Raw genomic sequence first — 228,591 nt, forward strand, 5'->3', positions numbered from 1 at the left:
TGGCATCATAGGTGGCATGCATCCAGTATCCTGTGGCAAAAGTGAGGCCTCCAAATCAAGAAATTTAAAAAACGCCTTTGCGCTGTTCAAAAAGGAGATGTCAGACCTTTATATATATATATATATATATATATATATATATATATATATATATATATATATATATATATATATATATATATATATATATATATGTTTTTCAATAAAACAATTCAAGAGAGAAAGGGATAATCACATTTTTGTTTGACTTTTGTCAGAGTAATTTCTTGAGATACTTATTTTGGGCCTGTTTGCCTTTATTCTAAAAAGATAGGAGGTGGAAAATTTTGGGATTAAACCTGCACCACCTTTTTATGCCTACATGACATAGAGCCCAAGAGATGAGTTCAACTCGTGCAATTTTAAGCTTCTGCACTTTTTCTACTGGTTCTACCATAGCGCCTATATGTCACTGAAACTCAAGCAAGCAACAGGAGACTTCAAAGTGAAAGAAAATAGATATCACCTTTCCTTCTCTTCCCTTTCAACTCCACTAGGGGGCGAACTTGTGTCGCTGTTTTACTGCTCTGCTTCAGGCCTCTGAAGGACACAGCCAAAGCAGATTAATCACCTCAACACATCTGACTCACCAAAGACGCTGGTGTTTCTTCACAACCTCTCCCTCTGTCTGCTCTCCCGCTCGTCTTTGATAGCCCAGCACGTCGCTTTTTATCACCAGCTGTCTCTCTCTGGGACTGTCTTTCAGTTGAGCACATTGTGGCTGGAGGGGTCCATTAAACGAACACATTTCTGTTTACTGTTTCCCTTTGTTACTTGCCATCATTTACCTATGGGTCCCTTTTTTCTCATACAAAATCCCTACAGGTGACTTCCCCACAAGGGCATCTATTTTCAGGAGGATAAGTGAGAGAAGATAAAGATAAAGAAGAACCACTGCAGGAAAAACGAAACAGTGTGTGTTTTCAGAGGCTGGCAGTGCTGGATTGCATATCTTCACCCTCTTTCTCTCCATCGTCCGATCCCTCATCCCTAAACTGCGTGTTGACCTTTGTAGTACCGCCTCCAGGCTGTATGCTTTAACCTTTCCAGTGAGATGGAGGGGGCCCCTGCACTGGGAATACAAGATAAATCACAACTGCTGTCTGTTAATGCGACGAACGACAACACACACCGGCATGTGAGCTCTGCTGAAACCTTTGTCCCTCTCACAAAACCAAAAAACACACTCATGCTCATGCCTCTTTAAAGCTATTCCCAGCATTGGTGCACTGGGTTATTATTTATACGAGTTCCTTGAATTATTAATCTTTTATTAGAATGAGGGATGAAAACCAGGAGTGTGTTTTTAGGTTTTCTTTCTTCTTGTTTGAGTAAAACAGGGGGGTCATTAGGAGTCATTTCTGGTCAATTTGTATGATTAACCATGCTCCAGAGAAAGACAGAGAGAAAGAGTGAGTGAGAGGGAGAAAAAAACCCATTTACTTTCTGTGCATTGGGAATTCATGTTGAGAGAGATCAAAGGGGACAGACAAAGAGATGAGAGAATCGACATCTTCTCGTCTCCATTTGGCTCCCTGTGAGAGGGGGAAAATTACTTTAAAGCTGCAGCCTTGATGAAAGAAAAAGGGCATTATGCCTGTATTCCACTAGAGGTGGAATCAACAGTATGAATGACTCAAAGAGAGAGAAAAAGAAGAGAAGACAGGGAGAAGAAAGGGAGGGAGCACATTTGTTTGAGAGAAACTGATGGAGGGGCGTATAGAGGGGGGAGTGCTATTTGACAGTAGTGAACAAAACAAGGATTCTACTGTCAGATGAGATCGCTTCTTCACTGTTATTTCCAGTGTGTGCACTGCAAAAACATGGAAACGCTTCCACAAATTAAACCCTCCTGTAGGGGGAGTGCAAAGTGGTTTCAAAAAACACCAGGAACCCACATATATCATCACTTTTTGGTAGTGCTCAAACTACTTGTGTACAAATCTTACAGTTGAGTAACTGTGCTATTAGATAATCTTATATCCTTTAGAGAGGGGTTATTTCTGCTTTTTTATACTTAGTAGTCAAAATATTGGATATCAATCCTAATGGTGGGTAAAGTTTTGAGTTGTGCGGTAAAAAAGAATAATGCAGGCTGCTCTGAACATCTTTGTTTGAAAAGTGAGTTGCTTGTGACATCAGTTATAGGTGAATCTCTTTAAAAGGAGAAATTTGTCAATTTGGCAACAGTGAAAGAGGCTTCAAGAATGCAGGGTTCTGCAATTCTTCTGGAATGCAGCCTGCAAAGTTTGAGCTAGATGTATGCAGCAACAGCCCAAAATGTAACAAGGACTCAAAATGTAAAAAAATAAAATAAAATAAAAAAAGTAGTTACACCAGAAATTTAATAACTGGTTAATAATGTAAACAAAGTACTGAGCCTGAAATGTAATAAAAAATAAAATAAAACCTTTAACGTAATGAGACGCTGAGCTGAAAACTTACAACTTCTTGCCCAAAATGTAACGACTTTTTACATTATCAACCACTAATTACATTTTTGGTTTTAATAACTTTTTAAAATTTGTTTTGGGTCATTGTTATATATCAGGCTCTAACAGGGGTTTGTCCTATTTTAGCATTTTACTCAAGTGTAAAAAAAAGTGTTTCTTTCAAATTGTGATTCTAGCCTCTGCAATCTCATTTTCTTTCCAAATATTTTCCCATTTTGTTCTATCTATATGTAAAACTTTTTAGCACAACTCAGCATCAGTTATTTACTTATTATAATTTTGTTGCTACATTTTCCTTTTGACTGGGGGGTGCCAACATTCATGAGAGAACTTCCCTAATAAACACAAACAAAAAATATATATATTTTTTATGACTCACAATGAGTGAAAAACAGGTAGTTATATATATATATATATACAAGAACCATTTAGCAAAGACACAAGATAAACCCTTTTACCCACAGAGGGGCGCCAGAATCAAATCAAACCAAAAGTTCTTCATAGGGGCTTTAGTATATGCTGATTTCTGAAACTGAACTGAAACTTTTTTTAAAAACTTCTTGCTCCTGTGTTTTAAGGCAACAAGTGATTGTGTGGTTTTATTTTCGTTTTTTATCTACCTACAGCACTTTCACAACTATTTTATTATATTTTTGTATTGTCTTTTTCATAAGTAAAATTGTTTTAGTAAGTCCTCTCACAATTTGCCCTGATCAGACAGAATAAGTTAAATAATTCCTGCAATATGTAATGTAAAGATCAGGCTTACATTACTGTCTCTTTTTGGATCAAAGTGTCTGATGTGTGATTTGATTATGTTATTGCTGAAGAGATAGCAGATATCAGCTAACACTGAGCTCATCTGCAGGATCAGTTTGGGGATTTTATCAGACCAGCAAGATGTCAAAATGTTTTCAGTGTCAGATTCAAACTTTTTTCTTTCCTTAGGAGAGGTTTGAAAAAAGGTCATGAAAACTGAAATAGCCTCCAAACATCCCATTAGATTCTCTCTTCCATATGCAACCAGCTCTGTCATTTTTCTGACAGAGCTGTCAAAGCCCACCGTCCTACTTACACGTAAAGCAAATAGAAATGAAAACATTGTCAGTGAAAAGACTCATGGGGTAACGGAGATGCCAGGAGCAGGGTGAATCACTTAGCAAGCTGTGCTCCTCCATTCTGCAGCTGCCACCCACCACAACACATCTGCCACTGGGAAGAGAAAAAAGAAACAAAAGAGAAAAAAAAAACATCCTAACAGATAGCACCATGACACAAAAGATCATGCCTTCAAATTGAAATGTATTTGCAGTGGAAACAGGCTTTGCCCTCCTGGGTGCATGTGAGAATGTAGAAATACATGCACAGGTGCAGACTCTACAGATAAAATGCCCACTCATATGCAGAACCTACAAATAGTTCCACTAAGAACATGAGATTTCTCTACACGGGAAGGATGCTTCTTCAAATACCCCCCTGTGCTATCTCTGGGCAGACATATGCCACTGCTGGGCGAGGCCCTAATGCGTACCAAATCGTCACTTTTCAACCAACAACGCTGGCCTGGCTAAGCCCGGTTACTGCACCCCTGCTTCTATTGCGTTTCCCCAGGATTTCACATTATACATGCTGAACTCCGCAGAATGGATTGGAAGCTCATTTCTCGACTAGAGACGGCAACAGAAGGAGAGTCATGTACCGTAGGCTGGATATTGCACCAAAAAACTGCTGCTAGCTTTGTTGATTTATGAGCCACATGGTAACAAATCATTAAATTATTTACACAGACTGTGCCAGGACTAAGGATTTGCTTTGGGAGAGAGATTAAAATGATGTTTAATTACAGAATTTGAGGATATTTGTTTTAAAGCATCAAGCAAGTTTGGAGTCAAAGTTTACAATTTTTTTTATTTTTTAAATTTGTCTGATAAGACAATTTGTTAAAAAAAAGAAAAAAAGAAAAAAAAAACGGAAAAAAAAGAAAAGAAAAGCAGAATAAGATTTAAAAAAAAATTGCTATGAGTGTCTCCAACAACCCCTTTGCTTCCCTGATAATGTCCAGAAAATTTCCGAACAGCTAGCCCTGAAAAAGTCCAGAATTGTATTTTACACTTCTTACTCAGCTGTGTAAAATGCTGATCTCAGTTCTGGCTCGTACTGAAAAGCACCCAGGCACCACTCAAGGCAAATCTCTCATAGAATGGTAGGCTAAATACTTTACCGTTGTCCATGAAATATATGTATTCTGCCTGAGGGAGGGCGCCATTGAGACAAATATAGAAATTAAATGAATCCTATGCAAGTGGAATAATAGACAAATTAAACTCTGTTACATGAGCATTTTGCCTATGTCTGCACAAGTTGCCACCATATACATAACTGCAAAATACAGATTTTTTTACAGATAAAATACTTTTTATAATACACATACAAATTCTAAGGTTATTTTTTTTCCAATATACATTAAGACTGTATATTTATCTGGTAAATAAACGCTCACAGAGGTCAATGCTATGCGCTATATGGCTGCACTGTGCTTTAAATGCTAATGCTAGCAAACGTTTATGCTTGTTTTTCTTTTCTTTTTTTTTGTATATCAATCACATATGGAATAGAGTTGTTCCAAGTTTCCTTGCCTCTTAAACAGAAATCTGTCAGTTAATAAGCCCAGTTTCTTTAACATGGCTGAGCACTGGATCTGAGTCTGTGGGTAAACATTAGCAGAGCTAGCAGCACTAGCCATCAGTCCTACAGGATATATACCACTCTGGTGTGATAGTTGTACACCAGTTTATCAGCCTACATGAAACTGAATCTCCATTTCTTAAATCAAAATACTGCCAAAATGTTTGGGCTACCAAAAGTTGTGTATTATAGCATCATGGCAGCAGCCAATGACCAAAACTAGTGCTTGTTGGCTGAGCTACACCTCAAATGTGACTGACATTTTGGTCTGGCACGATAAATAACTGACTACTTCTTCTTATGAGAACAACCAAGTGTGACATCTTTTGTTTGCTACACTGACTCAACATGGAAATTCATACTCACCACTTTAGCTGAGCGTATTAGTATGCTAACATTTTAATGGGGTCAGCCAAATGGTCCCACAGCCCTATGCTCCCACATTTCTAGGACATTTTCAAAATTAGGTCTTGTGTTCTTACATTTACCTTCAGTTAAAGCCCCATTCTCCCACAAGACTTTTTGGAAGCCTTTTATGGTGAATGAATGAATGAATGAATAAATGAGTAACTTTATCGTTATCAGTGGCAACAGAAATAATCACAATCACAGTTGATACAAGAAAAAGTAAAATAGGCTGATGGAAAAGGGTTTTGGCTAAAGCAGAGTTTATAGGTGCTGAAACTTTGATTTTATTTCCTGAAGTCAGGATAACAAAACCAGACTTTGGAAAATCTTGGAAATGTGGGAACATTGGGCTGTAGGAACACAGGCACACTCCCTTACTACTCAAGATTAAAGGTTAAGGGCATGTACATTTTTAGCTTCAAGTTGTTACTTTGGTATAATGCTGCTCATGATAGGGTAGTAATAGCAATAGGAATGCTTCTGCTAAATTCCTTATGTTCACTTTATGGTAGTGAAAGAAAACAAGTCTAGACATTGCCAAGGTCTCTAGGAGACGTGATCATGATTTCTGGTTGGCAATGTTTTGGCTATCTCTGAAATAAGATTTGTGACCATCAGTTTAGCCTCGATGTCAATAAAATTTGTGGAAATCTAACAGAACATTAATTATTTTTTCATAGTCAACCTAAAAAATAAAAACATTAATCCAACTCTGCAATTATACAGCTCTGCTTGTTGATTTGCACTGTGGCACACAATGATCCACCGCTCAGAGGAATATGAATAACACAGTATGATCTGTACAGCAAACTCCCTGACAGTACACACATAACATCTCCTGGCACACTGGATGTTATATCAACCAGCCCCACAGTATGTAATGTCTTTACAAGTACATGCAGCGCTACTAGTTTAAAAGAAGAAATCAAAGTGGACTTACATGAATCTTAATGGAGATCCTGAATTATTAAAACGCTTTGGGAAATGAGCAGAGGAATATATTTCCTCCCTTGCAGAACCTTCCTTGGCAGGTGCTATTAGCCTACAATATCTGTATGACAAACCAAAGTCACATTCAGAAAGCAATTTTCTGTCCACAACGCAGTCGTGGCCATTAATTGCCTAATGAACAAGATGTTATCCAAGGATACCTTTCCAATGACCACTTAGGAAAAAGGAGGAAGAGGTTTTAATATGATGGAAATAAGTGTGACAGACTAAACGGTCCCCGCTGAACGCACTGACGCAGACTCTGACCTTGCCTGTCAATCTGGAGGGCAGACAGGGTGGCCGTTAGTGTTGTGGCGGCAGAACAGTTTTCATCATTACTCCCAGAAAACCTTGTCAGAAGCCGTGAGCTGTCTGACTGCCCGCTTGCTGCCTGTGGGGGGGAAATAACAATAAACAATGAAAAATCACAGAGGCAGAAGGCGTGGAACAGTCTGGGGTGCTTTTTGTCAGGCCCTGCAGCCCTCTGGGTATCATTTTAAATTCTATATACTTACGGTCATCTGGATTTTGTGTTCTCAGTGGGGCAGTTCAGAAAATCTGTGGTCAAAGGCAGCAAGACACAGCCCGGCACATAGCCAGGTGGATACTAAACAGCAACCCAGTTGGAAAAATAGCTGCTCAACATGCTTACAATGTTGATTTGATTAACAATTTAGCAATTACCTAATGCATTCTTTGGATAATACAAATCAAGTCTTTGGGCGTTTAATCAATTAGACGAAGAAGAGGCTGACATTTCAGAAAATTGCAAGGCATAATGCTCATCATTATGCTTGACGACATCACTCTGAAATGAGCTCCCAAAATGCATCCTGTCCTCTGTCCATTTGGCACCAAAAGACCATGAAAAACTTGCGTGAATAATACTCGGTCAAAGTACAATTATGACATTTTTAATGACATTATTTGTAAAACCTTGCATCAATGTTGTTTTTCCCATGAGCTCATATTTGTTTTTCCACAGGACAGCAAAGCCTTTGGAGAGGTTGAAAAGAAATGTTTCCAGATATTCACTCACTTCAGCTGGAACCATGAGATACAGATGCATGGAGATGACAAGCAGCATTGGTAAGTTTCAGGTTTACGTCCTCCTCCCTGCCAGTTATCAGAACGTGATCATCTTAAACAGCAGGGATTTCATCGCAAGCTTTGACGGTCGTGTTGATGTTTGTTTTCTCTGAATCCCAAAGATCATCAGGCTGAATGATGATTGGGTTTGTGTGGGAACATGAAGTGGAGACCTACCAAGTATGCTTGTCATTTCCCAACATAACAGAGATAACAGAGAAAAAGTGTCATGGGGCCAAATGTGACTGAGTTGCTGTATGAAGAGAGGACACATCTGGAGACAATTAGTGGGTGAAATGCGTAAGTCCACTTGAGGAAACACAAGAGGAACACCTGGTGTGCAAACAAAAGTGAGACACTTACATTGAGAGTCTCAAAGCTCATTAATCCCTCCTCAGGTTTACAGCAGCTGAACTCTTTACATACATTCACAAGTTGCCCATCAGTGAGGTTCAAAATGAATCCCTGACCCTGAAAACAAGAGCTTAGAAACAGAGTCCCAATTTCATAGCTGTTTAGCAGCGTTTGTTACAATATGTGGTCCAGATAAAATTTCTCAGGTAAGTTGATATGCAAAAAAAATTCAATATAAAACCCCCAAAAGGCTCAAACTTGACTGATACTATGGGAAATTGGCGAGAAAATGAGCGAATTTAATTTGCTGATATGGATCATGTGATACCACTGAACACCTAATAACAGGGGAATTTTTCTCAAACCAACTCCATCAACACCAAATTTTCAGCACTCATAGTTGAAATAGTTCAACTCCTAGAACACCACTGTGCTCAATGATTTAATTTCCTTATCAGTGACCAATCAGAAACAAAAAGAGGCGGGACTTCTGATATCTCCTCTGTCAGCAGCATACTTGCTTCACCAAGGAGAAAGTCACCACACTCGTTTCATCAAAGTACAGTTTCCATGTCTAGAGCTGCCACTAAAACCCTTACCGAATTTCTATCAATAGCTTTTAAAGTTTTCGTAAAAATGTCACCGAAAATGAGCACATGTGAAGCATACAGTGCATTTGAAAACAGACCAAACAGTCAGAACTACAGGAAGTGGAAGTGCTGCTTGATAAGAAACACTCTGAAATTTAGGTTAAAAAAAAATTCCTGTAATAGAAAAAAAAGCTGCAGAGGACACACCCTTAAAGTTGTCTGAAACCTCTCTGTTTGTTTACCTGCTATCAGATTCCTGACCTAAACAGGCAGCTTATCTCCATGACAACGTTTTTCATTCTAGTCTTTCAAAGACTTTTGGCACAACAGGATTTGGACTTAACATGAGCCTGAGTCTGAGCTGTTACCTGATCTACTTATGCAGATTGGTTATTGGGAAAATGTCTCAATTCTGATAATACAGGTCCATTGACAAATGGTCTGAACAGGAAGAGACCAGATGTACTGGTTTTAATCACAACTCTCCTTAATCCGAAACTTTTCAAACTTTTTTCTACTTTTAGAATAATATTTACTAAGATACAGTTTCTGTCACTGTAAGTTCCAATAATGCTGATTCATGTTCAAGTATTTGATTTTTGTAGTTTTGTTACCAGAGGAACAGTAAGAGAAAATGAAATGTATGCCAACACAAGTCATTAAAACTTGATGTACAGTCAATGGTTTCAATCATCTTCTATAAATGAGTCGTAATTTTTTGTAACTTGTGTGGAACTCAGCCTTGCTGTAATTCTCAGATAAGACTTCAGGGCTTGACACTAGTCAAAGAAAGCCTACGCTGCCTCCTGGAAACTTCATCTTTGTTTATATCCAGCTGAAGCAACACTTTCTTGCTTTACTACGTCTATCACGGTGACTCATCGTGGCTACTTGTTGTCAGAAGGACTTAGCTGAGAGGACTGTTCCAGTTTCAAGAATGAGTCACCACCTTTTCTCTTCAATCAGCACCACTGCAATGTTTACAGTTTTATTGTTATTAGCCATCAAACACACCCCACCACATTGTCCCCAGAGAGTACGCACAGCTGGCCCCACGATACTGACAGACGAAAGACCGAATCTGTGAATGATGAGAGAGATGATCCTTACACAGCAGAGTCTGAAGCCCAATAGCCAACAGGTGACAGAGTTTGAGGGCTGAGTTTGTATCTGCTACATATTTTGTCCACAGGAGGGGGCTACCATGATACAAAGTACTACAAAACTTCTTGTTCTTGTACAAAAACAAACATTTTTGTAGAAATCCTGCATTTTAAACAACTGATAAAGAGTGAAAATTGCAGACTGCGTGTGAGGACAGAGATGAATAAGGACTTTGACAGTTTACATTGCTTGTAGAGGCTTTGAATGAACATAATAGGCATGTAAAAAGTTCTTTACAATGGCAGAACTTTGGCACGAGAAAGGCGTTACAGAAGAAAACAAGTAATTGACAAGGTCAGCATAGATGATTCCAAACTAAATGTCATTTTTATACATTGGTTCATAGCAAACCATTTGGCACTGACTACTGTTCCCTTTTGTTGGTGAGAGATTATCGTTTTTAAACCAATCGAAACTAAAGCCACTGGTGGGAGGGGCTAATGGGGTCACACACACATGGAGGTAAGACAAAAGGGCATTGACATCAACAGAAAAACTACATCTGGTGTTACTGTCACAATAAGAGTTTCCCCGTCTGCACAGGTGTGTCATGAGTGTGTGTTTGTATGTGCATATATGTGTGTGTGTTGTGTATCAAGTCCACTTCTAGTGTGGACCAGACTGATATTTAGTCACCAAACTTGCTGCAATTCTCTTTTTCAATTTACACACTTTATGAGTCTTTCCTTTCCAGCTCCCTTCTAGAAGTGAACGTTACAGTGAGGTGACACTGCTCAGGTATCTATATTTCCACAGGAAACATCTGTCTACATAAGCAAGTGGGTTCAACAGAATCCTGTTTGGTCTGCTAACCTCCGTCTGCAGTTAAGTCAGCATTGATTGGACCCCCGCCACACCTCCTTAGTTTGAATTGAGGGGGTGTTTTTTTTTTTTTTTTCAGGGGTTGGTCCAGCGTTCATGCCATGGTTTCCTTTCCTGGGAGTCTCCTGTCGTTGAATGTGTGCATGTTAATGACTTCCTCCGTCTTGACAATGACAGGCGGCTGAGGCTTCTGTTTGAGGCGACGTTGGCACTTCAGAGAGACGCGCAGCTCGTCCATCATGGCGCTGCAGAACGAACGCTGCAAAAAGAAATACGAGGGTGCAAAGAGTTAAAGACGAAACAAACTCCAAACTCAACTGGCAAATAGAAAAAACTTCTTTAGCCCACCTACTCTAGGTGATTCCCCTGCAAACTGCTCTACAACCCATCTCCATTCAGCTCCTCCTTCATGCTGCGTCTGACTGTGCTGTATTTTTACTGATGCCTGCTGTATTCTGTAGCTAAGGGTCTTTGCTGCTGCTCTCCATGCCTTGGCTTTTTATGTATACACATGAAAAGAGAGGTGTTCTCTCCAAATACAGGCTTTGGCATTTCACATAGGCACATGGAAGGGCAAGGAGCTCCAAAACCAGAGCCACAACACCAAACTAGAAAAGCACTCAGGGAGCACAGACCTCTGCCAAGCATATTGTGATTGTCACTCAACACTTTAGTCCTACTTTCATGTTATACTCCCTTTCAGCAGACTTCCTGCTACAGTTTGGTGTTAGTTGTCAATCATGTTTGCACTCATGCTGAAACTTTCGTCTGTCATTACTTTTTTGGAAACAGGTTCGATTTTTTTGCATCTGCCCAGGGTAGTTTGACTATTCAGGGACACCGTTTGCTACTTCGACATCACATTTTCCGACAAATTTTCTTGAATTTCGGGCAGTGTTTAGATGGTGAAGGTGCCTCTGTGTGCGCCCATGTGTATGTGTGCGCAAACCTCAAATGTACCGACAGCCGACGCTCTGGAACAATTGCTTGATGAATCCTTTTCACTCATACTGCGAAATTTCACAATTAAACGAAATTTAAACACAACAGATTCAATGCGAAGGTGTCTTTGTGTGATGTTTTTTCGTTTCGTTTCCAATTAGAGATTACAAAAAAAACAAAATCAACAAAGTGCAAAGGCCTTTAGAGCATGCCTTGAGTGGCAGTTCAATGCAGTCAGGTCCAGCACTGTCTTCCTTTTTTCAAACCCCAGAGGCTTAGTCAGACTCTTGTAAAAAAAAAAAATTAAACAGTTCTTCTAACCAGACCAGTGTGCTTGCTTTCTTTTTGACCTGGAGTGTTTTGACAACCAACTTCCTGTAGTCTTCCTCAGGAGGGTCATGAGATGTTGCTGTGACACTGTCCTTTAGCTCATTCCACTTTATACCATCCTCTGGGCCCTCGTCCTGATCTTTAAAGCCTCCCTCATCTAACACTTGTATCTGTTGCTCTCTGAGTGGACGACCTTGGCTTTTTTCCACTCCACTCCATCCATGATGTGATTTACAGAGTTATAGTCCTGCTGCTGCTTCAGGTGGGTCAACCAAACCTCTATAAACCAGCTGACTGACATTGTCACAATAACATCACGTGACTCTTCTGAGGAAGACTGCAGGAAGGTTGTTGTTGAAACATGTCAATGTAATAAAGAAAACACTGCTCCAGTTATGTGTATTGTTCAATTATAATGCACAGTGCCAGACCCACTGAGCCTCTCCCTTGTTTCTTTATATGTTTACATATCTTCACACATTGTCATTGTTTAGTCAAGGAGTGGCCTTTCCCATTGTTTTGAAAACTTCATTTTTAAAATTTCCTTTTTCTTTATTCTCCTTATTCTTTTTTGTAATGAAAGTCAGAGACATTGTATTATATATAGGCTATTGCAAGGCGCCACCCTGCTGGCTATGGCTGCCTTTTGCAGCAGCTCTCTCTTCCTTGTCCGTTTCTTGTAATTTTTTCATCTCTTTTTCGTAATCCTTGTATTTGGAGTGGATCATTACTTTGTATGGCGCTTTTATTGGTCATGGACACCAAACTTTTTGTGGCTTCAGTGATATTTTTACTACTTTTTCTCCTGTGTTTGTCTAGAGATCCTACATGTAACCATGGCCACATGGTTTGCATGTGAACTCAGCTGTTAGCAGCCTGTAGCAATGTCCCGTTTTGAACATTTCCTGAAAATCTTATCCAGATCTTTTCGTTACGTTTTGAGTTATTTTGTTCATAGACAAATATACAAACTTCCAAAAACATAATCTCCTTGGCAGAGGTAACTTTTTGAAATTTATACATCTCCTTTAAGTTGTCTCGACTTCACAGTTGTATCGTACTGTCTGATTTTGCCAATGATAGCAAATTAGATACCAAGGGGGCCAAGGACACCCTTAGCTGCCCACTGAACTTCTCAAACCCCAAATCCATTGATTCAGCTTTTTTTTCAGACACAATATTTAAGATTTTGGAAGATTATATTTCTTATTTGTTATCTCCTAAAGAGCCGTGTAGCACTCTTTGTGACGAGATTACTGATCTTAACTTAAAATATGGCCTCTGTTGAACTTCATGTGTCTGATGAAGCTATTGTTAAAAAACAAAAATTATCAAGTTGAAGGTCAAGTCTTTACACAGACTAAGGAGTTCAGGAACAATATTTTTGGAATTTCCGTTTTAAGGTTTGTCATGTCTCAGATTTTCTCTTTTCCAGCTTTACCTTCACTCAGAGGTCTGAATGCTTTTTCAAAGCCTTCTGCTGACATCAAAGAGAATCTTTCAGCCCTCGTAATGATCGCTGTGCAAACAGAGAGTGTAAAGATACTGAATAAAGGACAGAAGATCCAATCCTTGGTAGATTAAGTCCCAAAATGTTAGGATCTTTTCTGAACATCAACCGTTCTTGCACATTGAGGCGTTATATAAGTTCCATAAACAGAGCCTTTGTTGCGCCTGCATTATGTATGTGCTGTGAAATCCTATAAAATGTCAATATGCTGGTGCACCAATGTTGCCAAGACAAATTCTCATACATTCACTTTGTGATTATGCAAAATGTAATTCTCGTTCTTTGAGGGCGTAGGAGGGGGAGATATAAGAGAGGAGGGTGGGCAGCTATTATTTTTCTGCTTATGCGTGACTGTAGGTGTAAGAGATGGATATCTGTAGCAGGCACCAGGTGTTTCTGTTTTTTCCATGTTTGCATTTATTTCTCTGCTGTATGAATGAGATATTTTGTATACTCGGTGAGATGAGTGATTACAGACAAAGAAGGGGGCAGGAGGGCTGAGAGCGAAAGGAATGGTGGAAAACAATAAGGAGGGATATGGATAAGAGTGATGGAGAGAAGACGAGAAATGAAAGGGGGAGAAAAGACGGTGATGTGACGGCGGGGCAGGTTGGCAGGAGAAGAAAATAGTGAAGGAGAGGCTTGTTGTCAGCATGTAAATTACTAGCACCTTGGCAGCCTGGAGACTGTGGCATTTGCAAATTATCTGTATATTGTGACCCAGTCTTTCAGCTTTTGATTAAGGATAGCAAAGATGTGCTCTGAAACATATGCAGCAAGTGAAAAAAACTGCCAAAAAACTCATTACTATTGTAATAAAGCAACAAGCTGCTGCTGGGTTAATTCTGTAGATGTAAATAATTGAAACGGGCTATCAAAAGGACTTTCACAATTATCTGGAAACATCATTGTACAAGTTAAATTGCACTAAAATACACACGCTGCGCTGTGTGATGAATCACAAGCACTCAGTCCTAAAATAGAGCACAGATAGAAGAGTCTGGAATATATTCAGTCCCCTGCTTGAAACATAACCAGAGGGGGGAGAAAAAAGATGCCGCATTACATCCACGCTGAATGTCTCTCTTATTCAAGTTGAAACAATAAATTATTACTTTTTAGTTCATTATAAAAGTACTTACATGCCTGTCTCTACACCAGGGGATGTTACAGTATCATATATCATATTACAATCGTATATAAAAATATTCATAGAAGAAGAAACAGCAGTACCAGTGGGGTAACTCTTTTCTCTGCTGTTTATTGTTTTCTTTGGAAAAATACTCCAAACATAAGTATAAAGAGGTGAGAAGGGACCCTGTAGCAATAACTTAAAAAAAAGTAAAAAAAAGCAGACCATTAACGAACAGTGAAAAAGTGACAACATACAGGTTGAACTCTGACAACAACACGTCAGCTGAAGAGTGGAGAGTTTGAGACTACAGACAACTGTTACTAATGTTCACCGATCATACCTTTGACTTATTCTCTTTTATTTTTCATTTCCTCCCTTTTCAGTCACAGTACATTTCTTAAAAACTGGAGGTTTGGACAGCAGATAGTCTCGTGGTTTAGGTCGCGCTCTATGAGGTTCCCCCTTGCGCAGGTGGGCCCAGGTTTGAATCCAGCCTGTGGCCTCTTTCCTGCATGTCACTACCAACTCTTGCCGTGTTTCCTGCTCTATCCACTGTCCTCTATACTATCTGACTTAAGGCATAAAAGCCCAAGAAATAACTTTAAAAAGACTTGAAAAAAAAAGAAAAAAATACCTGGGGGTTCCCAAAACACCTTATCTTGTTCACAAAATCCCCAAAAACTCTCAAATTGGCAAGGAAACTTTTTAGGGATCTGGGAAGAGTACTTATCATCTATCATCTCATCCGACATGGTTTGCGGTAAAGACTAGCTAGCTAGCTAGCTAACAGCTGTGTCTTCTTATTTTGCACCTGGCTCTTCTGCCTTCTCTGTCCTTCCTTCCAGGTGAAAACTAATGTAAAGCCCCCTTTCTGTCTCCTAATACTAACCTTTAACTTGCACAGTTAGTCACTATTACTCTACACGACTTCCAAGATAAAGTTATTGTCAATACAGGTTGTTACAACAGCCCTAATGTCGCCAAAATATTGTATTGGTAACTGGTAATAACTACTTATTCCCAAAACTGTCTGAGGAGAAATTCTGTCTTAAACCAAAACTACATAACTATGGATTTAGAAAAAGGACGTAGGAACAATAGTTTTACAAACTGGATTGTTGACTGCCTTTGAAGCCTTGTGTTCAAAATGTTTACAGCACCGTGTTGGTTTTCTGAGGCCAAAGCTAAGATTTTTGACAAAGCGTTTTTTTTTGCTGCAGGGAAATGCCACATACTTGCTAATAAAGCTAATATGAAATAACGCTAGCATTCCCTCATTGTTTGTTAGTTGAAAGAAATCATTACGAGCTGTAGTATTTGCCCGAAACCTGCATGAAATAATTTCAAAAACATGATGATGATCAGTGTGTGAAACAGCTAAGGTGACAGCAGCAGACAGCTGGTAGCCTCCACCTGTCACTCAGTCTATCAGGTGAACTATTATAAAATTTACTCTTTACAGCCATTTATTGTTCAAGACTGTCAACATGATTGATGCTGCAGGGATTTAATACAGGTTCCAAATGGGGACCATCTCATTTTTGGAGCTACACTCAAGAGGCCATTTGAGGAATGAAATTTTGTTTCTTTTCACTCCACATTGTCTTATTTTCCTGAGGTTTCAGAGGTTCCCATTTATACTGTACTCTCAAAATAGAATGAAAAACTATAAATATGACATGAGTAAAGTAAGGAAAAAGTAAAAAGACTAAATGTAATTAGGAGTTTCAGTTGTTTTCGTGTATCAGAGACTCCAGTACCTTTTCTAGCTGGGCATTCTGTTTGGACTTGTAAAGGACCTCGCCTACAGCCACAAACACCGACAGCACCAGTCCTGCAGCCAGCACGATGAAGATGCCTCCGATGTTTTGTACCCCCAGCGCACTGGCCTCTTTGCTCTCCTCCTCGGGACAGCCGTTTCCTCTCCACCACTTCTCCTTCATCATGTGCAGCTTCCCCTCCTCCTGTAGCTGCAGAATGGCTATTGTGATCTTGTCTCTGTACGGAGAACCTGCAGGGAGAGGACACAACGGTAGGCGAGTGAGCTGGGATAATAGCCAGAAATGAAAAAAATCTGATTACACTTTGCAAAGCCATTGTTGAGGGGGTATATGTGACCAGATAGGGTGGGTGTATGAAACCAGCTCTGACTTCAATGTGATCATATAAGTTATTGTTGGCTGCTTAGAGGGAGTTTTTTTTGTTAATCCTTCTTCAAATCCCACTAATCCCTATATTCACAGTGATTCCAAAATACTCACTCCTCTCTGCACTGTGTTAATTGTAATACACAGGAGGCTGGCAACAAAGGCTTGGCTTTGAGGAGATGTTGTTGTATCTGATGAATCAGAAGATTTTTGCACGTCAGAAGACATTGCTTCATGTTCCATAAATGGTGGCTATGTAAAAACACAGAGAAACCTATAGAGTAAATCAAATGAATGATTCGGATTTGTGTTGACTTATAACACAGTGGTGCTCTATCCAGTGGTTTAACATGGTGGTATAAGTCAAAAGTGCCTTTTGGCCAAGCTAATTTTAAACTTTCCAGAGACCACCCACATAAAAACAGTTCAGACTGTTTTTTAGCATGCCCATTCTTGGATCACACACACTAACCTAACGAATACATAAGACCACTAAACAACACACCTTAAGTTAAGCCTAGCTCGCACTACAGGCTGGTTCTCGGGCTGATAACAGCCCTAATGTTCAGCCCATCTGTCTTCTAGTGTGAGCGGGTGATGGATCAATCAAAAGCCCCACGATCAGCTCACTGACTTCCTGGAGCCACCCCAATAAGTTTCAAATGTGTTTGATATCTATTGGGATGATTATGCCAATCATTATCCCAGAGGATGAAAATAGCCAGTCAAAGAGAGCCGCCTACAACAGACTGGAAATGATTGGAAGAAAGAAGAAAATGGCGGCCATGAAGAAGCAGAGTGTACGTGTGCTTAACAGCTAAAATACACTGGGTGCATCTGCAGTGCGTCTCCGTTCCATTACCTCAAATAGGATTCAATAAGTTTCATTCAAATCAATGTGTCAACTTACACTGGATCCGTTCCGTTGCAGTACGTCTGAGTGGTTGGCCCGTCGTATTGCAGGTAAAACGCAGCTATCCTATTTTTGACGGACGCTGAGCTGTGACGCATAATGTATACGTAGGAAAGATTGAGCAGGACAGAAAGTTGTGACCAGAAACTACCAAAAAACACCCAGTAGCTTTCAAAATAAAACAGACTGTGTCAAAATTAGTTCATATTTAGCTTGACCACAAGGATAAATGGACATAATGAGCGGAGCCAGACCAGGAGTCAACAGGTTTGAGGTTTTACAGCCCAACATGAATGAAGAGAGACTTATCAATGGAGTGGGAAACATGGGAACTCCTTAGTCTGTGATTTCAGCTGTCTGTGAGTCGTGCAGCTTGTTGGACTGAAAACGCAGCAAGTTGTTGGAGTCGCACTACTGACCCATCTGAGCATGTTGTCCGTGTCCAGATGTGCTTAGTCTTCTGGTTCCTTTTCACACTGCTATAATGTCTACAGCCATAAGCACAGCATTAGTCTCTGTTTTTTTGTGCTTTTGTTTCCATTCTCCTCCTTATGAGATGATGTAGATCATGTGCTGCATCGCTCTCTGTGGTATAATCTTAATGAAATCCTGTAGTGTGTGCTGGTCATTATTATCTTGTAGTGTGTGCCTGTTTAAGATTTAATAGAAGATAATCTGTGAAATTTCTCCTTATGTGTGCGATACAACCCATTTTCAGGATCTTTTAAGAGTTTTAAAATCCTGCAGTGTGAGCCAGGCTTTAGACACGGGATCTTGCAGAAGCCTACATGATCAACCTAACTTTAGGAGATAAACACATATGAAAGGTGATGACATCATCAGTCTTGGTTACCTCTTCCACTTGGTTCTGTTTAAGTTCACTGCCATGCTCATAGGCAGCAACATCTCGTTGTTGACTCTTCTCTTCAGAGACAGCCTGACTCATGGAAATTTAGTATGTTTAATATTTATGGTTCAAGACTGAGGAGGAACCAAGGCAATCATAAAACAGCCGCAATGACACCACACTTACGGGTTATTGGACAAATAATCAGCGACAACGAGTCTTAGATTACAAAAGGAGGCTTACAAATTGGAGGCTTACATTACATTACATGTGTGTTTGGGATTGTTTGTGTAACTGAGCTAGGTTGCAGCATCTGCAATTAAAGACGTCTTTTAGTGTACCATAAATAGTGTTTTTAACAAGGGAAAACAGAAAGGCACTGTGAGGTGTGTGTTTGGATTAAATGTGTAAGAATATAGGTGATTCTTAAATTAAGGGAGTTTTTCCATCCCCAGAGTAGATTTTCAAGGATTTTTAAATTATTGTATTTGCAAGAATTAGGTTAAAGAAGCTATGAAAAAAATAACTGTGTCTCAGTGATAATATATCAATACTTTTTCTGTGAGTTGAAAATTCAAATATGCAAAATTTTCACTGTTTTGGGGTAGTCCCCAATACAGGTATTTTAACATTCCCTCTATGATAAATCAATTAAAGTGCTACACTCATTTAAATCCTAACTTTAAATTCCCTCATAACAACTTAAAAAGGCCTTTTTCAAATTCATAATGTTTATATTTGTACACTTTGCGATTAATTTATGGTTAAATATTGCTGATCCTTACACTTCCGTCGTTACCATCACACTCAACATTTCAGACTAATAAAAGTTTTTACAAAAAATTCTGATATTATTGCATGCTAATTACATGCTCCAGAGGAACATTCAAAGACATGAGGCAGAAACCATATTTTTTGATGCCCACCCTGATGCTAGAGTATGTTTATTAGGTGTCATTACTAAACAAGCAACTATTCGAATATTTTAACTAATTAGTTGGAAATTTCACTTTATCTATATATATTTTGCGTACACTGTATGCTAGCTTACCTGTTAGCTTAGTAAGTGTAAAACTTTACCAGCATTTTCTGCAAAAAGTGAAATTTGTCATTGCTGTCACACGTCATTACCTTCACACAGGTGAAGAATATCATAATTGAGACACAGTTAATTTTTTCATAACTTCTTCAACCTAACCCTTACTTTTTTTTTTTTGAAAAAACATTTTTCTTCTCCGAAATTTACCCTTGGGACAGAAAAACTCCCTTAATTAAAGAATCACCCATATAAGACAGTGTTGCTCAATGATTTCTTTTATACCTTGATAGTATGATGAGAAAAACAGCCAAAATCCATTTAGCTTTGAAGCCATGCATAGTGCGTATAGACAGTGACATTGAATTGAGATGGTATTAATGTGTTTTTGAGCTACGGTTGTCTTAGTATACATTCTAATATCATAATGAGTAAAGGACACAAATCCAGACACGCTGTCATGTATAAACAGGGAAAACAAGGGAGCCCAGTGGGGTGTGTATTACATGAGTAATTGGGATTATATGTGTGCTTATGAGATAGAGCTGCACTATCTGCAGTGTTTTCACACATTTTAATGTCATGATGGGGAAATGGACCTAAATCCAGGCAGTGGGACGGTGCCAGAATTAGCAACAAGGCATTAAGGCGCAGCGGGCGCTGGCATGATCAAAGGAAAAGTAATCGTTTCAGGGTACCCAACTGGGGTCGTGTTCTTCTCCCATCCTCAGCGTGTGTGACACAGCACACGGCCAAACGAGGCACAGCGTGACACTGCGTCCCAACCAGGCCAAGGAAGATTAATACTCACTGTGAGCGTTCATGTTTCATTTATAAACTGCTTTTAAAGCTTGTTAGTGTATTTATGTGATTAGAGAGCGAATACGTACTGAAGCCTGGTTTCCATTTCTGGCATTTTGTCTCATTTGCTTATTCAGAGTGACTTAAAAAGGATGAAACAGGAGTAGAATGCAATTTTTTTCCCGATTCCAGCATAGCAGAAATCATTTTATGAGCATGTGGGAACATTTTCTGCTCAAACTCTGAGGGGGGATAAACAAAATATGGCCCCAGGTAGCATCACTTTGTCTGTTGCTCACACAGTTTTGCCTGTCAGCCCCTTTATTTGATTCCTTCTCTGTCTCATCTATCATTTATCTGCTGCCATCCATCATCCTTTCATCTCTATGCCTCTCTGTATTTAGACTGACAAAGGGGACATTAATATAAAACCTGAAAATTACACAAAGTGCCCCCATATTTTTTGGGAACAGCACTTCAGTGTGTGCCTCTTTGATCATAAACAATCTTGTGCTTTTCTGAATCTATTCATGAGTACTTTTCTTGGAGAGAGACATACTTACATCCTTTTATTTTGCACATGTGGAGTTGCAATGCCGTGCCTTGAATATGCAGATGTGTATGTGCATGTGTTGCGTGCATGTGAGAAGCATATGCTTGCTCCATTTGAAGATGAGGGATCTATCAAGTATGTGAGTCCCCTGATTCCAGCTCCCCTCATATTTCAAATGATTAATGATGGCCTAACAAAGCAGTCCTTGGATAAATGCTAATAGGATGGGTCCTCAGAGAGGAGGATATGGGGAGCGGGGCCCGGGCGGATGGTAAAACGCTGTGCTTGACACACCGCGCATACACAACTACCTGACAGATGTTCAACACCAGAGGACATCCATCACTCCCAGCCTGTCTGGGCCCGAGTATTAATGCGATCTCAGTTTAAGTCGATAGCTTAAGGATGACGTGTTTCCGTTTTGGCAAACGGGGTGTGAGAAAACCATCAAGGCCTAAAAGGTTAAGACTTATTATGCAGCTTGATCTGGTTTATTGCTGTAACAGCTCTACTGGGAATAAGCTGCTAAACAGTGTTTAGAGGGGAAAAAGTTGGAAGTCTCTATCAGCTGAGGAGCAAATACACAGACCCTTCACATATTTAAAAGGACTATTTGTACACTCTAAAAATACTAAAAGTAGCAGTCCTGCTTTTAAGCTTTATGATGCATTTGTATCATCCTGAACCAATTACTGCAACTTTTTATGCTTTGGTATCACTTGGTCTTGATTATCTCCTCTTCAAACTGTCCAAAACATTATAGCTAAAATTCTGTCGCGGTCTAAAAACAGAGACCACATTACTCCAAATCTTGCTTCCTTACACTGGCTGCCTGTCAGCTTATACATTTGAAAATAATGCTCGTTTATATTTTTTTTTTTCAGAATTAGAGAACATTTTATGTTTAAATTTTTAATAATCCATTTAGAAAAATACAAATAAATGATGCTGTTTTTGAGTAAAATTTGCTTGTAAATAATATTTTTTCTTTAAGAATATTTTCAAAAATACCAAATGAGTTGTCATTACCCCAATTTTTTCTCTTGTCTCAACATTTTGATGGCTTAATACAACTTATAAAAGAAAAAAAAACAAAGAAACTTAAATGTCTTTACTTTTCTAAATTAGTGTTTCTTGTAATTGTGGTAACATTTAGGTAAAATGATACTTAAAACAAGAAATATTTTGGAACCTGTTTCCCAAAACATGAACACAACCTTGTTACTATAAACATGACACTACTGAAAAGTTGGGCAAGATAGATTTTTAAAAGTTGCTTAAATAATTCAAACCTAGTCAAATGTTTAACCAAATGGATATCAACAGAAAATGTTACTTTCTTTTCATAATGGAAAAATATTTAAAAAACAATAAATATACTTTTTTTCTGGTTCCTGAGTGTGAGTAACATGGTTGCACCAAGTAAAGCAAACAACAAATAAAACATGTAATAAGAATTGTGATACTGATGCGTAAGCTGAGCCATTCACACCTTTGATAGTTTATTACCTATTATTAATGAATATGTATCAGAACATTTTGAAAAAGATTTATTTACAAAAGTTTTGAGGCCCATTTGTTCTCCAGCTCTTGAATGACCCTCATTAGACAAACTCCTGTCCCCATATCACACTACCAGAAAAAATGATATAATTTTACCAAAACTCTCTGTCTTTCCAAAGATCAAGGACAAAGTATGATGACAACTTTTAAAAATTGTCTTAAAGACCACTATTACTCACTGGCTTAACCAGCCCAGACATTTCTCCTGAGCTCTGAAATGCACCAAAAAATCATGATAAAAAATGTCTACTTTGAAAGTTATGATTGCCCACTTACCCATTTGTTTGAGCCTGTTGTTATAATTGTTTTAATGGCAACGAGCGATGGTGACAATGACGATAGTATTGACAGTGATGGCATTAATAATGGTACCATGATAATGATTGTAACAAGGACGATGATTGTAGTCACGGTAACTGCTTGACTGATAGTTGCTGCTGTTCTTGTCATTATTGGTGACTTGTTGAATTTTAGCTGTCTTCCTCTTTAAGCTTTAGTTTCTATCAGTGGCGGCTGTTCTTGTCAGTCAAGGAGGGGAAGCTCACTTTTTTTCTGGCCTACATCATAAATTTGTTTATTAATTTAAAAGTAAATTCTACCCTCTGTTCCTTTTCAAGAATATGATCTGTGACCCTGTCATACTAACCAGGTGTTTTTTCCAGTGATTTTACCAGTGTTCTCTCAATGCTCGTCGTTTTTAAGAAAGATAGACTCGCTGGGGATCAATAAAGCCTGCGGATCAGTCCAGAACAACTCAGAAGATGCTCTGGTGGAGGGTTATACTTCACGATTGCTGACTGGCTCATTTCACTGTCAATCAAAAAGGGATTCGGCCTCAGACAGATCATCCAATCATCATGCAGAAGCCCAGCGTCCAGGCCAGCCCACTGCCTCATAGACCCCCAGAGACGCTGAGCGTCCAATGGTCGGGACAAAGTCCAGCGTTTATTCAATGACCGTCCAGGTTCCACAGTGGAGCAACCCACTCCACACTTCCCCGCTGAAGCCAGAAGACGCTCAGCATCCGACTGTGTTAAAGCGCTGAGACGCTGTGGGGATGAATGAGGAGGAGGTTGAGCCAGTTACCTGTGATAGGTAGCTGATTCTGAACAAAAGATGAAGGAATTCTAGTGCATATTTTGTCAATGAAATGTACACACAGCAGAACATATCACCACTTTTTGGGGGGAATTTTTAGGGGAAGCTGAGCTTCCCTTGCAGTCTTAGAGCAATCACCACTGGTTTCTTTTATTTGCTTTTCGCTTTCCTCAGTTTGTTTATTGTGAAGCACTTTGGATCAAGGGTGTCACGCTAAATAAAAAATATTACATTTTAATTTGATAAAGGAATCACAAACATGCAATTTAATTATTAGAAGAGTAGTACATTCAGAAAAACCTTCGTAACAGTTTTTTTTTAATCAGATAATTACTGTAGAGTTTCTTTTGATGCATTTTACTTCTCCAGCTGGTGATGGTGAAGTTTTCTAGTCTGACAGGATTGTATGTAAGGAAAAATTTTCCTTCAGGATTAATCTGCTGTTTTGTTTTTTGTTTATGTCACAATTCTTATTCTGTCCTTCCATTTACCCGTTACAAAACTTCTACATTAGTTGGTACAATGAAAGTGAAAAGTAAAGATTTTCCTGATTCCAAGAAGCATCAAATGTTCCACAATTTATGCCAACAAATTGGATCAATAAAAATAACTTCATTGCCTTTCTCCCCCAAAGATCTCATTGTTTAAAGTTATATGAGCTGACAGGAAAAAGAGGAGAAGCGGGACACTGTAATATTTTGATGGCGCAAAAGTATATAAATCTATACTGGACAACACCTCTGTGTGAATTTGCTCATTCACATTCCTCAGTTTTTCCTCAAGGTGTATTGGACACAAAACTAAGGAGAAAACCGCCTTCTGAAAAAATGAAACGTCTCCTCCTCAGAGAGAACATCTGCAGTGAAAACAGGGCTTGCTCTGAATTAATGAAGCAATCAACTGTCTCAAGACCTCTTCTATCACATTAAAGGCTGTAACCAGCTTTACTTCTGAAATACTGAGCAATGAACACCAAAGTTAGAGCCTCAAATGACTTAGTGGGCAGTCATAACTTCCAAAGTGGACATCTTTGATCGTTATTTTTTATGCATTTGAATACCAGACCACTTATCGCAGAATTAAAGTGATTCAAGGATATATTTTGTGGTCGTGAAACACTATTACCGCGTGAATGGGAATAGAGCTGAAATGCATTCTGGGTCTGTGTGTCCATCCCAAGGGCATCAGTGTGAGTACTCCTACGCTTATGGAGCCACAGAGGGACTATATTTCACCGCATCACCTCAGCTTTGTTATAGCTGCGGCAATCAGGCCATCCCTGCAGATCTATAACCGCCCCATTCTCATCAGCAGGAGCCGGGTCCAGATGTGGAATGAATGAATCCTCCGTACTTTGATGGGCCTCGTATTCCTGATGATGGATGTAGCGATTACAGATGGTTGCAGAGCTCTGCGTGGCCTCGTCATAAAGGCTTTAACCTCAGTGACATTTGGACTGAGACAATCACCAAGTTTTGCTTTGTGCAGGAAATGTCAGCTGCGTGTTTATGTAACTTGGTCTGAAGAGTTATGGATCCTAGTTAGCTTAAGTGTTTCAAAAAGTGGAATAGGACATAATTTGCTAACTACGTAAAGGAAAACAAATTCGTGACACTTTGGCTTCCCTGGTGTTTGATTCAAAATGTGAAAAAAAACTTTGGGGGCATACACTGGGTCAAAGAAATAGTTGAAAAAACTTCTTATTGCTTGTTTTACACTCTCTTAAGTGCTTTGTTGTTGCAGTTTAATGGTCAGATACAATCCACACTCTGTCAGGTAACTCATGGAGGATAACACTGAATTGACTTTCAGGTTGCTCTCCGTGATTGCTTTGCACTCACAATCTGATGCTTTTCTAGACTCCAAAGCAGTCTAAAACACACACCATTACAAGTATCTCTGAATTTGGGCCAACCCAGGTGAGTCTTGCTTTTTCTGTAAATAAATCTGTGAGAAAATCGTTACAGTGAGGAGGAAAACACACACACTCATGAAGGCTACAGTTCGAATGGTGCATGTTTCTGAAGCCGCAGGCACATTTTAACCTTCTCCATAAATTCAACCTCAAGCCATTCGCTTTTCATTAAGCTAAACCTTTTACACCTCACGCTGTTGAACCATTATACCCATGACCCCATCAATAAAGGTCAACCTTTCCATTCCCAGAGCTTATCCATCATCCAAACTGTACACCTTTATCTGTCACATAGTATCTGCAGTATCTATCTCCCAGCTAAAAGCTTTTCAAATGTTTTTTACAACACTGCAGGCAGCACTGGAGGAGGGTTTTGAAAAGAGGTGTGAGGTCGTTTACCCATAGGTGTTCCCACTCCGTATGCTTTGGAGTCGATGAGGCCGCCGATCTGTGTGAGGTTGCAGTTTCTCTGGGTGACAAACTCAATGGTGGTGGACTCCATGAGGAAGGCGTAGTCGGAGGTCAGGACACGCTGGATGCCCTCGTCGACATTCTTCACCATCACAGACTGCCTCCTGCTGTTCATGAACTCCCACATCTTGTCATAGGTGGAGATTTTTGTTTTCTACAAGATGACAGAGAAGAGATGTGGAGTGAGGTTGGTTTAAGGAACAGAAATGGTGGTCTTTTTTCTTTGAATACTTAAATTTATGTAGATATATTTCATACCTTTATACACTGTTTTTTATTTTTAGTTGCAAACTCTGCCATTTCTGCAATTTTGCCAAGCAGTGATGTGGAGTTTAGGGTGCAAAGACAAGGAAAACATACGTGCATTTCTCAGAAATGTCAATGAGCTGAAGTCAATTCCAGCTTTTTCGACAGCAGATCACTTCCTAAAATCTCAGAAAGTAAAAGAACTAAAGGAAGACATTAGAGCCCGACTGATTAATCGGTCGGGCCGATTAATCGGGCCGATTAATCGGGCCAATTATGCCTTTCACCGATTAATCGACATCGGCCAAAATGTAGCCGATTATAAAAATATTTGCTCCATGGAGATTCTGTTGCTCCTGCTCCTGTGTGTCTGTGTGTTGGGCTGCACACTGCCCGAGTGCCCGCCCCCTCCGTCCACCATTATCTAATGTAAGACTATAGAACAACGTTTTAACATTGTGTTAGTTGCTTTTTTGAGAGATAAACAGAGATAAATGCTACTGTTAATTCACATGTCCACCATTATCTAATGTAAGACTATAATACGGCGTTTTAACGTCATTTAAGTTGCTCATTGTGTGTTTACAGTTTTTTTTTATACTTACTGTGTTTAAAGTTTGACTTATTTATTTATTGTTGTGTTTACAGCTTGTTCTTATTTATCATTGGTTAACACTACAGTTCTTATGTTGACAGTTTTATAATTTAAGTTCCTTGTTTTAATTTAATAGTGTTCTGTATCTGTCTTGAATCATATGGGTATTATAATAATTCGTGATTATATACAGTATATATCCCGTGTATATCAATGAATTTATTATATATATCAGCCAATATATCGGATATATCGGATATTGGCTGTTTTTTGCCCCCAGTATCAGTATCGGCATCGGCCCCAAAAATCCCATATCGGTCGGGCTCTAGAAGACATAAGTTGAACACTAACGACTTCAATGAGTTCAACAAATGTTTTACTGTCACCTTTTTTTTCAAACTTCATGAACCACACCCAGAATGAGGATCACACAGAAGTCATTATTGGCTCACTAGTGTCAAACTTTAACATCATAACAAACAGGCCATGTTGTATTAAACACAATGATGCAGCTCAGAGTGTTTACTCAGGATTCAACATTTGAACCCTTTGGCCAGCATCTTTCAGTGATATATATCAGAACTACAATGACTGGCAACTTTTGGCAATCCTGTGAAGCTAGTGATTAGTTAACGGTTAGTGATTAACGACTTCAGACTGAGACTTTCTTCTCCACACGCTGCTGTGTTTACAGTCCGACTTGGTGGGTGATCAAGTTCAGATGAAGTCCAAAGCACAACTTGCTTCTCCTGGATATGTCTTCAAACTCAGGCAGAGGCAGGGCTACCAGGCTGTTTGATGTCAGTTATTTTTGGCAAACGAAATCTTATGATAACAGCACCTTAGCTCACTGTTTTTATTAAGAGCTATGAATGGCATTAAAAAATGTTTTGTTTCAGTGTGCAACCCTTCTCCAGTCTGGGTCTCAACCTGGACCCCCAAAGAGGGTATTTTGCTTTTCTCAGTCTCTGTACTGTCCCTCTGGTAGCCTGGTAGTAGCTTCAAACTTTATTGTTAACCCCCCCCCCCCCCACACACACACACACACACACACACACACACACACACACACACACACACACACATTTTTTTCACACTGGTGTTTAAAAAAACAACAAAAAAAAAAACTTATTTCATCCTCTGACTGATAGGCTTTGTTTTAGTGACTGTCTCTTTAAGGCTCCTGGCTCCAAAAATCCCCTTCCCTCTGATTGACTTCTCTGGACAGACTGTTACAGACGGATCAGGGTTTTGAAAACCTACACACATTAAGTTTCTTGGCTTCCTATGGCAGCTCAAATCAAATTCAAAACTCTTCTTTTGGCTAGCAAAACATTGACAAGAACAGCTCCTGACTACCTGGGGTCCCTCATCCCACACTTGCTCACTACGTTTGACTGTAAAAGACATCTGGTGCTCCCAGCCCAGCGCGGCTCTGAATCTCTAGCCAGACTCTTCTCCTCTGTTGTGCCTAAATGATGGAATGAATTACCCAACTATACAATCCACTGAGTCCCTTTCTACTTTCAAGAGATGTCTGAAGACTCATCTGTTCAGGAAACACTGAGGCACCTAATCTGACCCTTCTTCTCTTTGTCCTCAGGGTACAATGAGTCAGAAGGTCTCAGACCTGCAGTACAGACTAGAACTGATTATTTAATGTTGTTGAAGGTTGAACAATATTGTTGCAGCGATTGATTAAGTTAGTTGTGGCTACATCATTCAACATGAGGAAAAAAAATTCTTGCACTTAACGACTGCACCTGCCGCCAAATAACTTATAGCACTTTGTCGCACTCAGGTTTTCCCTGCTGTCTAAATTCTTGCTTGTGTTGTACATCTCTTTGAAAAAAAGCGTCTGGTAAATGAAACTGTAGAATTGTTAAATACGGATATCCAGCATTGTTACCTGGTATCCATGTTTAAAATACGGGAGAACGTGGTACTCCTCTTCAGGCTGATGTTTCCTTTTTCACACCATCCTCCAGTGGATGGCCTATGAATCTTTAAATTGAATCTTAAAGTTATACAGTTACTTTATTCTTGCTTTATTCAGCAGTACAAACCTAGTAAATCTAACAACTGACAAAATAAGAACAAGTAAAAATTAAATCTTTTTTTAGTCTTTCTTCAGGAAAAAGGAACAACTTTAAAAATGTGATTTATTTCACTTTTGTTATTCAGTAATTTGTGATGCATTCTTGGAAGTCAGGAAGCCCAAACACTGACTGGCAACTAGGGATGTCCTGATATTACATTTTCACTTCAGATACGATACAGATACTGCAGCATTGAGTATTGGCCGATACCAATATTAATCAGATACAATATCAGCATAAAACATGCATACTTTTATTACTTATTTTGTAGTATGTCTGTCTTGTTAGAAAAGGCTTGATTAAGTGATATTATTCAAACAAAGAACAGTAGTCAGCAACAGTAGGTATGAGGAAAAACTGACCCATTTATTATTAACCAATGGGTAACAGAAATTTTAACATTCAACATAAGAATATACTAGTAATTGAATAAAATAAAGAATAAATTAGAAGACCCAGAAAATAACCTGATAAATCAAATAAAAACAGCAGGAGCAGAGTCTTGAATGGACTGCTTATATCGGAGATTTTAGATGCATTCCGATATAATCCGATACTTGTTTTTTTGCTGATATCGGACTGATATCCGGTATCAATATCGGACTGGGACACCTCTACTGGCAACAACATCAAAGAGATCATCAATCAAGTTGAAAATTTTGATGAGGAATGTTTTTTTTAATCTTTCAGAAATCTGTTCATAGGGATAAACAAAACTAAGAACAGTAACCACAGGTGTCTCCTACCCAGGACCAGGACTGAAATCTTCAGGACTAAAATGAATGTGAATTAAAGGCTCCAGCTACCTTAAAGAACGTCATGGTGGCTCCATCCTCCACCACCCCATACAGGATCTTGGTTTGCTTGGCCAGGTCATCCGCTGAGTCTATGGGCGACTCCATCCTCTCTACTGTGAGGAAGGCTGCCAGGTTGGCCGTGTATGAGGAGATGATGATGAGGGTGAAGAACCACCAGATGCCTCCCACTATTCGAGTTGACAGGGCCTTGGGCATGAGCTCTGAGCCTGGTGTGAGGGAGGTGTTACACTGATAAATGCATTCATCACAGCGAGTCCTCGATTGTATACAAGTTCATTTGAACAAACAAGAGGAGATTAGTTCATTTAATAAATCTAAATTTTTTTTCAAGAACTCTCTTGAAGTTTTCAGCTTTGGCAGATGTGCCAAGCAGAAATCACTCGAGAGAGTGCTTGAAATGAGGTGATTGTTGGATTTCAAAAAAGCAAAATTATCTTGTCTCAGTGAGCTTAAAATAACACGGGAGAGAAACACTACTTCAAATGAATCCTTTTAACAGATCAGTGATATCAAATTAAACACATTCAGGGTTGAGCATCAGAACAGAGTGGAGAAGTGACGGGCTGTTTGGGCCAGAGAGTCATGTACCCAAGGTAACCTCACATCCTGACTCCACATCCCACTGATCTCTAGGTGCTGAATGGCCAAGAGCAAAAGGAGAGGACACTGGGTATTGTAGTGCTACACTAAAGCCTACTTTTAGACTGGTAATTAATGCAACAGTCAGGCAACTGAGCTGCTCTTTATAAAATATATACATTTCTCCATGCTGTCTTTTCTAATGTAATGCTTTTAAAACTACAGTAATGTGATTTTTACTAAAGTGCTATGAGTGCTGTTTAAAACTAACCCTTTCACATACATATAGAGCTTTACTCTGTGTTGCTGCAAGCTAAGTAGATCAAATTAAAAACCCATTACATGCACATTTACTCTAAGTTCCCCTTCCTGGCAGCAGACCCCAAGAGATCTCTCACTGTTGCTGCCGGCCTGAATTAAACAACACAACCCTGAGAGACAGTGGGATATAGAGAGCTCCAGCTCCACAGAGCAACAGCAGCCACAGGCTGAGGCAACTACCTTGCTGCATGAGAGCCCCAACTCCAAACCAGAAACTATTGAGCAGTGTAAAATTGTTTTCCACTACATCCGAGTCAGGGTTGCATGGATGCGGGTTGTACCACTCGTAAGGGCTAAACCTGTGAAAGGAGAGAGCACAAAGATAGATGTGTCAGCACAGAGCAGAGACATTAAGCAGCACGTATAAGCAGATATTTTGAAACATTAGCAGGGATAAAGAGGATGGAAATGTGTAAGACTCTTGCGCTGTGGCCTCAGGGTTGGAGCTCCTGCAAAGCAAATCATCCCGGCTTTCACAGAGATCAACTTATTGGCATATTCAAATGCCATCAGTTTATTGTGAGGACAGATCAATAGGCTGGAATAACACTGTCACAGGCGATAATGTCCCAGAGCCTGATGATCTTCGGAGCTCATTTGGATTCACTGACTCAGGTGCTGTTATGTGATTCCCTGAGCAGCTGCAATCACCGCTCCACTGCGGGTACCATATCCTTCCTCGACCCCTGACACGAGACTCCTTCTCTTTGTTTCCCCCTCTAGTTACCCAACAGTTGACTCTTTTCAATCACAAGCTCCTTTTTCTCTTTTCAACACTACCTCTTTGCTTTTCCCCATCCTGTACTTCATTCCTCCCCCTAATTGCCTTCCTTCCCTTTCTTTCCCCTGCTCCTCCCTCCCTCCCCTGCTCAGCTGGTTGTCACTGTCTTCAGGTCAGTTGTGGACATTTCTCATTTATTATCCTAAGCAAAAGTGGCACGGCATTAACGCAAGGTGATTGGGTTAGTGGTAAGCATCGGGAGGTGATTGAGTTTGTGCTGAAGTGGGTGATGGAGGGAACGCTGTTTATGCAGAGTTGCAGGGCCCCATCAGGTGAGGTGTTCAGGGAGCTCTCCCCCCCTCAACATGCTGCATGCTAATCAGCCTCTGGGTTATATTTAACTTAAGGGTTCAGACTGCATCTAAATGTGATGCAGTTTAGAGACACATTGGGACGTATACAGACGGTGTTTGCGAGCAGCGTTTTACATCACAAAAGCAAGCGTTATAAAAAGGCAGTTTGAGCGCTGCAGATTGACATACAGATGTGTGATTTAATCCATCTTTGCAGCATAATTAACAATCTTATTTTACAAGTATGCTGCAACATGTTGGTGTTATTGCGCTTCCTTCGCAGCTATTTTCATTCCCCTGAGGATCATCCAGCCTGCGTGGACATGGTTATGATGACACACTATAATTCTTCCTGTCAACCCCATCAGGACGCCTGATTTGCTGGAATGTCAATGAGCTCAGTCTCCTTGAAACCGCAACAGGCAAGTGAAACAGCACAATGGCCTTGTGTAGGAGCTGTATGCCGAATGAATTCTATTGTGAGTGCTCACATGCATGTGTGTGTGCTGCTTTAATGCCTGTTTGTGAGACGCCTCTGGTGCAGGGATGTTTGCGCATGTGCCTCTGTATCTGAGTGGGTGCGTGTTTGTCCACAGTAGCAACTGTGTATTTGCATTAGCTCAATCAGATTCCTCCCTCTGATGGTTTATTTACGTTGTTTAGATTCAGTGCAGCCACAGTCGCCTGAGGTGCATTGTGGGCGTCATTGGATAGGCGCCGTAGGTGAGGTCGTGTAAATCTGTGTAAATCTATACAACACGCTCTTGATTGGATTGTGTTTGTCCCTCTGAGCGTCTACATGTGTCTTCTGCAGATGCGGATCCTCTGTGCGACCTTTGCCTGCAGCCAGCCCCGTGTTCCTGTGGGCCGTGTTTTGCACACCGATCACAGGGAAGGAAAAAAACATGCAATATGCGGACGTAAGGTGACCTCTTCACGCTGAGCACGAGGGACATGTACAACTGCACTGTGAATTCTAAAAAAGATCCGTCCTGTCCTTTGCCTGGCCACAATAACACAACATGCTGCTTCCATTAACTGTCTGTTGGATTCAATTACTCTGCCTGGAATTATAGATCTGCTGCTCTTCTTCTGAGGAGCCTCTGTTGGGGATAGGGTTCTAAAATCACGGACTTTCAGGACTTCCATAGCCTGTAATCACATTTAAACATATTAAAATGCAATTCTAATCATGCTCTCTTCTTGGTTGTGGAATCTGAAAGAAAACTCCTTTTATATTAAAGAAAAGAAGTCATTCAACCGCATACAGAGCGAGGAGAAAATGTATTTCTCTGGAACTTGAAATTGAGATAGCTCACTTAGGAGCTGGAACAAAAGGCTGCGTGTGTGTTTGTGTATGTGTGGGATGATGTTCAAAGACGTGATTCCCCATCCAGAATGAGGCGTTTAGTTTTATTGTGCAAAACCAGGAGTTCATAAGCACACTCCTCTCTTTCCCACACTCTATTTGCAGGGGATTAAAAGGAAATAATATACTCTGCATTTAGAGGATTGTCCAGTCAATCTGTAGCCGTTGTAATCAATACCATAATTATGAGAGTACTGGCTCAGCCAAGTGTAGAAAACACTTCATGTCAAATTTAAACTTTCAATGTTTTGGGTCACAAGCACTATTTTTTTTTTACCATGGTGTGCAGAAAAAGGGCACAATGCATGCACTCAGACAGGAGTGTTGTAATTTAATCAAGGCACTGAGGCCATTTCATCACATAAAGAGGAATATGAAGATAATGCATGCTAATCACTTACCCAGACCAACCGTGAAAACAAAAAAGGGTAAAATCTGCATATTCTGAACTAACTTAGGTGACAGTTGCTGCTTTGCTCAGATGTGATCATTTTGCCGGTAACATTTGATGAGCTGTGCGTTAAACCCGAACACCTCTCAGGATCTCAGAGGAATAAGGAGAAGGGCCCTGGGGTTAACACACATCTTTCTGCATCGGTCATGCATCGAGGGGCTTTTAGAGGGATGGAGGGTATTTGTAAGAATTGTTCTTGTACAATGTCAGCATTGTACTCGTACATTTCTTACAGCTGATTAAGAGATATATAACGGGTTGTTGGTTTTACAGTTGCTGATGCTTGCGCAAATATGCCTGAAATAAGGTGGTGAATCAGCTGTTTTGTTATTTTTCCCCTCTCCATACCAGTTTTTTCTTGTTTTACTTCACTTTCTTGAAAGTACAAGAGGGAATAAAATCATTCTATGCTTCCTTTTGTGTTTAAGTGCATAATTGTGGGCTTTGGGCAATGGATTGGTTTGAAAACCTTTCAAGGCGTGCAGCTCTGAAATCTGAGTTTGTTGTTTTGACTGAATCTCTTAGAAACTGCATCTTAAAGCTCCTGTGTGTAGTTTTCAGCTGGTACTGAAACAGACTAAAATCCACACTAAATGTTTCTTTTTGTTCAGCAGAAGCAAACAAAACCATCAGACGCTACATTGATTATTTCTGTATACTTGTTTGTACGGGCTGGAATTGCTGCCAGGGGGTAGATGTTGGCCAGAGCAAATGCCAAAAAAGCCTTAGTTAATATTTCACAGCAGCAGTTACTTGGTAGTGATATATTTGACTATTTGTAAACATAGACTGTATAAAAAATGGACATCATCTTCAGGGGCAGGCTGGCCATTGGGGAATTCAGGACTTTTCCCGAATGGCCAATCTATTCCAGACCCCAATGGGCTGGTGGTCGGAGCGTTTTTTTATTTTTATTTTTTAAATTTTTTAAATGGGCGGACTGGTCATCTTGACTTTCTGAAGAATACCAGAATGACCGGTGCCGCCAGTCGGCTGACGGCCAGTCGGCTGACGGCCAGTACTGCCGGTGGGGGGTGCTTTTGTTGTGGGCTGGGTCGAGTCAAAGTCCTGGGCTGTTTTTCAGTCCCAGTCCACCACTGATCATCTTGGTTGGCTTGAAGTGAGGTTGCTAACGAAAACTGCTCCCCCTGGTGGCTGGCTGCAGTATAGGTAAAAAAATCAGTGTCCCCAGCCATTCCAGATGTGCTATGATTAAACTTAAAAAAAAATAAATACACAGCGTAGAAATGTTTCCCTCATCCATATGCTGTGGTGATGTGACACTATTATTGGGATGCATTGTGTTCAATTCCTCTCTTTTCTGAAAAGTTGTGTTTTTTATTAGTTATTAAACGCTAAAAAGGGGGTTTACGTCATGTTTAACAAATTGACAGCTACCGCTCTTGTGTAGTTTATGTCTTGATAAGTGAAATACTGCGCACACCCTGGCTGCACAATGGTGGCACCTTTGCTGATGGTACTTTGACTTCACTGTACAATGGTAGAAGGCGGAGCCATGCTGTCGACTCTATATACAGTCAATGTTTGTACATAAACAGAGCAAAATCAGTGAAGAAACAAGAGGTACTGCTTTGTTTAAATGGTTGCGAAATTTAACACACAACAACAGTTCCTCACAGGAGCTTTACGACAACTCCAATGAAAAAAAAAAAATCAAAACTCCAGATTGTTATAGAAAAAGACTTAAGATGTATTAGAAAAGAAGTAAACACTATTTTAAGCTAAAATAAGGCATATAATGCCAACAGATACAATAATCTTTGAACTATTTTATTGGATGCAAAATTTCTTTTTTTTTTAGAGCTTTAGAGCTTTATCTTTGATACTTTGAAGATAATCATTGTAAAGATACTTATACTTAAAGAACTTCTTTTTAAATTTATCTCAGAATAAAGAACTCTTTTTTCTATAATGGCTTTGTCCCTAAGTTGTAGCTTGATAATTTTTTTCTCTTCATGACTTCTCTCTCCCTCTTAAGGCCCAGGGGGAGCAACTGCTGTGTGTTAGTGAGAGCCGGCAAACAGGAAGGGCAGAAGGACGTGAAGGAAGGTAGGAAAAGAGGGGAGGAAATGAGAGGGTTGACATGTTACCTGGCTATGACAAACAGCACACAACTGACACCCAAGCAAGCCAGCAGAATATACATCCAGATATCAGGCGAGAGGGGATTGAGGAAGGAGAAGACCCCAGGGTTGGTGCCGTTGGGCTTGCGGTACAGGATACTTATCCCCAGCGTCATGAAGGGCTTTGAGAAATCAATGACCTTCTCCCTGACGTAGGTGATGGCCAGAGGAGCCACCGCCAGGTCTGCTTTCTGCAATTAGATAATAGATGTGGAGAGGGGCAGGTGTTTGAGTGCAGCAATAAAAGACAAGCAATTAAATTAACATCTGATTTCTGTCGACGGGCGGTCTGCTGGATATATGTGCTGAGAGGAAAGCTGCAACTTAAGAGAGAATACAGCAGGGAGCATTTGTTCATCTAGATTTAAAGGCAGGAGGCTGAGATTTTTTTCTTTTGGAAAATTACACATTAGCTGTACAATCCTTCTTATTTAATGTCACAGGTGAAAACAGTTTAGGATAAAAACGTGTCTTTTTTCAAAGTATGATTAGCTTTTTCTGATCCTGAGCTCTGTCTTAGTTTTGGGGTATTGTTATTTATCATTTACAACTTTTAAAGTTTTTGGATGTTCATGTTTATTCTTTATCCTTTTTCATATCACGTCTACTTTGTGCCATTTAACTCACATGGTCCATGAGCTCTCGCACCATGCCATTCCATTGGCCCGTGCCCTCATCCAGCGCACCATACTTCCCATCCTCCACCAACCGCACCTCGTAGCGGAAACCCAGAATGCCGGAGAGCTCCCTCAGCAGGTCGATACAGTACCCCTCGAAACGGTCGTTACCATACAGAGGCTTGTCAGACTTCTTAAACATCACATACGGCTCCTCCTGTGCAGAGGAAATAAAAGAGTAGAAGTGTGTTTTATTTGTGTTCAAGTGTGTGTGCAGCGTACAGTGGTTTGCGGTTTTATTTGGCTACCAGTATGGTGGATACACGCAGGGATTTGTTAGCCAGAGAGTCGGTGATGTTGGACGTCTTGCTTTTGTGAGTGTCAGTCATGTTCAGACCGCTGGGAGGATCCCACGTTCCAATCTGTTGAGATAGTGTCAGTCTAAATCACAGTGTCTGCTCTTTATTGAAACAATTAAAAGCCTCCAGACCCTTTCTACTGAGACCCACCTTTTCCAGCCCCTCCTCCTTCAGACTGATGACATCAAGGTCGAAATCTGTCCTCAGTCCATTGGTCTTGTTGAAGAGGACGCGCCCTGTCAAACCATCCCAGTGCGCCTGCAGATACAAGCACACAGCAAAATAAACTAAAATCTTCCTGATACACTTATTTCATTAACCTTTAGCTATCATCTTTCTCAACAATATCAATCCCTCTGCTAACCATAAAACTTTTTCCATCCCCAATTACTAATTCCGTCTGGCTCTCCCCTCGCTGTCTATCTCAACAACATAACAAGAAACAATAAAGCAGCGGGGAAAGAAGCAGGTTTGACAGGTAAGAGTTCATTATGCATGTGCTTCATTGTGCTTGAAGTTTCACTTCAAAGCCGATGGAGGAACAGACGGGCATGGAGAGTGATAGCAGACGCAGAAGGGGGGAGAAGCCCCAGCTACTACAATGGGCTCGTTCTGAAAATTACCTGCAATGATACCATCCGCAGAAAGAAAGACCTTTGTAGAACAAAGCAAACAGCTGACCCTGACTCGAGTTAAGAAGCCACACTGAGGCTTTGATTTAAACATAGGTGGGGATGCACATGCAGGAGGGGGGATGAAACATCACAAAAAACATGTAGTTACTCTGGAAAAGATGTGATCAGATTATCACAAGTGGGAGTGTTAGGTTCAGAATATAAAATATATGGATTTTAATTTAGGGTTTAATTTAAAATCAAAATACAACACTGATGAAAACAGATTCACAGCTGGGGCTCAGTTTTAAAAATGAAAAGTACTGTTTGGATTACATTTTTGAGGATGTGTTGGTTGAAGAAAGAAAAGACTTAATGAAATAAAACCAGGAATTCAGTCTTTTTTTTTTTAACCTTTTTTGGTGTTTAAAAAATAAAAGGGTTGTTATATTTTGAAAAAGAAATCAGGATCATCCAAGCAGAGTGTAGACCAAACTGGATATTATGTACTTAAAATAATTTTTAAAAATTATGTTAATTCTTCTAATTTAGACACTTTCAAAGCTGCAAAGTAGAAAAATTAAGGAAGTATTGAATTATATTTCCTTCTGTCACTAGAGAAGCTTTTGTGAAATCATTCATTAGATTTCTAAATCCAGATTAAACCTTTGGAACAACGAGACCCTGGATAATTTCTTTGCAAACACTTACCATGAGGACATGCCTAATCTACACCCTACAGCACATTCAAGGGTTAAAGGTCATGACAGGATGCACATCGATAGCACCAACGGCCTTGTACCTCTTTGATGAGGCTGATGAAACGCCCCCCGAAGCGCCACGGCTTGTGTCGATTGCACTGCAGGGAGCTGACGGTGATCTGCTGCGACTGCTGCACCGCCACCGCCACCACGTGCACGGCGTCGTACATCAGAGCTGCGTCCGTCTGCACACAAGAAAAAAAAAGGGTGATACAGTTAGACATTTTTACAACACCTGCCAATACATCTGTCCACACGACCGACCTTTCATCGCTCCATTTGCTCACCTGCGGAGGAGCGCAAGAAAGTGTGCGGAGTCTCGGGTGACTTGCTTTAGTCGGGGGACATAAATTAGGTGGAACGCCAGGCGGTAAATGCCCTGCACAAATGGCACAGTGTCTCAGCCTGTTAGTAAAAATACCCGAGCACTGTCTGAGGGAATGAGAAAGCTCCGCCAGGGAGAGTGTCTCAGTGGAAGGCAGGGCCTGTCACCTCGAAGACTAATGGCTCCTGATGGGTGTGCCTGCTCTCCAGAAAGAGGGATGCAAAACAGGAGCTGGTCCAGATGGGAGATCTCGGACTGGAAGACTTAGCGTAGCATGCTAACCGCAGCACAAAGATAACTGGGACACATGGTGTAAGCCTGAGTGATAGCCATGAATATAACCCCAGAAAGAAGTCATCAAAGGGAGTAAAAGCTCAGCAGATTTTCCCCACAGTGACACGCTGAGATTTATCTTCACACACCACTTCCTTTCTGTTCCCACAGTTCGGGACTCTCCACATTTACCCTGGTCAACACATTAAAGCTCCTCTCTCATCCTCTTTCCACAGGCTGAAATACACACTGTGGTGATCTTATTTGACAAGTCCTGGATGACCAACCTGCATGCGAGGGAGTATGAAAAATGAGTTTGGGAGCAGAAAGTATCTGCAGATATAAGGTCTTTGTGGATGTGCCGGCTGTCAGGGAGAATGAACTGAGGCTTGGGCGCACAGCAGGAGACCTTTGGAGCTGCTGTTCGGCACATATTGGCTGTGAATGTTGATTCTATAGGTGCAGAGCAGCATCCTCGCCATCCATGTGGAAGAAAAAGAATGCAGAGATAGCAAAATGCATGCGATGTGTGCAATATCTCCAACGTAAATTCATGGTGGCAGGTCATTTATGGGAATAACTCTTACTTCAAACTGCAAGAAATAGGAGAAATCAAGTCAGAAAAGAAGGAGGGAGTTTATGTTGTGGGTGGATTGTCAGTTTTTTTTTTGCTCATCCCCAAGTTCTTTTTGGAGTTGGTGACTGCTGATGTCAAAGGCAGCAGCAGATCAGAGGACGGGAGAGCCATCGCTGCTCTCTTTCATCCACACTGCGTCCCTTAGGAAGAGGACAGGCAGAGCACTATCTGTGCTGCCAGTGCAGGCAGTGTGTATGAGTGTGTGTGTGTGCGTCCAAGTGTTGTGGTGTTCATGGCCAAAGCTGATTAGGGAAAGAGACTAATCTATTTCTTGAATAGCAGGGAGGAGTTCTAAACACTGCCAGTATCCAAACACTATTTTCTCCACTAAAGAGTTCATCGCACCCAATCATCCAATTATTCTGTTTTCAACTTTCCAAAAGGACACGATGAAATGGAGATTCATTTGATGTTTGTTTTAACAGACCTTTTTTAAAACCAGCCCGATCTTATGATCCTGTTTTGTTTTAGCATTCAGCTTCAAAAGTTCATGATACATTTTGGATTCATTTATTCAACAAATTCACTTTGGAGGAGATTTCAGTTTGACTGTGACTCTGAAATTCATGCAATTCAAATTAAATCTGCAGTGCTGCCTTCCACGCAGATTTTTTTTTTTTTCCCAGTTTGGTTTTGAATCTGACCTTTACTCCTTCCACCGACAGACTCGACTTTTTTCCCTTTCCAAAATCAATCAGTATCACATTTCTATCCTGAGCTGCAGCGTGCATGGCATCTCCCAGTAAAGCTTTATAAATACATTCTGTTGAAAACAACGTCTGAGAGCAATTAATGTGGATTAAAAAAAAAAAGACAGATTGGAAGTTTATTTTTGTTTCACTTTCATTTTTTTCATGCTTAATTATGGGCAAGTACAAAAAGCCAGATGGGATATTTTAGCACGAGCTTGATCTGTGAGTGAAAGCTGAAATTTGGGGTTTGACAACTTTATAATGAATGTGTGTAGTGCTGTTTTTTTAACGCACCTTGTAAGCAGCCAGAGCCCTATGAGCAGATTTGTAACTTTTTTCTGATCTAAGCAACAAAAATAAAATACTACACAGTATCAATAAAATATATGGGTTACAGTATTAACAGTGATGTGTAAGCTGTTATGTTTGCACTGCTAAACTACTCCCATCAGCCTCTTTGTCTGAGTGATTTATGTCTATCTGCTTCCCTTCGACTTTACAACCAATCCTGGAAATATCCAGGACTTTTGATGTTTGTAATATATCAAATATTGTCACAGCTCAGATGATTTGCATGGCAAAGATCTTCTTCCTACTTGCCTTTAGAGCTGAACAATTCCTCAAAATCCTTTTGTGATGGAAACAAAAAGAGGCTGGCATCAAGCGGAAGACAGAGAGATCAAGAAAGACAGGGGGAGGGTAGAAAAAAATGAAATGATGGCTCATGGCTCTGGCAGATTGCATTCAATTTAAAAACAATCCAGGAGTGATCTTGATGTTTATATCTGAGCTGGGCACAGGTCCTGTGGGCTGTTTTAAGTGCTTTAAGTGAAACCAATCTGAAACCCCTGGGGACACTCAGACTCAGAGTGGAAAGGGTTTCAAGCAGGATGCCCAAAAGCTTTGTTGCCATGTCTTTCTCTTCTCTTTCTCCCTCAAACACCCACTTCTGAAACCTCACAATCATCTTCTGCTTTGGTAAAGAATATGCATTGAAATGCTGGGTTGTTTCTCTTAACACCACTGGGTTGCTGGTGCTGGGCAACACGTGCTGTGTTATTACAGCTCCGTACCAAGCTGGGATACTTTCTTTTTGCTGGTCTCCAACTGTCAAACTGGATCCCTCTTGTTGTCAGATGAAAAACACACCTTTGGCAGTATTTTGTGGTCAGATGCACTGTGGTTACAAAATAATCGCGAGCATTTTTTCCACAAAAACTCAATTTCCTTATAGGGAGAGTTTGTCTGTTTGTTTGTCTGTGAACAGCGTAACTCAAAAAGTAAAGATGAATCTTAATGAAATTTTCAGGAAAATGTTCAAAATGGGATATGTGATTAAATTTTGGAGGTGATCTGGATCACCGTCTGGATCCTGGATTTTTTTAAAAGATTCTTTATCATTGTGATATAGGTCTGTTGTCACCATATGTGTCTATAACTCCACAATAAATAGTCAGATTGCTTTGCAAAACAATACAAGACAAGGTCAACATAATTTCTGAAGGATGTATTAGTATGATCCAGATCCTGGCAATATTCTGGAGACTAAGATCTGAAATATGAAATATGTAATGGGTCATCATAATTTTCAACACTGTCTGCTAACAAATTATCATACAAACCTGCAACTAGCACCAAATTGTAGCAGACAGTCTGCTGAAAGGGAGTATAACATTAAAGTAAGACTAAGGTGTTGCGTGACAATCACAAAATGCTTGGCGGAGGTCTGTGCTCTCTGAGTGCTTTTCTAGTTAGCTAATGGGCTTTGTTTACTTTTTTAACACGTAGCACTCTCCTGGCTTTGAACTAGCTTCCTTTTCCATCTCACAGCACATTTTTACTTTTCTCATGTTACTTGCTTGCTCGGAAACCATCTTTCCCTTTAAGCATTGATGTCACAATTTCAAGTTGAGTCCTTGCTTTGTCCACCTCCATTGCTGCTAATGAAATGATGGGTTCGAAAAATTAAACGTTATACCTCGCTTGGCCAGGGGTTGGCAATGTGTAGCTCTGAAGCTACATTCGGCTTTTTAATCCTTATGCTGTGGCTGTCTGGGCTTTGGAAAATAGATAACGAGTGTTCAATTTAAGGTTTTTTTTTTGTGCAATTTTAAAAAAAAATTGTAATCCTAAATTTGAAGATTGGTGTGATCTTGTAACATGAAAATTCAATTTGTTTGATTTTTTTGTCATTTAAAATATGTGTTACAATTAAGAGGCAAAATCTGATTTAGAAAAAATGAAGCCTATGCTGAAGTGCTTTAAGTTGCTGTTTATCAAGAATCTGCTTGAGGCTGGTTGCAGAAAGACAGGAAACCACATACACAAAAAAACAAAAAACAAAAAAAGACTTTTGTGGCATTAAAAAGCTTTTTTACAGCCTGGTTAAAAAATGGCTTGGGTCTAATGCACTGATTTTGCTATCGGCACACATTGGACAGGAGGTGATTTTTTTTTTCTAACTCAGTGTTTAGAAGATACCAGGATTGTCTGTTTGTCCAATCAGAGACACAGCTCAGCTCAAGGGACTAACGAGCCCTATAGCTGTTAGAGAGGAAGCTCAAACCCTGCGTCATATCCAACATGGCTGCGTCCGATGATTGGCTTCATTTCAGGGTATCAGGAACAGACGGGTGACGTCGCAGAGACTACATTCATGATATATACAGTCTAGGGTCACAATCCTCAAAAAGCCAGTACATGCCTGCTAGCAGGTCTCGCACATGGGTGTAGACATTTGGAGTCCTGCTGTGTCTGATACACACACTGATGTGAGCAGGTCTACACTGTGACCTGTGTTACGAACAAACATTGCTCACGCCAAACAGATGACAGTTGACAAACCTGTGTGCAGAAAAAGGTGACGTCTTACAGATCTGATGTGAAGAAGGTGTACTCTGAAAACTTACCAGGTAAAGTTTTTTTTTTAAATCATATATTTTGCAAAATATTTTACATTGTTCAGCTGCATAGTGTGCTATCTTAAGAATTCTTTTTTAGATGAAAGGATGCAGACAGTATGGTCTACTGCTAATGTATATTTTGAGTTTGACTTTTAGTTTCATAAATTTGAGAAGGACTCACATTGGGTGTTTGATTTCAGAGAGATCTAGAGCCCAAAATGTTCAAAATGTTTTTGCTACATACAGAAATAAAAATTTTCTCATTTTCTCTGTAGCACTTTATTGGTTTCACAAGCAGCACACTGTTTTTTTTAATACATATAACGTTAAAAAAAAGATATATATGCAGTGTTATCTTCATTTTAGAAGTCAAAAAGGATTTGCAGGTCCCGATGTTTGTTTCTTTTTTTTTTTGGAAACTGGGTCCAAAGTGCTCTGTGAGTGTTAAAGATTGCCAATCCCTGAGCTGAGCGCTGTGACCATAAACACACTGTCATACACAGTGGCTGGCGATTGTATTATTATTATTTATTTATTCATTTTTTATTTTATTTAATTCTGATTGCTTCTTCTGTATTTTTTATTCATTTAACTTGTTTTATGTCTTTTGAATTGTTCCTTGTCTTTGAAAATTCATTTACTTATGTTCTATGTCTAATCTTTTATCTCATATTTTATTTGTTATCCTTTACAGCACTTTTTTTCAACAATGGTTGTTCTTTTAAGTGCTTAAGAAATAAAGTTGGATTGGATTGGATACACAAAACCCCTACAAAAAGTGAGGCCAAAACATTTAAAGCTCCCTTAATGACCAACTGCAGTATAATTCATAGAGCCAGACTTCTGTGAGTCAACAGCTGATCTTCTGCTATACTCACTTAAATAGAGAGAGGGCTTTTAGATGAATCACAGAGTAGAGTTTGTGATTTCAAGAAAACGTACGCAAGGACTGAATCTTTATGAAAAGTGCTTCTGGCTCTTGCACGCTCACATATGCATCTTCCTCCTTCCTTTCAGGCCACTTCAAGTTCATCGCTGCATGTCTCCTTCTGTTACAAACACAATACGTGACTAACATTCAGATGTAAACACACATGTTGGAACCAATTAGGAGGATGTGAGTATGCAGCACACACACATGCAAAAGAACAGGATCACATTCAGACATAGTGACAAAGCTCAGTGTGCAGGCTTCCCAGAGGTATGCCTCATTTGTCGTAGTTGCATGCAGTTTCCTCATTTAGAACAGGTGAACTGCAGGATCCACTGATCTACCTGCTGTGTGTGCGCGTGTGTGTTTACACAAATATATTCTTCTTTACTGCATCAGTATTCACACTAGCTCTCCACCTGTGCATAATTCCATAACTCCTTCGCTAATGTTGCACCCTGAAAAACGGCGTCTCTCTTTCTCGTCTCACCTCTTTGCAATCAGTCATCCTCTCCCCAGAATTCCTCAAAACACACACACACACACACACACACACACACACACAGCACCACCCGTCTGGCAATAGATGTGTACTGTGGCTGTTTGCGAGCAGTGTGGAGCTGCACTGTTTATACATATCATATACATCTGATTAGCCTTAATGAGATTAGCACTGACCTGTTATTCAGCATGCTTCACTGGGCTGCAGCTGCCAGACACAGAGCAACAACACACACACACACTCACACACACCGGCAGCATTGCCATCAGCATCAGAGTCAGAGAGTCAGCGGGAGAGAGAAGCTCATTGTTTTCTTGAAGCTGCAGTCACTCTGCCCTCAGATCGCAGACAGACCCATGGGGTTTGATCATTTGATAGAACAAAGAGGGGATGATTCACTTCATTCCATAGCTTATGTGTGTTTCTTCTTCAGGGTGTGAGAGAATCAGTTGTAAAAAAATACTGCCTTTAAAAAACCTTTTGATTTTTGTCAATTAGATCTTTACTAGACAAGTAGTTTTCTGTTAAAGACACACCAGGATTTTTAATTTCTACTTCAATCACTGCACTCAGGAAACCCTACTGTGTGAAAATGATATATGTTTTATCCAGCATGATGAAAGTCTCATAAAGAGCAAGGAAACCTGAGGAAAATGTCAGTTCATTATAGTTAATGAATTTCATCTGAAAAGGAAAAAAATCTGACATTCAAGTAACCTCAAAATGAGACGCTTCCACAAACTTAACTTCATCCTATTTTCTTTTGCAAGTTACATGTTTCATTATTTCATATGTTTTACTTCTATAATTGTTTAATTCCTGTTACCATTAAGCGTTTGGAAAACTAGACTTTTACTTCTGTTTTTGTCTAGCAAACTGTTGGATATTTTTTTGGAAATGCTGTTGCAGCAATTTTTTCCTTTTGGTTAAATGCATGAACATTACTGGGCTGGAACTCACTCCCGCTCATATCGCTGACAGTAAATACTTAAGAAACTCAGCTTTACATTGGTCAACAGCCTTGTGTACATTTGTAAATTTTACAAGACTTTCAGTTGAATTTCAGTTCACTCTTTGGAAACGGGCATAAAAAAACATATTTACAGCCTGGTTCAAAAACGGCTAGGGTCTAAAACACTGATATTGCTGTTGTCACACATTGTGCAGAAGGTGGATTTTTTTTCTAACTTGGCGGTTTGGAAGACATCAGGATTGTCCAATCAGAGACGCAGCTCAGCTCATGTGACTGACGGGCGCCCTATAGCTGTTTGAAAGGAAGCTCAAAGCCCGCGTCATATCCTATGTGGCTGCGACACAGGATTCGCTTCATTTCAGGGTATCAGGAACACACGGGTGACGCTGTAGAGACTTAGTTCATATCTTAAACAGTTCATGCTCTTTGGCAGATAAGCTAACCTTGCAAAATGACTGCTAGCCTTGCTCTATCCTTTGTTAGCAAACAATTACACTTCTGTTTTGAGAGTAAAAACAAGATATGAAAAATCAATTTGTGGGCTTCAAAGAGTTTTCAAGAAGACTAAGTTCAAAGTTAGCAGCCCTTCATTGTTTTAGTCTTTAAGCTAAGCTTGAAGTTAAGTTTTCTCTCTATATTTTTATTTTTTTCTAGAATCTCCTAGAATCATAGCTTAAGAAAGTGACAACAAACCGTTAGCTCAGTTTAGTCCATTGTTAGTGAAAACAACACACTGTGATGTGAAAATGGGTCTATTTTGGAACATGTGTGAAACATCTGTCTTTGAACAGATTATAGAGTCAAGGTATTACATCTTTATTAGGAAACAGATGCTTGGAGACAAGTTTGGGCCATTTCAAGCTCACTAGTCCTCCATGTTTTTCGGTCTTTAAGCTAACTTCCGCTATCATGTCATAATTCCATCTATATTTATTTATTTATTTATTTATTTTTTAACCAGAATTGGACATAATGAATAATTAAGCTCCCTCCTCTGTCTACCAAACAGCTGAAAAGCTGGACGCTGTGGCAAGCTAGCGCAGCCTAGCTTAAATTAGCTCTGTTTCCACCAAGGGGTTCAGTTTGGTTAGTCTTGGCATGGCATGCATTTTACGGTGTTTCCACTGACTAATCCCAGGACAGATCCCCAAATAACCGAGACAAGCCGTCCCACATCCCAGATTAATCTGATCCAATCACGGTAGGTGGAGTTCCAACACTGCAGACCATTGATTGGTCGAAAGAATCGTCAGTTACCGCGCGACAGGAGGCTGTGTTTCTCCGACAGGAGAAACACAGCCTCCTGTCGGCACACAGTCTTCTCTGAAACAAAGCTTTGTAACAAAGAGCCACATACCAATCACAGAGAGGACGAAATGCTGCATGTCTTCCATCTGTGCTCTTTGTTTACTGTATTGCGTTTTTCTTCTTCGTTGGATTTATTGGCGGGGTACACTGTGTCGCGCTGCTATGGCGTCAAGCTATTTTTTAACAGATGGAGCTTTCGGCATCCAGCTTACGCGCCGCCTACCACAAGAGGGCACAGTTTGCTGTGGAAACGCAAACGGGATCAGGCTTAACCGTACCAAACCGTGCCAAACTGTACTGAAGCAAACCAGACTGCTTGGTGGAAACGCAGCTAATGACTGAAACTTGCTAGCCTGCCTCTTTGTAAGCAAAGACTGAAAAAAGGGATTTCTACACATTGTAAAAACAAGAAAAGAAAAAGGTTTGAGTGAACTTAACTGATTTTCCATTTGTCAAACTGAAGCTAGCTACTTGCCCATGCTATGTCATTAAGCTAGCTCAAAAGTATCAAATGTGGCATCAATCTCAATGATTTTCAAAGTACCACTGCAGCTACATTGCAATGCATGAATGAATTTCCTGCTCTGGGGAGTTACATGAAACAATGAGTGATGAACGATTTGTGCAAAGTTCACTTCTGGTACCAAAATGAAAAGCAGTGGAAAACAGTGAAATGTGACGTGTGATTTATGGGGCATATTATGTCTGTTTCAGGCCTGCCGGCAGAGAAGGGAGAGCAGGCCATGTCAGATCATTCTGGTGGGAAAAAAAGCCCTGGGGTGACTGCAGCTCAGCCTAGTGCAATCTTTCTCACTGTCCCAAACTTTTCCACTCTGTCTCTCTGCATCCCTCTTTCTCCAAATGCCTTATTCTGTCTGAGTCCACTTCTATCTCCTCCTCCTTTTTATCCCTTTGTCTCCCTCTCAGTATCTTCCCTCCGCCTGCTCTTCTCCCTCTCTACAGTATTTCACTGAGCTGTGCGTGAATGTCACTCCGTGTGGGTATACAGGGGGGCTTTGCCAGCGCCGTCACTGCCATTTTTCCGCTTTTTCTTTTGTGCGTTGGAGGTTTAATCCCTTTCTCACATTGCGTTTCCACATGCAGAGGCAACACAGCAGCCTGCTTGTACGCTCCTTTAAATGAGTTTTTTCTGTCACAGTGAAGTGAGACCGGCTTCTTCCAGTGAGGACCCCTGGGTAACAGATCCAATGATAGCACAGGATTTATGTGAAAGCGCTTTCATGGCTTTATTGTAGATTTAAGCACACTTTAAAGGAGGATAAAGGACTACACCGCAGAGTTTTTGAGTTTAAAAGAAAATGTCCTGGGGGAGAAGTGAGAGGGTGAGCTAAACTCTGAATAATACATGTCAACACACTTTTATTTAGTCTGACTGTACTATTACAGTACACTTAATGCAAATGCATCATTGTAACTTAGATAATACTTTATTAATTTCAAAGTGATCTGTTTTAAGTATAAACAATCGTAAACTTCATCAGCATAAGCATTAGGACCTCATTGATTTGCTCTTACCAGCAACAACATGAATTATACATTTGAACTTTGGGGAGACAGGCCAAATTGGAAAATGACTCTGTGACCTTTTCAAACTTTGAAACAAACTCTTTAGTTGCTAAATGGAAGATGCAGCTCAGACATAAGCCAAGTGCTAATGCTAACTCTCCAGTCCAGCTTCCAAACCCTACCACCATCTTGCTTTTATTCGTCAACACAGAACTCTGGTGTGGTGTAATACTAGTGTCTTATTGTGGCATCGTGAAAATGCGCGAGGCAGACATACAAATACACTGCTTAGGCTCAACATAAACATAAAGTGATCTGAACTTCTGACTCCAATGCTACACATTCCCACTTTCTACCCCAGCATATGTCTCTGTTACTTCCATCACTGGCAGGAAGGCTGTACCCTACTATTACTCTTTTGTAAGTAACACATTTCAGATGTTTAAGAGTGTTTAACAGCCTACTTTCTGACACCCAAGATTCTTACCCTTAATTCACACATAAAGCGTGAGCACCACGCTGCGCACTATGCCATACTTAGAAACCACTCTAGTCAATCATTGCATTCACACAGCATGCGCTGCAGTCCGCCAGCGCCGTAATAATTAATGATGGTACACGGCTGTTACACTGTGAGTCTATTTTTGCCAAAGTGTGCTGCAGACACAAAAACGATGAGTGTATCCGGTCATTTCAAAATAAAGAATCATGTTCTGGATCCCAATAAACTTTGTCACTGGCACATAGCCAGAAGTCAGAGACGCGTCCACTATGAATTTGGGCGCGCTCAAAAACCACGACTCTGCACATAGCGGTACTCACGCTGTATGTGTGAATTCGGGGTTACAGAGAAAAATTTGGATGTTTTTGGGTGAACATAAAGAGAACAAATAACTTACCAAGTATTTGCTAGCTACACTTCATGATTATAGTGTTCTGGCCTAATTTTTTATGATGAGAGATAAAAATGAGCAAATTGTCACGTTTCTGGGTTGAGTTGTCTGTTACCTTTCCCCCTCATGTTTCTTGTCTTGTGTTCACACAAGACATTGAGAGACATTATTTTGAAACTCACCCTTGTCTCTTGTTTTAGGTTCATTGACTTTCTGCACTTCTGTGTCCACCTACACTTTCCCTGATTACTCTAGTGTGTCTCACTAGCCTCTTGCTATCTCCATTCTTCATGTGTACTCAAGTCCAGTCATCCCTCCTTTCTGTGGCCGATCATTTATTGAAGTCCATCTTATACCATTTTTTACTGGATTCTTCTGCCTTTCTGTCTCTGACAATGTTGCACACTTTGAGTTAAGGGAGACTCACTTCAGTGTGACTTTAGTATTTTTTTTACTGTTGATTTCAGAGCTGAGGATACACATACAGAAATACACAGAAATTAGGAGCATGCTTCTGTCTAGCATCAGGATACAGCACTGAATGAAAGTATACGGTCTACTCTTTTCTTTATATTTAGCAGCTAACTGAACAGGTGAATCATCACACAAATCCTGACATGGGCATGTAGAATATTATTGTAACCAACACTGCATGTTTTAGCTTCTTTACAGATGTTTCAGACACACACTAATCTTAAACACTGTCACTCGAGTGTGATCTCTGACAGGACTTAGCTTCTGTGCTAACTTAACTCCTAAGTGTGTCTATGAAAAGGGTACGCTCATACATTGTCTATGGAAATGTCCTAATATTCAAGAATTTTGGAAAGGTGTTAAAGAATGTTTGTCAGTGGTTTTCAAAACAAAAGTACCTTTTAATGCCAAACTGTGTACTTGGGATTTTTCCCAAAGAATTCATTCAAATGTATGAACACTTTCAGTGAATAGACTTTGGCCTTCTTCAAGCGAGGAGAGCTATTGCACTATGTTAGAAGAGTATGGATGCCCTTTCCTTGAGGATGTGGACAAGGGAACTTGCAGAATGTATTGGCTTGGAAATACTTAACTTTCCATCTGACTCCTGAGTCTTGCATTTCGGGCCAAACTCCTGGTGCGCTGTACAAATTAAAAAACTATCATGTTTAAATGTTAGTATTAGGGCTGGACAATTAATTGGATTTTAATCGTGATTTCCATTTTGCCATCTGACAATCATAAAAACAATATAATCAAAGAAAAACAATTAATATGCCACACAGTGTAGATGTATGCAAGTTCCTGTGCTTCATAGCTCTCCTGTGTTCCATGTGCAGCCACAGCGAGTGTGTGTGACTTATGTGTATCAATAATACTGTATGTGCCACTTGCTGGTTCTTTAAAGTTGTGTTTAAATCAGTACTGAAGTTTTTGAATAAATGAATAATTGTGTATATTAATTGTGATTTCAATATCACTTAAAATAATCGGGATTCTTATTTTTACCATAATCGCCCAGCCCTTGTTAGTATATTCAGAAATATAAATTGTTATGCTGGAAGAACTGTAGCATAGACCTGTTTGAATTTTGTAGGTATTTGATCAGATGTAAAAAAAAATTAATCACTTTGGGGAAATGAATGTCTGAAAATTTCCTAACAACCTTCTGAATTCCTCTCAAAATCACAAAGTCAACCTCACAGCAGCACTCAGTAGGGATTGTGTGCAAACCATCCAACTGTTGATAAATAATTGAGTTAAGAAACAATGGTGGACAAAGTATTGTCACTACATGTGAAGATTTAATATGATACCTCATGTCCTCAACTTTACTATTAAGTGTGTCAGAAGTAGCATCCCAGCAGACTCTTCAGGCAGCAGCATGTTGTTGGCAGCACTATCCCTTCAACGTCATCCCTAATTAGCACCACGCTGCAACCTACATCTGATTAAGTGCCTTCTTAACACGATGGCCTTTCCTCACATTCAATCAACCCCCAGCCAGGTTTAGCTAAAGAGGCCAGTAGGCGCCCGCTTGACGGGTTTTTGTCCACCCTTGGTTCATTGGCTACGGTCCAAAATGTCCAAAGTACAAAGAGTGTCAATCGAACTACTGAGCTAAAAGCACGGGCTGTGATAAAATTGTTTCACCTCAGAGTGATTAAGTCAAACTGAGGGGTACAATCTTAGGAGTGGAAAATCAGGGGAGAGTTTATTGGAGGGCAAAACAGTCCCGCACATTCTCAGTACCATCTGGTGGACATCGTGGCCAAAGAGAAAGAGAGAAAGAGGATGCAGGCAGTATGGTGAGTACACACTTGATTCATTGCCTGAACAACACAGGCTGTGTTAATTACATCTGGGTTGCTGCTAAACAGTGGGTATTTCACAGGGGTCAGTGCTGAGGAGGATCACGCTATCAATTTTGTGCAGATAAGAGTGGGTGCAACCACCAGCTTTTTTTTTTCGTAATGTTTGTTCTGTTTTATTTTGTTTTGTTTTTGTACGCATTTGCACAAAAGAATGCAATTATTGTCATTACCATTATTTTTTTGCTATAATTTTAATAATTGCTTCAGTGGGATCTCTATTTGTCTTCCGTTTGACATTGCAAAACACAGACTTTCAGTTCCTCTTTGTAATTCCTGAATGCATCTCTTTGTACATTGTGCCCAATTAGCTTTAAAAACAGGCTGAGGGTCATTATACGACAGGAGAATGGCTAATTTCCTCAAGACAACACAAAACTGGGATATTTTCGCATATTTTAACTATCACGGTAGACAAAGAAAAAAAATTACATCTCAACAGTTTCTCCCTCAAATCATTTTTACTTCATGATTACAAGCTACTCCACTCTTAAATATTGCTCTTAATGTTACTCTGTTTTCACTGCTTGTTGGTTTTCATTTTTCTAAAACAACACCTCTGTTGATCACTAAAATTAGAGAATATCTTCAATGAAGCCTTGAGATTGTCTGTACATATATACTGTATGAGTGCAACTGTACAGTGGTAAGTGTGTCTAGTTCTTTACACATGGTTTATGTCAGTGGCTAACTGAAGCAAAAACACATTGTGTTATAAATGAAAGTGTTAGCCTGAAAGTTAGCTGTGATGATCAGTAAAATTTGTAAAATAAACTTTTTAGAATTTTGTAGATTTTAAATTCCTTTAACATAATTGAGTAATTTTTCTGTTTCCTCTGTTATAAATTTGCTGGAGTGCACTGTTCTTATATACTGTGCTTTGGTGCCTCAGTTCATTTTCATGGCTAATGTGTGACTGTCTTCTTGCTCCTCCATAACCACACCCACATCTAAACAGAGGCCTTGTCCTTTTTGTTAATATATGTTTCCATTTAAATGAACACTCTATATTCTAACACTATGTACACTCTATAGCAGGGGCTCCCAAACTGTTCTGACTCGAGACCCAAAACAGAAATCTGGTGTCTCCCAGGACCCAAACTCAACCTTCCTTTGTACTTGAAAATTCATGATCCTCTAATCACTACTGTTATTCTTGGAAAAACTTCAACAGTTGTGATCACGGGATCAACATATTAAGGCAAGGAGGTCAAATTCCACACACAATCACAGCATCTCATCATACTTACACCTGAATTCAAGGTTATAATACTTTTGCATTTTTCTACAGTTTTTATCTTTATTTCATTTTGACTTTTTTTTCCGATTTCAGTTTAGTTTTTTAGTTTTTTTGAGCAGTTTTTTTGTGTTGTTTTTGTCTGTTTTGTTTTTTGTTTTAATGCTATTTTTTCATCTAGTTTCTAGTAGTTTCAGTATCAGTTTGGGTCATTTTTGCAATATTCATAAGGAAATAGTGTTGGTTTCACTCAACTATTGATCTTAAACAACATAATATGTTTGGGATTCATTTTAAAGTAAGTGTAAAGTTAATGAAAAAGCAACAGTTTAAATTTAGGATTTGAAATTTCCCTTTGCATCTCCACTTGAAGTGATCAGCTTGAATTTACCTGTGTTGTAGTGATACTAACAGTCTACCTCCTCACTGTTAAGATACACACAGCTCTAAACCCTCCAAAACAATGTTCAAGGATGCTATGCAAGATCAGGGCTAAGCCACAAGATGAATAAACTTTTTAACCAGAACAAAAGTTCAACTCATGACATATCATGTTAATAGATTTTTTCAAGGTCCCCAATGCTCTGATAACCTCTTCAGGAACAAGTGTCTCACAGCCACTTGCTGTTTCTGTGTTTGTGTGACTGTAGTAAGAGAGTCTCATGCGTCTTTGGATCAAAGCAACTACAAAGATAGGGTTTTTTTTTGAGGTTATGATATAAGGGAGGTATGGTCATGGGACCGTACTTAAAAAAATAGGGAGATAATTTTGAGAAATCACAAGTCAGGAGTACAGCGAGAGAAAGGGTTAAAAAGCTGGAGTTCCCCCCTAAGTGGGAAGTCCTGGCAGCTTAGTTTAAAGTAATGACTCCATGTATGAGACAGTGACAAAGATGAAAACTGAAGACATTCTCTTAAATGCCTCTTTTGCATCAGAAAAGCTCAATACTCCTGTTTATGTCGGGGCCTGGTTTGAAGATGTTGGTCTAGGTCATTAAATTCCAAACTCTCGTTACCAAGCTCTGGCTACATAAAATACATCAAGGTCTATCTTCTCCATTTCTTTCAGTTTTTGTAACGCCAATGTTATATTTACATTTAGACATCCCACACGCTGCTGTTGTAGGGAGAGGGAGACTTGCTGCTTGTTCTTCTGCCTTTCTCTGGTCAGCACAGACAGATAGCCAGAGGGCATGTGTAAGCCGAACTGTCACGGGTGGCGATTCGCGGAGGGAGGGGGTGGTGATTAAGGGACAGAAAGAGTGAGAGACAGAGATGCACCCGAGATAAACACCGCACAGCGAGATAACCGTTCTTAAATTCTGTTTTACTTCAGAGGATTGCTTCCCAAATATGTTACACATTTTACTCCACCAACTGGCGACCCAATCAAATACGGTCCACGACTGAGCTGCACTATAGAATCTATCTATGCCTTGTGTTTGAGTGTTTAGGTGGGCCAAGCCCGGCTCTCGAAGAAGGATGATAACGCTGAGACCTCCCAAGGCCAGCCAATATCCCTGAGCATAAGTGTGACCATGACACATACACATGTCACGCCTCCTGGGGAGGACTGTATGATAGTGATCTGATGATGGTTGTAGTCCCTGATTGCACTGGCTTTTATTATCCTATATAACATCAGCAGACGGCTGCTGATGTTATACTGTTGAGGCATGTGTGCTGATGTATGTGAATGTGGAGGATAAATGTCAGGTAATCTTTTTGGAGAGTTTTAACATTTCAACCTCTCTGTGTTGTATATATTTTTCTTTTTGTCCTCATCTATTTGTTACCATGTAAGGACAAAACAAAAAAAGTTCAAAGTGGAGAATTCAAGAGAGGAAAACATGCTACATTTCTCTTTTTCAGATGAGCCCTCCTCATCTCTCTCCTGCTGCCTGTTTTCCCTCACAAAAGGCTTCTATGGCGCGAGGGGGCATTGGTGCTAATAATGTTGATGCTGTGCCAAGCCCAGCTGGTGGTGGCCGGCACAGGGCATCGAGTGTCTGCTCTCCACAGTCGCTGTCTTTAAAAGGCTCGCTCCTCTGCCAACTGGGATCAGAGGGAGGCAGATCACATGAGTTTAAGAGACGCAACCAACCTGTGAACCTGTGTGGAACTCCGTCTGTTAGATCCTCTCTGCAACGCGTCTCATGCTTTACCAAGATACAGCAGAGAAATAGGTTTGATATGAAAGCAATGGGAAGGAAGCTGATTTCCCAGCACAAGCTCACACGCTCATTATTATTTCATGAGAGCAGGATTTGTTAGGTATATCTGAAGACAATTAACCCTACATGACAAGAAAACATAAAAGGGTTACAGAGATATATCAGAGATCAGGAGTGGCATTTTAGAGTTCTTTCTTGGCATCTTAACAGTTGCAGCCACTAACTTCAGGCGGAAATGTCAAATACAGGACTACTTCAGGAAAAAAATAGAAGCAAACTGTTTAGTTTGACATTCTCCTGAATAGTCATGACAGTTACCCTGAGGGCTGAAATCAAGTGGTATTAAATGGGCCAGACACACATTTGAGAGTTTTACATTACATCCTACAACCTCTAGAAAACAGGAGTCCTTTAATATGGGTCATATTTAAAGGCAGGGTCTACAGGAATTTAGTCACTTTTTAGTAAACACAAACTGGGCTCCTCCTCCTTGGCTCAGGGCCAGCAGCAGCGCACACCCACAGCCTCTAACCATGACTACGTGAACACATTCACTTGCCCAGCAACCACCTGCCGCATCGGAGAGACTTGAGAGCCCTGCACCTACCTTATCATGTTAGCTCAAGCTAATCACTAGGTTATTTGGCACATACCTGTGGAGCAGAAAGCCAACTTGCCCGCTCTTGGTCCCGAGCTGCTCTCCAAGTGCCAGAAAGCAAGAGAAAGTTGAGCCAAGCTTCACCCTTGTTTAGTAAACGCTTTGTCTGTTTGTCGTTTTATTTCATTTCAGTTGTGTTTTCTTGCTCCGTGATACATTCACTATAGTAGCTGCTCTGATTAGCTTCTTCCACGCACTTATCAACACCCAAAGACACTTGAGCACTAGGCGCTCAGTGATTAGCTGATGTAACCACGCTAGCTCTCCGCCCAGAAATGTCTTGCCACAATCAAAACATCCACATGCAGGCTGAGGAAAGGCAGACACTGACACACATGCATAAAGGCCCCTATAAAAGTTGTCCTTTAAATTTTCTAGAAAAAATCCTGCAGACTCTACCTTTGAGCTGTTTTCAGCTCTTCAGAATCTCCAAATAGAAACTATCAAATGATTGTTTCAAAAATCCATTGCTCATTGTTACATCTGCTGTAAATGTAATTTAAAGGAATATTTTCCAATGCTGTAATTCTTTCAGCAACATAGGAGTGGGAAAATAAGCTTGAGTTATACAAATTTATAACTAATAGTATTACAATAGTGTTGCTTTGAGTTTTTTTTTTATTTGTTTAATTTTTAAATATTTCATTGTCAATTTAATATTTAAGTATCTCGGTTTTATTTTATTCTTTTATCTCAACAATTGTTTTTTACCTTTTTATCATTTTGGTGTTAGAATTTTAGCATTTTTAACAGTAGACTTAAAATTTGATGCACAATATTGTCTGTCTGTTTCTGCTGTCTGTTATCATTTGTTGACTGCTCTGTGCACCTCAATTGCCCCTCGTGGATAAACCAATTTTTTTTCAATTCAGTTCAATTCAACAGATCAGATCAGTCACGTTTAAGAAAACAAAATAAATCCTGAAATACTGAATTCAATTTTGAGTAAAATGTATTTGTGCAGGGATTCATATCAGGCTGAATTACAGTGTGTGTGTTTGTGGATGTCCTCTGCTCAATATCATATCGACTGGGGAACAAATTTGGCTCAACATCCACACTGAGGATCCTCATTTGGAGGAAATGTTGTATGAATGCAGCTCACTGGGGATTCATGTGTCGGTATTCTCTTCCCTTTGTTATATCACAGGCAGTCGTGTGTGACCAAACAACAATCCAGCTCGAGAAGCCAAACCCGCACCACGTCGACCCCCTTTGGAAGATCCACCAAACATACATTCAGCACAGTATAAACAGACCTGTATATGAACACGTGGGGTACAAAGACCAGGCTGTAGAAACCACCTTGCAGTTTTCCCTGTTCTGTTTTCATTGTGTGGGTGGCTCCTTCTCGATTCCCAGCAGTGCTTGTTAATGCAGCAAGGTGTCTGTTCTCCCCCTCTCTCCCCCTGTCTCTTCCTCCCCCTGTGCATTTCTCTGTAACCCTGCTGCCTCGCTGTTTCTCCTCTTCTGTACACAGTATCCCTAATTCTAGAGGTGAAAAAAACAACTGAAAGTATACATCCTGCGGCACTTCATGGGGACATTTTCTAAAAATGGTTTGATACTGGTATGGATATTGACCATGTACAGACACAGATAATTATATAGTTTTGAGAGCACCAGAATTGATATAAGCCTTTGGTACAGCCTAACGAAGGGTAGTGGGTATTACTGAGTTTGGCAGTCAATACACCAGATCACTGCAAAAACTGAAAATCCAAGCAAGTTTTTATATCATGCTTTAAGTAAAAACATCTTGATTGACTTAATATGTAAGCCGCATTCACTGACAAGTCAAAAAATGTCTAATTTCAAGACATTAAAAGCCAAAAATGGTGCCTGAGTTGCTTGTTGAGAATAAAAAAATCTGCCAGTGTTGTAAAAATAGTGCTTTGTTACATCTGAAACACTCTAGAGCAGCTTGGTTTTGGCCAATACTCCATTCTTGATAATAGACTCAGTATCAGGGCTAGAAAACATCCCTGATTCTCTTGGGGGCATAATCTTTAATCATGACAAATCATCCATGTGTAGTAAACAACATATTAAATTTAAACCTGTTGATACTCTCGGTTCAAGCCAGTCCTGTGGTTGCTGGTGCTAACAGCAAGTGTGTTTTAATAGAGGTCCCAAAGTTCACTTCAGAATGAAATGTATCGACCAGTGGGGACAACAAACACAGCCTGAGAGGCTACTCTGTCAAGAAAATAAGAGCAGACAAGCAACCAGTGTTTGTGTGCACTGTGCACTCGAACAAACCATGGCTGTGAGGATTCAGTGTGACATTGTTTATGTTTAGAAGTCTGATTAATTAAGAAATCATGAGGAAAGCATATACATTATAGAAAATGTATGCATGCATTCTTATGAGTTCATGTTGCAAATGCAGTGAAATGCTCACCAGTTGTTGTTTCCTGCTATGAACATGTAGTTGGAGAAAAGTAGACTGTCATTAAAGACAAAACATGGATTTGAAGGCAGGAACACAATGCCAAAGCTTTGCTGAAATTTTTTTGTGTGTCTACAATTTTTAGCTGTGGTTCTCCTGTCAACCTCTCCCAAACTTTAATTGGCTGTATGTCATCAAAAGTAGCTTTTGAACTGTAGTTTTATGAGTGCACAGCTTTTCCAGGAGGAAGAAAAAGGCAATTCACAGTTTTCTTTAAAGACTGTGCTCTGAGTTATTGTTTTTAAAGTATTGTAATTAGCACTTATTTGCAGAATTCTGGGAAAACTTGCAGTGTGAGCATGTACTTGTGCAGGTTTCAAGTTGAGAGTCTTGCTCGAGGATACGTCTACAGTTCCACAGTTTCATGTCAGCATCAGGATTTAAGATTGCTCACATTAGATTATTTTCTCTCAGGTTTGGAAGCATCCTTACTGTGTCCCTGTGTTTGTTGTGTTTTTAATCAACTTTTGCTTCTTTTATGTTCGTTAAAGAGTGTCCTATGTGAATTTAGAAAGATAAGGCTTAACGTCAGACTTATCATTAAAGAAACTGCTCTCTAATATTTTTTACGAGCCATTACATGAACATTTCCAGTTATGTTTTTAACAAAGGAGATTATCCAGCACTCTGGTGTGTTAATTATAGCTCACTGATATGTACACATAAATGAAGTGATGCAGATGTAGAAAATATGAAGTCCCAGCAGGGTATTCAACTGGCAAACGATTTTTTCCCACCCTCAATTAAATCCAAGGGTACACTAAGCTCAGTGAACAGGGAGTTCAAAGAATTCCAATTAAAATGGCGCATTAACTGCTGGTTATAAAAATAAACAAATCTTCCGATCACTCCTTCCTTGTATAACAGTCTCTCCCTAGCTTGCTGTCTAACTAACTATCAGGTATGCGACCCAATGAAGTCTTTCTGTCTGGCAGCTTCTGCGTCTGTCTGTTAATCCCATAGACTGTATAATAAATGGACATAGTTTCTGTGACGTCACTTGTCTGTTTCTGAAACAGAGGTTTGAAGCACATCATTCACAGGGGCCATATTGGGAAAGAGTCAGGCTTTGAGCCTTTACGCTAGCAGCTATAGAGTCCCCACCTGTCAATCAGCTGTGCTGTGCCTCTGATTGGGCGAACTCACGTTCTCAATCATCTAAGCTGTAGAGGAAGAAGAAATTCAACCCCCGATACAGTGTGTGCCGTTTAAATGAGAAACATTTTTCGTACCAGGTTGTTAACATGTTTATTTCTGCTGTGAAAACGGCTTTTTTGGCTTGATGAGTATGTGGTTTCTGGTACCTCCAGAATCAGCCTCAAGTGGATGCTCGATAATCTGCAGATTTTAGCACTTCCACATTGGCTCATATTTTTAGACCACAGGTTGCAGCTTGGTTCATCCATTTCGTACCAGGTAACATTCTAAACAGTTAGCTAGCTTTTAACATTCAAAAGGTACCACAAAGAGATACTTAAATCCCAAAACTAACCTTTGTCAAACCTATCTGTCCATCTGTCAAAAAAAGTTAGGTTTTCACTACAGCCCTATGAGAAACAGCTCAGCTGCAACCTTAATTAGCATTCTTTCATACCAAGCGGCAACTTGCCTGAGACAATGCGGAAGTGCTAAAATCTGCTGTTTCTTGAGTGTCTGCTTGAGGCTGGCTCTGGAAGAACCGGAAGTCACAAACACACCAAGCCAAAAATAGCCATTTTCAAAGCAAAAATTAACCTGTTTACAGCCTGGTTCAAAAAACGTCTCCTGTCTGAATCGCTAGCTCTGCTATTGGCACACACTGTTCTTGGGGTGAATTTTTTTCTAACTCTGTGGTTTAGAGGATATTGAGATCACGAGCTCCCCCAATCAGAGGCACAGCTCAGGTCACATGACTGACAGGCGCCCCATAACTGTACGCAAAGCCCTTGCCACTACCAATATGGCCATGATAGCCCACGTGCTTCATTTTCCGTTTCAGAAACAGATGGGAGACTACGTCCATGTTTTATACAGTCAATGTTTCATACATAATTTCACAATATCCTAAATTTTCACAACGAATTTTACTGCACATTTTGACACATTTCTTTTTATCTAGCTGTCCACATTTCAGCATTTTTTTACATGTCCTTGTATAGCTTGCTGTCTTGCCAACTAACTGGTAAACAACTCAATGTGCTAACAAGGTAGCTGTTTGAATGTAAATTAGCAGTTAGCTCTTCAAATAAGCTATTCTACACAAGCTAGGTAGGCATTAACCTTATAAAAACTAAATTACCTCTATCTATCTATCTATCTATCTATCTATCTATCTATCTATCTATCTATCTATCTATCTATCTATCTATCTATCTATCTATCTATCTATCTATCTATCTATCTATCTATCTATCTATCTATCTATCTAGTGCTTAAATGTCTAGCAAACAACCTCCACTGTCTTATCCTCCCTTACCTCTTCTCCCTTCATCCATCTACAAATAAATTATCAAACAGGTTGTGTCTCTAACTGATTTAATTTCCAAGAAGATTGGGAGTAAAAACAGTTTGAGCCCAAGATGACTCTGGGGATACGGCTGAAGAGTCGACACAAACAGACACTAACACATCCCCACACATATAAATTAGGCTAATTAGCATCCCCGCTCTAAGTGTTCACCCCTCCACTTCAGAGATACCTCTGACGAACAGACTTAAGAGGAAAGGGGAAGAGTGTTTTTGTGACTGCAAGGAAGGACTTCTTGTTATGCATCCTTCCTCAAGACGACATTCGGCCTCACCCAAAGCTCCCTGTGCCACTGTGATTACACACAGCCGCGCGTTGAAGCCGGACTGGCAGCTTGAGAAAAACATCACATGCACCTTCTCTCTTCTTCCTCATTACAACCTCTTATTTCTGCCACCATTAACACACCTTCCCCACTCCCTCGTCCTCCCCTGCTCCTCCACCTCAGTCAATCAATCCTTCATGAAATCACAAGGTGACACTGCCAGTGTTGCCCTGGTAACCATCACTACACAAATGTTGCCTGGTCACCGTGCACAAACAAGCCCAGAGCCCAGTGAGAGAAAGAGCGTGGTGTAGGCGACAGAGAGGAGATGAAGTATTGGAGGGAGGGGTCAGGGGGTGGAAGGTTGCACACCGGCTGCTGCACAACCTCCCCACCACCATATCCCCCTACACATAGACACTCATAGACACACACACACTGAGTAATTTAATGATACCCTTCAAGGTAGCTCAGCCCAGAGCAGCGTGGCATAAATGTCAGGCAAATCTGCAAATTAATTTAAACGTGTTTAAGCTGCAGAGAAACCCAATATTATAATAACCCATCCATTCATAATACAGGAGCAGGCTATTGTTTTAAAATAACCAGCTTCCAGATTATGCTTTTATTATAACTATAAAAATGTTTTTATGCTCGTGCTGCTATTTCTCTTTTCACTCATTAAAAAGGATCTGCTTTGGGTGGAAACCTCTGAAGAATAAAACACATCAGAGCCGGGATTCATAAATAGAGCACTCTAATGAAGTGCTTTATCAAGCTCGCCGGAGTCTTTTGGATACATTATTTATTATTTAACGCTGGTTTTGGTCCAGTGAGATATGTCAATATGTAGTACGAGATCTGACAAAGTGATTCATGCTATGTAATTAATCAATCCGGCATTCCGCACTAATTTCCATTAATTTCCGGTGGAGGGAAAACAAATCAAGTGATTTAACCTCTTTGTATAATGCATTCATCTTTTCGTGCACATAACCGCTGTTCTTGTTTTGGTGCATTCAAGAGCCACAAGGGAAAAGATGCAGATTGTTCCAGGAGGATAAAATATGATGTTCTATAATAACAGTAGTGTATTTTGTAGCAAGACATCATCAAAGGTTGCAGTATTTCTTGCGTAGCTTCATTTAGGAGATTAAAGATAATATCGTTTGATTTCTACAACTTATTGTGTTCCCTTTTTTTCTTCACACATAGTCACAAATTAAGGCTGTAATGGATGTATGAATAGGCACCTAATTCAAAGGCTTGTCCTTGAGCCTTTGATGTAAAGACACTACTTTCATTACACTGATTTCTGATACCGCATCTTCGGTCTGGCAAGAAGAAAAGAAAGGCTGTCTGCACAAAGAGAGAAAAAAAGAAGGTGTTTGTCTGCAAGGAAGGTGTTGCGAGGGAGGTGGAGTAAATTGACTGTTTACAACAACAGACCCACAGAGAGAGACCTTGAATGTCCATGACGAGCCGCATTCCCTTTTTTCACTTTCAAATCACCTCATCCCATGCGTTTTTGGAAGCCGTCCTAAAAAAACCAAGGCCATAATTTCCATCCAATTTGTTCCCTCTCTCTGCGTGAACACTGACAGATTGTCATATTTTGGCCACACTCCCAGAGGAGAGTTGAAAGAGGCAGGAGGGCAGATAAACGGCTATTACCATTCACACCGGCTCATTACTGAACATTTAGACCCAGGAGCTCCAACCCGAATGCTTCACTCAGAGGGGCGTTCATGCTGCTCCCGTCCCCTCCCCAGGAGCCCCGCACCATGGAGCATTTGATTGACAACTGGTGCTCATTCATCCATCCTCTAAAACTATTGCATTGATTTTTGTTCCTCAATCTACAGTAATCTCACTTTGTAAAGATCAGTCTGTATAAACTGAAGCCCCTGCGGCATAAAACCCTGAGAGATGCCGTTACATTATGGCTCCCGATTGATTTGGTCATTTGAACAAAAATAAATTATTGCTTTGAGCATGTGCACACACAGCACATCGTGTTTGTTACGTAAGCAGCATAAAAAGGGTCATTGGCCACCCTACCGTCATGAATCCATCCAGCAGGCCTGAGTCCGGTTTGGGCGGGGCTTGTAGTCGCTCCATTGACCACTTCTCGATGATTGACGACACCTGAGAGTTTTCTGTGTTGAGGATGCGGAACCCAGTCATGTTGACTCCACTGAAGCGGTACGGTTCCATGTCAAGGGCAAAAAGATCCTGAAAGCATGAGGATAAACATTTCATTGTGCAGAAATAATTAATTAGTTGTTGCTGTGACAGTCACTGCCTTAGACTATTGCTATATTACTAATTGATTCTGGTCCCTTGTTCTGGACGAGTTAGATGAGCCAATTTGACGGCTGTTCATTCCCTGTTTGTGGTGGTGGGGTTAAGATAAACCTTGGTGATCTCAATTTAGGTTGTTTTTCTCACATTTGTGATGGCCATGGAACCAGGTTATGACATAGCACTAAATGGTCGACCCATTGGTTTACTTTCTACTTTCTGAACCATCTGTTTTGGCAGTTATGTACCATCACTATCTTTATTGTTTCTGTACCAAAATTACCTAAATATAAAATAGGAGAGTGGAACTGGGACTAATGATTTATGTTTTTTTTTTTAATGTTAAATCCTTTTAACAATTTTTTTTAGAGTTGTATCCCTCATTCACTGGAATTGTGATGTAAACTGAGAGTTATTTTTGACCAAACATGCTTTGAGCAAAGAAAACTAATCACAAAACAATAGAGCCCATCTCTTGGTTTCCTTTTCATACACTCAAAGGGATAACAAGGCATTTTTGAGATTTTCATGTTTGTGATTTCTTAATCATACAGCCAGAAGAGCCCTCCATAAAGAGCTCCATTTTCATAAATGTGACCAAATTGCTACAAATGAACATGGCGCTGTACTGAGGAAGGCAAAATACTTGTAAACAAGGCCGTACACTAGTTTGGAAAAATATTTACCAAGCAGATAAATGAAGTGAGTTACTGCTTCCTGCTGGCCATTAGAAACAATGGAGGCTTAAAGATTCTACAATGGCTTTCTTTTTCACATCCTGAGGCTACCTCTGCTCCGTCTGCGATCCGTCCTCAGTAATTAGAGTAGTCGTTTGAGTGGCAGCTTTATCGGAATAAATGAGGGCAGTTCAAGGTGCTTTATGAGTTATTTTATTTCATGCTGAGGCAGGAGCCATGATTAAGGAAAGCCTTTCAAGGTTAAAGGCAGGCTTTTGGTGGACTGCCATCTATCATGTGGAAGTGAAAGGACAACCCAATTGTCCGCTGCATACAGCATGTCTGGCATCTCACCAGGCAGATGTCTCTGGGATGCGACAACACAGTTGACAGAGCAACAGCAGGTGATGGACGCAGAACGAGGTTGCCACGGTCAATGTTTGCCGTCCTATTCCGAAAAACAGCATGGATGGCTTGGTACCAGTACACAGAAGCTTCAGCCAGCTCTGTGGACTGCCAAACACTGGCTGATGTTAAAGTAGGCATGTTTCCATCGTTACAAGCAGCAGCATGTGGCGGGTACAGCCCTATAATCACTGCTCCCTTTCCTTTCCCAGTGACATACCTGCTGTCACCCACTTCTCTTTCATCTAGCCAGGTCCTTATGTGCACAAGATATAGCTGAATGTCCTGTGCACTGGTAAATGTCTTTTCAGGTCACTTTTCTCCAACCTTTTCCTTAGCCTTTCCAATCGTGCTCCAAACAAACACAGCATGCAATTTGTTTGCTCCAGCTATAATGGACCAAATGGGCCACAGTCTCATTTACTCAGGGCTGTTATCAGAGCTCAGTCTTCTGTGGTCCGGGATCAGTGAAGAAAGCAAATAATCTTTGTAGTGCTAGATCAAAGAACTTTGGAGAACTTCAAGCACTGCCAGAGTCAGAATAAAAAATATCCAACTGCTTTTGTTTTCTGCAGTCAGGGTTTCAGACAGCCAGGTGGGGTGAAAAGGTTGGTGTGGAAATCAGAAAATAAAGCTTCAAAACGGAGGAGACTTGATAACAAAAAACATCAAAACGATGGCAGGGTGTCAGATTTTCAGTATATTTATTTATATCTATAGCTTAGGTTGGAGTTCAGGTTAGAAAAGAGAGTATGAAAGTAATTTTATGTGACTTGTTTTGTCGCGTTTAATTTGGTTCTCAGAAAAGAAAAAGCAATAATCAGACAGATAGGTGTATTTTTTTGCTTTGCAACAGTAAAAACAACATGAACAGAAATAGGCCTAACCCATGATCAAATATGAAGTGCTCTGCAAAAAAATAAGAGTAATAAAAGATAGAGTAAATAAATTGATTTTATCTAGATCAAAGGAGATGTGCTCTTGTACTCACCAGGGTAGTGAAAATATAATGGTAGTACTCCGTCATCATACCCATGGCCAGGGCCTACAGGGAGGAAAGAACAGTGAGTACTGACAAAAAAAAATCAAAGATTAATGAGCTTATTACCCTATCCATTTTATTAAGTTCTTTATTTAACTTTTATTTAACCTGTGTAGTCACTCTGTCCATGGCTGGGAAGGCTGCTAAAGAAGTTTCAAATCATAAGAAACCAAGAGGGGGTCCAGAACAAGTGCTCCTGGCCACACTACGCTTCAGAGGAGATTTTTATTTGTAAAAAAAAAAAAGGCTGAATCATCTTACGCAAGCACAAAATGATACATCTTATGCTCTTTTACATGTATATAAATGGTTTTTAACTTGATTTTCACACTTGTTGGTGTCGATGTGATGTTTACAATTTTACAGCTTACTATGTAAGATATAGATGTATATACAAATATATATATATATATATGTGTGTGTGTGTGTGTGTGTGTGTGTGTGTAAGTGTGTTTAGTCAGTGTTTCTGCCTTCTTGATACTCCTGCATTCATTGCAGTAACAGCCTGCTATAGTCAAGCAGTTTACCCTGACAATAGAACCCTGCAATAAAAAGAGCTCAAGAAAGCACTGCAGGCAGAAGCACCAAAATGAAACACTGACATGTAGTATATATTTTGTTATGCCTACCAAGTAGTCACATCAATAAATACTCCTCCTTGTTGCTTCCCGTAGACACAAGAGGATGTTGAGAAATCATGCAGTGCACTTTGCCTTTGAGAAGATCTCAATTCAATAAGAACTCCCACTGTTCCCATGAATTATGTGCCCCTGCTAAATGAATTTAACATGCCTGTGAGCAGAATTAGACTTTCTAATTAAAAAGCCTTTATTGTCCAATGGAGAGTATCCATTATTACGGGTCAGTAGTAGAGATCTAATACTCTATAGAGAAATTAAAGGTGCACCAAGCAGAAAGCAGGTACCTGAATCGTTTGAATAAGAGCTTAAAAAGAGGAAGAGTGAAGCAGAGAATAATTTAATGTTGTTTTAGTACGTTTACATTATGAATGAACTACGAGCCCATGTGCTGAAGACTAAGTCTGCGTTTCTGTGAGGGTAAAATATGTAAATTTTGGGACTGCAGTTAATTCAGTTTTAATTCAGTTCAGGAGGCGCTGAGATAAAACAACTCATCTTGCTCATAAATTAAGTCAACCAGTCTTTCAACTTAACTGCTCCCATTGTTCACACATTGCACTTAAAAAGACATTAGGAAGCGCGAAATAGGTGTGAGCACAAATTGTGTCAATTACATAATTGAAACAATAGAATAAAAATATCAAAATTCAACACATCTGCTCATTCATTTTTTTGTGCAAAATTAGTTTTCAGGATAGACCATTTGCTTTGTTAAGTTTAGCTGTTAAAACTTGTATCAAGTTTATATTTCTATTTCATTAATGTTTTTTTTCCCCAAGAGTTTTAATTCAAATAACTGTCACGCATCCTCTGATTTCTAAGCTAGCTAGGTTTCTGGCTGCTACCAAATTCAGCCAGTTAGCATCAAACAAACAACGCTATTTTGAGTCAGCTGAAAAAGGGATGCTTCTTTAAGACACACAATACACTAAAACCTTTTCAGGACCCACAGCAGTTATATTGTGAGTGTTGGCAACCCCAACCCTATGCTGGTGCAGCAGCTTGAGTGTAAACAATGATTGTGCAAGTGGAAGCCTTTACCTGCAACCTAAACAAATGTTGTCAAGGATACAGGGTATAGGATGTAAAAACTATCACAACTTTTAAAATAGGTTAATTTTTTGTAATCTGGAGACCCACAGAAATCATCTCCTGACCCTAACTGAGGACGGGACGTTCAGATTGAGAACCCCTGCACTCCAACACAACAGTTGAATATACTAAACTGACAATATTTAGTTTAACAAGGCTGTACAAGCTACCTATTTCGCCAGCTGACTCCTGAGGTTTGGTTAAAACCAAGTGGCAACCTCTGGTCTAAGAATATGAGGCAATGTAGAAGTGCTAAAATCTGGAGTTTCTTAAGCTTCTCCTTCAGGCTGGCTCTGGGAAAACCAGAAACCACAGACACATTAAGCTAAAAAAAACCCTTTTAACACCATAAATACACATATTTACAGCCTGGTACAAAAATTTCTCCTGTCTGAGTTGCTAATTTCACTATCACACACTGTACAAAGGGTGAATTTTTCTAACTCAGCGGTTTAGAAGGTATCAAGAACATGAGTTCGCCCAACTGTTTAATAGGCAGGTGCTCTATAACTATTTGTGTGAAGGCTCAAAGCCCACCCCATTTCAAATATGGCCGCTGCCAACTATATGCTTCAGAACTCTGTTTTGGGAGTAGATTGATGACATCACAGAGACTTGTCCATTTATTGTACAGTCCATGGTTAAAAATGAGCATCACAATGAAGACTACACATTGAGTTTTTGAGCTAACTTTTGTATACTTAAGTGAAAATAAACACCTTTTTTTGGCTAATGCTAACTGTTGCCTTTATTAGTGTCTCATTACTTTACACTCTGGGTATCAGCTTTGTTGTGCTAGGTAGTTAATTTTTGCGAGTTTTATGTCTGTGACCAGCAGATATAATAAAGCAGATAGATAACAGATTCAAATCTAATGATTTTGTTGCTCTGTAAACAGTTGCTAACTAGCTGGAAATTTAAAGAAAAAAAAGACAGATCCAAAATTTTGTTTTAAAAGCTTCAAAATTATTTCCTTTTTCAAAATCAACATATTTAAGAAAACTAATACTTTAAAGTCCCCAGTTATGTCTTTCCACACCGAATCACACAAAATTTTAACCGTTGCTCTTTTAGCTGGGTCCATACCTGTTTTAGAATCCAGGCTGCCATCTCATGTCCACAATCAAAGATGACATGGAACTCCTTCGCCTTCTTCATCTCTTTCAGAAGTGGCTTGGCGTCCTTGGTTTCTGTGGGCAGCTGTCGAATCTTCAAACGAATGTTGTATCGTGACGGTGCCTTGATCAGCTCCTGCAGTCGAATGAGACCTGCAGACAAAAGAGGATACATATAGCGTGAAAAAAGGGAGTTTAAAGATGCAGCTACATAGTGTGTTTGATCTGCTGCCATTTCCAAGTATCTCTGACGGTGCGGAGGCCACAAAACCAACTGGATTCAGGTCTTCTCAGCAGAAAAAGGCTCTTATGCATTCATTCCTAATCCTTAGTCTATTGATCCTCCTACTCATGCTTGGCAAGCAAACACATTGCTTCAGACCTATCAAGACAATTTAACACCAGCCCAGCACATTGCTCTGTTTTATACCAAAAAGAACAAAATGGAACCTCGATCTGCAACCGCCTACAGAAACTTGCAAACCCACAGAAGCCCCCTCTGAATGCTGCTCTCTTCTTCCATGATACCATACAGCAGCATGGAATAGGTTCAATTTTATCCTGATGGAAAACTCTGGACAATCCTGCCTTTCTGCTCCCTCTCTCTCTCACACACACACACTTCAGATATGTTCTGATGAGAGCCGTTCTGTTTGCCCAGCTTGTACTTTCCCCCTGGGGAGCCCAATGCGGCCGTCACATATTGAGCCACAATCTTCACCTTTCATTTCTCGACCACACGCTCAGGTAGAAAGCTCTCTGGGAGAAACTGTGATGAGATTACAATGAGTTTCTCCCTCAGTAAAGAACTTCAGAGTGCAGGGATGAAAGAGGCTGGATTGATGGGAGAGATGATTACTTGTCATGGGTATAAAAATGGATGGAGCAGCAAGGACAGTTGGAGAGGGAACTGGAGAGAGATAGGATTTTTTTTTCCTGGTGGAACCACTTTAAGATAGCTCAGCCTATTTTTTATTTTGAAATGAAGTGCAGGGTGAGCAGTTTAATGGTCTTACTGTGAGTGGGGCTGGGTCTCCCTGAGGCCTACAGAAAGATTGGTGTGAAATAGGAACATGCAGGTCTTGTTGTGAAATGCACCATTGTAGAGAGGAATACTGAACCTCCCGGAGCTTTCCTCAGGTAATCCCGATAGATCCCTACTCTGGGGCATGTCTGTGACTCCCTGTTTTTGTTCATACTGACACTTTGGGAGGTGTTAAGTAAGAAAAAAAAAGATCTGTCAAGGGAGCTCAACGTTTGGGAAACACTGTCAGTGTGGGTGTTTGTGGGATCTGGCTAATGCCTTCAGACTTTCCCCGTGGATCCTCTAACGGCTGTGTGTGAATATTTTATCCCCTCCGATAGTTTTTCCTGCCAGCCGTCAGATAGGCTCCAATCAGCAGTGCGGGGCCCTGGAGCATGAAGCTGTGTGATTACAGCCTGGGACCAGGTGGACATGAGAAAGGAGATGGAGGGGGGTAGCAGTGCAGCGATGCAGCTGTCACACTTTTTGGGGCGTCAGGTGTGTTACAGCAGAATCGGTCCGCTGAGGAGGCCTGAGTGGCTCCTTTCTGACAGGGAGAGAGGTGAGAGGTCACCTTTTGGTATCTCACAGGAGCAGTTTGTCAGGGGATGAGAGTGTTAGCGTAACTGAGCTCCCAGGCAGGAAGTGAGGAGAGGTCAAGGAGATGAGTCAGAATAATGTGGCAAGTGGGACAAATAACAGGGACTACAAACTGAGGTTATTGCACGTGTGATGCAGAGCTTTCTAAAACAAATATAACGAATGTGAAAAAAGAGGATGTGAAAATAAAATCCAGGAAATGACTAAAAATGTTGTTCTGTGACACAATCTTTAATGTCAGCTACAAGACAATACTCATTTGTGCAGCTCAAGGGGTGAATTCATTATACAACCTGTCTAAACCCCGCTCGACTCTTTCTCATTTACTTACATTAAGTTGTCAACCACATCATTCCAAATGGTTCATAAATTGCAAAAGAGAATTTGAATATTGTTCTGTCTCTGGAGTGATTATGCTTTACCTCATAAAAAAATCACTTCGCTCCAGCTAAAATACGCCTCGTGTTTTAAAATGTGTATTAAGTGCCACTCCACAAAGTCACAGGACAGCCGAAATGGCTCACAGACACATTTGATAGCCACCCTCAGAGATCAAGTGTCTCTCTGTGTTATTAATGTCGCTTGTCAGGCCCCTACATACTACAATTCTGCATTGCATTAATCTGAAGAGACAGTGGGTCATTCCGGGTAGCATGGTTCTCTCTTTTTCTCTGCTGCTGCTCACTCTCCTGGAAGACTGACATGGGCAGCACCTAGGGCTGGGCGATATGGGTCAAAAGTCATATCCCGATATATTTAGGCTTAATATCGGTATACGATATATATCCCGATATTTTTTTCTGCAAAGTGAGAGCAAATGTTCAGTCAAAGTCAAAGTCAAATATGACATGTCACAAGTAGTTTTATTGAAACTGGCTACTTCAGTGAAAAGTGGCAAAATCAAATGAATAAATAATAAACAGGTTTCTTCACCTGGTTCATGAAAAAACGCTCAGTTGTTCAAATAATAAAATGTAAACATAAATACTGTGTAACAACAGGAGTACCTTTTTTGAAATAAAAGCTCTGTAAGGTGCACATTTAAATAAAAATATATCTTAAATAAAAATAGCCTATAAAATAAAATAGGCCGATCTTTTTCTGAAATAAATCTATTCATGAAAAAAGTAAGAAATTTTTTTTAGTTTGACAACTATAAATTGCTCATTGAAATCAAATTACTGATTTTCTTCTCCTTTCCAACACCTTTACAGATGCAACCAAGGAACATTACAAAAGAACAAAATATGACAGCCCCTAGTAAGAGCAGCATTTATATATCAAGAAATAACAAAATTAAGTGCTCAGTTTAAGCAAAAAATGTAAACATCAGCTTGAGATTTACCTTTTCCTTTTTGTTAACTCATTTTCTTATCTGAACAGTCTCAACCAGTTGCACAAGAAACAGACTATCAACTCAATAAACATTTTCCCCCTGTTTTTCTATTTTGATAAACAGTAGTGCGGTCTTGAGGTAGACATCAGAAGACAGAGAAGCGTGTCCTCCTTCATTTAAAGATTTTGTGCGAGAAACACCAGCCTGTCAACCATATCCGGCTTCAGAGATGCTCTGTGGCAGGTCACGATATTGCCACTGCAGCTGAAAACCCTTTCGGAGGGTGAACTGGTTGCTGGAACCAAGAGATATTTTTTTGCCAGGTGGCTCAGAGCTGGAAAGACAACTTCATGATCCTTCCACCACTTGAGGGGATCAGTGTCACTCTCCACACTTGCTGACTGCAAGTAACTTGACAGTTCATTTTCAATAGCCTCCCTCAGGGTTGATGCTGTGGTGGTAGCTGTGCGCTGCTTGAAGAAGCTTGCCAGTGTCTTCTTAGCTTTTGGTGCAACTGCACCTTCTCCATCTGCAGGCTCAGGCACAGTGAGTAGGTAAGGTGGCTGACAGCTGCTCTGATCAGCCAGTAGCATCTCCACATCCAAGACAGCTCTGTGCTTCAATGCATCAACTTTTTCACTTGGGATGTAGGTGGCCCTGAACCGTGGATCCACAAATGAAGCCATCTCCAACAGGTCAGTAGTGGCTGGGTCAGAATACTTGCTGTTGAGGTACTCAAGAATGCTGGTCTTGATTGATTTGCAAAGCTCGCTGTCACCCTCTTCACATGCCAGGAGACTTTCGTTAAAAAGGTGCAGCACAGGTTTCACATATGATAGAGTGACGTACTCCTCACCTGACAAAGCATCGGTAAATTCCTGGAGAGGTTTCAGTACCTTTTGAACAGCTTCTAGGACCTCCAAGTCCTGCCAGCTAGGGACAAGGTGCCTGGTCTTTTTGTCACCAGACAGGACTTTGGCCAGTGCTGCTTCCTGCTCCAGGACTCTCTCTATCATCTGTTGCCTTGATCCCCAGCGTGTGGCAGATTCAGTTATGAGTTGGTGACTTGGCAGACCCAGCTGAATCTGAACTTCAGCAAGATGTCTCCTTTTCTTCCAGCTGTATGAAAAACAGCTCACAATTCTCTTGCACAGAGAAATGGCCCGGGTGACGCGCTTGTCACTCATGCCATGTCCTATAAGAATAATAAAAAACTATTAATCAAATGGGCTTATGTGAGAAATTTGACTCTGGTTTCACTTTAACACACTCATATAACTAAGTGCTTTCCAAAATCAAGCTTTAGAAATACTCCACATCATAATATATAATTATTTTGTTTCATAGTTTATTTTTTAATCAACACCAGTCCTAATCTTGTTGTTTTTCTTAGTATTTATACTATTTTTTAATGCTACTTCATATTATAACTCCACAAAAACTCCACAATGTTTGGGCCTATGTATTAACATAAGTTTCTAGTCATTTTGCAGTTTGCTCTTTCAATCCAGAGAAAAAAACTTAAGTCTATCATAATAGCTAAATCTGTTACCTTGATGAAATCAACAGGCTAACCAGCATTTTAAAGTCATAATTACCTCACCTTTACCAGCTGTAACATTAAAGTGGTAAACACAACAGTGTAACACTAATTCTTATCCAGTAGTTTTATAAATATGTATTATGAAATCTACCGTTCTGTGTTATGCACTCACCAATGGCCAAGTGTAGTCTGTGCCCGAAGCACTGCATCCTCAGCCACTCGTTCAGCTCGACCGCTTTAACAATATTGCTCCCGTTGTCGGTTGTTATAGCAACCAGATGCTTTTCTCTGAGCTTCCAGCTTGCAATAGCGTCCTGCAGGGCCTCAGCTATATGTTCACCGGTGTGATCCTGGGGAAAATAACTTGTTTGGAGACATGCTGTTTTCAGCTCCCAGTCTTTAATGAAGTGAACTGTGACGCTCATGTACGGCTCACACGTCCTGCTCGACCACATGTCGCTAGTCAATGCAAAATGGGTCACGTTAGCGAGCTGGTCAGCTAGGCTCTGCCTGACTTCAGTGTACATTTGTGGCAGCGCCTCTCGTGCGAAGTAGTTGCGGCTGGGAAGCTCATACCTCGGGTCCATAGTTTTCAGTAGCTTTTTGAATCCGACTTGTTCCACAGTTGCAACAGGGACCATATCTTTAGCGATGTGATAGGACACCGCTTTCGTTATAGCACACCACTTGTCACTTTTCTTTTCATAAGGCACACTGCGGGAAAATGAGGCTTGCAGTGGGCTTTGTTTCAGGGCGGGAGCTTTTTCGGTTTGAGGATGACTTGCGGCTGGGGCCTCTGTAGCGCGCAGCTTCACACACTCTTCGTACTGTAGTTTATGCCACTGTTTTAGGTGGTGAAAAAGATTTGTCGTGCTTCCACCCCTGGCTGCAACTTGTTTATTGCACTCTCTGCATATAATGTGATTTTGTTGCTCGTCTGACACTTTGAAACCGAACCACCTCCAAATTACTGAGCCACTGCTTTTTCTTTTACTGACCAACTCCTCCTTCGCGTATTCTGCAGCCGTTGTTGTTAGCTCCATGTTTGGTGAAGAGTGCCGAAGTGTTTCTGTCCCACCGAAGAGTTTCTGTCCCGCAGCCATTGTTGCTTCCTCCATGCTTACTGAAGCGTGCCGGAGTGTTTCTGCCCCTCCCCCTCCTGTGCATGAAAGAGGAGGGGGCGGGGGCGAGGGTGCGGGTGCAGAGAGCTCTGGGTCTGCAGCGCATCAGAACAGAAATTTGAACTATATCGATATAAATGATATAGTCTAATTTCATATCACATTTAAAAATATATCGATATAATTTTAATATCGATATATCGCCCAGTCCTAGCAGCACCTGCAGGACTGAGGCAGAACAGTAAGCTATTGATTTCTGAATTAACTTGACAGGTTACAAAGCACTTGCTGAACTTGGTGCAGCAGCAGTGCTCCTTTTTTCTAGTTCACCTGATGCCGTTCTCAGGGCGCAAAAAGGCTGCGGGGTTGGAACATTATGACACATTCGTCATGCAAAACAAAAAGCAAGCAGGAAGAGAAAGACAGACACCGACTGTACCTGTACCTGTGCTGTCGTCATAGACAACAGTGACCGTTCTCCATTTGAAGAAGTGCACCAGGTCGAGGATGGCTCTGCTGAGGGACGAGAAATCAGGGAACAGGCTGACATAGTACGAGTCTCTGTTGTCAGACACTTGGTGCTTCCACTTGGTCTGGATGTGGGGCACTCCCAAAGCATTGCAGATGGACTGGACTGCATTGGCCGATGAGCTGTGCGAGGGGCCAAAAATGGCAGCCACCCCAAGGGAGAGCTGGTCACATGCTGGTAGGGTGGCAAGAAAAAGAAGTTGTCGATCAGTGTAATGTGCCTGGTGGAATTTAAAATCATGTGTGTTACTTTAGTGAGTCCCAGTGTCATTAGCTTTATTTTTGTCAGCCAATGTATTCGAAAAAACTAGAATTAACCAGAGGACTAAAGAAGCCAAAACCAAACTAAAAATTAGCTAGTTCCTAAATTTGTTTGTGTGGTTATGGCCCTGACTACAGGGTAGACATAATATATATTTCTGCCAGAGGTTCCACACAACTCTAATCGACTGAAGAGGCTAAAAGTTGCCAAAAAATGCAGCACTTTGCAAGCAGAGAGAGGTCAATATCAGACTGCCATCAAGGAAAATTTGTGGTAGTAAAAATTCAGCTTCATAATGAAAAACCAAAATATGCCGGTTTGTAAATGTTTAATGAGGAAGTAAATAGATTTACATTCATTTTCTTCTGATAACACACAACATGGTGCGAAGGAATAAAGCTTTCTGAATTTCACTTTGACTTTTACAAAACTCTGTGTTGATTGGTTCAGGGTGTTCAGCCCTTTAGTATACATGGACAGAAGAGGTTAAGATGGGGTTGATTGAAATAGCTTATGAGCTGCTTCCAATCTCACTGGTCTATTTTCAATATACAGAGTGAGTAGTTCACTTAGTAATTAGCCGTGAATTGAGACTTCAGACACATATTAATCTTCATCATGAGGCACCACCACTGACAGCTGTATTGCAGTTACAATCTTTGAATCTTTGCTAAATTAAATTCTAAATTTGTCTAAATTATTAGCTTCACAGCAGAGTGTACAAGTCACAAACTTTTCTCTGCAGTTATCGGGTACAGAGGGTTTGTTGAAGACGTCATGCATTATGCCTATGGTGCTCTGAGGTCTTGACATATAATTTAAATATGTATGTTCCTATGGTTTGACTACTGAGGCAACACTGTTTATATCTTATGTATGAATACATGAGATATAATTAAAAAAAACATTTCAAGAGTTAAGTTGTGATCTTATGAGAAAGAAGTTGTGGATGAAATAATAATTATATTGATCTTTGTGTTTATCCATTTATTTTGAAGGGACAGTTAAGAAAAACAGGCAGCTGCCTGCATAAAATCTGATTTTCCCCCACAAAGCACCACAGTTAGACACAGGAGGTCATTCCTGCCTTTGGCTTCATAATTTGTCTCTTCAAACTAGACACTGGATAAATAACCTGGGTTCACTTATTTAACTGGTATTTATTAATTCAAAATAAAACTGGGCAATCTGTCTGCACACTGGTTAATAAACTGCTAAACTGTTAATAAAATAAACACCAGACGAGAAGTTGAGCCACGGTCAACTTTATAGTAATTAGCTGTGATGCAGTTTAGCGGCAAACGGTGGCAACCAATCAGAGTAGAGATGTCCTTCGACTGAGCGAGCCCTAAAGAACAACGTATGTAACTTTGGTTCCTAGTTCCGTCATGGATCCCGAAAAGCTCATAAGTTGTGTTCGGGCTTAGCCTTTTCTTTTTAATGTCCGCCTTTTTGGCTATCGCGACCAACAACAAAACAATGTTGCCTGGGATCAGGATGCGGAGGTGGTAGGTTGTTCTGGTGAGTTCAAAAAATGTGCAGTAATAGCAGAAAATAGCAAAGTGAAGTGCAGTGTAGTCTGTGGCAAAGACGTAGCCTAGCCTAGCATGCAAGCGTTTCTTGCCTCATCTGAATGAGATGTCACCAGGGCTCCAGACTAACTTTTTTCAGCAACGATCTGAGGTTTACGCTACTGGATCCTTCCGTGGATGGCTTCGTACTGGACTGTGAGCCAGGATCTGAACAGATGCCGTTGACCTGGTTTTCACTTGCTCTGCTTGTGACTGATTAGATGGTGATTTGACATTATGTTCATGCTATGCCTTAAACTGAAGTTGAACAACAGCAAGCAGCTGTTGCTGTGAAGAAGTCCGCTGTGCGGCTCCTTTAAAGGACAAGCGCGATTTTACTTTGACGTCTGTCACATGATGAGTGGCCGAAGCGGCTAAAATATTTCGCCTGCTTTGGCCGCTGTTAGCTTTTCCGGGCATGCTTGCTGCTTTTGCCTCTTTTGCCTCTTTTGGTGTGAACGCACAGATAATGTAAATAGTTTTTTATCTGGTTTAATACTTATTGCTTATTTTGTTACTTACTTCTACTTTATTGCTTGTTTTATTGTATATCTATCCCTTTGATTTATGGCCCTGTTACATCTCATTTTCCAACTGCTGTATTAAGTGAGAGAGCAATGGTAAAACCAAATTTCCCCCCTGAGATTAATTAAGTATTTCTGATTCTGATGAAACTGAGGAATGTAAATCATTTTTTAAGCATGTATTCTTGTAGAGTTATAACTTTTTTAGTTGTATGCAACTATGAATACAAACTCAAATGTTTTTTTTTAAACATATGCATATAACCTTGTAAATTTACAATTTGATTTTCTTTGAACTTTAAAACTATTATATGATTCTTGTGAACTATGACCTACTACTTTGACTTTACTCTTGTAAAACTCAAACATCATTTCAGTAAAGCTACAACTTAATTCTTGAGAACTATCACATTACTAATGTCAAACTCATTTTTTGTAATATCATGACCTCATTCTCATGATAAAACTTCATTCCTGAGATGTCATTTTTTCATCCTTCATTTGATCCTCTGTAGAAGTGTGATAAGTTTTGTTTCACATTGTTGTTTTATTGTGCCTAGAAGAAAATCATTCGGGGTTATATAAGGTGATGCCTACCTGTGAAATCCTCTTACTTTATGACTCTGACTTTCTTCTGTGTTTACAGCCTCAGTAAATAAAGGGTTAAAGAAATTATTGGAAAATTTGAGTAGCAGAACGGCAAACGTGAACAAAGTGCACAATATAGAAAATAGGAGTGATTTCAGACAGAATGAGATTGTCTTTATTGACTTTCTGTGTTGTCTCCAATCTTTGGTAGTTAATGTTCAATTTACATAATCTGTGAGCTGTTAAACCAAACAGTCAATAGCAGACTCTCAAATTGGTTTGTAGGAACATGATGTACAGAGTTTTATTTGTGTTCATTGGGGGTTATAGTTTGAATTTTCTTGTGGTGATAGATTATGATCTAAGTAATTCAACCACTTGCTTCATACAGTTAAGACAGAATCTATTTCCTCCTTTGTTTCTTTGTTTTTAAACTAGTGTGTGAGGAATGATCTGGAACAAAACAGCAGCTACTACAAAATGTGCTCTCTGTATGACGAGACTTTACCTTTTCTGGAGGCCTCGAAGCTGTCGAAGATGTTTATTCTCTGGATGTCATAGGTCAGTGTGGTGTTTGGGAGCAAGGTGCGGTTCCTGTTGATTGTGTTCAAGGCAAATTTAAAGGCTAGTTCCTCTGCTCCAGAGGGGCCGCTCTCAATGGATTCGAATATTCCTCCTGAGGGTTGACAAATAAAGAAAAGAGTTCTGATTGAACATGTCTTTCTTCTGTAATTGCATCAGAATCCTTAACACAAGCAACATTTAGGTAAGTGATCAATATGACGCCTTCAGTTACAGTTCAAGCAGCAGAGTTGTTATTTTTCACAGTGTTCAGTATTTGTACTCATGATATCGATGCTGTGTGCTTTCTGCCGTGAAGTTACGCGATGACATAATGCAGATTTACAGTAAGGATTAGCACATTGGATCTCATCTGATTTACATTCTGTGGCAGTCATCTGCGTAATTAAGGGCAATTAGTTTCGTGGGGAGGTGAGTTCAGGGGTGGCTGCCCTTCTTTAACTCCCCCTGCTCTGCTTTGATGGAAGGTTTGCACTTTCATTTTGTCCCATTGATTTGGGTAATTCGGAAAGAAGAGGAGAGCAGAGGAAAACAGGAGGAGGACAGAAGTGAGAGCACAGTGAGTGAAGAAAAGAGAGAACCTGAGAGAGAATGAGTGGTAAAAAAAATACACAAAGGCAGAGGTTGTGAAGAAGTCAAGTGAAAAATTGAGATTAAACATTCAAATTTTTAATATTACACTGATGTTGAATATATTGACTCAAAAGTTCCCACATTATTATTCTTTGTATTCCTCTTTTGCTGAATTAAAATGGCAGAGCATCCTGATGGGAGATTCATGCTGTGCCTGCCCTGGGAAACCTTGTTACCTCGTAGACGTACGAAAATCCTACCTTACAATTTCTCATTAGTTAACGAAGAAAAAGGCCTCAACGCAAAAACAAAAGACACACGCCGATTTTGGCACGCTGCATGAGCCTGAGTGAGATGATATAATAACACAGACAAAGTAAGGTGCTGTCAACTTAAAACAGCTCCCATCAGACTTGTCAGTTATGTTGAGCTGAACAATAACGATTAAAGCTCCAGATGGCCCATCACTCTTGTGCAGAATCCTAAACGAAGCCACAACAAATGGGTCTCATTTAAGGATTGTGTTAACATGTAAATTACCTGAATTCATTTGACAGTCACTAAAGAAATTATGACAAATCTGATTCTGTGTAACGACTATAATCATATTCACACACTCTCAATTGGGTGCGTTTTGGGAAAACTCTGAGCCAGGCGGATAGGACTTAATTCAGGGTTGCTGAGAATAAAGACGGTATTTCCACATATCAGTATCTCCTAGAAATCAAGATGCTGTTGGTAAAATTGTTTCTTAAAAGAAAAATCTGAAACAGATGCAGAGTCAAGCTGCTGCTTTTAACATCCAAAATAAACATAACAAAAAAAAAGACGTGCACCTTTGAGGATGGACGAAAACCCTGAGAAAGTTTTTACAGAAATCAAACTTAAAAGAGAATAGATGAGGGGAAGAAAAAAAGATGAAAGGGGGTTGTGAAGGCTGTGCTGAAAAAATAAAAAAAAAACACTCTGAGTGGAGAGCAGAGTTCAGCAGTCCGTCCACGGCTCCCGTCCTCTCTAAGGACAGAGAACTGGTTTGACGAAATCCTGAAAAAAAAAATGTTTAAAGCCTGTTTATCGATTCAATTACGGAGAGCAGTGGGGGAAAAAAGTGAGGCTGTGAGAGAAAAAGACGGAGAGAGTGACGCACTTTTAAAAGAGTGAAGAAAAAGAGAGATGTACAACTATAGACAGCCAAGCTATAAATAGCAGCTGGCCATTGAAGGGAGTGATAGAGAAGGAGTACAGGAGGGCAAAGAAGGTGTCATTAACCAAGGGAAGTGAGCTTTATCACTGTCACCATGGCACAGCCATATCAGAGAACTATTTCTATTATATTTCTATATGTGTAGTCCAATGGAAAATAGGGATTGAGAGAAGGAAAGAGAGATCAGTGTTCAGACTTGTGTAGGCCCTTCAGTACATCTCAGCACTTCACTGTCACTCAGTGAGCTATAATAATTAGGTTTTTATGTGTCATTCCTCCTGCAATACAGCTACGTGATGTGAGCATGCTGCTATTCACGGCATTTCATTTCACCAAAATGGCACATTAATCTCCAAAAGAAACGGATAGCCGAGATTCACCATTAAAGATGATTGGAACCATGTCAGCCTGACCTAATAGATAATTATCACAGTATTGCCCTGAGGGAGCAGACCAAGCTCCACCGGCCTGTTCTGACTACGAAAATGAGCAGACGGGTATTAAGTTACGCTCATCAGATTTCCTTTGGCGCACTGCTGGTTTAAAAGAAAATCCTACACCTTAGAGAACAAAATAATAAGGGACATTAAACAGAGTCAAAGAAGGGCCACGTGTATCTCTAAAGAAATGTGGAGCATCATAAACAAACAAAAATAAATAAGTAACAGGAGCAGGAGACTAAAATGTTGAAGATATTCCTGTCTGACTTTGAGAGTGTTTTCGGAGGGTAATAAATTATGATTAAATGTGGAAAAGTATAATTAGACAGAATATGATATGACATGACACAGAGTGACAGGAAGCTGTATTTCAGTTTATGGCATGGTATGGTACATTCACTCAACCTTCCATTCACTATATATCACTCTGCTTCTTACAAGCATGTTGACACTAAGTACTGATACAAAGATAATTTTATTGATCGAAATATTATTTTCCATACATAAGAAAGTCATTCAGATTTAGTGGTTGGTAGCACATCTATGGGGGTTTTCTTATAAACAGACTTTGGGGTTGACTGAACATCCCGTTTCATTTTCTAACATAGGCTGGCTTTACTGTCATTCACTTTTCATTCATCTTGGAGTCTAGGCATAATGCAGAACCTGAGGTCCTCTTTGGCATTTTCTTCTCACTCAGACAGACTAATAACACTCCCAAAGCCCACTCTACGCTGCCATTTGCTGTTGCCAACATCTCTTTTACTCAGTTTCTCATGTGTTTTAACATCCTGTTTCCTTCTCTCATCTTCTTTTCTTTGTTGGTGACTGGTCAGTTAATCGAAGTTTGTGCTCTCCAGTGTCCAAATATCTCCAAATATCCTCCCCTTTGTTTCCTAATGCTATCAAAAAAAGACAATTGTGTGTGGTTGTGTTGTCCCCAGCATCAGTCAGGCTTTTTAGAGTCAATAACTGGAACTATAGGGGTTTTGACCAATCAGAGTCAAGTATTAAATACAGTTAGGTGATGAGTGAGAAAGTGGGATAAAAAGGTATGATAGACTATATGATAAAGTACAGAAGGATGAAATGTGTAACAATACTGTAACACACAAATAATATGGTATGATATGACACTATACAATTCGATATGACAGGATACGTTACAATGTTTTACCAAACTAGAGAAGCACTCAGAGAGTGCAGACCTCCACCAACCATTTTGTGATTGTCACGCAACACCTTAGTCCTACTTTAATGTTATACTCCCTTTCAGCAGACTGTCTGCTACAATTTGGTGTTAGTTGCAGGTTTGTACAATAATTTGTTACCTGACAGTGTTGAAAATTATGATGACCCAGTACATATTTCATATTTCAGATCTTAGTATCCAGAATATTGCCAGGATCTGGATCACACTTTTACACCTGTCAGAAATTATGGTGACCTTGTCTTGTATTGTTTCGCAAAGCAATCTCACCATTTATCATGGAGATCACCTTCAAAATTTAATCACGTCTTCCTTATCCCATTTTGAACATTTCCTGGAAATTTCATCAAGATCAGTTGGTAAGTTTTTGAGTTACACTGTTCACAGACAAACAAACAAACAAACAAACAGGCAAACAAACAAACAAGGAGACTGACAAACTCTTTCAAAAACATAACCTCCTTGGTGGAGGTAACCATGTACCATGTAGTACAAACTGATGCATTATAAAACATGTTACAATGCCATTGGATACAATACTATACTTAATATGAGACAAGAGAACAAAAAGTCACACAACACAACAGACCGGATGACACACTACAAAGCAACACAGTGCAATGTACTGTATTTTCAGTATGAATAGAATACTTGGCAACATGAGTCATTCGATGTTACATGAAATTATATATGGTTTGATACAAATATATCCCCACTGGGATGGGTTTTTGTCCCAATGGGGATCTACATTTCAGTAAAAAATGTGGCACACATGAAGCTGTTTCAGCAGTATTTCTTACAACGACAGTAAAACAATGAGTTCAATACTTTAATCTTTAATTTTGCTTACATAATGTCTATTAACACTCATTCAAAGCATCTCTCTGTCCATCCTTCTCTCACTGCTGGGTGTTGTGGTCTGCCTGATTGCAGGTGTGTGAGTTATAGCTTGGATAATCAGTGTGTGCGTGAATTATGGAGCCGCCATCATTGGGATTGGTGTGAATTATAGTGCAAGTGAGAGCTCTGAGTGAGTTATGAGCTGGATAATCACCCCGACGAGGAAACAGGCCCACTGATCTAAGTGTCTTAGAGTGTGTGTGTGTGTGTGTGAGAGTGTGTAGGAGAGAGAAAGAGAGAGAGAGAGAGAGAGAGAGAGAGAGAGAGAGAGAGAGAGAGAGAGTAGAAAGTGGGAATGGAGAGGCAGTGTGGGAGGAAATTCTCTCTTTTGTTAATTTTATTCCACTCCTAATATTTGCTTACAGTTATTTCAATGCATTCTGGATGGAATATTATGAATTAACATTGTAAGAGGCTTAGTAATGATCTTATTTGAAACTATTTCTGAACAAAAATCCTTCACCACTCAAGGACAAACACCATAACAAACAATTACGATCAATAACCTTTAAATGAAAGTGTATGATACAAACAATGATCACTAAGTGATAAAAGCATAATCACATGCTCCTCTAAACAAAGATAAACTGACAGTGATCAAAAACTGGAATTAAATGAATCTATCACAACAAACACCGGAAGGTTATACATTAAAGTATGAATGGCAACCCAATTAGCACTCTCAACAAAAGATACTGGTGTGCACCGGGAGATAGGAGTCATATATGAAACCACGGCAACAAATGCATCTGTGCTACGGCTGAGAGTCCTCTGCAGTTTGACTCAGGAGAGGCTGATTGGAAGAGGAAGGGCGTTGTGATAGTGCATACGGCCTGTCTGTGTGACTAATGACCAGCAGCACAGCTGCAGGATGGCGGTGGGCTGTAGGATGGGTGCCATGGCAACCAGTGAGCAACCCTGTCGCTAGGGCGAGTGGCCCAGGTATGCGCTTGAAGACACTCAGTTATAAGCTTGAGGACCTCCCCCCACCACACCCGAACAACACCCCGGCCTGTATCTGTCTCCCTGTGTCTTTCAGCCTGAGAGGATCAGTGCTCAAGAGGGTAAAAGTGATGGAAATGCTCCGTAAATATCCCCGAAACTCCCAGTGGGGGCGCTCCCTGACATGTTTGGCGTTGAATGGGACATGATGCATGAAGGCCCACAGAGAGTCACCGCCCCTGGTCATTAATCTGAGGCTCCCCTTGTGGTGGACTGACCTTCCTGCGCTGCATGAGGGTCGATTTTGTCTTCTAAAATCTCTCTATTGTGCATGGGAAACATCATCTGTGCAGGCCACCGGCTGGTTCCATGACATCACGCAAACAAACTATCAGCAGTGTAGTATGAGAAAACTAATTTCAAAACAGTAAAGTCCATAAGTCTCATAACAGTCTTTCCAACATGATTCATTTTCTCTAACACCCTACTCCAATCCAATATAAATGCATATTTGCAGAAACACACACTGCTTTAATTCCTTTGTCAACACAGGTGCTACATCATGGTGTATTCGACCAGCTCTTCCCCCTCTGGCGGTGGCTCATAGATATTATCTAGAGAATACTGGTTGTGTAAGAGGGAGATAAGGACAACAGTAAACTTGGTTAATAGTAACATTTTCTCAGTAGACATATGATAGGGATCTCACTCAGGAGCCAAGCTGAAGCCAAACAGGTTTCTGGATTAGCATAGAGAAGAATTCTCTGAGATATAATTCAACATAAATCAATGCTTTCACGATAAGTAAACAGGCTAAAAACAACCAGCGAATACTGCACAGAAAGAAATATATCCATTGATTCAGCAACCAATCCATGACTGCAAGACTTTCTGTAAGTGAACATGAAACCATTAAAGAAAAGCTTATGTGAACATCCATTCAGCTCTTGTTATCCAACTTGTTTTCCTTGTTGTGTGTTTATTTCTCCAGAATAGAATCTCCTCGTGTCACCTTAAAGCCTCTTGACAGTGGACTGTCACCTGCCACAGCCGGACGCTAAGCCTGCGGCTGACTCACACAAACAAACACGAGGGAACACACACTATCACGCACCTCGAAGATTGAGCCTAAATAAGACTGTCAGGTAAGAAACAACCGAGTCTGGGGGAAGTAACTGATGTGTGAATTTAAAACACACCTCTGAGAGGATTCACCAAAGTTCACTAACACAGAGCTAACAACTAGCCATAGCATTACCAAAAGGTCAATGTCATCAATCTCCTGTAATGAACACAAATATAGTCATCAATCGGAAAAGTGTGCAGCTATCTTGATTCCATCCTCTGCACCAAGTGGAGAACCAGTGACCATATAACATGTATTAATTCTGAGCGCTGGAAACAGATGTGCTAATTTGCTCACTCTCTCTATTCATAATAACATGCCAGCTCCCTCCTCTAAATATGTGCTAATTTGCAAGGGCTTATTGTGAATGTGCTAAACTACCGGCTGACATTTTGTGTGCTAATTTGTCAAGCAGGGACCCCTTTTTGGTACTAATTGTGCCAAACTGTGAGTACACTTCTACAGGCCTTGAATCGCTGAAGTCCCAAATGATTTCTGTCTCTCCTCGCAGTTTCCAACCTCTCCACTGCTCTCAAAGTGAAAAGAAAATTCTGTGTAAATAAGATGTATAAACTCGAAGTGAACACACACACACACACACACACACACACACACACGCCACAAAAATATGTGCCCGCTCTCGAAATTAGTCGAGCCCCTTAGAGCTACATAGGAGAGCCAAATGCTACAGTATCATCAAACACACAAAAATAACAGCCTGGTGCTGAGATTTAAAAAAGCTGCTTAAAGGAACAGGAGGTCAAAGATAGTTTCCCGTGAAGGTATGCTATACTCAAAATATTGGTACATAATTTAATACCTGTATGCATAAATCCTGCAGTACGAGCAGAATTATTTTAACTGCCTGCTCAGACAAATGGCTGGTTTTAAACTGTCAACACTGACACATTTCCTTTTTCCAAACAGACTGACATGCAAACTAAACACTCCCTAATTATCCTGTTTCCACCGGTGCTTCAACTGCCACAGATTATTTATTGATCAATAAATTGTTTGTTGTGTAAAATGTCAGTAGAAACGTTGGAAAACGTCAATCACAATTCAACTGATAAAAGTATTTCAGTTCAATTTTAGACAAAATGAAAACATGCTTTGAAAACTGTGAGGCTGATTTTTTTTCCCCCCTTAAAGTGAAAATTGTCAAATGAGTTCTATGTTTACTAAATACAGACAATAATGGTCTGTCAATATATGGTGCAAACCAACACTTCAAATGTATTTTCTTATAAAGACTAGTTATGATGCAGAATCCTAGGACGGGAACTTTACCCCTCGCCATCGAGACAGGTGGGTTTAATGCCATTCCAGGGGAAGGGAGAGTGTGTTTGTTGTGTTACTTTGGTGAAACTGAGAATGAGATTCTTTTAATGTTTTACTGCCCAATTTATGATAACCTAAGAGATTTACTCCGTAGGAAAATGTCTTTGATAAATGTTGACTCTTTTTGTTTTGATGACTATGAAAAACTCAGTTATGTTTCAAAAAAGGAATTTTTGCTGTATTAGATTTTATCTGCAGCGTCTGGGTGAAAAGGCAGAGTGTGACGTTTAATACTGAGCTGAGAAAAGATTAAGCAACTTTGTAACTGTTGTGAATATTTTGTGAACACCGCAACTGTATTTCTGGTGTCTTATAAACCCATGGGGGTTGGGCACTTTTTGTGCATGACACGTAATAAAAATACAATCAGTCAATCAATCAATCTTCATAATACTCAACTGTTTTATAAGCTACATATCATATCAAGATAAATCGCAATGTTTTCCGAAAATAATTTTTGCTGTCAAAAAAAAACTACAGAGCGCAATTTGGTGTTGTCAACGAGATTTAAAGCTCCTGTGACGACCTTTAGGTTTGGATTGAATTTGGCGCTCCCTGTGGACAAAGAGGCCCTTCTGTTTTTTTGCTGATTTTAGTCTGTGAATGTTAGGGTATTTTTAAATAGAACAGCCTCATCCTCTTTTCTTCTAAAGCTCAAACATCAGAGAATTTTTGCTGTACTTAAAGCTTTTAGGTGTGGCAACTTCCCCTGCTTTGGTTTTAAAAATGATCTCTAGAAACCAACAATCTACTCACCGATGTTTTTATTCGCTTTTTGGGCCCATAAATCAATCCCGACATTAATTTCAGCCAACTTCATAACTGGCGAAAACTTCTCACAGGAGCTTTAATTTTACCACCAGCAGATAGAAGACTTAAAGCTTCCGAGGCACATTGATAAACGGGATCACCAACCAGCACCGGCAGGGCACCACAGCTGTATCACAATATATCAGGAGGGTGACAATGCATTGTGTTCTCTTCTTGCATCATTCAGTGCTGCATAACAGCAAGCAGTCGAGCTTCAATAAATATTTTCACACTGTCACTCTCAGTTGTCCCAAAGTTGTCTCTCTGTGGGCACACTTCAGAAATCTTTTCCCCCTGCTGTAAGTGATGGTACCAGAGATGAGAAAACTTTTAGATGTGTCCTTCCCTGCCTGCATCAAATAATCCAGGATACAGCATGAAATAAGATCTATAAAAATAAATAAACATACATCTGAAAGCTATAATTTACTGCTGTATGTTACAGTGTTTGCAGGGAAACGTCCTTTGATTGATGCACATTTTGGGAAAGCGCAGTCGCTTTCACACGCTGTGGGCTTTATGAGCCTCAAAGCTCTAACACTTCCAATCTGAGATTCAGGTATAAACACAGGAATTCCCATAACTGTAGTGACGAGGTGAGAAGTTTAACAAAACAACACAAATCCCAAAACTGCAGTCAGTAGATTTTTCTGCCAACACTAAAAATATGCGATTTGGCTCCATATATATGAGCTATAGGGAGCAAGAAGGGGCAATTATTGAACAGAATGCTTCCTGATGCTTCATGCCTCATCCGTCTCTTCTATTCCTCTTTCGGTGCATCTTTCATTTCTCCTTTATTAAACGACAACACACACACACACACTTGTGCAGCCACATAAAAACACAGCCTTCCTCGCTCCCTGTGACTGGAGTACATCTCACAGTGGCCTCGGCAGGTGACAGATGGCGACCTCACAGCGCAGCTCGCCATAAACTGAGTTTTAATCAAGCTCAAGCACGTGTGAGAGATGCTAATTATCTACCACAGGCTAAAAGAGGCAGGAGTTCATCCTTGAAAACATTGGGACAATGCATGCTCATGTGTGTTTCTAGTTTTAATCACTTTCTCCCATTGTTTTAAGAGTCGAGACATCATCAGTTTATTATGTTGCAGCTGTGAAGAATGAGGCGAGGAGGTGAGTTCAGAACGCTTAGGTTTTAAAACACAAGAGGATTTGCTCAAATGAAGGGAGATGAAATCTTTGGCGTCTTCAGACAAACTCTCTGAAAGTTAAGCAGTGGGATTTCCAACTGTCTCTACAAACCTGCCAAAAGACTTTTTTTTCTTCAGCCATTTCTGAAGATTTCAAGCCTCCACTCACATCTGAAAGGAGTGTGAAAGCAGAATAAACTCAAACTACAACATCTCCAGCATGAACCTGACATGTATCATACGCAGCCGACCTTGGTACAGAACTAAGAAGGAGCTCAATTTATAATGTTGCAATTAGGTCAGAGCAAATTACACAAGACGCTATCGCCCTGCGCTGCTCTCATTCTAATTCTCGCTGCTCTCCCGCTCATCAAAATGGCCCTGTATTACACTCTTCCCATTGTAATTTCCAACAAAATGGCTGTAAAATTAGACTCTCTTTCTTGTAGCAGGGCAGATGTTATCTCCCAGTCAGAGCCAAAGGTCAAGAATTAATTCAGGAGGTGGCTCTTTAACGCTTACGGCTGGGTTTTTAGAAACGCAGGAGAGAGAGCATCAGACATCTTCCTGGATTTAAACAAATTGATTCATATAATTTGGTGGTTTTTCATTTCTAAAATAGGCATTGACAAAGAGGTTGATAAACATGGACATTAATGAGCTAAATAGAAATCAATACTGATTAAGTTATCATGCCTACAATTTAAAATCATCACTAGCTGAGTCATTGCTTGAGATACAATAATTTCTTAAAACCTTCAGAAACATAAATCAAAGATGAAAATCCAAAGATGTGATCTAAAATGCTGGATTAGAAAATCAATAAAGGCACCATACTTTCTTATTTAGGGCCTTGAAAGTCTCCTTTTTTCCTATTCCCTATTAACAGAGGCATAAATAATAAATATTACAATTTTGCACCAGTAACCAGTGTCCAGGATCCAATCTGAACTAAGTTAGAAAACAACTGTGGTGTAAGCCAGGAACATTTTCTGGTTGGGAAAACACACTAAACTGTATGAGCCTATACATTTATTTTTCTTTTCGTCCCTACCCACACCACTGTTCCTGAAGTGTGTCAACAAAAATTACATTTCCTGAATATCTTAATAGCTTAAGGGTAAAGCATAGAACCAAGCAATGTATGTAACAGCAAAATATGGGATCCTCTGGCTAAACAATCTCAAACCAGTGTGCCGGTGTAACTAACATTAGCAGAGCCAGCATATTGCTCCCGACAATATTCTGTCAGTTTTCTTCAAATGTCAAACTAAGACCGACCCATTCAGAGCTGCAAGATATTATCTGACATCTGTGCTTGATTACATCCGGGTGGTAGAGCATTGATGCATTATGGCAGTAGCAAGAGCTTCAGCAACCCTGTGGAAATGGCTATGTTAGGGTAAAAGAAATGTTAACAATTCATTCAAATGACTAGAAACTCTGGTGCTGACTGGCCAAGATGGTAACATTCAATTATTAAGTCCACTAACTGCACATATGCCCCAGTGGTAGCAGAGATTTTAAAGTTGGTTGAGCTACCATAATGTTTGTTTGTGTTTAAATCATAGACTGTATAAAACATGGACGTAGTCTCCCTGACGTCACCCGTCTGTTTCTGAAACAGAAAATGAAGCACATCGGCTATGGCGGCCATATTGGTAGTGGCAAGGGCTTTGCGTACAGCCATAGGGCGCCTGTCAGTCACGTGACCCTGAGCTGTGCCTCTTATTGGGGGAGCTCGAGATCTTAATATCCTCTGAACTGCTGAGTTAGAAAAAAATTCACCCCCCGTACAGTGGGTGCTGATAGTGAAATAAGCGACTTGGACAGGAGACGTTTTTTGAACCAGGCTGTAAATAGATTAAATTCTGCTTTGAAAATGGCTTTTTTTGTCTTGGTGTGTATGTGACTTCCAGTACTTCTGAAGCTAGCCTCAAGCGGACACTCGAGAAACAGCAGATTTAAGCACTTCCGCATTGTCTCATATTCCCAGACTGGAGGTTGCCACTTGGTTTAAATATGCAGGCTTTGATTTTTCATACTTTCTTTTGTTTTTCAAACAAAGGTATACAGAGGATTAAACCAGTTTTATGTTCAAATTTTGATGCTTTTTAGCAGACGCAGAGTGGCAAGAGAGTCTAATAGCTGAGCTGCTACAACTTAAGGCTAAGCTTGTGTCTTGTGTGTCAGGTCATAAAACAATAACAGCAATCACTTCACATAAATATAAGATTAGCAGCACTCTAAAGCTTTTTAAGAAAGAGTTCCATGTTTTGTTTTGTTCTTAATAGCATTAGAGGGACACTTTGCCAAGGCTTAAGTTTCAATGTCAGATTTAGCATCTGTGGGTGAAAACAGTATCTGGATTTTCCAAGTAAACCATATGGTTTTAAAATGACCTCATTAGAGCCATATCTGTAATTAAAGCTGAAAGCCCTAAGATAAATTAGTGTTGTGCCGCAAAACGCCAGTGGAAATGATGTAACTATGCATGTCTCATATTTGTTAAGAACATCATTAAGTATGTCATGACATTAAAAGGCTACAGCCTAACTGGAGATGAGACAGAGTACGTTTGTTCTTTGCTTTGAATTTCGACGGTACAATGGGAAATTAAGATTTGGACTGTGTCTGCCATTCTAGGATTTGTGCCTTTGTGTGCAAGGACAGTGAGACCAGGGAAAGAGGAAAAGTGAGGCATGATGATAGTGAGAGGGAACAAAGTGGAGGGGCAGGACCAGGAGACAAGCTGAGAGCCAAAGGCAGACAAAGACAACACGGTGAGAAGGACAGTGAAGGACAAAAGGAAAAAATCTAGAAAGAAGAAAAAACAGAGAATGGACTAAAAACTCTGTTTTTGTCAGGATTCTAGCTATTGATTTTATGTTGGGAGTCTACATCGCTGTCACAATGTTTCCTTGCAGCCTGTCAGATGTGCTCACAAAACAACAGGTGATGTCCATGATGCCTAAAGCTGGAGTAAGCTGTATGCAGATGGCAGATGGGTTGTGTTGTCAGACGACCAAAAAGGGGAGAGTTTGGAGGAAAAGAGAGGAAGGGAGGGGCCTGGAAAAAAAAAATTGGCTGAGCGGAGGAAACCAAGGGGGAGGAATGGAGAATAAAGGAGGTCACCGGAGGCAGATAAAAGACACTCAATTAAACGACTGAATGGATGGCCCATTAGACCTGAACGGACACCTGCATCCCCCTGCCTCTCCCTCCGCCACAGGGCAGGGAAATGTCAGCTCCTGGTTTGGGTTCATCAGCCTCCCATCAGCCAATGCTGTACACAAGCTAGGAGATAATCAGAGCTACAGGTACAAGTCAATACGCTTCACTTTGCTGCTACTGCTGCAAAGGTGTGTCCTTTTCTTTGTGCTTGTTCTACAAACACACACAGGCAGAAGCACAGGAGCAGAGGGAGAGAGAAATGAAAGCAACTTGCACAGAGAGGAAAATAGCCAAAGGCTTATCGGTACAAAAAAAATGACTGAATAATAAAGTTCCTCAAATATGCATGCTCATTATTTCCTCAATAAATAAGAAAAGATCTGGAGGTGAAATAAGTGGATAAATAAATGAGGTGATCTAATCTTTCCTCTGATCTGCAGTTTTCTGTTTATTTCATTTAAATTTACTCCACTGCACAAATCCAGAGACTTTGAGGTGTTTCACCAACAACAGCAGAGTGTGTGTATGTCTCACAAAACAGAGGCAATTAGCTTTGTTATGTCTCCTCAAAATCTTGAAAACGAAGCAAGGGCTGGGAATCAATCTGAGTCGGCGGTCTTGTTTTGTGGATAGTGTGGATAAGGCCGGGATTGCTGGGTAATATCAAACGAATGTGGAGGGGTGTTGTTTCAAGCGGAGGGGAAAAACAACACAACTCAGACTGAGGCTATTTGAGCCAGGAGTGAAGTTTGTTAGCATTCAAGCTTGATTTGCAAATTAGATTTTGTGTCCTCAAGACGCACTTTGGTTCTCTTCTCCGACACATTTAAATTAAATCTAGCACACAAAATGCTTTTCCTCTTATTCATGGTTCCCCTCCGCCACCTTTCTTTTTCACAAATTTCTTGAAAACAAAGAAGATTGGAAGGCTGATTTACAGACAGCTGCACAAACACTCAAAAACCCTTTGAGCTAAAACACCAAAAAAAAAAACAGAAAAACGAAATTCAACATAGCAGGAGGAGACATTTTGCATAACCCCGGTGGTTCGTGGACAATACAGCGTCACGCTGATTCAAAGAACATGATTTTTAAGTAAGCCTGCCTCAAAACGTCCTCCCACAGAGCCTATTTCCCCCCGTGTCCTTGGTTCACACAGAGAAACGCTCATACATCCGACCGGCTGTGCTGTCAATGGGAGCCCGAACTCTTGCTTTCTCTTCCTTTCAGTCAGCGGCTCGCCCTCCTCCTCCTCCTCCTCTTCCTCCTCCTCTTCTTACTCCTTTATTCAGCTGGCTGGGGATGAAGGTGAATCACATCACAGCCTAACCTGAACACAGGAGGGCTTTCTGCAAATCGATTGACTTCTGGATTCCCGTGTTGTTTGGCCATCAATGCTTTCATTTGCAAAGCATGTGAATCAAAATATCTCCTGCCCGTTCCTTGTGACTGAAATACACATTTAATGACTAGGTAATCACAACAATTTTGAAACCCATATTACAACAAAGATTAAACCAGTTTATGCATATATACTGCCGAGCCCCTATAGCAACAAACACATCCAACAATAGGCAATCAATGACTCCTCTAACGTACTGCTAATACTCTGTAAACATTTACTCAGACTCTTAATTAGCACTATCGCCAGCTTCCTAAATAAACCTTCAACTAGTGAGGTTTCTTTCCCCTCCATTGAGCAATCACTTAACGGTTAATTACTGCAGCTGAGCCGCTATGATGCTAAAGGTTACACCCACGTATGATGAAAAGTGTGGTGCAATATTGCAGCAAGGTTCACGTTCTCAGCTCAGCTTGTTCTGATCATATATCACACTGAGAGTCAGAGAGTGAGTCAGAGGAATCCGTCTGCATCAAAACCATACAGAAGTCAGTGCAGCCTGTGGTGCTTTAAAGTTCTAGTTATTATCCCTTACACTAATTTGTAAGGGATAATGTATAGTGAGTAGGGTTTCAAAGGAACGGAAAATTCCTGGTAAATTTCAGGAAAGTGTAACCATGGGGATTTTAACTCAGGAATGCTGTTGCTGTAAACTTAAATGATTTTTTTCTAAAAATTCCTGGGAAATTTGGGAATGGAAAACTTGGAATTTTTTATTCTGTTATCAATTTGAATGAGGTTTTCAAAAATTATCTTATTTCTGCTACAATGTAATTTAATGCAAATGCAGCTGTGTACCAAGAATCACATGTGCAAACAAATATTTACCTCCATCAAGGAGGTTATGTTTTTGGGAGAGTTTGCCTGTGAACAACATAACTCAAAAACTAATGAACGGACCTAAATTAAATTTTCAGGAAATGTTCAAAATGGGATAAGGACGATGTGATTAAATTTTGGAAGTGATCCAGATCACCGTCTGGATCCAGGATTTTTTAAAGGATTCTTTATCATTGTGAAATAGGGTGGTTTTCACCATATGTGTATAGAACGCCACGATAAATGGTCAAATTGCTTTGCAAAACAACAATACAAGAGAAGGGCACCATAATTTCCGACAGATGTAAATGTATAATCCAGACTCTGGCAATAGTCTGGATACTAAGATCTGAGCTGGGATATCATAATTTTCAACACTGTCAGGTAAAAAGTTATGGTACAAACCTGCAACTAATACCAAATTGTATCAGACAGTCTGCTGAAAGGGAGTATAACATTAAAGTAGGACTAAAGTGTTGTGTGACATTCAGAAAATGCTTGGTGTGAGTGAGTGCTTTTCTAGTTATTGGTATGGTTTAACTTTAAGTAATGGACACATTAGGTGAACTAACAAATGCACATCAAAATGTGTATAAATTGTACTTTAGAGGCTAGGGAAGACAAATATTTAATCATATGTATATGGCAGTTGGACTCAAGAGAAATTCCAGAAAATTCCCTGAAAACTGAACTCATTTCTTTGTCATTTCTGTCATTTCTTTGAGTGATTTTGAAAAAAGTCTCACTTCTTGATATATACCTGATCATAACCCCCAACTTAAAATGAGATTATCAGAACCAAAAAGAATTGTTTCTAAATGCTATTTTTCAGCTTCCTAATTGGGTCAGATAGGACAGGATTGATGTAGTTTGTAGCAGTAGCATTGAGAAGAGGGGTCTGTGTTTTTCTCAGCTGAAAATGATGTATTGGAATCATTTTGTAAAAATGACGGACACTGGAGCTGGATTGGCAAAAGAAAAAGGACAAAAGAGCAGAAGAAAGCTAAACAGGAGAATGACACAGCACAATCTAAAGGCTAAAACACAGGCTAAACTGCTTGTGATAATGTCCATTCCCACCCAAGTGCAGCAGTTATTCTGCAGTGGTCTGTTCAAACTTGAGGGTCTATCAACAAAATTGAGAGCTAGGTTATGTTAGCTCTGTGAGGACCACTAAATATAGCCAGTTACAAAACAAAAAGTACAAACTGACGAAGTTTGCTGGTTGTCACGTTTCAAACAGTAGCCTACCCTACGTAACCACAAATAACACATCACTTCATTGTGTTGTACCTGGTGAAAAGTGGCCTTGAACAAAGAAAAGTAGCGTTAAAAAGATCTCATCTTCAATCATTTTTCAAAACATACAAACATACGCCTTGTCAAGAGTCAAGGCAGTGGGAAGCAAGTGCCCATGGGAAGCGGACTCTTTGTCCCAGAAAAACCCCACTGCTTCAGGCCAAAGGTGTCGCTGTAAACAGATAGTCCTCACAGTTCATTGAAAAATATTGCATTGGACATGTTTAAATGCATGTCTGCTTACAACAAACCAAAACGTTTAATATATAAACATGTATAAGACCAGGAAAATACAGTTAACAAAAATTCTGTAAATTTGCATTAATTCACCTAATCCCCGTTAGTTTCTGGGAATTCCTATGGAAAGTTTCCAACTTTGAAAATTTCTGGAATTTGCAACTCTAAGACTGAGCAAATGGTGAAGTGAATAAGAATCATAACAGAATAGAGAAAAAAATCAAAAAGTACTCCATGCAGTTCAGTGGTTGGCTGGGCTTTGATGGCAACAGATTCTTATCAGCCTTCTTGCTGGATGAATTAGCCTGAAATTGAACATTACAATTTAAGACCAAGTCAAAGCACTAGCCTGCTCATCTGTGGCAATTTGCTTTAAAATGAAAAATTTTGATGTCTTTGTATGTATCTCCACTTAGTTATGTAGAATCTACACCTTGAAGGACTTAAAGGCGCTGTCATTCTGGTGAAAACTAATAATTTTCTACAATGTTTACTGATTTAATGTTTTTGCCACATTGTCAACAGGGAGAAGTGAAATGTGCTGTTTCAAGGATTGATTTGATATAATGTGTGTTATTAGGTTGTCCTGACATCACTTTTGTTATTATGAATGATTCGCCCTTCTTCTTTAAGGGTTGCAACAAGTCAGAATCAATTATTTCATCCATAAGCATTATTCACTCACATGTTTTTCCTCTACGTGTTTTCATTCTGACAGATGGTATCGTGTGATAAATACACACACAGGGCAGAAGGAGGGGGCCAAGTGGGACTTGGCACTGTCTATATGCTCTCCTGCCAGTTTCCTTTTTCATTGTTCCTTTTCACAGTACAAACATATTGATTTTTATTGGTTTCCACCAGTCTACTGGGAGTAAAGACAGCCAAATATGTAATGAGACGATATAGATGAATTCATGAGATCCTAAGAAATCCATTTTTGGAGGAGTTCCCCAAGGAACCTAAATGGATCCTTTTTCTTTTTAAGTATTTTTCCTGTAAAAGCTATTTCATGCATATCTGTAGTCACGAGCAAATTTTCAGCTTGCTAAACTACACTGCTGGCATTTATTCAGAGCTGCAGAGCATGTCTCCAGGCCTCCCACCATATTTTCACAGCATACTCTTCAGTCCTTTTCTGTCTGAAGCCATCAGAAAACAGCAATAAAAGACCACAAGTGAGAGTGGGCTGAGAGTGGACTGCTTACAGGCAAACTAATCTATCTTTACTCTCTATCTGCTGGCCTCACCGCTCACTGTTTTCCTTCTCCCTCTCAAGTCTTGCCTTTTTCCTCCCTCTCTAACAAACACTTTTTTTTGCTTTTCTCACACCTCTTAGTGACTTCAAATTGTCATCCACCTCCCTGGGTGGGATTGTCAGGACAGCTCCACATGTGATAAAAGATGCAAAAAAAAAATAAAGAATTCTGGTGAGTGTTTTCAGCTCTGACCTTCAGTCAGCTAAGAGCCAGACAGGCAGGCAGTAAGACAAGCTGCAGAGCTCGTCTCAAGGGACAGTTTCACAGAACAATTGCACATATAACCCTCTAACCCCTTCTGTTACTCAGGGAAAACCTTGAGTGACAATGACAAAGAGTGATAGGCTGTGAGTTATGAAAGCCCATGTAGGAGTCAAGCTGCCATGAAGGCGGTAGAAGAACACAGGACCCAGATATAACATCTCAGAAATAGAAAAATGTCAGAGGAAGGGGTTTCGGTTAAAAATGGTTAGCCTGAAAACAAGGTCAATCATGTAGAGCCTCTTTGCTATAAATAATCTCTTTGAATGCAATTGGAAAATCTAAAAACTGACTAAATGCTCAGCACAAAAAAAACTAATTTCATACCTCACGGATATTTCCCGTTTGAAAACTGTAAGAAATCTGTTCTCTGAATTAATCACCATTTGGACCCTAGTAACCAAAGCATGACAGCGAGACCTTCAAAGACTCAGGACTGTAAACATGTTTAAAGAAATTCATCCAGATACTTCCTTGCGATGAGCCTGTATGTGGTGCTGCATGCTAATGTAAGACAGATCTCTTTTTGTTCTTGAAACCCACGGTGGATATTTTTATACCATGGAAATCATTTGCCAGCAGAGAGGAGATAGTTTCACATTTCTATAAGCTAAAGCGGGCCAAGTGACACATGAATATTTTAAGCAGCTTTGTGCCTATTTAACTGTGTTTGCAGCGAACGCGCTGGCACTGGGCCAGGGCACGGGGTGTTATCCGTAATTCCTGCAATCCCAAACTGAACTCTGGCGTGTTGATAATTCTGGTTGGCAGGATGCAAAAAGCAAATAAAGTAAATTAACTACAAACTCCCCTTGAATTTGTTCCCTCTACCCTTCTCAACAACCTTGTAATGTCGCCAGCTAAAACACAGCTGAAGGGATAAGAGAGTGTTAAATATTAGAGATGCAATAAAGGACCTTTATCCCGGCACAGTATTGTGGAGGCAGCTAGATAAACATAGTTTCTACCAGAGGGGACTGTGGGTTTTTTGCTAGAGGACCAAACATAAAAATAAAGAAAATAACAAAGACTTGCTTTCCTTTCCAAATGAAAAAAGTGTTGTGTTTTAATCATAAATATTCCCAGACATGTCTGTGAAGGGAAAAAAAATCTAAACATAAGCAGGAAATAAACAAGCAGAAATGAGCTTGTCTGAGTCAACAATGCGTTCAGCAGCAGTTGACAGCCCAGGGACATACAGCGTCTGCCAGTGAAGATGGCGGTGATAATGTTATCACTCAACCTCACAGCCGCAGACCAACTATGGTCATCAGGATTCAAACACTGCCACGCTTTTATTGTTGGTTTTTCTTCTGTCAGACTTTTTTTCTGTAAATTTAACAGGGCCTAAAGCTAAACTCCATTAGCTTTGATGGAAAAGCAGCTGCGATGACTCATGGCTTGTTAGAATGAATATTTGTAATGGTGAAAGCTAGAAAAGATTATGTGTATATATCGTGTTATTATCTCTGACAGATGTAAAATCAGCCTAGCACTTAGCTGACACACAATGCTTTAGACTTGAATGCAACAATGGCTTTAACTCTCCATCTATGACAAATGATAAGGTAGAACTTTGAATGAAGCAATTCTCTTAAATACAACTTTAGTTGTTTTTTTCTAAGAAACACAGGGGGTCATATGTTTTCAAATCTCCCTGAAAACCTGATAAAACAAGAAAGGATTAAAAAAAAGTTAGTTCAGCTTAAAATTCAATAACAAGTTTAATTTTAATCTTTTTTGGGGGGTTGCTTACACAGAGTTCTTTTCAGCTCTCCACCTTTTCTCTAAATTCTTTGAGTAGAGTTGGAGTAAAAACAATAGTGGCCATTGAAACACATTTACTCAGTGTTTCCAACATTATTTCCAGTATCACTCTCACTGCAAAGTCTAACTCAGTGCTCCCAAAGGCAAGTGTGAACCAGTTACGAAAACCTTCTGTCTGGTGTGCTTTATTACACCCGATAAGGGCCGCACTGGGTCTACTTCAGCACCAAACTAAATGAATTACCCGTAAGATTTATAAACGAGGAACACTAAACACAATAATTCCACTCTGTGTGGAAATTAGTTCAGCATATGTGTGTGCAGCTTGCAGCCAGAAAGCGTCTTGCTTTGTTTTTACTTTTCACCTCGACACTTGTCGCTCTACATATTGAGGCCATTGCTGTTCACACAAAGGGCTGACTGTGCTTTGCTGAGTCTATGTGTGTGTAAAGGTCTCAGGATGACAGGAGAACAGTGGTTGTACAACTTGAGCCGCGTGTCTGGGCAGAACGGGGAACCTGGGGTAGGAAAAGGGAACAGACGGACTCGAGGGAGACGACCTCTTCGTTTAGCAAGCCTCCTGCAGGAGCAGCAGGGGATTATCTGCTGAGCAAGCACATCCTGCAGGACAGGGAACACTAAGGGAAAAAAATACTCCATTGTCTCTCAAGGCTTTTTTTTTCTTCTTCAACAATTCTCCTCTTTCACAGCACAGGCACTCACACACGCTGACATACATTTTCTTGTGTTGATAAAATCACCCACACACATCCCTATCGGCGTCTATCTTCTCTTTTCAGAACTTCCCTCCTTTACAAGCAAAAAGAAACACCAGCGCATAGTGTTTTCTATAGAGAATGAATTATGATACACGAAATGAAGCTGTCTTACAGTGGAAAGATGTAAAGTGGATGCTACTTTTGTGACAGAGATAAAACAGGGCAAAAACCAGTGGGGCTAGAGCTGGTGCAACATGTAAAAACCAAGAGACAAAGTGCTTTTTTCAGCAGCGGGCACAGGCCAAGGTTGCTCTCCGTGGTCCTGAACAGTGGCTTTTTCAGGACCACAGACAGCAGCTTCGGGCAAAATCAAGCATGAGGTTTACCTCAATGCAAAGGATCACAGTGACACGATTCCCACACTATCTAGAACAGTTTATCCCTATCATGCCTCTAATACCTGACGCTTTGCAGACCCAGCCTGTCATCCAGCGAAGCTATTAGATGTGGCATCAGGCAACCAGTATCTCCAGAAGAATCTGTCTGACACCATCAAACGTACAAAATTTCCACACAGAAAACCCTACCAAGTGTAGCCAAACTCACACTTTATTTTTTAATAATTCTCCCGCTGATTCCCCCTGGAATTTACTCATCGCTTAACAGCTTGGAAACTTTAGTGTCAAATACTATCATGCAGGGACTTTTTCATCCCCAGCGGATTAGTGAATAGACGCCCCGTGTCTGTCAGACAACGTGTGAGACGGGGAAATCGCACATTGGAGGCTGAGGATGCAGCGGGAAGACAAGCACATCCCATTGCCATAGTGGCGGCTCCCGTGGACGCGGCCTGACTCTCAAACAGGACCCTTGGGGGAATTGAGGGGGGGTGTAAGAATGTGTTGTCAACACTTGATGACATCCGCTATTGAGGATGGGGATGGGGGTTGAGGGGGTGGAGTTGGGGGGGGTCCCCTGTCACTCTTAGATGTCCTCTGTATATTAGCAGAGAGAAGGCAAGACAGCCATCCTGAGATGGATCTAATTAGGCAGAAGACGAATCCACAAGGGGCTGTGATTTAGTGGTTTTAGAGCAGGAACTCAGGTGATAATGGCACAATATTACAGTTAGGAATCAGCAGCAATGCACTGTGTAGTGGCAAGTGTTGAGGAAGTGTTTTAATAATCATCTTTAATTGTATCACTGCTCTGTCAGGTGATAGAAAACAGTTCTCAGAGAGAAGTGGCAATTTTAAAACTAATGAGCTGCACTTAAGTGCTGTCAGTTAGAGAGATGCTTTTGGATAACATTTGTTTTGGCTGTGACTCAGCCTGCCAAACCGGAAATGTCTGTTTTATCTACGGTTATAAAACGGCAGAAACGTGCACTGGGGAATTCCGGTTGGATAGCAGTTCAGAGGGATTAAGGATTAAAAAAAAAGTAGTGCCCGGCGTATTGATTAGGCCACAGTGACAGATCGGAGTGATTGATCCGCACTCCAGGGGTAATGTTTACATGTAAACATTTACTGCGGAGGATTCGCTGGAGTGTCAGCAGTTTAAAAGGCGAGAGATACAAGCGAGAGAGTCTCATCGGCTGCATAAGCGTGAACTGTTGCTCGGGAGTTTTTCTCTTTACGGGTAGCTTCGCTTCATTTTCTTTCAAAGTTACCGGTTTCAAAACACCGCTCACACTCCATAGTGTCATGCAGTCTGTACAAAGATCCTACATAGTTGTGTAACGGCACCTTGTTACGGTATTACAGATCTATATATCAACAAATGCGATTATTTTTGCTGTGCCAAATACCAAACAAATTCAGGAGTCGGACAAAATGTCTCGATACATTTGCTTTTGCATCACGTGAATGCCCTTTTCCGGAGAAATATCATGCAGGCAGCTCGCGGGGCTTGACATCGGTGGATGAAATCGCATCATAAACAAACAGGTTCTTACCAAATCTTAAAACGTGCGGCATCCCGCGAGAGTAACCAAGAAACAGCAGCAGAAGCGGGATCAGCCTGAGGTTGGACCTGAAAACGAGACTGGTTATCATCAGATGATGGGAGGTAATCTTCATGTTGTTTTGAAAAAAATGCACAGTGGTTTTAATCCACCCGGTGCGCGGGTTCGATTCCCCCGTGATTCTTCTACGGACGTTGGGCAAGGCAGGGTGACGGCGGCCCTGGATGCGCAAGATCACGGCATGGTCACTTGCGCTTTCCCTAAATCCATTAGCAGTCCCGGCATGATTCCTTCTTCCCCTTCCCCTTCTCCTCCTTCACTGCGCCAAGATACAACAATCCTCCGGGTCCAGGGACGGCGGGACGTCCATGTCGAAGGGTACGGATCCAAAGAGGAGGGGGGGTGCCCGAGCATGGACTGGAGGTGAGCTACTGGAGAGGACTGGAGAGGGGCGAGAGAGCGCCAAGCAGAGGATACAGCAGCGATATACAGCCCCCTATGAGGCGCTCTGGGTTGCTTGCGCTCCCATTATACTGCACTGCTGCACAGGCTCTGACGTCGAGCCAAGGTTAGTGCTGTGAACGCGCAGAGAGAGAGAGAGAAGAGAGACAGAGGCAGAGAAGGGGGGGATAAATGTACAGATAGTTGGAGATAAAGGGGGGGAGGACGCTAATGAAGATGGAGTGTGAGATAGAAATAGAAAAAGGACGGATAGAATAATGGAAAGGAGGAGTGGGGAAACTTTATTCTATCCCCCCACTTTTTGGAGCTGCACTTTCTTTGATACATCACTCAGCCAAAAGCTCAAAAGCTTGCATGTGATTAAAGATGTTGGTGTGGATGCAAACTGTTAACGGTAACATGAGTGTAAATCTTCACTTGCATTATGGTGAAAGAAAAGTGAGAATTACATAATGAAAAGTCTGATTGTGTTAGAACAAAGTGAGATGCCATGGAGAACAACCACCATCCTTGTTAAATGCTTTGCTCTGAGTGTTTAGCTTGTTTGTTTGTGTTGGATTTGATTTCAGAACCATGGACAGAGACACAGCAAACCTGTTTAACCTCTTAAGACCCGAGTTTTGTCTGGTATGCATTTTTTAATTCACCTTGCTTTTTGGGATAAGTAAGACCTGATAAGTATAGTAATTAAATTTGGTCATTTTACAGGAAGTCGGATTATTTGTGTGATGAATTCTCTATTAGTTGTTTGTAGTATTGTACTTAGGTACATTGTTGTTTTTCACTAAAGTAGGTGTAATGTTGTGATATTACCAAAAGAAATGTGGCTTATAGGCCAAAATTAAAAAAATGAAGTAACATGGGTCTGAGGGGCAGAAATGTAATGTCCACAAATGTGGACGCTAGGTCTAATGAGCATAAAACAATGAGAATCAGTCTTCGGTGATCTTTCAAAGAATTCCTCTAAAACAGACCGTGTCTTTGCTTGGCTGAAGTCGATGAACATCTTTCTGTATTTGGCAAAATACAGAAATAACTGCACACACTGCAAGGCAAAACATCAACTGGCCAATCTCTGCATGACACGGATATAATCTCATGCCTGCAGGACATAGTTGCTCTGTTTTTTTTTCTTCCCTGAGTAGGATGAGTAGGACCACAGCTTTTTTTAGCTTCATCATTCACAACTTCCTCCTCGACGTTTTTATGAAGTTTCAAGCAAGAAATTTTCTCAAATTTTACACCATCACACCAGAAAGGTGGGTGGAGTTGGATGAGAAGAGAATTAGAATTGGCAGAACTGCAAATCCAGTGAAAGCTGCAGAAAGGTGGGAATATTTGACCTATGCAAATAAATCCTTTTTAGACTTAAAAGCCTTCCAGCAACAGATTATTCTTGAGTGTGAGTGTGAGTGGCACACACACACACAAGGTGGTTCACACTTCATGATAAAAGAAGGTTAGAATCCCATCTCTGGAGGTTGTAAGTAGGCCTATCACGTTTCTATCAGATTAGCCAGTTCAAACGAGGCTGAATTGTACGGGAGTGTCGCAACTGAGAAGATGAATATCTACAGCCGTTGCATGGGCCTACACACCATTGATTTTACACTACACGCACCTTATCAGCGTCTACCCCCAATGAGCGGCAGCTCTTCATGGGTTGGTGCATCTGCTGGAGCTGCAGGTACAGTGGAGCTGCTCCTCTGTCCCCAGGAGGGTGGAGGGGCTATTTAATCCCAACAGGGATGTGAAAGGGGCTCTTTGATCAGCACCACCAGAGTCCAAAAGCCTGAATGAACACAGTCATTGTGGGATTCAAGTGTGAATGGCTGGCCTGTGCGTGTGTGTGTGTGTGTGAGAGAGAGTGTGTGTGGTGTAAAACTACACAAAATAAAGCCCTATTATAATTCTTTATAGTTTCAAATGTTTGTTAGATACAGTTTTTTTGGAACCTTTACAACTTTGTATAAATCTACTCAATTTTAAAAGTGTTTTTAATGCAGATAGTATTCCATCAACTGTTTTTTTCTTACCGAATAGTTTACTTGTTTATTGTAGACACTATATGTTGAAGGTCTGGCCCAGATCTCCCCTTCTTTCTGATCTTAGTGGAGCAAACCTGGTAAAAAATGAAGAAAAAAGTTACACTGGAAAACAGAATAGTGAAATTATAAGGGCTGCATGTGTAGATAAACAAAGGATCATGACACCTACATTCTCTATGCTTGGAGCGCTATGCTATTAAACAAAACTGGATCTGTCAAATCCTCCTTTACAACTAAAAGCAAATGCATTTAATAGTTGAGAGGGCGCCTGTATTAGCTAAAGAGAAACACCAAGCAATTACACGGGCTCAAGTGCAACGTGGTGCAAATGCTGACTTTGAACGTGTGTCAGTTTGCGTGGGCATGCAACACAAGTGCTCAGCAGCAGTGTGTGAATATCAAAGAGAATGGCACTCATCATGCTACCATCTGGACCATTAGCATAATTATGGAGAAATTCAGGGCTTCGCATAAGTCAGCAGAGCTCCACACACAGCATGAAAGGAATGCTTATTGAGCCCAGGGAGAAGACTTCTGACAGGCATGTAGGGGTTCCTCTCAAAGTCACAGCGCCCTCTGTGCCCTGTACTGGAGTACTGCACTTGGAAAAGTCCTCAGGTGCCCCTTAACTCTGTGCACAATTTAATTTGCAGAATAGAATTAAGGCTTGACTTGATTCCCAACATGACTCTTAATGGTCTAAATTGTATGTTTGTTCCTGAACACAAAGGGCACTTGAGGACAAAAGAATTTGTTCTCCACTCCTGTTCCTATCTCTGGTTCATACTTGTTTTGCAGTTATCTTGATTGCCAATTAGGAGTCACACTTTAAAAACTTTACCCTTAAGCAAGTCGGGGTAAGTTTAATGTGTTAGTATGAGTAAACCAATTAGAAAAGACGAGGCGATGGGGATGTTGAATTGTCTCATTATGATGTTAAAATGACTCCTGCTCCTTCCGCTCGTTGTGACTAATACGAAAACACCATTTGGGAGAGTCTTTTTTTCCACCCATGATCAAACCGTGTCGTTTTTGAAGCAGACCACAAATTAGATTACTTTATACACACCCACTCGCTTGTAACCCAGGGAGGCTTCTACATGAGCTGGTTGGTGTGTTTATTCAGAGGCCCATTCATGCACTGAGAAATGCAAAGGGGACTTTATGCAAAGGAGAGATAACCACTGCTAAAAGCCTTCTGTCATTCTCTCTCTCTCTCTCTCTATGCCCCCTCCACTCCCTCTCACGGGCAGAATGCTGGAAAGATAGCATTGGCACAGGCAAGGAAACCATGGAAACGAGAAGCTGATGCACTTTGAATGGTAAGACCCTGAAAGAGAAGACATTCATTCAGCTTCACTCACCCTCATCTCTACAGCATTATTCTGAATGCTACAAGTTTATTTTAACACAGTTGGCCACAGGAAGCCAACGATGCTCTCACTTCATCAGCCCATTGTGTTGGGATAACTGTAGCTAAAGAGGTCTTGATGCTTTGGCAAGTTGAAGTAGAGTGCTGCGAGAATGCACACACCTTCTCCTTTACATATGCAAAATGTGCAGACCTGCCTCTTCTTCTTTTCGGCCACAGTGTTACAAATGCCTCACTTGAGCCAGCAATCATGGCAGTCGTGAGCTCAATATTTTCCACTTGTGGCTTAGCTTCAGGGCTGCCTTTGAACATAGAAGCATGCCTAAGTCAGCACTGGCCTATATGTCTTCAGCAGTGCTGTCAATGAGATTCCTGGGACCCTCATAGGGAATACATTCTTCAGAGACGACAATTAGTCAAGTGAGACAGTAATTAGGACCTCTCTGCACACTGTCACTTCATGTTAGTGCTGACGGATGCCTGCAAATCCCCCCCTACAGCATTAGCAGGCAGGCAGATGCACTTATGGAGCTGTACTATGACTTTGTTGTGACAGCTATCTGTAATATTACTTAAACGTTGCATAAGCATTTAAACAATATTATAATTGTAAAATAATTCTACATTTATAATACATGAAACAAAGTCTCCTGCTGGTTTTTATCAATGTTTTATCTGTGGTGTTATAAATCAATAACCTTAATACAACACTAGCATTTTATGGAAGAACAAAGCCAAAACCGTTAAAATTCGTCATAACGCTAACAACACTTCCACAAATACACAAACAGGATTAAAAAGGCTTTACGTCAAGCATGAGGTAACAGCAACTTTCTGCAGTCAAAAAGGGATCTAACATGAACATAAACATGAATATAAACATGAGCAAACTGTTTAGTAGTAGCATTAGCTAACCCGTAGCCCGCTCTCATAATTCATATTTTTACGTCACATTAGCGTACGTTTACGTGACGCCCTGCCAGGAAGCGACGTACTTGTCATATCAATGAACCTGTCATTAAAAGCTTGCCACTAAGCCATTCACTTACCAAGTTCAGTGCACAGACAGTCGTGATAGATCCTGAAATTGTCTCCGGTAATGGATAAGGTAGTTTGTGTTGAAGGAGAAGCATGTCCAATTCAAATGAACAGGAAGACAGTTGTCCAATCAAGTTAGGTAAAGCTGTCACATGACATTAGCCATTTAACATTAGATCAGTGATGGGTAATTTGAATCACAGAAAAGAAAAATACTGACAATTTTCAGACATTTGTAAAAGTTGCAGCAGGAGGAGGGAAGTCTAATCCACCATGTGAAAACTTTGTTCCACTGAGATCAGCAGTTCAAGCCCAAGCTTTGGTATCATGCATGCTGCTCAATTTTTCTGGCTTACTGGGGCACCTAACAGAACTGAACCATTGTTAATATTATTAGTTCCTCTTGTGCTTGTCTTGCTATCATAAGTCAGGATGTTCACCGTGGGATACATTTCTACTGAAAAGTGCCTGTACATCAAGGAGTGTCCACATACTGTGTCTGATTATGCCTGGGCTCATGCTGATGATGGGCAGAGCTATGCCGGAGGTACTTGGGCCCTCTGTAACTTCTTTCAAAGACGTCAGATCAGAAAAAGGAGTCAAAGAAAAATTACCCCCTGTAAGGATGCCTATAGGCTTAGATCCTGTTTGGATTTTTCTTGATGCTTGCATCTTTAAAAATAAAATATGTTTAATGCTTTTACCTAATTTAGGTCTTTATTTTAGTCCAACACAGCATCATAATTTCAGACAAGAATAAATGAGGCTACCCATAAAAGATTATGCTTCATTAATATAAAGGACTCAAACACATTTTACCTTATTAAGGTCTAAAATCCAACAGGCTGTGCATCTTACATTAACAAATGGTTTCATCGGGGTAACATATGTGCCATATGTCCTGTGCTATCAAATAAAACATGAAGGTTATAATAAAGGCAAAAGGGGTGAGTCTGTGAGTCGCTTTTTTGGGAGCAGTGATGAACAAGTTCCTCCCATAAAAGAAGTCTAAATATTTTCTTAAAACTTCTTAGACTTCCCCTAATCCACTCCTATCTGTTAACATGTTCAGTGTCCCATACACTTTAGTTATATAAAGTCAGTATACTTATTTTCTACTTCCCAATGGCAACAATATCAGTCATAAGAGAAAGATTATATGCCTTATGTCATTTTAAATAATAGCCACACAGTACAATCACATGGCACAAAAGGGGACGTCTCAACCAATAAATCATATTACTTTCTTTTGCATGAGTTGTTTATGTCTTGTCTGGGAAATATAGGCTTTCTGGGCTTTGTGGTTTCAGATCTCAAAAGAAAATATACATATTCATTGGGACAGAGACACAAACACACCCATATTTTCATACACAGAGAGAGCTTGGCGGAAAGGATTGTAGACGGCTGGAGTTGTTATTACTGAGCATCCAGCAGAGTCTGGTCTGCAGGATAAGGACATGCTTATAGGACATTTCTCTGTGACAAGGAAAGAGACCTCTGAGTGTGTGCGCATGCAAGTTTTTTTAACAGAGAGAGGAAAAGACAGAACATGGACAGATGTATCAGTCTGCCTACATATTCTGGCCATCAAACCAAAATCTTGGCTACGCTGGCAAAAAGCAATTCTCCCCACTGGACTTGTCAGTACCAAGGGTTTCTTTGCAGAGAAAGAAACTGGAAGATGAGAGGAACTCTCCGGGCTGTATGTTTTGATATAGAACAGAATCCAATAAAGTTCTCTTGCTGAGATGTCTCCATCCTCTGTGTTGCTAAGGAAGAGTAAGGAGGGCTGGGTATAGAAGTGTAAATAAAGAAGAGACGCATGCACACGGTTGATTTGTGTTCTTCTGGGGCTTTCATAATGGGATCTCAGGGTGCTCATTAGTTACTCATTAGGGCTTGATCTAATTCTCACCATTTTACAGACCATTGACAAAAGAATGGCACCAGTGTGATTACGCATTAACAAGTAATAAGACACTAGACCTTCACCGACACATCAGAGGTGATGCATAAAATCATAGAGCGAGTCTTCTGGCATGTGGGAACGCTACAAAAACTTCTTTGCTTACAGCACAACACAGAGGATGGAGCGTCTTGGTTTCAAAAGTGCAGCCCATAGAGTGCCCCAAACACACATTCCTTAAGGCACTAAGAGCTGGCTTCAATAATTGCTCATGAGTCTTAATAACTTCACATCATTTCCAAATGAGCATCCAACAATAGTACTAAATAAATCCAAGAAATTATTTTCTGAAAGAAAAAAGACAGATCCTTCTTTTCACTGCTAAACTTTGCCAGTGTTGCATATGTGTTGTCCTGGGGACCTTCAGTCCACATGCCGTGAATAGAATAGATTAGAATACAACTTTATTGTCATTGTAACAAGTACAAAGAAATTGAAGTCACAGCAGCAATCAAGAAAACAAAAGTAAGAAAATGTATAGAAAGTGCTAGAAGGTCCACAAGACAATAGATGATGACAGCTTGTTCATCATTGTCCAGTTCAGCCAGCCTCCACCTCCACAGGGTCCAGGACTGAGCGTCTTCAGTCATGCTCCATCTCTGTCTCCTAGTTCCTGTCTGTTCACAGCAGGTGATGCTCTTCCAATGTGGCATTGGTGTCTGATGTTAGCTCCGTTAGCCATGTCTGTGAATAGCATGATGCTACTCTGCCCTCTGGTATTCCCTCTGTTGCTGGGTTAGCACATCTAGCTCGTCCATCTTATTGGAGATAGGTCTTAAGAATAGAATAGAATAGAATAGAAAATACTTTATTTATCCCCGAGGGGAAATTCAGGAGTCACCGCAGCATTTAAGAAAACAAAAGTAAGAAAGAGTATAGACAGTGCAAAAATGTCCATAAGAAATTAGAAGACGACATCCCGTCCACCACTCGTCCACCACTCCAGCCCAGCCAGTCTCCACCTCCACAGGGTCCAGGACTGAGCCTCCCCAGCAGTCTGTTCAGTCTCTGTCTCCTGGATCCTGTCTGCTCACAGCAGGCGAAGCTCCTCCGATGTGTCGCGGCGTCCGATGTCTGCTCCGTCAGCCACGTCCGAGAACAGCATGATGCCGCTGGGCTAGCACAGCTAGCTCATCCATCCCCCGGGGCTGGATCCCACGTTCCCAACAGCGATGGATGGAAGGACAGGTCCACGTCGTCACCTCCCAGCTCACATCCGAGAACCAGCACGTCGTCCTCACCGGCTCCTTCTTCTCACCTTGTGGGAAGACATCAGGCCTTACTACAGTTAGCATTGACATGCAACAGGCTGCTAACAGCTGAGTTTACATGTAGAGAATGCAGCCATGGTTACATGTAGGATCTCCAGACAAACACAGGAGAAAAAGTGGTCAAAATATCGCTGAAGCCACAAAAAGTTTGGTGCCCATGACCAACAAATGAGCCATACAAAGTAATGATCCACTCCAAACACAAAGATTACGAAAAAGAGATGAAAAAAATTACAAGAAAAGGACAAAGAAGAGAGAGCTGCTGCAAGAGGCAGCCATAGCCAACAGGACGCCTAGCAACGCGTAGCAATGTGGCCATGAATCAATTTGTGCCCTGGAGAGGGAAACTAAGAGCTAGCAAGAATATAGAAATAACCAATTTTGGCACTGATAATCTTGTTGTTAAATCATGGATTACTAATGGCACATATCTAGAAGTGAGACATTTTCAACATTACCTAGAAAGTCCTCACAAGGCCTCAAGACAAAGGATGTAAAATGCTAGCGAACAGTGATGATGTTGGGGACATACTGCTGTTTTGTCATGATTATTGTTGGGTTATCAAATATATTTGAATATCGTTTTAGGAATTTTGCAGTACTGCAAGCTTACAGTGGAGTTGAATAGTGTGAGCTAGCTGTTGATTGAGGCAGAGTAAGGAAAAGATGCCAGAACTTTTTGGTGAAAAAACTCTGTTACATACAATGAACACCTAAAAACTCGAGACTTCTTCTAAAGTCAGGAGTAGTTACAGGCACACACATCCTTCAGCCTTTTTTTGGCTTCCATCTCAGTAATGGAATCCATTCTGCTCCCTCAAAGATCCAGGGATCAACTGTTGCAACGGAGGATGAGAGGGCCCAGCAGTTGCCTCAGAAATCAGGATCAGAAACTCCAAACAGGGATAACACCCTCTCAGCATTCAATGTTTTCAATCAAGGGATCAGCTACTGTGACTGGAAACAAAATGTCCCAGACAGCCATCACACAGGAGCTGCCGGCAGGCAAAAAGCTGGCACGACTAATATGGCTTGTCAGAGTGAAAATAGCCTGGTATTGTTCTCACCTTCCGGAAAGGTACAGGCGTAACGCTTTTGTCTTGTTCATCTCACAGGAGTCATGCTCTAATAGCTTTTCAGGCTCATATTGCTTTGGTGAGAGGGATTTAAAGTTGCTGTTCCACTTCCCACGGAGTGAAGTGATGGAGGTTGAGCTATTCATTTACACATAATTCAGCATGAATTAAATTCAAACCATCATAAATGTGATAAATTTGTGTCTTTAGACTAAATAGCATTTGACGCATGGATTTGGGAATTATGAAATTGCCTGGTTAGGGATTTATTAAAAATAACTCAAGGTACACGGACTGTGCCTGCTGCAGCTCAAGTGTTTTCATGGGCTGCCAAGACTGCAGTGGTACAAAAATATATTGGACAGATAATCAGAAATGCAAAACAGTGTGACTAATTTGTCAAGCTGATTGTTTGGGGGAGATTTAAGCACATATGCTACTTTAAATATGCCACACTTATTCTTAGGCGCAGAAAACAACAATCACATCTATTATATGAGAGATACATGGTTGCATAAACCCTAAATGTGGATTTCAAAAAACCCACTTCCTTTTTTTCTATATGCAGACACCTTTCTGCCTGAAAATGTAAATTTTAATGAATTCAAGTTTTGAGTCTTTTGAATCACTTCCAGTGGTTTCTCTCCCTTGCACAAATCCTCAGAGTGGTTTTAATAGACAAATACTTGTTACAAAAGGTCCTCAGCATCTGCAGTAAGCCTCTGTGCGAAATCCACCCTGCAGGAAAACTGTTGCCACCTAAGCCCCTGTAAAACCCAGGAAGAGAAAAATCTGGATGTGGACCAACAGATTGAGCGTCAGTGTGGAAACATAAAGAAGGGTTTGATCTCATTTATGCCCTCGCAGCACTGGAGGTGATGAAACGAGGCCGGTCTTGAGCTCTGGCGAGGTCAGTCTTCTTCTTTCCTCCCCTCTCCTTCCTCCTCTCCCATTAATCACGTCTGTACATATGAAAATGAGCTTAGTCCTTTTTTTGGTGCATGCGTGCTGTGCTCTACTTCATCTCAAGGACACCATACAATAGCAGGTGTAAGAAGGATCTAAGTGTGCATATGTCCCTCTAATGGGTACCTTTCACCGCCATGAAAACACGAAGGATGGAGCTTTACCCTCTCTTGTTAAGGCTGTCACTCTTCCTCTGGTAGTCTCATAACAATTAACACTTCCATAAACCCCTTTGTCAAATGCTTAATGGAAAAAAATGGAATTGAACCACTTATCCTCTTCCCCTTGAGTCTGACGTAATTTAACTGACAACTAAACTATGTGAAGAAGAGGAGGATGTATAATATACTGTATGTTCTGAGGATTTAGAGGAAGAGGGGAAGATAGTGTGGAAGATGATGAAGACGAGGGGGGTAGTGTGGAAGATGATAAAGACACAGAGGGGAGGGGAAGGAAAGTAAGAAGAGAATGAGTAAGGAAGAGAGAGGACAGAAAAAGAAAATGAGCTGGGCCCCTTTGTGGCACAGAGCTTCACCACTTAATCATCCCCTGGTCTATAAATAGGCCTTCACAGCTATGGAATATTGGGAGATTAATGGAAGAGAATGGGACATCGTAATGTAGCGAAGCTTCAACACTTCAGGAGTGAACATTTCATTTCATTACCAATGGCAGAATTTCTTCTCTTAAGTTTTATCTTTAAAAAGTGACAATAAGCAGATTGGATCCAGCTCACGCCCTCCTTCTTTATCTTCTATTATTTCACTTTTTGGCATTCCTTAAAAACAGTCATGGTGGAGGTCAGACATACAGTTCATACTCAAAGCAAACAGTCTACAGAGAGAAAGAGTGCAGAAGCGATAAAAACTGTGGTTTCTCAATTACCTGATTAAGGCTAGATGCAAAAGTTTGACAGACACACCTTTTCACTAAAAGCCATCATTACAGCACTAACAAACACGTTTATTTCCTGGGTTAAAAAATATTTTGGGCTAAATAGTTTGATTCACTGGCAACATACTGTTTATATAACAGTGCTAATTCATCCTCAAAAAGTAGGTGAATCACATTCACTTTTTAGACATTTATTTGTCTTTTCAAAATTGTCTATGTCCTCTTTTAATATCTTTAAAAGAAAGGTGAATTCCTAACTCTTTGAAGCTTGGTTTATGCTTGACGCGTCCACCATTTCCGCCATGTCCGCCATGTCCACAATAGGTATGGGAATTGATGAGATTTTGTCAATACTGATGCCCTTATCAATTCTGCTTATCGATATGATTCTTTCTCGATTCCCTTATCAATTCCTGTTGTGAATTTTCTTGGTACAAAAAGTAGCTTTACAGGTTTTCTGAGTCAACAGCATTTAGTTAAGTTTATACTGTAAGTGAATAAAATGTAATTGGTCCCTGAGTCTGGATATTTCTGGGCATAATTATATAGAAACAGGTAAAAATTGCACACAGTGTGACATTGATGTGCTGTGTTGTAATATATTAATAATTCAAGTAGGCCATCTAGTGTCTCAAAGTGGTTATAGCAATGGTTTAAGCTGTTTGGAAGCTTTCCGTAGTTATGAAGTCAGCCATGAGCCTTTTCATTGCCTGTTAGCTTTTGACATTTGAAATTCTCAGTATTTTTTACAAAGAGTTGATGTGATATGTTTCTGTGATGAAAGTTGAAATTCTATACTAAAGCTGAAGTTATACTGATGTATGCTAACTGCTAGCATATCAATGCAGTTTCCCATATACGTTAGCATCAAGCTTGCACTATTTTGTTATTTTGGTAAATAAGGTGATTTATACCATTTCAAATGTACTGAATATGAATCTCCTGAGAGAGTGGTGTACATTTCTTTATGAAGTCAGTTCTTCAGCAAAACTTTAAGCTGAAAATCCTGAATCAGAGTTTTCTTGGGAAACGTTGTCTAACTGCTAAGCTAAGATAGCTGCAGCAGACTAGTCGACGTAAGGCCCGGCAGCTCTGGCACAATGTAAAGAATTGATAAGGGATATGTTAAGCACAAAGGCTGACGATATTGATGGATTGAAACATTTCTTATCGATTCTCAACAGGAACCGGTTTTCGATCCCCGTCCCTAGTCCATAATGTCACGTTAGCAGCCTCACCTCCTTGCTCTGTTCTTTTCAAATGGAAAAATTTGCATTCCACACATCCAAAAAATTGTAAACACTGGACGGAGACACAAGGACAAACTGGTGGATAAACAGGAGCACCTACTGTCCGTAGAACAAAAATACTGGCATTTATTTAATTCATCACACAGAGATCATCATAATAACCGTGTGATGAACAATTCCTGGCCTGAAATTGTGGCCATACTTCGCAAAGAAGAGGAATTGGCAAAAAACAACAACAACAACAATATAACATTTATTTTTCTGTGATGTCATGGAAAATAAGTAACTTAGGTTCTTCTCATATTATGCTAGCAAGAATTTTTTTTGCATGCTAACAAAGATGTTAGCAAGAAAGTAGTGAACAGAGACCATTAGGTATTCAAGTATGGTTGTTTTTAATTAATCATAATTTCATCCTAGCCCAAACATCCTCTGAATTTTCTCTGTCAAATGTTTGAGCTTTTCGTTAGCTTAGCTTAATTCATGTATTACAACATCCTAAACTTCTTTGAACAACCCACCTGGACACAAAATCAGAGGAAACTGGCCACTGTATGAATGAAGTAAAGTGCAGAGAGTTTATGAGAAAGTTGTTCACCCTCATTATTCATTCTATACGATACACTGCAGAGTTTCTTTGCAGCACCTATCACAAGCGCTCATCTCCTGAGGAGAAGTTGACGGTGTTGGTGTAGCAGGAATCACCTTGTATCTGTTTGCATCAGCCCACTGCGTGTGCTGCGTATATATGCCTGTGCGCATTATGTGTGTTCATTCAGGGTTTAAAGGAGTTTGCGTGGGTGTGGGCTGACATCAGGAACATTTGACTTTGAGAAAAACATTGCAGTGTTGTGAGCATGTTAAACACTACTTACTGATTGTGCCCTTGAAGAAAGAGGGCTCAGTTAAGAACTCAAGAGAAAACATTAAGTGTTGTACTTTAACCAGGGCACTCTTCTGCCTGTTTATATCAATGTCCACCATGTAAAGATGACAACTCTGCATTACTCGCTGTAAATTATTACTTCATGTAAGCCTGAAAGCTCATTTTTACAGTCCTAATAATCAAGGGACACTAATATGGTTGCATAGAGAAGTTTAACTGTGTGAAACTCAACGAGAAAATGGATCTAATTTTCATTGGATATATTAGGTAAATATGACTTTTCATTTTATTTATTTTACAGATTCTACTTGATATAAAGTTTGTCTGGTCCTTTATAGCTGTGCAAAGGACACTTTAAAGGGACTGTGAGGAGTTTCGGAGTGATCTTGAAAAAGTCTCCCTTCTAGATATATTCCTGATTGTAATCCTCACTTTAAAATGACATAATCATTGGCAAGTCTCTATGTCAACACCGCGGCTGACAAAGTTTAGAGGTGAGAAGATAGATTTGTGTTTTTCTCTGCTGAAAATGATTTCTGTGATTAATTTTGTAGTGATGGTGGACCCAGGAACCAAACTATTGAACAGAAAAAGGACAGAAGAGCAAAAGGAAGCTAAAGGAGAGAGTGATAGAGCATGGGCTAAAGGCTAACACAGGGGCTAAACTGTTTGTGATAGTGTCCATTCCAACCCACATGCAGCAGTTATTCTGCAGTGATCTGATCAAACTTGAGAATCTGTCAATAAAATGAAGAGTGAGGTTACGTCAGCTCTGCTCGGTAGATGTAGACACATTACGACCATGTCTTAGGGCACCGGGCTGCCAGTAGCTCTACATATGGACGACTACTAAACTACTGCAAACTGACAAAGTTTACTTGTCGTCATGTTAGCCGACAGATATTTGTCATGGTACAAGGCTGCTAGTGGCGCTACATATAGCTGGCTTCAGATGTAAGGTACAAATTTACAATGGTGGTAAGTCAGTCCAATTAAAACAGATCCTCCTCATAGCATCTTTGAGGTTTTGGCATTTCATGTTGTTTTTTCCATTTTGTTAACGCATTTAACGGCACTTGTTAGTGTGGTAAATTTCTCAGCAAATCAATCTCTAAATTGGACTGTAATTGAAATTATACCACGCAATCGATGAATAAGTATGAAGAGGGAGGCAAAAAAGCAATATTTAAAGGTAGCAAAACCTTTTCTTTTTTTTTTTTTGATTGGGAAAACATCTTAAAACAAAGTTTTTTTTGTTATCCCCTCTACCACTTAAAGGGTTGTAACTCAGTCAGTATTTTTTATTGTCATGCAGCTTGTTGAACTGAATAAATATAAAAATTCATTGGCGATAAAGCTTGAAACTAATGGAACTATGCATTGCTCAGAGTTATGTCTCAAAAAATGTGCATAAAATGACATTCACTTTAATTTTCCATTATTTATCTGAACTACTGGTGTTTTAACTTTGTATTTACCGAGATACGCCTGAATGTATGACCTCAGATTGATAGCTTTTGGATAACACTTAAATACCCAGTGACTACACTGGTTTATTGACAGAATGTGATGAAATTTTCCCAGTGTAATTAAACTCCAAGAAAAAAATAAATTAAAATGAAAGAAAATAAGGTCTACCAATGAACTGTTTTTCTTGTCTCTTGCCCCTCATAACACAAAGAGGATGTTTTCCAAGTGAAAGCTGTTAGCAGTAGTACAAAGTGAGGCTCGGCTACTTTCAGACATTATGTGCCTATTATCCCGTTCCCTCATGGGGCTCATTAAAATTTCATCTAATGTAAATGTGCATCTACAAAGTTTTCATTTACTGCTTAAGCAGTGACTCCAGGGCAGCTGCTGTATGTTAATGATCTGGAAACTTTGTGAAAGAGGTGTTAATATGCAGTACTTCTTCTGACTGATCAGTGGGTTTTAAAATAACAACCTAAAGACTTTAAAGTGCTTTTCCTTTATGATAGCTTACACATGAAGGGTCTCCCCTGTGTGGAGAGCTGGGGTGTTGGTGTTGGTGTTGGTGTTGGTGTTGGTGGTAACAGCCCTGATGCACTGTGGGTCATCACAGATTTGTCTCAGGTTTCCTTTCCTCAGGTTGATTAGAAGCTTCTAGCCTTCAGTCCCACTGGGATTGTTAAAGTTGAACCAACTGGTCCAGCACAGAGGGAAGCAGAACGACTGGTGAGAAACTGCAGGGTCAAAGCATCAGCTTCAGGGAATGTTTCCGCAATCAAGCACTAGAAGAGATAGTAAAAAAAACACTTTCCAGTCAGAGCTGAAGACTAAAATGTAAAATGTGTTAAAAAGTCCCTCCAACTTCACAGAAAGGTGGCTGGCAGCTGGTGCACGCATGATAATCATTATATTTTTTATCCTGCCACTATCTTGTGCCACTTCTAAAAAAGAAACACAAGGTAACTGAAAAAGTAATGCTCTGGATGCATCAATTTACAAAATGACTGAAATATAGATATTGGTATATTGTTCACAGATTCTTTGGAACTCAATAAATCAGCTTCTACTTGTAGTTTGTAAAAAAATAATGTTCTTAGAAAATAAAGTTCTGCTACTTCTTTCTTGGGAAACAAATATTCGTATTTACAGAACCTCTCAGCTAAACCTCTGATACTTTATGGAGCCTCTCTCATGTCTCCTCATGTGTATACAGTGGAATGCTTAAATTTGACATAGATGCACAGTCACATGTTGTGAAGCGCTTCCAAAGAAATCAATTCCCTAATAATAATTAAAAAATACATGCTATGACATCAGATGATGATGTCCTGACCTAAAACAAGCTATTTGGATTTTGGGGATTTGCCGATGTCAGCGATTCCTTTTTTGACCAATCAGGAGCAAGTCTGACCGGATTGGTCCACGGGAGCAGATACCCCCACCCCCCTCCCCGCTGCTGTTCAGAATGCCAAAGCTGAATAGCTGCTCTGTTTTTGGCTGTAAACAGCCACATAGTTCCATGCACAAGCTTCCCATCTCGGAAAAAGACAAGACTAAGTGGCTAGAGTTCATTTATGAGGGAAATGTGCCAGCTACACTCAGTAAAACTGTGCATGTGTGTGCTAGTCACTTCACGGCCGACTGCTTTTCCAACTTTGGACAGTACAACAGAGGGCTAGCGAATAGACTGGTCCTGAATCCAGGCACATTACCAACCATCCACCAACAAACCTGGGACCCTGGAAATGTGAGTATTTTAAATGCTGTGTGCTGTGGAGCAGATGGAAGAGCTTTTCCTTCAATGTGCCCCCTGTCTCTGTGTTAGCTTCAGGATGCTAACTTTAGCTGTAGTTAGCCTGTTGTTTTAGCCTGTAATGTTACAGTAAACAAGCTTCGCTGTTTTCTAAACATTGTGCACTCGGAGCTCGTGGCGCCGCCCTCATTGACACGGAAGAGCGGGGCGGTATCAGCGGTGGCTCATTTACATATGAAGGTCAGGCCCACTAATTCAGACCATTCTGAACAGAGGGGCTATGAGAGCCTGGAAACAATGCTGCTGTGCTTGATTTATTGGCTTTTTGGACCAAAACATGTTACGACCATTTCATGAAGACATCAATGATCCATATTAAACTGCAGAAAAAGAGCAGAATATGGGACCTTTAAAAACTTAATATGACAAAGGCATATGTTGGCTGATCACCACTGTTGTGCACCAAAACTTAATAAAACAGGTTGTAGACACAGACGTCTCGTGTTGGTGCTTTTATTTTTAAATGCCAGAACTATTTCTATTCAGCCATAGAGAACTAGATTATTATTTTGTGTGGATTTGATCATTTATTGACCAACCTGAATGGTTTTGGAAACTTACCTAAAGTGGATTTTGGCTGACTTACAAACTCTTCTCAGCACTTTTGTTTGTCATTGGTATTTTATACATTTATGTGTAGGTTATTATTCAAACTGAATTGTTTCTTAATAAAGAGTACTTAGAGCACCTCAGTGATAAGTTTGTTTGCTGTTATACTATTTCTGAGCACTCATTGGCTTCCTCTTTCAGTCAGATCACTTTATTAAAAGTAGCTGTTGTTTAAACTATTTACAATGCACTACCTCTTTTATCAATATGTTAAAAACATCTTCAGACTGTAAGGATGATGATGAACATGTACAGCTGGAGCAGCTACCATCCTCTCCTTTGCAGAGCAGTGTGTGAGAGCCGAATCGCACAGCTGCAGCGAATGCCTTAATCCAGCAGAAATTTGGCTGCCTCTCGCAGTTAAAGGCAGCTGTCATGCTACCGCTGCAATTATAAAAGGGGAATTCAGGTGCAAGCGGCTGATAGGAATTAAGTCATGCACCTGTACCTGTGAGTTGGAACCAGCAGTATATTTTAGAAAGTGCTCTGTGTTGTGGTTATATAAGGTGGATAATTTGTCACATGGCATGAGAACATTCCCCTGCCTGAGTACATCAGAACTCATTCTGCTTAAAAGGTTGAACTATACTCGGTTTGAGTGACTTTCCCGGATTCTACACTGAACAGGTTGTTTCTTGTGCTTTTGGACAGTGTTTTTGGTAGTTTTGGAACTTTACACCTCGCAAAAAGTATTAAAAACATAACTTCTCCCATGATTTAAAAACACAGCAGGAAATAAATCAGAAAAAAACATGCTTTTGGAAAATTGTGGCAAAGACCAGTGGTTCCCAAAGTGGGAGCGAGACCCCATGGGGATCGCAAAACACCTTCCAAAAGTTTTCTTGTCCATTGTTGTAGTAATATAAACAAAAATATGGATTAAATTTCAAATGAAACCATGCAGAAAAAAAATGTTTGATTTGTTTTCCACTTCTGTGTTGCTACAAGATCCTACAGTGACAAAGCCAGGATAACAACAGTATCAGAGGTCGCATATTAATTAAAGCACAGCAACATGAGCACGTAGGTGGTCTTATTTTCTGCTGGCAGGGGGCTGTGGTTCTCGACACCGCTATTTCAGAGGTTGTGGGCTGAAAAGTTTGGGACCCCTGGCCTAAACTTTTATGAATTATCATAAATAACTGAGCTAACAACAAAAGAAAGGGAAGTCAGGAAGTCAGGCATGTACATGGTGCTTTTTGTTAATATTTTTGTGTATGTTTTCCTGCAGTTGCTTTCATAAAGAGTGTCTCAGCACTCTGTTAGTCCCTCTCAAGTGTTTCTAATCCTCTAACATCACTAATCACTACTCTGTCTTACACATTTTGTTGTCACACACAGAAGAAAAAGAGCATGGCCGCCCTTTTTCATTGTCTGTGCCCTGTGGTGGCTGTGTGTACACTAATTAATTGCCCTTTGAGAAGAATAGAAACCTCCCTCTGTTCAATAGCAGCTGGGGATCGTCTCTGTCTATTCATACATCAACATTAAACTTTGTCATCTGAACGAGCCGCTGCAATATTTTACACTAAATTGTGCTTTGGACTGGATGCCAAAGTACAAATGACAGCATGGTGTAGACTCATTTATCATCCCCCCCTCACTCCAACACACACACACACACACACACACACACACACACACACACACACACACACACACACACACACACACACACACACACACACACACACACACACACACACACACACCTCCCCTCTATATCTCTTCCCCCTAAACACTCCCCTACAGTCCCTCGCTCTTCGTCTCCATGGAAATCATGGTGTCTCCCTCCTCCTGCAGTGAAGGAGCTGACTGCAGACTTTTTGTTGACCATCAGGCCCATTTTCACACACGGAGCTTTGAGAAAACACAATTTGTAGGTGGCATCTCTAGCACACACTTTCTTATTCATCTGTCTTTTGACACTGACTGCGTTTATCTCTTGGTGTTGCATGTAACAGTTAATGTTTGTGTGTAACACTCAGCAGTGACAGCTGCAGAAAGAAGTGTGATGGTCACTTCAGTTTGCAGTATGATGTAGTAGGCAGTGGTATGCTTGAGTCTGAATGATAATGTCCACCCTGGTAACTGGGATAATTGTTAAAAAAATTGAGGGATAATGTGATTTTCTTTTAAATCTTAAATATTCAATACATTAGTTGCATTTCAGAAAACAAATTTCAGTGTTAGGTTAAGAGGATTAGGGCAACTGGGGGAAAAGGTACCATTTTTATGATATTACTCTGAGAAAAAAAGTCAGAATTCTAGCCTTTTTAAGTTTTAATTACATTTAAGGCTGCCTATTTGACAACTGGCCAGGACTACAGCTGGAAATTAGCCATAGAGGCTAAAAGTGCCTTTTTACAGCACAGCAAATTACACAACAACTGAACTAACAAAACTAACTTAAATTTTAATAATTCTAAGTCTTTTTCTCAGAATAATAATACAAATTTTTTTTTTACCTTGATTCTTTTTTTTATCTGGTGGCCCATTAACGCCGCATTATGTAATAACACCCCCATTATGTAATAATGTAATAAATGTTCACTTCATCATTTAATAACACTAATATTAACAAGCATTTTGTAATAATCTGCTGCATTTTGTAATAAAACTGTTTAAACACTATTTGAAATATACTTTGCCGCACTATGTAATAAGTTCTTAAATATTGCATCACTTATTACAAAATGCGGGTTACCACCATAGACTGTAAAAAACATGGACGTCCGCTTGCTCGGCTTGAAGTGAGGTCTCCACAAAAACTGCTCCCCCTGGTGGCTGGCTGCAGTAAAGGTTAAAAATCTGGCTTTCCATCCATTCCAGATGGCTGTGGTCAAACTTAAACAAATTAATACTCCTCATAGAAAAGTTTCTCATGTCTGATTGTGGTGGTGATTTGAAGATATCATTTGGCTGTCTTGTATTCAAGTCCTCTTTTTTCTGAAAAGTTTTGTTTCATTGGTTATACCAGGTTAAAAACGATGAAAACGTTTAACGATGATTGACAGCTGCTGTTATTGTGTATTATTTTTCGGGAATTGTAAAATATGTCGGGAGGTAGAGTCAAGAATTGAATAGACTCTCGAAAGAAAAAAAACATATATTAATTTTGTCACCCAGCTCCACTCAGATTCTCCCAGAATCGCCTTTGACAGGGGTATTTTGGCTTCAAAACCATACAATGATAAATGGCGGAGCCACACTATCCACTTTATATACAGTCTATGGTTCCCACATGTAATAAGAACTTATTACATAATGCAGCAGAGTTTATTACATGTTGTGTTTAAGAATTTGGTTACAAAATGTGGCAGATTATTACGAAATGCAGCGGCATTATATAAAAAAGTGGAAATTTATTACATTATTACATACTGGGGCGCTATTACATAATGTGACAAAGGCCCTGACCGTCTTCTGCACAGCTGTTTACATATCTATAAAAATTTGTGTTGAGTGTTTGAACACTCCTGTTTTTTGTTACATTACAATATATCAGAAACACAAGGTAACATAACAGCAATATATTTTTTACTGTAAATGAACACATCTATTTGTGATAAAAGTGTCAAGTGATAAAGACTGCCATGATATGGGCTTACACCAATAGAAGTTGCAGTGCAATTTTCCCCGGGCTAACTGAAAACTGCAGTTCCTCAAGTGTCCACTTGAGGCTGGCTTCAGAAACACCAGAAACCACAAACACTTTAAATCAAAAAAGCCGATCTTTACGGTAACAACACACATGCCAACAGCTTGATTGAGAAAGCAGTTATGTTTGGCTCATTTCTCTAACAGCGTTGTAATGGGAGTGAAAGCTGATAATGTTTACCGTCTGGTTACACACAAAAATCCTTTTTACAATGCATTGTGAGTGCAGCTACATTCTGCTGTAAGGCATTAATGGCCCTCTGTTTCCCTACTGCCTGGAGCACTAAGGGAGCTGTGGTATTTGGCAGTAAATATTTATTTACGCAGGTGTGAAGTGCAAGCTTCTGTGTGCTTTAGCTTTATTTTTTCCTTGGGGATTAGACGTCCATTTTCAGTGACATTGTGAAAATGTGGTAAAAGATAAATCAGACTTCATGTGGGTTGCCATTTAAGTTCTGTACAGTGCTTACGTGATACACTTGATGGGATAAATTGATAGGATATTTTGACTCCCCCCTTTTTATTTCTCTCCAGTTTTCATTGATGATTTATGTATTGTTTATTTACTCAATATATTTTCCATTTTTTGTATGTATTGTGTAATACATAAGATATGATAAGATATAATTACTGGATTACTGAACTACTTATGTATGATTGCTATCACTTGTTCAGGGTGAAATCTTGGCTATAGATAGTCACTTTGCTTTGTCAAATTGTAACTTTTCATGACCAGTGTTTGTCTGTTGAGACATACAATCAGGATATAGAGCAGGATAGGTTTTGAGCAGTATTTAAACCTGTGGTTAAATTTATTCTCTTGTTTTCTTTTTAGTTCTGTTTTAAGAAGTCACAGCAGCAGCCAATTGCAAAAGTGGCTCTGAAATGCTTACGGTTTGGGTTTACGACCCCTAAACAGCCTTTTTCATTAGGGGTAAAGTGTGGAACTGTGGAGAATCACAGATGTGCCTCTCAGACTTCCAGCAGTCACGGTAATCATGAGACTGTGTGAGAGTGACAGGGGATGTTGTCTGTAGTGAAAGTGATAGAAAAAAATAAAATAACTAAAGTTTCTCTGCGTAACTTCTGTACTAAAGAATGTGCACTCTCCCCTTTCATCAGGCTCATTAAAAGCTACAGAGGCAGCTGTCTTTAGTGTAAACATCTCCATAAAACTCATCATGTATCTCACCAGCATCCTGGTGTATCGAACAAATAAATTAGACCCTCAATCTCTACATAACTACCCCATAAATAAAAAAGTCTATAAAAAAATACCAATCTGACCACTTTTAACAGTCCCTTCAGTGTGGATACCTAAATCCTGAGCATGTAGCTATGAATTAAAACTAAAAGCACACAGAAGCATACACATCATACCTGCGTAAATGAATATTTATTACTGAACATCTCACCTCCCTTCAGGCAGCAGGAAGACAAAAGGCTCACGGCTAAATGTGGCTGCACTCACAATGCATTAGGAGTATTATGGGATACCATGCAGTGACTGCTATAAGTCTATGAAACATATCTGTGACCTTCTGCTGCTCTACACTCACCTCTAATGAAACAGGCTGTTTAGGACGTCATAAATGTAACCACAGCGTTTTAGAAGCACTTATGCAATTGGCTTGCAGTGCAGCTTTTGGTCTCCCAGAGAGAAAGTACAAATGGTATGTTTGAAGTGGGGAGAGCAAAATGGACTGTTTTCTTTTATGATAGTTATTAGTGGTGTGCTTTTATTGTTGGTAGCAGTGTTCCTGGAAAATAATGCTAGCATCTATACACAGTTATTAGCACTAAGATCACAAACATGGCGTCTGCTCTCTTTATGTTGAAATTTAACATCCTCATTGTTCTCTTCTTGTAAAATAAGGTAATGTTAAAATCCTATTTATGGCCTACAAAAGCAAAGAGACCACAGAGGTGAAAATGGCTTGTAGCTGCTGCCAAGGTAGGTATAGATATAACAAGAGTTACGGCACGCTGCAGAAACAGCCTCTGTTGGCATTTTTTTAGCAGCAAAAAAACCCATTGACTAATATAACTAATAAGTGTCAGAAAGAAGCAGAGTTAAACTTTTCATTGATAAGTACACATGCATTCATTATTTTTATTTCTTTTTGCCCCTTTCGGGGTCATGAGGGTGAGGAAAAGTGGGGTAAGGATTGTAGATGTGTGTATGGGATGGATGCGTCATACTGGAATACAATATTGGTAGAAGTTTCTAAACCAATCGAGTTACTTCAACATCCCAAGTTACATCCATAGACTGCAAAATAAATAAACTGAGTTTCTATGATGTCACCCATCTGTTTCTGATACAGAATTTTGGAGCCTATCCTCGTCAGCAGCTGGACTGGAATGATGACCAAAGAGGCCGGCTTTTTGCCTCCGATAATATATATATATATATATATATATATATTTATTTATTTATTTATCCTCTGTGCAGTGTGATTAGAGAAATGAGCTATTCAGACTAAAACTATTTTTTGTTCCAGGCCATACAAATGTTTATTGTTCCTGGTAAAAGTAAGCACTTTTGGATTGGTGTGTATATAGTTTCTGGTACTTCTGAAGACAGCCTCAAGTGGACACTCCTTATTTTAGTATGTACACATCAGCTTTATTTCTCATGGCTAAAGGTTGCCACCCAGTCAAGTCCATCCATTATTTACCATCACCTCTTTTCAGCACTGGGAGAGCTGGAGCCTTTCCTGGCTATCATTGGGAACAAGGTAGGGAACAGGTTGCCAGACTATCACAGGGCTGACATGTAGAGACAATAAACACATTCATAAGCACTCACCTAATAATTTAAGGTCAACAATCAACCTGATGAGCATGGTTTTTTTTGGACTGTAGAAGGAAACTGGATTGGAAATAAGACCAGTACATAAGGAAAAAAACTGTGTTGGCCTCAGACTTCATTGCCATTTCAAAGAGCTGATTCAGCCTTAAACGTTGAAGCTTAATGAATGTATCAGTAATTAGATAAAATGACCCACCGATGGTATCCATAAGATAAAAAGTCCGTAGCCTGTCTCCTCTAAATATGATTTTCTTTGTCAGAATGCAACTTTTTGAATTACATCGGACTGATGATTATATGCCTTAGAGGTTAAAAAAAAAAAAAAAAAAAAAAAAAAGGTGAAATGTGGTTTAGTAATAATCACTTCAAAATGACTTCAAATTGCATAAAAGTAAGTAAGGATATTTTTTTTTAAGTTTGGCTTTTAATGCAGTGTCTTGTCTGGCACATCCTAATCTGCACTAAATGTCAGTCTACTGATGTGCTGTTGCTCATTTATTGGTATTGTTCGTTAGTGTGTTCAGTCGTGAAATTGGCAAGAAACAGTGCTATAATTCAAGATGTTATCAGAGATGACAGCAACCTTTTTCAATCTGCTTTTTTTGGGTAAACTTAGCATATTTCTTTTTTAAGAATCTGTGTCTGGGCATGTGCTCAGTATACAGATTATTACTGCAGTTTATAACTTATAAGTATGTTCCCAGTGTGTTATTCTACTGAAGCATATGTGTTTATTACTAAATATAACATGTTTTTACATATAAGGAGTGAGACAGAGAGGACTCATTGATATTTTTCTCAGGCTAGCAAAACTCCTTCTTGACCCCCGCTGACCCACTCTTGAATACATGCTGTAAACACACATGCCTGACTTCTACGTCCACTCTCACACGCAAAGCCCTTTTATTGCTTTTAACTGTGCCTCTGTGTGAAGTGTGTCTGTCAGCAGGGCTCTTACACGTCATCATTTGTCTTGCATCTTGACAACCATTCAATCAAACAGTGGCCTCCAGGATTGAGCCGGAACCCCTGCTCTGCGGGGACGGATGTTACCATGGTAACTGAGTAGGTTTGCGACCCACCAACATGCCAAAGAATGCGGCATTGTCTTGTTTTTCCACCGCCAAGAAAATCATCAACTCTGTGTTCGTTTTGCTGTTCCTCCTGCCGTTTCTTTTTCTTCCAGGTTTTTTTCCCCCCACCTGCGCAAAGGAGTGCATGTGCCACTTGCATCTCACATTCTTACATTTCAGGGGGATTGTGGGTAATCTTGAAGTGCCACAGGTGTGTCGGAGGTTTCTCTCATCTTTTGTCAGCCAGGAAAATCTCCCCACACTTTCCTACAAAACACTTGAATGGCAGTGCACCCACATGGAGCAGAGCTGCTAAAACGGCAAACTCCTTTTAAAAGTGTTGTTGGAAAAAAAATAAAAAAAAAGAACAACTGCTCACTGCTGTCAAGGTATGACTGAACAGAAGCTCAAGATAAATCTCAAGTGTCTGTTATGAAAATGTCTGATAGAGCACGAGAGGTTTAGAAAGGCTATATAATGCTAGCTGTACTATGAGGCTGTATGTATGTTGGCAATTTTAGCTAAAGCTACTGCATGCATGCTAACATGCTCACAATGACTAGGTTTGCATGCATTCAATATTCAAATTAAGGTCGGCATTCCGGTATTCCTGAAACATTCGGAATAACCCGTTTAGATGCCTAAGCGAACAGGGTTGTTCCTGTTTACATAAGGTATCCTGATCAAAACAGCCATGCACCAACAACATCTTGATGTGCGCCATTTCTGTTTTCTCTTCCTGTATCCATAGCAACAGCAGCAGCAACAACAACAACAACAAAAGCAGCAGCACAATGGACTTCCTGTACTCAAAAGACCAAAATTCCTTGCAAATAGAACACGTGCAGAACACTCCTTTGGATGGAGAAATCCCAATAGGTGTATACATGACCAATTAGTAGGGTTAGAAAAGGAGTTACCCATGGGTGTTTTTCGGGTTTTTAAAAACTGGAATATGAGCATAGTACGGTTTTTAAAAAGGGTTACTGGTGTTATTCCCATGTGCAACTGGATTATTAACATTTATTCTGAATATGAAAGGGTTAATGATAGCATGTAAACATAGACACTGTCAATATTAGCATGTCATTTTTGAGCAGCAGGAATCATTACTTATGTTGATTTAACTTCGTTTTTAGCTGGTTAAAAAGCACTAAATTAAAGCAAAGTTTACACAGATGTTTTTTTTCTTATCAGGCCCTAGCTCCCTCAAGATGTTACGTTCTCTTAATATCTCACCTCATTCAGTTTCGTCCTTTGGGCTGCATCTTTTGGAATTTCTTTTGGATACTTTGAACTTTTAGGAGACCTGAGTGAACGCAGTCTGACAATCCTTGAATAGACAAAACAAATGACAGCTTAAACTGATCAAATTCAAATCCACATCCATATCTGGCTAGCTAGCAAGCTATTTTGCTAATAAGGGGGCTAATGAGACAAGGTACCTATTAGCTAACTTTATGTGGTTATGTCAACACAAGTTATAGCCTTTACCAGCTAGCATTGGTTAACTTGGCTGTAGGGCTAAAATAGGATTACGTTAGCATGAACACTGTTTTTAATGACAATAAATGCTGATTTATTCAGTTACACTAAAAGTGTATCATATATACAGCTCAGACTTTACCACTAATTTAACAGGTACAATCAACAGTTTGCGCTAAATATTGTTATGCTGAAAAAACTCCCCTGCCCTGGAATATGATTAAATCTGCACTCTTCAAACAGTTATTTTGCACATTACAATGAATTTTATCTACTGAAACAAGATGAACAGGTCCACATAAATCAGCACAGAACCTGATTGCGTTTTGTCTCGTCACTGTCAGAGCCTGTGACACTTTCTTTTCTCTTTATCAGCCATTAAACTCACTGTATTTCACGCTGTGATCTGGTAACTTTATACTTGATGAGCAATCTACAGTTTGGTGGATTTCTCTGTCCCAGCCCACAGTTTTTGTCTCTAACCTGTCTGTTTTTGATTTTTTCCCCAATGTGCACAACCTGACATCAACTAAACCAAACTTCTTTTGATTGATTTGATTGCAGCCCGTACGCCAATGTCTGTGATAAAACCATCCATTACAACGATGTGCTGTCAAGAAATAATGGACTGCAGCTCATGAGAACAGTGATATAAGAGGAATATAGGGGAATAATAACAACAATAAAAAAATAATAATTTGGGGTTAAATTAGGTGCACTTTTCTTCCCTTTGAAAAAACTTTTTTTTTTTCCTCTAATGTCATAATTACTCTTGTTTATTTTATTATAGTTGTACTTGAGCTTTCTCTCTTTGATGGATTGCATGTCTTCCCAGTGCTGTAGCCTGAGTCTCTGCTGCCCCAGAGCAGAAATCATCCAGCATGTCTTACATGGAGCCTATTTGCTATTTTCACTTGACATCCTCTTTTCTCTGTGAGTAATTAAAGAGAGCGTTTGGGCACCGGCAGTGACAGGAGGTCCACTGAGATAGCCAGTGGTCTAATTAGAACCACATCTCCCTTTTCTCATCTTAAAAGTACTAGTCACCTGTGTTTTTTACACAAGCTGTGGTTTAAGAACAGATGTTTAATACAACCTTTTCGCTCAAGGAGTTTTAAGGGAGCTGAACAGCAAACAAACATCACTCCAGAGATTTTTTTTTTCTTCCACTTCAGAGAAATGTCTGAAATTATGATTAATAACCCTGGAAGACAGGACTTGTAGAAAACAAGCTGCTCCTCTCTCTGAACTCACAGACAGTGAAAAAGAAATGTGGAACAACATATGGCCAGCGTTCAGATGGATGCTGGTTCATCACTTTGTGCTGTTTCATGTGTATGCAGGGCGGGGGTGCATCTGATAAAATATTAACCAGGGAGAATATTTATGCATGTGTTTTCATTTATACCCGACAGGCCTCTGTTGTCAAGGAAGTGCTATGGACTGATTCATTACGCTGGAGGATCCTGTTTACCCAGCTCGGCTCTGTATTATTTCTCATTCACAGCCCCTACGGGTGCCTGTGCTCGTTCACGTTGAACGCCGTTACAGTCAACTGCCAATCTGTGGGCTCTGTGGTGCGGGGCTCGCCTTGCTGACAAATGGCCTGGAGGAGAGGTCCAAGGAGAGTCCTGTCAGAGAGCGTCAGTGCCGTGCTGCTGCAGCAATCTGAGGAGATTTAGGGGGAGATGAGAGAAAGAGACAGAGCAAGAGAAAGAAGAAGACAAGTAAGAGTGAAAAGATTTTCACAAAATGTGTCATTTAAAAGGTTCTTTAAGAAAATAAGTTTCTTTTTTCTTTGCTACCTACAAGCAACTCTGCTCCTCAACTTGTCCCACATCGACCATATGACTCTCTAACTGTATTGTTTTCATGTCAGTGTCTGATTGCCTTGGTTTTGTCTGTTTTTTCCTTTTTTTACATCCCTTTTGTGCTATGTTATCTCAGCAATAAGAGTAAAAACTATTTAACGTCATTTGGAGCAGCTCTCTCTTCATTGTCCATATCTTGTAATTTTTTCGTCTCTTTTTCGTAATCTTTGTATTTGGAGTGGATCATTACTTTGTTTGGCTTATTTATTGGTCATGGACACCAAACTTTTTGTGGCTTCAGTGATGTTTTTACTGCTTTTTCTCCTGTGTTTGTCTGGAGATCCTACACGTAACCATGGCTGCATTGTTTACATGTGGACTCAGCTGTTAGCAGCCTGTAGCATGTCAATGCTAACTGGAGTAAGGCCTGATGTTTACCCACAAGGTGAGGAGAAGGAGGTGAGGACGACGTGCTGGTTCTCGGGTGTGAGCTAAGAAGTGACGACATGGACCTGTCCTTCCATCCATCGTTATTGGGAACGTAAGATCTATCTCCGATAAGATGGATGAGCTAGCTGTGCTAACCCAGCAACAGAGGGAATACCAGAGGGCAGAGTAGCATCATGCTATCCACAGACATGGCTAATGGAGCTAGCATCGTACACCTACGCCACATTGGAAGAGCTTCACCTGCTGTGAGCAGACAGGATCCAGGAGACAGAGATGGAGCATGACTGAAGAAGCTCAGTCCTGGACCCTGTGGAGGTGGAGGCTGGCTGAACTGGAGAATGATGGACAAGCTGTCATCATCTATTTTACTATGGACCTTTTTGCACTTTCTATACACTTTCTTACTTTTGTTTTCTTGATTGCTGCCGTGACTTCAATTCCGTTTCTTGTTACAATGACAATAAATTTCTATTCTATTCTATGATGCTGTTCTGTTGACTCTGTACAAGTTACTGTTTACAAGCTTTAACTTTCTTTGGAGTGGATTAATTGCCCTTTTACTTATGCCAGTTAAACTTAATTTATTATTTTTGTTCAGATCAAGAGCTATTTCTGTAATATCATAGCAAAAATAATGAAGAAGTTACAAGTTAAAATATCACTGTATTTGGCTTTATATAGAAAAACTAATCACCAAATTTCTTGAGTTTTTGCACAAATAGATCATGATTTTGGTAGTATTGAAGGCCTATAGTATTGTTATTATCCTTTAATCGGAAGCATCAACAGTGTTAAGAACATTTTTGGTAAAGTTAAACAGTGAAAAGTAAATCAAGAAGCAGAGATTTTCTTTTTTCCATTGATAGCTGTCAATGTCTTGAACTAACGGTAGATACAGGAACAGGATAAGCAGATTAAGAACAATAAAAGAACAAACTTAAAAAAAAAACTTTTCAGAACTGATATTTTTAACAACAGGGAGCCAAAGGAACTTCATAGCTGCTTTATAATTTAAATAATTAATTTTCATTTTCAAAGTGAAAATAAATGGCTGTGGGGTTTTTTTTCTCCCAATTTATGACACTTAAAGCAAAACGGCTACCGGTATTTCTTAATAATAACAGTGATAAAAACGTAGAATCTTTGTCAACAAAAAAAGAGTATTTTGCTAAAATAAACAGTGTGTTTTACTTTATCTAATTTATTTATTTTGTGGTTTTGCAAATAGTACCTTTATTTTAATTTTTGTATAAGTATCTGTTTTGTTTGAAAAGTTGAAACAGAAAAAGAAAAGAAATCTTTGATAATCTCAAAAAAGCTCTCCTTCCATACTTGCTACCATGGACATCTTATAAAATACATGTGTCGTGATGTTGACTCCTCGTCTCGCTAAAGGAATTTTCAAATATGTTAAGTGAAAAGAAAACCTGCAGTATGTAAAGTAAAGCACTTAATTACAAGCAGAATATATGGGATGCAAAGTGACAGTTTTAAGTCACGGTGTCTCTCTGGTCTTCTTCTAAGCTACAGTAAATTGATCTGCTCGGGGGTTAACCAGTGCGCCATTGAAAAGCCATCCACAGCAGCTTGATTTACAGTTTTATTGGCTTATTATTCAGCTCCAAACTGCTGAGTGTGGTTATGATGCAGAGCAAGAGAGACAGAGAGCAAAAGGTTCAAACAGAGGCTTGATGTTTTGGCACAAGGGGAATCAAGCTTTTAATAACCGGATAATGTGATGTGAGATTAATTCAAGTCTTGGAGTAAAGAAAGGAGTGGAAGGGTAATAGGCCAGGGCATACAGTATATAAACCACTGTCGGAACTTTATTGTGTTTACCTAAACTAATTTATATCCAAATTATTTATTGATCTATTGTAAGAAATAAAAGAAAAACACAGCTTTATATATATAAAAAAAACAATATAGGTTGTTAAACACAGAAACCATGAATCACACATCTTACAGCTACTGACTGGTGTCCCACAAGGCTCTGTGTTAGGCCCAGCTATGTTCAGCTTGTAGTCTAATAATCTTCAACCTGTCCCACAAAATTGTGACATTGCTACATTCAGACAAAAGGCTTCAAAACTCTGTATCAGAAACAAGTTGTGACCCCATGGGCGCTACATCTAAATATCATACAGCGTATGAATAAATTACTAAATAAATTATTATTATCGGCCTCTTATTTATCAGACTAATATCTTTGTGGACATGAATATATTCTTGAATGTTGGATTTTTAATTAAGTTTTTTCAACAACACAGTCCTTTATCAAGTTCAAGTTCAAGTTTCTGTTGCTGATGTGCCTTTGAGCAAGACAGAATCCTTACAAGCACTGGCAGAAACAGAGCTGTAAAGTCATGCAGAAGTTACTCTTGCCCCTGGAAATCATGGAGTCTCAGTAAAAAAGGCATTAAAATAAATTTGGTTACAGTTTTGCCTCACATACAGCTCAGAGGAGAGACAGGACAGAGGGTCATCCTCCAGCAAGGACTCGCGTTTATACCCACGATGTGCTGAGTGCTGTGCTTTAAACCCAGCTCCACCCTGATACTGCACTTTGGTGCACATTATGAATCATTTCGCTGTAAATATCCAGCAGTAGTGCTCTAAATTCCAGATTTTGGTTCAACAGCCTGAAGTGGTTCTTTGTGCAGAATACTACTGAAGCAACTCAGATGGGAAACAACACACACTTGCAGCAGTATCAAAGCAAGTGTTTTATAATAGGAACAAGGGAGCAGAAGTAATACATCCGTAAACCCTCTCCCTCTCTTTCAAACAGATGCAAGTACACAGAAACACTCATATGCACACACATGCATGCATGAGTGTCCCTCCTGGCACACGTTGCAGCTCCATGATAGAAAGATGTCTCTTTCCAGGGATGCTGTATTGCACTGTCAGAGGTGTATGACAGATATTAATGTCACGGAGGAAACATGATGGATGGAATTCCTTTATGATGTTACTTTCTATCTCTGGCTCTGTCTCCCAAAGCCTGGCATGCAGCAGACAGGCCTTTAATGAGCTCGGGAAACATCCATATCCGTTGACAGCCCTTCCTTAGCGGGCTCTTTGCCTAAAAACACTCTGACGGGTGCGGCAGACTCCCAGGGAAACGGTCTTCAACAGAGCAACCAGACGTCTGCTTGTACCCAACAACGGGGAACATGGAGCAAATGTTTTCTTTGAATTATGAATGAGAGTGGGGCTGTGACAGTTAACACATGCTAAGTTGAATTAAAAAGAAAAGAGAGCAGAATGGTTGGGGGTTAGTGAGAGGACGAACACAAGCAGAGTTATGTATCAGAAACAACGCCTGTTAGCGAATGCAGGTAGGCAACTCAAGCTGCAATGATTTCATACTGGACGTGTGTCATCTTCTCTCAATCATCTGATAAACATTTCTTCTGCTGCAATAAACATAAAACTAACACAATGGGAATTTTCTGACTGGGAGGTTTTTAGAGCAGCCTTATAAGTTCTCAAAATGACAATGTAGAGTACAACAGCACTACAACTTTGTTAGCACATAGGTTTAAAGTACCACTCTATCTTTGGTGTTCTTAAAAAAAATTCAACATTACACCAAAATCTTCATTAAGACTGATCAAGCTCTGAAGCCCTACAAAGAAAAAGGCCGTTGCTTCACTAGAACCATGACAAACGAGGTAAGTGTTACACAAAGTATCACAAGGACAGGAAAGTGTTTGTGTTGCTTGCCAGCAGTCTAGTCGTGTTTATTAAGATTCATGAACAGGATGTTGTTTAGCAAACAGGAGGTTTGCAAGTAGGAACAATGACAGTGAGTAAGACCCTAGTGGAAAAGAGGCTGAACTCTTTCACACAGGTAAATTTGATGCGGTGAGTGTAATCAGGTCCTTGGCATTGCTTTTTCAACAGAGATTTAATCATCATTTAATTGAGGATGCACAATACAAATGTTTCTTTTAGTTACCCACTGCAGATGACTAATTATGATAAAATTATTTCTGAATGTAGTATGCAGTTTGTACTGCACACCCCTTACTACAATGAATACAGCATGTTGTATTTGTTCTGCAGCTTTGCTGGTTTTTGGTTTTGGAAGTGGGGGTACAGTTGATCCCAAAACTGTTTTCCATAGCATCAACTTGTGGTTTAAAAAAAAGCTCAAGAGTAGCTCATGTGAACTTAAAGGGGCTGAGAAGTTTGAAAGTGATCATGAAAAAGTCCTCCTTCTAGATATATGCCTGATTGTAATCCACACTTTAAAATGAGATTATCAGCGCCAATTTTGCTGCTAACAGGTTGTTTTGAATTACTACTTCTTAGCTTCCAGGGCGGGTCGACCAGGACTGGATTGATTTATGGCACGTTCAGGTCTCTATGACAACACCACGTCGGCTGACAAAGTTTTGTAGTGAGAGAGAAAACACAGAGATCTGTGTTTTTCTCTGCTAAAAATGATTTCTGTGATTAATTTTATCGTGATGGTGGACACAGGAGCCTTACTATGATACAGAAAAAGGACAGAAGAGGAGAAGAAAGCTAAGGCTAAATAGCCTTTAGCTCGGGCCGTATCACTCTATAACCCAGGGGCTAAGCTGTCTGTGATGTAATGTTCATTCCAACCCACAGTCAGCAGTTATTCTGCAGTGGTCTGTTCAAACTTGAAAGTCTATCAATAAAATGAACGGTGAGGTTACATTAGCTCTGCTTGGTAGATGACTGGCAGGACACATTACGGACTTGTCTTAGAGCACTGAGCTGCCATCTGCGCTAAACAGCGACTAAACTACTTTCAAACTGACAGTGTTTACTTGTTGTCACGTTAGCTTACAGTCAGCGCACCAGCCTACAGATGTCCATATATATAGCTGGCTGCAACAGCATCTGCTTGATGTCACATTTCAAGCTGTAGGGCCATGTAACTGTACAGATACATACCTTACCTCGGCGCGGTGTATCCAGTAAAAAGTAGTCTTGAACAAAGAAAATTTGTTTCGATCTGGTCTCCATGTAATTCCGAAACAAACACACGCCTTGCTTAAAGTTATTTAAAGTAAACACCATGCGGAGACTCCAGGCCACAAGGTGGCGAGGGAGTGCAATCAAAATAGATACTCCTCATAGCATCTTTAATTGAACCACAAATAAAAAGTGGCCTGTGAGGCGGATATCTGCAAAGACAAGAAGTGACAAGAATCACCTTTTTTTCCCTTTCACATCACTTCACTGTTAATCTAACAGGCTGCTATTTACTGTTGTAGTAATGTAGTAAAACTGGATACACAGAAGGTGGCAGTAATCAAAACTGAGTGCCAGCCTACCATCAAAAGAAGGAGAACGCCATTAGAGCTGAGCATTGTGGGGTATGATGAAGGCTGGTTGCTAGATTTTCCCCAAATCAGTATTACAGCCAAGTATTTTTGGCATGTAAAAGACTTTGCCCTATTGACACACTACATAATGAGTTATACTAAGTCAGTGTGTACTGCTGGTAAAATAGGTGATTCTGAAAACAGCCAGTCTACATCAGCTGCCTTCATGCTGCCACCTACAGTGCCAGAATTCATAGGCTCTTCTTGGTATGAAAACACTGTTCTTATCAGCTGTTTTTACTGAGTGAAATTTAATTGTGTGTTTTGGAATATTGAATAAAAAATATTTATTGGCTAATATATATCAGTCATATATATATATATTTCTCTTGCATCCCTAGCTATGACCAATCAGAATCAAGTATTTGACAAAGCCAGGTGATGAATAATCTTACAAGGCAAGTTAAATACTCCTGCATTCACAGTGTTATCACACTTTTGGAGGTCACACTGTGATTACTTTCTCAGTACATCAATGACAGAAACAGAGGTGTGCTGATTTTCAGTACAACTGCACAACCTTGAGTGTGCAGTTGTGATCTTACTTTATCATGCAACAGTCCTGACAAAGTAAATGAACTGAAAAAGAAGCAGACTACATGTATCAGTCCAGCTCAGGATATCTGAATGTGAGTCTCTTTCATTACAGTATAAATTCTTTGTGGTTGTTGTTGTTTTTTTTTTTTTTTTTAACATAATCGGTAGCATCTAATCATTGACCATTTATTTATTTATTATTTATTTAATATGTGTAGTTTTTAGTATTACAAAATTCAAGGTCATTATGTGGTACTGATAAACGTTATATAATTAATCAGCCTGCGGCCTTGTACCGATGACTGAATCCCAGAAGTGATTTTCCATACATCAGCACTTCCTGTCTCATGAAACAGCTTTAAATGTTTATCCTGTTGTTCTGTTTAGCTCATAGTGTACCTCATGATGCACATCCTGAAATTATTTCACATCATTTTCTTTATAATTATTGTCGATTATACTGAGTAAACACTGTGTATACTGCCAGTTGAAAGATAGAGTTGTAAATCAGCTGTAAATGAGTGTTGTCTGAGTTAATTACAACCTCAAAATATGTATAATATTATCACTAATTTATTCCTAGGTTGAGACTGCTACCAATAATGCAAGGCTAAACTAAAAACATTTATTATTACAGTTTTTTTGCTTCTACCTGGCTGATTTAAAACACTACAGCAATGTTCTAATTTAAAAGAGGCTCTGTAGAGTGGAGTAAGCAAAGTGGAAATGTGTCCTAAGTGGTATAAAGTGTTAAAACCACACAATGAGTGCCTAAGTGTCACTGCTTCAGCTCTTTGTCTCTCCTAAAGCTTGATTTCTTGCCTGGAGCCTGATTCTCCTCAGTTTTACAGTTAATCTGAGCTGACACCTAGTGGTGGAAACAGTCACCAGCCCCTGCACACTGTCACTTTCCCTTACCCTAAGGTACTTTATTGATCCCAGTGGGGAAGTTCTCTTCTTGTTTGCGATCCTCAGGGGTGATCACAGGTCAGGATTAATTACAGAGCAGTTCCCCTGGAGGGGGATGTGAGATTGAGCGTCCTGTCGAAGGACAAATCAGCGGGGCTTGATGCAGCAAAGACTTGAACTCTGGATCAGTGGTTGAAGGACAAATCCTACAAGAAAAAAAGCCCCCTGGTGCCCTAGGAATCCAGCTTAGAAGATTTCCTGTAATTGTATGTAAATGAATTGTTCTCACAGTCAACACTGCTCAGAGCTTTTCTGCAATTATGTTAAACCTACAATTTACCAAACATTGACAAAAAAATCTAGTATGTCTGTGAGTGAAATGCTTGCATGGTATTACAAGGAACACAGATGACACATCTAGATACTGTTTTGTTATTTGTCAGAATATCATCCGAGTTAAATGTTCACAGTAATAAATATGGAGTGAAACTGAAGAAGATGACAAGCAGAAGTGTTTCTTTAAGCTAAGTGTACAATAAATGGACATTTTAACCCTACAACTTTTGCAAAAGGCTTGGTGATGCACCGATGCAGAAGAAGATACTTGAGTTGTGTAATTTAGCTGATTTTAAGAAAGCTGACCCAAACACTAGTGTCAGTGGAAGAAAATATTACTTTTACAACTGTTTTAAGGCTTCACTTTGCTGTCGAAGAGTCACTTTGTTGGCCATTTCTTAAAACAGGGGCAGAGCTGATCTCCTATGGGTAGTAGTTATATTTTATAACTGTGAGAAACCTCATAAAACAGAAGAGAAACAGAGCCACGGAAAAATTTTAATTTTGGGTATAATTAGCCAACGCAAAAATAAATAAATAAATAAACAAATAGATAAAAATGTGATTTTTTTTTTTTTACTTATTCCGAGTACAAAGAAGGGTTTTATTTTTTTATTTTTATTTTTTTCAGCAGCTTTGGACTATACCTTGGGTACCCACATAGAAGCTTTATGTGATTTACAGCTAAAAGAAATACTCAGTTTTTCTCACACAATTGTTTTGTAAAACCCTTTTTAAGCCTCCCTGTGAAATGTGTAGTATTCTTTTACTCTTGGCACTCCACAAACAGCCTTCCGTCTGATTGGCCAGCCCTCGGGAGGCCTGTTGGGGACAAAGCTATGGACAAACTCTCCAACAAGTTGTAAACCAATTGGGAAATCCTCATGAATTGACCACATAATTGAAATTGTACTGGAAGAAATTCTCATCGTGTGTTTAGCAGTTTACAGATTGACTGAGGGATTTCTTCAACACATGAATGTGTCGCAGTTTGAAAATCTACACACATTTTGAATGGCCATCAAGCATTGTTATTTTATATCACTGTTACGAATATGGAAAAGCATGATACCCCGTCTTTAAAGTCAAGGTCTGACTCTAATATCAGAACTATCAGAAATTTCTATTTGTTTTTCAGTTTAATAACAGTGAAGATTTTCTCATAGAAGCTTTAAAACTCCACCTTGTCGGATACATTTACCCTATTTTGAGACATGTTGCTAAGTCAAATGATTCAGGCTCCTTATAACATTACCCTTTCAAGTCTTAAGGAATAAATATTTATACATACATACATGATGAGATGAGCTTTTAAAGGATAATATGAACTTTACTGGGGATACATACTATTTTTACTATATTCACCTTGTCCTCAGTGGATGAAAACGTTTTGGTTCCATAGACTTTTTTTTTTTTGTAGCAATAAAAACATAAAAATCTTGCAGCACTTTGATGTGACTAAGATGAGAAGATTAAAATTATAGGTTTAAAAAAAAAAATCTTTTGTTTTCTGCCTCTCTGTCTTACTACTTTGATTGTACAACACCAGAGGGCGCCACAGATCTGCAGGTGTTCTTGCTCTTTTGCTGAGCCTCAAGTTCTCTCTGGTGTTAAACAAAGGAGTGTGTTGGTGTCCTTTCATTTGAAGGAAAACTGTGAACACACACATCATAAAACGATCGGTGTGCAATAATTGTTAAAGACTGCCCAGCTTTTTTCTGACTGTGTTGTTTGGAGGAGAAAAAGCAGGCATCAAAAATTCAGTTCCCAGCCTGGGGACCACTCACACGCTCAGTGGAGGTCAGCAAAGCGTACAACCATTTCCTTCCTGTAGGATGTTAACACCTGCATATCTGTCCATCACAGGCCTCACACCTCAACAAGTGAAATCATCCACTTCCTGTGAGCGCCCTCTCCCTCACCTCGCCGCTTTTATTGTTCATCTCTGATGTGTGACGGCGTGCAGCCCAGAATGTCCCTCTGCTGACGCATGATTGGTAGAGGCCCCCCTGCTGTGCCCATCTCCTTCAGGAAGTCGGCATTTCTCCCGGTTCCTGTCTTCCTTGCTGACCCTGCAGTCAATCATGTGCATATTTACAGGCAGAGGAGCCGCGGGAGAGGCGCTTTAAATTCAGATGGAGGCTGAGGCCTAATGGCTGCATTGGAGGGACGGTGATATCTGTTGATTTGTGTTTGATGGTAGCAGGAAGGCAAAGAGAAAGAGGGGAGATTATAAGCAGGAGGATCAGAGCATGGCTGGACTAGCAAGGTTGTCAGAGGAAACACTGGCTGAGTGGGGTTAGACAGTGTAAAAACAAAACAAACAGGCACGTAGGTCTGCATTCTAGATTTTCCAGAGTGACAAGCTGTGCTCTCTAGGGGTGGCACTGCCCCACTTGCAGTCAGTTTGGCCACCCCAGAACATGAATATGTAAAAATTAGTTATTTGGTTATGTTGCAACAAGCTGAAGTTTCCCTGTATAATGATGTGGCTTTTCATTTTTTATTAGAACTAAATATCATGTCATCTTTGTCTTTATAGCTGGGGTATTACGCTCCAACTCCATAACCCAGCTGTCTAGAAGCCTCTCCATCTGTTGTCATGCAGCAAAGATGTATTTCTCTTCTGAAAATTACAAATCCGCCCTTCTTCTCAATCTTGTGTTGACCTTGGTTAATTCTTGTGTGAATTTTTGAACAAGCTATTTAGAGCAGCCAGCAGGCTCGTCCTTGGATAACTTCAACCCACATTTACCTCAAAATACAAAAAAAATCGCCCATGTGTAGAATTGGCATAAAGATATGACAAAACAGTCTACCCCCGACATCGTCTCTTTAAAAAATTAAGCTCACAGGATTCAAATGTTCCCACACCGTAATGGCATTTTTAAAGTTACCAACTCCATGCCACTCATGATACATCTAACAACCTAGACCAAAAAATGGTTCCTGCAAATAAGTATCTGACTTTTTTTTTTCTACAAAGGTATATTTTCATTGGTTCCCTTTAAGCCATTGTGTTTGATTCTTTAAATATAGATTCAGTGATGGAGTGCATTTCTAGAAAATAGAAACATGAACTACCTCCAAAATTTGTTACCATAATGTAGTCACATCTTATGACTACTCTTCAGGGCATTTTCCCAAAAGAATACACTGTAGCCATTAAAATTAATTTCAAGGCTGTGAAGTAGTGCTCTCCATGATTATTCTCATTCTTTTGAATCTATTTGGGATTTATTTGCTAAGTTTTGAACCAAATATGTTGAAAACATGAATCAGATGAACAATAACAAGTACAGTGCTCTAAAAATACAAGTTCAAGCTCAGCAGTGTATACCACACTTATTTTTTTTTTTTAGCCTTTCTTTGTCGTTGGCCTTCATCTCTCCTCCTCCTCAGGACCAAACCCGGGTCCATTCTCTGATTTTGGAACAGAGAAGAGAGGAAAAAGAGCTGAGGGGCTGAAGGCAGGGGGGTAAATATTTGTTTTGCGGTCCCTCTGTTGAGCTCCGGACCTCTGTGTGCCTCTTAAGAAAACTTTCTCCCACACAGGAGCAACCAAGGCAAACAATCCCACATCACGCCGTCTGGTTCGCCCCCGGACCCGCGTGTGTTTGTTTGTTCAGACAGCAGCCATGACAGACGGATGAACACTGGAAAGAAGACGTGAAGAATGGGAGAGAGATGAAGAGAAGAAACAGTGAGAAAGAGAAGCAGGAGGAGGAGGTTGGAGACTGTCATGAGACAGGGGACTGATGGAGAGATACAACACAGATGGCATGTTTGTCATATTCCCAAATGCTTTGCTCTCTGCAGACCTGGGTAACAGAGTGTTTAAAAATAATTCTCAGCATATGCTGAGTGGGTAAAGGCCAGAAAACACCCCAATCGGACACACATGAAGAAAGTTTAGAGGGTTTTAAGGGTATTCGTATTACTCAGTTTAAAAAATCTTTGTTTTGGGTACACAACCCTGATGATGCTTGAAAAAGGTTCAAGAGAAAAAAGATCAGAATCATAAGAAAACTTTTTAACATTCAAAGTGCCGTTTTAAACCTTCAAAAGTTCTACAAAACTGGTACCAAGATTCTCCCAGTGAGGGCTTTCGCACTGGTTCCTGATTTTTTCACATGGTTCTGGTTCCCAACCTCCTCAGAACCTTGGTTCTCTCTAGCGAAATTTCATGTCTTTCTTGGTATAAATTTCAACAAAGACACATCAATAAAACAAACATGACTGTAAATAAATAAAATCCTCTGAACATAAAGTATAAACAGTAAAAAAATAGCCTTTCTTCTCCATTTTCTTCTACTTCCTCAACCTCTTGCTCATTTTATCAACAGAGAATATGACACGCCCACTGATGATACAACAGTTCATGAACCATCTCTTTGGTTCAAGCAGTGACGAACTTTAAGGTTCTGGACCAACTTTCTTCTGGTCTGAAGACACCGGCTGGTTCAAATTAGGGCGCAGTCACACTGACCACTGAACTGAATCGAGGCATGCCAAAGCAGAAAAGTGAATTGTGCTCAAGCACAGTACGCTTGTGGTCGATTCTATGAACTGTTCTAAAAAAAGATGCTGAAAGTTTTGTGAAGGACGACGAACAAGGAGGACCATAAAGTCTTAATGTTACAAACCAAAGCAACATGTTATGAGACCAAATCTGAAATGTTACAAGAGAAAGACAGGAGCAATAGTACAAGATTAAACTAATGATGAAATGCTCCGACAATAAAGCAGCTTTAATAAAGCTTTAAGACTAAAGTTGAAATGGTAGGTAAAAAAATATGTAATTTGTATGACAAAGAAATCTTTATTTCAGGCTTTATCTAATCTAATATCATTACCTCCACCAAGGAGGTTATGTTTTAAAGAGAGTTTGTCTGTTTGTTTGTCTGTGAACAACATAACTCAAAAATTAATGAATGGATCTCAATAAAGTTGCCAGGAAATCTTCAAAATGGGATAAGGAAGAACTGATTAAGTTTTGGTGGCAATCCGGATCACTGTCTGGAACCAGGATTATTTTAAATTATTCTTTATCATTGTGAGACAGGGACATTTTCACCATATGTGTATATAACTCCACATTGAATGGTTGGATTGCTTTGCAAAACAATACAAGACAAGGTCCCCATAATTTCTGACAGATGTAAAAGTATGATCCAGATCCTGGCAATATTCTGGATACTAAGATCCAGAATATGAAATTTGTACTGGGTCATCATCATTTTCAACACTGTCAGGTAACAAATTATTGTACAAACCTGCAACTAACACCAAATTGAAGCATTGAGTATAACATTAAAGTAGGACTAAAGTGTTGCGTGACAATCACAATATGCTTGGTGGAAGTCTGTGCTCTCCGAGTGCTTTTCTAGATATAATTTAAATCTGGTAACATTAAGACTTTATTCTCAAAATCTTTTTTCTCCCTGTTCTTGGCTGTGGCCTTTGTCTTCCATCATACTATAGAAAGTGTACCTCATCCTAAAAGATTTTTGAGTACATGAAGCAACTTTTATTGAAATCTTCTGAACAGTGACATCATCTGAAAGTTTTAGAGTAATTTTAGGTTTTAAAAAAAGTCTCAATTTGAAGATTTTAATTGAAACATTTCAGTTAAAAACTAGCATCTCTGGCAATTCTCCATCTGTTTATGTTCTGCCTTCTTTTTGTCTCAGGTCTGTTTTGTGTGTGTGTGTGTGTGTGTGTGTGTGTGTGTGTGCGTGCGTGCGTGTGTGTGTGTGTGTGTGTGTGTGTGTGTGTGTGTGTGTGTGTGTGTGTGTGTGTGTGTGTGTGTGTGTGTGTGTGTGTGTGTGTGTGTGTGTGTTTGGGGTGCAGAGAGGTTTGAAGGAGCAGATCAGAGGAGGTTGTAGAGGCTCACTGAGCAGTGGGGTGAGATTAGCTCCCTCACAGAGGAATCAAACTGACCTGGGAGGCATGCCATCAGAAGGACAGATGGATAAGAACTATTGACCTGCTGACCTGCATCAGATTCTTGCTAACGCATGCTAATTCGCATGCTAATGAGGAACAAATTCCCAAATCTGACTTTTTCTCTACTAGATTCAGTCTTTACTTTTTCTCCTTCATCTCAGATTTTTATTCCACATCATATACCCCATACGCACATAAAGACATACAACACAGACACACATTAACACTCACACACATCCACACCAACATGCAAACACGTTCTCCCATGTGGCGTGCCCTCATGGTGGTCGGTTGCACTTCTAAAGGCTTAATCTGTCAGTCCCTCCTCCCTGGTTAAGAGAACAAAGACCCCTCTCCCCCTGCACAAAGGGAGCTCACACACCCCTACACACACGTCCGATTCCAGGCCCAGACAGACCACCCATCCTTGAAGACCATCACCTCACACAGGGGAGGGGGAGACACAAACAGCAGTTGTGTATCAATGGTAAGAATGTTGAACAACTCCAGACATTAAAGTGTCTTTGCAGTCTTTTCCCAAGGAACACCGTTCACACACTCCTCAGGGGCATTTTTGTTTTTGTGGTAGGAAAGACGATCAAGAGACACCACGTTGAGAAGTCTCTGTTAGGCTTTGATCCAAAGGTTTGCTGGGATATGTGGTCTCAATGGTGGAGAGAAGATTAGATTGTAACAGAACAAAACAGGCGTATTAAATAAAAAGAAAAGGCTCAGAAAGACGATTTACCTTTAAAGAGCAGCTACTTACTTCAACACTTTAAAGGTCAGAAGGAGTCGGATTGGAGAATGTCAATCACACTTTAAAACCACAGAGGCCTGCATCAAACAGCCAATCACAGAAAGCTGCTTGAATCACTTTTTCTAGTGGTATTTTCAACACAAATGTTCGTGCACTTTTTGTGCAGGATGATGTCATGGGGAAGTTCCACTGACCACTCCAGGCTTTGCCAGATAGCCAGCTATGATCTGTTTATACTAAGTGTTAAACAACACGGTTGTCGTCTTTAGGCTGGAAAAAGAGGGATGATGGTGGACAAAGTGGTATGAAAACGCTTGACAGATCAGATTCAGATTTGCCGTCATTTGCCTAGTTCTGCCAAAGAAAAAAAGTACAACAAGTAATTTGAACCTGTCAAATCCACAATAAATATCAAAACCTAAAAAAAAAAAAAAGGGAGTTGAGGGAATTTCAATCTAGACATATATAATTATAATTATATATATATATATATATATATATATATATATATATATATATATATATATATATATATATATATATATATATATAGTATTTGCTCTGCTGTTGTTAAGGGAATTTCAATCTAGACATATATATATATATATATATATATATATATATATATATATATATATTTATATATATATATAAATAAAGTATTTGCTCTGCTGTTGTTGAATTTATGTTTTTGTGACATAACATTTGTATGTCACTTGCCACTTTATATGACCTTTCTCCTGTTTTGTCTATAAATAAAAGTAAAAACTTTTATAATTTCACAAATTCTTCTAAAATGTCATCTTTTAAATGTTTCAGGGCCTAAAGCTGCTAATTGTAATAGCAGCCCATACTGTTTGATCCTCCTCTAATTTTTACCAAACCAACACAGTTACACAGCTAGGTCTTTAGCTGCTGATAATGCTACAACATAGCTTTTTTTATTGTTTTCACCCTTTCTTTGGCTTTGAATAATATTATGCACATAAAGAAATTTCAAGCAGATTTAACAGTCATTACCAAGGGGAGCAGAAGTGAGACAACTTCACTAACTGAGCAACAGTACGCCAATGTTTACAAGCCCTCGGAAGTGGAGGTCCTTTGCTTTGCTGTATAAAGAATTTTATTGATAAGAAAAGGCCTTATTTAGAAATTTGGAGAACTTTCTGTGTTAGCTTTATTAATTCAATTTAAAGACTGACATCAGGCTGTTAGCCTAGCTTGCCTAACTTACAAACTAGCCATGTGGAAACATCTGATGTAGTTCACTCTGTAACAAACAATTTCCTCTTTGAACCAAAGAATTGTTAGATTCTAACTCAGATCAGGACTGCAATGTTTAGTATCTCAGTAGAATTACTGATGGCCAACATTAAACAACCATTTAAAATTCTACAATTTCATTGAGCAGACAGCGCCTACCAAGGGAAAAACTTCAGTCCGACAAAGTGCTTCAAGTAATAGGTCACAGATGCTGCTATCTAGCGCCAGACGACGCGCCATTTTTTTTCTTTTAAAATAATGTAGCTACAATTAACCACAACCAATGACAATTTAAAAACAATGATATTGTTGGACATTTGACATTCAATCATTCATTTAAACAAAGCAGTACTGGAAATGGACTAATGATGAGACTTTTTTTTTAACTAATGTGCTTTGGCTTGCATGCTTTTTATTCTGAGAAGATAGGACAGTGGCTAGGACAAAAAGATAGGGGAAAGAGTGGAAGTAACATGGGAAAGAGGTTGCATGTTGGAATCAAACCCAGGCCACCCACCTGAGGACCACTTTACATGGGGTGCCTAGCCACCAGGCCAAACAGGAGCCTTAACTCTGACTTTTGAAGTCATAACCCACCCTTTTTTTCCAGATCAAGTTCCAACCCCCCAAACCTCAATGTTTAAACACATGTTTTCTTTATAAATGAGATAGTATGTCATCTTCTTAATTCAGTGAGCTTAATAAGTGGTAAACGGAATTTACTTCTCAAAACCAAAGGAAGACAAAAAGCCGTTATCTCGTCTTTGTGTTCAGCTACGGCTAACCAGAGGTGAGCTTAAATGCTGGTTTAAGCTTCCCGCTCGAACATTATGCACAGAAATGAGACGTGGGGGGGTCGTGCCAGGAGTGTTCATCACAGTTATCATGGTGAGCTCTCTGTGTGGTCATTGGAAATTTTCAGATGTGTGTGACGCAAAAAATTTCCACTTGAAAAGAAATGCAGAAAGGGGCAGCCCTGATAAATTGACGTCATAAATTTGTCATACATGAAGCTGCGCGGACCTTGAAGACGCATCAAGTATCAACTAAGCTTCACCTTTATATGCTCTGTGTTGACGTGAGAGTGGTAATTATTTAAATTCAAATAACTGAAAATCATTGAAGAAATTGTGAGCAAAGCGTATTTTCCTGAACATAAAAAAAAAATCTTCTTGAACACTAAGATCTTGAATTATTACCAAAATTGCAGGCATTACTCTTAGATACTGATGATGCTTGAGAACAGCTTCAATGAAATAATGCTTTACAGATTTCTGCAGTCCTACATAAAGTTTTTTCCTCATCACCACAGCAGTTTTCCCGCTCTGTCTGTGATCATGCTTGTATGAAACAGCAGGAAAGTTGCTTGAAATGGATTATATTTTCATGTCTGACACTCTAAAATTGATTTTCGCATTAAGGGTCTGCTCACATTTTTGTTGTTTTTTGTTGTTGTTTGAGGAGATGCCCGTGTGTCTTGAGTATTTTACTAATGTCCCCAGCAGAGACTCATGCTGGAGCTTCCCCCTCGGGATTACACCAGCAGCCTCACACTGAACCATCAGCTGAGTAACTGCATTTGTTTGAGCTGAGCTTTCTTCCCGTTTACTCACAGCCTCTGCGAGTTGCCAGCCAGATCTCCATAATCCGCAAACAATTATCATATTTGCCTCAGCAGACGACTCAGGTTTTTGTTTACTGATTCAAAATTAACAATTTACACAGCTGGCTTTGTAGCGAACACCTTTCTGGGCTGGCAGTGCTCCATCTGGCACCAGGTTGTTGTTTGTGGTGATAAAAAAATGAAGGAGGCTTGTGTGAATAAGTCTCTAACAAATTGTGAAATTATTGTGATTTTTCATTTGTATAAGTTTTAAATATTTCATGGAGATGACCCAAAATCATTTCAAAGACAGAAGCCTAGAAGATTCATTTGTTTATTATTTGGTAATTCAGTTAAAAATGAACAGTAAGAGCATATTGGTAGCAGAGAGCTGTATCCTTAAAATGAGCGTAAGTGTCTGAAAAATCACATCCTTATTTTAGCCAACATTTTTTATGGTTTGAAAGTTGAGTTTATTTGTATTCATTAGCTGCTCTTTTCTGTGTCAGTCACTGAGCAATAATCACTTCCTTGTGTAAACCATGTTAAATGAGGTGAAGTCACAAAGGTCATCAAACTGCCAAAGCTCTGTACAAGCATGTGATGACTTTTAAACAGCACAGAAACGCAGAGAGGAATAGCCACAGAATTGAGAAGGAAATAGATTCAATAGATTATGATTATTATTTTTTTATATCAGTTTAAATTTTAAAAACTTCTCTAGTTTAAGTCTGAAGATCTGAACTGCTGAGTTCAATGTAGAGCTGGAAGTGATTTCACTGTTATTGATACCATTGTAACAGTAGCGGCTGCTGGTCAGTCAAGGAGGGGAAGCTCATTTTTTCCGGCCTACATCATACATTTGTTTATTTATTTAAACACAAATTCTACCCTCCGTGCCAGCTTGCTAGCAGCTGGAGCTGCTACGTGAGACTACAACAGGCTGTAAGTGTGAGTGACGGGAGGAGAAGCTCCTCAGCTGTAGCTGCTTATTGGTGAAAAAAGAGAGAATCTTTAAACACAACGCTCATTGTTTTTAAGAAAGGTAAACTCGCTGGGGATCGATAAAGCCTCCGGATTAGTCCAAAACAACTGACTGTAAAACTCAGAAGATGCTCTGATAGAGGGTTATACTTCAAGATCGCTGACTGGCTCATTTCACTGTTAATCAAAAAGGGATTCAGCCTCAGACAGATCATCCAATCATCATGCAGAAGCCCAGCGTCCAGGCCAGCCCACTGCCTCATAGACCCCCAGAGACGCTCAGCGTCTGAGGGCGGGACAAAGATCAGCATTTATCCAGTGTTGAACAACCCATATATATATATATATATATATATATATATATATATATATATATATATATATATATATATATATATATATATATATATATATATATATTTATATATATTATCACGAGGGGGTGCAAGGCTTGAGCCCCAATGAAGGCAAAGAGACGTAGGTGTCATCATAGCTCTTCTCCCTCTTTGAAACTTGTTGTTCATGTTTTTGCCTTGTCTCCAAAACAAACTATTATATTATCACATTAAATACTTTTTAGTTTTGTCTGAAAAAAAGCTGAAGACAGAGGATATGTGGAAAGTTGAGAGAGGAGGAAGACATACAGTAAACAGTAACAAGGAGTCAAATCTGCACCCACTGCAACAAAGACTTTATCCTCAACCAACACTCCAATCCTTGGTAACGCTTTATATTAAGGTCCTGTAATAAGCATTAATAAGCATTAATAAGACCTTTGTAAGTACTTATAAGATGCTTATTAACATTATTTGTTTATAAGACTATATAACTGCTTGATTAGGTCATTGTAATAGTTACTACAAGACAACTTAATCTATAAGCTATATGGAACCTAACCCTAACCCTGTTTGTTTATTAACTTCTGCTTTTGTTTCTCATGAGCCCTACCCCAGCCCTTCCCCTAAACCTAACCATTTAGGGCCCCAAGCCCAAACCAGACCTGTGGGGCCTAACCCTAACAATGAACTTATTAAACACTTATTAAGCAGTTATATAGTTTTATAAACAAATAATAATGTGAATAAGCATCTTATAAGTACTTACAAAGGTCTTATTAATGCTTATTATGATCTTAATATAAAGTGATACCAAGATATCTTTATCATCCGCATTTCTCATACAGAGCAAGAAATTATCAAGTTACTCTGGTGCCACACTGGTTCAAAAATTCAACGTATAAAACTTTTCCTTCTTATTGGAGCCTATTTCCCTAAAGGTCATTTAAATGCTTTGGTACTGACACTTCCATCACCAGGTGTTATAAACAGACCAAAACAAACCAGTAATGTATTTGCCAATGCTGTCTGGCTGACTGAGAAAGAAAAAGCCAAGACTGAAAATGGATGGACGCTGGGTGTTATGGTGCCAGATCTGAAGATTGTGCCAGTCATAAATCCTAGTGGAAGTGTTTGGCATGCAACTCTGTGTATCAAAATGAAATCAGATGCTCGGAGATTATGTAAAAACATGCACTCGCTATGGTCTGCTGAAGCAAGGAAAAAGTTTACAACAAAGAAACAGACCATCAAGCTAAAGAGAGAGCAACAAAACAGGGAAAAAACAAGCAAAAGACATGACCTATTCCACCTCCTCACCTTTGTATCAAATGGAAAAACACTTGCTTTTTACACATGAACACTCATGTTTCCATCATGATGCTAATTATCACAGCAGCAGAGTTGAGCTCTGGTGAGTCACACTGAGATCTGCTGGGTAATTACACCCTAGAACTCATTCACCCAAAAGTGTTCATGACTGGACATTTTAAATGACCGCTAGCTTCTCCACTTCTCCTAGTTTTCTCCATCCTTTAATCCTTTCGTTATCCTGTTTTCGTTGAGTTGTTTCCATCCTAGATCCTCAACATCAGACTCCTTCTGGAGATGAGTGTTTGGGAGTTAGGTGCACATCATCACATATGAGACTATCTTAGAAAATGTATCACATTGAAAATAAATCACTGGCATAAGTTGTGTGTACACACTATGAAAAAAGATCAAAGAAGTTTAATGGCTGATAAGATATGACTCAAGTCATCACAGCCTCATGCTGATAGCTGTGATTTTTATCTGTAAGCGAAATGGACATAGTGCAATAAGATCTGTGCACTGACTTGTGTTGTGTTCACATTAAACCTGAATAAGTAAATAGTGGGAGTGGATTTAAGTAAAGTCAAATAGACACGAGTATGAGCTCTTGTAGCTCACATGAAGTGAAATGTAGCCGCAAATGGTGAAAGTTTGCATTGAATGCATTGTTACAGGCTCTGCTCACTTCATTCCAGAGAGTTGAAAAACCCTAACTTCAGCCAATCATTTGTGCCTTGATAGCCAATGAAACTTCAGGTCCAGTGACAAAAGACCAGGGATCAGTGGAAGTTCAGTCCTATGAAAAACGTCAGACAAACTAGTTGTATCTGTTTGCGTGTGTAGTTTCCACGAACTCTGTAACACTACCTGTGTTCAGTGGGAAGATGAATAAAATGTAGATTCCTCAGTGGAAACTGATTAAGAACGTTGGATCATTCAGTAAAACGCAAAAACCTTTGTCTGTTACTGCAGCTATTATTAGTTAGCAAGTTATTTGCAAGTTAGCACTGCTCCGATATGCACGATCAGCTTCAAACTCAACTTTGTATAATGACACCAGACTGAAGTCGCAATAGAAAGGAAACCCCACTCCTACAAGATTTACACTTGGGACTGAGTGCAATTATGACTGGACGCAACTAAAGCCCCGTTGCCACCCAGTGGTTCAGTTTGGTTCGTCTCAGTACGGCATGCATTCTGTGGCGTTTCCACCGACTAATCCTGGGACAGATTCCCAAATAACCAAGACGTACTGTCCCACTTTTTGGGACCCTTCTGTTGGGGTGCCAGACTAGACCGTTCTAACCCCAGACTTTTGACTGGTCAAAAGAATCCTCACTTCCTACTTAGGACGGCGGCTGTAATTCTCCTTGCAGCATGCAGCCTTCACTGAAACAAAGCTTGATTGAGCTTTGTAAAAAACAGTCACATGGAAATGAGAAAGAAGACAAATTGCTGGATGTTTTCCATCATTGCTCTTTGTTTACAGTGACTCATTTTTCTTTTTTGTTGGATTTATTAGTGGGGTACCCTGAGTCGCCCTGCTAAGGCGTCAAGCTACGTAGCTGAAACGGCTTATTACATTTGAAGCAACATGTACCAAACTATACTGATCCAAACCAGACTACTTGGTGGATACAGGGCTTTATGTACCCAAAATGAGCGAAGAAACACAAAACATTTCGGTATTTGTGAACATGCAAATTGAGTGAGTATTCATGTTTGGTGAAACGCAACATTTGATTATAACGACTGATTTTTAACATGTAACTTGTAATGGTTTTGAGGCCTTTGCAGCTTGGTTGAAGCAGTGAAGAAAGAGGAAAGTGGCAGGAAGAAACTCAGGTCCACATGGTACTGAGAACATTTCATAAACTCGACTGTTACATACTCTCACGTTTTCTTTTTCTTTTTTTTCTTTTTTTTTTTTTTTTTTTTTGAAATTATGCTACAACAATCAACAAGTTATTTTAGATTTGTTGTGTCCAAAGCTTTTTATTAACTTAAAAGTCATACAGTGATATTCTCAGTGGAAAAGGGTGAAACAGGGGTGAGTTTGCCTTCCAAAACAATCAATAATATAATAAAAAAAACTATGGTAAAACTACAACTACTAGCAAAGGGGGCTGTGGGAGAAAAGTAAGAACTGTGGCCTAAAAATATTGCTGTAATGTCGTGGTGAGACCAAATTTTCATCAGAGATGTTTTGGGTCTCATTATGCCTTACCTTTGAGTTCCTCTGTAGTAATTAGCACGACATTGTTTATCAATTGAATCCTTTTTTCTTATTTATTCATTTATCTAATTATTAGCATCATGCAGTTTAAAAAGAATGCTGTCTTAAAGTGTAATAACTGAAGTCATTCAGTATTTATTGCTTCTGCTATTTGATTCACTTTACTTCTGCTGTTTTGTTTCTCCAGCAGCTAGTTTGTCTGATAAAAAGAAATGGTTGTGGTATAAGAGGTGATTTTTGCATACTACATAAATTTCTTGACAAACAGCTGCACCGGCAGCGAAATGAGTCATCGCTCAGAGTAAAGTTACTGTATTACAAAGACAAAATCAGGCATGACATAATTTAAAGCTTCAAGCTTCTTTTCTGTTTTGCTGCTTTTATTCCAAGGCAGAGGGTTCGAGATGGAAAACACAAACCAGTCTACACAGATTTATGTTTAGCATGACATAGCGGGAAAATGCTTGCAGTTTTAGTAGATAAATAAAGGTTTTAAATAGACAGCTGGCAGGGACTTGTGCTGTTTACCATGACTTCCCTCCCACACACTGATTCTTGGCTGAGTCTGTGCCCAGAGAGATTGGAAGATTGATTATGGAGGCCTGAGTGGGTGTCTCATGTAAATACATGTTGTCTTCCTCCTCATCTCAGCCATTTCTCAATCCAAGCCAACGAGCTGCTTTTTCCAGAGTCACACTCTATTATTTTCTGGCCCAATTGCAGGGTGTTCATGCTTTTCCTCATTGCATTCCAGGATAAAACGAGGTGTCGCTGACATTGCTGTGCCCTCTAAGTCTGCCTATGAAATGGGGCATGAGAAGCAGGGACCACACGACTTCAGAATCCTTCAGACAGCTAACTGTTTCTGTAAAAGTAACATTTATTACATTTTATTATATGATTGCTTTTGAAGGATGATTTAGTGTTGCCTGTCTTTTTGTCAACAGGGCTGTAAATAAACAATTGGCTCTACTCTCGTGAAACTTGGTCAAAGGGTGAAATGTAGAAAAAAAGAAGAAGCTTCAGTGGCTGGTGAGCACAAAAAACGCCCAAAAACACAAATGATTTTCTGTAAAACAATCAGACTGCAAATTCAAATACATGCCAAGTCAAAATTAGTTCCACAGGACTGCTGGGGGCGTTGAGTGACATTGGATACCACATACATTCGTCAGATTGTATGGCTCCAATCGCTGCAGTGTCATAAATTTTAGCACTCATAGATGTAGGTTAAAAACTGGATTAAATGCCAAGAAGATGACAACAACATAGATATTTTGCCAGATGACAAAATACTTTGATTAAACTGTTTGGAATTCTTCCTCATCCCCCGTGGTAATTGAGCTGAATAATAGTGGATGTAAAAAATATTGCACACAAATAAAGAATGAAATTCCAGAAAAAGTTTTCTCTCCCTGCAATACTTTCTTTTATAACCTGATAGCTCCACTAATCTTAGCCATGTACCTCCCCAAAAGCATTTTGTGAAACTGGATCTGTGAGACTGATTTTTGTTTACGAACTGGAACAAAGCAGTTTCACAGCTTAGTCATTTGGATGTAGTCATAAAAATGCCCGTCAGAAACATAAATATTCTTTGTGTTGGTTGCACATGTAGAGGATTTGAAGACTTATCACAGCTTCAACCTAAATAAATGATGTAAAATGTATTTTTATAATTTCATTGCCATCGCTTAAAATCATAAGAAATAACCAGTAGACTAGAATCATTTGTTAAATTTATATGTCACGTTATTTACATGCAGCATAAACTAAGTAGGGCTTCTTTAAAAATTCATTTTTATTCAAACAAGGTTGGTCCAATTGAAAATAAAAAAGCTGTTTTTTAAGGGAGACCTGGCCAAGACAGACAGCAACAAAAGAACAAAGCTACAGACGGAAAATACTGAGCACATCATCATGGATTAAAAATAGAGCCATCTATGAGTCATTCTGGGAATCAATTGCTCAAACAACTGAGCTGAAACATCAACATCCCATAGAATCTGCTTCTGTGTCTTTCAGCTCCTTTAGCTTTAAGTCATTCTCCAACAGATTGCATGCTGAGGGTACCAAAAAGCCCCGGTTTCTGTCCGAGCTTTTGCGACAGAGTATAAAGAGGCTCTGAGAATGTGTGAATGTTACTTCTCTGCATGATAAAAACACATGGAGGGGAGGTAAACCAAGAATTGCCTTATGAATAAAAGCTTACCAGAGTACGTGCCAGCAAAGGTCGGCAAAGCGGGCCACCCAACCCAAGAGTACAACTCACAATAGAGGGTCAGAGGTTTCACAATTTGTAATGAACCTCAAGGAAGCATTGTAGGATGTATCAACCCTATGGAGACACTGTGCAGAGGCATGCATGTGCAAAAGATCACCATAACCTAAAACATGAAATAAAAAAATAAATAAAAAGTTGCAGCAACAAGCCAATTTTTACATCAAAAGAAAAAAAAAGCTTGTTTCTAAAATAAAAACCCAGTTTTAGGCCCAGTAACCTAAGCAACCTTAGTTCTGGTTTTGAATCTTAAACCAGATTTACAGGAGTAGCTCAAATAAAGGGGGAAAAAATCTCAAATGAATAATAAAAAATCTGATCATGCAGAAATCTCTTAGAACAGTTTCAAAAAAGTGTACGGGATGGAAGCTCGGGGACAAAACTGGATCTCTTTTGAGCTTTAAAATATGGCTAATGCACATCCTAGCTTGGCAACTCCGATGAAGACACTGAACCCTACATGTACAGGCGCACAAGAGTGTGTTGCTAAATGAGTGCAGTGCTGGGTTTTGTTCTGTTTGCAGTGTGTGTAGAATCAGTAAATAAGCTCTACTGCTGCAGCTATAAGACTAATATTGGTTGTGTTGCTGTACAGAGTTTAGCTTTGACTAGAGGGCAGTCTTGACTTTGTCAGGCAGATTGTAATGGACTCTTTGTGTGTGTGTGTGTGTGTGTGTGTGTGTGTGTGTGTGTGTGTGTGTGTCCCAGTGATTTATTCACCTCCCCTGCTGAATGCCATGTAGTGGCTGGACTCCCCGCTGGCAGCAATGACAGGCTCCATAGCAATCTGCCAGACACACAGCAGGTGAAGACAAGCTCCCAGCTTCTGTTCTGGGTCTGCAACTGCATATCCATCCCACTGCTTTTCTCTCCAGCATCATCTATCTCTCCCGCTCTTCTTCTTCATCTTCTTTCTCTCACTTAGTCACTCACTCCCTCCTTCACTATTTGCATTTTAGAGCTTCTGGTTTCAACATTGCAGTGTTTGACGTCTGAAGACATAAATCAACTCAGTGCTTTCTGCTGCACCAGCTCAATCTTGGTGTGGAATCAGCTGTTTTAAAGACATTAGTTCAAATTCCTTTCATTCATTATACTACTACTTTGATATACTAAGTTTAATTGGTGCATTTCAAATGCACTGTTGATAATGACAATCTACTCATTTTTTTGTTGCTGCTGTGTGTAAGTGACAAACTGCCCGTGTCAACCTGTATCTGTCTTTAGTTTTGAGCATTTTTTAAATGTGATGTTTTCACCTGATCTGATAAAATATTAGCAATAAATGGGAACATTTCATTTATTATTCATTATTCCCATAATAAAATTTTATTCTATTGAAACAGCTGATCAAAGTGGCTTTCATTTTCTTATCAACACTTCTGGAAGCTTTCTTCAGAAGCACATGAAAAAGAGAAACAAGCACAATCAGTTAGTTGACATTAAAAGCAAAAATGGCTCTGCATGTGTTTCTGTTTCAGGTAAAGAAAAAGTCAACAAAGATGTATGATCACTAAATCTTAGCCTTTCTTGTTCTCAAGTGCATTAGCAGCACATTTTAAAGCTCAGAAGTGTGATAAAATACATCTATGATCTTATTCAAAACAGACTCATGGTGATAATTCTCGTCTTTACATAGTTATTACAGGAGGTTGATTGAGCGGGGCTGCAAATGTAGCTAAAAATATTTTTCAGCGTGAGCATCAGTTTAGATCTCAAAAGGATAAAGTATATGCTATTTTCTTTTGATCAGATTCAGATTTTTAAACTGCTTCATATTCATATGTAGTAGAAATCCCAGAATCTGTCATTAAACGGATCAAAATGATCTGTACTAAAAACAGTGAGATCTTCATGATACCTTCAGGAGACTTAGGGAATCACCCCAGGATCTCCTAACTCGTTCATGACACAATGGAGGAGCTGGCCTTGAACACCAAGGTCTGCCCACAGCTCTACTGCTGACAGACCTCCAGAGGCCTGGCCAATCAGAGGGAAGAGGGTTTGTGGAGAGGGGAGCGTTAAAGAGACAGCAGCTTAAAGCCGGGCATGCACTGTGTGCTTTGTCTCTCGTGTGTCTATTTTTTGTATCAGCTCAATTGTGTGTCATGCTTTGTGTAGTATACGTGGGGTAATAAGGAGAGATTAACACCTCAATCACAAATCTGTCAATTGCAAGAAAATCAAACATGTTTCAAATCTCGGTCACTCCTTGTGAAGGTATCCCACAGTAGAAAAAGAGCCACAAGCCGACTTGCCTCAACCTCTTGCACAGAGCATTTGCGATCTCAGAAGTGACTTCAAAACAATAGTTACATGTAGGTAGTATTGATCTAAAGTGCAGTTTGGCTGTCACTTGCTTGCCTCCAGTTCTTGCTGAAGATTTGAGAGACCGTGTTGTCCCCATCTGCCCAGCCAATTCCTAGTATATACCAAGCAGCAACCTCCGGTCAGAGAATATGAGGCAATGTGGAAGTGCTAAAATCTGCTGTTTCTCCAGTGTCCGCTTGAGGCTGGCTCCAGAAGTACTGAAAGTCACATACACACCAAGCAAAAAAAGCCATTTTCAAAGCAGAAATTAACCTATTTACAGCCTGGTTAAAAAACTGTCTCCTGTCTGAGTCGCTAATTTCAACGGCACCCACAGTACGGGGATGAATTTTTTTCAAACTCGGCCGTTCAGAGGATATTAAGATTGCAAGCTCGCCCAATCAGAGGCACAGCTCAGGGTCAGGTGACTGACAGGCGCCCTATAGCTGTATACGAGGCCCCTGGCACTACCATTATGGCCGCTATAGCCGATGTGCTTCATTTTCCGTTTCAGAAACAGACGGGTGACCTCAGGGAGACTACGTCCATGTTTTATACAGTCTATGGTCCATACACATCTTTTTTGTTGTTTTTGTTTCTCCACACAGAATGGCACAAATTGACAAGACAGGGCATTTGTTTTGGTTTTGCATCTTCAGTGTGCCTCTCCCACTTCCAGGTTCCTCTTCTCCTCCTTCCTCTTTTTCACGTTGTAGTTGAAGATACAATAGCCCAGCTCCCATAGGAGAAGATGGATACAGAGTTCAACACATGGTTTTTGGATGTATAGTGCGAGCAGTGAAGTTGCATCAGAGCATTGGGTCGCAAAGTGTGAGAACAAGATTCGAGGGCTTTTGAACTTAGCGATCTAGCCGTTCAGTTTGAGATGGAAATGAATCAAATGATTTTAAATGCACAGTGTATGCCCAGCTTTAGTGAACCAATTTAAAACAAAGGCTATAAAAAAGGGTTTTCTAAAACAAGAGTGTGAGAAAAGCAATATCCCCTTTCAAACTAGTTGTACTATACTGCTTGAATATTTAATGTCAATATAAAAAAAAATATGTTACATTTCATTTATTCAGTTCCCTGAAAATAAAGACAAGCAAGTTTGAAAACACCACTAAATCTTAAAGGAGTTTAAAAACATGCTGTTTTCTTTGAATTACACAAAACGATTTGGGTAAACAAAAGGCATTTATCTTTGCTATTGTTTGATAACCTTTATTACGTTGTTTTATTGTCTTATTCCTTTATTATGTCAAGAGAAACAAGTACTCCACAATGTTAGCTAAACACACTACAAAATTTAAAAAAAATTGAATTAAACTCTAAGTTGTGCCAACTTTGAAGGCTCAACAATATATGTTTTTATATTTATATTTATACCTATATTTCAGTGTACTGCGGGTAAAAACTAGTTTTTTTTTTAACTAGCTTTGATCCGACACATTGTATGACAGGGTTTATTTGTGATGTTGCACGTGGTCTCTATACAAATATATCTATACAACTAGAAAAGGAAAAGCATTACCTTGTTAAACACAAATTTTGTTAAACCATTTTATGAAAGTACAATAACTAAAGCAAGTTCCCCAAAAACACATTCGCACAACAGCCATTTCAAACAATCATCACTGACACATCCATCCTTACGGCTCTATAAATTTTAACCACGGAAAACATTACGCCCGCCTCTGCTCCGTGCATATCCTTTTCCCTGCTTTCTCTGTCTCTCTACTCCACCAGCTACGTCTCTCTAATGACAGATCAATCACTCAGACCATATGTGGTGATGTCATGTTCCTTGAGAGAGAAAAAGGGGCCTGTCGAGTCCATCTGCTCCGCTTTGTGGAACATTCCAGTGCTTTAACATTTGCATGGCTGTCAGACGGACAATAAAACCTAATCTCTCTGCTCTGAAGGGGGGAAAAATTAAGCTGGTGTGAAATATCAGCTCTAAGAAAGGTATATCTCTATCATATAAATGTAGAAAACAGAAAATAAGGTTTGGTGTTTTGGTTGGATGTGGTTTACTTTTGCTTGTATTGGCACTTGAATTTCCCTGGAAATGTTGTTCCTGATAAGTGACATCATTTAAGATCATTTTCAATACACTCATAATGTAATAAAATGTGTTGTTTTAGAATCATTATGACCAATAAAAACAGGGTTTTGACTCAAACCAATAGAGTTATAATCATGCATCAGTGCATTATTTTTATTATCTGCAAACATTTCTTTGTTGGTCAGCTTGGGCAGCTTATGACTTTATCCAAAGGTGTGGAATAATGTTTCTGACTTGGTTGGACAGCATGTAAATCCGTTTGAATGTATAAAGCATGGTGTCAACACACACATACAGAAACTCACACGCAGATCTGTCCCCTGGGATGCATCATCGCAGAAATAGGACAACCCCTTGCAATACAAGTCTTACACCTCCTTTCCTGCTCCACGTGCCATGCAGCAATTACCACCATTAAACTACTCGCCACCTGTTAACTGCCATGTAAATATTCATCTGCAGTAGGGAGGGGGGATTCAGCCACTGGCCTGCGTGGAAACGACTAAGTCCAGTAAATCAACCCAGTGACAGGTCAATGCTGACGGAAAAAAGGTTAGAGAGCTCATGAAATGTAAATGCCATGTCACCACAGGAAAACAAAGCACAGAGGGGTGTTACTCTGAATATTTGCATGAGAAGAGAAAAAAAAGTTGTTGGTTTGAGAAGGGTTATTAATAAAGTGTAGAGCCACACATGTGTATGGCTGTACAAGCCTCTGAAACAATGATAGCTGGCAAAGAGAAACAAGGCTTGTTGTTTTTTTTCTGGGTGTAAAATCTCACGTGGAAGCGTTTACCAGTAGAGAATTAAAATGTAAATGGGAGCCATACTTTCTGTAGCGTGAGTAGAGGCTGCATATTTTGTCCGTATAGACAGAGGCTGAAAATAAAGTGAAAGGTCAGGGTTTTGATTAAAGAAAAAGTCAGAATAGACTTATGTTCTTTAGTGCTAAAAATATTTTCTCAAAATGGTTCAATTTATCATTGCTATGACTACTCACTGCATAATTAAGTTTTATTGTGTATTTTTTTTAGCTTTTACATTTTTTTCTGCATCCCCCAAGACAGAAAAAAAATTCAAATATCAATCCAACATATCAGATCTTTATTTTTCCAGTTTATTGTTAAAGTTGCATATCCAGAATTTACCCAGACTAGTGCAATCATAATATTTTTGATTTCAAGTATGGCATCCAAATTTTTCCAGGCGTTAAAAAGATATATATATATTTTTTTACATTCATACTAAAACAAAACCTTAGAAATATTAAAGATCAAGTGTTTAATATTTTCTCCAACAAATAACTTGATGAAATTTTTTAAAATAGACTATGTAGCAGTTTTATCTGATAGAAACCATTCATTTAAGTTCACGAACAAAGCTAATATTTTTAGTTTGAATTAGAGAACATGTTTACATTTTAATTTTAATCAGTATGGTCTGTATTATTTCAATCCTTCATTTTGTGTCCATACTGCTGTGTGAACTTGTTATACAGTCTTGCTTGTTTGCACACAGACTGAAACACTTACATACTATTATTTATAAGTCTGTCCAAGGTCTGCTTTCTTCGTACCCTCTCACCTACACCAGCAACAAGAGTACGAAACTTACAATTGTTGGTTCCTTTGACTTTTCCCCATTGTCAGTTTAGATGCTGATATTTAATCACATCAAATATATTACAAAGGCTTTCAGGTCTGTTAAATATATACAAAAAGATGTGTTTACCTGTTATTTGACTGTGGTCAATTTTGACAAATTTACACCGTACCACCTGGTATAATCTGCCTCTGACTGGCTGTTCCTTAAAAAAAGAGATTTTTGATCTCATTAAGTTTCTACTGGTAAAAAAATATACTAATTAAACACTGTTTTAAAAAAAAATAAGTTATGTAAAACTGAGAAAATCACCTAAAACACTATATTTTGTTTGCACTGTTTATTTATGGATTTCTAAGAAACTATATCTCAGCATGTGGATACTGGAATATAATCACATATTAAACTATTTTATCATAATTAGAGTTACTTGTAAAATGTTGAACTTAATGGTAATTGTTTAATGATATTATTAAACTTAAATAAAAGTTGAGGAAGATTACTTTTAGCTGTTTACTCTTTAACACATTTTAGCCCCTATTTTCTGATTACATCTGACTGAATGTTTCTGTCCTCCTCAATTTGTCTTTGGACTCTGTTTATTTGTCTCGTCAGGTCTGTTTCTCACAACTTTTCTGTCAGACAGTCAGAGCAGAAAAACACAAGTTAATTAATTAATATAATTTCCCCTTTGTTGTCACAACACAATGCTGTGAGGTCAAAGCACAGACATTAATTCTGCTCTAATGACACTTTTATAAACGCTTGGATGGCATCAGTGTACACACGTGTCAGAAGCTGAAAGACAGTTTCAGCAACAGCTCTGAGGTGTATCTAAAGAAAGGAGTGTTCAAAGTGAATGTGAAGTTGATTACATGGTTGTTAGACGAGTTCTAGAGAAAGAAGAGTTCCTTTTTTTCTTCCTGCATGACTGTTTGTCTTCAATTTGAGCTTTTCTCTCAGGCTGCTACCGTCTAGACAGCAGGACCTGTGCATGTGGATCTAAAAACATCCCCCTGCCTCACATGCTCTGGCTCCAGTTCAACACCCAGTGCGATTCGTTAGGGGTTGGGAGTAATGATCCGTGACGGTGAGGTGTTTTAACATGCGGTTTGTAAATCAATATTACATTAAAAGGAACTGCTTTTATGTCTCTCACAACTCTGCAGCTCATGTTTTATAGGCTGTGTGGTGTTTAGAGCTCTATCTGACCTCTTCGGTAAAGCCGTGAGCTGCACAGATGAAAAAGATTGTGAGAACTTTTCGCAGATTTGATTTCACTTTGTGCAACTGGATATTATCAGCCACCAAAAAGAGAAAGAAGAGTATGTGTTTGTGACATGGTTGCCCTCACTTTACACAGCAATATGCTAGAAGTTTATCGAAAAGGATGTCTGAGGTCTTCTTTCCTCAATATTTTTTTATCCCCAGCCTTTCAGAGGACGGGACACCACATCTGTCTCCGCTCACTATCTACACGCTTTTTCACCATAAACTACTCCGAGTCAGAGAACCCGCACACACACACTCACACACACACACACATCCCCCTCCTATCTCATGCCTAATTCAAACCTGCCTTATGAGTCCCCTGACGGACCTGCATGGAGTCGACTCAACACATGCACACAGACATTCAATCACCGAGAAGCAGCACAGGCCGCGTATAAATCCATCTAGTAAAGCATCTTCCAGACCGTTCCCAATGCGAATGAGATGTCCCAAAGCCTTATGGTGTTATGTGGCCTCTGCAAAGGCAAGAATGTGATCTATGCCCCCCTAATTGTTGCAGGGGGAGTTTTTATAAGCACATCGTGGATCAGCTAAAAGGACAGATAAATCCTCCAGCTTATAAATCCTCTCTCTGTCTTGTTTTCTTAATCAGGGTTTCGTCTGCCAAAACAAAAAGGACAAATTTGCTTTTTTTCCTCTAAGAAAACCAAGATTTACAATGTACATTTTCCCTCTGCCATAATGTCAGAGTCGAATATGTAGTTCACAATCAGGTCTGACCAGTCTTGGCAGGTCTGGTGTCCGTGCCGTCTCCCTCCAATAGCTGGTTAGCCGTGTCTGACATCTGTGGCTCCCCACGGTTAGGGTGAAAGCCCGGCTGAATAATGCACCAGGGTTAGAGTCACTGCTGGGGGAGGCACACGCCACTCTGCTCTGCCTCTTCTGGTTTCTGGACCTGCGATATGCTACAAAACAATTCATGAAAACACCCGGAAATGTTCTCCAGGATGGATCAAGCACAGTGCTGGCTGTTAAAGCGGCTAAGATCAATACTTTCACTTCTTTTTGCCAGGGGGCCACAATAACCAACGTGAAACCCGAACAGGGACAGTTGTTGTTATAGACTCAGTACCAGCTAGCTTCATTTAATGAAACACTTCTCCATATTTTGTTAATTGTTTTATACTTTCATATAATTTTAAATGACTCCATGCTACATTCCTGGTCTGACACAGGAGCAGTTAAAAGCTCAGAAAATAAATCCTAACCAACCCCTTATTTCCACTGGGGGATGTATTTAGGCTACTTTTGGCTAACCGTTTAGCTTCACTGCTCTCCTAAGGTAAAGTAGTAAGTGCTTTTTATGTTTTTGTGGGTTTTTTTTAGAGTAAATTTAAAAAATTACTCCAGACTTCATCCTCAGACTGACATTAGCATAAGAAAATTGAAGCAGAGGGTAGCTCAGAAAACAATTCAGACTCATGTTACCACATTTTAGCATCTTTTGGCTAAATGCTTTGGTTTAGACTTCAATGTTTTTTTAATCAGTAGGTTTAAAACTCAAATGTTTTAGATTATTTCTCTAAAAGACTCGCAGAAATTCTCTGTACCTTCAGTCAAAACGATGACTGAAGGTAAACCTGTACAGTAGCGTGCTAAGCAGCAGATAGCTAACATTCACTAAATGCAGTGGAGCAAAAACACACTTTTTTCTTGAGTTGTTTGGTAGAGAACAAAAAAGGGCTGAGAGCAGGGTAAATATGAGTCTTACATTTATTATATGGCTGGAAACATGAGTCCAAATGAATGCTAAAGTTGCTGGATGTGGAGCAGCTGTTTGCTAGCATGTTCGCCAACCTGATGGGTAATATAATACTACAGAGCAGAGTTTACAGCTTGTTGTGTGTGCCGGTGTGGCCAAAAATTTGCTGTCAGGTCACAGATTTTAACAAAAGTACTGAAAAATAAACTTTAAATTAAAAATAAATTCTTAGCCCTTAAATCAGCTTTGAAAGCCATACCTATAACTTATTTACATTAATGAGGTTTGTAAATCTTCACTGCCACCGTCTGTTTCGACTAAACAAGAGGCCAAAAAACACCATTTTGACCTAAAAGAGTGTGTGTCCTGCCATTAATCCTTCAGACACAATTTACATACCACAGTGGGTGTGAGTTTCTTTCCCGCTGCAGAGCGTCAGATGCCGTGTTACGGCGGCTGTCAGTGTGTAAGAATAATCTTCGTTCTTCCTTCCACTGCGGGCTGCTAACCCCTAGCTAACCTCTGGGGCCAGCGGCTGGGGTGTTAATGTTCTCCCTCACGGGGGTCGCACCCAGCATGTTTATTTTACGACACAGGAGAGGGGACACTCAAAGGGGAGAGTGGCCTCAGCACATTGACCCCCAAACACGTCAGAAAGGAGAGGCTACTGGGCTGTAAAGGCCCTTTTGAAGGCCGGAGCTGTGTAGTTAGTCTGTCCACAAATGCAGCACAGAAATGAATGTTTGTTAGCCAATGCATTTAGCTATTAAATCATACGCTGTACACTATACATTTTCTCCTTTATTTGTCCGTAAGTTTTTGTGTAGCACTATCAGAGATTTCCTTGAACCTTGTAGATTTATGTCAGTTCAGTTCATTTCACTGAAATTCAAATCTTTGTTGTTCCATGAAGGGAATTTGGTTAGCAAACAGGGTTGAACAAAAACACAACAAACCACATCTAGCACTATGCAAACATGCTTCAGTCAAGACAGTAGAGGCTGCTGAGGCGTGCGCCAGTGCTGTTTTGCATTTGTTTTGATGCAGTGAGGAGAAATCTGTGTAAGAAAAGAAGAAATTTCACTGCTGATCAAATTAACGTTTGTTTAACTCTCCTGGTGGAATACTTTTCTTTCACAAAACAATCAACATCTTCTGAGTTTCTGTTGTGGCAAAAATGTTTGCATAAATGCACATTTCCATTTGTTTGAACAGGAATGTAAGTGTGCGCGTGTGTGTCCTGAGTGTGTGAAAGTATCGCGCACGCATCACTCTGGAGAGAATCTGTCAGCCACGTTTCCAATTCCGCTCAATTTCAGCAAGAATCTCAGTAATCCTGCTGAAGAGCCGCAGTCCTCCCACGGTGACATCCCATAATGGCGCTAACACCAGAGTGGTGGGCACCCAGTTACGACTATGGGCTCCATTCGGTGCACGTCCCCCAATCCTCCCCCCCGACAACCTGTCTGTATGCAAACAGAGCCCCCTCAGAGGAGAACACTGATCTGGCTGCCTTTCCCTGAGCCCTGTGTAGACATATTTAATGCCTCAATAACCACTGCTTAAGACAGAGTGATGAACGCCGGGGGCTTTCATTACTGCCAGAACTTTATCCCTGTGTGTGCGTTTGTGTGTGTGTGTTCAAGAGAGACTACAGTATGTCCCTAAATAAGCTTTCCACTGTCATTTACCCGATGGGAATGTCAAGCTGATGTTATTTTAGGAGAAAAAAACACATATGGCACCACCTCAGTTCCAGGAGCATATGGCACAGTAGTTTCTCATTGTGAATTAGCACAGATAACCTGTTAGAGAGGCTGCTAATATGTGTTTCATTTATTTTGTTTTCGACACTTTACAGACAGCTAGGATGTGAGGTGACCATTTTTTCCCAAGACCAAACAGAAGCTGTTACAAAATTAGAGCATCAGAAAACTGATTCTGGTATAAAAATCTGTTTGTTTTTTAAGGGATTTCTTTTTATTATTACAACATGTGTCTGGGTGGTGCAGGGGCAGCTGGAGAGCAGGGTAAATACAGTCAGAAAATGTGTCACAGCATCAGCGCCGCAGCTTATTGGTTCCTTGCATGTGTACACAGTCTGAGACAAAAAAACATATGCAGGTACAGCGCAGACACAAACACACATGCAGATTGTTGTTGATTCTGCGTTTCCCCTCAGCTCAGTGCGGCATTTTGGCGTCTTTTTGGCTCATCTCCTTTGGTTTTGCTGCTCTCATTGAGAAAGCTGCTTTCAGAAAAAATATCGATTCACATGGTACTTTTGATTGTTAGATTATTGATGATTAGTGGGAGATCTAAAGTACATCTAAGCATCTTTCAGCTTTAATAGGCAACAGCTGACTGATGAATGAGTGAAAAGTACAGAAAAATCGTGAAAATATTCATGTTCAAGACTTTTTGAATCTTTCTCTGACATGGTTAGCTTCTTTAGCAGGCTGTGTCTATTTTCTTTCCTCTTTTGCAATGATGACAAAAACACCCCAGAGGAAAGTATCCTCTCCCCGGCCACCCATCACCCAGAGAGAGGGAGAAAGACAGAGAGGGAAAGCTCATCTTGTCTGCACAGGAAACTGTGTAATGTTAATCACAACTTTAATTTGGGCTGAATTAGCATTTTGATGAACTTGCGGGGCTGACTCGTGTACTCTGAGCACCTTGAAACGCGTCGCACACAGAGGAAATGGCAGTGCGGTTAATTAACGCACACATGCAGCAGATGGGCTCAGTGAAAGGGCCTGGCAGAAAGAGACACAGAGAGCAAGGGATGATGGGTACAAAAAAAGAAAAGGAGTCAGTGTTAATGGGAGAAAAAGAACACAATATGAGATTTCCGACAGGCAGTCTACAAATCAAATGGCCGGTTAAAACCAGCAGCTAAAAGAAGGCGGGGAGTACTAAATAATATTTCCGTCTTTTAGAGAAAACAAAACACAAAGAGCCAGTAATAGCTAACAGAAAACACAATCTTGGTCAAACATGCAGCCTGTTTACATATTCCAGCCGTTTCAATCTCGCAGCACAGAGTGGAGCTCGACATGGTGCCTCAGCCTCGTAGCTTTTTCACTCACTCTCTGAAATCTTTTACATTTACTATCGATTGTTTTCTCTCCTTCCTCTTTTTATAGCTTGTTGGTATTTCAAAGACACCTCCAATTTTTTCCACAATCTTTTTCAAGTCGTCTCCTCCACCTATATATAGAAGTATAGCTTTCCTGTCACATATGTTCTTACATACAACCATGTCATTTGAGTATGCGCTGAGTGATCTCAAGAATACAAAATAAGAGAAATGAGATGAAGAGTAGGCTCTGTCTACAAATACAGAGGAGGATCTTGATGAAAGTGTGAGCCTCTGGACAAATTAACCCATTTGTACATACAAATCATTTTTAAACAAGTTATATTAGTATGATTTATGAATCTTTCCCAAACTGAAAACCTTGTTTTTTTATTTTAACTTCTCAGGGATTCAATTCTGTCAGTTTATGTCTATAAAATGTTATCAGTAAAGATGTAAACCTTCAGTGGGAGTGTTTTTGTTTCTGTGTATAGAGCAGAGCTGACTTAAAGAAAATAAGGCAGTAATTTGATACAGAAGAATTCAATAAATTATAGTTGCCATATTATTTCAGTAATTCCAGATACTGTTAGAAAAAGTCTGAACATTTCCAACAGCAAAAAAAGAGGGCAGGGAATCGAGAGAGCAGTTAACTAGATCTTTGTAATAAAAGGATATTAGCCGCTACTAGCATAACATATCTGATTCACTGGTAAGGCTAGAGGGGGTACAGCACGGTTTCAAAAGGAAGAATTGTCAAAATAAGAAAAATAAAAACTAAAACCCCCCTTAATCTGAATCAAGTTTTTTTTTTTTCATTTTGAATCTAAGAAATGTTACAAGTGTTGAATCGATGAGCAACTGTAAAAGAATTCTGTTTCTGTCCACCGATAGACACACAAGCTGGAGAAATCTGACAAATAGCTGCATTCACACATGGACAAAACTCCTGAAAGTTTGGTCATTTTTAAGTTTGGCTGCATGTGTAAACACAAACTGCATAAGTTTCAACCCCGACTGTACCTGGAATTTTCCCCTGACAGCTCCTTTTTGAAGTCAGTGTGCAGTCAGGGTGAGCTGATGGGAGAAATAGGAAATATTTGGGTGAATCCACCACATATATAAAATAAAAATAAAACTAAGATACTAATTTTCCTGATGAGATCCTTGTAAAATTGTGTGCAGCAATGTTTGTAAATGCAAAACTGCTTTGCTGTATTTCTTGTTGTTTTGTCTGACATCATGTTGTAACATCACCCAGCCTCAAGCCTCTGCCTCTCTCCCCTTACGAGAGCTCATCAGAGGAAATGATGCACCATGTTCCTCACCAACAGACCTTCATCCTCTGACTCCCCTCAACATATTCCTTGATTCTACACAACCTTCACTAACCTACCCCCCGCACATCACTTATTTCATCCAGGGGAGAAATTCAGACCAAGCTTCCTGCTGAGAACAGTGAATCATGAAAAAAAAAAAACAATAAAAATGGAAAGATGGGTGAGACTGAGGGAAGTGGGCGGACGGACCACAAAGCGAGCCTCCCCTGTTGCGAAGCCTGTGATGGGGCATTAAGAGAATGTCCAGGTGAGGCATATCTAGCAGCACCTCAATGCTTATACCCCAGATAATATCTCTGACACCTGGCAGTCACTGCAGAGCGAGTAAATGATGACAGAAAGCAGTGATATTATTTTCTAAAATGTTCAATTTAAGAATTACTGATTTACTTGTTTGGGTAAAACATGGAATTCAAATTGAGAGCACTTATACCAATATATCCTAGTGACCTCCGACCTTTGAGAGCCTCAAACCAAAAGATGTCAGAGGAAAATGAGATCCAGTGATGGGGGATTCATCGCCAACAGAAGGTGAACAAGATTTGAGGTTGGGTTAACTTCAAAAGATTGAGGACCTCTGAGAGAAACATCTAAGAATAACCCAATGTAACACCCTGTTTGCTTTATGGGGGGAACCTGCAACCAGTTAGAAACATGACCGGTCCTCTAATTGCCAATCTGTTGTTTTTATCCACAAGGAATGAGGAAATAATGGAAAGATGAGGCCGTGTAGGGTCCAGTGGAAACCATCTACATAGACATACAGTTCTCTCTCAGTCACACACACAAATACACACACAACAAGCAAATATCTGCTCCCAGACAGCAGCAGGAGAATCTCCAATTATTGGATGCAGCATCAATTTAAGGCCTAATTATGTGCGTAATGAGCTCACCGTCATGCGTCCGCGCCCCCGTCACCGCGCCCGCTGTTCTAACCAGCACCCCCCTCCTCCCTCTTCCCCCTCCATCTGAGCGCGAGGTATCTAATTAAAAAACTACATGCGCCGCGGCGCTTTCATCTGATTCACACCGTGGAAATTAATCCTGAGATAAACGCGTTTGAAACGCAGAACTGTGGCCTGAGCTCTGGTGTGGCACATTGCTCTGTGATATACTGCCATGCATCAGGATTTTTTTTACAGACAGAAAGAATATATACCACATTGTTCAAAATAACTCTCGAGGTAAAATTGGTGAAAAAAAATATAGAGTTTATTGTTTTCAGTGCGTAATAAATAAACAGACGCATCATGCAAATTAAAACTTCTGATTTTCCGTTTTGAATTGTATCTACAAAGGCTGAACACAGGGCATGAAGACCGACTTCTGCTTGAATATGACCCTGATCAAATGATGAGAAATTCTGGACCAGTAAGGTTTCAATTCAGACCAAAGGTGGCCAACTTCAGAGCAGAAATACACCGAAAAACTAGTGTGAGCAGAGAAACAGGTGAGCAGTTCTTGCTGTGGGAGGCCTGTTTGTTACACAACCGCAGCAGCACATGAAGAGCACCTACAGACCGGTGACAGAATGCACTGTAACGTGTTTCACGAAAAAAAACGTCAGCTAATCTACATTTGTTTTTCAAATCGGATCAGGAGTATCAAATAGCTTCGCTAAATTCGCCATACATTTTATAAAGGCTACCAGGCCCGTTACTACGAGGGTCAAATCCCTCTCCATGCAGGTCGCTGCTGTGTGAAAACATAGTTCTTATTTTGAACGATAACTACGCAGACTGATGATGATTGTCTGATCTACCTGTGGAGTTAAATGAATGACGTTTTGCTCTGGACTAAATATACATTTTTATTTTTTTTCCTGGATGTTTTCACGAAAACATTCGCCCAAGCTTTTACTTAACCCTTTACCCGCTAAACAATCCCTCGCTGTGTCGTTATATGCGGATTTATTCATTTACTTCTGCTTGATCCGTGATCTTCACGCTAATGACAGAAACACAACACCACATCGAAGCTCTCTCCGGCACAAATACCTTGGTGTACACAACTGACGCCCACGTTAAGCGACCAATCAAGAAATTACTTTGAGCCCCTCTGTCCAATCAGAACGAGTTTGGCACATAAGTGGGCGGGTCCTGAGCAGTTCCAGAGAGGGGCATTGAGATAGTGAAGGAGAGGAGGTTTGTTGGGCACGAATGCCACTCGTTGCGCGTGCTTATAATTTGGAGAGGTGTATGCAGCGCACGGCCCGGTCGCCTTTCCAGGTGGAAATCCACGAGGAGCTGAGACCGAACTTGACTGGGACGACTGGTGAACCCGGTTCAGGACAGGTGAAATTCCCAGCAGGCTGCTGGGAAGGCCACAGGATCGATTCCGATGCAGGAAAATAACACAGCCAGCACGGGTAGGAAAACTACAAGTAGCCTTTACCTGTCTCAACGAGTCAGTCAACTTTGACCGTGTGTTAAAACATTTGTTAAAAGAAAAGAAAAATCAGCGTGAAGGGGGAGTGTGCGTCATGGCTGTTTCTATCAAAGCAGCTTAACAAGTTTGAGATATTGTTAAAGCAAATGACATTTCCTCAGCGATCAGGGGACAGTCATATTTTTATACTGGAAATATGCTACATTATTTTTTTCTCTCCTTGTAACAAGTTTGACCTTTTTTTTTCAGGATAAAAAATAAATTGTTTTTTGTCTCAAAATAGACATGCTTAATTTGCATTGTACGGTTCGCCAGTTAAATTCGACGGAAAAGCAAGGAGAAGAAATAATGGCTTTAATATTTATTCATGTGTTTATATCTTCACAATGTTACAAAAACATATTGGGTGCAGAAAATTTCAGTTGTCTCCTTCTTTTCAATTAATTTTATTTTACAATTATTGTTTTCAGCAATTATTTTCACTTCTTTTCTTTTTTTTTTTTGCGATTATTGAAGAGAACACCATTTACAGTGGCTGTTAATTTATCTTCCATTTATTTTTCAATTAATATTGCTTCATTTCTGTTTTTTTTTCCTTCAAATTATGTTTGCTTTGACGCACGGGCCCACTTCTAAATAACAACCAGGTAAGCTACATGAGATCACCAGGCTCACAGTAATGATATTAGGGCCTCGTGTTTCTGCCTGTGTTTTGCAGGTCATGGACAAAATCGCGCTGCAGAATCGTGGATATTTAACTACAACCAGTTGAAGAATAACTGAGGAGTACAAGGAAATATTTTTCATTGGATTCATTTTTTTATCATTAAAAACTTCAACTTTTATTTTGTCATTGATAAAAAAAAAGTACTTTGCCATGAAAGAGAGACTTATCAAAGAGGAATCAGTCAAAGAGCAGAGGTGAAGGACTACATTCAAAGCCGGAAGGATTTCTCTCCCAGTGAATCGGCGCAGACATGAAGGAGAAATCTAAAACTGCCGCAAGGACTAGACGAGAAAAAGAGAACAGTGAGTTTTATGAACTGGCAAAAATGTTGCCCTTACCGTCCGCCATCACCTCCCAGCTGGACAAGGCGTCCATCATAAGACTGACAACCAGCTACCTGAAGATGAGGATTGTTTTCCCTCAGGGTGAGACATTGAACGCACCACTGTCAACTATTGAGATTTTGTCTTTCTCATTAGAGTAACACTTTGAATTGTATTGTATATTTCATTACGGATTTACTACTCCTAGAAAACTTTTAGAAGTTACTCTGTAGCTAAGCGCGTTAGCATGACGCTGGAAATAAAACAAAAACATAGACAACGTACAGAGCATAAAAGTTCAGATGACGGAAAATATCCACGGGTGTAAGAAATATTCTGTTTTAACATGTGAAACACGTTTGTTGTCTTATTAATGCTTTTTAAACACAGCGCTATAAACACTTATAAGGAACAGTTATTTCAGAAATAGGCCTGCCAGAGATTTTATTAAAAAAAAAACGTAGATTCCTTTTACGCCACAAAAAAGAGGAGCAAAGCCGTTATCTCCCTCTTTTTTGTATTTAATTGATTGCGTTGGTTTTTAATTTAGTGTGTCTACAAGAAACGATCTGCCACCATCTTCACAGCTCGTCTCTGGGAGTTTTTTTTTTTTTTTTTTTTGCTGTGTGACTGAGAACCAGACGAATCAATTACTCACTGAAAAGAAAATGTGAAAAAAATGAAAAGGAAAAGACAAAAGAAAAAGGCCATGCACTGCCACTGGTCACCCGTTTACGTGAGAAGGAGACACAATTTTAAGCGGAAGAAGAATAATTTTAACGATCCAGCATTATATGGCAAATTAAATACCCACCATGCCTGCCACGTGTAGCGGACGAGCCATGTTGCTGCCATTAATGGGATCATAAATTAGACAGACACCAGACAAAAATACTATAAAACTGGTGCAGTGAAGAGTACTATTCTGCATGAAAATATAATTTTCTCCCTTCTGTATCTCCTCTTCTTTGGCGGAGTGATATCAAGCTGCTTGTCTGGCTGCGGAGACTATTTTTTTCATTTTCATTTCCAGCAGGGAGGCGAACATCTGTAATTTATTGGTGGTACCACAGCTTCATGAGATTTCTGATGAATTTCAATGAGCGACTCGCTTTGTTCTAGTTTTCTACAGAAAAAATAGTGCCACCATGCCGCAAAAATCAAGGGAAGAAAAAAAACAAGGTAATAGGAGTTAAACTGTGGGATTTTTAATTTAATGTTGTCCTGCATTAAGTTATAATTCATGCTACTTAGTGTGCTCGGATTTAAGGTGTGCATTGCGGTCGTTTTAAGGGGCACGTGGTTCTTGAACGTAGCTTGTAAACACCAACAGAGCTGAGGTTCAAGTCTGAGCAACATGTGACACGCAGGAGCGGACGGCGTAAGGGCTTTAACACTAAATAGGCCTTTTTAACAGGCATGCCTCTGGCTTTAGTGTGTGTGTGTGTGTGTGTGTGTGTGTGTGTGTGTGTGTGTGTGTGTGTGTGTGTGTGTGTGTGCGTGTGTGTGTGTGTGTGTGTGTGTGTGTGTGTGTGTGTGTGTGTGTGTGTGTGTGTGTGTGAATTTTTTTTTTTACCTTAATTCGCCTGAATGTAGATTTATAACATTTGTATTGTGATATTATTATAAAAGATTTTAAAAAAAATCATTAAAACTTTGACAAATAAAAGTAGTTACATTTTATTATTTGACGTTGCAGGTCTGGGTGAAGCGTGGGGTCATGCAAGCCGAACAAGATCTTTGGAGAATGTTGGACGAGAGCTGGGATCTCATTTACTGCAGGTAGATTATTTATCATTATTTTAATTATCAAACGTGATAATGTGGAGGCAGATTTTTATAAAACGTGTGTTGGATAGAATACGTTACATTAAAGATAATGCTGTGTTCTTTGGGTTCATACAGACGTTGGACGGATTCATCTTCGTTGTAGCTCCGGACGGGAAAATAATGTACATTTCAGAGACAGCGTCCGTCCATCTAGGGCTCTCTCAGGTCAGTTTCATACAACCATTTTCATTTAAGTCACCTATTTTTTCATTTATGATTCTAAAAAAACAGCCTTTCAATCCTTCAGCCCTTACGCTTCAATCACCTGAGTTCTTCTCAACAGGTAGAGTTGACCGGGAACAGTATTTACGAGTACGTTCATCCTGCCGATCATGACGAGATGACCGCCGTGCTGACGCCACATCAGCCATATCACTCACACTTCGTCCAAGGTAAAATACACCTCTCCTAAAATAGTCCCAAGTGAAGATTTCGTGGTCAATTTGCAATTAGATTACGACTTGGTGTGTCTTGAATCAGCATGTGGCTATTAGAGATGCAGAAGTATCACACAGATGGGGCACAGATGCAAGCAGTCTGCTGCAGTGAGCGTGCGTAATCTATCGCCTTAATACTACAGGGCGCAGTGGGAAACATTACATTGTGTCGCATTTAACCACTTATTTCAAGTTTCAATTTTTTATTTAAAAAAAGTTTTCTTTTTTTCTTTTTTATTTATTTTTTTTTTAGAGTTTTTCTAAATCTGCAGTCGTTATGTCATTTATACAATTTAGATGTATTAAAATGAAGGGCCTCCCAGTGCGTTTTTGTGAGCGTTTTTGACTGCAATGTTATTTTTGCTCCTTTTTCAGAATATGAAGCTGAGCGCTCTTTCTTCTTGCGGATGAAGTGTGTCCTCGCAAAAAGAAACGCTGGCCTGACCAGCGGTGGTTATAAGGTGGGCAATTAAACTTTATTACCGGTTGGATGTGATTAACAGCTTGTTTATAAACCAATTACTTATAAACCAACTGAAATAATTATTCAGATTAATTGAACGTAAAAATGAAAAGTGTATAAAGCTGAAATTTTTCTATGGACTGCAATCCTTTAATGATAGAAAGAAAATAAGACATGCTGCTACTGCAGTGTTCTTTAAAGTTAATAATTGAACATATCATAGGATATTATGTTTTATTAAATATTATTAGCTTCTGGTAAAGTCAAAAAATGCAATATGGCATGTTTCTAAATGAATGTCACCCTTCTAAAAAAAAAACATTTCTGAGTTGTCTTTACTCCCCTCTTTTGAACCGACTGCTCCTCCACAGGTAATCCACTGCAGTGGCTACCTGAAGATCCGTCAGTACAGTTTGGACATGTCGCCCTTCGAGGGCTGCTATCAGAACGTGGGTCTAGTGGCTGTGGGTCACTCGCTGCCTCCAAGCGCTGTGACAGAGATCAAACTGCACAGTAACATGTTCATGTTCAGAGCCAGTCTGGACATGAAGCTCATCTTCCTTGATTCCAGGTGAACAGTCTAAACATGGCATTGACGCATCAAGTCATTTCTCATTCTGTTCTTCATCATAAGTTGTTAGTATTAACATTCTTCAATTTTAAGGCTGATTTAGTTCTTAAATAAACTCCCCAGGCTAAACATTTGCCTGTGTAAGAAAAGAATTAAACACAAATCCCTGAATCACTCGACGTATTTTGAACACAGCTGTTTAATTCTCCTCCAGGGTTGCTGAGCTGACGGGTTACGAGCCCCAGGACCTGATAGAGAAAACCTTGTACCATCACGTCCACAGCTGTGACATCTTCCACCTCCGCTGTGCACACCACCTCTGTGAGTCACAACCTGCTTGCTATTATGATTCTACAATGGGCGGGCTGACCTTCTTTTGTCTGACAGTAACCTGCTGCACACATGCACACACACAACCACACACACACAAGTGCACGTGTCGTTAATTACATTAATCTCTCTCACTCTCTCCTGTCTGATTCTTCTCCCCCTCAGTGCTGGTAAAAGGCCAAGTCACCACTAAGTATTATCGTTTCCTTGCCAAGCACGGCGGCTGGGTCTGGGTCCAGAGTTACGCCACAATTGTGCACAACAGCCGGTCCTCCAGACCCCACTGCATTGTCAGCGTCAACTATGTCCTCACGTGAGTCTGGATATTTCCAACCTCGATCCAGAGAAAAAAGTTTTACATTGTAGTCGAAGTGACATTCTGAAGGCCTTCTTTGGACTTTTGTATGCTGAGGAATCATTCTGGTGTGTAAAATAGTTTCAGTCATTAATTCTTCCCCATCAATCATCTTTGTCAAACATTAAGTTGTGATATTATTGCATTTTAGACTTGAATCACTGAAGTTACATCTATACAAACAAACCATCAGCAGCAAAACTAAACTAAAAGCAGCTGCATATTTAATTATGTTTGCAGGAGGAACAGCACTGAATATTTAACTAGATTAAGCAAAATCATATCATACACTCCTGTGATCCATGCTTGAGGCTCACTTGATGGCACGATGGGTCTTTGTCTCAGAGAAATCCTTCTCTTTATCCCCCTGTAGCCTCTCTGAACAAATCTGCCAAATACTCCAGGCTGCAGGGCTCAGGCAGTTGTGTGTTATGAGAGCACAAAGCACACTCAGGCCCTTTGAGACAGCAAGACAAACACCGGGGTTCAACCCCATCAAAAAACCTCTACTGTCTTCATCGATCTGCAGTCCAAGGAAAGCAAAATCGATCAAACGGGGAACTAGGAATCAATAGCTATCTCATAGCTGGAGCACATGTTGGATTTTCCTTGTTAGGTTTTCTTGATCCACATGTCACTTTTCTCCCTGTGTTTGTGTGTGTGTCGTTGAGCGTGTGTTTGTGTGAGTATGTGTACGCGCATGCATGAGTCGCCTGGACTCTGGGTATTGATTTCTTCAATGCAGTTAGAGGAAAACAAAGTAACTGCATTAAAATGACAGTGAATTTCTGCACCAAAATTAGCTCTCACACAGAAGTAGCCAAATGCTAACACTTAGCGATAGTAAAGGAAAAACAACTACATTTAAAAAGCAAACACAAATTCAATCACCTTGCCCTGACAACATTTTAACCTAACGTGAATCCATTAATAAATCATGTTTAGAGGTTGGCCGATGGCGTATTTCAGACATGAGGTGCTCTGACATTGACCCTGAGGTGGAATTCAGCTAACACAGCTGAGTTTGCACAACGGCCCGACATTATTGGCTCAGACATAAGTCAGCCAGGGCACAGATAGGATGCAGGAGCAGCCACTGCAACTATACCTGCAAGAGCAAATAACACTCACACTGTGCGCTGGCTCTCCAAACACAGCCTTTCCCCGGAGGTGTTGTACATGAAGAATGGGTCATATTTAGAGTCATATTAAAGAGGCGGGCTGTGCAGGTCAGGGATGGGCCATCGGGTTTAAAATGCCAGGCAGCTGCTATTACATACTGTTGATGTGATAAGTTAAGAATAGGCTCATGTTTGCTGAACACTTGACACAGGAGCCTTTTCACTCCCTTGGCAGTGACACTTGGATCGAGTTCAGCCACAGGACAGTGGGTTAAAGTGTCAAAGATGGATATATGGCTACTTACAAAAACACCTCTATATACACATGATTTTTATACAGTTCCTGGAGAGGAGGATCTGTGCATTGGTAGCTCCAGTGCACATCCATGTGTTTTTGTGTGCACGCTTCTCTTTGGCATGCATGGCTGCACGGCTAAAGAGAATGATTAACTTTCTTCACAGTGTCTGTTGTTTTTCTCAGAAGTGGGGGGGCTTAATCTCTTGAACTTATCTATAATGTTGTTTTCACTTCTCATAGTTATCTCGTTATTCATGGCATTAAAGTTTCTCTGTAATATATGTCTGTGCTGCTATATCTAAATTCAATATTGGTTTGAGGCGTCTTCTGCCGACTAATTACTGATTCTGTCACTCGGTGCAGATTGTTTAGGACAGAAAACAGATGTCAGTATTGTACTTGGGAAATGCTAGCTTAACTTAATGTCGATTGAAATGATCTTTAAGAGAGGTGAACAGGGAACACAAACGATAAAAGTTGCCCTTAGTAAGCACTCAATTCCCAGTATTACAATATTCCTGCTCATTAGCCTATAGCAAACAATGCTAACACTTAGGACCAATCCCAATTGTCATTCTTACCCCTTCCCCTTGGTCCTCTGTTTTAAGGGCCAAGGGGAAGGGGTAAAAAATTAAAGCACCTCTGAGAAATGAGACACCACTCGATCCCTACTACGTCATCACACCTAGACGCTTGCTGGCTGTTGTAGGCAGAGCGACTGTTTATTCACTTCCCCTTGGTTTCAAGTGAGGTCTCCATTTGTCTGTGTTACAAGGGCCAAGGTAGCCCTTCCCCTTGATCATACAGAAAAATGTGACACCTCTTCAATACACGCGCACGTGAAAAACCCAGGGCTAAGGGGTAAGACAAGGGCTAAAGGATAGAATTGATAGTGGCCCTTAGTCTCCTGTACTGACAGGCATTGTTAATGGATGCTAGCAAGCTACTATGACTGTATTTTCATGTAGATGTTTGAAATGTGTATCTAATACATTTGTAAAGTTAGCTAACATGATAATAAATGCTAATGGATTTTTTTTAGTTCAAAAGCTGCAACAATATATTACCAACTATTTTGATTTTTGATCACAAAGTTGTCTGGAACCAGCAAATGTTTGAAATTGACATTGAAAATACCTTTGAACCAGTTTTCAATGTCTGTTTCATGGTGGCCATCTACCTTTTTCCAAAAAAAACTACTAGAGGAAAAGTGCTCATAGTGTTTTAAGAATCCTCGAAAGTATTTAACTGTAATAAGCGTATTGATGTATTATTTTGGAAAGTTCCTTGTTAAGTGTAACCCAGTTTAACATGTTGAGCTGCTGGTATACAGCCCAAAGATCTTAGTGTTTGTCCTGAGGTGGATGCTGAAATGTGTTCCAAAGTTTTTGTGTTATAGCTGGTCAGACTTTCTCTTCAATAAATCAAAAACAAACCATATGATATCTTTAGAGTAAATGGCAATCTATGTATTGCCACTTACCCAAATTTATCCAAAAATTGCAGAGCAATTCCCAGCAGGGCTAACTGTTGTGGCCTTGAGAGCCATGGGTTGAAAGTTGGTATCTGTCAATGACATGTTTTGCATTTTTCTACAGGGATACTGAATACAAGGGAATGCAACTGTCCTTGGACCAGATGAGCCCAACCAAGCCTGCCTTTCCCTACGCTGACAGTCACAGCGAAGACAGGAAGAGTACCAAGTCACGTCTAACCACGGCAAAGGCCAAAGCCAGAGTGTCACCCTACCCACAGGTAATTACAGCTTTAATGGTGAAATGAAGACAGACTACTTTGTACAAGCCTGTTGGTCAAAAAGTGGCTCTGGCTTTTTTGATTCCCGCATTTCTGTCTGCAGTTTTCAGCTTTCAACCCAGAGCGTTCAGAGTCAGATCAAGACAGCCAATGGGGAGGGAGCCCGCTGACTGACTCTGCATCTCCTCAGCTGTTGGATCCTGGTGAGGCCTCAGAGGCGTCCTGTGCCTACCGACTGTATCCAGACTCAGGATCCTTGTGCTATGGTCTGGGTCTATCAGAGGATGATCTCACCCATGCCCAAACACATCCCCACACTACCACCTGTGACCGCGTGCGATGCCAGAGTGGCCGCTACTTCCTCGGGACCCCTCAGTCAGGAAGAGAGATGTGGTGGGACGCCACGCGCTCTGTTCTCTCACTGCCGAAGACGTCCGCAGAGAACAGCGAAGGCTACGAAATCTCATCCTACCATGGAGCCATTCACGGTGAGGTGTCAGGGTTAAAACCACAACCATCTGTCCCTGAAAATAGCTCTGGTCTAGCTTCTCCTGGTAGCTCTTTTCCAAATGTTATTATGGGACATGCTAAGTTGTTTACGCCGCGTCTTGCCAGTGTAGCGATTGCTACCATCTGTTCAAAAATTGCCTGCAATTGAAAGCCAAGTTATTCCACACCTCAAACAGGGAATCAAGCCCCAGTGTGCATCTGCCAAGAGACTCAGTCTAACAGACCATGATTCTTTGTGCATTAAAAAAAGGAATACACACTTACATAGGAAACTCATAGTTAAGGCACCTGGCTCTCAGAATACCTAAGAAGTAGTGCAGGATACAGATGATGACATAGACAGTCTTGAACTTTTTAAATGTAAGAGCAAAGAGTCAAATTACTTATTGACATGATGCCAGTCACTGATTAATGGGTTTTGAAATGTTGCCATTGAACTCTTTTTACAGGACGAGGTCACTGGGATGAAGACAGTGTGGTGAGTTCACCTGATGGAGGAGGATCCACCAGTGATTCAGGTGAACGCTACCATGGTGACCACTTCCGGGCCACCCCGAGAGAGCCCAGCAAGATGGAGACCCTTATCCGAGCCACGCAGCAGATGATCAAAGAGGAAGAGACTCGTTTGCAGCAACACAAAGCGCCACTGGACGTCTCTGGACTCACCAAGGCGCACAGCCCATGCTTCACCTCTGCGTTAGCCCACCACCCTCAGCTCACCATGCCCAGTGTGGTGTGCCGTGGTCCTGGAGCCTCCAGCATCGACCTGTCCACAGAACGCCTTCATCATCGTGACGGCATCAAAGTTCAAGGTCAACATGATACTGACGAAAACACAACTAGTCCGGCATCCATGTCTCGTCTTAGCAGCCCCAGCTCAGATGGGATTCCCAGATCGGGCCTTTCTCTTGCCAAAGACTACATGCAGACTGATCTGTCGCCTCATCCTCCACAGCCTCAAGGAAGTCCACTACTCTACACAGCCCAAGATCGACAACCCCTGGACAGGCAAGCAGCCTACGCTTTGACTGGGTACTCCTTTGAGCACTTGTATGATCCAGAGAACCTGAGGAGTTACTCGGGCCTGGCTTGTGGGGGAGTCCAGTACGATGTGGCATCACATGTCAGGATGCAAGCTGAGCAGATGCAGGGACACAAAGCCACCTCAGTTATCATAACCAATGGGAGTTGACGATATCTGGTGCACATAGGTCCTGTTCTCTAGAAGAAAGTGTTGCAGGACGGTAGTGCTTGATGTACACGCAAACACTGAGCAGGTGACTGATACAAATGGAGGAATAATTTTAAAAAAGGACAGTACTGGACGCAGTGCTGGGTTGTTTTGCTCTTGGTGGCTCAAGCGCAAGTTGTGTATCTCACATTTCTCTACTGCTTTTGGTCAGAGGATGATACAAACCAGCATTTAAGAAGTGACACTGGGTACACTGAGCATTGAGCACACAGGAAAAGGGGTGCGTCCCATTTCGCAAGGTGTTATTTTAATGGAGTCGAACTGAGTTTACCTCCATGCCAAAGGCGACCCAAGTTCTCAGTCTGGTTAAACATCAAACCAGTGTTTCTGTTCCATGCACCATTGGCCATGTGGGTTAATCTGTCCTGGACATAATCTCCAAAGGTAGAAAAAAATGTGTTGTTCCATTGCCCCTTTACCTGAAAACTCCATTGCAAGGAGCATAATGGTTGACACGTGAAGTGCAACATGGGAAAGGCAAGCGTTTTACTATTGTAAGATGTCAGTGTTTCCTGGTATTTATTTGTCGGTGGGCTGTTTTCTGTATGTGTCATTTTTTCTGTCCAAGTAGAATCTTAAATGGTGAAATAAAATTAGTTTTGGTGTTTGGATGACACCAATATTAGATTTTTTTTAAATAATGAAGAATGGAAAACAGAAAAAACATCTGATTTGTAAAAGTATTAAATAAAAAAGTCATCTCCTGATTTCATGTGGGGTAGAATGCCCTCCCTTGAGGCGCAGAGATGGCATACTTGTAATCCACTTTTTACATCTAAACATCAACATAGTCTGTTTTCACTTACATTTGGAAAAGATACACTTACATTTTAAGGCCTTATTTTTTCTGTTTTACTTCGCCTGTTACCCAGTCATTCAGCTTAGGTTGAATATGCTCTTTTTGAACATACAATTGTTTTTAGAAGAATCCATTCAATTTTTGTCCTGACAGCCTCAATGGTTAAAATAATTGATATCAGCTTCTCTAAAAGTTTGTCAAATGTCTTCTGTCTCTTATTTAATTTATGATGTAAATATTCTCACACAATGAACTTTTGGGGGGGAAGTGACAAGATTATTTATTGATTGGTTTTAAAAAGTCTTAATCTAAATACAGTTGCAAACAAATACCATCTGTTCCCTTTTTTGATGTTAAACTATTGACCATCTGTCGTCTTTCAATGTTACACACATAATGCTGCCTCTGAAACACTTCTTAAATTCATTTTTATGTACACTGTAGGGAAAAAGGACACTTTTCTGAACTACAATGAGATGTATTAATATAGATTTTAAATGCAAATAGATACTCATTAAGTAAAGTTTGTGATTCTGTGTAGGGCAAAAATAATTTGCCTTGTTCACAGGATCACAATATACACAACGTATAATAAAAAAACCTGAATATTAATAAGAAAATGGGAATCAAAAGTTAACAGCCATGCATTGATTCAGTTTTTTCTTATTGTTTTTTTTTTAAGTTATTGTAAAACCCTGCCACTATCAAGCAGCTAAAATCACCTGACCAGAGCAAATTCTTCTATTCTGCCTAGCCAGGTGAATAGCATGATTGACTTAAAAAAAAAAAGATTTTTCTTTCCTTAGAAAACTGTAATTAGATTTTTCTGAGCAACATCAACATAGAAGTAAATTGAACATCTCACCCCAAAAATAGAAAAAAAGAAGAAAAGTCTTCATATATATATATATATATATATATATATATATATATATATATATATATATATATATATATATATATATATATATATATATATATATATATGCACTCCTATGTGGAGTTTTCTTTTTTTCATATTTTCTTTTATTTATATGTATAAGAAAAAATACAAGCAAAAAGGAAACCTTCAAAATTTTAACAGCCTGAAAACTTAGAGCTGGTTTTCTTGTCTTTTTCAGTCCACAAATCCTGAGAAAATGCCAAAACCAATAATGCAAAGAAGTTGCCTTTTTTAATTTTACGATAAATGAATCTTGGAAAAAGCTACCTGATACCAAAAGCAGCTGGGAAATGTTTTCAGGAAAATTTCCAAAGTTTTTTAACAGGGACTATTCTGATCTGCGGATAGACAACACATAGGACTGACTCAAATAATGCCCATGTGATGTTGACAATAACTAACAACATTAATATAAGTCGTGTTCTCCACTTCTTGTAGTTGTCCCCTGCTACAAGTCATTGAATGAGGGCATTGTTTCACAGTATAATACAAGCCATTACAACAGCAAACAGCTATTAGGACCACAGAGCTGTCACGTCATAAATGGACTTGCAGCAGCACGTTCCTGTTGTTTGGAGCTGTTGAACCTGCACATTTAGCCGCTCTGACCTCTGCTCACAGCCAATTTGGCTGCCATGTATTTTAATATATGTAAGTTATTCACATGTAGCCAGAGAGCTGGCTGGCCTGCCTGCTTGGCTGTCTGAGCTGGGAGGGACCTGGACCCAGTCTGGGCCGAGGTGCAGAGTTCCCATCAGTCACTGCTGACGTGACCATGTGATGCTCTGCCAAATATCAGTGCTGCTGTCATTCCAGGAGGTACAACTACTACAACTGCTGTTGACATCACTAAGGTTGAGAAAAGTGTGCGTGTGTGTGTTTATTGCTGAGATACTCAATAATAGGAGTTTTTTTCTTCTAAACACTGGGGCTTTGCCTGATGTGCCCTGAAGGCTTTCACGTGTAGAGTCAGCTACAAATGTGGCCAAACACTGGGCCCTCTGCCCAGACTCTGCACACTTACTTACACCCCCTCACCCTCCTCCCCCCTCCACCAAGACCCTCTCCACCCCGTCTTAGTCCCTTCAAAAGAAACAGGATTTTACAGCCTCAGAAGAAAAAAAAGAAGAAATTTCATGTGATAAAGGTTTGTATTTTATTTTTTTGAAGGAAAAGTTGATAAGGCTTTGATTAACTTATCCATTACTGGAGGTGTTCATACATTACTCATGCTCGGGTTCTATCATTAAAGTTTACTTTAAAGCCTTTTCCACACATGCACTCCTAAAGATTTCCATAACATTTCCGGACAATCCTTCACTTTACTTTTTCATATGCTCAAGATATCTGAAAAGATGGAAAGGTTGATTTTCACACTATGCTGGCAGCTTTTTGCTTTTAAACCAACACTTAATGTTACTGGATATATTCACAGTATTGACCAGAAAGTACCAGTGAGCAGAAAAAATATAAAGCAGCTTCAATTCAAAAACAGCTTCCATGATATGAATGCTTGAATTTTCCTTACTTTTACCTGCTGGTTCTCACATCCCTCACACCAACTCCTTATGGAAATTTTTATGGAAACTTTTTCATCAAAATGTCAAAATTTCCATCTGAAAAGAAGTCAAGTAGAAGAACTGTGAACCATTACTAATTGGAAATTCTTGTATGACATGTAATAACTTCAAAACCGTATTCAAAAGCAATGCTTTCAAAGTTACTCTGCTTCTCAGCTGGCTATAAAAACAAGAGCATTTGGGGATGAAAGGATATCCTTAGAATTTCCCGCAAAGTTTTGATAAATAAGTAGGAAAAATCTGACGTTCAGTCTGTTTTTAAATCAATCAGACATATTTTGTTAGGTATGCTGTTTCAAGGATAACTTTCCATTTCCGTAAAAACACTCCATCCTCCCCTGACAATAACAAGCAACAGTCAGTGTTACTCCCTTACTACTACAAATAAATAGCATAAGTCAGTGTTTTGAACAGTAATGCATGAGCAGTTAGAGCTACAGAGGAAGGTTGAGTGCAGTAAAATCTTAGTGTTGGAAAGGAGACATGCGGCAGCCACAAAATACCACAGTGCAGGTGGTGAGGCTCAGAGTCGCCCCTGAATGTCTGCTTGATTGATTTCAGGCCCAGGATTGAGGCACAACTGCATATTCATACATCCATTAAAGTGCCCCCCCTACTTGTGCCTCTATAATTCTGCCAGGCTCTTGGTAAGCAGACATCTCTATATAGCTGCTCCAGACCAGCGTGGAGGAAAATGTTTCAACATGTTTTCGAGTGTGAATGAAAATGTTACAGTTCTTGATGTCCCGATATTCCAGCATTACAATTTCTTGACTTTAATATAGCCTTGGTGTGTGAACTCAAACAAAGCATGGTAGTGTTCATTTCCCTGCACTGCTGCCGGTGACTCACCTGCAAATGAATCAGCCAGGGGCAAAAACAGCACAGGACCTGGGAAAATCATTGAACCAGGGCATTGAACGACACCTCTGCAGTAGACCTCATTGCGCCAGAACACATTTAGATGTTCTGATCGGGTGGACCAGGATATTGAGGTCATCCGGTCGATTTGATTGGCTGAGCCCGGAGACTAAGGTCAGTCTGTGAATTAGAGAGGAAATAAGGTTTGTCTTTGTGTCACAGCAGCTGATTAGAGAATGCTCCTTGGCAAAGATCTGGCTAATTACAAGCAGTAAAAACAAGTGCTGTGTACTTTAAACCTCATAACGTTTTAAAGTTATGGTAGTTTTATGCCATTTCTATTTTTTTATACTCATGTTCTATGAATTTCCATGAATAAGGCGAGTGATATTAAATGCAATTTTTTCTATCAACCAATCTAAATCAGCAAGTCTGAATGTGTTTGGTTTTTTAAACAAGCTTTCACTACATCTTTAACAAGTAGAGAGGGAAATATGATATCTAATATCTATAACATCCATATAAAGTAACAATACTGCACGTCCATATGCAACTGTGCAAATTTTCAAACTGTTACATATTCTTATCTTGTAGAAATTCTTGAATCAGTCTGTAAATTGCTCGAAATGGCCTGTACTAAAACTAGCATGAGATCTTTACAAGTTCTTCCCAAGACTTGATGGTAATGGAAATGATAAGGTCATCCCATCAAACATCTTCTTACTAATTCATCACATCTTGGAGGCGGTGGGCCTCAAATACCAAGGTCTGCCCCTAGCTTTGCCACCAACAGGCCTCCAGTTTGCTGGCCAATCAGAAGGAAGGAGGGAAGGTGGTTTGTGGAGCAGGGAGTCTTAAAGAGACAGCAGCTAAAACAAAGCATTGCAAATAGAGGCTAAAATAAAGATTTATTTGAAACAGTGTAAAATAAATAATGTTGGTAGTTGTAATTAGCTTTAATAAACTACAAAAACCAAGTAACAACAATAAAAGAACACTTCACCCTGTACAGTAATGTAGGTATGTGACATGTTTACATGTTACTGAGCCCAATATTAGATTTAGTTGTTCATTGTTTGGCAAAACTCAGTTATGAAACTTGGTAGTGGGATTAATTGATGGTAGTTCTTTGGTCTTGTAACCAATTTTTTGACAACATAGTACAACAGTAGCTTAATAACTAACTTACAAACTAGCTTAAGTGTCAAGTGATGTACAGTAAACTCCAGGTCTTAAACATATGCTGGATAAAACATGATGGTTTTCCTGCCAGCCTCACCTAATGATAACTACAGAAATGTTTTTTAGCTCAACAATGACAGTCACTGCATTTGAAATACTGATCCAAGCCAGCTTTCAGTCAACTCAGAAACAAGCAGGGAGCTACAGCACACCCACCTATATGTCAGCCAGCCCTAATACTGATCCTGCTTATCTATGCGTATCAACAATGCATAACCCCTCCCCCTGCAAACACACAGTCTACAGTTTGTAGAAATAAAAAAATACATTACACTTCTGCATCAGCCTTAGTTTTCAACATTGTAGGCTGCTGCTAGTTTTGAAGGCCTTATCTGGCAAGCAACAAGCCTCTTTTGTGACAAAAATCCTGATTCATGATGGCAAATTTAGAGATTCTGAAGTTCAAAACTAACTTTTTATATGATCAGATGGATGTTTCCAACTACAGTGAGTGACTCAAGATCAATCACGGTTTCTTGTAAAGTCAAAGGGTGCATATCTTGAAGCTAGCAGTTTGGGTTCATTTTGGAATGACAGTCTCTTGCCTCATGCTATACCCCCCTTCCCCAGTTTCTTACCCTATCCACTATCTAATTGCTCAAATGTAGGCATTAAAAAAACTAGAAAAGCACTTAGAGAGCGCAGACCTCCACCAAGTGTATTGTGATGGTCACGCAACACTTTAGTCCTACTTTAATGTTATACTCCCTTTCAGCAGACTGTCTGCTACAATTTGGTGTTAGTTGCAGGTTTGTACGATAATTTGTTTCCTGACAGTGGTGAAAATTATGATGACCCAGCACATATTTAACATTCTGGATCTCAGTATCCAGAATATTGCCAGGATCTGGATCGTATTTTTACAGCTGTCAGAAATGACTGTGACCTTGTCTTGTATTGTTTTTCAAAGCGATCCAACCATTTGTGGTGAAAACGGCCCTATCTGACAATGGTAAAGAATCCTTTAAAAAAAATCCTGCATCCAGATGGTGATCCAGATCAAAAATTTAATCACTTCTTCCTTATCCCATTTTGAACATTTCCTGAAATTTTCACCATGATCCATTTGTTAGTTTTTGAGTTATGTTGTTTACAGACAAACAAACTCTCCCCAAAACATAACCTGAGGTAATTATAAAGAAAAGAGTCCTGTGCAGAAGTTTCAGTTTTGTCTATTTTTGGTGACTACAGTGTACAAATTGGTGCCACTAACCATTTCCATTAGCAGTAAAATTTATGGTCCATCTTTGCAATGAGTTATATTTTAAAGAAAGCCTGTTACAAAGGTGTGCCTTCCTTCATCTGTTTCTTACTTTGAATTTAAACAGATGCAAAGAAATATTCAATTCATATGCTTTCAAAACTACAAAATGGTTTGTCCAAATAGAGTAAAATTCCGCATTGTGTGACTAGAGTACCTTTTAAAACTACAACTTTGATGTGGAACTACTTCCTCCAGGAAGAATGCTAATCATTTTTGTCAAAATCACAAAGAAAAAAAAGATTATTTTTCCAAAACCATATCAAAAGCACCTTAATTTGAAACTCACTAATCCCTCTGCAATGAGGCTATTAAAAAAAGACTACAAGTACAATATCCTGATCTTCTGTCACACGCACATATACACACACACCGCCAGGGCTTAGACGGTGTGAATCTAATGCCCTCCAATCCTGTCAATCCCTTTGTTCCTGATTTCACGCTTGATTTGCCCACAGCTTGAATCTGGCTGCTATCAGCGCTCTTCTCTCTGCTTTCACTGCTGCCAACAAATCTACAGAGCCACCCAGGATCCATGGCTCCTCTATCCCTCTCTGTCTCTCTGTCTCTCGGCTTTCCTGTGCCATTGTTTGCAACAACATCACTGCTTTCCAAACTCGTGCTACAGAGTTGTGTTAGCTTGTTTGTGTTCAACTCTGTCCCTTTTTCTGTAAACACAAACAGCAATCTGCCAAGCTCACAACAGAGAGAATTCAGATTCTTTCCTGATTTATTATGCTGTTTGAAATTATTCCATTAGGGAGACATGTAAGCACAAGAAACCCACAGGAGGTATATCTATATTAAATGATTTCCTGTAGAGTTGCAGGAGTAATGCCCCTCGTGCATTGACAACAGTGCGACATGCACGCTACAAATCGCTCACAAATCTTCAGATTGATTCAACACCTCTCCAGAGAGGCCTTTCAGCCGCTCTGTTTTGAAATCTTCTGCATCTAAAGTGGCACATCAGCCAGGCTCCTCTTCTGCTCCTGCATCCCTGCAGCACTCGTAACCGAGCTGGTGTTGTGACAGCTGTTGGGGGAGGAAGAGAGAGGGAGAGAGGAGAAGGAAAGACAAGGAGAAAGAAGGAGAAAAGGAAGGAGCGAGGAGCAAGTCCCTTGAGAAAGGGTGCCAGTGCTCCACGGCTGCGAGTCACCGCCTGCATGCCAATGAGGAGATTCCCCTGCAGCAGCAGCAGCAGGAGGGGCTGCTGCAGACACACAAGCACTATAGTCCTTCATAGTCACATTACACACTCTCCACACAGAGACGGACACCAGATGGATCTCTGGTGGGATGATCAGATTCAAATTACTCCAAACAAGCTGATGATAATTATCTCTTCTTTAATTATTTTAGCAATTATTCTCTTTACATGCAATAATTGTTTTTTTTTATCACTTAAGGATGACCAACGCTCATTAAACGTGAAGTCAAAAACAGATAACTGTAATTCTACAGGAAAGGCTAAAATATGTGCAGTGTATTTAGGGGTAGTAAATCATTTTTTTGTCATTGCATTCAACACACACATAACATACACAACAAAGTTCATTTGAGCTGCAGTCCATGCACAAAAAGGTTAACAATATAATTTGTATGAGTTTACAGTTTCACTACGAAGCTAAGGGGATCTGTTTGGTTCCTTCAAGTATGATAAAACCAACAATTATTAATGATCCAGTTATTTCAATTCACATTTTAGCTTCTGAGTAAATTTGGAGCACACAAAAAGTTTGCACAAACAAACCTAAACAAACGTCGTGTTCTTTTTTGAGTTCTTATGTTGAGGACCTGATTAAAAAAGCATAGATGCATTGCCTTCATACATTTGACTTTTACGATGTGTATTAAAACAAAAGTTAATTGCCTGTGTCTAGTTTGATCAAAAGTTGCGTATCATACTCCCACCATCAAGCTTCAAAGTGTGTCTTTGGGAACCAAGAGGTGACATCACAAAGACTGAACCAATGCTCTCTGTTGATCAAATCAAAAGTGAGCAGTAGCAAAATACAAGTAAATAGCAGTTTCAATATATTGTTTTGAACAGTTTTTTTGCTTTTTAAAATATAACCAATACAGTTAAGGGTTTTCCTAGCTTTCCTGAAAATCAAAAACACCCTAAGTGTCTGCTTCTTTTTTTTTTTTCAATTGGAAATAGATCAAGTATTTAAACACAAGCCACGTATACATGGACCCAAATATTCCACTTGCATTCGTTTATTTGCTCAAACGGAAAGAATTTAACCTTTGTATACACCTCACTTAGAAAGAAAAGTGCCAATCCCAATGGACATATAATCTGTTTCACAGGGGTGGAATATTCCTTTCCCAAACCGATTGAGGTATCATGTATCCACTCATACTGAAAGTTGTCAGGGTGCGTTCTTTCAGCGCATGCTCAGATATGATTTAAGATGCTACTAGAGACGTTCCTCAATTTGTTTACGTTTGTTTGCGCATGCCCCATAAGATAAGATAAGATAAGTCATACTTTATTAATCATTGACTATTCTGTTTGAAGACCAGAGATTGGAGTATTCCTTTCTATAGCTACGGTTACATGAGGGGTTTTTCATCCGAATGGAATCTTTCTGAATGACTTTTCTGAAAACAATGGTGTACATGGAAAGGAATATTCCAATCTCTGGTCTACATGTGCCACTATAATGAAACAAATAGTCAACAAGGCATGCGCAGAAAAACGTAAACATCACATGATTTATCAAAGTTGTGTCTTACGTCATATCTGAGCATAGGCTGAAAGAACGCACCCTGACAACTTTCCGTTTGAGTGGATACATGATACCTCAATCGGTTTGGGGAAAGGAATATTCCACCCCTATGAAACCGATTAATTGTCCATTCGAATTGGCACTTTTCTTTCGGAATGAGATGTATACAAAAGTTAAGTTCTTTCCGTTTGAGCAAATAAACCGAATGCAAGCAGAATATTTGGGTCCATGTGTACGTGGCTAATGTATACTATTGTTTTCAGAAAAGTCATTCAGAAAGATTCCATTCGGTAAGACGAAAAACTCCTCATGTAACCGTGGCTACTGTCAACAAAGTCACTCTAAATAAAATAGGGGGGGACCTTTTGAGATCCTCTCTGTCAACAGCAGTTCCAAGTGCGACTTTTTTTAATGGGTGTTTCTGTTACTTCTGGAACAAGCAGAATAGACTCAAGAGGACATTCAAAGAATTGCAGTTTTCAGCACTACCACATCAGCTTCATATCTCACAGCCAAAGGGTGCTGTTTGGTTAAAACTAATAATCAGACAAAACAAAGAAAAACAGTATTTTCAAACTATAGCTGCATTAATCACTAGCAGAAAGGGCTTGGAAATTGAGGTTGTGAGCACTGCCAGTGCAAAAAAAATCTCATTTGGTGAACACAGGCCCTCACAGTCTCCCCAGAGTGATGAAAGGTGCAGTTAGCCTAGAAAATACCATTTCCAATATTGATCAGGGGAAGACTTTTAATTACCTGCTGTGTTAAAAGTAGAGGTTCTGGTGCTGAAACAGGTTGTAAATGTGCAAAACCAAGAGCTTGAACTAAACAGACACAGAAGTGCAAGAGCCCAGTGAGAGAGTAGTTAGTTATTTCATTTTAACGTTTAATCATTTCTCTCCAACAGCAGAAGAGTCACATCTGTTGCTAGCAGCAGCAGAGTGTGTTAAAGAGCACTGGCTGAATGTAACCACCTCCTCTCCGCTCAGCCCTCCTCCAGAAGAATTAATAACCAATTATGTCAGGTCACTCCACCAGATGGTCCTATCAGATGGGCCCACTGTCTGAACCTCACCTCTAACAGGCACCTCTGACCCTGGCAACATGGAGGCAGAGGCCCAAGGATGGAACCAGGGGGACCATGTGAGGGTGTGGGGTGCACATAAAGAAATAGAGGGGGTGCAGACCGGGCGTGTCCGATCAGTGTTGGATGGCTGCTTTTTAAAGCTCCATGAATACAAGGCTCCCCGCCCGGGCCCTGATCTCCATGGTCATGATTCTGTTATTACACGCCGTGTTCCTGTGATGGGCAGATGGCTCAGAGCATCCACACACACACATTCACATGCATTCAGCACACACCGCATCGATGGACACAACCTGATACTCCCCTTTCTTGTCTCATTAGGAGGCTATAGAAACATTAGAACATAATAGGGGGGAATTAAGTGCCTGTGTGGATGTCAAAGGGGGGATATGGCAGAAGATTGGGATGAGGTCTAACACGTGAATGGTGGGTTTCCTCAGCTTTGTGCACTGATTAGAGCTTTGGACAGGGCTGATGGGTAAAAGACGAACCCTCTGGGACAGAGCGGCTTTTAAACGGACACTTAAACAGCCAGGAAAGTGACAACAGTGATAAACAGGCATCAAAGCTCTCGGCTGTACGTGTCAGGTGAAAGACAACAAGGGTTTAGCATTTAGATACGAAAAAGTCTTACATGTCCAGGGATGTCATTTATAGTGACAGTGAAGGATGTCAATGGAAAAACTGCCTTTTTTAGATGACAAGAAACTGTTACATTAAACTCTTGTTTGAAATCATTCGCGCTGTTGATCTTATTGTGATATAGAATATCTCAACAATTACTCTTTCTTGGTTCACCAGATTTTTTTTTTTTTTTTTTTTAAGATGGTAAACTTTTGCATCTCTTGGCAACATGTTGCACTGTCTTGATGAAAATTCACCAACTATTTTACATGACATATGAATGTATTGTGTCTATTCTTTAATATTTTTTGTTGTCTTTCTTATTCAACAGTTAATTTCATCTTGTTTTCAACTTTATTGCTATTCACTAAAAGCCAATTAGAATTGCAATGAGAACCAGATTCAGAATGGTCTTTATTCACCAAGTATCTTCAAAAGAATAAAAGGAATTTGACAGTAAACATCATAAATAACAACAGACATTAAGTCATTAAAAAAAACTTTTTAACCAAAAAATATGCATAAACATTTAGGTTAAATGGGAATAGAGCAAGGACATTACCAATATGTGCAATAGGGGTTGGGAGAAAAAAAAGGAAATACAATATATGTGGATTTTTTCTTTGACAATATCAAAATCGGGATTCTTTGTCAAAAATTTTTTTTCAAAGTCAAATTCTTCATTTTAGTGTTTGTTTATAAACTGGTTTGAAAACAAAGTTACCACTTTTCTCCAGCAGAGGGTGAAATGTTTTTCTCTGACTCACGTGATGTGCATTTTATCAGAAAATATGGCTCCTGATGTAGTCTGTAGACATTATCATCATCATCTAACTTTTTTCTAACTTTTTCCCATGGTCCGGTGTTAAAAAAGCAAACTTAAATCGCAAAAATAGCAAATATCGAAGAATCACAATTTGAATCGAATCAGCATCTGAAATCAAAATAGAATTGAATCGCCAAAACAGCATATCATCTCAATGGTGAAACATTACATTTAAAGAGATGTTAAACTCAAAGGAAGTGTGAAAAGATCTCAGACCCTGTACTAATATTTCGCTATGGTAAGGGCTAATACAGTGTGAAAAGCATTTACTGCCTTTTATGATTTTCTTCTATTTTTCTTCTATTTTTCTTCCAGATATACATACTTTTATGCTTTATAAAGAGAAACTGTCATTGGTCATCTCCAAATCGAAAGGTTTGGGATTAGATCCCAGGTCCCACTGTCCACATACTTAAGTGTCACTGAGCACTTCACCCCAAACTGTCCCGTGCTGTGCCATCAGTGTGTGAATGGGGTTGGTTAATACTGATGGTGCTTTGCAAAGCAGCCTCTGTCATCACTTCATGAACATGGTGTGAAAGTGACATTTGCTGTATAAACAGTTTGTAAAAACGTAGGAGAGGGTTTGCCAAAAACACAAGCAATTTGAGAATCAATGTACAAAAAGTGCATTTAATAAAACAAAAAACATTAATCTCTACATTATCCCTTCATTCACAATCCACCAAGCTGTAATAACTCTTTTAAAGTTGTCACATGAAAGCCCCTAAACTCTTGAGCAAACAGGAACTTAAGCAGAGCTCCCTCGTGCGAGTCTCCAGGACCGGCTGACATCTCCTCCTCGTGTTTGAGCAGGAGAGACAAGACAAAGCAGCTAAGAAGAAACCAAACAAAGACACCTTAAAAAGGATTTAAGGTTTTACCACATCTCTCATTCTTTTTGACTTTCTTTTGTCTTTAAGCGGGAAAATGGTGAAAAAAGGAGCGACTCTGACCGCTGTCTGCACTTACGACACAATTTAGCTGAGCTTGAAACACTTCAAGACAAGAAATCAAAGATATAACGAAATGTAAAGGGGATTGTAGTCGTCACTCACTTTATTACAGCAATAGACCTGACACATGTTCTTAAACACAGATAATTAGTTGTGTAAAGGTTCATCATTATCATTACAACATTACTTTCTGCCATTGTGGCGCTAAGTGTTTAACAAGATTAGCCTTCTGGTCACGTTTCTCCTCTCAGGCGAGCAGACAATGGACAACTTTACAAGCTGGTGGCACCATGCTCTTCTTGTTCCTGGATTTTGGCTGCATCCTCATGGATAAGGAGAGAACTAACCAGTCTGCTTTTTGTTTTCAAGAAATATTTGGGGAGTCTCTGTAAAATTCAATGAGTTTTGCAAAAAAATAATATTCACCACCATAATACAAAAGAGTTACTGAAATAAACAACATAAATATTACGGTTACAAAAGGGCTTTACTGACCCTTATGGTCAGGCTCAGGCCCTAGTTACATCAGTCTATCAGGAAAACAATGTGCTATTCACTGACAATGTTAGTGGTCAATGTTTATTGGTCATTTTGCATTAGTTGAATGATAAAAAAAGCCAAATCAACAACTGCAAGTTAATATATATATATATATATATATATATATATATATATAATATAATATATATATATATATAGTCATGATGAAAATTCACCAACTATTTTACATGACATATGAATATATTGTGTCTATTCTTTAATATATATATATATATATATATATATATATATATATATATATATATATATATATAATATACATACAATGCATGTACTTAAAGGGAGGAAACTAGTAAAAATTCAAACACATCAAATCTCAAATTGTATCTTGAGTGTCGGTAAAAAAGATAAACAAGACAAAAAGACGTAATGCAAAATGCATTAGTATTACAATCTTTATCACTAGAAGAGAAGAAAACAAGCATATATCCATTTTATAGGCACCATTGGTGGATTAGTTTCAGCATGTGTCCTTTGTTCAGAGGTTGTTGTCCTTTTTGCAGCATGTCTTACCCACTGTTAACTCGCCATGTCTTTTCAGCTGTCCTAGCAATATGGGTAAAAATACCCCAAATTAACCAAAAAACATGTGTTTCAGCTAGAGACTGTAGAATAAATGGATGTAGTCTCCCCAACTTCACCTGTCTGTTTCTGAAACAGATTTTTGAAGCAAACTGGCTGGCATGGCCATATTGGAAGTTGGGCCTCCACACAGCTGCAAGGGGCTGAGCTGGGCCTCTGATTGGGCAAACTCACGATCCTAATATCTTCTTAACTGCAGAATTGGAAAAAATTCACTCCATGTAAAGCGTGTGCAGAAGGCTTTTTTGACTTGATGTGTTTGTGACTTCTGGTACTTCCAGAGCCAGCCTCAAGCAGACAAGGTTGCTGCATGCTTTGAGATTACCTTTCCATCCAAAAGCTTGTTTTTCAATCAAAAAATATTAAACCCAAATTAGTCTGCGGGTACCCAACCCCAGGTCACAACCAGAGACGCTGTGAAGCAGCTAATATAGTCGTTCATTCAGAAATCCAAATCTTGACCAACCAATAACTCATACAATGGTTTAACCAGATACAACCCACACATTACTTCATCTTCATGTTCTACATCAAATTTCTGCAACATTACAACATCAATAATTGTTGCTTGTTTACATCTGGGTAGTAGAGCAAAATCACAAATATGTGATAGCCATTAAGCTGAGCAACAGCTCCAGCTAGTGGTAGGTGGCTGCAACTTAGAAGCAGCCTTTGACTAGTATTTCAGCCTAGAATACAAATGAGTTGTTCTGATGTTAACTAGGAAGGAGGGTGGCACTCATTAATTGAGTCGACTACACTCATACAGTCGCACTGTACATTAAAAAGAGTCAGTGAGGATGATTACTTATGTAAGCACTTTATATTTTGTGAGTTATGAAAGAGCTGAGGAAGTCTGAATCTTTAAATCCTAATTCAGCCCTGATGTAAAATCTCTTGAGTATCTCTGTCAGAAAATCAGATGATGATAAACATCACAAGCATGATGATTTGAAATGCTGCAAAAACATCTGGTGCCAATTTCTCCCAGGATCTCAGAAGAAATACTATTTTATATTCTATATCAATCCTTTGTGAAATAAATCTGAAAACCACCCCCTAAGCAGCTGTTTTTGCTAGATGTTAATTTGAATTATAGGACAGTTTGACAAAATTCTCAAAAGCATGCTAAAGAAGTAGGATGGTAAAAAGCCAGTATCCTTCACAGGCTCCACACATGCTGCTGCCCTGTCACTCTGTTACAGCGAGAATCTGATGATGGCCTCTTCTGAGCAAGCGATCACGCAACATCTGGTAACACTATTATTCAGCTGTTTGAAGAATCTAGAAAATCAACCCATCAAGTCCCCCCTCACCACCCCCTGCACACACACACACACACCCCAGGTGATATGTACACATGTGATGTGCACCTGCCTGCACACGTACATGCATAATTCCATCCACGCTTCATTTAAACACACTTTTCTCCTGCAGGAGTGTGATGTCATTATGGTTCTCTAAGGTCTGCCATTAGCCAGTGCTCTGTAATCACTGCTGATATATTAGTACAATGCATTGATTACCCCATAATCCAATCACTCGCCTGTTATTGATCTTTTATAGAGCGCCCCCCAGACAATAAAGCTGCAGCCACAGACTGCGGGTCAATAGGCGCACAGGGAGAGAAGTCTCCTTGCAGCTAATTGGCTTATGAAATAATACAAACATTTTGCTTTCTCCACACCAGAGGAAATCAATGCAGAGCTAAGCTGCTGCATTCAAATCAATTGTCTTGAACCACATGTCGTGTTTTCTGTCTCAAGACTTCATGTCTCCTTAACCCCTTTCAAGCTTTGTTTCAATCTCCTTATCATTATCATTTATTGCTGCAAAGTGATAATGGATTATAACTATCAAATTTCAATCAGCTATGATGTTATTGGACTATACCATACCTGTCAAGTTTTGGATTTGAAAATAAGGGAAATTTTCCAGCGCTTGCTGTGAGCTGTCTCACCACCCCAACCAAGCTACAGTATCCCTTCCTTTTTAAGACAGGAGTACACGATATCCATTAAAACAACTTGTCAACATCTTACTAATTAGTTAGGTGATCAGAATCTGATAGGCCTACCTTTGTTGATATTAAATGCTGTGAATATTTCTACATTAAAATAAAGCCTAAATGAAAAAACAAAAGAGCATATTAAGCACATTTATTTATTTTACATATTTTCAGTTCATTTGCAAGTCAACACATTACAAGTCGCAGTTACAAATCTTACAGAGCGCATGACTGTGCCCCATCTTGCTCCTCTTTAGAAAAGAAAATTTGCTGTCCCATTTTTCAAGATATTTACAGGAATTCTTTGGGTTTTTTTGGGCAAGAATGCCTTCTCCCTCCTCTGTTTCCCCAGGTTTGTTATTCCCGCTGTCGTCACTAACCTCGCGACAACTGCCTACCCAGGCTACTGCAGGTGGTATTTCTCGCAAGGCTAGTGACAGGAACTGAGACAGAAGTTTTTTTTTTTTTTTTTTAAATACCGGAGAATTACGGAAAACAGTTATACAGGAGGACGGCGGGAAAGAGGGGTAAAATACTGTAGTTTCCCTGCCAAAACGGGACACTTGACATCTATGCTATACTGGAAGGGACATGGACAGTATGTAAGGATTATTTTGTAGTTACTAAAAGTTGGCAAGTCACACTGAGGGGCCATTTACAAAACAGTAGTTTTAGGATGAAACACAAAAGTATCACTAAAAGTGAGCCACCCATTTACATGGAAACAACATTTTAGCCGACCTGAAACAGAAAACGGCTTCCAGAGTGGAATTTTTCTGAAATAAAAAACAGCAAGCGGGAATTTTTTAATGGAAACGCTGAAGTCATGCTCCGCTTTGCACATTACTCTTTCAATGTAGTAACATAGATTGCCATGCCTGAGCAAATCAACAACACTAACAATGGTAGACTACCATGTTGTATTTTTGCGGTTGAATCTGCTGACTGCCTTTAAACAAAATATGCATCTATTGCATCACCTCTGCACTTCTCCTGTTTTGTTAGTAGCTGATTGGGCTTCTTTAGGTCAGTGGAGGGGCGTGTCTTTAGAGTTTTTAAGCCTGGTATGCTTACTACAGCGTTTTCAGTCCTGTCCATGTAAAAGCAGATTTTTTTTCTCAGTGTTTTTTTGCGTTCTCAGGTGAAACGTCGTGTAAATAGGGCCTAATTTAAAATATTGTTTGTGTTCATAGAAGCAGGGTGCTCATTAACAAAATGTTAACCCCCCCCCTCCTTGCTCATCTGCTCCTTCACTTTCCACAATTTCTTCATTCTTCACCACTTACTCTGCCACTCCATCTTCTTCCCCCTTTGTCTTCTCTCCTCCTCTTTCTGTCCAGCCCACGACTGATGTTGGGTTGCCAGATAAGTTTCTACTTACAGGGAGACCACATCTGACACCCAGCTGTGTGGGTCATGGGCTCCAGGAGCAGCTGCTGGTCATAAATCACCCGAGCTAGAGGAGCTCTGGCACTCCTTCTGTCAGCCGTGAAACAAAGACGTAGAGGTAGCAGGGGGTCAAAGGTAGCCAACCTGGGTAACAACGGGAGCCCCAGCATCACCTCTTTAAGCTGCACTGAACAGTCCTTTATTTATAAGCCTACTGTAACACTGTTTGTGAATTCACTAAAAGGGATGTATGCAACCAGTGTGCCGGAGGATGTAAATGCAAAGTCAAGGAGTGTGGTGTAATATGGTATGCAAGCAATTATGGTTAAAGAGGGGATGCAGCCTGTGAGCTGTGAGGTCAGAGGACAGAAAACCCCATGCTGAGTTACTGTAGCTGGAGAAATGCTAATAAATTCTGTCAACAGAGCAGGAAGTTCTTTGAGCAGGAATTTTCCTTTGTATATTAAAAGAAAAACAGTATCATTATGATTTCACTTTTGTTCTTATTTAAAGTAAAGGTAGTTTAACTCAAACATAGTTCAACTTTATACCACTACATACTACTCCAAAACATTTTTGGAATTGCTTTAACCCAATATAATCTGTAAAATATATGTAATATTATGGGTAAAGTTTTAAAATAGCTGAGACTTTGATCATAACCCAGGTGCAGCCTGTTTGGACTCTTCATTACTTCTGGGGCTAAGGATTAAAAAAAAAATTAAAAGACAGTCTGACAAAATTAAGTTGCAAAGGGTCATAGGAGTTGTCTTCATTCTTAAACACTGCTGGTTAAATGTGCCTGCCTCAACACACACAGCAGCTAAACTAAAATTGGCCCTTGTTCTGAGCTTCTGACCAGCAGAATAAACTGTTTGGCACTAGCAGACAAGATTTGGCAAATTTTGAAGGTGATTCAACAGGGGAAGAAAAAAAATGCAGAAAAAATCTGGGGCCATGAGCCAGGAGCCTTCTGAACTGACCAAAGAATAATTTTGCTTTTCAACAGTTTAGTGTGCTAAGAGTTTTCATTTCTTTGATATTAAAAAAAGAGAACAGGCTGAAACATTCAATGTCTTTTTGACATTCACAGAGCTGCCTCTCTGGTGAGATTCAGATCAATAACTACATAGTTAAAAAGGTTTGTTTAAAGCTATTTACACACATTTTGGTGTAACTGTTTAATACCTAGATAAGAATCAAAATATGTGCAATAATAAGCTCAGGTTGGCAAGTTGAACAGTTCTGGATTCTATCATTTATCAAGCAAAATTTGAAGCATGTAGCATTTGTCTTTCTTGAGATTTCCTCTTTAGTCGAAACCTTGTTTTGAATCAACTGTAGGTCTGAATCTGAAAAAATCAAAGAGTATAAAACATAATTTTTGCAGCTAAGCTTTACTTATCAAGCCACCTTGATGGTAGGGCTGGGCAATTAATTGGATTTTAATCGTGATTTCAATTTTGCCATCTGACAATCATAAAAACAATATAATCGAAGAAAAACAATTAATATGCCACACAGTATAGATATATGCAAGTTCCTGTGCTTCATAGCTCTCCTGTGTTCCATGTGCAGCCACAGCGAGTGTGTGTGACTTATGTGTATCAATAATACTGTATGTGCCACTTGCTGGTTCTTTAAAGTTGTGTTTTAATCAGTACTGAAGTTTTTGAATAAATGAATAATTGTGTATATTAATTGTGATTTCAATATCACTTAAAATAATCGGGATTCTTGTTTTTACCATAATCGCCCAGCCCTACTTGATGGGCACAACCTTTAAACTCAGCTCTGCTGCTCATCCCCTAACTGCATGTTTCTGACTAACAGGCCCCACTTTAAATGGGAATCAACAGGCTTTTCAACCATAAGATTCATTACTAAAACCTATTCTTACAATAAAGAATGAATCTATCAAGCACAAATATCTTTACTTTGTGTGCTATGTGTATATTTATGGCTTAAGTTATTTATTTCAACTGCAAATACTGAAAGCAAAGGTAAACAGCTCCCTTTCCCTTTTTTACCATCTGTTGTTATTGAAAGGAGAACCCCATGTGGAAGGCAGAATCAACTTAAACAGAATCCATTATTACAAAGGGTTAAAACTCTACTGGAAAGGTGACGCAACATAAGAAAATATGTAAGGCTTCAGTGCTTTAGTGAAGAGTATATATGTTCAATGTTGATTTGCACTTCTGAGATAACATCCTTCAGAATGATTTTGTGCCTTTCCTATTCCTCCTCAGAAAAAAAGATATCTGCACATTTTCAATATCCATGTAATCTGTTTAATTTGTTCTCATTGTTGAACTAAATTCTAAATAACAAAATGAGCAGTGGTAGCGTAATTTTCTCTCCCTGACATTTCTAACCCGTTAGAGTCGTCTCATCTCTTTATGACTAAAAACCCTGCAGCTGAAGAACACGGTTTAAAAATGTCTTACGAGTAAAATTTCCCTTAAGCTTGTGTGCAAATGCAATGCATGTATACATCTGCATGTAAGCAGTCAACCAGCCCTCCATGTGATGTGATTCCTTCATGCCATCCTGGAAAATGTGGTAATTTAAGACTTGCCCCCTCCTCACTGTGTTTACGTTTCAGCCCACACAAGGCTGCATTCTTCTACAGAGATTTGGATAATAAATTGGGTGTTCTTTTACATGGCAGAAAATCTCTGTTGAGATGACAGAGAAAGCAGCATGAAGGCTTGGAGACAGAAGGAGTGTAGGCTCTGTTAAGTGACAGGTGGTGGTATTCTGAGAGTGTCTCCTGCTTGTTGCGCACAAACCAAAACATGAAGTTAATAACAACTCAGAAAGCCTCTTTTGCTCCAAACTCGTTTGTTTCTATCCCTTTTAATGCAGATATTTTCCCAGTCGTTCAATGTTGCTGTTACAGCTTATGTGCCTACACGCTCACTGTCTGAAAATGTCCATCTCTTTCAACAGAAACATAATCACCATAGAGGAAATAGCAGTACGTAGCATGTCAAAGGAGAGGAAAGGGCACAGAGAAAAGAGAGCAGATTATAAAAGGTTGTAAGAGGGGGAAAGAATGACAAAGGAGAGAAGGGAGGAGAGGACTTCTTTGCCCTTTGGTGTGAAGCGAGGGCCGATCGATAGCGCTGTAATGAGCCTGGTATTAGCCGGGGTGCAGAGGGACCCGAGCAGGGCAGAGGGAGGGCAGAGGGGGAAGGGGGAGAGCCAGGTCTTGATTCCCAACAGCAAACAACACCATTGCAGCAGACATCAGAACCAACACCTGAGTACACCTATTAAAGCCAGATGACCCTCTGCCTGGCTAATGATGAATCCACGTTCACACAAACTTCTAACACACACATGTGCTCTCACACACTTTTATACCACCTGCAGGCTCATTGAGAAGCCATCACTGAGTTGTTCTACCTCTGCCAAGCTGCATCTCAGGAAGGGGTGTTAGGATTAGAGGTGTGAAGAAATATCGATACAAAATATGTTGCGATACTTTGACCTCCAATAAAATATCGATATTGCAACTCTTAATATCAGTTTGTCAAATAAAAAAATATTTTAAGAGGAGATAGAAGTAAAAACAACTAAGAGCTACTCCACTGTATGTTGCCCATAGACAGCGTAATAGATATAATCTCAAATGAAATTTAAAATATTTCATTTTTAAACTTGATAATATGGGTTTGGGTTGTACTCAGCAAGTCAGTATGCTGTAGACATCAATGTTTTCTATTTATTTTTGGGTGGGTTGGTTTAAAATCATTATAGATTTAGTTTTTACAGTGTAGTAGACTGATAAAATCCTATTCAAAGTAACTTTTTAATGCAATATCAGATTTTTATGAAATGTTGTTTACACCAATTGACCTTTTATGTTTTCAAGTTAGTTGAATATATGTAGCACATCATTTGACTTTCAGTATTTGAGAAACAACAATTGTCAATCAAATACTTTTGACATAATTTGTTATGTTTTATATTTTTTACTAAGTGAACTGTGTGCAGCGCAATAAATTACAATATTGTGGTATCTTGATACATCATGACTCTAGTATCGTGAAGTATACTGTATGGTGAGGTTCTTGCCATTACTAACCCCTTGTTAGGATAAAGCTGATTTCATTAGACAGTTGACAAAATATTCTCATTAGGCCAGGGACCAAAGGAACAAAGGAAATGCTAAGTTGTAGTCCCTTAGTAATTACTAGGGGTGTAATGGTACACAAAAATCATGGTTCGGTACGTACCTTGGTTTTAGGGTCACGGTTTGGTACATTTTCGGTACAGTATGGAACAACGCAAAACCATTTGCTTGTTTAACATGTTTATTAAACCAAAAACCTGCCATTATACAGCGAGGGGGGAGGCTCTTCAAGCTCCGGTTGGTCGTTAGCAGCAGCCATGATGCACAATTCAGACACAAGCTCCTGTGGCTACGAAAGCTCTTTGATATTCATCTTCTGATTGGCTCAAGTCACGTTCACATGATATGCACATGATCGCAAAGCACGAATCACAGACCACTTTCTTAATGAATATTAAAACGCCTTCCCTGCTCAGCCAATCATAAACGAGTACTCACGTGAATATTAAAGAGCCATGTGCAGCGGCTAACGTAAACTTACTGTACTAGTTCAAATACAGCACTGTACCGAACCGAACGGCCTTATGGAGCGGTTCGGCATGGATACATGTACCGTTACACCCCTAGTAATTACAGAAACCCACTGTATCAAAAACATACCTCAGTGTTGTTGTTTACTAGTGTGATCATAAACATTTCTTTTGCCCACTCTACAACAGCAGCTGCAAAAGCTTGGTTTATTCCTGACGTGTCCATGAAGTCAGCACTGCTCCATATAGAAAAAAGACGTTATTTGAGCAGCCTCAAACCCTTGCCAAGCAAAGAATTTCCATGTTGAGCAAATCCAAAAATTTCTACCTTCTGTACAGAGACGTGCAGATGAACAGGAGCTCCTAGTGTCCAAAGTATAAACAGGCATTTATATGATTCATCGCACAGAGATTACCATGACAACCCTACGATGAGCAATTCCTTGTGTGCCAGAGGAGGGGAATTGTCAAAAAAGAAAAGTAACATGTAAAAAACTGCAAACTTCTTCTACTCTCGTTTAGTTCTCTGGTAGACATGCGTTTGTAATACACTGCCCCCTACAGTTAGGGAATGGGTGACAATAGATACTGCTTAGAGGGTTAAAGACTAAAAGCCACTTGCATTCTCTCATGCTGATTCAGTGCATCTCGTTCTCTAGCATGAAGTTCATGCAGTACCATAAACCAGCCTTTGGAAACCATGATACCTCCATGTTAGCAGCCAGTGAACTGTCAGAAATGTTCAGATGCTGTTTTTCTCCTTCTGAACAAAATGTTTATACCTTTATTTGAATGCCTAAAAGTATTTACATCTTCAATGCCAAAATAATAAAAATCTGATGGTTGACAATGACTAGCTTTGACTGGCAAAATGTAGTTTGATCTGCACTCTATGCCAATGACAAACTACTTTAGTTTTGAGTTTTTAATTTTCCTTTTAGCCAACACTGGAATCAGTTTCAGAATAACTCCATGTACCGCACTCTTTGATTCAATCTGCTGGCTTGTTTGCAGCCCATTAAAAAGTTTTTCTGTCTGTGCCAAGCCACTGCTGAAGCCTAACGTGTTACGTTAAGAGGGCTAACCAATTCTAATCCTGACTAAGAAAAGGACTGCACTCAACACCACCTCTCCTTTCTGATACAGATTAGCCGACAATGGCTTCTGCCACTCTCTTAAATCCACTACAAACTGGCAATTTGATTAAAAAGATGGAGATGCAGGGATTGTCTTTGGTTGGTTGAAAGAGAGAGGGGAGGTGGGGTTGAGGGTGGGGGAAGAAGTAGGGATAACCATCGGGCACACTCAAAGGCAATCTGTCGCCTCGTCAATAGGCTCATTCTGCTGGAGTGCCGTGTCGCCAAAGCCCCCAGATTCAGCCATCCAGGCAGGCACAAGCCGGAGGGACACTGAGAGAGAGCGCGCCTGGGTCCTCTCAATGGAGGGATCAAAGCAGGGATAGAAGGATGGGCCCCCTCTCTTTGTGCTCTCGTGTCTCCCAAAACAAACGCATCCTCCTGTCTGATGGAAGCTGGGTAGAGCCGATCGGCAGGAGGAACAGATGGTGTAGGGGACTACCACTGCGAGACACCTGCACACTGGACAAGGAAGTGTGGCATTCAACACATCCACATGTCCAGTTTCTTTGGACTCACTTTTTCTACAATAAACCTTATATTTCATATTTCAAGAAAAAACCTCTTAAAGTCTTGTATTTTGCTTGATATCAAAAAATAAAAACAAGTCCACAACAATAGAGAAAGAGAAAGTCTGTTTCTGCTTTCTAAAATTCGTCCTGAATTAAGTAATTCTTGTCAAAGGAATTCTGTTGTTAGTGGGTAAAACAAACCTCTCTATTCACAGTACCTGTTCACCCACAACTTCCTAACAAACAAAGTTTTTCTTGTCTCTAATGTCACCAGACGAGGCTGAAAGTTTTGGTCCCCTGTAAGTATGTGTGTCAAAAGTTTCTGGGTTTTGGTTACGACTATTTTAACCAAGTAACAAGGCCATTGTTTCTAGAGATAGACCGATATGGTTTTTTTAGGGCCGATACAGATACTGATCATTAGTAGGCAAGTAGGCCGATAACCGATATTTGAAGCCGATATTCATTTGCAGTCAAAGGGAAAGTATTGGCGCAAAATATTTTCAACAATACAAACTCCAACACACAAATGCCTCAGATCAAATGCCTTTAAGTATATGCTTATTAAAAAGCTCACAGGCTTAGCAGCATGTCTTATAACGTGAACTAAAAACTTAAAAAAATAAATAACTTAAGTTTTCTACAGTAAATAGTTTTCAAAAATTTCTGTGTAACTGCAATAAAACTGGACAGAATTGAGTTTGTTGCCTTTTTCAGGCATGTAATGCAGTAGAATTAATTTTCTGTTTGGCTTTTCATGACTGATTCTAAATGACCATCCAGGGCTTCCATAGTGTAGACAGGGAGTAATTCTGTGCAGAGAAGCATTAGAACCAAAATAACAGTTTTGTATGGGTTTCATATCAGCTGTCGGATTAAAAAAAGGCCGATGCCGATATGCCCCAAAATGCCAAATATCGGCCCCAATAATCAGCCCGGCCAATAATCGGTCTATCCCTAATTGTTTCCAAACAAGAGCAGCAAGGCTTCGGTTTGTTTAAGTAAAAAATGTCTCCAAGAGATGTGAGCCCCTTAACAAGATTCTGTTAAAAAATTGCCTAAAGCCTAATTTTTACTGCATTATGCTGCCTGGCCTCAAAGAACCCATCTTGACTGAACTCACCAGCCAAGTTACTTTTGCCACTGACAGGAACTGGTGAATATTGCCTTGTTCTTGAGCTTGACCATGCCCTGGGTCCTGCAGCACAAAGTATTTGGATGAGGTGAGTCTCAGAAAACAGGACTTTGTGTTATGGACAATGCAACAAATCTGCAGTAGGGCCAGTCGCAAAACTTGGTGATTCAAGCTATACGATTCTGCAGTTTTCCTTACCCTACTTTTTGTTGTCATTTGAAACGGAATAAAGAATAAAAGGACAATAATCTGTCAACACTGCTTGTCCAAAAACACTTGTCCTATTAATTTAATACTGGGGGGATGACAGTCATAAATGCACTAGTGCTTGATTTTATAATATGTATGTTTTTATATCAGTGCCATAAGTGACTTCTTAAGAATGATTTATTGTTTTATAATTAAAAGTGATTAAGTAAAATACATAGGCCCATATCAGTTATAGGTCAAAATCTTGCTTCAAATGTTTGGTTTAAAAGAAGCCAACTAGGCTAACTGTGAAGAGCAGTTTGGGAGCTAAATGAGTTGAGCTGAGCTGAATGACCTTAGTCACTAAAGAGAGTCGAGATTATCATCATTAATTGAAACCATGATGACGGTTTTTAAACATCTATTAATGCTATTTAAAGATGGATGGATGGATGGATGGATGGATGGATGGATGGATGGATGGATAGATGGATGTGCTGTACTTATCAAGAAAATAAACATTTTTCTCCACCCATAGATGTTTCTTCTCATAGCATTACATGTTGCTTTTCGAGATTTGCCCCAGTTGCACAAAGTGTTTCCTGTCACTTTAAAGTCCATCTAACTGTGAAATTTTGGTGCAAGTCAGTGAGGAAAGAGGATAGTTTGTTTCTGTTTACACATGCAGCCCACCCTGAAAACTGTAGGATATTTTTAGGATATTTTTTATGTGATAACACCTGTTCTCTCTCTTTTTTTTTTACTCTAAACCTCCAGAAAAGCTCAACAAAGCACTCTAATGCCGACATACACTAGCTGCTATGCACACTTCAGAACGTAGACTGTTAAACCTGACAGACAGTTAATTGGAGATTTTTGTTTACAGGAAAACAATCAGAATTGTTCATTTTCCATTATTAACATTATTTCCTTGCGCGGTGAAGAGGCACAGCCTCATTCCCTGCCAGAGAGTGGAGAGATTTTCCCGAGCCCATCAGACGCAGGGCTTCCAGTAGATAGAGCCCATGCTATGGTAATCACATGCTAATCACAGTTAACACCAGCACAGGGTCCTATACTCTAGATTAATGCATCCGCCGCATATTCACGTTTCTATTAGCATAAATCAGGTTCACCCTGCCTTTGTAATTAGTGTTTTCATGTGAATGATAATAAGATATGGTGATTAGGTCAGGCTACTAGAATGGAAATGACTTGTCAGCTAAGTCAGCCTCAAACAGTTCTGCACACGTCGTACCATCAATATGTGCTGCCTTAAGAAACAATTAATGATGGAGGAAGATAATTGAAGTCTGATAGCAGGATGTGGAAAGCAGGTTGTTAATCACAGTTTTTGGCAGACACTTGATGTTTTAGCTTAGATTCTTCTTTTTATGCTTTAGTCAAAGTCATGAATGTAAGAGCACATTAACAGTTTCATCCTTCATCTTCTTTTGAAGACCATTTTACAAAACCTATAATATGTTTTACAGAGCCACTCAGCCAGCTAATTTCATGTATAAATTGCCGCATGCTTGGTAATGCTGAACAGATATTTGTGCGGACACTGAAATCAGGAATTCAAACTTTTTGAGTGAAGCCCCAAGGCAAAAAATATTGCTGCCAAATTCATGAAAGAAGCTCCCATCACCTTAAAAACACACACTTTCTTAGAACACATTTATCATGTTTTATCAGATTATCCTCAATATCAGTGTTTTCAGCAACCAAAGCATCCAAAACCAATTCCTCTTTTCTGGTTTTGATTGTTACATGCATGGCCACAGACTTTGGAAATTATAGGTTTTTTTTTTAATTTTCAGTTCTGGAGCGTTTCTGCATGTGAAGTAGGTCATTAACTCTTCTGTTTTTATCATTTTCTAATCCAACCTTCTCTTGAACCTATGAAGAGTTTTTAGGTGGTTATGAAACATTTTGAAATTATTACTGAGGCCCCTTTATGACATAAAAAAGCACAAGAAACCATCAGAAACTTTATGATTTCTGTACAGTCATTCTTTATGCTTTGACCGCTACAACCTGGAAGGTGTCAAACAAAGCCAGTCACAGTAAGTTGTAAGAATGTTCTTTCTTGACCTTAGAATAAAAAAACAGAAAAGAAAAATTTAAAAACATTTGATACCCATGCATAATAGAGGTACAGATTTAGCTGCAGGTCACCAAATTAAGTGCCAAGGAAGGAGCTTTCAAATTTCTATTGCATGCTTTTCGATTCAACTAGATTTGTCTGCTCCTCTATTTTCAATTCAATTGTTATCAAAATATGTAAATAATACATTGACAATTAACTAAAGAAGATGACACCAATAAACCATCCAAGTGATGTCCATTTAAGTGATGGCCCCTCTGATGTCCAAAGGTCTTTATGAAGCAACAAAGAGACAGTGACCGTAATGGAAATGCAAACCTTACCTAACTTTAAAGAGGGGGTATTGTGCTTTTTTTTTTTCTTGGGTTTTATGCTGTCCCTCTGGTGACCACTTGGTAGCTTTACATCATATAGAGCTATAAAAAACATATTTTTATTTATCCCCCACTGATGTTTTAGAAAATCCTTTTTTACAGCCTTTTTGTTTTAGCTGCTTTAAGGCTCTGTTCCATGAACCCTCTTCCCTCTGATTGGCTATCGAATAAGTGTTACGAAACTCAAAATGTAATTACTATTGCCCAACATGCAACAACTTTTTACATTTTGGCTCATTCATTACATTCAGGGTTTGTGACTTTCTTAAATTTTATTTTGGCCTCAGTACTTTTGTCACATTATCGACCAGTTATTACATTTCAGGCTTTAATACATGCTTTCATTACATTTTGGATCATTGTTACATTATGGATCGTTGTTACATTTTGGGCTTTAACAAGGCCCACCCTCCCATTGGTTGTGAACAGTTAAAAGGTTTTTATGTGATGACCTCATCATATTAGCAAATCTTTTGAAGATCTTGTGCTACTTTCAGAACAGACTATTTGACAGACTCTGGGATTTCTACAATATATGAATACGTAGCAGTTTACAGGATGGTAAAGGATAATACCCCCTCTTTAAGTTAACTGAGCTACAACCTTAATGCAGATCTATGAAATTTCTAAAGTGTAATATCTTAAAAATGAATGAGTAATACAATGAATGTAACCCTGACAGTGTGTTGGAAAGCAGATGTTAGCTACTCAGACCAAAGTTAGTTTTGAACCAGGATGCAGGCGTATTTAATTTGGACACTGGCTGTTTAAATATGGGTGTCAGTGAAAGCTTCAGGGATACAGTATGGGATATATTTTGAAAACTGTGCTGCAATTTTGTGTCAAAAAGACGAAAAGGAACAGGAACTTGTACCTGATGTACAAGCCACAACCACAGGGGGCCTGTGAACCAGGATAAAATGTAGCGATGAAAGTTTAATTTTCCGTCCAGATATCTCCTACTGCCAAAAAAAACCTCAAATTGAAAATATTTTCAGGGTCTGCCACACTCAAGAGTTTTAAAACTGGGGTTCACAAAAAAATTTGTGTGCACAAACACACAACACAGAAACTCTAGCCTGGAGCCTGGGCTACAGACCTGTTCATTTCTGTTCTTCTCCTATTATCATAGATAGAGAGCTTTTTGCACTCTATGGCATCAACATGATGTCTTTTTAAGTGGCAGTGGGGGGAAGAGAGCATGTATGAGCATGTGAGTGTTCTTGACACTACAACAGCTCTCAAACAAGAGGTCACAACACTTGGCTGCACATGAAAACTGCAGCACGTGTGTGTGTGTGTGTATGGGCACACCTGTGTACTTTGATACACACAACTTAATGCTGCAGTGATTTGGAGGGGGGTGTCAGACTTGGGTGGTTTTGGGTCCCATTGGACCCCCTCACACCTTGTCCACCCCTGACACAGAGCATTCCTCTCAGACTGATGACCCCAAAATGACGGACGGCATCCTCCATGCCTATCACACACTGCTGAGACCTGCTGCTGCCCTGAGAGACTGAAGGGCCAGGGTTGGGATGGGAATGTGAAAAAACAACAAAAAAACTATGTGGGGTAAGAAATCACAAGAAAAGGGCATTTTTAAAGGAAGAAAACATGACCCAGTCAAGCATTAAGAGGTGAATAGGAAAAAACAGGATACCACAGTCCTGTGAAAGGAATCTTAGACCTGTTTGTGCATACTAAAACGTTTATTTCTTATTTAATCTATCACCCATTTCTAACTTCTATCACCTAAATCTCACTTCCAAACACTTTCCTTCTTCTTTTTCTTCTTCTTCATAACCTCTCTGTGACCTTTCGAGAAGTAAACTTTGAATATAAAAAACAGTAGTTGTGCTTCCCTTTCAGTTAATTCTAATTGTAATGGCATGATGATTGGAGGTTTATTTGGAAAATGTGTTTCAAACATAAAAAAAATCCTTTCTCTCCCACATCAGTATTTAAGTACCTTAAAACATACAAATGAACATCTAAGTTTAAATAAAATAAATTCCCAAAGGGCACAACAAAGCTTTTCATATCGTTCCATATCATTTTTACAGCATCACATTTTTGCCTGATTTGTTGTAAGTTTAAGCTTTTAAAATGCAATCTAAACCGACTTTCCCTAATAACAGGGTTCATCTTAAAAGCTTATTATTTTGATTTATTAATACTAAATTAGCACCTTGTTCCATACATGTGGAGGTGAAAATGTCTTAAAGCCACAGGGCAGATTTGTGCGAGGACTCTGCTCCCCAAAGCAGAGGAACAGCTGAATAAGAGATTCTCAAACAGGGGCAGTAATTTGCAGAGTGTGTTTCTAAGTTATTCCAGCTCCCCGCAGCTCAGCAGAGGCTGACCCCTCTCCCCGTCTGTCTGCTAAGAGGCCTACAGGGAGGAATCAGCCCAAATTACCTTTATTGATCCGGAGAGACAGGTGAATACCAAGCAGGTCTCTCTTCTTATCTCTCATCTCATGCCTCCACCCCCTCTCTCTGCCTGCCTGTGAGGGGAGAGAATATAAAAGAGAAAGCATTCTCACAACCAGCACATGTTCGCGTATCAGGCATGGCGGTGATTTACTGCTCACATTCAGGTTGCTGTGATTAAACCTGCCTTCTTGTTGCTCATCCTTCACCAGCGTCTGAGGAGGCAGGAATGGTGAGCGGCTGTTTTTCTGCCTCCAATCCGGCATTGTCCTTTCGCCCCGGCATACAAATCACTGTGGCGGTGGAAAAGATACTCCATTAGGTCCAACTCTGAGTTAAATCAATGCGTGACTTATCAAATGAAATAGGGGATTATGAGGTAATCACCTGGCAAACGTTGCTGAAATTGTAATTATCTGCACTGCACACATCTCAGAGAGAGGAGACCAAACTAACTGTTTAAGTGGAGGCCGAGGTAACAAGGTGGAGAAAAGCACAACAGCTACATCTGTGAGATAGCGGCGTGAGGCCGAATGTTTATGTGCTGAGAGGAAACGCTGCAGCTCTGTGGTTCAAATGAAGGCGTTTTAACTGACAGATTTACGCTGCTTTTCCTCTGTCTCATTACTGAAAAACTGCTGCTCAGTCTGTTTGCTACTTAATCACACCACAGCCTGTATATCAACCTCTCAGGTGCATGAAAGACAGGTGCTACATTGTGTACGATGCTGGAGGACATGGCTTAAATACATTTTTACTTAAAGGTGACTAATTTCATCAGGACAGAGAAACAGGAACTAAGAAAATGTTCTAAAAATATCAAACTTGTTATTCTAAGCATAAATATATACAATAAACATAATACAAACTGTGGTAATAATAATATGTAGGGTTACATTTAAGCATAAAATATGAGTTTGTGGAAAATAAAATGTGTTTTTAAATCATGTAATGAAGGTTGTTGGTTTTTTTTTAAAAAACAAAATTTATTATCTTTATTCAATATTACTTTTGTCCTTGAGGCAACAAAATAAAATCACAAAAATAATATTAATTTTTAGCTGAAATCTAATATCAGCAAAAAAATTGTGATGAATACCATTCAACAAAATGTAAAGTACAGCTGACAAAAATGTTATTTAGTCAAATTAATTGTTTGTACTCTTTTGGTATTTCTAGTTTAATTTTCTAAACGTTACAATATTTTTTTAAAGAGTCTGCTTACTGCATTTCCCCCTCTAAAATTTGATGAGCAAAAATTACTTTACAGTTGAAAAACGCTAATATTCAAAATACATTTGAAAGTAAAATTTCAAAAAATATTTCAAAAGTCACCTGCCCAACTCCCCAAAAACAATAATCTACTGGTTACTGCGCAAGCGCAACACCACCACCGTCTGGAATTTGTGCAGAGTTACAGCACTGCGTTCGGTACAACTCTGTTCTGGCTATCTTGTCCCATCTAGTGGTCAAATGCTGTAATTGCGCTAGGCACACAAACGTTCTTAAACAGCAAGAAGTAAAATGTAGGAATTAATGAAGATATAAGCCTACGTAAATAATCTTTTTTCTGCCACACAAATATCAAAAGTTAAGGGTTCAAAAACTACAAATCTAAAAGCTACGATATAACATAGCATACAAGTAAAGAGGCACTGTGATAATTTACAATGTGAAACTTAATACTAACCAAACAAGGTACAACGTAGGGTGCAATCACATGTCAGCTAGGGAAACAGGCCTTACAGTTTCTTCAAAGAAGTCTTTAGTCTAATTTAAACATTTAAAAACTGTATTTTACTCTATAAGCAAGAGATTCACCCACATGTTCCATGTCAGTGTTCAAAAATTACAAAATAATTCTACAAAACACACACAAAAAGCATATGCATATGGTTTAAAAAGGATTCAAGACAAAGCCGAGAGTACCTGATGAATTCCACCGAAGTGTTGTTTTTATTGGATTTTCATCCATGGCGGCAAATTAGTGTATGAACATCACTTCCTGTTTTCATTTTGTTTCTCTAGCACAAACTGGAACTACAGCGCTTCCTCTGGCTCACAGCAGAACTGCATTTGAAACTAGTGATAGATAGATAGATAGATAGATAGATAGATAGATAGATAGATAGATAGATAGATAGATAGATAGATAGATAGATAGATAGATAGATAGATAGATAGATAGATAGATAGATAGATAGATAGATAGATAGATAGATAGATAGATAGATAGATAGACACTTTATTTCTCCCAGAGGTAAATTCAAGACTATGCTTTAGCACAACTATAAACTATAACACAACTATTACTATAGCACAAAATATACTGATCGCCATCAAAACAGGTCAGATCAGACAGCAGGTCATCTGTGCTCACAGACAAGTGCTGGTGTGAATGTGGGAAGGCAGAAAAGCTTAGCAGAGTCACACTTCTGTCACTTCATCAGGTGTAAGAGATCACACCACAAGCTCAGGCAGAGTTCACAGAAGCATGCCGTAGCCACATTCTATACAGATACTTATTGGCTACATTTAATAAATTATTATATCAGAAGATTCCAAAGTAACATCTTCAGTTATAGAACCAACTGATTTACAGGCAGAGTTTTTGACACCTTTTTTTTTGTTTATTTTATTTTTTAGTATTTTTTGTAGTATTTTTTATTTGAAAAAGAAGATTTTTATAAACACAAGTTATCATTACAAAATAAAAAATCAAACTATGAATACAAACCACATTTCAAAATGTATCAGTAAGAAAGACCTCAACAAATTGTGCATGTATGATAAAGATGAGTCCCAAAGACAAAACAAGAAAAAGTAGCCTATAGTAAACAGACAGTTATTATCTGAGGCATTGACATTGTTGTCAGTTGTTTTGAACAACAGAATACTGTTTCTGTCTTGTGTTTTGTTGTGTTTTTGAACTCCTTACCACTTTCCTTCCTTTCTTTTTAGTCGAAGTAACCCAATTCATCTCAGTGTACAGCTACTGGAATCATTGTATGAAATTGAAAATTTAAAAAGAGTATTTTCCCAATTGACGGGAAAGTCCAAACTTGGTAATCGTTGTAGTATCTGAAGGAAAGCATGCCAAGCAGCAGTGGTTCATGGGAACTAAAAGGTCAAGCATGGTACTAAACACTGTTCACTCCTTAAGGTGTGTATTCTTCGCGCCTGATTTCACACCAACTCCTAAGGGGTAAAAAGGGACTGCACAAGTCTGAGAAACTGAACTGGTCACAAAGTTCGCCAGAGTTCACAGAGTTACTGTAGAACAGGATGAAAAGATTACATAAAAAAAACAATATTGAAAGTTTAGCACTTATTCATAAATAAATTCTCTGCCTCAAAGTGCTTGTGTTGTTGCTTGGTTGTTTAGGTCATCTGCAGGGACCAGAACCCAAACTCACCACCCAATAACATGAGAGTCAAATTAATCTATGCACATGTAGAAAAATCCTCTGTGTCCGACTGAACTAAAGCATGTGCAGTAAAGGTTATAAGTTCATCAGAGCAGGCATCAGACCCTGGTTTTATGTTTAACTCTGGAGGTGAGCAGATTTCACACCCAAGTAAGTGACACTCCTGAACCCAGCAGCTCTGACACCAAAGCCTGGGAAAGTCTCAACCAGGCTGGAGAGAGGTGAAGAGGTTATCAGAGCAGCGTCACAATCACTGCAGGTATTTAGAGATTAAATCTAAAGTCAAAATTGCTGTTTCGTGGTTAGCGATCGTTTTTGAGATCCCCTCTAGTTTTACATCTCTTCATCATTATTACCATCATAGAAATCAATTAAGCCTTGCAGCCAAAAAAGTGTTAAAATAAATTTTGAGCCAGTTTGGGTGTGATGAATAAAACTTGCATTCAATTGTGTTTTGATGTATAATTGATGGGTTTTGTTAGGAGTGAAAATAGAGAGTGTCTCATTCAGTGGAGGTCAGAGGTTCAGGAGCAGTCCATGGGGCCACCTTGTCTCACGTCTATAAGGTGTGTGAACTTAGCACCCTTCAAAACACCTAAAGATGATTCCATGGGTCCCACGGAAAAGCCTGAGAGGCTGGCTGGCACCAGGGTGAGTTGAAGAGGTCAGCTCACTAAGCTGAGATATAAAACTAGATTTCAAAACAATAATCAATGAGACACAGAGGACCCTTGGAAAAGATGGTGTGTTTTACAAAGACTCAGCTAAAAAACAATAGACTGTTCACATGCTTTTAGCAGTTTTGCACATAATTTCAAACTGTATTTGAGCAGTACACTTTCTTTGCTGTTTTTTTTTTTTTGAACTGTATGTCAGTGTGTACTAAATATACATAAGCCACTCTAAACCTGCTGCAGCTGAATAACTGTGAACAACAGTGCTGCATCACATTTTGTAGAAATGTCTGCAGGAAACTTCCCCTTAGCTGCCAAGGAGCACTGCCCCCCAATCGCTGCGTGATATGAGTTGTATTAATTATTTTCACAACACATCACAACACAATTGTGATCTTTATTTTCAATACAAGAAGTCATCTGCCCCGCCAGCATTCCATGAACCACTCAGAAGATCCTCATGACCTCATCATATCAACAACTCCTGAGAAGATCTCCTGCTATTTTATGTTTTTCTTTTTTTTAACCACTGACCATTTTGTGCAGTTTACTGACAGATTCAGAAATTTCTACCACATACCAGTCAACCATGCAGCAGTTTGTAGGGGTATGTGTAGCAGTTAGAAAATCTGTAGTTTCACTTTACATCCATGTTAGAAATACAGAAAAGTATAATACCCCTTATTAAAAAATATATTCACAATCTGATTTTTTTTTTCAGTGCATTTCATGAGTAATAAACTTATTTTCATTGCTCTGATTCAAAAAATAAAAACAGCTGCTCAAGCTCCAGACTACAAGTTTCGGAAAACAGTAATATGGCACAGATAGTTACATTTTGTCATACTTTATTTCTTTACCAAAAAAAAAACAAACAAAAAAAAAACAATAAGAAGTAAATTCTGTAGTTCCTGTATGCATATGAATTATTTGTGAATGGATCATATGTATAGAGGTAAGAGGAAGGATATGGAGGAGGCTACCAGGTCCTCAGAGTATTTGACTGTGGCCCTGCTGCTCCTGTTTCACCTATGACTGGATGTTGTTTGGGTCAATCTATTATCATCATAGTGTTAAAAATATGACCTCCATTTTATTCAGTTGATATGCCATATTATTACTGAGCAAAACATTCATCAATTTAACCCAGTGAGTGGGTTTAAAGGAGTCACTTGCAGTTTATAGACATTATCTGTCGTATAAGCACATCAACTATACAAACAGTCCTTACTCTTCTTTGGGGTAAAAACTGAACAAAAACTAAATTTTTCAGTTACTGTTTCTATTTTGTTTTCTTTTCTTTTCTTTTAATGATGTGCTCTATCTACCTCCACGCAGATCTTTATGGCCTCCTGACACTCATGACTGACACCTTCCACGTGTCACAGTGTTTGGTCTCTCAAGGCGTCACTACGCAGGAAACAGCGTGTTAACCACTTTGCACTTGTCCATGGGAACAGAACATTTTGGCTACGAGCAGCACATGTCTGAGTCTTAAAGTTTGCTGATGAAGATAAGATTTATGAAATAAACGACAGAGGAGGATGGATGAAAATGCTCCTCATTTTGCCACACGTGTTAACACACACACCCCGTGTAACTGTAATTATGAAAGCCCCAAGTGGTTTTATCTATTACCCTATTTATTATTGTAAAAGGTAAAATAAATGTGACTTTCCAAGCCTGATACAAACAAAAATATCATTATTCATACTAGAAATAAACATCCCCAACAACAACATTCATTTTAAATATTTTATTATTCTTAGATCGAAATACAAAAGAGGTAGAAATGTTAGAGAAATAACTTAAGATTACATTCTCGAAGTAAAGTGGTCTATTTACAGATATTTACAGAAATAAGTTAGAGAAATATATTATTGCAATATGCATCAGTTTGTATTTAGCTTCAGAGAGCCACGTTCAGTTGAGCTCCTTTTCCATCTCCTCCTCTTCGTCATCGCTGTCTTCATCGCTGCTGGAGTCCTCATACGGGCAGATAGTCGCCTGGACCGGATAGTTACGCAGCAGCATCTCTGCGTCCTGGTACAGGTAGTCAAAACACCTGGATTTGGGCCAGTATAACCTTTGTGATGAGAGAAAATAAACCAATAATAAGACACATGTACCAATAAAGACGAGGAAAAGACTATTCAAGAAAGAAAAGTTGACTTACTTTACTGGGTGGACGACTTGAGGAGTTTTGGGATGCTTTGTGGCAGAAAGGTCTCCATGAAGGCGAGCCTTGAAGCAAAAAAGAGGTATTTTTGTTATCAACTGTGACTTTTTAAAAACCCGTTTCAAATGGAAATTTGAATGAAAAACGTCCAAGACTCCAAGCGAAACTCACCTCATGTGCGCCACTTTTGTCCCCAGCAGTTACAGTCCACGGTCTCCACAAACGACCGGGCCGTTGAGAAGCATTGATTCCAGTAAGAACAGAAGTTAGTCCGCTGTTTGCAGTAAAAGTCTCCATGTTTCCCCTTTGCTTGTAGTGGTGTGTCCTGCTTAAAGTCCTCAGAGGATGTGAGGCTAAGACCAGGAAGCTCCTATTTATCAGGGGCCCGAGCTGTTGGTGCCAAATTGCGCTTTCACACGCGTCTCCAAGTGTCTCCATACGCCACGGTGGTGAGGTGCGAAGTCACACTCCAGCAAACTCGGACCATATGGCCACTTACTTTCTTAAACCCTGATTTTTTAGAATTAAAAAAGAAAAAAAAACAATAGTTGTGATTCAGTTAGTATGGTTGAACTGAACAAGGGAGCCATGTTTTCAAGATGAATGTGGTTCCACTGGAAGCAATACTATGAGTTTAGATATTGACCGTACTCGAATCCCCTTTACAGTCCATGTTGCTTTCACAGTAAAGAAACATGAATGGAAATAGTGTAGAAAGTGTAGAAAAAAGAAACACAGCACCAAGAGCAATTAAAGTCATTGGTTGCAAAACTGGTTCAAGAAATGAAAAATAGTGTAAAAAAACAAAAATAGATAAATTAAAAAAAAAAAAAACGAAAAGAAAAGTTCGTGAAAATATCCATTTTATTTTGATAAACTGCTTATTTTTTTCTTCTTGTCTAATTTTGTTTACATAAAAGCATATAACTATATTTCTAGGTTTCATTAATGGGTAAAGAAAAAATAATTAATAATAATAATAAAAATAATTCTAATAATAATAATAATAATAATAATAATAATAATAATAATAATAATAAGAAGAAGAAGAAGAAGAAGAAGAAGAAGAAGAAGACGATAGGCATACTTGAAAGCAACATCTACCAACATATCCAGTAAAAAGTTTAAAAATCCAAATTCAAAGTTGAAACAGTTTGGCAAGTTGAGTTCGTGCTTTGGTTACAGTTTGTTGATCTCTAACCTCTTCAACTCTCAGCTTCTCCCTCCGTCTGTGCAGCCCATTTGCGAGGGTGAGGTGTGAAGAAACACGTGCCCGACTGTCACTGCCCGCTGAGCGCCATGATGGAAGAAGACTCGCGTGCATTTGGCGGGGCGTTGACACGCGTTATCCTTCTGTACACGTAACAGCAGGAGGGGGTCACTGACAGCAGGCTGTCTGCCTTACACCAAAAGTCGCCCTCATGTGGAGGACGTCATAGCAGGGTCACTTTATGAGCTGCACGTGCCTGCCATTCATTGAATAGATCCAATAAGGTGCACTGATTTTATTGCTATTGCATGTCTTTCATCTCAACCACGTGGGGGCACTGTGGCGCTTTAAGAGTGACTTTATTTATTTATTTATCTATTTATTTGAGTGAAAAGCTGCCCTTTGAAATCGTTGGAAAAATCCTCCCAGTATGTGCACAAGTATGTGTGTGACTTCACTCTGAGCTACAGGGATCCACATTACAGAAAGTAGCAGTGCTGCAGAGAAGGTGTCCATGGTTTAAAGTGCTCTGTGCATGACCAAAATTACATTTCTTGTCCCACGAGCGCCCTCCACATCACAGCATGTCTCTCCAGGGATTAAACAGTGTGTTAACCCCCCCCCTTTCTATGCACAGTGTCTAATTGGACTCTAATTGGACTCCCTTGCCCAGCTTCTATCAGCACCATTGACTTCTGAGCTGCTTTTAATCTAATGACAAAATTGATGGACTTTTTGTGTGTCCTTGCTGTACATACACACACAGGACTTTACTCCCATGCTCGACATAAAAGGCAGGTTGATGCAAAATTTCAGAGTTCTTTACAGAATTATGGAGCATTTTGGGCATTCAGTTCTGCTTTGTTTTCAATCCTGGTCATCGAAATAAATAAATAAATTCATTAATTAACATAATTAAATTTCTTGCAGACCAAGCATAAAATTGAGCATTTTGCCAGCACAGGGCAAGATATTAAATAAATAAAAAGAAGCAGGAGCAAGATATGTTAATTCAATGGAAACACAAAGTGGAAGGAGAATTAATTTCCCTGCAGTGAGACTGAAAAACTCACCACACTGTTTCTTTCTTTCTTTCTTTCTTTCTTTCTTTCTTTCTTTCTTTCTTTCTTTCTTTCTTTCTTTCTTTCTTTCTTTCTTTCTTTCTTTCTTTCTTTATTCGTCCATTTTACCTCTCTCTTTCTTTTTATCTCATTCCTCTTTTCCCCTTTTCTTTCCTTTCCTTTTTTCTTTTTGTTTCTGTATTTTCATCCTTTCTGGTTTATAATTCATGAGTCATGCTCCCTCTTTCTGCTGAAGTCATTACACCTCTTTCTAACAAAGGCACCCACTACTTGTCTCCAATAAAGTTCTCTCCATGGAAACAGTCACCATGTATACTATCTTCATTTGGTCATCTACTAATCTACTAATGTTTTTTTCTTATCAGCCACCTATGTAGATTGCTGATTTTCAACATTATAAACAGTACAAGAAAAATAAAAACTACATATATGTATAAACATTTTGAGCAACAATACAAAAAATCAAAATGTGTAATTTCTCCCAGAAATCATCAGCCAAAAGCACAGAGAAACCAGGTTCTTCTGTCTAAATAGTTGTGTTTTTACTCACTTGGATTCTTAAAGGAAAAGTAATTCTGTTGTTTGATGTTTGTTATTTCTTTAGTAGCTTCAGACAATAGCTTCAATAGAGTTGTGTCCAATAACACTTTGAAGAAAACATGTTTTCATGTACCAGAGCTTGGAGAATTTCTAAGGTTTGTTAATCTTTTCCTCAGACTTAATCGAATGAATAGAACACAATGGCCCTAACAAGTTACCCTTTTTTCCTGGAAAGGAGAAGCTGAACACCTGCAGGTTTATCGCAGCTGGAGCTGTGCAAATTTGAAATGCGAAGCGCTGCTCTTCGACATGGATGCCCAATTACTCAGAGATAACAGCCACAGACACAGCTTCTAGTTCTACTGCACACATTTTGCAATACATTTTTATCAAGTACAGTATTACAAAGGCTCTATCCCAAGTTGCATACTTTATTGCACAAGTGCATTCACACTGATTGTGTGGAACAACACAGTGCAGAGGAAGGGATGTGGATGGATCAAACAGTGTTTGATGGTTGCAATCAATGAGACAGAATTAATGAGAGTTAAAGAGACATTCAGCCATAGTCTCAGCTATGACTTTTGGCTGGTTGGAGCCCCCTGTGCTGGTGCACAGATTGTCCAGTCCATGCAACAGCTCCGAGTTACACCTGTGTTTCAAAGACTGGTTTAATCTAAGCCATTACAAGTAGGGAAATCATTATTATGATTTTATACTTGCTAAGTGCTACCCTCTACTCAACTGTTTGAGCTGTGCATATGTAAAACTTGTTTGTCTCTGATGCAGGTTCACAGTGGTGACTTAGCACCCTCTACTGGTTAGTAAATACAGCAACATGTTAAAGATGTAGAAAGTTAGAGAACACATGTAGTTCATTATTGTAAGAAAATATAATATAATATAGAATAGAATAGAATAGAATAGAATAGAATAGAATAGAATAGAACAGAATAGAATAGAACTTTATTTTCATTGTATCCAGAACAACGAAATTGAAGTCACAGCAGCAAACAAGAAAAAAAAAAGTAAGAAAGTATACTGTAAGTGCAAAAAGGTCCATAACAAGATAGATGACAACTTGTCCATCATGCCCCAGTTCAGCCAGCCTCCACCTCCACAGGGTCCAGGACTGAGCTTCTTCAGTCATGCTCCATCTCTGTCTCCTAGCTCCTGTCTGCTCACAGCAGGTGAAGTTCTTCCAATGTGGCGTTGGCGTTTGGTGCGCCATTAGCCATGTCTGTGAATAGCATGATGCTACTCTGCCCTCTGGAATTCCTTCTCCTGCTGGGTTAGCACAGCTAGCTCGTCCATCTTATTTGAGATGGATCTTATGTTCCCAATAACAATGGATGGAAGGACAGGTCCATATCATCACTTCTTAGCTCACACCTGAGAACCAACACATCATCCTCACCTCCTTCTCCTCACCTTGTGGGAAGACAACAGGCCTTACACCAGTTAGCACTGATATGCTACAGGCTGCTAACAGCTGAGTTCACATGTGAACAATGCAGCCATGGTTACATGTAGGATCTCCAGACAAACACAGGAGATTAAGTAGTAAAAATGTTGCTGAAGCCACAAAGGGTTTGATGTCCATGACCAACAAATGAGCCATAAAAAGTAATGATCCACTCCAAATACAAAGATTACAAAAAAGAGACAAAAAAAGAGACATAGGACAAAGAAGAGAGCGCTGCTGCAAAAGGCAGCCATAGTCAACAGGGCGGTGCCTAGCAAATTAGTGTCTGTTTGAATTAAATTTCTTAACATGTTGCTTGTTTGGTCTATTATACCTTCACGATGCTCAAACTTTAGCCCTACCAACCACTTAAAGGTTGGCTGCCCCAAGATTTCAACCACAGCATACACAGGCTGAAATGAATCAAACTCTTATTAGTAGATTGATTTGGCACAACATTTAGGAACAGGCTGCTGTTAAGGATGGGTTTTAGACAACTTAGAATAAGTTATTTAAAAGGTATTAGAAAAAAAAGCATAAAAGTATCGCAATTTGCTTAAATTTTCCTTCTTGAGAGTAGCACCTACTTAGTTCACCTTGTAAACACAGCTTGTCATAACTACTGTTGTGAGGTAACTGATCCAATCAACACACCACGCTGCTGGATTACAAAGTTAATCTTTTTAGAAATCATCATACTAATTCAAAAAGGTCATAGTCAGACTTCTGTGTTGCTAATAATACATTTTTTATTTATTCCTGTTGCTGACAAAGTGAGACACATGAGTATGTGTTATAAAAACTTCAGCTTCCCGGTGTTGGGTTTTTCTGTCTACCTTGTTTTCACCTTCTGTGCAAAAACAAAGACAAGAAAATGCTCAGAAATTGTTTTTTCATTTCTGTCAGGTAAAAGGTAAAAGGTTGGATTTAATTATCAGTTTTCTTTAAGATTGTATCAAATGTCATGTAAAACTCACAAGTGAGCATTGCAGAACAGGGTTTCATACATGCGCCTCTCATTTACACTCAGGGAAATGAAAACGCAGAAGGTCAGATTGAACCAGATCTCAACACAAGCTCCGAGTGTTGCCCTGGATACGAGCTGATGTGTTCAGAGGGAACTGTAACAAATAGACAACAAGGCCAAGAGAAAAGAGCATGAGGACAACAGAAATATTACAATTTTTATTTAAACTAACATAATTTAGTTTGAGAGAGTAGAGAACTTGGTACTATTTAATATGTAGTGCAGCTTTTAGTGAGTGAGGAGTGAATGAATATTGAATATTTTATAAGACAGAGTCCTGTTATTCTCAGCATTCTTAATTCATCTACATTTTATTTCTGTACACATCCTCTCTACTTTCCCCCCTTTCTAATCTCGACCTCTCCATCTATGCCATGTCATTCTCGAAGGCACTTATTACCAAGCAAGGGTCAAGATGGCTATGCCTCCTTCTTCTTTAAACTCTGATAACCTCAGAATCTGCTCAAAATGCAGCTCAATCTCAACAGCATGCTGACAAAAAAACCATTTGGAAGGCTAATCCATCAGAGCTGATGCCCTGAAATACACCACTTGTAGAAATCAATTTGGGTGACAGGAGGGAAGGAGATGGTCTTTAAGGTAACTGCATATTGTTTGTGCCAAAGGGAAGCCTCAGTACCCAAAGCTAAGTGAAAAGAATTTGAGACGAATAAAGACTCAATTTTTTTGATGTTTAAACTCAGAATAAATCCAGTACTGGATGATAAAATTGGATATTTGAAAGTAAGTGACTTTGGTCAAACAAGCTATTTTTCCTCAAAAGTAGGGTGGAAAGTACTCTTAGTTTTGGGGGTTTTGATGCTGTGGATATATTAAACAGCTCAGTTTTTAGACTTCTAGATTTACAGGCAACTGAAAAGACAACAGAATGTAAAAATCTTTACACATGTTGGACATATTTCACACCCTATCCAAACAGCTTCAGCTAGCACCCATATGCGTCCTTTCAAACATTCCAGTTAGCAATGTAAGTGGGTAAAAATGCTAAGGAATTGCATTAGCTAATACTGCTTTATCTACAGGTAAAAATTTAAACTTTGACTTTCTGACCTTTTGTACTCTGAAATACCACCCAAGACTTGTTTGAGCTTTGAGCCAGTTTAAAGCTAACACTGGTGAAGTGTTATCAAAGGAGTGGCTGGATGCCAACAGTATGAGGCAGTGACAACAACATGACCTCTATTTCAGAGCGATTCTCACCAGCTCTTCAGCTTTCCTTGGTTGTGACTATTAGTTCTTTTTTTAAATGCTGTGTGCTTCGTTGTGCATTTTCATTTTTAATTTAAGTTAACACCACTCAGGTCATGCTTTGTGATAACTCACTTTTCTTCTTTTGCTCTCTAAAAAGCATACGCTTTACTCACTTAAATCTGTGTAACATTTTGCACTTACTAATATTGAGTAAACCTGAAAGCTGTGAAATCATTTAAACTTGCTTTCTGAATTAAGTACATGGGATGAAAAAAAAACAAAAAACAAAGTGGTTTCGAACAACCAAATTAAATGACATTTTAATGTACAGCTTGGTGTCTTATCCACAGCGTTCCCTCCTCAGGCATGGTTACAAAATGTCATCAAAACAAGGATTAGATCTGATTTCATAACTTTTGTAACCTTGATTGAGGAGGGAAGGCAGTAGATATGAGACCCTGCTGAGGGGGCACAGGCTGGCACAGGTGGTCTTGTACCTGACTACCTTTTGCAGTGTGCCTAATAATTTGCATATTAATGAATGAACTGTTTGACTGTACCATGCTATTTTTGCCAATTTTGAAATGTAGTGTAGTTTATTTTTTGCATCTAACTTGAAATAATCACTGGGGTAATGTTTTAAGCATAGACAGCCAGTTCATGCCATGAGGAGCACAGACAGCCTGTGCCACTGCTGCACATTTCAAAGAACAGCAGAGGCTCATATTCACAGCGTTCCCTTCTCACTTGTCACAGCTTTGCTCAAACCATTTTCTTAAAATATAAGAGCAGTTTTTTCAAGTTTGGAGAATTATTTTTATTGAAACGTATGAAAACTTAAGGTTAGTTTGACTATTTTGAGTTGGATTTATGAAAGGTGATGATTTGAAATAAGTAGAATTTCAAGCACCTGTGACTTTTGTTAGTCCAGCTTAGAACTGTCATATTTTTGTGTAAGTTGGACCAATTTTTTTTTTTCAGTGTAGGTGGACTTGTCCACAAATGTTCTGGAAATAAATAAAACACCAAGCAGATCAAGGCATATTTGCATGTGTGGACTGATTAAAAAAAAACAAAACACTTTGTCTTTCTATGTTGACCCAACTCAGAAAAACTAAGTTTCTCAACTGTTTTCAAAACCTTATTATCATTACTTGTTTAAAATTAGTGCAAATAACATTTTGAGGAAAGCAGAGTTGGGTTCCCTTTTTTTTTTTTAATTAAAGTCAATGTTGTGTTTTACAGTGTGTGTATTCTGAACAATGAACCCATTTTTGGGTTAAGTCCATTAACTTATTGCTCGCACCACTATACAACATGTCTTCACAACTTATACTCTTCAAACTACTTATGCTTCTTACTCTTCCACTTCTTCTTCTCCTTCTACTACCTATATATCTACTACTACTACTGCTAGTTTGTCTGCTTCTACGTTTTCACAGTCTTTCCTTTAATTTCACATGTTCCATGTTTTTAGCTTTTTTCTACTGCTTTTAACATTTTTATTTCATATTTCTTCAGTTTTAACCTCCGGTTTTAGTATTTCAACACATTTGCTGAGAGGAAGTCCAATTTAATGTGTTTTCTTGTTGATGTATAAACTCCCTCATTGGAAAGCTTTCTGACAGCTTCCTGCACAGTTCAGACTCAATGATGGATGGAAGTAGCATTCACTTATAGGTGAAGTGTAAAGTTTTACTTCACACAGCCCATCAAACAGATGACTTACCAACTCTGAAGTAAGTGCTTGACACTGAAGTTTAGCCACTTGGAGCACCTATTATTTTTCTTATTTGAAGTCTCTCCTCTCTCTTTTTGCAGTTATACTTAAAAAGTCTGCCTCCTGTCAAAATAAAAAGTAAGTTGGTGCTATAGAGGCTGTCAGTGCTCTCATGCTCTCTAGATATTATATTAGTTGCAAGCTGGAGTAGAGCAACATGCTTGTTACGTAATAGAACCACTGAGGAGAAGATGAGGCAAAGCTCCAACTCCAACAACATCCTTATTTAATCACCCAGAAAAGTATGTCAGATGCTAAAAGTTTCTTGATCAATTATAGTTCTCTTTGCAATTTAAGTGACTCAATCCAAGATGTTGGTTGGATTAAATTTGATGAATAATGGGTGAGCAGCAGGTATTTTGAGTTTTTTCAACCCCTGCAGTGATTCTACTGCATCAGAGGCAGTGACTGCATTTCCACATTAGGAGCGACACAGTGTGCTTTCACACACAACACACAGCTGTTGCTCAGTGCGTCAGAATCAGAAGTTAATGAATGAATAAAACATTCTTTCTACACATCCAGAAGATTTATACACAGTCAGTCCAGGTTCACATATTCAGTAATTCAGAGTGAAACAGCTGCACTCTCTGCAGTTAATACTAATGAGGAGGAAGACTTGACTCAGACAAGGATCCAGGTAATGGGGGCTATAATCAGGGTGGCAGAGACTCACACAAAGGTGTCAGGGACTCAACTTTGGACTTGGATTCAGAGCCTATTCTTTCAGTTTGGACTCAACCTGAACTTTAACATTCATTATAGAGATTGGGCCAGACTCAAGGTTTGGTGACCTGACCAAAACACAAATGTATTCCTGTTACAGACTCTAAATTTGCACTTCCTATCAGTGCAGATTTTAGGTTATTAAAAACTGTCTGGAGACTATCTCATATCATTCATCACACATTATGACTTGGCATTCCCTCGGCTTAAATAGCTGATTCTGAATGTGTATTTACTTCATGGGATGCCATTTCACCTGGCTTCCTCTGACATGGAGCAGAGGTGAATGAAAGTGCTGCCACTGTGAAAATCGGAGTTGGCAGCAACAGCAGAATCACCTAAACTTATTACAAAGTCAACACCAGTCTGAAACCGACTGAAAAAGACTCTGGCATCTCTTGACCCCTGAGGCAAAACACCACTTATAACAAGTCTCTCACCAGATCTAATACCAAAAAGAGTGAACTTAGCTATTATCACTCACAATTAGCTAGGAATGGGTCCCAAATTAGGTACTTTTGTAGGTACTGAGTGAATTCCATCTTTAGTACCGAGTACCAATTCACATAAAATCAAATGGTACCCATCCTTGTTACTGTGAGGGAGTGGAAGAGTGGGCTATTTTCCTACTGCACATGAACACTGCATTGCAATATTATGTATTGAGAAATAAATATGATAAATTGAAAATCTTTGAGGTTTTATTATTAAACAAGTTAAAATTTATCACCACATAAACACACAAAAAGTACCGAAAATTGGTACCGTTAAGTACCGATACCGATTGCCAGGTACCAGGCATCTGTACCAAATAATTTCAAATATGAAAGGTACTCATCCCTTCACCTGGCTAAAAATTTCTTGAAATAAGATAAACTGGCTGTTTTGGTTTTTTGGCAGCTAAGCTTTCCACAGTTTGAGGCAAAAAGAGGCAGAAAGAAGAGAGAGAACTGAACAACATGAGTCAGTGCAGCACCTGGTTAAGTTTTTGTGCCTCACCCAGGTCGATACAGCCTGTACATGCTGTATCCATTATGCTGACGTTTACCTCAAGTCCTTTATTCCATTTTATGGAATTCTGAGTCAAAGCCTCCTGTTTTGTTTCTTTAGCCTCTGCTGCCTTCTTTACTGCATCTGTTTACCTCACATTGGAGAGTCATAAGAACTGGACTTAGTCTGGAACCTGTGTGGAATTACTGATAAGAGCAGCAAGCAGCCTTTTATTTAGTAACGGTTTAAAAACCTCCATCACAAGACCTGATGTTTGAGCAGAAAAGGACTTGCCTCCAGAAGTATGCATTGCACATAGCATCAATGCAGATCCACAGCATGAATAATTCACAATTCCTTTTAAAGATTTTCAAAAGTTGCTGTCACCAAGTCCATGAAGATCTGAAGCCATTTGAATCCTCAGTGTGGGGTTGATTGCTAAAGCATGTGATCAGAAAGTCAATCAGATGACATGTTCAAAAGTGTTGTATATTATTCAAAACACACCTTCTACCTCCAGCAGCTGCAGTGGTGAGTCAGAGAGTGCTACACCCTGTGCTCAGGGTCATTTACATGCACCACAGGTCTGCAATCCTTATAGAAGAGTCCTACATCAGGTTATGACAGGTTAAAATCAATATCAAATATAGATGAGAGGGAGCTGATTCATAAAGTTTGAGTCAGAGAAAAAAAAAATCAATGAACTGCTTCAAAACCAAGAAAGGAATCTTCTTTAGAGAATGAATCTAAAATTATTCTCAGCAGTGCTGAAGTCTGTTTTAATGTTTGCAGAACATTTGTCTGGGCCGTGGCAGATATTAAGAATGAAGCACATTTTCAGCTCAGTGTCTTGCAGTGTTGCAATAAAGTTAAAACCCTATAGACGAATTAGATGTGTATAATACATAAGTAGCCTTTTGTTATTGAACTGTTTTTGAGCTTAATCTATGGTTTCCAATCACTCAAGGTCTTTTCATGTCAGAATCCACAGGAAAAACAAGGAGGTGTTAGACTCAGTTGTAGATAACAAAAACGTTTTTATTAGGGATGCACGATATTATTGGCACAATATCGGTATCGGCTGATAAAAGTTTAAAAACACGTTTATCGGTATCCGCAGATATGAAAATTTCTGCCAATATGCACAGCCGATAAGGTGCTATTCAGTTAGGATTATTATCATTTTCCATCTGAAAAATAAGCTCCTTAAATAAAATGTAGCACTTCATTTATTTGCACTGCAGAGCTCTGTGTCTGTCACCAGGTTGTTACAGTAGCTCTAAAATAATCAAATGCAACTTGGTTATGTTTAAAAATGCATTGTACATTTAAAGTTCATGTGATCTAAAGAAATTATTTTTCTGTATTTCAATACTGAATGTCTTGAGTTTGAAAAAATAATACATTTCTTGTTTATGGTAAAATCAAATGTTTTTTGTCTTGTTTTATGTGTGTTTTTTAAAACAAATAAGACCGTCACAATAAGAGTAACATATAAGTTCCGGTACAGGATAGACTTAGCTTTCTTTACAGTGAAAAAAACAAACAAACTTGTGATTATCGGTATTGGCCAAAAGGGGTTTCAATATATCGGCATATCGGATATCAGCAAAAATCCAATATCGTGTATCCCTAGTTTTTATTTAAACTAAACTCAAAAAATCCTAAACTTGAAAAGTCATTCAAAAGAAAAAAAAACCCCAAACTCTAGGAAAAATCACACAAATGAACCAAAGAAGCACAAGGACGACACACAAGGGACCAGCAACACCAGACATGAGGGGAAACACACACCAAGAATAACACAGGAGACACAGAGAAACACTAGACAAAAATCATAAAGAATAATCACAAAGAAACTCAAGACACACAAAAATAACAATTGAGAAAAGAAAACCTCAAACCCTGATACAAACCAAAAAAAACAAATCATGACAATTCAGGTCTTTCATAAGGATTTTAAGGTCACTGTGACTGTAGCTGCTAGTGTACAAAAGCTGCACAGAAAATGAATAAAAAGAGAGCGAACATTCACCTGGCCTTCCCCTGGTAGTCAGAAATACACGTGCAAGTAAATAACCAGTGTTATTGATGTTTGTTTATTAACAAGGCACATATCAGTAAGCTGGGGCCTTACTTAGAACAAGATGGTTAAAATATCTTCTAAGGACACAGACCTCTATCTGCTATGTAAAAAATGTATTTCAGTCATTTTTGAAGAATTAACAGTTCATGTTTATGATAATTAAATTAACCAATTAACTGAGGAACCAATCAATTAAATAATAGCTTTTCTTTGTGACCAGTCAAAGTGCTTTCAGCTGACGTCTGTAACACCTTGACTACCTCCACAGAGAGTAAAACAGAGTCAGCTTTTCGTAGTGCCCATAGCATGGGGGAAACAATTATTAGATTATAATCAAATCCCCTTTCTGCTCCTTTGATTTATCAATATGCTTTTACACAGCAGGTCCCACCCATCCATTAAATCACACACTCATACCCTGATGGCAGAGGTTGCCATATGAAGTGCTCATGAATACTGACTGATCCCATCACTTGCCCTAGGCGATGCAGTGTGGAGTGCTGAGTTTTGCACAAAGACTTTTTGACATGTAGACTGAGCTGGACTCAAACTGACATCCTTTGACTGAGGGATGATGGACTGCTCCACTGAGCCAAAGCTTCCCTACAGGTAGAACAGAGGTCAGATGGGGCTTTGGAGGGATCACAGTGAAATGCCAGACTGATGCCTGGGACCTGGTGTGGATTCTTTGACCTCTGCAGTCAGCCTCAAATGGAAACCTGAGGAACTGCAGATATTTGTTCTTTAATTTTTCATCATTGGAGGTTTCCTCCTCAATGACAAATTTTTATGTGCTATTTTTGATCGCTGTCTAATATAAATATCACAACCCTTCATGTAATGACCATTTCTGCCTTTACAGTAGCATGACAGGACTTGTGTCATTTTATTTGCATTTGGCAGCTGTGTACAAACACATAGCACCAACACTGAGCTTACACACCACCAGGCTCATTTCTCATGATCAAAGCCTTTAAAAAAATCCCTGTGAATCCACCAACAGTAAATCTTCTCCCTGTGATCATGGTGGCATGAACAGAACAAAGCACAGCCCCAGAGATGATCACCCATAAGCACTGACAGTGGGACAGATTGGAGGAACCGGTTGCTTTCATGTTAAAATGTGTTACTGATCAGCAGAGGAATATGAGACTTAAATCCCTGAGCAGACAGCTTTGATGTAGCCTCTTCATCTATTCTAGCTTTTAAAAATGAATGCAGATAAATGACTTAATGAGGGAAATGTATAAAATGTAGAGATGGTGTGTGGTGCTTTGATATAAGACAAAAAATTGTGATTAATTATCTTGTTGAAAAGTTTCTTTTCTTTCGTCAAGATTCCTCAAGGGCAGAGTCTACTTCAGACAAGAATTCAGTCAATATATTTCTGTATACTGTATAGAAAATTTAGCAGTTTTATAATTATCAGCAGCTTAAAGGCCAAAGAAAGTGATGGTGTAACTCAAAAGACAGAATTCAAAAGTATTACCACAAAAATCTGAAGGTTAAATGCTCAAAGTTAAAAAGACCCCTTTGGTTCAAGTGTATTTGTTTTGTGAAGCGTTACAGCTTTAATAAAATCTTTCCAGTCATTCTGGTGTCACACAAGCCTTCAGAAAGGTGCCACTTGAAATCAATGCAGTCTATGTCCTCGTATCACCCAGTTAGATATGTGTTTGGATCTGTTTGTGGACCATCTGCCTCATCTTGAATCATTCAACATGCCACTGCTGATGATTAAATTCTGTGTGATAAAAAGAAAAAAAAAAGAGCATGGTGGAAGAGATCTAAATGATGGATGGGTAACTCTCACACTGGGAAATTGGTGTTTTTGTGTCAAAATAAACCAATTCTTATGCATTTATGCAAATTAATAGACCACAATCTTTTCCAAATGCAAAGTTAGGATAGGACTTGTCCACAGCAATCACAGCCAAACCTTCAATCTAATGCAGCTCAAATCCAAACATTTTGAATTTTAATTTGATGACAACTTTATGTCTGACAGCACAATTTTGATCTACAATTATGTCGTTCTTGACACTACCACAAGATGGTGCCAAAAAAAAAAGCAATGCAACTTAACACTTGCTTCAGTTTTAAGTGC

The 228,591-nt window shown here is 39.6% G+C and overlaps 4 protein-coding genes and 3 long non-coding RNA genes across 10 annotated transcripts; 2 read left to right on the top strand and 5 right to left on the bottom strand.

The window, feature by feature from the left end:
- Positions 1–7,490: 7,490 nt before the first annotated feature.
- On the bottom strand, positions 7,491–100,493 carry LOC141802370 (glutamate receptor ionotropic, kainate 2-like). 2 transcript variants are annotated; one of them, XM_074685921.1, is made up of 16 exons: positions 100,058–100,493; positions 77,388–77,555; positions 73,852–74,109; positions 67,754–67,935; positions 64,884–64,937; positions 62,568–62,741; positions 37,947–38,090; positions 36,681–36,788; positions 36,480–36,593; positions 36,182–36,388; positions 35,522–35,745; positions 30,694–30,812; positions 29,602–29,819; positions 25,784–26,009; positions 16,272–16,522; positions 7,491–10,853 (listed from the first exon to the last, which is right to left on the bottom strand). In XM_074685921.1, exons 1-16 carry the CDS (start codon positions 100,179–100,181, stop codon positions 10,689–10,691), a joined length of 2,736 nt encoding a protein of 911 aa, XP_074542022.1. In that variant the 5' UTR covers positions 100,182–100,493; the 3' UTR covers positions 7,491–10,688. The 2 variants fall into 2 exon arrangements, with proteins under 2 accessions (XP_074542022.1, XP_074542021.1); XM_074685920.1 differs by having other exon boundaries at positions 73,846–74,109.
- Positions 70,833–73,394, bottom strand: LOC141802176 (E3 SUMO-protein ligase ZBED1-like). The gene is made up of 2 exons (XM_074685651.1): positions 72,458–73,394; positions 70,833–71,937 (listed from the first exon to the last, which is right to left on the bottom strand). The coding sequence occupies exons 1-2, from the start codon at positions 73,386–73,388 to the stop codon at positions 70,919–70,921; spliced, it is 1,950 nt and encodes a 649-aa protein (XP_074541752.1). The 5' UTR covers positions 73,389–73,394; the 3' UTR covers positions 70,833–70,918.
- An 11-nt stretch (positions 100,494–100,504) lies between the features above and the next one.
- Positions 100,505–128,800, top strand: LOC141802372 (uncharacterized). Its single transcript, XR_012599470.1, has 4 exons — positions 100,505–100,634; positions 103,830–103,898; positions 127,731–127,950; positions 128,375–128,800. It is a non-coding gene; the product is annotated as an uncharacterized LOC141802372 (long non-coding RNA).
- Positions 102,196–105,066, bottom strand: LOC141802373 (uncharacterized). The gene is made up of 3 exons (XR_012599471.1): positions 104,998–105,066; positions 102,565–102,650; positions 102,196–102,320 (listed from the first exon to the last, which is right to left on the bottom strand). It is a non-coding gene; the product is annotated as an uncharacterized LOC141802373 (long non-coding RNA).
- LOC141802371 (uncharacterized) lies at positions 127,771–210,085 on the bottom strand. Of its 2 annotated transcripts, none has more exons than XR_012599468.1 (4): positions 210,015–210,085; positions 208,269–208,378; positions 208,072–208,155; positions 127,771–127,891 (listed from the first exon to the last, which is right to left on the bottom strand). It is a non-coding gene; the product is annotated as an uncharacterized LOC141802371 (long non-coding RNA). The 2 variants fall into 2 exon arrangements; XR_012599469.1 differs by lacking the exon at positions 210,015–210,085 and adding an exon at positions 209,776–209,987.
- LOC141801831 (single-minded homolog 1-like) lies at positions 167,933–179,177 on the top strand. 2 transcript variants are annotated; one of them, XM_074685127.1, is made up of 12 exons: positions 167,933–168,131; positions 168,870–169,303; positions 170,901–170,983; positions 171,107–171,196; positions 171,315–171,423; positions 171,844–171,929; positions 172,303–172,502; positions 172,717–172,823; positions 172,998–173,145; positions 176,205–176,361; positions 176,465–176,849; positions 177,321–179,177. In XM_074685127.1, the coding sequence occupies exons 2-12, from the start codon at positions 169,129–169,131 to the stop codon at positions 178,061–178,063; spliced, it is 2,283 nt and encodes a 760-aa protein (XP_074541228.1). In that variant the 5' UTR covers positions 167,933–168,131; positions 168,870–169,128; the 3' UTR covers positions 178,064–179,177. The 2 variants fall into 2 exon arrangements, with proteins under 2 accessions (XP_074541228.1, XP_074541229.1); XM_074685128.1 differs by lacking the exons at positions 167,933–168,131; positions 168,870–169,303; positions 170,901–170,983 and having other exon boundaries at positions 171,124–171,196; positions 171,319–171,423.
- A 3,943-nt stretch (positions 210,086–214,028) lies between the features above and the next one.
- Positions 214,029–215,836, bottom strand: LOC141802221 (protein ripply2-like). The gene is made up of 4 exons (XM_074685731.1): positions 215,568–215,836; positions 214,538–214,876; positions 214,364–214,431; positions 214,029–214,273 (listed from the first exon to the last, which is right to left on the bottom strand). The coding sequence occupies exons 2-4, from the start codon at positions 214,802–214,804 to the stop codon at positions 214,111–214,113; spliced, it is 498 nt and encodes a 165-aa protein (XP_074541832.1). The 5' UTR covers positions 214,805–214,876; positions 215,568–215,836; the 3' UTR covers positions 214,029–214,110.
- Between the last annotated feature and the right edge of the window lie 12,755 nt (positions 215,837–228,591).

This window comes from Halichoeres trimaculatus, unplaced genomic scaffold (assembly GCF_033239565.1).
Source record: "Halichoeres trimaculatus isolate MK-OKI-2021-1 unplaced genomic scaffold, fHalTri1.1 fHalTri1_scaffold_13, whole genome shotgun sequence".
NCBI classification, from domain to species: Eukaryota; Metazoa; Chordata; class Actinopteri; order Labriformes; family Labridae; genus Halichoeres; species Halichoeres trimaculatus.

Coding starts and splice junctions, on each gene's coding strand:
- LOC141802176 (XM_074685651.1), bottom strand. CDS start 73,388: ATGGCTGCGGGACAGAAACTCTTCGGTGGGACAGAAACACTTCGGCAC. Junction 71,938..72,457: donor CAGACTACACTTGGCCATTG/GTGAGTGCATAA, acceptor TTATTCTTATAG/GACATGGCATGAGTGACAAG.
- LOC141802370 (XM_074685920.1), bottom strand. CDS start 100,181: ATGAAGATTACCTCCCATCATCTGATGATAACCAGTCTCGTTTTCAGG. Junction 77,556..100,057: donor GCCGCACGTTTTAAGATTTG/GTAAGAACCTGT, acceptor GTCAACCCTCAG/GAGGAATATTCGAATCCATT. Junction 26,010..29,601: donor CCACCATGACGTTCTTTAAG/GTAGCTGGAGCC, acceptor GTCATCTTGTAG/AAAACAAAAATCTCCACCTA.
- LOC141802221 (XM_074685731.1), bottom strand. CDS start 214,804: ATGGAGACACTTGGAGACGCGTGTGAAAGCGCAATTTGGCACCAACAG. Junction 214,432..214,537: donor ACAAAAGTGGCGCACATGAG/GTGAGTTTCGCT, acceptor TTTTGCTTCAAG/GCTCGCCTTCATGGAGACCT. Junction 214,274..214,363: donor CAAGTCGTCCACCCAGTAAA/GTAAGTCAACTT, acceptor CTCATCACAAAG/GTTATACTGGCCCAAATCCA.
- LOC141801831 (XM_074685127.1), top strand. CDS start 169,129: ATGAAGGAGAAATCTAAAACTGCCGCAAGGACTAGACGAGAAAAAGAG. Junction 171,930..172,302: donor TGACCAGCGGTGGTTATAAG/GTGGGCAATTAA, acceptor GCTCCTCCACAG/GTAATCCACTGCAGTGGCTA. Junction 172,824..172,997: donor CCGCTGTGCACACCACCTCT/GTGAGTCACAAC, acceptor TCTCCCCCTCAG/TGCTGGTAAAAGGCCAAGTC.